The 288358-nt window shown below is 37.2% G+C and overlaps 1 protein-coding gene and 2 long non-coding RNA genes across 9 annotated transcripts; all 3 read left to right on the top strand.

Annotated features, from left to right (window-relative positions):
• The first annotated feature begins 71131 nt into the window (after positions 1 to 71131).
• Positions 71132 to 252985, top strand: Fbxw7 (F-box and WD repeat domain containing 7). 7 transcript variants are annotated; one of them, XM_074041287.1, is made up of 14 exons: positions 71132 to 71506; positions 172311 to 172360; positions 172941 to 173510; positions 216313 to 216459; positions 224697 to 224779; positions 227809 to 227950; positions 237289 to 237423; positions 241925 to 242048; positions 242976 to 243112; positions 244403 to 244516; positions 245807 to 245988; positions 248080 to 248305; positions 249844 to 250054; positions 251042 to 252985. In XM_074041287.1, the coding sequence occupies exons 3-14, from the start codon at positions 173010 to 173012 to the stop codon at positions 251308 to 251310; spliced, it is 2271 nt and encodes a 756-aa protein (XP_073897388.1). In that variant the 5' UTR covers positions 71132 to 71506; positions 172311 to 172360; positions 172941 to 173009; the 3' UTR covers positions 251311 to 252985. The 7 variants fall into 7 exon arrangements, with proteins under 7 accessions (XP_073897388.1, XP_073897389.1, XP_073897391.1 ...); XM_074041288.1 differs by lacking the exon at positions 172311 to 172360; XM_074041289.1 differs by lacking the exons at positions 71132 to 71506; positions 172311 to 172360; positions 172941 to 173510 and adding an exon at positions 194384 to 194731.
• LOC141410838 (uncharacterized) lies at positions 119693 to 135762 on the top strand. Its single transcript, XR_012435611.1, has 2 exons — positions 119693 to 134676; positions 134708 to 135762. It is a non-coding gene; the product is annotated as an uncharacterized lncRNA (long non-coding RNA).
• LOC141410837 (uncharacterized) lies at positions 206206 to 210794 on the top strand. The gene is made up of 2 exons (XR_012435610.1): positions 206206 to 209089; positions 210448 to 210794. It is a non-coding gene; the product is annotated as an uncharacterized lncRNA (long non-coding RNA).
• Positions 252986 to 288358: the final 35373 nt, after the last annotated feature.

Here is a 288358-nt window from a genome sequence, read left to right as displayed (position 1 = left end):
TCAGGTAAATTTCATTCTAGGGCTAAAAGCACAGTTCAACATATACAAATCAATAAATATAATACAGCACATAAACAAAATAAAGGGCAAAAATCCCATCTCAATAAATGCAGAAAAAGTCTTTGACAAAAATTGACATCCCTTAATAATACAAATCTGAAGAAACAGAAGAAAGATCATGCTTCAACACAATAAAAGCTGTATACAAGAAACTCATAGCCAGCATCATACTTAATGGAGAAAAACTGAAATTATTCCTTTTTTTTTTTTTTTGTGGTACTAGGGTTTGAACTCAGGGCCTACACCTTGAGCCACTCCACTATCCCTTTTTTGTGATAGGTTTTTTCGAGACAGGGTCTCGCAAACTATTTGCCCAAGCTGGCTTTGAACTATGATCCTCCTGATCTCTGACTTCTGAGTAGCTAGGATTACAGATGTGAACTACCAGAATCCAGCTGAAAGCATTCCTCTTAATTCAGGAACAAAGCAAGGATGTCCATTCTCACCACTTATATTCAATTTAGCACCTGAAATTTTAGCCAGACAATAAAACAAGATAAAGAAATAAAAGAGATACAAATATAGAAAGAAGAAGTCAAATTATCTCTTTTTTGCAGACAATATGATCCTACACCTAGAAAACCCTGAAGACACTACCAACTTTTGGACTTGACAAATTCAGCAGAAAAAGCAGAATAAAAACCAACATACAAAAGTCAGTAACTTTTTATATGTGATGATGAATTCCTGAGAAAGAAATTAAAAAAAAAAACCCAAGCACAGAAGCCTCAAAAAGAATAAAATACCTACAAATAAACCTAATTGAGCAGGGAAGAGACCTTTATAATGGAAATTATAAAACACTTAAGAAAGAAATTGAAGACACTAGCAGAAGAAAAGACCTCCCATGAACTCCAATGCTCATGGATCAGCGGAATTCATATTGTAAAAATATCCATGTTACTGAAAGTATCTATAGATTCAATGCAATCCCCACCAAAATACCAGTGACATTCTTCAAAGAACTAGGAAAAAAATCCTGAAATTCATATGGAAGCATAAAAAGACCCTGAATAACCAAAGCAATCCTGAGCAAAAAGAACAATGCAGGAGGTGTTGCAATGCACAATTTCAAATGGTCCTATAGAGCCAGAGTAACAAAAAGAGAAGGATACTCTAAAGGAATAGGATAGAAGATCCAGAAATAAACCCAGGCATCTACAGTCACCTGATTCTTGACAAAAGTGCCAAAAAACATAGGAGAAAAGACAACCCCTTTAACAAATGATGCTGGGAAAACTGGATATCCACGTATAGAAGAATGAAACTACTAGGTCTCACACTGTACCAAAATCAACTAGAAATGGATCAAAGGCATTAATGTAACATGTGAAACTTTAGAACTACTAGAGAAATTCATAAGGGAAACACTTCAAGATACAGATATAGACAATGATTTTCTGAATAGGGCTCCAGAGATTAGAAATAATAGCAAGAATTGACAAGTGGGATTGCATCAAACTAAAAAACTTCTGCACAGTGAAAGAAATGATTAGCAAAGTGAAAAGACAGCCTGAGAAAATCTTTGCCAGCTATTCATCCAATAGGGGATTAATAGCCAGAATATATAAAGAACTCAAAAAATTAAACACCAAAAGCACAAATAATCCAATCAATAAATGAACCAATGAACCAAACAGACATTTTTTCAAAAGAAGTACAAATTGCCAATAGCCAGTAAATATATGGAAAAAATGCTCACCATCTTTAGCCATGAGGGAACTATAAATCAAACTATACTGTGAAAAAAAAAAAGAAAAAAAAAACTATACTGTGACTTTTGCACTGGTGGCTCTTGCCTGTAATCCTAGCCACTCAGGAGGCAGAGATCAAGAGGATCGCAGTTCAAAGCCAGCCTGGACAAATAGTTCAAATAGTTTGCAAGACCCTGTCTAGATAAACCCTATCACAAAAAATTGGGCTGGTGGAGTGGCTCAAGGTGAAGGCCCTGAGTTTAAGCCCCAGGACTACAAAAAAAAAAAAAAAAAAAAACCCAAGCCTTATATGCACATATGAATAATAAAATTTAAAAAAATAAATAAATAAACCTATACTGTGATTCCATCTCACCTAGTCAGAATGGCTATTATAAAGAAAACAGAAACAGTGTTGGCGAGGATGTGGGGGAAAAGGAACCCTCATATACTGTTGGTAGGAATGTAAAATAGTGTAGCAACTATGAAAATCAGTATGGAGACTCCTCAAAAAATTAAAGCAGAACTACCATATGACCCAGAAAATAATTATTGCATGTGTACCAAAAGGATTCCAAGTCAGCACACAATAGCCAAAGTCATGGAATCAGCACAGACACCCATCCATGGATGAATGGATAGTGAAAATACAACTTATATATACAATGGAGTTTTACTCAGCCATAAAGAAGAATGAAATCTTATGGTTTGCAGGAAAATGAATGGAACTGGAGATCAATGTGTTAAGTGAAATAAGCCAGACTCATGAAGAGAAGTTCATGAGTTTTCTCTTATATCTAGACTATGGGGAAAAAAACACATGAAAAGTAGAAGGGGACTGTCAGGGAAGAGAAAGGTGATTAGGGGAGGGGAAAGGGAACAAAAAGAGGTCAATGGGAGGGGCATATAGGGCTTCCCTGAAAAGACCAGAAGACTTACCTACTGTTATTAGAAGGTTAGCTGGATTGGTGGGTAAGGAAGCCAGTAAGAAATCCTGGGTGAAGAGCACTAGAGAGAAAGCCAGGTGCTGGTGGCTCACACCTGCAATCCTAGCTATTTGGGAGGCTGAGATCAGGAGGATTGCAGTTCAATGACAGCCCCAGCAAGTAATTTACCAGACCCTATATCCAAATAACTAGAGCAAAATGGAGGGAGATGTGGCTCAAGTGGTAGAGCATCTGCTCTACCCCATGAGTTCAAACCCCAGTCCCACCAAAAAAGAAAAAAAAAATACTACCCGGGCATCAGTGGCTCACATCTGTAATCTGAGATCAGAAGGATCACAGTTTGAAGCCAACCTGGGCAAATAGTTTGCAAGACCCTATTTCAAAAAAACCCTTTACAAAAAAGGACTGGTGGAGTAGCTCAAGGTTTAGGCCCTGAGTTCAAGTCCCAGCATGGAAAAAAAAAACTACTAGAGGGCTACCCTAACGATGCCTCTGGGATCCGTTCATTCACCAAACATTAATTGAGTGTCTACTATGCACAGGGGTTAGAGAAATATGGAAGTGCTGGAGCCAGGCTTCTTGGATGGAAATGCCGCGGTATGCTTCTGTGGCCTACTTCCCTTAGATTTTTGGAAAAACTACATGAGTCAGTATTGGTACATGTTCTGAACAGCAAGTGCCTAGCACAAGCTACAAGGTTATATAGTACTGGTTGTTACTATTCTGATCTTTGCTCTTAGAGTTCACAAACAAGGAAGTTGATGGGAGAAGATAAAGGACAGGCCAGGTTCATTCTGTTAACATGGAGAATTGTTGGGAGGCTCTCCATGAAACAGTTTGCAGGTGCCACTGTTGCCTGGAACTCCACCCCAGGTGCCATTTTGTAGGTCACTGGGTCACAGAAGGCATTCTCCATGGTACCAGTTATTCTAAGGTAGGAAATATGGGATGTTGAGAAAGACTTTCTTGGAGCATTTACTGTGGTAGGCACTTCTCTAAGTGCTGCATATGAATTAACTCACTCCATCTCCCAGATTTCATTATTATTCCCAATTTACAGATGGAGAAAGTAAGGCACAGAGGAATGAGATCATTTGTGCATAGTCACACAGGTAGACTGGCATTTGAACCCAGATAGTCTGTGTCCAAAATCAGCCCACACCTTATCAGGGTCCTCCTACAGGTGTACTGTTGACATTGACTGCAAAGGAGTTCTAGAAAGTGTGGTCAGAAACTACTTGCCTAGTTATTTGAGCATCATTCATTTGCCGCTTACACTAAGCCCCTTGCTCTGGATAGGGAAGAGCTGCGTGCAGAAAGGAAGCCAGGATGGCCCAGTCAAGATGCTGTTGGGAAGACAAGGCTTGTGCAAGTGCAGGGACAGGTTCCCCTCGAGGAGCACAGACACACAGGAGGGTGACTCAGCACCAAGGAGAGCAGTGAATTTGAGTCTCAAAGGACAAGAGGTCATTAAAGAAAATGGCATTCCAGCCCCAGGAAGGGCACAAGGAAGGAGCCGAGAAAGTGCAGTGCAGCCTTGCTTGGCTGGAGTACACAGAAGGAGAGGTGAAGGCTGCGAGGGCAGCCAGGACCTCACTAGGGAGGCCTTGAACTTTGGCTCAGGAACTTGAGAGGGAATTTGAGCTGCTGCCTGAGCAGCAGTGGGAGCTGCCCGGTTCCCTCTTGAACTGCTAGTCAAGTGCCCTGTGCCCTCAGGACACGGACTGATGTGTGCAAAACGTCATGTGCCAAAATTCTCTGTGACTTTGGCTTTCTCCCTCTTTTGATGCTGAACTTTCTGTTCATCACGTTTTGCTGTGATGTTACACAGGTAGAGGTATATGTTGTTTTAGTGTCATCTACAACAAAATGGATTTGGTAGCAGATTATCCAGAAAGCATTTTAAATGAAGAGGCATAAACCCTTACAGTCCAAAATTCTGTATATTGGATTACTCTTAAACAAAAAACCAGCTGCTGCTTTTATGTATGCAAATGACATACAAGTAGGTAGTGAACTTTAAGAAAAATAAAATAAAGAAACCTAGGCATGCTGATGTTGCTAAATGCTGTATAGAGCTGAAACCTGTTCAGTCAGTGCCATGGTAGCTACACGAAGCGATTGTAAAACTGTCTCTGATTTTTCTCTGGTTAATTAAAATGCCAACTATAATGTTTTTTTTGTGAATACTTCGAATGTTTCCTAACAGTTGTGATGTTACTGTTCCATTTTATGCTCTTATTCCAAGTTCATTTTGGGAGCCATTTTTGTAATGAGTAAATATTCACGCTGTACACTATCTGTAGCACACCATTCTGGATTAATAAAAGCAACTTGGTGTGTGCAGAGCAAAGACAAAAAAATCACTTTGTGTCTTTCTTCCTCCACTTTCTCAATGACGTTTCACTGCCTAAAACGCAGCTGTGAGTTCCGCACTCTCCCTCTTTGCTGTCGGGTCCCATTCATCCTTCAGGTTTCAGCTCAGGGGAGGCCTTTCCCAGCCCCCTCGCTTTCTCCCTATCTTTCATTTGGAGCACTTGATGCAGTTGCAATCATGTATCTGCGTGATTATTTAACTAGCGCCTGTCTTGATTGGAAGTTTCGTGGGATCTGTTCTGCTTACCCTCATGCCTCCAGCACCAGTCAGCTCCGGAGATAATTGGCTCTCTAAACGTTAGATCAACGAGCAGAGGACACAGAGAATTTGATAGCTGATCGAATGAAAGAATGAGAGGTAAATAACACCAGGCTTTTGATTACAAGTGACAGAAAAAGGGGTGTTGCCACTTAGAATGACAGGGAATACAGGACAAAAATTTCCAGGGATGATTATGTCTTTTTTAATTTTTTTATTTTTGGTGGTGGTAATGGGGTTTGAACTCAGGGATTTGCCTTTGCAAGGCAGACGCTGTACTGTGTGAGCCACGCCTCCAGCCTCCAGATGTGGGATGATTATGACTCCAGCGTCATGGGTATTGATTTGGAGGTGTATTGATATGTTCAGCAAGATCATAGCAAATTTACCAACACAATTCAAGAACTACATTACAACTATAGAAAGGAATAGTGGAATGGGCAAGTGAACTAAACAGAACTTTCTCAAAAGAAATTCAAATGGTCAAAAAACACATGAAAAAATGCTCACCATCTCTAGCAATAAAGGAAATGCAAATTAAAACCACACTAAGATTCCACCTCACCCCTGTTAGAATAGCCATCATCAGCAACACCACCAACAACAGGTGTTGGCGAGGATTCAGGGGAAAAAGGAACCCTCTTACACTGTTGGTGGGAATGTAAACTAGTACAACCACTCTGGAAAAAAACTTGGAGGCTACTTAAAATCTAAGCATTGATCTACCATTTGATCCAGCAATACCACTCTTGGGGATATACCCAAAAGACTGTGACACAGGTTACTCCAGAGGCACCTGCACACCATGTTTATTGCAGCACTATTCACGATAGCCAAGTTATAGAAACAGCCAAGATGCCCCACTACTGACAAATAGATTAAGAAAATGTGGTATTTATACACAATGGAATTTTATGCAGCCATGAAGAAGAATGAAATGTTACCATTCGCTGGTAAATGGATGGAATTGGAGAACATCATTCTGAGTGAGGTTAGCCTGGTCCAAAAGACCAAAAATTGTATGTTCTTCCTCATATGTGGACATTAGATCAAGGGCAAACACAACAAGGGAATTGAACTCTGATCACAATATGAAAGCGAGTGTACACAAGGGAGGGGTGAGGATAGGTAAGACACCTAAAAAATTAGCTAGCGTTTGTTGCCCTCAGCGCAGAGAAACTAAAGCAGATACCTTAAAAGCAACTGAGGCCAATAGGAGAAGGGGACCAGGTACTAGAGAAAAGGTTAGCTCAAGAAGAATTAACCTAGAAGGTAACACCCACGCACAGGAAATCAATGTCAATGCCCTGTATAGCTATCCTTATCTCAACCAGCAAAAACCCTTGGTCCTTCCTATTATTGCTTATACTCTCTCTTCAACAAAATTAGAGATAAGGGCAAAATAGTTTCTGCTGGGTAGCGAGGGGGTAGGAGGGGAGAGGGAGGGGGCGGGGGGGTAAGGAAAAGGGTGGGGGAGGAGAAATGACCCAAACATTGTATGCACATATGAATAAAATAAAAATTAAAAAAAAAGAAAGGAACAGTGGAGAATTTGAAGGTGTAGCAGTAAGAATTAGTTCATCTGCATATAGCAAAAAAAAAAAAAAATCCAAAAACCATAGGTTTAAATATGTAAGGGTTTGTTTTCTGTCACATAAAAGAAGGGCTGGTAGGGTGGCACCACGGTCATCTAAGAATCATGTTCTATCTCTCTGCACCGCAACACTTAGCATGTGCATTCTATCCTCAAAGTCTCCTTTGTCACCAAATGGCTGCTGGTACCCTAATTATCAAACCTGACCTCTAGGCAATAGGAGGGAAAAGGGGGAAGGTGAAATGAATTCCCCTTAAAGTCCCACCTACTTATATCTTATTGACGAAAACTTAGAAAAGGGGTGCATCTTGCTTTAAAGAAAGCTGGAATATGTAGTCTTTTTTTTTGGGAGGTGGACATTGCTACCTTGAATAAAGTCAGGGATTCTGCTATTAAAGAAAAAAAGGGTAACAGATGGACAGCGACCAATTCTAGTGTAGGAGTTGATAACTTAGAGGAAGTAGTCAAGTTCATCAGAGAAATGTGAAGTTGCATAAATGGTCCCCCAGCTGGGAGAAATTACAGTGTCCAGGAACACACCTGTGGAACTGCAGTGCAGAGAGCTACAGTAAGCACCTGGTCCCATCCTGCCTTGGGCTGACAGAGAGACTCAAAAATGAAGAGACTTGAGGCACGTCATACCACTCCAGCTGGGCTGCAGCAGGAGCCCCTTGGTGAGGTGCTAAGGCCTGCTTGCCTGCTTGCAGGTCAGGGACACCTGCACCTGAACAGGACTGACAGCCACTCAAAGACAGTATGGGATGGAGCAGGCTTGGGCTTGAATCCCAACTGTGGGTCCTCATGCAAGTTGCTTCTGTGGGCCTCAGCTCCTCCTCTGTGTAATGGGCACAGGGTGGGGACTCCTTAATTAGTGATCATGTGATCATCAATTTAAAACGCAGCACATATTTTAGGAATAACTAAATCAGTGAACAAGTGAGACCCGAATGAATGAAATTAGAACAGAAAACCAGCCGTCTTAGGTGGCCTTACTGCTTGCTTGCTCACAGATCTATAGCTGGATAGGTCCTTATGTGACCTAGTTTGACATTCTATGACTCCAGCTTTCCATGCTTGCTCTGCAAGCATCTGTTCTTCCTTGAACTCATTGTGGCCTTCCTGCCAAACTGTGCTCCTCTCCTCTGTGATACTGGATCCTCTTCCAAACACACTGATCCTGTGCAGGATTCACTAGATCCAACTTCCTCTTTGTTGTCATTTCCCCTTTCTCACCCTCATACATCCACTTACATCCCCTATCTCACTCTTCTGCCTCCTCTGCTCCCACTTCCAAACACAAGGCAGTGTATATTAAGTGTTTACCAGGCATGAGCTTAGTATTGAGTCAGTCGAAAGAAGAGAGTAGCCATGGGCTCTGGCCTTGAATACTTACTCTATGACAACAAATGCATGAGCCATTCTGGTACTTTCTAAGACATCATGACTGGGGGCAAGATATAGAAACCTGTATGGTAGCTCTACTTTCCCATCTTGCCTGCTACCTTGGACATTTTCCTGTCTCTCTGTTGTTACTGATGGTGTGCTTCTGTACCTGGTTTTATATTGTAATTAGTAAAGTTCTCGTGCAACTTAAAAAACTAGGAAATAGTTCTATTTATAGTCTTTTCCTTGTCTTAAAAAAAAAAAAAAAACACTCCATCAATTCAATATGAACACTCAAAGCAAAATAGCATTAAATTACCGGATGAAACATGCACAAATCCGTAAACACTATAAGTGAGATCCTTATTAAAATTAATTTATTTTCATTGGGCATAAACTGGATTCTAGTTTTATTTGGAAATGTAGAATTTATGTCTGTTGTAAAATATACCAATAAGCCCCACTGCTGTAGCCAGGACTATCTGCCAACTGGAGAGGAAATGGGACTCAGTATTTGCTTTTCTGTGAAGGTTTCACATTCAGAAAGCCTGAAGCCCTGTCTGCTACAAGCACTCTTCTGTAGTCCCTCGCCTGCAGGTTTCTGTTTCTGTCACTCGCTAGCTGGGTGACTTTGGGTAAAGCTGCTTCACTTCTCTAGGTCGCAGTTCCCCCACCTGTAAAACAAAGATGCTAGGTTAAATTATTTCCAAGTCAACAGTTCTCACACTGAGGTGGCATGAAAAGCATCAGAGTAACTTCTTCAAAATGTGCAGGGTCTGAGAACCACCCTTTCAGAAAGTCACTCTAAGTTCTTACCCAGCCTCCATACTCTGAAACATAAATTCTAGAAGAGAAGGAGGAGGAGAAGGAAGGGGTTGGGATAAGAATGCACTCTAATAATTTGTGAGACAGGGTCTGAAGGGTAGGTGTCATGACTAACAAGGCTGAATGCACTGACCTCTCACATTGAGCTCCTGAGCACGGTCTGTGTCCACCACACCCTGGTGGACAAGAAACCACCAGGCTTCCTGCTATTCTATTGCTTCCTACTAATGGAAGTCTTACCCCTTTAAAGTAGGAGCCTTCCAATGGTAGAATCTGCTTTGACCTTTTAAGTACTTTCAGGAGCCCCTGAACAGTGCTGAGTGAGCCCAGAAGGCTGGATGCCATACCAGAGCAAGTGAGGTGATGACTAACTGAGTCCTGGGAGAGGAGCTCTCTTCAGTTTTCCACCAGTGGGAAAACCTTCCTCGGGCATTTCTCCATTAGTATCCAGTAACATTTACCTTAAATGGGTAGCTCCCTTTAGTGCGGATCTGAAAGAGTGAGGGGATAAGGTCTTATTGGACCCTGGATAAAGTCTTATTGCTAGCAAAGTTTAGAATGACAGGTACAATAGGGCATTTTTTTGATGTCTAAGTTAGGAAGTATTTGGTGCAGTAAGCTGAAATAATGGTAGCTAAACCTTATTCTGTGCCAGATGTCTTAGACGGTAACTTCTCTCTGTGTTCTTGGAGAGTAGAAGGGGCAAGACAGATCTCTGGAGTCTCTTTTATAAGGGCACTGACTGGGTTAGTTGCCTTGACATCACTGTGACAAAATACTTGAAATAATCAATTTAAAAAAGGGGAAAGTTCTGCTTGGGCTTATGGTTTCAGTCCATGGTCACTTGGCCTTGTTGCTTTGGGCCTGTGGCAGCACAATACATTATAGTGGAAGCAAATGGTGGAGGAGACCTGTTTATCTCACAGTAGCTGGAAAGGAGGGAGAAAGGGGTCTCAATAGCCCCTGCAAAGGCCTGCCCCCAATGACCTAACTTCCTCTCGTAGTTTCTTCCCTTCCTCCTAAAGGTTCCACCACTTCCCAAGAGCACCACAGGCTGCACACCATGCTCCAACACATGGACCTTTAGGAGATCTTCAAGATCCAAACTATGGCATTCTGCCCCTAGCCCCCAAAAGCTCATGTCCATCTCACGATGCAAAATGCATTCAGTCTTTTCTCCAAAATTAACAATTTCAAAAGTCTAAGTCCAAAGTCTCCTCTGAGCCCTACAACCAACTCAGCTGTGAACCCCAGTAAAAATCCAAAGAACAAGTTACATACTTCAAGATACAACAGAACAGGCTGAGCAGGAAAATAACAAGTAATTGGACCAAAGCAAGACTGAAACCCAGCAGGCCAAAAGTTAAATTCTGTAGTTCTATGTGTGACATTCAGGGCACATGGTGGCATGACAGGAAGTCCAAAGCTTTGGCAGCCCCATCCGTACTGCCTTGGTAGTTGCAACCCACATGGCCTCTCTCTTGGGCTGGCTCTGCTGACTGCTTACAGCTGTCAGTAGGCGGCCAAAGTTCCTGGTACCCATATCTTACTGGGTCTCCATTGTAGCTATGGCTTTATTCTCACATCGCCCTGGGAGGCTGCCCGCCACTCCCAGCCCTTCCTTTGAAATCCCGGTGAAATCCTCTATGCTCCCATAACTCTTACACTGCTCATGTCTGCAAAAATAGCACCAGGTGGATGATGCTAAGGTCTGCTCCCATGTGAGCAAATTCCCATTCCTGAGGGAGGAACCCTCATAGCCTAATAGCTTCCCAGAGGCTCTACCTTCTATTACCAGTATCTTAGGTTTCACCATGTGAGTTTGGAGGTGGGGGGGAAGCAAACATTCAGACCATAGTAAAGGCAACGCTCTAAGCAATTTCCCTACACTAACCCATCTAAACCTTGTATTGTGTAGTCAGTGAAGACCCAGAATCCTAAGCAAGGCAGTTTGCCTCTGTAGCAAGTTCTCTCTCTCCATCTGTCTCTCTCTTTCTCTCTCTGTACTGGTATTTGAACTCAGGGCAGGCAGGCACTCTACCACTTGAGTCACTCCACCAGCCCTTTTTTGTGATGGGTTTTTTTGTGATAGGGTTTTCTGAACTATTTGCCTGGGGCTGGCTTTGAACTGCAATCCTCCTGATCTCTGCCTCCTGAATAGCTAGGATTACAGGCTAGAGCCAAAGTTCTTAACCACTTGGCTCTACTGCCTCTCATATGTTTTGGAGTCTTGGGGCTACCTCAGCTGAGGCCTGTGACTCCAAACGGCACTTTAAAAATCCCTTTCTCAATTATTCCCATTTTATCTTTGTTCCTTGGAGAGACTGTGCAGAGGGAGAGCCATGCAAGGAGGAGTAAGTGAGCTGGGGCACAGCTGAGGGCAGGCTCAATGCCCTATTGCTCAGTGAACATCCATAAATGTTGGGACACCAGATGGCCTGGGGTGGGAGGGCAGAGAAAACACAGGAGCTGCTTGGCAGTGACAACCAAATCTTTCAGGGTCCTGCTGCAAACAGGCAACATCAAGAGAAGCTAGAGCCATAGACAGACTGTCTCCACCCTGTCCCAGTAACTTTCAAGACAAAGGCCTACAGGGCTGGGGTGTAGCTCAGTGAGAGAGGTGCTTAGCATATGCCACACCCAGGGTTCTATCCCCAGCACAAAAACAGACAAAGGTCTGGTGCCTTTTCCTTTGAGGACTGGCCCTTTTGCTCAAGTGTGTGTGCTCTTATCCTCTGGTTGATTAGATGAAAAAGATAAAAAGCCTGTGCATATGAAGTTTCCTCCTGCAGGAGAGAAGCAGATAGCTTCTGTGCAATGACAAGTCACTGCCTGGATTTGAAACAACCCCCATGAAAACACACAGGGTGTAGCCTCAGTAAATATCCAACCACCTGGCTCCTCTGAAACAAGGCTCCTGCCTTGTTTTACTAATCTTTTCCTCCTCTGTTTTTAAGGCTTCGGAGCTGCTCACAGCCTTCTCACTCTCCCTGGTGAAATGAAGAACTCTCCTTCCTCTCCACCTTCAGATTCAGTGCAGAGATGAGAAATGAGGGCAGGGCTAAAGAGGAGCCCATAAAAAATAAATGAGCCATTCATAAAAATGAATGTTATCACCAAAAGGAGCCGCCTGCCAGCGTCTCCATGTGTGCATTAGCTCAGCTGTTCTCTGTAGCAACACGGAATTAAGCCAATGCTTCATCTTTTTAGCGGCTGCTCAGCTGATTTCCTATTAACTTTAAACAACCAATTGTGAAATGAGCATCTCACTTTGCCAGAATGATGATGAGATTTCACCCAGTACTATTTTTTATAATGTAAGCCTCAAAATTGGTAAAATAAATTCAGCTATGCTTAGTACAGTCTTACAGCCCTCAGAAGGAGCCAGACATTCAGGTGGGGGAAAAACTGCTTAATTTCACCAGTCTGTCTCTTGAAGTCACTTCCACAAATCCTAAAACCTGGCTTTCTGTTTTCCTTTAACTTAGCATATTTTTTCCGGAATAATTGGAAATGCAAAGATGTTGGACTTTTTCAGTGTCTCACGAGCAACCTTGGATTGCATCTTTTTCTTCCTGCTGAAAGAAAAACACACGTGTTTTCTGTTCCTGAGGCCAGCAGGCCTCTGGTGACAACATGAAAGAAGCCAGTATAGAGCCTTCATGCTGACCGCTTATTCTAGGGACCATGTGAGCACCTGCGTTTATTGTTTTGTTTTGGTTTTTGTTTTTTAATTGCTTGGTGTTTTCTGGGTTGCACGCATGTTTTTGTTTTTTGCTTCTCACGAGTCAGTGTTGGGCTCTGCCGCTCGTGAAAGTTGGGACGATAAAGAAAGGTGACTGATGTGCACACGTGGCTTGTGGAATGAGTGTCATTACTTCGCAGCCACCCCTTGTAAATCTCCACAGGCTACAAGCCTGTGTCTGTCCCCTGCAGTTCCGAGAACAATCCCCAGTGCACATTGACAGGAAGGGCCATTATGGTCACTGATGTTCTCGCCATCTGGAATGGTTACAGTTGTCAGGATCTGAGACGACGAACTGTGCTGAGGAATCATTTCTCTAATGACTGTACTAATCAGGAGGGATGAAACCGTTGCTAAGAGCTGCTGCGTGAAGAAAATATCCTGCCAGATGAAAAGGAAGGGCTGCCGACTTGTTTGTGCCCATTTGGAACTGAAGTGGCTTGGAATGTCATCCTTAGTTCCAAAAGACCATCCCTCACATCAGGAGCCTAAGCCTCGGGCCAGCCTTCAGGAGCACTGCACTGTTTTTATGAGCAGAGAACCTGGACTGGGTTCTTTGTCTTTCCTCTCTGGCTAGCTGCACCCTGTGGAGACAAGGCAATTCTCTTTTAGAAGCTTAGCAGCTTTTGTGGAAAGGGCAGCACAAGCAGGTGTGGATGGCATGCCCTTCCTCTAGGGTTTGCCCCATGCTGTTCTGTGCAAACGCTAACCTTACTACCTGGACCCCCTCCTGTCAAGAGTTGACCCTGTGGAAATTTCCATCATGAGCTGGACAAAAGGGCCAAGATCAACAAGTGCACGCTGAGCCTCCATTGTGTGCCAGGCCCCTAGTAAAACAGCAGAACACAGAGCAGTGTACCTGCCATCAAGTGCTCACCAAGCTGCGTGGCAGGTGCCCTCCCCTATGAAGGCAGACTTCTGGTTCTCCAAAAACTAGGGTCAATGCCTCAGAGGTCTTAGAAAGCCCACTGTGAAGCAGCTTCAGGGGAAGAATGGGTGTTTACTTAGAAAAGAATAACGACAGACTTTACCACCTGGTCAAGACACTCCCTTTTCTCAACATGGAATCTGCCATCATGCCAAGGGACTGTCCACCAGAACTTTCCATCAGTAGGGGCTTCTGGAAGTAAGAGGGGAGTCAGCTAGAAACAAACCTTGCTCACTAGTCAGTGACTTCTTCCATGGGTCAACTGCCAGGCCAGCCTGCTTGACCCCCAAGAGTTAGTAAGGTGGCTTCATCCCAATCAGACAGCCATGTGCCATAGTATAGGGCTCTTCAACTCAGGACTCTTTGAAGGTAGTTCAAGTAATGAATTCAAATAAATCAACACTCCCCATGGCTTAACAACTTCCTGTTTTACGACCCAGTGACCTTGAGCACAGAGTCTAAAGCACACACAGGGTGGAAGCTCACAAAGGAGCTGCTGAAACCCCTGAGTCAGGAGAGGAGTCTGTTTGAGTCTCATCTGGGCTCTTCTGGTGACTACAAGATCTGCTGGTTTCCTGCTGTATTCATTTCCTAGTGCTGCCCTAACAAATGACCACAAGCTGGCTGCCATAGAACAAAAGAAACTGACCCTCTCACAGTTCTGGAGGCTAGAAGTCCAAAATCAACGTGGCGACAGGGTTGATGCCTTCTGGAGGCACCAAGGGAAGTTCTATTCCGTGGCTGTCTACCAACTTTTAGTGGCTGTGACCATCTTTGGCATCCTTTCCCATAGCTCTGCCTACTTCCCGTAGCTTCTCGCTATTTCTTCTCTTCTTATAAGGACACTTGACTTTGGATTTAGGGTCTACCCACATAGTCAATGTGCAGTAATCTTATCTTCAGATCCTTAATTATAACTGCAAAGACCATTTTTCTGAATAAGGTTAAATTCACAGGTATCAATGCTGAGGGCTTGGATTACTTGGGGAGCCATAATTCAACTCACTACCCCACTATCTGGGTATGTCTTCCATGCCAGGCTTTGCTGTAATGCCCCATGAATGTGCTTGAGAAATTGCCTTCTACTAAATGTCCTTACCCTAGGATCAGATTCTCAGTTTCAGCAGGTATGGTCTCTAACCTTGGTGCTCTTGGCTTGACACTTTTTGTGTCAAAGGGAAGAATTACCTTTGCTTTGTTTAGTTAGGAAGGCTGTGGTCCAAGCGGAAAGCCCACTCCTACTGTTTTCACCCTTGGGCAAAAACAAGGATGTGAGGACATTTCCTCCTCTGGAGGTGGCAGCCCAGGGTGTCTTTTTTTGTTTTTGTTTTTGTTTTTTTGTGGTACTGGGGCTTGAACTCAGGGCCTACACCTTGAGCCACTCCACCAGCCCTTTTCTGTGTGATGTCTTTTTTCGAGATAGGGTCTCACAAACTGTTTGCCTGGGCTGGCTTCGAACTGCAATCCTCCTGATGTCTGCCTATTGAGTAGCTAGGATTACAGGTGTGCGCCATCAGTGCCTGGCTTCAGGGTATCCTTTTTAGCCATTTCACATTCATTACCATATGGTGGCTACATTGTCCTTCTCTTTGATCTTCTTCCCACCTGCTAGAGTTTGGATCAGGAATGTCTCCCAAAGACCCATGTGTTAAAGCCTTAGTCCCAGTTTGTGGTGCTATTGGGAGGTGGTGGAACCTACATTTAGGAGGTAGGGCCCAGTGGGAAGAAATCAGGTCATTGGCGGGGGTTGCTCTTGGAGGGGATTGTGGGGCCCAACCCCTCCTCTTCCTTTCTCTGATTCCTAGCTACCATGAGGTGAGCAGTTTCCTCCTCCGTGATATGCTGTGTTGTCACAGGGCCAAAGCAACAGGGCCAAATGACCATGGCCTGAAAGCTCAGAAACTGTGAACCAAAACAAACCTCTCCTCCTTGGAAGTTGTTTATCTCGGATATTTGTTACAGCAACAGAAAACTAACACACCATCCTTCTTCTTTGCTGTGCTGTACACACCTACTCACCCACTTTGCCAATGTTCCTGAGAACCTTGTTGCAAGGAAATCCACCAACATCTTTAATCCTAAAATAAAAGCTAACACTTACATGGAATTTACATGTTACCAAATAAACTCATTTAATCTGCACAACAGACCTGTTACTATTTCACAACCCAACTGGTGGAGCCCAGAGAGGCTGCTTACCTTGTCCAAGGTTAACAGCCAGTGGGAGAGACATAAACCCACAATGCCTGACTCAAGCATCCCATGCATCACTACTCTGCAAACTGCCTCCCAGGTGGGCCACAGAGGGACCAGCACCACTGGGACTGGCAGCAGAGGTCTGTCCTCTGGTTCCCAACATCCACCATCCCTTTGGGAATCTTCCACTTGAGATCGAAGCTCACTCTCGTAACCTATGACACCAGGTCATACATGTCAACTCTTCTTCCAGTTTCTCTCAGCACAGAGATGCCTGGGCTGCGGTGGTTAAAGTAAGCCTAAGCAGAACTCAGAGAGTAGCAGGCTGTGAGATCTTTCAGCCACCTTGCTCCTGGGCTACCTCCAAACATCACATTCCCTCCCCCAGGGAGATGGGGCCAAAAATTGTCTAAATCTTGGCCCAGGGCCTTGGGAGGCCGTGGGAAGAAGGGGTTGCCTGTGCTGTCTGCCTGCCTTGCCCTGCCCACTCCTGGCTTTCCACTCAGAACCAGCCTCTTCTGTGGGAATGAACACACACACACACACACACACACACACACACAGAGCTGGGAAAATTCTCCCCTCTACCCGCAGGGCGGTGGTCTTAGCCCAGTTCTCAAGGGAAGCCCCAAATAATACTAATACAACACAATAACCCTGGCATCACCCAAGATCTGCAGGTCTGGGGGCGAAAGAGGAAGGGGTGTTCCTTACATCCTTTCTACAATGGAGGGGCAGTTTCTGGTCATGAGAATAGTTTCATGCCCTTATAACTTGTCAGCACAGGCTCATTCTTATCTCTACTAGCCATTTCCTCACTGCTATAGTCAAAAAGGCATTCCAGTAAAGATGTGAAAAGAAAAAAAAAAGATTTGAATTTATGAAGAAGGCGTAGAAGGAATGTCAGATTCTTGTTTCGGGTATTCACAGTAATAGGAGAGAGAGCAAGCAAGGAAAGAAGAACCGATGCTGTGAATACTAGACGACCCCCTCACTGGGGACACTGAGGAGGACTGTAGTCACCATGGTTAATGCAGTGGGGCAGCCTGAGGTTCAATCCCTTTTATCCCAGCACCGTGGCTCATGCCTATAATCCTAGCTACTTTGGAGGCTGAGATGGGGAAGATAGAGCTTCCCTGGGCTCAGTGTTATCCAATTAGCCCCAAACACTTAGCAAGTAAACCTGACCCTGGCAGGAAGTGTTAATACCTGGCTCCCAGTCAGCTGGTCTGAGCCTACCTGCTTTGTTTTACCTGGTCCACACTGCCAGAAACAGTAGGGCCTTGTAACCCCTGCTTCCTGGTTTCTGCCTACACCAAGGATGTTGACTATTAACACAATGCAAGAGTGTGGTGGTGTGTCAGAAAATTTTTTCAAATTTAATGATGTATCATGCTGGCTGTCTACACTGCAGAAGTGACAGCATGGTGCTTGCTTTGGAGATAACTGCAATACTCATTTCTGAGTTTAAAGTGAACACAAGTTGAGCACTGTATGCTGACAATTAACCGATCTATTATTCTTATCCACTTCTGCTTTAAAAACAACTTAGAATAGAGTTTAGGTTATTCTAAGGTAAGATTATTAGGCTCAAGCTCTTCAAAAGACAAAGAAGATATTCCTAAATGTTATTATGCTGAAATAATAATAAAAGCTAACTATACCTACAGTTCATAGTCTGGGCAATTATGACAGCAATTTAGTCAACAACAGCCTCCTGCAGATCCTACAAAGATGCTTAGAAAATGAAGGCTACTGATTGTTTAGTTAAAGGGCAAGAGGGAAGATCAGTGATTCAACTTACGTTCTAGAGAAAGAGGACAAAAGAGATTTATGAATAAGTTTGAAAAAAAAATTACCATCCCCCAAAAGGGACACTGTTTTTTCTGTTTGGTTTGTTTTTTTGGTAGGACTGGGATTTAAACTCAGGGCTTTGTGCTTGCAAAGCAGGTGCTCTACTGCTTGAGCCACACCTTCGGTACATTTTGCTCTGGTTATTTTGGAGATGGAGTCTTGTGAACTATTTGCTCAGGCTGGCCTCGAAATGTGATCTTCCCCATCTCAGCCTCCAAAGTAGCTAGGATTATAGGCATGAGCCACGGTGCTGGGCTAAAAGAGATTGAACCTCAGGCTGCCCCACTGCATAAGCCATGGTGACCGCAGCCCTGCTCAGGGTCCTCAGTAAAGGGGTCGTCTAGTATTCACAGCATCATTTCTTCTTTGCTTGCTTGCTCTCTCTTGCTTTTGTTTTGTTCTATTGCTAATTAAATTCCTCTTAACCTCCTGTCTGTCTTCATTTTGGGCTGTCTACTAAGCTAAGAACCAGGCAGCCTGGATTTGAAGCTGTATTCTGCCATTATACAGTGCTGTGAACTTGGAGTTGTCATTGAAACCCCTCTGCACCTTATTTCCTCTTTTGCAATATAAAACTCATGAACCAAAGGATTCTAAATGTGATGAGATCCTAGATGTTTTTTAGTACAGCAAAATATTTTCTCTTTGCCTCTTTTTTGAAGGTGAGGAAATTAAAGATCAGACAAGTTTAAAGAACAGTCCAAAACCTCCCAGAGCAGACCATCTAGATGAGGTCATCAGCGAGGGATTGTGTAACGCTGAGTTTCGAACTGCCTTTGCAGAATGTTGAAGTAGATGAAGGCTGTTTTCTTACCTTGCCTTCCAGCTCCACACTCATCTCTGAGTGCTGTGACAATTTGCTGCCGTTGTCAGCCAGGAGGGACTGGTAGAGAAATCACAGCATGTGGAATGCAGCTTTTGACTCTACACTTAAGGGCAGCTTAAGTGTTCATCTCCCTCAGGAAATATGCCACAAGATGTATTGTTAACTAAGCAACTTTAGAAGTATGAGGGCTTCTCGACCTTAGCCTTTTACTGCTGCTATAGAATCTTTTTCTGTTTGTAGTACTGGGGATTAAACACACATGTGCCACCTCCAGCCTTTCTCTTCTCTTTTCCTTCTTTTTTTTTAAATTTTATTTTGCAGTACTGGGGTTTGAAGTCAGGGCCTCACACTTGCTAGGCAGGCGCTCTACCACCTGAACCATTCCACCAGCCTTTTTGTTGTGTATTTTGTTTTTGAGATAACTGTTCCCCAGTCTGGCCTCAAATTCACAATCCTCTTGCCTCTGCCTTCTAAGTAGCTGGGATTATACGTGAACACCACCATACCCTGTGCTACTATAGAAACCTAAAGATAAAAAGTGCATCATACAGTGATGCCTAGAGAAAAATGGATGTTGGCAGCTTAGAAGACAGTCTATGAGTATGGCATTCATTCTCTGTTCTTCCTAAAAGCTTGATGGTCATTTTGAGGGCAACCCAATATGAAATAAAGTTAGCTGGGCACCAGTGGCTTGCACCTGTAATCCTAGCTATTCAGGAAGCAGAGATCAGGAGATTGCTATTTGAAGCCAGAACCAGGAAAATAGTTTGAGAGACTCTATCTCAAAAAACAACCAGCACAAAAAAGGGCTGGTAGAGTGGTTCAAGCAGTAAGAGAGCCTGCCTAGCAAGTGTGAGGCCCTGTGTTCAAACCCCAATGCCACAAAAACAAAAGTTAATTTAAAAAGTGTATAAAATGAACTCCTATTAGTTTTCAGATACCTTGGCTTCAATTTTCAGTTGAAAATATGTTGGCATAAATTCTTAAAGCAGATCTAGAGTCACACCTTAGTTCAGGGCTCACACAAGATTGTCAATTCAGGGATAGACTTTGGAGAAACAGAGTTACTAGGAAACTTCCTCCCAATGAACTAAAGATCTTGAATCAACTGCAATGGGATGGGGCTCAGGCATCTGAATTGTTTTCAAGTTCCAAGTGTTTGTCAATATCTAGTGGTGGGAGGCATTGGCTATATGCCCAGGTACATCTTGAGATACTCAGTTGTTTCAGCCTAAAGTGGAGACAGTTTACAGAAAAATTTTTGTGAGTCACAATCTTGGCAGATGGCATACTCAGTCTGGGTAACTTGAAGAAATTAATAAAGGGAAGACCCACAAAGTGTGGGTAAGGTATAGGAACACCCTTAGGGGCTAGTACAGTGCCCCAAGCTAGCAACAGTACAGAGCCAGCCCCAGCCTAAGACCTAACAGGCCAAAGAAAAGGAGTGCTTGTTAGAACAGAGAATAGCTGTGTGCTCTATCAGACAGGATTTAGCCCTTGAAAAGGGCACAACCATTGTGTACTAATAGCTGATGTATACCAGTAGCATCAATCACAAAAGCCAAAGGTAGAACAATCCAAACCCCATCAGCAGATGAATGGATTAACAAAATGTAGTATATACACACAATAGAATATCATTTAGCCTTAAAAAGGAATGGAATTCTGATACGTGCCACAACCTTGAAAACGTTGTGCTATGTGAAATATGCCAGACACTAAAGGACAGATATTAAATGATTCCCCTTCTATAAGTACACATAATAGGCAAATACAGAAGTGACTAGGAGCTAGAGGAAGCGGGTAACTGGAAGTGATTTTACAGTGAGTGTGGATTTCTATTTAGGATGGTTAGAAAGTTTGGAGATAGATAGGAGTGATGGTTGAAGACGTGGTGAATGTATTTAATACCACTGAACCTGCACCTGAAAGTGGTGAGAATGCTATATATTATGTATATTTTCACACACACACACACACACACACACACACACACACACACACAATGTAATAAGGGGAAACAAGAATTCAGCCAACCCACAGAATATTCTTCAGGGAGGCGTCTGAGGGACAAAAACCCCAACTTCCTCATCCTTGTGACCCTAATCCTCAGCCAGCATCTCTCATTGGTTGGACCCAATTGGAATGCACAGAGCAAGGGAACCCTTTGATGATGTTCATGACAATCCATCATCCAGGGCCCAAAGCAGGTGGATGGATTAGTCAGGGGTCTCCAAGGAATGGAACCAATAGACAATATGCATAATTATAAGAGGGTCTTTCCTTGATTAGCTCACATGATCAGAGGCTCAGTAGTTCCACAATGGTCATCTACAGGCTAGAGAGCCAGGGAACCCAGTAGCTGCTGAGTTCAAGAAGCTAGAAGCCTGACCCAGCCCCAGTTCAAGGCCTGGAAGTTTCCTGGAGAGGCGCTGGTGAGTCTACATTCAAACTACATTCAAAGGCTGAATAATCTGGAGTCTGATGTCCCATTGGCCATGGCAGTCACAAAAAACTCACCTGCTCAAGAACTCGAACTGTGTCCACATGATACAAGCCTTTTTTTTTTTTTTTTGTGGTACTGGGGTTTGAACTCAGGGCCTACACCTTGAGCCACTCTACCAACTCTTTTCATCATAGGTTTTTTTCAAGATCCTCCTGATCTCTGCTTCCTGAGTAGCTAGGATTACAGATGTGAGCCATAGGCGCCCAGCTTCCATTCTGCTTTTTGTTTCATTCAGACCTCAACCTATTGGATGTCACCACCTATCTCTGCCAGTGTTCTCTGGAAACGCCCTCATAGACATACCCAGCAGTGTGCTTTACCAATATTCTAGGTGTCTCTCATTGGCTAAGGTGACAGCCAACATTAACCATCACCGTGAAGAAGAGAGCAAGGTGTGGAGGAATGCAAGCTGGATGACATAGGTCTTGTTGTTCCATCCTCTGCTCCTAGAGGAAGCTCGGAGCTACCTTAGCATCAAATAGACATTTTCCCCTTACTCAGAAACAGTGGTACACAACCAGCTCACAGAGCAGTGTGTTTCCAATTAACCCACAAAATCTTAAGTGCCATGATGCTCATTTACTTACATCTTTTGATCTAGAAGTATTACTTGTAAGAATCTGCCTGAAGGAAATAATAGATTATTACTAAAAGTTACATACAAGGATATTGATCTAATTATCACTTATAATCACAAAGAAGCAAATACTTGCACAGCACATGCAATATAGTATCAAGGAAGCAGACTTCACGCTGAATCCACAGTTCAACATCAATTGTGTCAAGGTGTACAAAGCATACTGAAATGTTACAGTGTTTACCTTTGAACAATAGAAATAAAAATGGTTTCTTCAAGGTATTTCATTTTCAGCATTTCTTTATGGAACATAATTTACTTTGATAATCAAGAAAAACCAACAACTGTTATTTTTTAAAACCTCAAGGCCATCTTGCATGATAAATAGTCCCAGTAGAGACCTACAGAATGTGCTCTGCCATTCTGTATAAAAAGCATCGATTTACCTGCTGGCTTTCTATTAATTTGATGGGAAGCAGCTGGGGGGGAAGGGCAGCCACCTTCCCTGAAATAGAGAGTGTGTGTGGCTGAGGGTGCAGCTTCCTTTGATGGGATATTGCTAAATGCTGAAATTCTATCTCCCACAAGAAATTATTTCTGCTGGCTGTGCAAACGTCAGGCTAGAGCCTGCCCTTGGAGAGGCGGCTGCATCACTAAGTATTTGTAAAATCAGCAGAGCCTATGCATGAACGGTCACACTGACTGATTTTACAAGCTGCTCACGACGGGCATCTGCACATAGAAAACTGTAGCTCAGAGCGTATTTAACCTATTGTGATTCCTTCCTATTTTGTGTTTTGCCATTTTGAAACGGTGTCACTTTACCCAGGGGAGAATGCTCTTTGTGTAAAAAGGTTTCCTAGAGATATGAAAATACTGTAAATTAACCTGAACTTGGTATGATCTTGCTCACCTTTTCTGCCTTTTATTGAACTCTTTCTCACCCTATACCTCTCACAGTGGCCTGTCTCAGCAATATCAGGTGTGTGTGGGAATATGTTTCCAGAAGGAATTGAGCTCTGGTAGGCGTAAGCTTACCGCATTGATACTCAGTTCAGTTCTTGCTCCCCAAGCTTCAGGGGTCCTCCCTAGGAAAGGGATCGCCTACACAGGCCACAGGCCCTGCTGGGTCTGCTCAGTATTAGCCTCCTCCATGTTTAGGATATTGCTAGTGACAGTGGCCAAGCCAGTATTTAGTGGTACAGAGGCACCAGTCTCCTGCTGATGTGATACAAGTGATTTCATAAAGTAAGCAGACAGGAACGGTTATCAGCCCACACAGACTGTATGTCCTTCAAACTGAATGGTAATGTTCCCGAACTTTTCGTCTGGTCTCTTTTCCCCCCTATGATCACTTACTGTCTGTTTTACCTTTCAAATCATTCTTTGGAGTCACCATTTTTTTTTTTAACAGGGCAATTAATTTTGCCATCAGTGAAGTCAATAAAACATGACAAAATGTTACAAAAGTGCTTTAGATTTCTTTTAAATTGGATTCCAAAAGAATGAACCATTGAAAGCAGCTGTTCTTAGCCACTTATGGTAGGTACAGCAGAAAACCTATGAAGACTTTTCGACACAATGTTTGGGTCACATCCCCAAAGATTCTGACCTAGTCTGGTCTTGGGTGGAGACTGTACAACTGTGTTGAAATGCTCCATTGCAGAGTGATCGCATTAGAAAAGTTACTGGAAGGAACGAGGTAATCCTAATCACATTTATTGTTACTAGAATACCTTCTTGGATGGTATGTATTTTTTTCTTTATGCTTGGTTGCTGCTACAGCTTGGGGTGTGTGTGTGTGTGTGTGTGTGTGTGTGTGTGTGTGTGTGTGTGTGTGTTGCTGGGGATAGAATCCATTGTCTTGTGCATGGTAGTCAAGAACTCTACCATTAAGCTACATCCCAGCCTTATTGTTTGACTTGAATATCTCCAAAGATCCATGTATCCATGTATTAAAGGTTTGGTCCGCAGTCTGTGGTGCTACTGGGAGATGATGGAATCTTTAAGAGTTGGGGCCTACTGGAAGGAAGTTAGGTCATTGGGGCCATGCCCTTGAAGGGGATATTGGGATTTCTTACACCTTCTTCTCTCTTTCTGCTTCCCAAACACCACGAGGGGAAGAAGCCTCCTCTACTATATATCTGCCCATGATGTACTGTGCTGCCATTGGACCAAGTGATAGAGTCAAATGACTGTCCACTGAAAATTTTGAAACATGAACCAAAATAAACCTTTCCTGCTCTAAGTTGATTATCTGATACATTTCATCACAGTGACAGAAAACTAGATAAGAAGACTACTATACCAGACCACTGGCATATTAACATTTGAGTGAGGGCTAAGGGTGTAGCCCAGTGGTAGAACTTTGGCTAGCATGCATGAGACCCTGGGTTGGATCTCTAGCACTGAAAAAAAAAAAAAAAAGATTTGGGTGAGATCCAAGAGGATAGCCACCTTAACATAAATCAGAAGGGTTTTCCTAGGTTAGTAAAATATTTCATATATTGGAAGCTTGCTTTTGACACGATTTCCAAGTTGTGGCTGAGTGCTTTCTGATCTCCAGCCAGAGTGAGAAAGAATTCACATTTCTTAATGACTAGCCTGGCATTGTTTCTAGAGAGAAATTAAAGTGTGAGTGCGAATAACTTGGCTAAGTGTACAAAAGACAAAGGCAGACGTACCTGAAGATGGCCAGAGATACAGAACTGTGGTTGCACTTGAGTCTAAATATAATGCATCTATTCAGAAGAAGGTGGATTTTTTAAAAAGCCGTATTGAGCAAAAACTTCTTTCTTTCTTTCTGTTTTTTTCTACATAGAAGTATCATACTACCAAAGTTATCAAAACCCCATCAGACAAGGCCAGAGAAGGAGGCAAGTCTGCCTAGGATTTTTACGCATATGGGACCAGAGTTATGAAAAAGTTGTTAAACTCCATGTCAGGTGGTATACGTTCTGTTAACACAAAGGAAAGTGTTGCAATCGAAAGACCATTTCTTCATTAAGTTAAACACACAGAGCCGTAATTGTATATTACTGTAACTTCATGGCCTCTTATTCCCTCCGTCCACTTGGAGCCCTCAGAAAAGGTCTTGATAGTGCCTGCTGCGAAGGACAGGACACAGATTCATTTTCAAGCAGCAACGCTTTCAAAAACAATGACGCTTTGTGTGCTCTCTGCAGATACAAAGTGATCCATACAGAAGAAGTCAGGGATTTATACTCCCAGAAGAAAAGATATTACTAACTTGAGTGAACCTTTCAAAATTTTTAGGGACAGGTTTAGAAGAATGGGCTTCCAAAACAATCGCCAGCAATGAAATAATTAATAGTAATAATAATAATAATAATAATAGCTGAACAAGAAATTCCCTTGAAGATAAGATTGAGATTAATATGTACACAGAGCTGCCGCACAGCTCCAATCCTGGGGCACCCTGAGAGCCCACCAGTGTCACCTAAGTGTGTGTACAAAGTTCTGCAGCCTCAGCCCCAGATCTTCCCCCCACAACAAGGGCTGTTGGGCAAAGGTATGCAACACATCACATCATTCACACTTGAACTTGGTACGATGAGCACATTTGTTTGTCCTCATTAAGTGCAGTGTTGCAGGCGCTGACTGACATGTGAAGGCAGAGAGCTGGGGCAGGTCCAGGGCCAGGGCCAGGTCAGGAGCTGGGGAGCATCAAGGAGAGCCTAGCTCTGTTAGGAGCTCTGCCTCTGACAAGCTCATGGCTTCGGGAACTCAGCTGCTTCTCTGAAGTCCTGGGGAACTTGCAATAACAAGAGGTTTCCCAGCAGTGATTTCTAACACATGCTCCCCTGCCAGCAATGTCCAGGGTCTCTTCAGGCATCAGGAAGAAGGCCAAATGGGGCAATGCAAACAGGGCTTCTCTGATTGAGTTCTAAATAAGACTGATTTTTTTTTTTTTGGCAGAATTGGGGTTTGAACTCAGGGCCTCAGACTTGTTAGGCAGGTGCTCTACCTCTTGAACTATTCCACTAGCTCTTTTTTTTGTTGAATATTTTTTAAAGATAGCATCTCACAACCTATTTGCCCTGGCTGGCTTTGAACTGTGATCCTCCTGATGGCTGCCTCCTAATTAGGCAGGAGCTTCACCTTCTTTCCTTAGGAAAAGGCAATGTAACCCTCCCCAATTGTTTTTCTTCATGGTTGAGCATAGTAGTGGCTGTAAGCAGGGACACTGGGGCTAGCTTGCCTGGGGTCACCTCTCTCTTGCCTAGGGTCACCTCTCTCTTGCCTAGAACTGTGTGACTTTGGACCAGTTCCTTAACTTCTCTCTGCCTCCCTTTTCTCATCTGTAACATGGGAGTAGTAACAACTCTGATCTCAAAGGACTGTCATGAGGATGAAGTGAGTTAATACATATGAAACCCTTAGAACAGTGTCTAGCACATAAACAAGGGTTTCTTATTATTATTGGCTCAAGCTAGCAGCACGCTTCTGAGCCAGCATCATTAATAAAGCCGCAAAGGAGAACACAGAAGAGCTCACTGGTTCCACGTGAAGGTGCTTGGGAGAATAATTGGATTTGCTGAAAGTGCCTTTTCAAACAGTACTGTGAGCTTCTGATTCACATTTGGGAAGAAATGCAGAACAGAAGGTGATAAATTCCTTTCTGGGAGAGCTTGGCAGGAAAGGCAGATGTAACTGTAAAGTTAATTGGTGACAGGGAGGTGGAGCTCCTGGGCAGAGGAGACCATGGCAGGAGCTTGTTCCCTCTCCCACACTGGTTTATGGTGATTACTTCATTAGGGATTCTGAAAGCCCTTCTTGGGCGGCCGCTGGTCCTGGCTTTGCCCAGACAGAATGATGTCAGCATATACTTTATGGAGTTCTGCAGTCCTCCAGAGGATTCCGGGAGCTTACAGAGCTGTCTCCAGGCTGCTTGCCAGCACTCCGAAAACTGAATCTCACTAGACTCTTCTGTATCCCAACTTGCTTGTCTCTGTCATTATTTTTGTTGTCGCTCTCTATACAAGTACTAGGACATGAGAAGTGGCCTCAGCAGATTCTAGACAGTGTTCTTTCTTTTTTAGCCCTCCTGGTTCGAGTCTCTGAGAATTCGACTTCATTTCTCCACCCTTTCTCGGACTCTCAAGGGATGTAAAATGAGATAACGCGCCAGGGATATGCTAGGTTTAAGATGCAGAATTTAAAATTGTAAAAGATTTCATTATTTTATGTATCAGGAAGAGAGAAAGAGATACCTGCTAATTAAACTTTACCACCAGCTTTTTTCTTGTAATCAGTTTGAAAATGATTCCATCAAACTTAGACGCAGACTTTTGAAATTGCATTTCACTCTTGTCCATACATAAAAAGGAAAAATCTGAGGCTAGTGTATTCCTAAAAGTTTTTAATATGCAGAGTCTGTGTTTTCTGAGTCACTTTTAACCCACAACCAATGGTAAATGTGTTTGTCACAGAATGCCATCCTCTGCACCATCAGGAGCAATGGATACATACAAGGTCAATGTCAGATCATAGGGTACACCTTCAGAAGCCACTGTGAATGGCCTGGGAACTCTCAGAGGTGGTGCCTCTCAATGCAAGAGCTATGACATGTTTGGGCTTATGCCAGCAAGGGCAACTTCTGTATGACTGCCAGTGGGCCAGCAGCAACTGTCAGATGCACCCCAATTGGAGGGATGTTTAAGTGTGAAAAAATGTGTATCTTAGAATCCATGAAATTGGTGATTAAGGTTTATGCTTGTTAAGAAAATGGGCTTAATCCTCAGCAAACTTTTCAAAAGTTACTGCAGAGCTCTCCCTCATTCTACAAATGAGAAGGTGCATGGTGAATTTTGACCCTTTCCAAGAACTTCACAAGGTAAGGAAGAACAGAAAGTCCAGAGGCAAGAGTCAGCCTGAGGAGGGGCCAGCTGTTCCGGTGATGTGCTTTGTATTTTACCCAAGTGTCTTTCCTTAAATAAGAGCCACTTATTTCTATGATGGTGTTGTTATTCCTTGTTAAAATACAAATACCCTTAAAAAGGTCACTCAGTGTTCCTCTTGCCTGATTGATCATTTCTCCCTTTTAGAATGGACTGGATTTTTTTAAAGGAGCCAACCTTTTAAGAAGAAAACTCAGAATGTTTCTTAGGTTATAAAAGATCATATGTCATATGATTCTATTTCTATGATATGTCCAGAATAAGCAAGCTTGTAGTGATGCAAAGTGGTTTCAGGGAGGAGGGGGGGGAGGTAGAAATGTAGAGCGATAATTAATGGAGATGGGGTTCTTTTGGAGACAAAACTATTCTACAGTTAGGCTGTGGTGATGGTTGCACAACCCTGAATTCTAGATTTTTAATGGTGAATTGTGAATTATATTTCTATAGAGTTGTTTAAAAAGAAACACATAGAATGTGTGTTAGGTATACTAAATAAGCTAACCAGAAATTCTTCCCCACTTATTCCAGTGATATTTATTTAATAAAAACCTAGCAAGAATTATTTTGTTTAGAGAAACTCAACAGACTCAACCAGTTAAATGCTAGGGGCTGTGGTCAAGATTTGACCCCTCTTTTGAGGAGTCCACCATCAAGGAAGAGAAGAGACACATCCATAAGGAACACTGTGGGTCAGAGAATCATTCTGAGAGACTGAGGATGTTTCTTGGTGAACTCAGGATTTGGCTTGGCCTTGAAGACTTTGAACTTGATAGATAGGTATGGGGAGTTGAAAGGAGACAGTAGAGCAGAAAAATATCTCAAATCTTTTGCAAGCTAACAGTGGCTTTCTGGGGAGGAGGTCCCAGCTCAAGAGAGTTTCAGGGAGAGCAGCTGCAGGCAGAGTTTAAGAATGGGTGAGCTGCAGAGAGTGGGAGCAGGTGGAGCCAGACCATAAAAGGCCCTGGGTCTGAGAGGAGAGTGTGGTCACCAGAACCAGACTGAGCAACGACACGAGAGGACCAGATGTGAGCAAGGTTGCTCAGCTAGTTGCTGGTACATCCCCAACCTCCTGACTCTCAGCTCAGTCACGGCTACATTTAAATGACGGTGACAGTGTACCCCATGCCATCCCAGCCACAGCTGCCAGGGGTCTCAGGATGTCTCAGCCCAGCTCTTCAGGACAACACATCCTTTGAAAGGGTGAAAGATGGAAGTCAAAGACATGGAAGGAACTTCTGTTAGTCCTTTTCCTTATTTCTTTAATCTTTCACCTCAGGATCTTGTTCCCACCTTGGCTCTTGTGTTCCCTTAACACCAGTCCTCATAAACCCAGCAGAGGCAGCAGTACACCCCTGTTCTTGGGGGGTAACACTGACCTGGCTGCCCACCTGCAATCTAGTTTGCATTTACTCAGTCGGGTCCATGAAGGACAGCTTTCTCTAACTAAACTTCTGGATTTATTTTAAACTCAAAGCTCCATAAATACCCCCCCAAATAAGTTGCAATTGATTCAATTGAATTGGCAACTAACAATATAGAATCCTTAACCTAATCAATAACAGTTCTGCATGAACCTTCGATCCATCCCCCTCACTGAGGATTTAAAGTGGTTCTTAACCAGACTTCTCTGAGATCCCTGCATCTGTGCTGGTCTCTCGGGATCTCTTTATCTCTCCCTGGATATTTCCATTAAGAATCCCCTCCCCTTCTAGGCCTCATGCTGTTCCGCATCTATGCATGCTGTCACCAAAATGGTTATTTCCTTGCATGAAGGCTTTTCATTAATTTTCTTTCTCTATCTGCAGTTGCCCAAAGTGCTGTCTTTAGGAACAGAACCTTTGTCAATTGTGTTTCTGTTCCAGGCCAGATATGTTTGCATGGGGAGCAGGAGGTGACTGCCTGCAGCAGTCACCTGTACTGTAACCCAGGACACTTTCTCTCTCGATTGATTCTTTGCTCTGTGTTGAGCTGTCCCTGTGAGTCTCAGAGAAGTAGACAGGATGCTTAAAATGTCTAGTTTTTGTACTATTGTACAAAAAACGAAAATAACAAACCAGCCAAAATCCTCCTTTGTCTGGATGCATGCATGGATGATATGTGAACCCTGATTTTTCTATTCAGTCCCTTTTTTTTGGAGGTGCTGGGAATGGAATTTAGACCCTCCTGCATGCTAGGCAAGTGCTCCACTTCTGAGCTGTACCCAGCACCTGTCTGTTGTTGTTGTTGCTGCAGTACTGGGGTTTGAACTAAGGACTTTGCACTTGTGAGGCAGGCACTCTACTGCTAGAGCCACACCTCCAGCCCTTTTGCTCTGGTTACCTCGGAACATTTTTGCCTGGACTAGCCTGGAACCTTGAACCTCTTGATCTCAGCCTCTTGCTCGTGGTTGTGATGACAGGCATGAGCCACTGGCACCTAGCTTGTTGAACCCTTCTATGTGTGGGTCTTCTCAGCTTGTAGTCTTACTATGGGCACGTTTGCTCCCCTGGATCACTAGCCTTGCAACTTCTTAATTTTTTTGATTTCGGGATGGTGGGGTGTCATTATGTTGCCAGTTGGTCTTGAACTTGTGGGTTTAAGTGTTCTTGCAGACTCTGGGACTGCAAGGATTGCAGGGACTGACTACAGACAGGCATGGGACACCATGTCTGGCTCAGCTAACCTTGCATCTTAACAAGCCCCAAAAGACCCACCCCCTTCTTACACACACACACACACACACACACACACACACACACACGAACATGCCCACCTCACTCCTGTTACAGAGATTATCCATTTAAATGAAAAAACTGAGAGGCTCTGGAGGACCCCACTTGATCTCTCAGTTCCTTCCTTGATCATCTGGCACATGGTAATAAAGTGATATAGTCAAAGACACATTCACAATCAATTCAAATAATGAATATTTCTGTCCATCTTCACTGTTAGGGTAGATTATCAAGAATTTGCACACTTAATTTTTTTTTAAGAAAATAAAGAAGTATTGAAAAACTAACTTGCTCCCTAGTTCTCTGATGTCACTTGTTATACTTTTTCTCTTTCAAAACATTAGAACTATTTGACAGCCAATTCACACTCTGATTTTTTAAGCTGCCTGCCAAATTAACAAAACGGGAGGAATTCAAACCAGATTTTGTTGCATGGTGCCAGGGATTAAACCCGGGCCCTTGCACCTCTAGGCAATTGCTCTACCACTGAACACAGCCCTCAAAGCAGATATTTTCGGAAAAAAAAAAAAAAAAACATTTTGGGTGGGAGACTGGGGTTTAAAATCAAGGCTTCAAACTTGAAATGCAGGTACTCTATCACTCAAGCCACACCTCCAGACCATTTTGGTTATGGAGATGGGGGGGGGTCTCAAGAATTATTTGCCCAGACTGGCCTTGAACCATGATCCTCCTGATCTCAGTCTCCCAAGTAGCTAGGATTACAGATGTGAGCCACTGAAGTTTGGCTTCAAAATACATTCTTCGTGAACCAGGAATGATCCTAAACTCTGAAGAGAATCCCAGACATTGGTCCATTTTGTCTGAAGCAGTTTCATGATGATAAAATCCCTTTGTCACTTATTTCATCACCTTGAATGACTTCTTTATTGCTACTGCTAACTGACCAAGAGCAGCCTTGGCTAACACCAACATGGTCTCTTCCCATAAACACCAGCAGAGGATCGTTCTGAATTCTCACAGGTGGTTTTGCTCTATTCTTCCTCTGTGATTCTTTCCACCAGTATCTTTACCCTTCAGTTGAACAGGAGAAATGGCAGGAAGACAGTCTGATAAGGAGGCAAATAGGTGGGATACATGAGCTTTGAGGAGAGGTTGGGGAAGTGTTTAAAGCTACGACAATAAATGAACTGATCCTGGGGGAGGATATTGTGAAAGAAGAAATGAGAGCACTGGATTCAGTTCTAGAAAACTGCAGCAATTTTAAAGGACTGTGTTGCACAGAAGCCAGGAAAGAACGCTGAGAAAGAATGGCTGAAGGAGCATGGGGGCACCAAGAGAACGTGGGGTTGGGAGGACAGCAGGAGAGAATCCCCAGAAGTGGAGATGGAGTGGTGGAAGAAGAAGGTATATGGAATCTTGGGAAATGCAATGCTCACCATGGTTTGAAATGCTCTATGTGGTCCAACCATACACTAAGTTCACTCTACAAGAAAAATCCTATGTTCAACCCCAATACCAAAGTTAAGCAAAATGTCTAATATCCTGCAGGGCCCTTCATTCCTGGAAGGAAAATAGTGAAAGAACTTATGCAGGATTTGTAACATAAAGGATTTGGCCACATATGTGGTAAGTTTCCGTAAACAGATCAAAGAACAGATTTTTGTTCAAGTAGGTGGATTTATTTACTGTTAAATATTTCTGCACCAAATGTATGTGTACTATGAGTTCAACTATATTTGAACCAGGCATGTGGGAGGTGACAAGCGAAATGAAGGTGTTTTGTTAGAGTTATATGTACATGCTTTTAAAAAAATTACAATGCTTATAGTGCTACTCTAATTTTTTTTTTTTCCTAAAAGGAATTGTTATGTTTTGGATCTTAATGTGTCCTCCAAAGACCCATGTGCTAATGGCTTGGTTTCCAGTCTGTGGCACTGATGGGAGGTGGTGGAAACTTTAGGAGGTGGGACCTAGCAGAAGGAAATTAGGTCATTGGAGGTGTGCCCTTGAATAAGGTCCCTAACCCTAACCTCTCTTTCTCTCTCTCCTTTTTTGTCCTTATAACCAATTTACCTTAAGAATATTGTCATAGCCATTGTAAACTGATTAACACATGAATCAAAGAAAAAAAATTTCACTTTACACAGAAAGAAAGGAACCCAGGTTGTCTGTAGTTTTTGTTCAACAGGTATACATTTTTTTGTGGATGAGAACTCTCCAGAACATTTAGGCCACAAATGACCTCAGGTCACACGGTGAGTCAGTGTGGGAAGACCAGTACCAGGTCTCCCCCACTATGTTGTATAATTCTTCTTAGTGTTACATTCCTTAGTGTTACAAAAATAGCCAATCCCTGTGTCTCTGAACTCTGTATCTCACCTTATTTTCTAACTGCTTCATGGAAAGATCAGAGCTGGTCATCAAAGGATCATGCATGATGTGTATAATTTCTCTCTTTGGTTTTTACATGTAAACATGATTCCGTGGGTTTGCTTCTCTTGGTGGCCAGACCACTGTGGCTTCCCTGACAGCTGTCCAAGCCCCAACTGTACTAGCTGGGGAAAAAAATAAAGTTGCCTTAATGTTATCAATTAAATCTTTGACTTAATTATTGTCTCCTATTTATAATGATTTAACTCAGAGGTTTTCAAGCTTGCAATGGTGTAAAAGTGATAAACCCATTCAGTAGAAACCATACTGGAATTTGGAATTTTGATACTCTGTTGTGGAAACTGCAACCATGTGATCACCAGGGAAATAACCAATCATCTACAGTCTACTGTGTTGCTAAGCTGTGGTGTTTGGTGGGTTCGGAGTCTCACATGCATTTTTGGCTTAAGATCTTTTCAATTTATGATGGGCTGATGGAAACACAACCTCATCCTAAACTGAGGAGTGCCTGCGTTGATACCTTCCCACAGGTGAGCCTACAGAGAGTGTCGATTTAGTCCCCAAGCATTGGACAAGAGAAGGGTAGGAAGGAAGGTAGAAGAGGCAAACTTCCATCAACACTGACCTCTGGGTGTCACCAAGGGTGGCCTGAGCTGTGGTCCTTTTTAACGTCAATTTTTACTTAATAAGGACTTAGGGAGCATTTGGGGTGTTTGTTGCTGGGTAGAGTCTTAAAGGAGCTTATTCTAATTACGAATTACGGGAGAAAGAACAATTTCAAGATATGTGTCCTTTTGAAATGCAAATAACTCTGAGAAAAAGCAATAAACAATGCCACAGCTCTTGTAAAATTCAGAAAACTCAGTTCATGCTGCTCTGAGCCTTATTTAACATTTTTGCACACTGTACCCACTCAGCTAGAGGAAACTGACAAGAGCAGCACAGGGCTCTGCGATCAAAATAAGTCTCAAGAACCCTTTCCATGCTCCAAGCTAGAAATTGTTCTTAGAATTCCAGATGAGCAACACCCCCCTCTTTTAACTTTGAAAAAGCTGTTTGGGATGCCTTTCCTTCTTTTCTGTACTCAGGTCAATATTTCTTATCATTGCTCTTTGTTTTCCTTTAGGGCCAGCTACTTTTCAGTTACCCTGACATCCATTTGTGTTTAAAGAACATAATCTGAGTTCATCAGTCAAGTAGTGATGGTATTTGAAAAGGTGGTCATTTGCTTGAAAGAAGAAAAGACACTTTTTTTTTTGGGTGGCACTGTAGTTTGAACTCATGGCCTTACACTTGCTAAGCAGCTGCTCTTACTGCTTGAACTACTCCACCAGCTTTTTTGGGAAGGGTTTTTTGAGATAGGGTCTCATGAACTATTTGCCAGGGTTAACCTGAACCACAGTCCTCCTGATCTCTGCCTCCTGAGTAGCTAGGATTACAGGCATGAGCCACTGGTGCCCAGCTAGAAAAGACATTTTAAACAGCATGTTCAAAACAGATGTGAGTATACTTAAGGAGCCAGTCCATTGTAACATTCCACATTGTCTTGTGGAAAAACTTGATTTTTAAAGCTCATTCCCCACTTCCATACCATGTGTGTGTGTGTGTGTGTGTGTGTGTGGTACTGAGGATTGCAATTGTGAACTATGACACTTGGCTTTGTTTCTGAGATAGGGACTTGCTAACTTTTGCCTGGGTTGATCTCTAACCACAATCCTCCTATCTTTGCTTCTCACATAGTTGGGATTACAGAGATGCACTGCCACACTTAACCTATGTCAGTTCTCTCTTCTGTCTCTCTTCTTTCTTTCTTTCTCTTTCTCTCTCTTTTGCTTTCTTTCTTTGTAGTACTGGGCTTTGAACTCAGGGCTTCACACTTGCAAGGCAGGTGCTATACCACTTGAGCCACTCCTCCAGCCCCTATTTCTTAATGCTGTCTTTGCACAAAAAAAAAATCTTCAGAAGAATGGAGAGAAGAGAAGTACTTATTTTTAACTTAGATAACAAAGGCAGTTTAAGAACTGAGGGCATGGCTCAGTGGTAGGGCACTTGCCTAGCATACTGAGTTCACCCCCAGCACCAGAGAGAGAGAGAGAGAAGCAGTTTAAAGTAAAAATGGCGTAGTCCAGAGATACCTCGATTAAGTCCTTCCAATTCTCAATTTCCTCTTTCATAACATGGTGAATAAGAGTCCTGTCTCCTGAGTTATTGTGGGTACCAGAGGTGGCAGCTATTATTATTACAGAATGACACCTACAGCATGGATGCTGCTGTGTTTTGGGGAGGAGTCATACCCCAATCGGAGAGACAACTCACACCTATGGGATCCTACAGTGTGCAATTCCCTTTCAGTGCTCTAGTTTGTACAAAGTTCAAGTCCTTGTAGGAAAAACTTTCTTATAGAGAGCCTTCATTTATTCATTCAGCAAATATTTATTGAAATCTACTCTGTACTGAGCCTCGTGCTCGGTGCTGAGGAGTGAGTCTACTTGAACTTGGATTAGTGGAAAAAGACTGAGACTAATCAAATAGACACAAATAAATAATACATGCTAAATAAGAGCTGTGAAAGAATCTGGCTTTTAAAAAAAATCTTGGGGAATAGAACGGACATAAAAATATGACATTTGGGAAGTGTAATTTTGCCATTTCTCAATCTCAATCTCTTTTTTAATTGATAGTTATGACAGTAGTTGGGCTCACTTGTGTGGTGTTATTTAAGATACACTGTACTGAATACATCTTGAATTTCAAAATTGGATTAAAACTTGGAATCACGAAAATGGCAAACTGGTGAGTGTTTGAAGTTATAATTTTGCACCATAACAGCGCACACGTTTTACAGGGACCAGAAACTTTGGATGAGTCTGGGTTGGAGCTGGGGAGTAGAGGTCTGAAAGCAGCAAGCACAAAGCTGAAGACAGCAATGGAGCCCACAGTCAGGGAAGTCCGGGTCAGTTATGACAAAAGGAGGGAAGTGGGATCAGGGACCAGATCACAGCATCCAGGAAGGTGAGTGGGGGCGGGGGGGAGTGGGGACCCTTTTATAGGCTTTCATTTGAATTTAAAGATCCTATGCAGAGGCTTCCTCCTGCATCCTTCCCACAAAGCAATAATTTCAAACTATATATCATGGTCCATCCATGGGTCATAAAGTAAATTTAGTGACTACCTTCCAGCACTTTATTAACGAGAGAGGGACGGTTGAAATGGAAAGTGTGTGAATTGCTGTAGAAGGGCGAGGTGGTCCTTGGCTTGGTGTCGCGTGTATGCACTAAGGGGCCCTCTGAGGCTCAGAGCTTGTTCAGTGGTGGGGTTTCTCTGAGCAGTATCCTAGCCCCGACTTTTCTCTCAACGTGGTCCTTCTAAAGGGAAATCTCCCGAGCGGGTTGTATAAGGACTCAGGCCAAAATTCAGAGCACCTGCCCTGGCTGAAGTCAGGGGACAAAGATGAGTTAAAGATAGTGTTTTGGTTGGGTCCAACGTGAGCTCCAAAGGCCCATGTGTCAATGAAGTCTTGGTCCCAGCCTTAGGTGCTATTAGGACATGGCAGAACCTTTATGAGGTCGGGCCTAGTTGGGGAAGTTAGGTCACTGGGGATGAGCCCTTGAAGGGAAAATTGGGGGTCTGGTCCCTTCTTCTTTCTTTCCCTTTGCTTCCTGGCTAGAATGAGGTAAGCAGTTTCCTTTGTCACGCCCTCCTGTCCAGACGTTCTGCTTTGCCACAGGTCCAGATCAACAGAGAGCCAACCAACCATGGACTGAAACTTCTGGAACCATGAGCCAAAATAAACCTTCCCTCCTTATAAGTTGCTTATCTCAGTTATCTTGTCATAGTAATGGAAAGCTGACTAATACAGGTAGTATCTGGATTGGAGGTTGGCACTGCAAAGGAACAATCCAGATGAAATAATTCTAAATGAAGTCAATGGGATGGAGACCAAGCACAAGATGAAGGTACACACCTTACCTCCCATGATGAAGAGGAATCAGAAGGGGGGATTGCTGATATTTGGCCATTTTTGACCTACGAAAGTTGCAATCTCCTGCATTTGTTTGCTGGGTTGTTCAACAAACTCCTGAGGTATAGCCTCTTTCAGGATTTCATCTGTGAGTGAGAAAGAAGCTGATAACAGAGACAATGGGTATGGGATTGAGCCAAGGGTTACATCCATATTTTCTTTGCTGGGCTCTTTGCCCTTGGGCAACTACTCAGCACCTGTTAGATGTCTATAACTGAAGCCATTGTGCTTTAAATAAGGTATGCTTACTCGTACCTGCCTTCTGCCCTAGCATCTATATGATTGATTTTCGGATACCATAAATGTTTTCAGTTTTATTTCCTCAAAAGAGGAAAGAAAGAGACGGAGACAGAGACAGAGAGAGAGAGAGAGAGAGAGAGAGAAAGGAGAGAGAGACAGATCCCAGCACTTGGGAGGCTAAGGACAGCAAGTTCCAGGTCAGCCTGAATTCAACAAAAGAAAACAACAACAAATAAGACAAAATCCCAGCAGCTTAATTTATCTAAAACTTTTCTGGTTTTGGAAGGATCAAAGGGCTCATCATTGTGTTTGCAAGTGTAATTTCTAACTTCCCACCTTGATTTTGGATGACAGGATTTTCAAAGAAAGAAGAATGGAAAGCTGGTTTTTGCTTTGATGAGAGAATTCCAACAAAGATTCATTGATGATAAAAGAGGAAAGCTTTCGTTTGTCCCCACCAAAGTCCCAAGTTAAAGGCTTGGTCACCAGTCTGCAGTATTGTTGGGAGGTGGTGGGACCTTTAAGTGGCAGGCCCTAGTTGGACATGACCTTTAAGGGAGAATTAGGACTCTGGTGGGCAGGCTATGGACAGGTGAACAGGTCTCCTCCACCATGTGCCCCCACTCTGACATACTATGCCACCACAGGCCCAAAGCAACAAGGCCAAGCAACCATGGTCTGAAGACTCTTTGAAAGTTATCTTAGGTCTTTTGCCACCTTGACAGAAAGTTGACTAACACAGGAGAAAGGTCAAGGGGGTGGCCTTGTACCTTCACAAAAAGCATTGTCACTTTCTATGGAAAGCTAACAGTTGGTGGAGAGAGCAGTGAGAGAAGAGTTTCCTGGCTGGGGACATGGACAGATAAGCTGGCAGGGGTCGGTGGTGGAAGCCACTGCAGTCATGAATAATGCCAGCTCTCCCTTGGGCAAGAATGGTTATCTGCAGAGTCTCAATCCAGGGACCCCAGAATATCAACTGGCAGAACTGGAGAACCACCAGTTGTTTCTTTAAAATGACACACCCTGTATTTGTTACTCCAGCTTCAATCTCTCACCTTCTCTGTAAGAATTTTGACTTTTAAAACAGGTTTCCTAGTGAATTTCAAAGACCTCTCCATTTCCTATGAAGGGAGAGAGAGGGATGTTCCTTTAAAGTCTCTTACATAAAACTTCAGTATTGTATAAAAAGTGAGCGCTTAGAAACTAGACAGACAGACCTGAGAAGATTTTTTTCAGGGCTCATCATAGACTAACTGTAAGCCCTTGGATAAGACAGTTACCAAGTTAGGAAACTCATAGAACTGTAGTTTCTTAACCTGAAAACAGGGGAAATAATAGGTCTTTTGTTGGATTGTTGTGAGGATTACATAAGCTACAGTTTACAAAGTGCAAGGCCACTGCTGGGCACCCGTTGCTGAAATTAACATGCATATTGCTATCATTACTGTAAGTGCCACCAGCCCCACAAGCAGCTACAGGACAAACCGAATAGAATCTACAACTTTTTTAGAACAGCAGTGCTAGTCATAATTTAAACATTTGGAACATTATTTATAGAGTTCATAATTCAAAAGCTCTTACAAAAGTGGTACATGAAGTTAGTTGCTTAGACAACTGTGTGAATAATCTATGTCAAAATTAAAGGAAACACTGCATATCCAGTTTTACTTTTTTTCCAGTACTGGGGCTTGAACTCAGGGCCTACACCTTGAGCCACTCCACCAGCCCTTTTTTTCTTTGTGGTGGGTATTTTTGAGATAAAGTCTCTTGAACTATTTCCCTGGGCTGGCTTCAAACTGCAATCTTCCTGATCTCTGCCTCCTGAGTAGCAAGGATTACAGGCGTGAGCCACTGGTGCCCAATTTACTTCTAAGCAGTAATATTCAAAAACATCATAGGATAATAGCCTAGTAAAATAAATACATAACTTAAGGCCACTACTCATGTGCCACCTGAAGTCACCTCATGAGCTACCAGTAGCATAAGTGACATACTTGGGTAAACACTGACCACATATCACCTCATGAGCTGCCAGTAGCATAAGTGACATACTTGGGTAAACACTGACCACATATAACCCTCATTTTACATATGGGGGGACACTGAAACCCAGACAAGTGAAGCTATTCACCCTGGAGTTTCAAACACCAGTAAAGTCTGATGTATTGAAGAACTGGGTAATTAAAATCCTTGTATATATGCTGGGGGTGTCGCTCTGTGGTACAACATATACTTACCATGTGCAAGGTCCTGGTTCAATCCCTCATGCCAAACCGACAACAATGAAATCCAGGTATTTTTAGATTTGTTTTACCAGCTCTTCATTTTCCAGTTTCCCCTGTATTCCCAGAGATCCAAGAGAATAGGCCAAGTAAAGACTGACATTAGTGAAAAATAAAACATTACTCACTATATATAATCCCTCCCAAAAAAAGCGTTGAAATGGGCCAACGGATAAAGGGCTAGTTTTGATCATTTGTTTCCCTCTTAAAATAATCTCAATAGTCACATGAACACATCCAGAAGTTGAAACACATTCTCCTTCTGACATCTACTCTTTTTTTTTTTTTCAGGGTCGGAAAGATTTTATTTGTAGAGAAGAGAAGAGAAAGACTGCATAGTGTAGAATGCAGGGGGACCCGGAAACCGGTGGTCTCCCAGACATCTACTTTTTCTTGAGCTGTTCATCCTGACTCGATTAAGGTCAGCAGCACTGGCCTCCTCCTGACCCCAAATTGCCTTATGCACTGAAACCAGAGTGTTAGTTCCTGTTTGCACCATTGTACCTTGTTAGAGAAGGTATTTCTATTCTCCAGAGAATGAACAATAAGCTACTGTATGTTTGCTCTCTAGAGTTCATTTCTTCATGTTTTCATTAGTTTTATTCATAAGATTCTATTAGAGTCAATTGTTAAATAGCTGGAAACCTCTCCAGCAGAGGACAAAAAGGTTCTTCTATAAAACAAGAACAGTCCATCCCCTGCCCAGACTTGAAGGACCATAAATTAGTGTAATAAATTGCAGAATATAAGTAAGTAGATTTTCTTCTTATTCTTGTAAGGACCTGGGGCTTATGAGTCCATGTCTGAAACTAGGTCACTACCATAGCAAAAAGAAAATCTTACTAAGTTGGAGTTCCTGCTTTGAAAAATTCGAGTCCTGGCCAATTAAATTATAATTCAATCTGTTAACTCAGGTTATCTGGAATAATTGAAATTTTTGTTACAGTTGTTAACAGTATCTCATTTGAGATATTCCTCTTTTATAAAAAAATTCTCCTTCCACTTCTGGAGTTTATGGTAAGAACATTCTTCAGTTGGTCCTGGAAATTTCATTTGAAACAATATCATTATGGAATCACATTTCCTTAGGGCTTTGAAAATCCTAGAATCCCTTTCTCTCTACTTTGAAAGCATTTGACTATAAATCTATTTTGATTATTACAAAAAGCACATTAGCCAAAAAGTTCCTGGCCGTGTAATTTGGAGCTAAGAACATAAAAACAAATATATCAGTTAATATTTATTAAGGATGAAGTACTCAGTTGGGGGCTAGTCAGTAACAAAGAGAGAAGTACATGTAATTCCCTGTTGAATGAGAAATTCAGCCATATACATTGGAGAAAGTCCTAATGTTTTTTGAATTGTACAATTTTAAATAAAGCAACATGGAGGTAATCATAAAAGGGAGGTAATCATAAAAGGCTTGTTTGTTGAGATGAGGGGGTCTCACTAACTTATTTTGCCTGGGTTGGCTTTGAACCTCAATCCCCCCGATCTCTGTCTCCTGCAAAGAGACTAAAGTTCAACCATCTTTTTAAGGCACTGGAAGAGTGTTCTGTAAACAGTCATAAGCCCCTCTGTATTACAAATTAATGCTTCCTTCATTTCATAAATGTGAGACAATTTCCCAACTATTTATTTGTTGTTAGCACTTTTCCCTGCAAACTCAGAAAACAACTTTTTCTTGGTTTTTGCCTTAAAATTAGGTTGGAGTATGTAAAACAATGGATGATATAAAGAAATGACTTTCTTCCCTTCATTATACCTATGGAGAAACTCCATAGGTAAACTATCTGCATTCTTGAGATTTTTGTGGGACTGGGGTTTGAACTCAGGACTTTAGTCTTGAGAAGCAGGTGCTCTACTACTTGAGCCATACCTGCAGTCCATTTTGCTCTAGTTATTTTGGAGATGGAGTTCTCAAGAACGATTTGCCCCAGCTAGCCTAGAACCAAGATCCTCCTGATCTCAGCTTCCTAAGTAGCTAAGATTACAGGTGTGAAGGACTGACATCTGGCTGTGGAGGAACACTTCGGAACTGTGGGACCCTCCAGGGAGTGTTTGCACTGTCTGGGCTGAAGTCTCAGCCAATGACAGAGTTTCAATTTGCTGTGGATGAGGACACACTGACCAGGCAATGCCAGCCATTGTCACTAGTATCTGAAAATAAGGATGAGAATTCTGACTTAGAACCAAGAGTCATGCATGCTCCAACAAGGCCTTTGTGATTTACACTATTTTAAATGAGGCAACATGGAGGACATTATAATATAGTGAGGAAAAAGAACAATTTTCTGGCAATATAATATTAGTATTGAAAATACATGCTAAATCTTTTCCTCCAGGCATGGGATCATACCCCTCTGCTTATCCTTCTGGTCCCTTGGGCTGAACTGTGTTTTGGATTTACTCTTTGGGTCCATCTAGACATTTGGATCCATTGCTTCCTTGCCTTGTCAGGACCCTGAGTTCAGTAAGTAGTTTGCCGGCTCAAGGACCACACTTTGTCATTTCTAAATCAGTTCCAACTTTTCCATGGGTTAATATCTCACTTTTCCCTCTTCCTATGAGTGGCCTCTTTCATGGGCTCTTTGTGTCATCCTGAACAGTGTCAACCTAGGATATCTTTCGTCCTGATTCTTTCTGCCCCTTCTCTCCAATTTTTGTGATCTTGTACTAACTCCTGTCCAATTTTCAGGGTCATGAATTAAGGAATTGAAAGGTAGATTAAAATTCTGGATGTGATTGAAAAAGAACAATGTGATTTTATGAAAAATGTAAAGTACTTAGGTAATCAGTATCATCAAAAATCACAATTTACCAGAGGAATGAATAGTTCATGCTGATGGCTATTTCTTTATATTATATTCAGAAGGGAAAGTCTTTAGGTCCTCAGTCCAAGGGAAGAAATTAGGGAGAATGTGACAGAGTCCACAAAACATTTAGAAGAGTTAGAAAATGGGCCGAATAAGACAATGAAAAGATGTAGGGTATTAATTTGTGAGAAGAAATTAATTTTCAAGTTCATAACTCCCTTTAATAATGTAATATTACTACATGGGCATATTCCTTCTCCTGTTTACTGGGGGGAGAAGAGGCAATGACTTCCAAAGGCTATCATGGAAATAAGGAAGCATTTCTTGAGAGTTGCCAGACCAGTATTTCCCTCTCATGGAGTCAGCATGACCCAGTTCACATTGTCTGAGGAATAAGTCATGAATCTGTTCCAAGTCTGAGACCTAGTAATTCCCCTTTGAAGAACAGGACAAGGAAAGAACTATCTTCTACACACTCATTTATAGCACCATTACTCAAAAATGTAGTGCCATCTTTTAGAGGTCAGCCCAGCCAATGAGCCTCCCCCTCTCCTCTAGAACTCCTCCCCTTCCACATCCACAGCTCTGGTTCCCTGGTGGCCATGTTTGATTCTTAGCACCAAAAAAAAAAAAAAAAGTTTCGAAAAATCTCATACACTTGGTAATGGTTGAGCTTGTATACTCTTCAGTCCTTGACCATATGTACAACTTAACCACTGCTTAATGGTCCACATTTTTTCCATGGAAATAATTTGAAACAGTGTTTTAAAAATATTCAACAATGCTAACATACAATAGTTTATTTTTTCTTTTATATTTATTTGTCTCTTTTATTATTGGGGGATATTTGAGTTGGTTCCAATTTTTAATGATTATATCTTAGTTAAGACTCAGTAATAAGCAACATGAAGTGACTCAAGTTGTATTAAGTTGAAAAAGGTGATTTGTTATAAAGATAGAGGACTATGCCATAGAGTCAAAGGGTAGAAAAGCAGTTGGGATTCTGGAAAAGTTGTCAGCCCATTTTGTATTTCCTTTCTGTTTCTTTTGGTGAATCTGCTTCATTCTTCTTTCCCTTATTCTAATTGCTTCTCCTTGTAGGGGAATAGGATTACACCCAGAGCACAGGATTGTACTGCCTTGACTACATTCAAAGAGAGATCTGCAATTCTCTGTTCCCTTTCCATATCCCAGCTTGAGTTACATCCACTTCTGGCTGAGTCGTAGGTCAGGAGGTGGGATTACATAATACAAATATGGCACATGTTAAGCACATGCTCTACCACTGAGCTACACCCTCAACTTCCTCAGCAAAATCTTTAAATCTAGGCCAGTGAAATTTTAAAATGGAGATTTAATATACCACTTTAAATCTTTCCCAGAATAGTCATTATTCTGATAATGCTATTCCCCATCAGTCTTCCTTCAAAACATAGCAGTAGTCCTTTGGTCCTTCTTTTCATTTCCCACATGTAATCTAATAAGAAGCTCAAAAAACTATGATATAAAAGTCTATTTCTAATCAGTCACTTCACTCCAAATCATTGGTCAATAACTCAGTCCAGGCACCATTGTTTCTCACGGCATGCCTCCTAGCCAGTTTCTCCAGTTGCATTCAACTCTCTTATATTCCTGTCTCCACATAAAATCAAGGATGATTTTAAAATAATACTCAGAATTCTGAGGTCTAAATACTGTTTTCCAATAAAAGGAAAATTTATTCTCTTTAGAGAATAAAGTGGTTATAGTTCTGGGTCAGGAATTGGAAAAGCCTGGGGGTAGGGGAAGAATTGTAAAAGATTAGGCTGGAACATCTTGTTATATCAGATAACAGTGAAGCAATTTAAGACTACTGAGGCCAAGTCAAATGGACCCAGGAGGCAACTTAAAAAGATTCCTATTAACCAAAAAAAGAATATTTAACTATTGATAAAAATAATTGTAAACAGGTTGAAACAGATGTGTTTAAATCCATACATTAATAATGATGTATTACAAAAACTTTGAAGGCTATTAAAAGACTGTGCAAAAAATCCCAAAGAATCATAAGAAGAATTTCATCATTGATTGTAGCAAGGCTGCAGGATACGAGGTTAATATATAAAGGTTGATTGCTTTCTTATGTACTAGCAATAAATTTGAAATTTAAACACAATGTCATTTATAGATTTATATTATCACCAAAATCAAAACAAAACAAAAAACCAAAAACAAATCCCTTTCAAAACAAAAACAAAAATCCTTGGGTACAAATCTAATAATATACCTTCAAGATCTATTTGAGAAAACCTATAAAACTCTGATGAAAAAAATCAAAGATAAAAGTTAGGCATGTCTATTGTCCCAGCTACTCAAGAGACTGAGGTGACAGGATCCCTTAAGCCCCCAAGTTTGGGACCAGCCAGGGCAGCATAGCAAGAACCCATCTCAATAAAGAAAAAGAAGTTTAGTATTGTTGGTGCTTTATTATTCTCTTTTCCTGTTGAATGATAGGGGGTGGGTGGGAGGGAAGGAATAAGGGAGAGTAATGGAAGTGGCTGACTGACCATAGTAAAGTATACTTGCAGTGGGGATACTTTGAGAAACCTCTTTGAACATCAATTTAGGACTAATGAAAGACAGAACTGGAAGATAGGGACAGTGTGTGTGGGGGGAGGGTTCTTGTGGAAGGGAGAGGGTGAATGGAGGAGATGCAGGTGAGGGAATATGGTTGATGGGTTTCATATACTTATATGAAATAGAACAATGAAATCTCTTGTAATTGCTTTAAGTGGGGTGGGAGGGGATTGAGGGGGAGATGTTGGGGCAATCTAGCCAATGTATAATGTAAACTTATTCAGAACTGTCACAGTGAATTCCCCCTGTGCAAGGATTATACCCTAATAAAAAAATTTCTTAAAGAAGAGAAAATAAAGAAAAGAAATCAAAGATAAAGGAAATGGGGAGCTATTCCATGTTCATGGATAGGAAGACTCATTGTTGAGGTGTCAGATTTTCCCATGTGATTTGTACATTCAAAGCAATTCAAATCAAAATTGCACTCAATTATTTGTGAATATCAACAAACTGATTATAGAGTTTATATGAAAGGATGCTAAGGTGTTTTTCATTTTGTTTTGTTTTTTTTGTGGTTGTTGGTTTTGGTGGTACTGAGGTTTAAACTCAGAACTTCATACTTTCTAGGCAGTCACTCTATCACTTGAGCCAAGCCTTCTGAAAGGATCTTAAGAAAGATCCTTTCATTTTCATTTTGAAAACTGGTAAGTAAAGGGAAAGAGTAAAGAACAATAAATCAGATATATCACTTTTCAGATGAAAACTTCTCAGTCATTTCCACTTGTACTTAAAGAAAAACCAACCACCTTACAAGGACCTCTAAGACTGTGCATGATCTAGTATCTTCAACCATATTCATCTTACTTCACGTCACTGAGCCCTTTGTGTAAGCCATCAAATAAATTCTCTTTTCCCTGTTCTAGTCTGATCCTCTTCATCCTTCAGGTCTCACCTTACCTTTTCAGCCAGATCTTCCCTGACCATCCTAGCAGGAAATCTTATTTGTTTCCTTCTAATAACTTACCAAAATTGTACTTATTTTGTTTACCTGCTTTCATTTGTATCTCCCAGTAAACTATAAATTCCAAGAGGAGAAGAATGCCTTATATATGTTCAGGATCTACTACACACAGTCATTCAGTAACTATTTATGGGGAATTGAATGAAGTCATCCATCAAGTAGAGACTGGAAGGTTGAAAAAACAGAGGAAACTCAAATAAGCCAGGTGACTGTGGGATCTTGGAGAGGGCAGATATACCAAGATCTTTGTGTATGACAGGGCCAGGAGAGGATCTGAAAGGAAGAGAGATGTGATTTCCAAGAAGAACAAGGGTACTGTGGAGTTGAAGAAATAACTCCGCAGGCTTTGAGAGACTTACTCCATTCCTGCTGTCATAACAAAACACTACAAACTGGGCAATTTATAAATAACAGAAGTTTAATTTTTCATAGCTCTGGAAGCTGAGAAGTCTAAGCTCACGGTGTCAGCAGATTTGGTGTCTGGTGATGGCTTCTCTCTGCTTTCAAGATAGCACCTTGTGCTGTGTCATCCAGTGGGAAGAGACACTTTGTCCCCACATACCAGAAGGGCAAAAGTGGATGAGTTCACTTCCTCAACCCTAATTCCGTCCATAAGAATAGAACCTTCATGGCCAGATTACCTCCTGAACATCCACCTCTTACTCTTAATATTGTGGCTTGCTTTCTTTTCTTTTCTTTTTTTTTCCTTTTTTTTCAGTACTAGCATTTGAATCAGGGCCTCAGGCTTGCTCTGTCACTGGAGCCACATTCCCAGCTCTTTTCTGCTTTAGTTATTTTTCAGGTAGGCCCTTGCCTTTGTTGCCCAAGCCAGCCTGGACTGCAATCCTTCTATTTACACCTCCAGAGTAGCTGGGATGACGGGTGTGCACACCTGGCTTTTTGACTGGATTGGGTCTTGCTAAGCTTTTATCCATGCTGACCTTGAACCGTGATCCTCCCAATCTCTGCCTTCTGAGTAGCAGGGATCATAGACCTGAGCCACCGTACCTAGCACTGACATGAATTTTGAAGGACACAAATAGTGGAAATATTTCGTGGTTATATGATCTTTCCTTCCTAATTGATTTGTGGTATGTTTTTTGCTTTTTGTGCTGGGAATTGGACCAAAGGCCTTGTACATGTTAAGACATGGTCTACCTGTGATACAACTTTTAACATGCATTTTATACCTACTAGAATCTATTCACTGGCTAGTTTGTTCCAGTGAGAGGTCTGTTAACTCAATTGCCATACTAGTGCCACGAAGTTTCAATGAGTATTGCTTTATTATAGGTCTTAGTTTCTCCAAAGTTAACTCCCTACCTTATTTCTCTTTGGAATATCTGTTATTTTCATTTGTTCATTCTTCCAGAGGAAGACTGGGATAACCTCTAAATTAAAAAAATTTTTGAACTGTGAAAACTACATACACTTTTGGGGAGGAAATGTCTGACAAATGTAGGATCAGAGTTTCCCGCCATTAAGTAGATCAGCCTCAGGTACCATGCTGTCTTTCTAATTCACTGTCTTTCTTTTTGAAAGTGAAATTCAAGGAAGAATCTTCCTGCTCCCTTAGAGCTAATATTTGGATTTGGGTTTTAGGAGACATTTCTGTTGTGGCTGAAGTCAGAGTTAAAAGGAGAACTTAATATATTTTTAGCACCTTTTTCATAGATTGTATGCATTTCAAAATAAGTGAGGTTCTTGGCTAAAATTCCTACACTACTGGTGTTTATTTTTAGTCTTAGTATTTGTGTGCATTTTTATGATTAAAAAAAACCTTAGTAAAAGCTTCAGTGTGGGAATCCCTTTTGTTTATGAAATTTACTATACTTGTGAAATTTATTTGAAAATATGAGAGCCGTGGGGCACATGTTTGGATAGCTAACTCTCTGATTTGCTAGCCATTTATAAGCATGTTCAGAAAATGGGATGAGAATTCTTCATATAATGATCCTTAGTTTTCAGCTGCAGGCCCGAGTTCCATGAATGCACCCTCCCAGAGTGGTGCAGTGCACAACCAGTATGTCTGTACATGGCAGCCCAATGATAACTGTCTGCTGAAATCGAAAGCTTATCTACATATTTCTGGACTTCCAAGGTCACATCCAGGGCTGAATTATATTCTGAAGATATTTAGGCATTTTCCTGGATAATTCTTGGGCAGCCTATATCTTTCCTGGGAGGGAAGGAATAATGACGATGAAACATTATAAGTTACTTTTTTTATTTTTCTCATTTTATCTTACAATACCCGTCTGCTGTAAATGACAGGTGTTATTACAACCCTTATATGTGTTAGAGATGAAGAAAAGGACAACTGTGAGACTTTCCTGGCTGTTAAGTAGTAGAGTCAAGCCTTTGGACAATAAACATCACCTCCACGTTATTACAAAGTTGGCCAAATGTGTGTGTGTGTGTGAGTCTTGAGTAGGTTTTTTTAGCTACCAAACCCTGGATTCAAATTTGGGCTCTCCTTCTGTGGGAAAATCATACTGGTTTTGTTTTTTTGTCATCTTTCTTTACTACTGGATGCATTGCAACTGATGTACAGATAAAATCAGCTTAAAATATACACCAGCTCAGATTTGAAGAAGAAAGGAAGTCATGAAAGGTCAGCCAGAGGAGTAGGTGTGGAAGCAGGAAAGGGCAGAACCACCTCTCTGCCTTTTGGGTGATGAGAAAGATGTCTTCATTGTGTGAGCTTGTGTTTGGCTTTGTTGTGTGTTAAGCACCAGATAAGATACCTCCTTCTTCCCTACCAGTTTCCTGCCATGACTGTTTCAACTGGCTGTAATTTGGAGAACCTCAGAAAGAGTACAGTGTGTACGTGTGCATGCATGTGTTGGAGGGGGGCCCAGGATGAACAAGGAAGTTGATTGACTTCATTTTAACCTTTGTTCAACTCCAGGTGATGATAGGGTGTCTCAGATGACTTACAAAATCCTAAGCTTCCTGACAGCTTGAAGAGATCATATTCCTTACATCCACTTGTATACAACATGGACTATTTCACCTTCATTTTTCAATGGATGCTTTCTCAGTCTTCATACTTTTAGCTAATTTTAGACTTTTGCTTTTGTCCCAGTCAATGTTCTTAGTTGTCACATTCCGTGAAGTGTTTTTTTTTTTCTTCTTCTTCTTCTTTGGCAGGTAATATATTCTCTTCTGAAGAATCTTGTACTGAAGAGAATAAAACAGCTCTTGTTTGAAGTTCTTAAAATAAGGAGCAGTTTCTTTTCTTTATCATTCATTGCTGAGCAGTCTTCTGGTTGGCACTCAGCAGCCTTGTTTGTGTGTTGCTGTTTGGTTTTTGTTTTGTTGTTCTTTGGTTTTTGGTGGTGATTAAAACTTAAGGTCTTGCATGTACTAAGCACACCTTCTACCACTGAACTATACCCCCAGATAAATAAAATATATTCTGAAGAATATTCCTTTGGGTATCATGTTCATTTATTCACCTGATTTCTTATAGCTTATTTTATATTATCCTGGAGTTGAAGTTAGAGGTACAATAAAGCTTCATATTTTTTTAAAAATAGATTTTACTTATTACAGTAATTTTAGGTTTATAGAAAAATGAGCAGAAAGTATACAGTTTCCATATATTTCCTGCACCACCTGTTTTTCTTGTAACATCTTGCAGTAGTGTAGTACATATGCTATATTGATGAACCAAAATTGATGTAGTATTATTAACTGAAGACCATAGTCACATTAGGGTTCCATCTCAGTGTGGCAACATATTATGGCTTTTGACAAATATAGAATGTCATATATCCAGTGTTACAATATCACACAGAACAGTTTCACTGTGTTGAGAAACCACAGTGTTCCCCCACTTATCCCAATCTCCATCCTTTCTCTTGAATGCACAACAAACATTGATCTTTGACTGCCTCTGTAGTTTTCCAGAATGTCACATGATTATTTTTATTTTTTGTTGGGACTGGATTTTGAACTCAGGGCTCCATACACACAAAGCAGGCACTCTTGAGCCACACCTCCAGTCCATTTTGTTCTGGTTAGTTTGGAGATGGGGTCTTGTGAACTATTTGTCCAGGGTTGGCTTCCAACCAAGAGCCTCCTGATTTCAGCCTCCAAAGTAGCTAGGGTTACAGGCATGAGCTACTGGTGCCTAGCTAGAATGTATGTAGTTTTTACAAATTGGCTTCTTTTACTTAGTTATCCTATTAAATTTCTTCCATGTATTTTTATGATGTGTAGACTTTTTAAAATTTATCAACATATGTATTAAAGACAATACAAGTAAGATTGCTATTCTTGCTCTAGCTTCAAAACTGTCCAATATTCCGTATTCAGCAGCAATGGACTTCCAAAGGCAATAAATATTGTCCCTGTTTTATTGAAGTTCTCTTCATTCCCTGAGGAAATCTCTTGCTTACATAATCAACTATGAGGAGACCATGGTATCCACAATTGATTGATCACTTTCCAGACTAACCAGTTCTATCTTTTTAAGGTAACAAAAGTGAGGACTCCTGCTTTACAATACACATCCTGTTCTAATTCTTAACTAGAAAACTGGGCAAGAGAACAGCAACTGGGCTGTGGGTGTGTCTCAGTGGTAGAACTAGTGTTTACTATAGAGGAGAACCCTGGGTTTAATTCCCAGCACTGCTCCACCCCCCTCCCCCCCGAAAAAAAAGAGGGCAAGAACACGGGTCATGGCTCAAGTGGTAGAATAGGCCCCAAGTTCAAATTCTAGTTCCACCAAAATAAATAAATAAATAAATAATATATAATGCAATGGTTGTCAATTGACAAACTCATAAAAAAGAGGGAAGAAGGAGGGGAGAGAAGTAACTGACCCAAAAGGTGATTTCTACCTAATTTTTTAAAAGCTTGCATTATATCTGGATCTTCCTTCTTAGCAAATAAGTAACTCATATCAATTCATTTCTACTGATCATCAAACTTTCAAAAAGCAATAATGTTGATGCAGACATACAAGGCACCCTTATGGATGGTTTCTACCCAAAAGACAGGCAAGATGCAGCTCATATGTGGGAGAGTTCATAAAATTAACAAAACAAGAAATCTAGTCCTAGGCTTTCATCACTTTTATTTCATCTTAAAAACATTTCATAAACAAATTAATTCCAAGTCAGTCTCACAGCAGAAATAAAAATAAGAAATTCATGTTTTATGCTCTTTTGTTCATTATTGTCCACTCTTAAGATGGACATAAGAGAGGGTGTCTGTTATGCTTAATGAAAGCTTTAAGTTTGCAGTGAATGTAAGGCCTAATTTATGTTAATTTAAAGAATAAAATGTGTTCATTTATACAGAGAATACTGAAGTCGTTCAAATTCTGCTTGTATTTATCTTCTAATAAGACTAGATAATGTTAAAAATGGAAAATATTACCAAACAAAGCAGTCAAAATTGGACATATACAACGAGAAGCAATAGTGCTAAAAACACAGACGTATACAACAGATCTCTGTGTTGCTCCAGGTTTTGTGTTTTTCCCCCTTTAAGCACTGAGGTTTGTATACTACGGATGTATTTACAGAGTCATGAGAACCAAACTGGTTTTAACCAGATTAGAAAATAGACTACATAGGATGATATCATAATGCCCAAAGAAATGAACTGAATAATTAAATCTCTGATTAATCCATGAATACAAAGGAAATACTGAGCTATCCTACTCATCATGGAATACGTTCATAGATTTTATTTTAAAGTCTTAGGCCTACAAAGGAGGACTGTCAAAATGATTATTAAATCACAAAGAATGCAAACACCCACAAATAGACAATTCTTTTCATCTGAGCTGCAAGAACTAAATCTTTAACTGAAAGATAAGAAAATCTGGAAAGGGGCTCCCTATATTAAATTTTATATCAAGAATGTGCATCTGTTCATGACAGAAAATTCTACACCAAGGATAAGAAGAGTGACTGATTATTTAAGTTATTTAGGATGGTAATTATTAGTATAAAAAAGAACATTTTAAAATGGGGAATATTTAATATATTAGTTTTTCTTCCCTGTGGTCTGCGTCACGTGTAGGATGAAGCTGAAATCCTTTGTCTTGAAGACAATCTTTATTCTCCTTAAATACAAACCTGTTGTATGTTTTTTTTTTTTTTTGCCTTCATTAGTCTTCCTTCCTAAGATGTCTTAATCCAGCTGCAGTGTCCTTTGCATCTTTTAATGAGAGAAGCAATACCAGGAACAAGCAGAAAACAGAGGGCAGATGAATGGGAGCCCAAGATTTGCCTGGAATAAGTGCTGGGGGCAGGCAGGATAAGAATGTGCTCACATCCGGGCAGTTAGTGAAGGAGCCAGCATGTGGAGCTAGAATGGAGCCTAAAGCTCAGGAAAAAGACTCCTTGCAAATGAGTAAACATCTTGTCTTTATTTAAGCTTTTGGTATTTTGTTCAACATCATTTTTTGCATTAATTTTTATTTTAAAAAACATTTATTCATAATACTATATTATGTAAAATTACAAAATAGAGTTACTCAATGTGCACTGCATATGGTACATTCTGCAACCTATATTTGAAAAAGATGAGAGAATGTTCTAGATGAAAGCCGTTAAAGAGCCATAACCATACTGAATAGTGAAACTCAATTAGATACTGATTTGAAAATATTTGACTGGTGAGATTTTTTTTTTTTGTATCCCCATTAAATATTTTATTTTATTTACTTACTTATTTAGGGCTAGGGTCTCACTGTGTTGTCCAAGCTGGCCCCAAATTTCCTGAGTTCAAGCAATTGTCCTGCTTCAGGCCCCTGGGTAGCTGGGACTATAGATGAAGGCCACCTGACCTGGCTATCTCTTACAATTTGCATCTCAGGAGAGTGCTTTATCTGGCTTCCCCTGGACAGTCCTGGAAGGAACATAAGGGAGGTCTACAAGGAAGAGGGACAAGGTTGAAGGTAAGGGACATACACAAAGCTTGCGGAAGCTTTATGGGATGCGTAGGAGTCCTGCCTGGGGAACAGTTAAGGGAAAAGGGAAGTAGTGTGCAAAGGCAGCATCTCAACATATTCAGTGGAAAGAACAACCCTGGCAAGGGCATCGGCAGTGCTGGCTGTAGATCTGCAAACAGTGGGAAAGCCCAGAAGGCTGGGAATGGGGTATATGTAGGGCAGTCATGGAAGAAAAAGATGAAAAGAGAGATTTAGACCATTTTGTAAACTGCCTCTTTATTTAATTCATGAGGTAAAGGAGGGCCACTGGAAATCTTTTATTTTTTTCCTTTGAGTTTTTAAATTAAAGTGCATTAAAAAATTTTATTTTGATCATCCTGGGGTTTGAACTAAGGGCCTCACCTTTGCCACGCAGGTGTCTACCACTTGAGCTACTCCACCAGCCCTTTTTTGTGTTGGGTATTTTCAAGATAGGTCTTGAGAACTATTTGCCCCAGGCTAGCTTTGAACTGTGATCCTCCTGATTTCTGCCTCCTGAGTAACTAGGATTATAGGTGTGAGCCACCAGCATCCAGCAAAAATGTTTTATTAAATTCTCTTCAAGTACTTTCAAATTTAAGTTTAAAACTTAAGATGTATTGTTGGTAGTGTTTAAGATACATGCCTCTTCTAAATTCAGTGCACCAGGCATGGTGGCACAGGCCTATGGTTCCAGCAGTTGGGAGGTGGAAGCAGGAGGATGAGATAGGGGCCTGCCTGGGCTATCTAGCAGAACCCTGTCTCAAAAACCCAAGAAAAAAATCCAAACAAACAGCCAGAAAACTCTCCAATGTAAAGAGATGTAAGTGGAGAATATCTTAGCATCATATTTTGATCACTTACTTAGGGGTAAAGTGTCATGGTTTCTGTAATTTATGTTTAAGCCATTTGGGATTGTAATTAAATCAGGCAATATGGAAACACTTTAATAACTGTTATAATACATAGGTATAAGGGTGTTTATAAAACTTATTTTCAACTTCTCTGTATGTTTGAACTTTTGAAAAATAAAGCTAAGAGGAAAATGGGATAGAGAATGTAAAGTTAGGACATTCTGGAAAATCTGGTCTATAATCAATAATCAATCCCCAAGCCTTCTTCCTACTTCCTTCTACCTTCTCATTGGTATCTTCTCAGCATTCAGTGTTATCACTTTGCACCTGATTTTATAACAAGCATACATCTAAAGCAAAAGCAACAATGAATCTTGATCTTCACCTCATATCATACATAAAATTAATTTAAATTTGTCCATAAGCATAAATGTAAGAGCTAAAAGTATAAAATTTCTATAGATACAAAGAGGAAAAAACAACAAAAAAGTATAAAATTTCTAGAGGAACGGGAGAATATCTTATTGACTAGTTTGGCAAAGATTTCTCAAATATAACACAAACAACATGAACTATAAAAAAAAGCAAAGAAATCAATAAATTTGATTACTATAATTAAAGAGCAAAATAAAATCCTTAACGAGATACCCCTGCACATCTGATAGAATGGTTATTATTAAAAGGTTCACCATACCAGGCTGGTGAGGATTCGGAGCACAGGAACATTCCTGCATGGCTAGTGGGAACGCAAAGTGATACAATTACATGACACTTTTCAAAACAGATGAATCAGTTTCTTGAAAACTATTTCTTGATCAGTTTCATCATATAAAGATATGTGTACCAGACGAACCAACCATTCGGCCTTTAGGTATTTACCCAAGAGAAATGAAAGCAAATGCTCAAACAAAAACTTGTCCACAAATGTTGCTTGTCATAGTCCCAAACTGGGACCAAGTCATCATCAGTGGGTGAATTTATACACAATTTGTGGTATATCCACACAGTGGAACTCAACAATGATAAATTGTTGCTTTAAGCGGGGAAAACTCTCAAAATAATTGTGCTAAGTGAAAGACTTTTGTGATATTTTTCTTTTGGTAATGATGTTTAAGTTATACCTTGGTGTTTGGAAGTTGCCTCTAAGGGCTTGATTTAATGTTGACAAGAATACTTCACAGGTTATGCTGTGTCTTTCATATTGTATCACCTAAGGAAGTAAGTGGAATTCCCTATGTGGTGCTACATTCAATCATTTGCTAAGGAAGCGACTGCCAGACCTCTCCTCTATGAAGATATAGGTTCTTTTTTGCTATTAGCGAGTAATCTATGGGCCATACATCAGCAACAGTGAATATCTTGTTTGCCATCAACCTTTTCCTAGTTGTTCTAGGGCCTGTTGATAATCATTGACCCTATTTCATTAGGTTTTTAGAAAGCATTCATTTTTAAAATCTGTTACACTTTTTAGTGAATTTTAGCTGTTTTCTTCTTAGCTGAGACCAAAAAGGTTTTGAATGAAGCAACTCCTCACTTTTGATTCCCTTGACACACATTCATCCTTCATGGCTCTGCTCAATGAACCCTCTCCTCAAACTCTAGCTTCCTTCTCCCTCCTGACTTCCTAACTAAAGGTTTTCAAGTCACATTTCAAATATCACGTTTTTTCATTCATGCATTCATTCAAAAATATGAATTGTGTCCATACCATGCTTTAGGCATGGGGATAACGTAAATACCAGATGAAGTCTCTGGCCTATATTCTAGTGGGGGGTGGAGAGACTTTAAGAAAATAAATAATAAATGGAATAGAATTTCAGACAGAGATACTGCTGTGAAGTAAAAGAAAGCAGCTGAAGAGGAAAGGGTGATGATGAAGCATGCACTATTTTAGACAGGAAGTCATGGAGTGTGGATAGCTCACAGTCTTCAGTGCCCTGTACATATCTTCTAGGCTCTCTGGAAGAATTTCATACAAACCAGACTCACCTGGAAGGACTCTTCTTGTCTTGGCCTGGTCTTTTCTCTGTTTGCTTATGGAACAGGCCCATATGGGGGTTACAGTCTTCAGCTAGGGGCAAATGGAAGTTGAACAAGTCCTGTCTCCAAGGGACAAGTTGGATGTGTGTACTGTGTGACTCCCAGAGATTCCCTGTGGGATTGATCATCAGTTGTTTTTGGTGGTGACCAGATTCCTACAGTGGTCTGTACTGGGTCCTTACTATTGCTGTCTTACCTCTCCATGCCTCCACCAGCTCATCCTCATATCATACTTGACAATGTGTAAATATACCACCTGCACTCAAATTCTTAGTTTTAGAGGAACTCAACCTTATTCAATAGGCTAGAGGAAGGGTTCAAGGAAGGAGAGACTCCAAATGAGATTCTAGAGTTGGATCACTGACTGGTCAACAAAGACAAGGCAACAATGACCCGGTTACTGCTGGTGAGAGGCATAGTGCATCTCTGGAATTCTGTAGCATCACCATTACTAAAAGTCTTACCTGGGGATGAACTGAGATAGAGCTCAGATGGAAGAAAGTGCACAAGCAGGTAGAGCAGCCCTTAAACTGAAACACATGGGTAACAATGGTTCATATGAGACTTAAGGAGCTGGCTAATTATTTTTAAATGCTAGAAAAGCCATGAAAGGAAGAAAATAACAGGCTGGGGTCAACCAGAAATCTTCCATGACATCGTTCAAAGGGGGTCTCATTCAGCTGAAAAATAAGTCTTAACTTTGAAGGTAAATATAACAGAACTAAAAAAGAGATTTGATTTACAGCCCAACAGGTTTCTGATGTGAAGGTCATAAGGAGAAGAGCCCTGAGATCTCTCTGATGGGGAGATTTGGGTGGATAGGCTTGAGGATTCGAAACCTCCAGACTCCTCCTGATGCGCTGAGTCATGATATTCTGGAGCCCTCCCCTTGCTGAGGGAAACCAGACTCCTATCTCCTGGAGACTCACCTAGGGCAGATACCTTGCAAAATGATGTTTGTCTGCATTTTCCTGCCTCTCTTCTCTGCTTCTAGCCCAGTAATTAGAAGTCTTATCATAGGCCAAGCAGGGAAACACTGTTATGTGGAGAAAGGGATTATTCACTAAAAGCACTGCAGAACCTGGCAAGTATGGACCAACAGGAACTGGGAGATGGTGCCTGCAGATGGATTTTAAAGGCGCCAGATCAGGAAGGGCAGAACATAAGTCTTCCCATGGGAGAGTATCTCAAAATAGGTGTATTATCCAGTATCTTAGGACATAATATCCTGGTAAGAATTCCTAGAACTGTACCTAATACATGTCAGGTCCTTGAAACCTAAAAATAACTGAGATGGAGGTGCTGGAACTTCATAGAAAGAGAGATGAGGAAGAGGTCAAAAAGTTCAAAGAGGCAGGACGTAAGAAGGTGTTTAGTACATACCAGAGAACCCACTAGCTAACGAGGTACCCTGGTAGGGCCCAGAGGACACTCCCTTTATTAAAATGATAAAGAATGTGCTAGTACATTCTGGGAGATCCAGAATTGTTCATTCTTGGGTCAAGATTGATGGTGAGAGATGCCCCAGAGTCAATGGGAGCAATAGGACTCTAGAGGCCAGGTTGGTGGCACTGGACCACCACAGGCAATGGGAATATGATTATAGCCCATGTTTCAGCCTGAACAGATTCTAGGGAACTAATGCTGAGGGGAGAAATGTGAGTTCCAGAATGTATGTGTGTGTGTGTGTGTGTGTGTGTGTGTGTGTGGTGGGTAAGCACAAAGCTTAGAAGAAGATTACTTCTGGCAGGGAGAAGGAAGAAGATGCAGATAAGGAGGATGTATAAAGGGGCTTTTAGGTATTGGTAATATTCCTTCTTTCAAGCCAGCTGGTGAATGATTTCAAGAAATAGAGACTAACATAATTCTCACTGGTTGTAACTTGCAGTAGAGGGTAGTAAAGGGAGCATGGCTTTGGGCTTTGGCGTCAGATAGACCCAAATCTGTCCAACTTCAGGATGGTACTGAGTCACTGTGAGTTCTCACTAGTACCCTGGTTTTGGTAATATTTTCCCAGCAGGGTGGGGGTAAGGAGTAAATGAGATGATTTATATAAATCTAGTCAGTACCTGGCACATATCAGTGCTTATGAAATAATATTTGCTATTCTATAACTTTGCTTGTGCTTCTGATTTTTTTCACTTTTAGAAAATTTCCATCTTCTTCATTTGACTGCATTCAATTTAATTATGTCCTACAAGCAAAGCATTATGTGTGTGGGCTATGCCCAAATTTTTAAAATATATTTTTAAGCCAGTTTTTAAAAAGTTATTATTTCATCTGACCTTAATTTCAGTTCTTAACCTTTAGCACAATTTGGAATACAGAAGACCAATCAATTTAGCCAATAAATGAATGTAATAGGTCTTAAGGGTTGAATTGTGCTCCCTCCAAACCCCTATGTTGAAGTCCTAATCCCTAGTGGCTGAAAATCTAACTGTGTTTGGAGATAAGGTTTTGAAAGAGGTGGTAGTGTTGAAATGAGGCTGTTAGGGTGGAGCCCTAATCCAATATGACTGAGTGATGCCAGGGACACACACAGAAAAACACAGGGAGAAGGCAGCCATTTGCAAGCCAAGGAGAGAGGCCTCAGGAGAAATCTAACCTGCCAATATCTGGATCTTGAGGTCTAGTCTCCAGAACCATGGGAAAATAAAGTTCTGTTGTTCAAGCCATCAAGCCTGTGGTGTTTATTATGATAGCCCTAGCAAATAAATGCAGTAGGGTCAGTGTAATGATCCCCAGTTTATCAATGTAGAAACCAAGTCCCAGGGTTGTCATACAGGGTTACACAAGCAGTAAAGGGGCAGAATTGAACTTGAATCCAGATACTAAGTTCCACTACTGTCTGTTTCAAATTGTGGTACACTAAGTAAAAACTTAAATTCTTATCTTTATCAAAGTAATATAGGGGTTTGTAAAGAAAAGCCTTTCCCCCTCATTTAATATGGCTTCATTTGAGACAACCACTTTCAAATCTTTTAAGACTAATTTTTCCCCTCAGTATTTGCATTTAAGTAACATGCGTGTACAGCTGGGTCACAAATTTTCATATCAGGACATCATCTATTAATTTCCTACTATTAAAGGAAATGGGGAGACCCATTTCCCCCCAATCTCATACTCCTTTTGTTTTAATATAGTTTTATCATAAATACTGATACTTTTGTTCTTAGTTTTGTCAGGCTCATTTTCTTTTTTTAACTTTTTTATTAGGTCCTGTGATCCTTGGCTGTCCACTCACATTTAAGAGGAAGACTGTTTTCTGCCTTCCTTGTAGTGGTGGCTGCAGTCCTGACATTTTCTGGGTTCCGCATAAGGGATTGTCCTGTTATTGCTGGATACTGCTGCAGAAGCTCAAGTCACAGCTTCCTCTTCTCCAGGTCGGCTATTCCTTGTCCACCTACTTTTATCTCCTAGAATTTCCTGCTGTCTCACCTCTCTTCTTCTTCTTCTACTTCTTTTTCTTCTTCTTTTAATGTTTGTACCTTTTTAATTCTTTCATTGTTGTGTTGGGAGGAAGTAGAAACAAACACAGGTTTCTAACCGGAAGTCTGCTTTTCTAATTTTGACCTCACTTGAATTTTTGTTATTATCCAGTAAATAATGTTTACTATCAGTTCAATGCAAATGAATAAAAATTTACCTGGGTGACTATTTTTTCAGTTGCTTCTGTCACAGCTCTTTTACACTGAAAAGCTCAACTTGCCTTATTAGTATTAAGAGTAATATATTTCACACTTAAGTATCACTTATTTTCCTTCCTCTTCTCCTCCTCCTCCTTCTCTTTCTTCTCAGTACTGGAGTTTGAACTTAGGGCTTTGCTCTTGCCAGGCAGGTGCGCCACATGAGCCATGCTGCCAGCCTTTTTTGATTTAGTCATTTTTGAATAGGCTCTTGCATTTTTGCCTGGGTCCAGCCTTGGACAGCAATCCTCCTATCCATGCCTCTGGCCTAACTGGGACAACAAGTGTGTACCATCATGTCCAGCTTGTTGATTGAGATGGGGTCTTGCTAATATTTTGCCCAGGGCTGACCTTAAACAGCAATGCTCCCAATCTCTGTTTCCTGAGTAGCTTGGATTATAGTTGTGAGCCACTATGTCAGGCCCAGTCTTTTGTTCTTAGAGCAAGGTGAGGAGGGTGCACTAGGCATCACAAGGTGATGTTTTTGTTAAACACACACATACTGAAATTGAAAGATCACTCTTATTTTTTTTGGTGGTACTGGGGGTTGAATCAGGGCCATGTTCTTGCTGGGTAGGCACTCTACCACTTGAGCCACTCTGCCAGTCACATTGAAATTGAGAAATGTTCCACCAGGGAAAGACATGTGTGGAGTGTCAAGTCCTGAGCAGGATGAGGAAGGCTTCTGCATGTAGGTCAGCTTGCTCTAGACCCTGAACAGGGAGAGGAGAGAATTTGTGTGGTGGTGGTGCTGACACAGGGTGCCAGACTCTAAACAAGAAGAGGCATCCATACTGTGGTGACATGGGGTGAGCTCTAGAGCCCACATTGGGTGAAGGGGGTGTCCTCATGTGGGGCTGGCTTAACACAGGGGTCAGAGCATAGGTAGACTGAAGAGGGCAGTGGCAGTAATGGAAGTTTGGTCACATACCAAGGGACTGATCAAGTAAATAAATATGAACTGGGTTTCTCACTCTGGGAGAATGGAGTCATAAATGTGGAAAGGGAAAACTAGAACAAACCCTGCAGCGTTGGGCTGGAATTAGAAGATGTCAGTGTGAGCACATGGGTTGCAGTGTATCCATGCAACATCATGTCAGCACTGATATGTACAGACATAATAGTAGGTGTGTGCACATCCCTAGTTCTTGTAAGGAGAGCTGTGAATCCAAACTGCAGTCAGCAGACCTGCCCACATCCTGCCTGCCTTCTAAATGTCATTCCCACTAGAGAGGAACCAGGGCTCCTTGGTTGGGTGTCAGATTTAGCAAAAAAAAAAAAAGCAGACAAAAAGAAAGAAACCCAGCAAATCTTCAGCAAAAGAATACCCATACCACATCTTTTTCATTATTCATCTGAAATTCAAATTTAACGGATTTTCCTGTGTTTCATTTGGCAACTCTACTCCTTGGAGAAATGAGTGATTCCAACACTGGGGTAGGGAAAGTACAATATGAGCTTGGAACATTTTGTTGTGCAAGGAAGAAACTAAGTATTCAAAGAATAATTGGAGAAAATGTTACAGAGGTCAATGGAAAGGGATCCCACTAATCAAATATGGGCCAATTTAAGCATCAAACCAAGTAATAAAAATACTAACAGATGATAACCTATTAAACAAAATGGGAAATAAGGAGTCCTTACTGATAAAAAATAATAAAAGAATAAACCAAAAGTTTGATGAGGAATAGGATCCATAACCTATTCAGAACAACATAGTTCTAAATTCCAAATAGACAAAAAACACAAGCTCATCATGGAGAACCTGGCAGACACCATTTATTCAAGTGATTAAAGCGAATGTCACAAGTAATAGGATGAATTAAAATTGATTGTCACCTAATGTGACACGGTAAAAATATAGTGTCACTTTGGTGATGCTCCTGCTAAACACAGCACACTAAAGTTGAGGGACATTCTACAGAATAACTAGCTGTCATCTTCAGAAGTATCAAGGTCATGAAAGTTCCAGACTAAGGAAATGTTTCAGACAGAGGATGCTACAGACATGTGACAATTAAATGAAACACATTCAGAAGTGGACCTTTTATTTCTCTCTGAGGGGTGTGACTAGAAGAATTAATGGCATTTGATAAGGTCTCAGGGTTAGAAAGTATTTTCAATGTTTATTTCCTGATTTGATAGTTGTATTATGATTATTTAAGAGAATGTCCTGGATACATTCCACCTCTTAAGTATTTGGGGATGATGGGGCATAAGGTTGACAACTTACTATCAAATGTTGTTTGTATTGGACTTGGAACTTCACTGTAAGTTTCAGATTATTCTAAAATAAGTAATGCCTACTTTTGTTTTTAAAAAGAAAGGAATATTTAATTATTTTTTATACATGGTTCTAAAAAAAGAGCTTAAAATGTCACTTATGAAGTGTGTTTTTTTTCCCAATGATGATGTAAAAGACTAAAAGCCAACCATCTGGTGATCACAAATTATTAAAAATGGTCTTTATATTACTAGGCTTTTAAAACTATAAGAAGCAAAAGAGAAGATCTGTATATTACTGACATTTACGGCAAAACACTGGATGAAAACTGGTATTTTAGAACAAAAAAACAATGGTAGCTCTTTCTGGATTTTAGACAATGGCATGTCGTGGTCCTTTTGTTTAAGGAAAATATCATTTGTCAGAAACTTAATTTTTTTTGGCAGTACTGGGGTTTGAACTCAGGGCCTTGTGCTTGCTAAGGAGATACTCTACCACTTAAGCCATACCCCACCCTTTTTTTCTTTAGTTATTTTTTAGGCAGAGTCTTGTGTTTTTGTCTAGGCAGGTCTTTGAACAAGATCCTCCTCCCTATGCCTCTTACATATCTAGATGACAGATTTGTGCCACCACCCATAGCTTATTGATTGAGGGGTGTTGCTAAGTTTTTGCCAGTGTTTGTTTCAAAATGTGATCTTCCCTATCTCTGCCTCCTGAGTAGCTGAGATTATAGGTATAAACCACTATGCCCAGCCAGTAACTGCTAATCTTCTACTCCACATCTGTTCTTCCTACTTTTCTCATTAATAGAATCCTAAACTCAGTAGGCAACAGTGCCCAGCTAAAATATTCATTACCCATATTTGGAGTTGGGCACAGCCTCAAGACACCATTCTATCAATGAGGCCTAAATAGAAATGTTCTTTAAGTGTTGGAAAAGAATCACTGTGGATGTAAGTCCTGAGAGTCTGCAGCCTGATTGTGACTGGTGAGGCAACTGGCGTGATGATAAAAGCCAACACCACAGAAAGGGCAGTAAGGATGGCAAAGGAAGAGAACGAGCCTGGGGACCTGATGGCTTCCCTGAGCTGCTGCACTCGCCTCGGGCTCCCTACAATTGACTCTATATAAAGACCAACAGTGAACTTTCAACATGTTTAAGTCAGTTGCATTTTCTATGTTTGCACCTCTGTACATTATTAACACGTCTGATGAGCTTTTTCTGAGAAAGGTGGAAACCCAGGAGAGTTCAACTGCTTGCTTAATAAAGTCAAAGGAATCTGTATTTAAGAAGAGTACTCTGGACAGGGTGTGAGGAAAATGTGGGAGATAGAATACCAAATACAGTGTGATCAGAAGAAGAGGAAATGAGAGAAAATACAGTGAGAAATTCTCTGAGGTGCAGCTGGCCAAAAATTTTAGGAAAACTATGACCTTGATATTGAAGTTGTTCCCTGTGCCATAAGTTGGTTCTTACAGTACAGTAGCTGTTACCTCAAAACCTAAAAATCTGCTCTGCAGAGCAATCTTATTTTAATGAAATGAAAGAATAGTAGTGTCTAGCTCTGGTTAAGGTCCTGAAATGACTTGAGGATTCCAACTACAGTACAGAGGGCTGGCTCTGAACATCGTCATAAAAGATGGCATATCGTGACTTTTTGTTTGGTTAGTAAAAGAGATGTTGTCTTGAGCAATAGGCTGGAGGAGCTGAGAATCTCTTCATTCTTGAAATGGAAGTCTATTTGTTGGAAAGAAGCCTTAAACAAATACCTAACCAGAGAGGTAATGATGTGACAACATGTGACACTGTAACAGAAGAGTCAACATCTCAGGTTTTTTCTTTTTTTTCTACAAGTTCTTTTATAGTTTGGATTAGAACTCAGAACTTATGTTTCTATAAAAATAGTATAACAAAACATGCCAGGTTACAAGAACCTACATGACAAAACTTAGACAGACTAAAATATTTACATAAGTATTTGATATTCTTCACAATGCTTCCAAATGCAAACTTGGTATTAGTCTCAGCAACTTAACACAATACAACTTTGTAATTTTCTCATATCAGTCTCTGATTGAAGTCAGGTAGCAGTAGCTCTCCTCCAAGCAATGAGGGAACCCAGATCGATTACCTTAACATCTTTTGCTTCTCAAATTATCAACATTTTAGAAGAATCACAACTTATTTCATTGGAAGACAATAGGGATTAAGCCTGTTAGTGACATTCCAGAGGAGCTATGTTGGCCAAGGGTGGAAGGAAGCAGTGTCTAAGAAATGCACAGGTTCCCTTCAGAAAACAGGGGAATGCACAGTTCCTTAGCAGCTCCCCCAACATTTAAACTTGCCTTAAGTGATGTCAAAGAGGAATAATAATAAAAAACCAACTGAAGATAGTCTTTCACTAAAAATACATAATGCTCTTAATAGATATGAAATACAAATTTTTAGAAAGAGAATGATATAAGGCAACTACTAAATATTACTGGAGAGTCCAGTTTAACTTCCTCTAAAAATACATAATTTAAATACAATTGAAGACTGCTATGTATGAAAATTGATTGGCTCCAGCTTTTGGGTAGGGGGCATCATCAAAAATATTGTTGGGAGACTGGCAGAGTTGCTCAAGTGGTAGAGCACCTGCTTAGCAAGCATGAGTCCCTGAGTTCAAAACCCCAGCGCCACAAAAAAAAAAAAAAAAAAGTGCTAGGTGTTGCTGTGATCACATGCCTGTGATCCTAGTTACTCAGGAGGCAGTGATAAGGAGGATCACGGTACAAAGCCAGCCCAGGCAAATAGTTCACAAGACCCTATCTTGAAAAAACCCAACACAAAAAAGGGCTTATGGAGTGGTTCAAGTGTTAAGAGTGCCTACTCTATCAAGTGCTAGAGTGTTTGAGCCCTGAGTTCAAACCCCAGTATTACCAAAAACAAAGCAAAAAAATTTTCCTGTTGGGACAGGAAAACTTAAATATGAACTAGATTTAACTATAGATTTTTGTTATTTTTCTTAGTTGTGACTAAAGGTTGGAGTGAAGTTACTAAGAGGCATGTAACTTAGTTTCAAATGGTCCAGGAAAGATACAGAAAGGAAAGATAGGAAAGTGTTAACAATGATTGAATCTAGGTGGAAGGTGTATGAATGTGCATTGTACTGTTCTTTTGCTATTTCTGTATTTTTAAAAATAGTCCTAATAAAAAAATTGAAAATAAACAGAATTAAAGGTCATTTTCTTATCATGCCAAAAGTAACCCTTTTATCAAGAGAACACGTCATCAGATAACAAAGTAAAATAGGTTTAAGGGACAGTGGCTGGGTCAGTCGTTGAGCCTGGTACAAGTAGGCTTTAGACTGTAAGCTCCATGAATTGCAGAATGAGATGTTTTTTATTCTCAGTAGTAAATACCCAGAAAGTAGCCAACTGTTAGGAAGTAGCAAAATTACATCCAAATGGTGAGGTAAGTGTGAAAATTCTATGCTCATGGTATCTTCTTTCATGTTTCCTATGTAACACTACACTGTGGAAAGCACATATAAGCTAATAATATTTATTTAACTGGCATTTTTGGCAACTTCCTATTATTAATTCAACAACTTAGCTTTGAATTTCAAGGCATTTTAAAGCCTGCACTCAAAAAGAAAAAAACCCTACAAAAACAACAAAAAATAGTCTGTATTCCACAAAGTTTTATCTAAGCTTACCTTAATTTCTTATTTTCTTTAAGCCTGCTTTGTTCGATATTTTATTTAAAAAAATAGCTAGATTACATAAAATATTTCATAACGATGACAAAGACCAACTGGCTTGTGTCCTGGAGATTCCTTTGAAGGGTTAAGGTTGAAGATCAAAGATTACAAGTGATTATTTGTCTTCTGTTAAAACCAGTAGTCAAGGAAAAAAAAAAAAAGCAGCCATTTATCATTCATTTTCAGAATCACTGTTTTTTTTTGCAAACCCAGATGATGAGAAAGGTAACACAGAGGTAGTCCTGCCAGTCTGTAAGTTTTCTAGGTTGACTTATTCTTGTATTTTAAAATATCATTGAATTCCGATATCTTCCATTCGTTGTTTTTTGGTTAATAGTGGGGTTTGAACTCAGGGCCTGTGCTTGTTAGGTAAGTGCTCTACCACTTGAGTTCCAACCCTAGCCCTTTCTGCTTTATTTTTCAGACAAGGTTTCACTTTTGCCCGAGGCTGGTTTACCTCTGCCTCCTATGCAGAAGGTATTACAGATGTGCACCACCCACGCCCACAGTGTTTTTTAAGATAGGATCTAGCTAACTTTTTTGGCCTTGCTGGTCTTGAACTGTGATCCCTTGTCTCTGCCTCCTGAATAGATGGGATTACAGACATGAGTCATCATGCCTTGCTTTCAACACTTTTAACACCATTATGCAATTATTAGGGACCTGGTCACAAAATCCAACAGCATTTCCTGCAATGTTTGACAGTGCAAACCATTACTTTCTTCTGTGAAACTCTCCACAGATACTAAGAACTATGGTATCTGGGTGCTGGTGGCTCACTCCTATAATCCTAGCTACTCAGGAGGCAGAGATCAGGAGGATCGCAGAGATCAGGAGGATCGCAGTTCAAAGTCAGCCTGGGCAAATAGTTCTTGAGACCCTATTTCAAAAAACCCTTTACAAAATAAATTAAATGAATAAATAAATAAAATAAAAATTAAAAAAATAGGGCCGGTGGAGTGGCTGAAGGTGAAGGCCCTGAGTTCAAGCCCCAGTACCGCAAACAAACAAAAAGAAGTTATAGTGATTCTTTAAGAGGCAATGGGACCTAGTGGCAGATTGTCTATAAAGGATGAAAAGAAGGGTGGAGAAAAAAATATTTTTTTAAGCAATTTTTTCCCCATTCAATCCCCTTTAACACTATTTATACTAATCTAAAAATTACTGTATTAATTTCTGCTTAGTCAATATTAATTTGATTCTAAAGTGGTTAGGCTTAAAATAAAGTAGCCTTATTCAATTGGAGAATAAGGTTTGCCATGTGGAAGTGAATAATATTCTATAGAATTTACCTTATTCTCCAGAAGACTAAGTCAGTGTGAAATAATGGCAAGTATACTGTATTGGAAGACTTGGGGTGGAGACCAGGCTTCCTATTTGTTTTCCTGACTGACTCTTGGTAAGTCACTCAATTTCTCTGGGTCTCAGCTTCCTCTTGTTTTAAAATATCACAGACTTTAAACAAAGAACTGAGAGATAAGAAATTAAAAAAAAAATGTATGTTGGGAAAATGCCAGGCAGTGATATGAAAGATTTATGATATTAATACATGAAATAAAATTCCATATATTTTAGCAGGAAACTTTAAGTGGAAAGAAAAAGCCATTGTGACTTTTATAAAATCAATGAGCTTGGGAAGTGAAAAGAATCTGTGATAGGAAAACAATTTCTTATGTAGTTCCTCTGAGAAAAATACAGAGCAACAAAGACAAGGGAGACTTTAGTTATACAGCTTCACAAGAATAAAAAACCATATTTATTACGAGTAAAACTAAACTACAATTAAACTACCAAAAACTACCATAAGGGAGGCCAGTAACAGTTTAATAATTGGAAGAGCATTAGTTTGGAAAGTCTAGAATTAAAAAGATAGTCCTGTATCCCTACTTTTAAGAAGTTATAAAAGTTCAAAAAAGATAACTATATAAACTATACGTTATTCTTCTTTTGGAAAGAACTTGTCCCAAATACACCTCATCTGGAGATATCACATTACCTGAATTTCATTGTTCAAATGTGGACCACAAAGGGATGTGCTTTCCCTCAAAGATGAGGCTTTCAAAAATAATAACACGCTTCACAAAGAGGAATCTAAATGGCTAGTTGATATGTGAAAAAGTCCTCAACAGTGTAACTGAGGAAATTAAAGTTAAAACTGAAATGAGATACTAGTCTACACCCACCATCCTGGCAAAACTGAAAAGGGTCAACAATACCGAGTGTTGTGAGGTGTGGAGCAATAGGACTCATACCCAGCTAGTGCAAGTGTACCACTTTAGAAGACAGTGTGGCATTATTTATTCAAGTTTATGACATATGCTCCCAAGTATAGATCATACAGAAACTGATGTAGATGTGATGGATACGTATCTGAGGAATGTTCACAACAGAATTTATAACAGCCCCAAATTGGACAACCCAGACATCCATCAACAATAGGATTACTGAGCAAACTGTCATATATTGCTACACAGAAAAATTACAGCTATGTGAACAATCTGAACAACACATGGATTAAAACAATGTTTTAATGTTGAGCAAATGTAGCAAGCATAACATTACATAGTATATTGTTCCATTTACATAAAGTTGAAAAGAAAGGGCAAAACTAAACAATATATTGCTTAGGGATGAATGTCTGTGATAAAACAATAAAGAAAAGCAAGGAAATGATTATCACAAAAGTTAGCATAATGGCTACCTCTAGGAGGAAGGGAAAGCTGTGTTCAGGAAGGTCATTAGGGGATTTGGGGGAGCAAGCAATATTCTACTTCTGACCTTGATTGCTTACAAGACTGGTTCTTTTACAATTCTTCATTATACTATGTTTCACTTTATGCATTTAAATTGTAAATTTCACAGTAAAAATGTTAAAATATTGTCCATGGCATTTCTAGAAAGAAAAGGAAATGTTGCCAAATTATTTAGTTAATGCACATTTCAACAGTTGAAACCACTGGTTAGTTTCTCATAAGAACTCATTTAAAGTGTAGGAATCGTGAACCCTATACAAATATCCTTTTGTTACATTTTAACATAGTATGCAAATCTTTATCATACACTGATGAACCAGGGAAAGAACTTTGTTAGCTGAAACTTCAGAGTTTTTTGAATTTTGAATTCTGATTTCTCCTCTGGATTAATAAACTAAAAGGACACAGAAGAAATTAGAAATAATGAACTTCCTCCTTTCCAGCAGCAGCTCCAGCTGTTTTCCTCTGATATCAGGCTAAGTGGAGAGGTGGGTGAATCTTGCTCACAAGCTTAGAGCAGCTGCTACTTTCGCTACTCTGTCCCTCAGTGTTAAGGTTCTAAGGTAGAACACTGAATGGAAACAGATCAGACCTTTGAAAAACTGTTGTGCACACTTTTCTGGAAGTATTATCTGCTGGGTTACAGAGCTCTGATGCTTGCACTCTTCATTCAAAGCCCACAAAGTTAAACTATAAGGTACTTAGCTTCATAAAATCCCTAAATCTGTTTTATTCCTTTAGTTTCCGTTGTAAGATAGGTAAAGGGACAAAACCAAAATCAATTTATTCTGTAGCCATGCGGGTTGTTGCTTGTTGAGCTGATTCCCGTGAATCTTATTTAGAAAGATACAGCGGGTGATTGGGTCGTATAAAGATAGTCAAGTCCAAAGTAATTAAGGCAAGATATTTAATCTGACTCTTGGAACTTTAGGTCAAGGACAGTAGCTGCTTTTGTAGCAACTTCCTTCTCTTCTCACCTTTTCTGCAGCATTTTAATGAAAACGAGCCCTTGACTTTACCAATCAGTTTCCTTTGACTCCTGTTTGCACATGGCGGCTGCAGGAGTGGCAGAAAACCTGAGTTCCCCAAATTTGCCTTTAACACCCTTGCTCCTATTTTTCCCTTCCCCCCAGTGGAAAGACTTGTAGTACTTGAAATACCCATCACTGCTGCTTCCAGAGAAAGGGGGTGCCAGGGTCCAGAGTCAGAACTGTCGAATCTGTCCTCCCTTTATCACTGCTACTGCTTTCATCTCATTCGCTCACGACTCAGCAGGACAGCTCCAAGACAGACTTCTGAGAATTCTGGCCTTTTACCTTAAAATTTCTTTTCCTAGACAACTACACTTTAAACTGAGTTTTTTACTTGAATTAACTTACCAGGATAACATCTTGCGATAAGCTTCAAAATAGTAATATTTATTTCACAAATATTAAGACAGACACAAGACAAAGGCGAACATTTCTAGATGACGGCAAGGGACACTGGTGAATAACCAGGCTCTTCTCTCCAAAGTTTCAAACCACAAGCAAGAGTGATTCCTAAAAATGAGGCGCTACTAAATTCTCCCACTGAAAACCAGTCAAAAATCCCTCTCCAATCTCCCAGAGGAAGGCTCCCTTTCACTCCCTCCTCCCCCCCCGCAAATCCGCTCCCTTTCCACTGAAGACCAAGGTTGTGACTCCGCACTCAAGCAGCACCCGTTTCCTTTCACGGCTGGGGGGGGGGAGGGGAGGGGTGTTCTTTACAACCGGTTGCGGTTTACAAAGCGCTTGCTCTTCCATCATCGTCTCTGAGCTCCGCGAGTGCCATGCGAAAGAGGCATTCATTCATTCATTCATTCACCAAACATTTGCTCGGCCGACCACAAGTTATCCGCCGCCAGGTCTCACCCCACGCCCTGGGAAGGGTGGGGCGCTCGCTCCCTGGAGCAGGTGCAACGATTAGGCTGTAGGTCAACTTCTCCACAAGTCCGGCTCTTCAAGGGCCAGTTTGGGGCCAAATGCCTCACCTTCGGGTGGTGCGCGCCAAAGCCCGGCCGCGCAGCTTGGGCCTCCTCACAGCTCCCGCAGTAGCAGTCCCCACCTGCCCTGGAGGAAACCGCTAGAGAGCAAGCAAGTCACCGCCCTCGGGTCAGGGGTAAGATCAGGAGGCAGCTTAGGCTCGACTGGGCTCCTCCCCTTCCTCTCTTCAGTTCTGACGCGGCCGTAGAGGCGGCGGCGGCAGTGGCGGCTGCGGCGGCAGCAGCGAGTCCCGCGGCCCGAGGCGCACCCACCCGCTCTCGGATCCTCAACTTCCTCTTCCCTTGGAGCGTCATCAGAGCGCGCCAGAGTCGCCCAGGGCGGGGTGGTTGGAGAGGGGGGGAAAAAAAAGGCCAGCGGAGGAAGCCTCAGAGCGGAAAGAGAAGGGCGGGGGAGGAGCGCGGTTGCTAGGTGACTTATGTCATCAGTAGGCGCCGCTCTCCTCCCGCCCCTCTCTCTGGAGTGAGGCGAGAGCCCCGCACAGAGCGAGGGAGACAGCGAGCAGAGCTCCGGGCGCTACCGCCACCGCCGCCGAGCTAGTGAGAGCGAAGGAGCATCCCAGAGACCCAGCCCCCGTGCACTGGCCGCCACCGAGACCTCCGCCCTCACCTGGGCCAGCGGGAGCCGCGGCCGCCTTTCTCTCCCCCCCTCACCTTCCCGGCCGGCAGCGGCGGCTGCACACGCCGGAGCCGGAGCCCGAGCCGGAGCAGGAGCCGGCGGCAGGGGGGCAGGGAGGCGGCTACCACGGGCCGGGACTGGTAGCTTCTCCGTGGTGAGAGGACGCTGAGGAGGGGCTGGAATTTTGCCTCGTCCCGGGGCGTGGGGCGAAGGACTCCCAAGGTGTAGGGAGGGGGGTCCCAGCCGCAGCGACACATGCGGGAGCCGGGAGCGGGGGCGGCGCCGAGCGGAGCCGGCCGGGTCCCCAGCCTCGCGGCCGCCTCGGCCACCCGGCTGGGTCCGTAGCATCTTGCCCCGGAGTGTATGAGCCGGGGCCCCAAGCCCAGCAGCCACCCCCCGCCCGGGGGGGCGGGGACCCCAATGTGAAGCAGCGGCTGGGGCGGCGGGGAGAGCAGGACCGGCGCCGCCGTCCTTTCCCTACCTTCCCCTCCCCTCCCCTCCGCCCCCTCCGGGGGTCTTCTCTCCCGATCAGTCTCCGGCCCCCCGGCTCCTCGGCAGGACTCCGGGAGTTCTTAGAGTCCCCTCCCCCGCCCCAGCCCCCCCCAGGGCGGCGGGGCCGGGGGGGATCCGGGGGGCCGGCCGAACCTCCGCCCAGAGGAAACTTTATAAAAACAAACCCGGAGCTTCCCAAACGTGACTGTCCCGGGACCAGCGGCCCTGGACCGGCCGGAGCCCCAGCCTGAAGAGACCCAGGAAGAGGAAAAGAAGAGGTGAGGGGCCGCCGGCCGCGCGGAAGAGCCCCGGGTGGCTGGCTGGCCGGCTTGGCGACACCGGCCCCGCTTCTTGCTCAGTTCCACGCCCAGCCTTCCGCAGCCGCCGCCGGCCCGAAGGAGGAAGGGAACCAGCCCACTTTCCCGGCGCCGCGGCCCGTCCCGAAAGCGTGAGTGGCCGCGGGAGAGGGAGGGAATGGCGGGGTGGAAGGTGGGAGCTACCGCTGCTGGCTTTTGGACCTGGCTGGCGTTTTTGCGGGCGGGTAGGGAGCGTAGTGGTGACAAGGGGTCCGTGGACCGATCTTCCTTACAGGCGAGAGAGCCGTGGGGAGATAGCTGTGTGCTTTGTAACCTTGTAGGTGGCGGGGGGAAGGCAAGTCTGTAGGGTGTTCTTAGAGTTCTGTTTGTCCGTGTCCAGAGTGGGAACTTGCACCTTTCTGGCCAGTAATTGGCAAAGGGAATTGAGGAAGCCAGAGCTGATGTCGCACAAAGGACATCTCTGTGCTGTACCTTTTCTTGATACACCGGCTGTGATAGGACGCTGCAGTTTTTGTTTCTGGGGAACTCATAGGGATTCCCACGTGGGAACCACGCACTGTCTGAACCCTCGAAAGTAAAATTTCTCCCCCCGACCCCCCGCCTTTTTTTCCTCCAGTTTTCCTTAGGAGCAAGACTGATTTTCGATTTTCATTTTCGTAGCTATTGGTACTAGAGGTTTTTTTCCTCTTCTCATTTCCTGAGTCCACAATTCGTATGTATAAAGAGGACACTAACAAGGTTTCAGTTGCTTAGGAAATTATGAGTTCTTACCAATCACTACTTATTGGGAAATTACTAGGGGGAGAGCACTTATTGCATTAGCTATAGCTTTTCCTTTACCCATATGCTTTTCTTTTTTAGTAACATGTTTTACATGACAGCACTTTTTTTTACTTGGGAGAGCGGCATGAGACTGCTTATTTGGTTTGTCTTTACTTTTCTGTTAGTTTAGGAGAAAATACTCATATTCTTTCAAGAATGGCTTTTTTCTATTATTTTAAGTTGAAGTCTATAAAATCTTTGATTATATTTCAGGTATCATCTCAGAGTACCGAATTAGAGATACAAAAAATAATTAACATTTCACATATTTAAGGATTAAATTGTATACCTTAAGGTTAAACAGAGAATGGAATTTTATGTAATAAGGCATGGGTAGTGGTACTCGAGTCCATCTAAACTAAATGTGGGCTCGCTTTCTTTGAAGCATAGGGTTAGAGATGCTTTGTAGCAATGAGTGGAAACCTGGGGTTATCTATCTATCCAAATTTGTCCATTCAGGATCTTGATTAAATTTAAGCTTTCTCAAATTTAACAGTATTTTGATACTATAGTTTATCTCTTTTTAAAGTAATAGTTCTGTAAATTAGCCTGTGTATTATGTAACAATTTATTTACTTATTTCAAGCCTGCCTCCTTCAGAGTTTGTGTTTTGAGAAATATAAAATTAAGTCTGAGTTTTCCTGGTTTTACAGATTTTGATGATTTCTATTTACTGCCATCTTTTCCAACTCTTTCTCAGAATAATTTCTTTCATTTCTTTGGCCACTTTGCTCTCCTTTGGAACTTTGCTGTTTTGTTTTTCTTTAGCCACGTTGGTTTTCTTATGCTTTTATAAGGAACCTTAAATTTTATCTATTTTAAATGGGAAGTGGCATGAAAATATTAAGTTGTGGGATACAAGGTTAGATTTAAACTCAGAAAAAAGGTTTTTAGATATGTTTATTTTGTGACCTTGAGAAAGTCATGCATTCCATTTTTCACAAAGATGATGGAGAAATCTAGTCTTGTATAGCTGGTTTATTGGGATGGAGGGGAGGATAAACCATGAAAATACACTTTTGAGTACAGATTGCACTTGGTCAAAGTTGCTTACTAACTTTAAGACCACTTTTATTGCTTTGACTATAAATTGGTTAAAATCATGGTGATGTTTCATTGTATATTTGGATAGAAATGACAAGGTATTTGGGGGTCTCTGTCTTAGGTGCTTTTACTTATAGGTGGCAGAAACAATCAAATGCAAATTGCACAACTGTAGAAGAGCGGAAATGGACCAGTATTAATTTAACACCACTATATGCTAGGTACTGTGTTTGGTATCTTAAGAGTTGTGAGTGCATGTCTACATTTTCATTGGGAAAATGTTGGTTTTTGAACTACACAGAAATAATTGGAGTGCCTGAGCCAAATCTGGAAAGGTCTCTTTCAGGAAGAAAAGAGCATATGGAGACGAGATACTTAAGGCTTTTGGAATTGAAAGGTGTAAGGGACAGATCTAATTAGGAAGTTGACTTGATGTGAATACTACAGAGGGAGGTTGTTGAGTAGGGTTAAGGTCAGTTTATGTTTATGTAGATGCATGGTTATAGCCCAGGCAAGCAATTGAGAACTGTCTCTGAGAGGGTAGTTCCATATGATTGGGGAGAAATTACATTTTAGACCAAAGGCATTATCAGCCCTGGATTAGTATTTTATTTTTCTAGGGAGCCAACATTTCTACACCGTGGTTATCCAAGGGCTGTACAGAAGGAGGAGTGAAAAAGGAGAGGCTTCTAGTATTTTAGTATGATGCTAGTGGTTTTCTCATAAAAAATAATTCTTTTTCATTTATTTAGGTTTTTTTTTTTTTTTTTTGTATTGTTGGGGTTTGAACTCAGGGCCTCACACTTAATAGGCAAGTGCTGTACCACTTGAGCCACTCCACCAGCCCTGTTTTGTGTTGAGTAATTTGAGATGTGCCCAGCTGTGTGCCAACAGCGCCCACCTGTGTAAAAAAGAATTTTTAAGCCAAACTTTGTTAGGGACTTTGTTTAGACTTAGTTTTGGACATTTAATTTTGGATTAAGAGTTGGATACTGATACAGTTTCAAGATAGTAAAATAGTTTAATGAGGGATATGCTGATAATGAAGAGTTGAGGTCATTTTCAAAGCATTTAGGTTTCTGAGACTGCTAATGGAGAGTGAAGAGCTAAAAAATGGGTATTTTTATTTTGGAGGATGAAATTTGTATTAGAGTAAGCAAAGATAAAGCACAGTGACTGGATGAGACTCTTCCTAAAAAGAGAGTGATGCTATGTAAGTGGGTGACAGTTACAGTTGAAAAGGAAGTAGCAGGCTTAAAACATGACTACCAGTTTAGTTCTACAGTACATGATTCTGTACTTTTTTTTTCAGTTCTGGGGTCTGAACTCAGGGTCTCATGCTTGTTAGGTAGGCTTTCTATCACTTGAACCTCTCCTCCAGCCTGATTCTGTATTTTTTCGAAACAGCTACAGGTTTTTAATAGAGTATTTGGTTCTTTGAGATAAAGTTCAGAAAAACATAGGATTTCATTGTTGGAGAACTTATAAATAAAAGACAGATTTGTTTCTCCAAAATCATGTTTTTGAAGTTTGCCTTGCATTATTATTATCTTAAATTCGATCTTACTACCACCAAGTGGAGCTAAAAATAGCTGACAGGGAATGCTATTTCCCTTGCTTGCAGTTGATGTGCGTCTTTGTGTCTCATACAATGGAGGGGATATCCCTGTGTTGGCACAGCAGTGCTGAAAATTGCTTAAATTTTTTTTTTTGTTTTGTTTTTAGAAAACCTTTTTATTAAAAAACTGCTTGGCACTTAAAAATATTCAGCCATCTTTGTGGCTAGCATTTGGTGTTGACTTTAACAAAGATTAAGGATTGTGAGTAGAAATATATACTCACACTTTTTGTGTTCCTTAGTTTGAAGTCAACACCTTGGTAGACCTTTTTTGGCTTCTTGAGAGAGTATTCAATTGGCAGAACCCTCTTGGGGAAGTTAGACAGGGAGATCAGTCTAAAATGATTCTAGTGTGAGGGAATAGGGATTGTAATACATGCTATAGTGGGGGGCCTTCTCTCTCCTTCACTTTCCACAATATTTCTTATGCAGGTGAAGTCCTGTTTAGATGGATTTAAAAGGCAGCCTTTTTACTAGTAACATGATTTACTAGTAAATACAGCGGGAAAGGCGGTACTCTGATAGTGGGGAAGTGGTAACTTCCATGTATATTGCTTTGGAAATTCTGGGATTAATAGAAATGATGAGAGAGCCTTTGGTGTGTATGTGTGTAAGGGTCTTAGCACTAGATGACCTCAGAGTCTCTCCTGTAGGTTAGCGGTAGCCCATTTTATTGTACTTTGGAGATGGTTCTTGGAGACGTTTTGCAGTACTTTTGACATCTCATTGTGTAGAGTAAGGGTTGGAAAACTTTTTAATGTAAAGCTTAGTTAATATTTTAGATTTTGTGTAGGTCACATGTGCTTTGTCAGAGCTTTCTTGCTTTGTGAAGGGAATGTGTAACTGTGACCCAGTGGACTCTCATACATAAAGAGGTAGATTGGATTTGGCCTATAGGTCGTAGTTTACAGGCCCCTGGTAGAGAGGACTGCCAGATCTAAAAATATAAAGTATGAGCTTGATTACACTACAAAGCCAGGGCTAGCTATTTTAGGTGGTCTCTTTTCTCGATGAGATCCCGCCCCTCTGTGCTGTCTTATAGGTCTGTGTAAAGCATAGAGTCTACTGTTGAAAATACTTTTGCCTTCATAGTGATGTAAAATATGAATTGAGGAGCAAGGGTAATACCATCTGTCAAGGAGTGCAGCTAAAAAGTAGGGACCTTCTGTGTTTTTATCTAAAGACACCATAGTTGGTGTATAGTGATCTTCATAGATGGCATATTGTGAAGTATGCTTTTAAAAGTATTCTGAAGATAAATTGTAAAACATTTACTTTGAATGCAAAAGTATTGTAAATTAAAATGAGAAAGTATTATAAATTAAAGTATTTATGGTTTGAATTGGACAACAGTCAAATTATTAGAGCATGAAGGTTTAATATTTCTATCTTTTTTTTTTCTGGTGGTACTGGAGTTGAACTCAAGGCCTCATGGTTGCTAGGCATGGGCACTTACCACTTGAGCTACTCTGCTAGCCCTTTTTTGTGATAAGTTTTTTTGAGCTGGATTCTCAGAAACTATTTGCCTGGGGCTGGCTTTGAACCTCCGGTTTTCTGATCTCTGCCTCCTGAGTGGCTAGGATTATAGGCATGAGCCACTGGCACCTTGCTACTTCTACCTCTTAGAGTCTTAATCTCTTTTTTGGAAGTTTGGCAAGGATTTATTTAGCAAAAGTAGGGAGAAATAGAGAAGGGAAAGAAGAGCATCCCCTGAGATGTAGAGGGTGGGAGCTTAAAAGGCTCCAGTCTTAATCTCTTGCAGTAACTAATTCAGTATATAGAATTATTTGGTTCACATTTTGTTTTGTTAATTTCAAGTGTTATATCTTGAAAAATCACAACTCAAAAACGAGTATTTTAAACAGTTTTACTATACTGTTAAGAGTAATGTATTTCAAATGTGTTGTCTAGAAAGGGTATTTTACTTTGTGTAATATTACAGCTAATATAAAAATTTTTTTTCATATGTCAACAAATACCTGTTTTGGATGATGGTACATTTACCCTGGTTTCATAAATCTTATCCCTGTTCATTGCAAGAAAGGAAACTGTTCTTTTTATGTGATCACTTTTTAGTTCCAAACTTGGTTTTACTTTGTATAGTGTAGTCATCTCTTTTTATCATGGAGGATTGATTCTAGACTCCTGCAGATACCAAAGTCTGAGGATGCTCATATTCCTATGTCAAATGAAGTGGTGTTTGCATATAACTTATACATATCTTCTTAGATACTTTGAATCATCTGTAGAGTACTTATAATACCTATACAGTATAAATACCATGTAAATAGTTGTTACACTATATTGTGTATGACAAGAAAAAAATCTGTACAGATGTGGAAGTTGCAGGTACAGAGAGTCAGCTGCCTTTCTGTAAGTATAATTGGTACTTTAATTTTTGTTCTTCCTTTTAAAAAAGAGAATATATAGTATGATAGTTTCACTATACCTTTTAGAGGGTCACTCTAAAGTTGTTTTCCTATTCATGTGGTGAATTTGTTACCTCGTTCTTTTCTCGAGTGAATGACAACATAAAAGACACAAGGTTTTCAACCCATGTCTGCAAATACTCCAGACTGAAATATTCTATTTTGGCGATATTTTTAGTAGACCAGGGAAAAAGGATGGTGTATTAGGTTCTTTTTTTTTAAGTAGCTGAATTATTATAAATGATACATAAATTTGCCTTCAGATAATGAGGTCTTGTTATTAATTCTTTCTACTAAGAGACTGTTTTTATTAAGTAAACTAGTTTGTCTTATGCCTTAATATACTTTTAGATTTTTGCTACTTTCTCATGATACTTCGTTTATACTTTCTTATGATACTTTTCATAGCATATTTAAATGGGGTATATTTCCTTAATGCATGACATGTCCTAAACACTATTGGATATATATTTTCTAGTAATTATATTTTTACACACAAATGTATTTAAAATTCCTTCCTATGACACCTTCCAAATTGTGAATTATTTGAGGAAACATTTACAGTTTTCACTGAGCATTTAACTTGAATATTGGATGGAAAACTAGTGTATACAAAATTTTTCTAAAATGTTCCTCTGAAGGTTTTGTGTAATACTTGATTATTTCTCTAAAACAATAGGCAAATACAAGAAAACAAGAGAACCAGTATTTGTGTTGTATTATTCTGTCATGTAGGTAGTTGATGAGTAATCAGAGATGCACAGGAGATCTTACCGCTTGTCTTTTGTTCCTTCTCCCATCAGACCTAAGGAACAGCTAGTGGATCAGTCATATATTGTGCAGTTTCTGTTGCTATGCTGTGTCACCTCTACTCTTTCTTTCCAGCTGAAAGATAGCTACTGGAAACCTGGGTGGCCTTTTTTCCTCTGAATTTATGCATTTGTGTTCATACCTAGTGTGTTGTACTAGGTCCTGTATGATGGTTCTGGAACTTAGAAAATCTTTGAAGACAGCACGCAATATTTTTAATATCACTTTGATTTTCCTTACCATTGAATACCATACTATGTTTTTCTTCCTGCAGTCTTTTTATTTTTTGAGACAATCTTTCTGCCTCAGCCTCTGGAATACTAGTTAGTGCTAGGATTACTAGATACCCCACTACACTTGCCTTATTCCTTCATTTCCACCTGGTCTTTGGTGGTATTGGGGCTTAAATTAAGGGCCTTGTGCTTGCCAGGCAGGTGCTCTATCACTTGAGCCACTCCGTTAATATATAATGATACTCCGTAGGTGAAGTCACAAGGCAGATTACTGGTTTGTGTGAAGAGTGCGTAGTTTATTATTCTTTTAGAATGGCATAGTTTTTAGGGGAGTCTAAGGTGTAATTAAACTTTGTATGGCCAGGCGCAGGTGGCTCACGCCTGCAATCTTAACTACTCAGGAGGCAGAGATCAGGAGAATCTTGGTTCGAATCCAGTCCCAGACAAATAGTTTGAGAGCCCCTATCTTGAAAAAAATCCATCACACAAAAAACAGGGCTGTTGCAGTGGCTCAAGCGGTAAGAGTACCTGCCTTGAAAGTGTGAGGCCCTGCGTTTAAACACCAGTGCCGCCAAAAAAACAAAAACAAAACAAGCAAAACAAAACAAAAACTTCGCTTAGCATCTCCTAGGTCTGAGAAGGATTAGGTTCATCAGAAATAGTGTCTAATTTCCAACTACTCATTGGTTGAAATCATGCATACCTGTAGCCCACAAATACTGTTAGTTTTTGTCTTTATTTACCTAATAGTATACACTCATACTTTCAGGGTAGGGAGTACATTTCTTAGCTATATATATAGCCTTGCACAGGCTACTTATCATCCTTGTACTACTGGTTTCAGTACCTGTTGATGGTGAAAAACATGGCCTTTTTTTTTTTTTTTTTTTTTTTTTGTGGGACTGGGGTTTGAACTCAGGGCTTTGTGCTTGTAAAGCAGGTGCACTTACCTCTTGAGCCAGATCTCCAGTCCATTTTGCTCTACTATTTGCCCAGACTGGCCTCTTAACCATAATCCTCCCAATCTCAACCTCCTAAGTATTTAGAATTACCACTACCCAGCTGTTCGATATTCTTGATGTTAATACTTAAAACTTTTTAAAAAAGTCATTTGCATTCCTCCTCTTTTGCAAAATAACCCAGACCACAAATAATCCAAATACAGTTTGCAATGTAGGAACAGGGCCTTATGAGAAGTGTGGAACAGTCTATTGCCTGAGATCCCCAGAGGAGGAAAGCTGTGTTGTGGTCTAGCGGGTTGCTGGCCAGTGGAAGGAGGGTAACCACTTGGGGACTCTTCACCTGACACTTATCACTTGGTAGCTATGCTTGTGAAGTGCACAAGCCATATCTGTACTTTCTGATGAACCATAGGGCATAGAGCCAGTCCTAGTCCTTCCTGGCATCTGGATCTGATCAGTCACCCTGGCCAAGGCTCTGTGAGCAGGTGCAGTCACCTTTCTCCCCAAGACCCTGGGGTCTCCTTACAGATGTTTAGTTTCCAGCTGGCAAAGCCCCTGAGCAGGAGGGCCCGCCTGGCAGCCAGGGACCGCCTGCCTGGGAGAGGGAGGGGGGTGTGTGGGTGTGGAACCACCCACTTCTTCCTGTCTCTGCAAGTTGCCTTTTGGGAGTAGAGTTTGACAAATAATTTGAAGCAATTCTATAGTGTTTCCAAATGCATGTAAAGTGAGCAAGTGCTTGATTAACATTTTGTTAAATAGTCTTAAAAACTAGAGAAGTGACAAAGGTGTTGTCTTTATAGAGAAAAAAGGTTGATTTGAACATAACTGTACTTTGAATTCATTTCCAAACACCTCAATAGTACATGGAACTGGAAGAAGCTTTTCTTCTTCTTCTTCCATAACTAGTGATTATCTCTGATAATTAGTGATATCTTTGATATCTCCCCAATATCAAAATGTAATTCAGTTATCAGTTCTTTTAATTGTTCATCCCTTTAACTGTTAGAAGTAAAAAGCTTTATGGAAGATGTATCTACATCATTGACATCTCAAACTAAGATTGAAAAAATTTTATTTAAGTGAACATATTCTTTTTAATTATTTAATTTTAGTTTTATTTTTTCATAAAATGACTAGTATTTAAAAAATATCCCTTAAATACAAGATTAGTTTTCAGTCTGATAATAATTAGTGTTTTATTGGCCAGTACAAGGAATAAATGCTTGTTGATTATTTTTGCATTTGGAAGGTATTTCTCTTTGGAGAACAATTTGGCTTTGACTTTATAGTCTTTTATTTAATAGGATTGCATATTTAAGATGAGCATATTAAAAATCCATAGCTAAGATAAAAGATTGAGACATTCCTTAGTACTGATTATCTCCTAAGCTCTTACCTTTATGCTCTCATATCTCCTTTTAAGGTAAGTTTGCTTTAGATTGTGGTGAAAAGGAAAAAAATAGTTTGGCTTAATCTGCTAATGTATCTGGTTAATTTATTGAATATTATAGTTTAAGAAATCTCCATATTTTATGTACTTTCTTTGTTGGTAGCAATTGGAATTAGGGATATTTCCATTTTAGAGATTTTTCAAAAAGGATTTTATAATTAATGAACAGATTACTGAATAGTTGGAGAAGAGCACGTTTGATTTCTTCGTGCTTATTTATTATGTATGCAATACCAGAAGATTGTATGGATGAATATTTGGGTCATCAGTTTCTTTTGCATGATTGGCAGTTGCTTAATTGACTTCTGTGAATTTGTAATATAAACTTTAGAATACTGAGAAAGTAAGTGAGGGAGCTTTTTCTCTGAGCATTATACTGGTAAATTTCATTAGAGAATGTAAAATTTGAATTTACTAGATTCAGAAATTTATAGCAGGCAACACAAAATTTGTTTTGTTGTTTTTTTTTCTCTTCCATTTTCTTTTTTTTTCTCCTCCTCCTCCTCCTCCCCCTCCCCTTCCCCCTCATTTCTTCTTCTTCTTTTTTTTTTTTTTTAATAAAAGCCATCCAATAGGAGAGGACAGATGGAATGTGCAGGGGAGGGGAGAGACACTCAGGCCCATGGAAGAAGGGACTAAGAAGCAGATACCAGGGGAATGGCTCCGGAAGTTTTGAGGTCAGTCTTAGTCAGAGGTCACACCCTGTTATTTCTTTGGGCTGTGGACTGGGGTGTTACCACTTGTTACCTACTACCTTTGAAATGTTGATTAGATGATTGGTTCATGTTCATAGTTTTTCAACATCTGGATTCTTAATCCAGATTCTTCAATCTGTATGGGATAATCAGTGTATCTAGGGTGGGAAAATTACCACTGTATCTGATAGGAGAAGGGACTGGACAAAGGGCTTTGACTTACAGTGGAGTTTGTTTTGTTTTGCCGTCTTTATTCCTTGTTGGTCATATATCCCTAGCTTTGTCTAAGAAGGATGCTTATAATGCTGTGTGTGACATTGTGGCTGGGAAGCAAGCTTTGGAGTTGATAGACCCAGGTTCTACCTCTGTTACTTTGTGACCTTGTCAAGTTATTTGTTCTATGTGTTTCCTATAAAACTGGGATGATAATAATATACCTACCTCCCTCATAGGGTAATTAAAGAGGATTGAGTGAGATAATACATGTAAGCCTTTAGCACAGTGTTTGGCTCCCCGCTAAATAAATGCTAGCTGCTGCAATAATAATAAATACTGCAGAATTAAGTTATTGCTATTTCTGTGAGGTTGGTATTTGTTTGAAAGCGGAAGCCATGTGTGATCTTTGCTCTTGAATGTGTTGTTTTTGGCAGTGCTGGGGTTTTGAACTCAGGGCCTGGTGCTTGTTAGGCAAGTGCTCTACCACTTGACCCACATACGCAGTCCTACTATTTTGAATACTGCCTTCAGCAGCAGATATTTACTGAACACCTACTGTGCTAGGCATTGATCTAAGTGAACAAAAAGTAAAAATACCTGCTTGTTTGGACCGTTCTGCTTGGAAGAGACAGAATGCACAAAATAATGCAAAATAGATGATTCCTCACTTAGCTTATGAAATTGGGTTGTTGGACTTTGTATGTTGAGTCTGCCATTAGCCAGCCCTACCAATCTTCTCCTTATATCTTCTTTTCTGTGTTTCTGTTGCTGTGTTTGGTAGTGGGAGTACATGCTAAATTCACAGACACATAGGTGGACCTCATTGTCTCCAGCTGTAACTCCATCCTCATCTTAAGCAGCCTTATAGTCTTCATCGCTTTCTTGACTTACTGCTTAAATTGGGTGTCTCAATTTTCCTTTCAGTCCCCTAAACTTGTTTGTTTCCTGAAGTGTTAAACTTCCATGTTATTTTCTTGAGAGGGGATACTAGAAACTTCTTTCAAGGTGGATTTCTGAATAACTCTTTAACAGTATACTTTTCCTTTTCCTGTTTTGTATTTCCTAACTTTTGAGATACATAAGTTGGTTAATCTCTTTCTTTTTTTAAATGTGTATTTTCTTGTCTCTTCAGTTGAATTGTGGACCTTTTTAGGTTGGGGATCACTTTTTCATTCTGAGCTTCCTCACTTGAAATAAAAGATACCTGTCTTCAAGGGATGCTGTGCGATTTTCAAGAGATAATACAGGAAAAAGGTCCTGTAACCAGATCCTTCATAAGTGGTAATTACCTTTCTTTGTTTCTAGGTCCTGAAGTTTGAAAACTCCATGGTCAGTGCTTAAAGAATGCTTGTGTCACTTTATCCTGAGATGAGCTTGGGAAAAAAATTTTTTTTTTGTAGTGGTACTGGGACTTGAACTCAGGGCCTCATGCTTGATAGGCAGGCACTCTACCACTTGAACCACTGTGCCAGTCCTTTTTTTGTGTTGGGTATTTTCGAGATAGGATCTCATGAACTATTTGCCTAGGTTGGCCTCTAACTGCGATCTTCCTAATCTCTGTGCAGCTAGGATTACAGGTATGAGCTACCAGTGCCTGGTGAGTTTGGGAGATTTTTGACTTCACTTCCACTTGTGTGGATAATTTCAGTTTTTATTTTCAGATGTTATTCAAAATGCTATTTTTCAAGTATCTCATGGTAAATGCTGAGAGATTAGTAAGCGATGATATAACAATGATTATTGGAAGAAGAACCCAAGCCACCACTGAGTGGATTCATATATAGGCTACCACACTTACTGGTTACTGGTTGTGCAACCTTTGGCAAGTTGTTTAACCTCTTTGCTTTTTTTTTTTTTTCTTTTTTTTTTTTTCCTTCTCCCTCCTCCTCCTCTTCTCCAGTTCCAGGGATTGAACCTAGGGCTTCACACATGCTAGGCAGCACTCTACCACTTGGGACGTTTTATATTTTATTTTGAGATAAGGTCTATCTTAACTTTTGTCCTGGGGTGGCCTTGAACTCCTGCGTAGGATTATAGGTGCACCATTATGCCCTGTGTTCTGTTTCAGGTGTGTTTTTTTTTTCCCCCCAATATTTAAGATAGGGAAAGTAATATGTACCTACTTCATGAATATCGGCTTTAGGATTAAATGAAGTAATAAATGAGAAGCACAGACCAGTGCCTGACACATAGAAAATAATTCATAACAGTGTACCCAGGAAACATTGGCAATATTTGGAGATTTGTCTTCTAGCATTTGAGCCATGCATCTAGCCCTTTTGCTCTGATTATTTTGGAGGATAGGGCTCACTTTTTGCCCAGGTGGGCCTAGACCAAGATGCTCCTATTTTAAGCTTCCTGCTGTAGCTGGGATGACAGGTGTGGGCCATCATGTCCAGCCTTTTCCATTGAGAATGGGGTCTTACAGCCTTTTTTGCCCAGGGTGGCCTGGAACTGCTACCCTCTCAATCTCAGCTTCCCTCTGTGGCTGGGATGATAAGTGTGTGCCACCAGACCCAGCTTGGAGATTGTTTGATGGTCACATGTGGGTAGATAGAGGGTACTACTGGTATCTGAGTAGAGGTCAGGTATAAACAATGTATAATATAACATCCAAAGCAAATAGTTATCTTGTCTGAAATGTCATTAGTGCCAAGACTGGGAAACATGCCCTGTAAGTAACTAAGCTCTCTGTTTCTCATTTGGATACTTTCTTTGTGTAAGATATTTTGCCAATTAGATTCTTTATAAATGCTGATTATTGATAAAGACGAGTCATATACATGGGTAGGCTTTATTTAACATTCATTCCAAAAGACAGACATATAAGGAAGTCAATAGATTTCATGATTTTTTGAAAAGTTAAAGGGCTTTTACTCCAAAAGTAATATAAAAGTGTTTACACTTTTTCAGAAAGTAGGAAATGGTTCCAGATGGATTTTGCTAATCCAATCTTTTAATTGACAAACTATTCATGTAAAAGTAGGAAGACTTGTGAGACATGGGTGCCATGATGTGTCATTATAAAGTCATATGTACATTAAAGGCAAAAAGCAGTTATCGAGGTTAATGCAGTGTTTTATTGGGGGAAACCTTGGATCATGTGTGGTGTCTTTCTCTTTCCTTGTGTTTTATTAATCAGTAGAGAGCTCTTTAACTTAGGAACTTGGTTTTCTATCTTTTTTCACTGTTTAAAATTGTATCTTGCCATTCCCTGTATATCAGGAGCCTCTTAATAGATTTCCTTGCGTCTGTACTTTTTTTTGCATTTCTACCTCAGTTGACTCTTGCTAGTAGCCTTTCTATTCCAGATCCTGTCTACCATGAAAACTTCCTTCCACTATCACCTTATTTCTGAGAATTACTCCAATGCCCTAAAACAGGAATTGGAATGAACTGACTTTTCTTTTATGTATAGTGTTAGTTGTGTAGTATCTTGTGGAGAATTTGGAAAATGGTCACTTTTTTTGTCTTTTTTTGGTTCAAAAGACTTCCTTTGAACTCAGGGCCTTTCACTTGCTAGGCAGGTGCTCTACCACTTGAGCCATGTCCCATTGTATTATCAGACTTAAATCATGTAAGAGCTATCACTGAGTGGGAATCTTAAATAAGGCCTCAGTCCCCTTCTGTGCATTTGGGCCCAAGCAAAGTGAACATTTATTTATTCTCAAGTACTGGTAATGGCTGAGGCTTTTGAGGTGTGGGAAAGAAAGAGGGCAATTAGAGTAAGGAAGTTGTGTTTTTCTTTTGATGTTGATTTTCACCTCAGAGCTTCCCTTCGTTATTTATAAATAGCTGACTAGGAGAGTTGCATGAATCTAGAAGATAGGAATATAGATTGGATAAGTTAGTAATTTAATAATCATTGTCATGGTCATCATTACCATTTAGTGAATGCTTACTATGCGTCAGGCACTATGCTAAGGATTTGTACATGCACTTAGTTTATTCCTCATAGCAGTTCCTTCAGGGTACTAATAGATAGTAATAAATAACCCTGTTTTGTGGTTGAGGAAACAGATTCAGAGTGATTTTCAAGAACATATATCTAGGAAATTGAACATACAATGGTGTCCAGAGCTAGATCCATCTGACTCCATAGTCTTACGCTTTTAATAACTGTGCATGCTGCTGCTTACATTTCAGTAGAGGAGTTTTACATTGAAAATGAAAGTTGTCCTGACATAGGAGGGGAAAACAACTCATTGTGTTAGAAGGAAGATGAACAGATTAATGGAGAGGCAGTTTTCAAATGTATATGTCCTTATACAAAATAATCATGAAATTAGAGCCTGTAATGTGAATTGTTTTGCAGGAATCTGCATTTCTTATTCTTGTTCTTAATGTCACCATCAGGACTTGTGTCTCAGATACTGCTGTTTCATTAGCAGGAGAAGTTTAGGCAAAATATGTTTAAAAGATGGTGGAGCAGGGCTGGTGTACAGCACTTGTCTATCATATAGGAAGCCCTAGGTTCCATCCCCAGCACTGGGGGAAAAAAAAAGACTATAGCAAAGTGATTTTTATCAACACCTTTTCCATGCATAATAGAGTTACATCTTTTGAAGGAGATTGTTCTTGAGGAGGGGATGTGCCTCAAAAATCTATATAGGATTTGAAAACTATGGTTCGGTATGCTTTCCCTCCCTCTCTCCCTCCTTCCCTTTCTTCCTTCTTTTTTCTCTTATTAGCTCTCCTTTTCTTTCTTCTGTCATTGGTTTAGAAAGGCAGAAATAAGCACACTTAGTTGTTTGGGTGCCCAGTTGGTGGAGGAAATAAATTCTTATAAGGTATAAGGTCTTTTTTAAACTAATTTTGAGAGTAACAATACCTTATTTTGCTTACTTGGGAAATTGAATTAATCACTTTTGTGAAGTGTTAAAATTTGTTTTTAATGATAGAATACAGATGGCCATGTTTTCTCAAGCTTAGGAAATTACCTGTATTAGTTTTCCATTGCTACATAGAACTCAGTTTGAGTGTAGTCATATACATACATACATATATATGTATATATACACACATACATATACATATATATTGTTTTAGTGATACTTGGGTTTAAACTCAGGACTTTGTGCTTGCTAGCAAGTATTGGATTACTTGAGCTACACTCCTAGTCCTTCTTCGCTTTAGTTTATTTTTCAGGTAGAGTCTCATGCTTTTGCCTCAGACCACCATTCTCCCACTTCTGCCTCTTGCATAGCTGAGATTACTGGCATGTGCCACTGCTCCACCCACGCCTTTTTTTTCTTTTTTGAGACAGAATCTTTCTACATAGTCCAGACTGACCTTAAACTTGAGATCCTCCTGCCTCTGCCTCCTGAGAGCTGGGATTACAGGATGCACCACCATGGCTCATGGGAAGTGTAATCAAATTGCAAGTGGTCATTTTTGCTGGCTACTACAACAGTGCAGATATAGAAAAGAAGGTAATCTTTTCCTATTAAAAGCAATACCATGAGCTGTGGAATGGCTCAAGCAGTAAGAGCACCTGCCTAGCAAGTGCGAGGCCCTGAGCTCAAACCCCAGTACCACCTAAATAAAAAAAAAAAAATAAAAAAAAAAAGTAATGCCATGGGAACTCCACAAGAAGTTGGCTTTAACAAATGCTTGACTTGTATCTGTATGGTTGAGTACAAAGGTTTTAATTTTACAAAGGCAAATTACATTTTAATACATTTCATTATATAAGTAATGTCATTATTGAACAATACCACCATTGGTCTTTGATACATGGGAACTATTTAAGTCATTCATTTTCTACTAGTTTTGTTTTTTTCTGAAGCTTCAGGTTTTTTTTTCTGCTTTTCCAGGTGGAGTCAGTCTTTTTTTCCTTTTGACATGTCTTAGATGGAGTATTTTTATATATACTTACAAAATATTTTCAGAATGTCTTACACATATATTTAGAAACAAATACAAATATTTATACCACCTAATGATGTTGAAGTCAGTGATGGATCCCATGTACCATTGGTAAGGGGCTCCTGACCATATATAGTGATATTCTCTCATATTTTACAGAGGAGAGCATAGTATATATTTAGTTTTTGTTTTCACTGTATGTCTTAGAGATCTTTTAATATAGGCACGTTGATGACTTTCTCCTTTTTCCACAGTAGTATTATATATTCCATGTGATGTATATGTTAGTATATGTCATTGCTTTTGAAATTAGTCTCCTATTGATAGACCTGTAGGTTGTTTCTAGTCCTTCTTTTACAGATAGTACTGCAGTGAACAAGTTTGCATATACATCTTTTCATGAATGTGCCAATATTTCTGCAGGATAATTCTCTAGAAGTGAAATTGCCAGATCAAAAGGTACATGCAGTGGATGGGGTGACATGTGCCTGTAGTTTCAGCCACTTGGCAAGCTGAGGCATGAGGATCAATTGAGACCAGCTTGGGCACTGTAGTGAGACCCTATTTCAAAAAGAAAAAAAAAAAAAAGAAAAAGAAACTTGATTACCTGTACTTTTCAAGCATAGAAAAGGAGATAAAGGAATGTTAAGGGAAAAAAGTAACTATGAATTCTGTTTTTGAAATTGTTTATAAATGAAAAAGTGAAATCAGAAATTTTAAATAATTACCTATGGTCCTACAACCAACAGAATGTGGGATGGGAGAGTCAGGATGCTAACCTGGGTATTTTCTGGTTTCCAATTAGCTTCTGTCCTTTCTGATATGTCCATATTGCATCTGATAAGCCAAAGGAGGGAGTAGTCTTTTGAACTTGTTTTTGGAGAGAAATACAGAATGCCACATTTTATTTTCTTGATAAGTATTTAAAGGAGCTTTGCATTACGAAGCCTCTAAATGTACTTTTCAGTTTTCAAATGAACTTCTTCTGATATTAAAAAGTATCATGAAGGGATAGTATATAAAACAGTCTAGGATGCATTTCAGATTGGGGAAAAGATGGATACTTGGAATTGATGTCGTAACAACGACCATTTGGGAAAAAAGAACATGATTCCTTGCTTAAGTGTTTACATAAAAGGGAACCAAAAAATTAAAACTATGTTTAATACAGAGGGACTTTGTAACATTATCATTTTTATTACATACACTGAATTCAGTGAGGTACAGTCTTGAAAGATTCATTTTTTTCCCATAGTCACTGTCTTTTGAATTTTCCTTAATTGCTCCATAACATCTCAGTCTCATTGGTTTTCCAATGTTTTTAGTTCAGGAAGATCTAGTCTACCCTTGACAAGTATTATTCTTGACCTATGACTGGAGAGACCTATGCAGTAGTACTGTTTTACACCTTCCTCCTCCCATTTTTTTACTTGCTATGAAAACAAAGAGAGGCAAAATTGTTACTGTTTATAAACTTGAAAAGCTTGATTAACACCTAGGTTCTTTGAATGTGGGGAAAAAGTTGCTCTTAACTGTTGTTTAGAGCCTTTTTGGATGGTGCTTTGACAGTATATATCAATATGTATCCAAATAAAGTGCACATGCCTTTGAGTCAACAGCTAAACTCCTGGGAGTTTATTACAGATATACTCACCTAACTTGAGTGATCAATTCTTTAAGGATGAAAGTTCTGTTAGTCAGTTTTATCCTCTTATAACAGTGTTTATTGACAAGATTGCTGTTAAATTCAGTTATTCTGACTCTTCTGTTAAAATGGTGAGATGATGTAACTTAACTACTAGATATTTAGATTGTCCCAAATGTGTTTGTAAGTATAAAACACAGTTGCAGTGCCCAGCTTGGTGACACATGCCTGTCACCAAGCTACTTGGAAGGCAATCATAGGAGACTCCTTAGTTCAAAGTCAGCTAGCGCAACAGTTATCAAGACCCTACATGAAAAACAAATGAGGCGTGGTGCTCAGCTGAAGTTCTTTAAGTTGCTGTGGGATCCACTTGCTAGCTGTATTGCTGCCCTGCTACTAGGGCAACTTCCTCCCTACTGTCACTGCTGCCTCTTTTACTGCTGCTGCTGCTTCTTTACCTTTATGTTACCAGCTCAGCAAGGCTAGGCTAAACCATTAGAGAGAAAGCCTTTATGGGGCCTGATGATGAAACACCAGGGGGTGCAGCACAGGAGAGTGTCTCCCATCTGCCTACAAAGTGAATTGAGCAGCTGCTTATACAACCTGAAAAGGGGGGGAGGGGTGGAGAAAGATATTTGCATCAATCACAGCAGTCCCCTCATGTTTGCACCAATCATGGTATAGTTTGTTATGCAAATGAAGGACTGGCCCCTCCTTCCAGCCTAGGTGGACATGGCTTTTACACTAAAAGTCCAGTCACAAACTGTTTTCTGTAGCCTGCGCCTTCTCCAGCTGGAGGTGTTGGCATTAGACAGTCAGACTGCCTGATTGGCAGTCCTTTGTTCCAGGCAGTGGAGGCTTGGAGAAGGGTCTAGCAGCTGTCAACTAGGGAGTTAAGTCTCCCCAGCTACCAACATCTCAACACATTGAAAGGAAAAGTAAACTTTCAGAGGGTGCTTACAACAAAGTCTTAACAGTAAAAATACTTAACATTGCTCTAGCAATGCTTAACTTCTGTCCCAGTGCTACAGGGAGCAGTGGGTCCCTACTATCTATTGTAGTGGTGCATGCCTGTAATCCCAGCTCCTGGGGAGGTAGAGGTAGGAGGACTGCTATCTGAGATCAGTCTGGGCAAAAGCAGGAGACCCTGTCTGCAAAACAACTAAAAAACAAAAGGATTGGGGTATGGCTCATGTGGTAGAGCCTTTGTCTAGCAAGCTGGAGGCCCTGACTGAGTTCAACCTCCTAGTACCACTAAAAAGTAAAACAAAACAAAAAACCAAAAAGTCTCACTGAATATCTTTGTGTATATATTACCTATTCATAAATGTTGAGAATGTTTCTTAATGAGTGTGTTCAGGAGAGCCTGTTTTACCTTTATTCTCCCACCTCATACTTTAAGAAGTACAGGGGAACTTATTTTTTACATAATAGCCCAATTTCAAATGAGTATGGGATTTGTAAGCCCTTTAACCTTCCAGAGCAGGAGGTTCTGCAGAACTGGGCCTCTCTATTTTATTTATTATAGCAGTAATAAGTGGACTGTCCATTGTTGACCACTATCATATTCTCTGTCTTCCTGTCAGTAATGACAGCCCATTGAGTAATAATCATAGCGCCCCCCCTCTCCATATGATGACATTGTGTCACAATTGCGTATAATTACTGACTCAAAAAAAAAAAAAAACCCAACAAAAACCTTCGGCACTCTTTGAGGGAGTAGTATTGCTCCCAGTTGTTGTAAAAATTTTGATAGGTATTTTATGAGATTATTTTTTATTTTTATTGACTTTTCTTTATCTCTTAATTATTGTATCAGAAAACAATGATAGCTTAAGTCCATTAACCTCAATATTTACTCTAAAACATGTCACTTTGTTTATTGTCACCTTGAAAGCCTGGGTCAACAGGCATAGTTTCTTCACAGATTCACTAATTTTTTAAGAGGTACTGGGGTTTGAACTTAGGGCCTTGTGCCTGCTAAGCAGGAGCTCTATTACTTGAACCACACTTCCAGCCATTTTTGCTATGGTTATCTTGGAGACAGGGTCTTGCTTTTTGCCCAGGCCAGCTTGGGCCACAATCCTCCTTTTTAAGCTTCCTTGCCATTGCTGGAATGCCAAATGCACACCACTACGCCTAGCTTTTTTCCTTTTGAGATATGGAATCTGGCAGTTTTTTTTCTTTTTCTTTTTTTTTTTTTTTGGTGGCCTGGGCTCGCCTGGAACTGCACTCTCCTTATCTCAGCCTCTGTGCAGCTTGACAGGTATGTGTGCTACTGTGCCCAACTGTTGGTTGAGATGGGGATTTTCTCAAACTTTTTGTTCAGGCTGGTCTTGAACCGAAATCCTCATGATCTCAGCTTCTCAAGTAGCTGTGATAATAGGCTGACTTTCTAACTTGTTTTATTTCTCCAGTTTCACTTAATGTCCTTTTCTGGTTTCTGATCCAATATAGGATCACCCACACACTGCATTTTAGTTATTATGTCTCCTTTAACCTGGAACGATTCGACAGTCTTTTTTTTTTTAAGTAACTGTTAAACTTTTGAAGGAATATTACCCAGTTTGGGTTCGTATGATGTTTTCCCATGATTCAATTAATGACAACATTTTTGGCTAAGAATACTACAAAAATGATATTAGGCATCTTATTGGGAGATACATGATGCTGATTTGTCCAGCTCACGGTGGTGATTACTTTGTCCATGTGGTTGAACTGATGCTAGTTAGCTTTGCCCACTGTAGCTGCTCTCTAAGTTTGTAATTGCTAGGTATTCTATGAGAAGGGACTTTGTGACCAGGTATTATCTTATTTCTCATCATTTTATTTCTCCTTAATTTTAAATTTCATTTAACAGTTTTTACCAGAAATGAATATTTCAGTGTTTTCCATGTGACTTCTGTTTCCATCATTTCTTCTGCATATATTCATTGTAAGGATGAGCTTTCTCTTCTTATTTAGTTCATTTTTTATGTGTATCAAATGAATTTATGGACTGTTTTTCTACTTATATCAGATGGACTCAGATTCTTATTCTGTGGATTTCATCTATTTAATTTCTTTTGGTGCTCTAGTTATCCCAGATTTGGTTCTTTGGAGCCTCGCTAACGAAACATTTGGTTCCTTTACGATATCACCATCATTTTTGAGCACTGACCTTATAGCAGCACAAGATGGTCCAGGTTTATTTTGCACGTTCTCTGCACTAGTCCAGAAATCACCATTTTACCAAGGAATATTGGTTCATTTTGTTGATGATTAGAATTCTGACATTTTTTTTCTATAAACATCTTTCAAAATTTCTGCCTTGAGCTGGATGTGGTTACTCACATCTGTATCTCAGCACGTTGGGAGATTGAGGCAGGAGGATTGTGAGTTTGAGGCCAGCATGGGCTGCATAGCAAGACTTTTCAAAAGCAAAAACAAAATAAAGTATTTCTTAAAATCATTTTGATGACCTGTACATATAATTCTACTATATAGAAGTTAGTTTATATCTATTAATTCTCTTTGTGGTGTACTTTTTCCCAGCAGGTTCATTTTGTTTCAGTTAATCCTGAAAGATTTTATTTTTTCGTGGTTTAACATTGTGCCAAATACGTTACTTCATGAGAATACCCAGGTGATATTTTTGTTGGGTCTTGTTGAGTATTTGGTGATAACAACTTAAGAAGCTTTTCTAAGAGTTTTCTTCCAGTGCTATATGGTGTTTAGATTGTCCATTTATTTAGGGTAGTGACCTCAGTTTTTTCTTGAGAAAAAAATCTTGACTGTGTCTTAGGTTCTCTCTGTTCATTCCATGTGGGGGAGGGTGGATTGGCCATGTATCTATCCAGAATATATTTCTGATCAGGTTTTATAGTATCTACAAAAGGTTTCAGTGTTTTCATAGCATGTGTTTGCTCTTAATGTACATTTTACCTCAGGTACCTGTTATAAACTATAACTTCAGATTTTCTGTCTCTAGAAGTTTGAAAAGAAAACAATGGAGCATAATTTATTAAAACATTTTCTGGTAGACACGCGTTATTTTATATTTAGTGATTGCTTAGCACGAGAACTTTAAAAATTATGCAATTTTGAAATTTAACTTGGAAGATATTCTGTGAGGGACAGTATCCAATATAGCCTTTGTGTGTGTGTGTGTGTGTGTGTGTGGCTGTTTTGGGGTTTGAATTCAGGACCTCATGCTTGCTAGGCAGGCATACTACCACTTGAGCCATGTCCCCAGCAATTTTTGCTACAGTTACTTTTGAGACAAGGTCTTAACACTCTTTGCCCTGGACTTTGATCTTTCTACTCATACCTTCTGTGTAGCTGGGATTATAGGTTTGTACTACCATACCCAGCTTTTTTTGTAGATAGGGTCCTGCCAAACAAACAGACACACACCCAACCAAAAGCAAGAAAGAAAGGGCTTGGAGATATGACTTTTCTCTGGCTGGCTTTGAAATGCTAATAAGACTAACTGGGATTACAGGTGTAAAACACTGCTCCCAGCCTCAAATACATTTATGATATAGTTTTAAAAATTCCATTTAAATCACTTTAACTGTATAATTCATTAATTATGTTCAGTGTTGTACAGTCATTATCACTGTTTCCAATCTTTTCCATCATTTATCAAACTGAAACTGTATATACATTAAACCGTTATTTTTCATTGTTTTTTCCCCATAGTCTTTGGTGACCTCTACTTATATATCTATCAATTTTAGTATTCCTGCATAGCTTATGTAAGTGAAGTCATACAGAATTTGTCCTTTTTGCTTCTGACTTACTTGGCATAATGTTTTCAGTGTTGTAACACATAATCATAATTTCAATTCTTTTTAATGCTGGTCTATTGTATGTATAGACGCCATTCTGTTTATCCATTCATTTGTTGATCACTTGTGTTATTCAGGTAGATACTTGGTATAGCGATGTTTACTTCAGATTACTCACAACAGCATAAAAGTGAAAATAGCACTGTTTTACATAAAACATTTAACTATAAGCATTTGATATACTACAAGTAAAGTCTAAAGAAATAAATTTAGTTTTATGTAAATAGCACTCTCTTGGGCCTCTATGAAAAGTATGAGGTTGTACAAGACTTATTTCTGTTTCCTAACAACTTTCAATTCTATTTAGTAAGTTACAAAGTACTATTCTTTTGCAGTTCTAAGTTTTGATTAGTCAAACATTATCATGTCCTTAGGAAGTCAGTGTAGTGTATGAGGTATTCCTATTCCTATTGCAGCAAAGTTGGAGTGTTTAGTGACTGGAGAGTCACTGTTTTGCTTTTGTATAATTTTCATCTTTGTTCTTATTAAGTACCTAATCTTGCTTATTTGTTTATTTATTCATCTATACATACAAGGTTGGCTGTGTAGCTCAGGCTGGCCTCAGAAGCTCCTGCCTCCCTTTAGATTACAGGTATATGCAACCATGCTGGGCTCTTTATGCCTTTGTATTTGCTACTGTTAACACTCTAGCTAGTTTCTTAGGTAACAGTTCTCCTGCTTTAGTTTTTATAAAAGACAAATTAAGCTATTATAACACTGAAATTTGCCTCCTGAGTATCTTTAACCATCCATCTACATATGCTGCAAAATGTGTAGTGTATTATTGACTCTTCCTTGGGCAAATTGAGACACTTCTTTACACTCTGATCTGAGGTTTAGTCACTGTATTCTGCAGCATAGTGTGATGGGTTATTGTAATGAGAACTTCCATGGCGATTTTAAAGGAGTTGATAATGAGGTTTTAAAGAATTACTCTTGCAAGAATACAATTATGTTCATCTTTAGTTTATCTTACTAGAACAGCAAGAAAGTATGCAATTATAATTTGAGTCACAAATGTTATTTAAAAATGTTATCAGTATCAAAAAGGGATTTTTCAACTATTTCTTGCCACTTTTGTTGTCAACTTGCATAACACTGTCAATATACATATTTATACACACACATACATTCATGTCAGTAAAGATTATAAAAAAACTTTATTATTGGTTAGAGCTATGGAAACTTTAAATCTCAGCATAAATTCCTATGCTAGCCAGGTCATAAGTAAACTTTTTCTCTGTTTGATACTTTGAATTAAGATTGTTCATATGCAGATAAATATAAGTGAGAGAATAAGAATACTCCCATTTTTGTTTCTGATTACTTGGTAATGAAAAGCATTCCTTTTTTGAATTAGAGTTAGTTGAGAAATAAATATTTGTGAAACTCTTCCACTATTCAACCAAAGAGCAAAGAGTGCAAAATCTTTAGGTGTATTGACTTCTGCTTTTTTTTTTTTTTCAACATTCTTGTAAACTGGCTAGGATTCATATTACTGGCATGTACATATTGAACGATTTAATGCCTCTATGATGCCTTTTATAGTCTCCTTCAGAAAGCTGAACCCACATATTTTCAGTGTATATCATTAGTCGAGTAAAGCAGTCAAAGAAACATCAGTTTCTGCTTTTAAAATTCTTAGCATAGCTGGAGTTGTTGTGATAAAACTAAATTTTTTAATACCTACTTGATAGTCTTTGACAGATTAAAAAGATCTATGTCATTATTTTAATTTTTAGAAAACCTACATATTGACAACATTTTGTCTTATATTTGGAAGTTCTTTCAAACAAAATATACATAAAGTTTTATTTCTCAATGTCTTAGAATGATCTAAAATTAAATGGAGTATTAAGGTTTGAAATTTAAAATCCATTGGTGTTTGTTATTGTTGGAAAGGTCTTCCATATGATGGCTAGCTCTTGTTGGCTTAATTAAAATTCTTTCATGTTTTGCAAAGTATCTTTTATAGTATTTCTCATAATTTTCTAACAAAATTTGTATAACTGAAATTCTTTTTTATTATTTCTCTGTCTAAATGTGATCATCCTCCCTCCTCCTTTCTCCCTCCTTCCCTTCGCTATCTCTCTCTCCTTCCTCCCTCCCTTTTTTTATAGCTTACTGTTTATAAGCTCAGATCTGCTAAATATTGTTTAAAGACATTTGTTGGATATTTAAGTCTAAAAATATTTATTTTGCTTTTCTTATGATTATAGAATGGAAACATTATACAGTTCACTATATATTTGTTGAAAATGTTCCTTAATACTGTCTTTATTATTTGCAATTTTAAAATAGAAGAAACTGCTTTTATTTCTGCTCTGCCACAGCTAATTGTAATTGTCATTCATTGTCAGATTTGTGACATACCTCTTCCGGTCTCTTTCTCCTTTATGGTTCTGGTGATAGTAGTAAGCCCTTTATCTCTAACTAATTCTGCATGAACATAATGCCTTTTTAAGTTTAAAAAGGCGCTCATTTTTTCCATTCATTTAAAAAGTACAATTTTTAAAATTGTATATAAAAGATACTAAAATTAAAAAATGGAATGAAATTAAAAGATATGTGAATTGTGATTTACATAAGCACCATTGCAACTTGTATAGTAAATGCATTACATTGTTACATTGCTGAGTTAAAAAAAATTGTATTACAACTGGATCAGGTAATGGTTCCTGACAAGATCAGTTTTATTTTTATACATAGTTCTGTTATGGCTAATACCATGGTAGCAGTACCAAAAGGACTTCTGAATCAAGAACCTTAGAAAGAAAGAGCTGGGTGCAGGTGGCTCACACCTGTAATCCTAGCTACTTGGGAGGCAGAAATCAGGAAGATCACCGTTTGTAGCCAGCCTTGGCAAATAATTTGCAAGATCCTATGTTGAAAATAGTCAGTACAAAAATGGGTTGGTGGAGTGACTCTAGTGAAAGAGTGCCTGTCTAGCACTCTCTGAGGACTAGAGTTCAAGCCCCAGAACCTCAAAAAAACAAACAAAGAAACAAACAAAAGGAACCTAGAAAGAGTTACCTAGAACTACTTGCATTTTCTTTGTGGCATATCTCATAGTCATGAAAGATTAAAAGAAATAATTTCAAACATTGTTCATAGGTAAAAAGATACAGTTGTCAAAGAATCTGGATATGCACATTCTTTTTGAAATCATTTATTGCCTCAGTGTTACTAGAACTTTTGAAGAGTGGAAAATTTGTATATTCTAAAACTCAATTTTGTTACTTGGGCGAAAAACCAAACCAAAACAAAATAGTAATCAATAATGTCATGTGCATGATAAAAGCGAGAGCACACAAGGGAGGGGTGAGGATAGGTAAGACACCTAAAAAACTAGCTAGCATTTGTTGGCCTTAACGCAGAGAAACTAAAGCAGATACCTTAAAAGCAACTGAGGCCAATAAGAAAAGGGAACCAGGAACTAGAGAAAAGGTTAGATCAAAAAGAATTAACCTAGAAGGTAACACACATGCACAGGAAATCAATGTGAGTCAATGCCCTGTATAGCTATCCTTATCTCAACCAGCAAAAACCCTTGTTCCTTCCTATTATTGCTTATACTCTCTCTACAACAAAATTAGAAATAAGGGCAAAATAGTTTCTGCTGGGTATTGAGGGAGGGGGTGGAGTGGGTGGTAAGGGAGGGGGTGGGGGCAGGGGGGAGAAATGACCCAAGCCTTGTATGCACATATGAATAATAAAATTAAAAGAAAATGTCATGTGCATATACACAGAGAGGTCTAACCAAGTTTGCAACAAGCCTTCAGATTATCAATTTCAAAAAAAAAAAACTTCAATTTTAGTTGACATGGATTATGGGAAGATCGTTAATAGAACTCAAATACTTGAATAATTTTTTTTCTTTGGTGGTACAAGAGTTTGAACCCAGGGCTTCACACTTGTTAAGCAGGTGCTTTACCACTTGAACCACTTAACTAGCCTTTCCTGTGTTGGTTATTTTCCAAATTAGGTCTTGCAAACTAATTTGCCAGTGCTGGCTTCGAACTGCAGTCCTCCTGAGCTCTGCTTCCTGAGTTGCTAAGGATTACAGGGCGCTGGGCCCTCAAATATTGAATATTTTGAGTTTGGATAAATACACAGTTTTGTTTAAAGTCTTCCTCAACTCTTTGGAATTGTTTTTTAAGCTAGAAGTAGACATATTTCAAGTATTTACAGCACCAGCTTTTTTCTTTTATTACTTTGCTGCTATCCTTTGACCAAGCCAGGCAGTAAATTCTCTGTGTTTTTAATTTCCACAGAAATAAATGAATGTTATTGCTAGGGTTTATTTCATTCTTAGTCATGATGTGTACATACATGGAGATAAATAAGTGTCTGAAGATTTGTTTTAAAAATCAGGAGAGTAAGTCTTTGAATAAAGAAAGAAGAGAAACTTCTCTTGAGAATTTGTCCACTGGTTTGTTTCCAAAATGCATTCTGTGCCAGTAGTCACTGGAAGTGGTCACTTGAAGAAAGGCTTCTGTGATTAAGTTGAAGTAACGCTGTATACTGTCTTCTATTTATTAAAGATTCACAGTGCACATTAATATATTTAAGGTTATGAAACATGTTATAGGAGAGAAACGTACTAATGCTTATCCTGCATTTTTAAAACTTCTTGGACAGTGGAATTCTACTTAATTCAAAATTTGTCTATCCTGTGAGAAATGCTGCCCTCTAGAGGTGTAAATTCAATTGCTCTTAATTTTGATTACTATAATCTTAGTGTAGAAGTTGTAACAATTAATACTAAGTGTATAGCAACAAAATGATCAGATAAAAATATTGTTTAATTTTAAGAAAATTTGGGGAGATAGTATAGTGTATAGACTTTTAAAATTGGATGTTATATTTATAACTTCTAGCAGTATTTGAGTAAATTTCTTTCTGTGGTGAATATGAACACATAGTACTTCAATTCTCCACACTCCATGATTGTTTCTTGCTGGCAGAAATCATCCTTGCTTGCTTTTTTGAAGACCTATAATAACCCTGCTTAAAACAGTTACCAGTTTCCTCATACCTCTTCCCACAGTCCATACTGTGTCCAGACCTATAAAGTGTAACTATTTCTATACCTTTGTATGGTCAAACTGGGAAGAAAAAAATTGTCTAATCATTTATTGTTTTAAAAAGATTTTTGCTAGCATAGCAAAAACTTCAGGAATATTTGTAGAAATTAGTTCTAACAATGAGTGAGAGGAAGTGGAGAGGAGAGGAAGAAAGAACCATAGAAAGAGACAGACAGATATATGTGCTTTTTCTTTTCTTTTTTTTTTTTTATATGTGCTTTTTCATTTGGCTGAATGTACTGATGAAGTGCAATTACTAAAGAGTCTATATTTTGTGTTCTAGCTCACGTTGTTCTAATTATATTTGCTCCTTTGGTTGACTTAGTATTGGCTTTACCAAAAAAAAAAAAATGCCTAAAAACCCTTGATACAGTTTAGAGGAAGAAGTCAAGATTAAGGGAAATAAGGTTGATGGAAATGTATTTATCACTGTGGACATTCACTCACCTTCCTTATTTCCTCTTCAGTATTCTCTACCAAGAGGTCCAGAAGACACTTTGTTGCCTTTACTAGGGCAATAAATACTTTGAGGGCTATGCATACATGAAAAGCCAGTGTGTATGATTGCTGTTGTCTGTAGCTGAAAAAAAATACTTCCATTGAAATTGTCTTGTCTGCATGCCTCCTTCCTTCCCTCCCCCTTTTTCTTTTTTTAGTTTTAGGAAAGGATAGTGGGATTCTATCATGTCTCTAATTTCTAGATGCAAGATAGACATCATTTCCATAAAGTTAGCGTGATAGTTGTGATTATCACAGATGCAGTGACTTAATTCTTCTCTTTGACTGTGGCTAAAGATGGTGGAATCACTAGATCTAAGATAGATGGCAGCCTATTGTTAAGGTCCTACCAGATACATAAATAAAAAATTTTAGGTCTTGTAAGCGAAGGCTTGACTTGAACTACTATAAGGGTAAGTTGTAGTTCTTCACAAAGTTCCTAGACCTGTGTCAGATTCTGTAGAATTTATTAAGTTCTTCTTTGTGTTTATGCATTAAAAAAACCTCCCCCACACTGTTTTTCATTCCTACTCCACTTTGCAGTGTTGTCTGAGGGTTGTAGAAAAAAACCCCAAACAAACAGAAGGAAGCGTACATCACTTAGGGATTCTGATATTTGAGCTGTGTGTAATAACTGATGAGACTGTTTCTCATTTTCCTGTGAGGACCAAAGAGGATTTTGTTTGTGTAAGTTTTAGTTATAATCTGTCATGCTTGAGAATCTTGTTTGGAGCTTGAAGTTCAGAATAAATGTGTATGTTGTTTGATAGCCAAGATTGGTTTTGCATTTGTGATTGCTCATTTCAAATAACCCGTCAGGTTTTGGGAAGTTTTTATGTTAGGGGTTCTATAGAAGACAGAACACAGCTTCCTAGCATGCCTTGCAGCTAAGACACAGGCACTCAACCTTTTATCTGTCAGTTGGATATATCTGTGTAAGCCATGAATTCAGCAGAGAGAAGTGCAGCTCTTGCTAAGAATTGCTTCCTAATGTGGATTGGGGTGGTGAGACATTGAACTTTATAGAGGCATGAGTGCCAGCGGTTCCAGTGAGCCTTGTTGTTCTAGGGGCAGCTTTCATAGTAGTGGAGTTCCAACATGGGAACCATTTGGTGGACTTAGGTATTTTTCCTGGCTGCATACCCTCAAGTAGATTCTTTAGCTCTCTTAAGGGAGTTCTTCGAATCACCTAATATATATTGATAAGTTCTTTTTCTGCAATTTAGAATCCTGATTGATCTACTAATTTTATATTTTTAAAATTATTATTTTATTTTTCTAAGATCTAAAAATTGTTAAGTACTTAATACTCCCATTTTTTCCTTTCCAGAGGCCTACAGTTCTTTGCCACCAGTTTTTGTACCTTGTGAATTGTTTAAATTTCTCCTCATCTTTTAATAACCAGCTTAAGTTCCAGTGCTGTTGCGAAGCCTTTCTTGTACCATCCCAGCAAGCCGATGATAGATCCTTTCCTTCCTCTGAATTCCAGTAGCACTTGTTCATATGTTAGGTGCTAATTCTTCTTTCTTTCCCCTCCTTCCTTCTCTTTCCTGCCTCCCTTCTCTTCATCCCTTTCCTCCTCTTCTTTCTTTCTCCTTCCTCTTTTTCTTCCTCCTTTTCTTCTTCCCTCTCTCCTTCCCTCCCCTCCTCCTTCTCCTCGCCTCTTTCCTCCCTCCCTCCCTTTCTCTCCATTTCTCTTTCCCTTACCCCCCTCTCCTTAGCTGTCACACTAAATGATAAGTACCCTATAAACTGATAATACACTTCTTTCTGGCCCCATTGTCCAATAGAATGTCTTGCACCTATTAGGTTTAACTGAAAATCATACTGATAGCAGGTTGAATGAGCTGAGATAATAAACTAGACTTGCTTTACTTTGGTCCTACTGAGACAAGTATTCTGACCATAGGCCCAATTTCCTTCTTTCTTAAGGGGTCTGATACTTGCCTCTCAGTAGTTCTCATCAGTAGGTGGCCATATCTTCTTAATTACTATCTTCAAAATGTTTTTATAGTTTTTGTCGTGACAAAAGCCTTTTATTTCTCTTCTACTTCCTAGTTCCTTCCATTGTACCCCCTGTAATTGGTGTTCAGCACCAGCAAACTTACTATTTTAAGTATCTCTTAAAATTTTGTATAAATATGAAATAATTCAAACATTCCATAAAATATAGAAAGTAATATAACAGACTTTTTGTACCTAACTTCAAGGTGAAGCTGATAGTAACCTTTTGCCTCATTTATTTTCTCCTCCTCCCCTTTCTTTCTTTTTTCTTTCTTTCTTTCCCTTTCTCTCCTCCCTTTCTTTTTTTGACACAGGGTCTTGTTAATGTAACTCAGAGTGTCCTCAAACTTGTGATCCTCTTTCCTCAGCCTCCTGAGTGCTGGGCACTTTCTTTTAAAGTTCTCTCCTTCTTATACTTTCCTTCTGAGATATCCACTATCCTAAAGTCCTTGTAGTCATTCCTCTGTTGCTTTTGTGTGTATAAGACATTTATATAAAATACGTGAAACATCTTTATGCCACATTGTTTTCTAGATGTATTCATATTGACACATGTAGGTTTAGTTCATCCTTGTAATTGCTGTTTACTTTTCCATGTTGAGTAAAGATCAATTTCATACTGAGAGATAATGAAGTTCTATCTTTTGGCAAATAATATTTCAATGCTTATACATAAATACTTAGCCACTGTGTAATTTCATCTAGGATAGACACTTGAAAGTAGAATTTCAGGATCACAGGGTCTAGGTGTCACTTTATCAAGTATTGCTAGGTTTAGTTCAAAGTGGAGTACATGTTTCCCTGCATCTTCATCAACAGCCACTAATGTTTGCTTGTCTGTAAAATGAGAAATGGAGTTTCATAGTTTTTGTTTTATTACTTTGCTTTGAACATCTGTGCTTGGTTTTTGTCATTTTGGTTTCCTGTTCTGTGAATCTTTTCTTTGTGTACTTTAATTTACTATTTTATTTTTCTTTGTATTTGGTTTTTATATTAGTTTTATGTAGTTTTTATAATCTGGATATTAGTATATTTGAAATACACATTGCAAATACTTTTTCTTGTCAGTGTTTTTCTTTTTAACTTTGTTTAAAAGTTTTAGATTTATTGAATGACTGTGATGGTTAATCTTGATTATCAACTTGATTGAATGGAGAAATGCCGAGAAGATTAGTAAAGCATACTTCTTAGTGTGTCTGTGAGGGTGTTTCCAGAGAGGATTAAATAATGGAGGAAAGACATGGCCTGAAAACAGACTGTCCAACCAGTAGACTGAGGGCTCAATGGATTAAAAGGGAGCAGGAGAGCCACGTATGGTGGCCAGGGCTATAATCCCAGCACATTGGAGGCAGAGGTAGGAAGGTTGAGAGTTTGAGGCCAGCCTGGGACACATAGTGACTGTGTCTCAAAATCCAATGACTGGGAATGTAGTTCAGTGGTGGAATGCTTGCCTAACAAGCAAATGGCTCCAGGTTCAATTCCTAGCACTGCAAATATGGTGGGAAGCGCAGAGAAGCCAGTCAGTGCATTCATGCTTTTTCTCTCTGCCTCTTGGCTGCCATGATGTGAGCACTCTGTTCTGCCACTCTCTCCCTACAATGATGGATTGAAACCCCTGAATTATGCCTTCTTCCTTTAAAATGGTTTCCCTCAAGTATTTGTCATGATAACAAAAAGGTCTGACTAATACAGTAAATTTGTCTCTGTTCTGTACCACAGACTTACTTGATTTTCCTACTTTCATGACATTACCATACTATGTTAATCTCAACTCTTTTGATATATTTTGTTATCTAATAAACTGAATCCTCTCTCTACAAAACTTATGTATTTTGTATCTGGTGATTACAAAAGCAATTAGTATGAGAAACAAATTGCTATTTATATATATTGATTTTGTATCCAGCAACCTTGCTGAACTTTTAATTCTAATGATGGATTCTTTTGGGTGTCTTATGTTGGTAATCACACACACACACACACGCACGCACGCACGCAAACAATGGTTGCTTTTGTTGCGTCCCAGTCTGTTCTTTTTAGTTTTTCTTGTAATTGACCTGTCAAGGACCATTTTCCTAAAATTGCAGCTCCTACTGGATCTTAGCATTGCATGTATTAGTCTGTGGAGGAGAAGAGATACGAGCTTTAAGGGCCAAAACTTTCAGTCCCTGCATAAATCATAGACTAAATATATAGGTTAAAACGATTTACTAGTCTGCAAACTTACGGGTGTTACCGGCATGTGAAGATTTTCTTTTGTGGTAGCTAAAAGATTCATATAAAAGAATGATTTTGATATATCCTCTTTGAGTTTCTGTGGAAGAGTTTTTCAGGTCATCCAATGTGATACATTGTTGGGACTGTGAGTAACTATTTCTCTAATTGAAATTTCATTCTTTGGTGGCAGTTTGTATCCTGAACCCCTCTCACTCTGGTTTTGATGTTTTATGGTTTACTATAACATAGTGGTTTAAGAAAGCAGCTTTGAGTAAGTCTCTTTAAACTTTGTGTTTTTGTTTTTCATTCATCTGCAGTAGTATCATCATCACATCCTACTTTATAGAGTATTATAAGAATTAAATAAGTCAAACATAAAAACATTCAGAATGGTGTTAGTTGTTGGTTTCGACATCCTATTAGCTGTAACCTACTGCCTTTCTGGTAAATTGTACTTAATTCTAATCTCTTTATATATTTCAGGCCCTATAGATCCTTGCTGATCTATATGGATGACTTACCAACATTCTGAGTCTTATGTCCCTGTCAGCTCTAAATCCAGTGATTTGGTTTTTTTTGGTGTGGTTATTGATATTATTAATTCTCATGGGAATTATGATGTTAGTAACTTCCTAGTGAATCGTTAATACAAACACCTCATCTCCTTCAAGATGCTGGATTAGCTTTCATCAGTATAACCATTCTACACATTCATATGGACTTTCAGTCTTTTTCCTTTTTCAGAGTCATTAGTTTTCTGTTTTTCTTACCTCTTCTGGTAAGAAAACTCAATTATCTGATTTCTCTATTCTGTACCTCCTGAATGCTGTAGTAGAAAGTTACCCAAAAGGGTGTGTGTGCTTGTACGTGTATGTGTGTATATGTACATGTTATCTATAAGTGTGTATGTATATACTATAAATATATAATTATGAATACATATTATAAATGTATAAATATGATTGTAAAGTCATAGTCACCATCTACAATTGGATGCTAATATTACTTGGAAGTCTACTACTTTTGTCAACTAGTTTCTTCCCCATGACTGTTTCAATCATTCATTCTCTTTGGATCTCCAACAAAGTCCCTCCCTCCCTCCCTTCCTCCCTTCTTTCTTTCTTTCTTCTGACAGTATTGTTGTTCGAATTCAGGGCCTTGTGCTTGTTAGGAGGGCACTCTACCACTTAAGTAACACCTCTTTATTGCCTTGTTGTGTCCCCCACCCCCACCACCTTGTCTTTACTTTTTTTTTAATACTGGGGGTTGAACTCAGGGCCTTGTACTTGCTAGGCAGGTGTGCTACCACTTGAGACACTCTTATCATCTGCTTTGGTTATTTTTGAGTTAGGGTCTCACATTTATGCCCAGGCTGGACTGAGCTGTAATTCTCCTATTTGTGCTTCCCTGGATTCTGGGATGACAAGTTGTTGCTGGGGCTGGCTTCAAACTGCAGTTCTCCTGATTTCTACCTCCTTAGTAGTTGGAATTATACACATAAGCCACCATACCCAGCCTCCTGTCCCTTCTTTTCTACAGATCTTCCCTCTTACTTTCCAGTGAAAATAGGAGTACTCAGTGGTACTTAGTTGTCCACTTTCTGTCTTATTTTTTTCTTTTTCTTCTCAATGTTAAAATAGAGGTAGTATTGTTGTCTGTGGCTCTGAGTTACCTTACACTATTGTTTCTTCCTTTTTTATTTTTATTTTTGAATATTCAGCTTTCTTTGTAGTCATTAGTACTTAAACATACTCAGTTCTCACTATTTAAAAAAAAAACAAAAACAAAAAAAAGTGCTCAAAACAGTAAGCCTTCAGGAGTGCCATATTACTAACCTTTTTAGTTTTCCTTACTAGTCAGGTGCTTGAAATCATTATTTGTTTCCATTTCTCACTTTTGACTCGCCTCTTCAGTTAATTTATTCTACTGGAATATTGCTAATGATAACCAGTGACTTCTGTGTGAGTAACATTAAGTAGATATTTTAAGATTTGCTTTTATTTTACCTTTCAGGTAGTGTGCAGGACTGCCATAAAATACCAGAAACCGGTGACTTGAACAACAAAAATTTATTTCACAGTATTGGTAGGTTTGGTTTCTTCTGCGGTCTCTTTTTGACTTGTAGGGGCCTGTCTTCTCACTATGTCCTCCAAGGGTCTTTCCTTGGGACACAAACATTCATGGTGTGTGTCACTTTGTATGCCCTGATTTCCTCTTGAAGGAATACCAGTCATTTGGGATTAGGGGCTATGCAATAAATTTACCTCTTTAAAGACTCTGTCTCCATATATAGTCATGTTGTGAAGTACTGGGGATTAGAGTTTCAGCATGTGAATTTGGGGGAGCATACTTTGATGTGTAGCAGCTTTGCAGGTTTTAGCATTGTTAAAAACATTTCTGTTATACTTTGGTTTTCATTCTTCCTCTTTGATCTATTACTCTTGAACTTTTTTTTTTTTTATTGGCTTGTCTTCTTTGGCCTAGTCATTAAATTGAAAATTGAAGTTTCTTGAGTTTTGGTCTTAGGCTCTTCTTTGTTTTTTCTTCCCAGGCATTCTTACCATTTGATTTCCAGTTCCAAAGGAATTACACATCTGTTGTGCCAGCATTGGCTTTTCTAAGTTCTAGATCTATTTTATGACTCCATTTAGCTATCTTAGAATTAGCTCAAAGAATACAAATCCAAGCATGAATTCACAGCGATTTTAGTGCATGTGACTTGGCCCCTAGTCTACCTTCTCAACCTTATGTCATGCTGCTTTCTTTTATTTACTCTTTGCTAGCAATGCTGGCTCTTGGACTAAGTGTAAAATATTTTTCCCTCCAGAGCATTTGCTTGTTACTGCCTATGTTACTATGAGCCTCACTTTTTATTTTGAAAACTTCCTAATTTTTTTTTTTTTTTTTTGGTGGAGCTGGAGTTTGCAATGCAGGTACTTTGCTACTTGAGCCATACCTCCAGCCCCCAATTTTTAAAATATATAAAAGTTTCAAACATTAGGGCAATATAAATTGAAACTACAAAGTGATTATCAAAAACATGCAGAAGGTCTAAAATGAAAAAGATTGGCAATGACAAATTATTCAGGAAGAACTTCCTGGGTTTAAAACGGTAGAGACACTCTGGAAAACCTCTGGCAACTTCTCATAAATTTAAGCATGCACTACTTCTGGATCCAACAATTCTACTTCTAGGTGTTTTCCCAAGAGAAATGAAAGCATAAGTTCTCAAAAGGCTTTTTAAAAGAATATTTATAGCTATTCAATAATAGCAAACAACTGGAAGCAACCCACATGTCAATCAGTAGGTTAATGGATAAAAAGTTTTCATATAAAGGAATGCTACTCACTAATAAAAAGTAACTATGGATATACACAAAATGATATAGATGAATCTCACAGATACTACTCAGCAGAAGCTGGACATAATGCTGTATCCATTTATATTACATTCTAGAACAGGCAAAGCTAATCTGTGGTGAAAAAAATTGTCAACAGTGATGGCTTTTCCTTTGGTTGGAGAAGATGCTTTTCCAGTAGAAATGAAAACATATACCCACAATATTTGTTTCAAGAGTATTTAGGGCTGGCAGAGTGGCTCAAGTGGTAGAGTACCTACTTAGCAAGCGTGAGGCCCTGAGTTCAAACCCTAGTATCACCAAAAAGTTTTTTTGGGTGCTGTTTGCTCATGCTTGTAATTAGCTACTCAGGAGACAGAGATCAGGAGGATCGTGGTTTAAAGCCAGCCCGGGCTGTTCACTTAACATTACCCTTTAGTTAGCCTCAAAAGTCTCTTCCTTTCAAGCTCAAAGAAAGATGTAATAGTGGTTAAGAATATTATGTTGTATTACAGCAATTTTTGTATATGCCCATCGTACTTCCTAAAATGAATTGCTTGAGGGCAGGAGTTAGGTATTAATAATACTAATACTTGCAAGTATGCCTTGCTTGCTGAAGTTGATCTGTTAGTGCTGATTAATTAAATGAGCATTTATGCTTTTTATTTTGAATTTTAGAAGGGTTGTTTCTTTAGTTGCTTAGTAGAAGATGGCACATATTTTATACAAATTAGCTAAATGGGAAAACAACAGAATAATTCAATAAAACATAAGTACTTTTATCTAGGAACAATTTTCTGCAGTTAGAAGATGTTATTAAACTACTCAAAGTAGAAAGTTGAATTTCAACATAAAGGGCATGTAAGAAAACTTATATTCATATGGCAAAATCAGAGAAAAATAGCAAAGTTAGAGTCTGTGAGGTTTCTGATATTTTATAGTGGAACAAAAGGTTGCTTTATCAGCAGCAGTAGTGAACGAATTGCTCTATTGGCTAAGGCATACTGGTAGCTTTGTCAGTCCAAAGAGCTAAGGGTTCTTATTTCAATTCATGATTATGTTAGAGTAGTGAAGTGAAAGCAGTTGACCTTCTCTTAAGCAGAAAATAAAAAGTTTTACAATAGATTAAAGCATTTAAGGGACGTGATGAGTAACTGTATTACTACTAAGTCACTTAAAATTTATTAGTTTCAAATTTTCTTATGTACCAGTCTTACAATGGTAGGTTCCATTCCCCCAAACATATTAGTTGGTATTTAAAATAATAACTTTAATAGGATGGTTCCTTAGAGTTAGGTCAGTGTTATTAGGTTTATTCCCCAAATCTATTAATTGGTTCTTTAACTTTAATAAGATGATTTCATACAGTTAGGTCAACATGATTGACAAAGCTAAATTAGAGAGGATAAGCTTTCAATTCTCCAAATGCTGTTAGATGCTAAGAGCAATATGAGAAGCAAAATATGAGTGCCAATAGGTTGGCATACCTTCAAATGATTTTTTATTTAAGTATGTAAAATGCATTTTCCTTGTTAGAATCACCTTGGAAGTGCTTCTCAGTTTACATCAGAGATTAAAGTGGAGGGAATCATGTGGACCTGCCTCTTAAGTTCTTCAAAACAGTCATTTTAAACAACAGGAATTACAGAAATAAATATTGTATAGTTTTATAGAATTAAGAATTATATAGTAACTGCACTGATTTTTTTTTCTTTTTTTTGGTGGTACTGGAGTTTGAACACAGAGACTCACGCTTGCTAAGCAGGCACTCTACCACCTGAACCATACCACCAACCCATGCACTTAAAAATTTAAACGTAAGTGATGAGATACCTAAAAATACAAGGATGATTATAAGATGTTCATGTATCCATACAGTCAAAATGAGCAAACATTAGCATTTTTCTATTGTTTTAGAATACATTTAATAAATTAAAATTACAGTTAAAAGTTACTAATCCCATTATTTTGTTTTTTTTCTATGTAATTACTATTTTGACCAGGTCCCTTAAAATTTTAATACTTTCATATGTATGTTTTATTTATTTGTTTGCCTGTTTATTTATTTATGATACTGGGATTTGAACTCAAGGTTCATACTTACTCGGCAGGTGCTTTACCACTTGAGCCATGCCTCTCAGCCTTCATTCATGCATTTATATAGAAAGATAAATAGTATTGCTTTGGTTTTAAAATGTATTAAATAAGTAATATATTGTTTATTGTTTTTGTGTCTTTGTGATTTGCTTTTTTTGCTGTTCATTTTAAGATTTATCCATGTTGATAATTTTCAAATGCTTAAGATTAGTGTATTTTAATCTCTTACTGTTAGTTGGCTCCATTATTTATGATGATAAATTTGATTGCTTGGTTAAGATAGTGGTACATGACTTCTGTTATAAAAGTATCATTTTTCCTATGGTAATCATTAATCTGTGTGGTAATGCCTTGAGAGTGAGCAAATACTGTTCCTCAACAACCTTTTACCCAATGATTTTAACATCCATTGTTGAGTTTTGACTAAATCATTAATTATATTGGTGCCTGTAGAATTATGATTTTCTAGTTCTATTACACTTTCCACATTTATTGGCTAGTATCTTTAGTAAGGGAGAGTTTCTACTAAGTTGTCTTCATTATCACTGTGAGCACATGTTTATCCAGTGGGCTAATAAGATCCATTCTTATGTATATATGTATGTATGTATGTAGCGCTCAAATTGTTGACATTTAGCAATTGGAAAGAATTGTCACTCACATTGGTTCCTGTGTCTCTTAACGCATCTCATTATTTTCAGAGCATTTATTTGCTTTCTGGTACAACAAAGTCTTCCATCCTTACCTTATACTTTTCCTGCCCCTGACCTCATATCAACTGTTAAATTCATCGAGAATCCTAGCAGAGAAAAACATTTGCAAGCCAGCCTGTTGTCATGGATGAGTTCTTTTATTGAATTTATTGAGTATCATTGCTTCCAGTGGCCCTTTTTACTGGACAGAGCAAGGACATAAATTTTATTATTATTATTATTATTGTTATTTTTATTTTGGCAGTATTGGATATTGAACTCAGGGCCTCACGTTTGCTAGCAGTTGCTCTACCTCTTTGAGCCAAGGTCATAAACTTTAAAAAACCACTAACATTTGTAATGCCAATCTAGCACTCAGGAGTTCCCTTCTCCCTTTTCTAAGTTTATGTCTCTCATTATATTGAACATACTGGTTGCCAGTAATATCAATGTACTATGAGTATTCATTTGCTTTTTTCCTACAGCCAATAATAAACCCAATAAGTTAAAAAAAGAAATAAAAAGTTTCAGCTACATATATTAGATTATTTATAGATTGTCTATGTTAATAATTTTTTTCTGATTTATTTTTTATTTTTATTGTTGTCTCTGCTTTTCTTGCTCTTCATCTCCCTTATATTTTTGTTTGAATCTGTTGTCTTTTCTTTCATTTTTGCTCTCTGTGGAGTAGGGTCAGTTTTTGTTTCATATCTTGCTGTGTCCATTTCTGTTGTGGGCCTTTTAATTTTTGGTTAAAGATAAAATCTGTGAATGCCTACTACAGATAGTTACTTCAGTTTGGAGCCCTTCTTTACTGTGTGTTTAATTGGTGAAGATTTTTATTAGCTGTTAGTTTCATTAGTTTTGTCTTGAACTTTATGTGTTTTTACAGTAGCTTTAGTGTTTGCAATTTCTGTCATTTCCTGATTCAGCATTCCCAGTTATATGTAGACAAGGTTGAGGGTCTACTTGGTTTTTAATGCTTCTTGTTCAAGAACTCTCCCTTTTGTTGGGATAGTTAAGCACAAATTACTTAATTTTACAGGGCTGTGTTGGAGAGGGCAGGGTCTGGAAAAGGTGAGAGAGAGGTTGGTATCTCCTACAGTTATTGAGATTTTTTTTTGTTTTGCAGAACATGTAATTTCCACCTTTTGCTTTCTTCTTTCTCTTTACTTCCAAGCCTCAAAGGGATGGCCCATCTCAATAACCACTGTCTCTCAGAAGTATTACCTTTTCTGGTCTGCCATCTTTACCTCTGCATATTTTAAGTCCTCCAGACACCTTGGTAGTTTCCTATTTAATGCGAGACTTTCACATTTTTTACAGATTATTTTCTCTGTGTTCCACTTATTTTTAGGCTCCATTTTTTTCCCCCTGTGTAGTCTCTGATTCTTTAGAGCTTGCTTTATTGGAATTTTACCTGCTTTCCCAACTTAAATCTAATGTGGAATCTATATGTTGTGGTTTATGGGTGGCTTTATTGACCCTTTATGTTGAGGTTGTCTTTCGGGGAGATGGGAGAAAAGATGTGTAAAAGATTTGGATTTGCATGGGGTTGCTATCCAAGAACACAGAATATAGTTGCTTGACTTTTAACTTTGTTGTACCACTTTTAATAGAGAAGTCTGAAGTTTTGATGGCAAATATATTGGGTTTTGCCTTTCACTTATTGTTTAAAATAGCACTTTCAGTATTCAAGTATCATGAGATTATCCTATATTGCCTTTTAAATATTTTAGTTTTGATTTTCAGATTTAGGTAAAAATTATATCTAGAACATTTTATCTGTAATGGGTTGACCTGGAGATATAATTTTATCTTTTTTCTTGGGTGATTAAATGTTCTTGAATCATTGATTAAAGTCTTTGCTCCCTACTGATTGTGATTTTATGTCTTTGTCTTGTATGAAATTTCTCTATATTGATGGATCTGAATTTGGATTCTGTATTGTTTCACTGGCCTCTTTGCCCTATACTACAGTTTTCTCTAGCACAGATTTATTTGTATGTCTTCATATATTTTTGGTGACCTCCTTTTCTTTTTACTCTAAATTTTTATTGCTATTTATAAATTCTTTTGTAAAAGAATTTGAGCATCAACTTGCCTACTTTCTCAAAAAAATCTTACTCTCATAAGCTTTGAGAGAATTATTTGACCATTTATATATATTAGTTTGGAAGTAATTAACAAAAATTGTCACAATAGTATTTAATAAAATAAGGCATCAACCTAACATTTTAGTACCTATGTATGCATATATTAATCTTAAGCAGTTATAACATGTAGTTATTACTGTACCTGTGTTACATTGATGAAATTGGATCTTAGAAAAGTTACTTTTATTCAGTAAATATTGAGTACCTTTATTGTCAAGTGGCTTCCTATGTGCTAGGTGAATAAAACCTGGTATATTATAAAGATTTTTTAAAAATGTGATGATCCTTAGTAGTTAAAATGTAGGATTGCTTGGTAATTTTGTTTCTTAGTAAAAGAAGCATATTGATTAGAATTTGCAAAGTAGATGGACTGATAGAAGACACCTGCCATCTGTTGTCTCTCCTACAAAAAAGTTGTAATTCATGCCTACTTCTCTGATACTTTCTCAGGATCTAATTTTTATTACGTTTATTTAATGTTCTATTTATGTGTAATGATACTTGAAACTTCCTGTTTTATGTACAAAACAGTCATATTTAGTTGAATGTGCCATATTGTAAAACATCTTTTCCAGGGATCACATAGCTATGTTTTAATAAATAGATTTATTAAAAATGAACCTTCTTAGATGGGTCTTGGTAATAGTGTGTGATGAAAGGCACGTGAATTGAGAATTGTACTTATATGTAGCCTTGCTTATAGAGAAAGAATCTTTATGCTAACTTCTCTCTAGAATTGTATGTGATACCTAGTGTGGGCACGAAATTCCCGGTGATAGCATAATCTACTCTTACCTAGATCTTATTTCACACTAAGGGAGAGACGAAATGGAATAGAAATTGATACATTTGACGTGCATATGTGGATTTCTCATTTACAGTTGGAAATTTGAATTAAATAAAAATAATTTGGGTTGTTTGCTATGAGGTTAAACACACACACACACACACACACACACACACACACACACACACACTTTTAACAGTACTGGGGTTTGAACCCAGGGCTTCATGCTTATTAAGCAGAGCCATACCACCAACCCTGTTTTTGTTTTTTGAGGTAGGGTCTCTATAGCTCAGGCTGTTCTCCCAAGTGCTGGAATTACAGGTGTGCACCACCATGCCTGGATTGTTATGCTTATTTTTAATGCCTGTCTTAGGCAAAATCTGAATGTTAACTGAATATTTTCCACATGAAAGTAATTAAAGGTTGGAGGTGTGAGAATGGAGACTCATAAGTCAGAGGTTAGAGCTGTCCAGCCATATTTTGTTTTCTCAAATGGTTACGTTAGGAAACTTTCTAGTCACATACAGGCTTTTCCAGTTGGAAAGCTTGGAACCTGCTATATGTTTCTCTTAAAGACATTATAGAAAGTGTATTATATTGGATATTATTTCTTGTTTCAGGGTAATGTTTGTTAGAATCAGTTTTAGTTCTGAGAAAGTGCACACAACAACCTTTCCCTCATTTGTTAAGGTAAAATAGAAGGCAGAAATCTTGTCTATGGCCATACCACCCTGAATGTGCCTAATTTCCTGTCATTTTTGAAGCTAAAAGTACTTGGATGGGAGAAGGAAGGAATCTTGATAATCAAAAGTTATAAAAGTGGTCATTAAAACTAATTAAATAACTTAAAGATCAGTTTTTAGTTATGAACAAAAACGACATAATTGATCTGGGTGCTGCTGGTTCTCATCTGCAATCCTAGCTACTTGGGAGGCTTAGATACACGGGATTGTGGTTTGAGGCCAGCTGGGCATAGTATGAGAGACCCCATCTCCAGAATAACTGGAGCAAAATGGACTGGCAGTCTGGAGATATGGCTCATGTGTAGACTGCCTGCTTTGCAAGTGCAAAGCCCTGACTTCAAACCCTAGTGCCCCCCACCCCACACAAAAAGAACAAAAGGGACATAAGTAATTGGTAACTATTATAAATGTACACTGCTGTCTTCAGTGGAGCTGTGTAATGTGTGAATGTTAAATTTTTGTTTTTGAAATTTCTTTTGATTTTTTTAGTTTAATTTTTTGTTATGCTTGATCAAAATTTCATGAAATCTGTGAACAAGGCATACTTACCATATATGTGTGTATGTGTATATATGTATATACACACATATATACATACAAATATTTAATGCCATGATGAACTATTTCCATTTCTCTTTCAGTATTTTTCTAGTGAAAAAATAACCTTATCACATATCATTTGATTTTACTTTTAGTTATTATAGTTTCTTCAATTTTAAAGCAATTTTTGAGGTACTGCTTTTATTCATGACTTAAATAGGGAATTTAAAGTATTTGTCCATCAGATGCTATACTACTGTATTCTCTTTATCTTGCTCACTCTTGATTTTCCTTGGTCTTCATCATGTGGGCTATTCAGTCTGGACTTTCTATTGTCACAGGTTAGATAGTGGTGCTAGAGTATAGTGTGGTGGGCTGAAAGAGTTTTGTATTTATCACTTTTATGTTTGAGGGCATTTTGGTACAGGCAGTAAACTAGAGTGTTATGAGAAGTATTTTCCTAAGGTATTTAATCTGGGTTTTTCAGATTTCTTTCTAGATAGCTTCTCAGTAATAGGATATTTTCTTAGGAATTCAGTATGCCAGAGTTTGCTCATCAGGGGTAAGGCTCATTTATGAATTGGCATATAACAATACCTAAAGCTTTCCTCGTTTGAGGTGTATTATTAGCACAGTTCTTTTTTTTGGGGGGAAGGGAGTGCCATGAAATTTTTTTTATTATTGTTATTCTGGGGGTACATTGCAACATTTATAAAAGTTCTTACAATATATTATAGTTGAATTTACCCCTTCTATCATTCAACTTTATCCTCCCTCTCTTTACTAGCACAATTCATCTCCACTTTTTTTAGATCTTCAGAATTTTGATATTAGCTTTTGACTATAGTCCTTAGTCTTTTGATATTTGTGATATCATTACTATATTTAATTTTAACTAGAATTCATGATTTCTTTGTTCCTTTTATTCAGTTGGACCTTATACTTTGCATAAAAGACGTGTCCTGAGGAAAATTTGCATCCAAGCATTTAGTTATTAAAAAAAAAACTAGCCATTGTGAATAGATTAATTTTATATATGCCACAAGTAAATTATTCTACAATTAGTTTTTCCTTTTTGTAACAAACAGAAACTTTTAGGATGTTACTGGTATGGTTTGTCCTTCCCTCCTCTTATATGTATAGCCAAGTAATACCCAAAAAAGTGCTGTTTGCCATATCTATGCTGAATTTCTTTCTTTCCCCTTAAATTAGGTATTCTGTATTTGGACTGCTAAACAAAAAGGAGTGCACTTATCTCTCTTTTAAAGGCAGTGGTTGATGGCTCTTACTTTTCTCTTAATGAGAACCTTGATTTTTAATTTTGTGTATTTGGTACTTACTATGATGAAAAATATCCTACAGAGCTATAGTAATTAAAACATGTACTGAAGATGCAAAATGAAGAGCCCAGAAGAGTTTAAGTAAATAAGAAACAAAAAAGAAGTTATATACATATATGTGCTTGTACACACAAGCATAAGGAGTTTTTTACACATAAAGAACCATATAATAGAAACATATGACTCAGTTAAAATGGAACAAAGTTCTCTGAAAGAAGACATTATAACAAGATCAGACTAGTAGAAAAATTTGATACCTGTAGCAGAGTTAATGAATATAATACAGAGCTTTTACAAATCAACAAAATTAGAAAATGGTTTATGAATAAGGACAAATAATTCAAAGGATGTATAGGAATAATTTTACAAAAATATGAATCAAGGAGTATGTATAAATATGTTAATTGTGACATCATTTGGAGGAGAAAATGTCGCAAACAGTCCAGTAGTCCACCAGGAGGGAAATGGCTAAATAATTATATGAGCAACACTGATTAAAAAGAATAAGGTCTTTGTGTCCTCATATGGCAAAATCGCCAAGGCATTATTAATGAAAATAGAGAATGGTTCATAGAGTATGATCTTATTTACTTAGCATAGTTCTGTTGTTTATGGTAATCTTGAAACTTTTACATATCTTACAGGACTGGGAATTTTCGCTAACCTATTAATATTATTAGGAACCTAAAAATTCATTGTAAGAGGAAAAAAAGGCATAAATTCTGTCACATTAATTAGAAATACCAATATGAATTCATGAATATCTGTATCGGTCCATCTGTCCATCCACCCATCCATTTCCTCATCCTCTTTAGGTCTGTTTTGCCAGAAGGGCTTGAAAGCAAGGACAATCTCAAGTAGCAATGATTTACACTCTACATCCAGACCATAATCTCTACATAGTTCCCCACTGTAAGAATACAGTGCACCTTGGCAAAATTGATATTTCCAGGTCTTGAGAATATATAGCAGGCAAGAAAACAAGGAAGTGCTTAAAAATGAATTAAAATTTACTTATTTATTTATTTGGTGGTAATGGGATTTGAACTTTGCTTTGGCCTTGCTAGGGAGGCACTCTACCACTTGAGCCACACCTCCAGACTGGATTTGTTACATTATTAGAACCAACCAAAGGAGTTCCTAGTAGCCAAATTAAGCTGTAGCCAGGTTTATTTCAAATCTGAAATAACCTGATTATCAGTAAAATAATTGCAACTAGTAAACTTTGAATCGAAAAATAAACCATAATGAAGGGAAGAGAAAAAAAGGAAAAGAAGGAACACTCTTCCCTAGGGAACTGAGACGTCGTGCTAGAGCTAAAAAATTATCGCACTCTAAATACCAAAGAAACAGTCTAGGCCAACATCAATGGATGCCAGAACCTTTGGGTGAAAGACTGCTGGGTAATAGAATATGTATAAATGGTTATCATCCTACAAGTCATTACAATTCAGAGACCTGTAGGTTTCAGCTTGTACCAGGTTGTCATCTCTTACAGGTACACCGATACCACGTTCCCCTTGTGATGTAATGTGGAGTGAAGGAACATTTGCAGGATTCTTGCCTAATGTGTTTATCTTGAATCCAGTTGGGTTCCCAGATTGATCTCTTATTTCCAGAAAATACAGGGGGAAGTGTCATATCACACTCTAGGAAGCAACCAGAGAAATCTAGGATGTCTGGGATATTCTGGGAAAACTGATCAGGAGTCCTCAACATATCACTGTCTTTAAAAAAAAAAAAAAAAAAAAGATGTTTTTGTAGAATTGTTTTAGGAAATAGGCTTCCCTTCCTCCCCCCTGCGTGTCTTACACAGTGGATTATTATGTTTCTTAGACTGTTTTTGAAAATGTGTTTCAGTACTTAATATAGTCTCTGATGAAATTAGTGTATTTGTCAGTTGCATTTCTTAAATGGCTAGTCTCTGTTCATGGACACAAAGATTATGTTGTAACTCTTCTAAAGTAGTTTAAAAAGACTTCTACTACCATTCCTACATTCTGTTTTTATTTACTAGGTATGTAATCAGATTTACGACTTATTTGTTTGTTGTTTATTAATTACTGCTTTAAGTCTTATTTAATGAAAGCAAAATTGTTATCTCAGTGAGGATTTTAGTCCTTTAATTTTTCTCCACCAACTTAAAAAAATAAAAACAACCCAATTCAAAAGTGGGCAAAGAACATGAACAGACATGTCTCCACGGATATAAAATGGTTAATAAATGTACAAAAAGATGCTCAATATACCATTAGTCATTAGGGAAATACAAGTCAAAAGCACTATAAGACACCATTTGGACTATTATTGGTTAGTATGTGGAGAAAATGGGAATGTAAAATGATACAGCTGCTATGGAAAACAGTTCACAAGTTAATTAAACATAGAATGACCATATAATCTAGCAATTTCTCATGTAGATGGGTCCCCTGAATAATTGAAAGCAGGAACTCAAAGAGATAACTTGTATGCTTATGTCCTTAGCTGTATTATTTACAGTATTCAGAAGTTGGCAACAATCCAAGTATCTGTAATACTTGTCTTATAAATGTGCTGTATACACATTATTCAACCATAAAAAGGAATGAGATTTTGGTATATGCTACAAGATGAACCTTGAAAACATTATGCTGTGTGAAATAAGCTAGATTGAAAAGAATAAATATTTTATGACTCTGCTTACATGAAGTACCTAGAGTACAGAAGTTCATAAGGCCAGAGAATATAATAGAGATAACTGGGGGTGGTGCTGGTGGTGGTGTGTGTTACTGTTTCATGGGTATAGTTTCCTTTTATGATGATGAAAAGAATTATACACTTAAAAATGGTTAAAATGGGGCTGGCAAGTGGTAGAGTGTTGACTAGCAAGCGTGAGGCCTTGAGTTCAAACTCCAGTACTGCCCCCCCTCCCATGGTTAAAATGATAATGCTATGTTATATTTTATTATAGCAAAATATTTTTTAAAAAGTACTGTTTGATGTTATTTGTGAACAATCTTTCTATTGGACTGGTAACATTTTCATTTATTTCTTTGCTCTCATTTTGAATACATATAAAAATCTTCTGCATTTGGAAATATTATAGCTATATAAGTGAAAAATAGTATAAGGAGAGAATTTTAACATAGCACTTTGGGGTAATAGAGGGAATCTTATATAATTGTCCTTTCTGTTTCATTTTAGGTTACACAGAATCGGCTGTTAAAATTTATAGATTAAAAAAAAAAACAAAAACATTGCTGGTTGTGGTGGCACATACTAGTAATCAGTGAGGTGAAAAGGATGAGGCAGAAGGATCATGAGTTCAAGACCAGCCTGGGTTATACTTAAAAAACAACAACAGAAAAACACCCTTTGCCAGCACTACCAAAAAAAAAAAAAAAAAAGTCCCAGAGAAAGGAAAAACTTTGGCTTTATAGAAATTAAACAAATCTTAAAAGTTTGCTTGTTTTCTGAGCTGTGGGCACAGAAAAAGAGGAGATCAACAAGACAAGTAACATAACACAGAAGGTGCTTATATGACCTGATCAAATTTAATAATACTCTGAAGAAGTACAAAACTAGATAATATTGAGATGACATTTGAAAACTTGAAATTATGTATGTATAGTGGTTGGTTGTGGTGCTTTTTTTTTAGTTTTAGTTTTTTCCAGATTTAATACCTCCTCTTTCAAATACTAATCTTGTATCCTTTATAGGTCATAGTGCAGTGGCATTGAGGCATTTTCATTGTTCAACTTTATAAGATTTCCAAATGCATTTTAAATGTTTTTAAAGAGGGTGGAAAGTAACAGATCTCACAGATAATTCTAATGATTGCTGATATTCTTACAAATAGCCTCTCTTGCATTTCTACCTTTTATTTGGAATTAGAATTCCATTGTTAAGAACTGTGGAGTGTTTGAGATTTGTGAAGCTAGCAAATACTCAGCCATATCAACATAGCTGCTGTAGAAGACATGACTCCTGAGTTACTTGAAGGACAATTTTTGCTCACACACAGCAAGCAATTGCACTATGTCTTCCTTCTCTCAGCACCCCCTTCCCTTCCCCCCTGCAGAATGTACTAGTTGCAGGTATCAAGATTGATAGCAGTTTATGTTTCTAGGTTAGAATTCATGCAGTAGTTATTGTATGTCATTTCAATACAATACAATACAAAGATTGATAGCAGTTTATGTTTCTAGGTTAGAATTCATGCAGTAGTTATTGTATGTCATTTCAATACAATAATCAGCTGGAGGGTGTATTGATTTAAGGAATATGAAGATGATAGTGAAAGATAATCCATAGGCTTCATAAGAAGTATTTACCAAAATTGGCAATTGATAAGAAATGTGAGGAATTTAGAATTTTTAAAAAAGGTTTGGAAATGTCAAAACAAAACAGTGAGATTACTTGTACAAAGCACTGTGATACTGATATTTTGATGGTTGATCTGACAGTGGAGATGTCTATTAAGTGATTACGAGGCAGTGGGTATATACAGTATGGATACATTGGACAAAGGGATAACTCACATCCAGATGGAGTGGAGAGTATGAGATTTCATCACAGTACTCAGAATGGCTTGCAATTTAAAACTTAAGTTGTTTGTTTCTGGAGTTTTCCATTTAATAATTTAAGGCCATGGTTAACCTCAGGGAACTGGAACCATGGGAAGTGAATTGAACCATAAGGAGGGAGGGGAAGCTACTGTATTTAGAACTCTTGAATAACTTTTATATTCTTTATCAGTTTAGCTTCAACTTTTATCCTTCCAAAATTAGACTTGAAATCACAGGTGATAAAGTCTCTTAAGAAAATAAGTTATAAGCACCATTTAAAGAGGCTAGATTTTAAAAAATCTTTTTTCTCAGAAGAGAAAGAACGAAAAATTTTATTTTAATTTAAAGTAAGTTTTACTTAACAAAAGAAAACTACATATTTATGGGGTACCACCTGATGTTTTGATTCATGTGTATATTATATAATTAGTTCACATCAAGATAAGCATATCTACCCTCAAACAATAATCATTTCTTTGTGGTGAAAAACATTCTAAATTCTTCTAGCTTTTTTGAAAAAATACAGTATGCTATCATTATCTATAGTTACTCTACTGTGCAAGAGAACATCAGCACTTACTCCCCTAACCATAACTTAGTAACTTGTAAAGATGCTAGATTTTTAAATATCAGTATTTGCACAGTTATTATCATGAACAGTCCTCATTAGACTTACTGCTGAATGAACAGGGTATAGTTGCTGATGAATTCATTGTGCTTTTATTCTAGAAGACTGTTCTACTTACATTCTTATAGTCTTTTCTGAGATCTGTAGTAATACCAGAAATTGTTCAAGTAGGTACTTTCCCTTAATAAATTCCACATGATTCTGTGGGCTTTGTAGATTGGTAACAGGATCTGTTACCACCGTTGGCTTCAAAATGGTCCTAGTCCTTTTATTATTTGTCATTTTTTGCTGAGAATGCAACTTCTGTGGAGGTTTCCTTTACATTTGATAAGTTGACCTTTTTTAGGAAGATAAGACAAACTTCTAAAGAATGGAGTTTCCCCATGTTTGTTCTAGGGTGCCTCTTCAGTTAACTTTTACTCATATCAAAGTTTGCCCATATTGGTCACTTTAAGTCTTAATTTATTCTTAGTGAAAATAAATCTTGTAGAAAGAAAAGAACCTTAAAGAAGCATGTTTCATGTTTGTAAGTCTCTCCTTTAAAAAAAAAAATCAGTTATTTGAAAGTTTTTCTGCGTTCCTGTGTCTCGGGACCCTGATTGGTTGTCTGGTCATCTTCAAGCAGAAACTGCACATTTCCTGACTGATAGTAGGTTAGGAAAGGAGATCTCTGTCAGGCCTGCTTCTTATAGCCAGTGTCATCCAAGACTAAGGAAAGTTCCTGTACGGTTTTAACAAGTCTCCCAAATGAGGGTTGTCTCTTTAAAGGATGCTGGCCTGAGGAGAAACCTCAATTCCTCAGCTCTGGGAATTATTGAGGGAACTTTCCTTTCAGGGCCTTATGACATCTTCCTCCTGGATTTTGTTAGAGACTCAAAACCAAACAATACAAAAACACCTAACAGTCTAAGACAAATAGGTTTTCGTGAGTAATAAGGGAGGTGTCCTTATTCAGATCTGATACAAAGTTTTCAAATCTAATGATGATGTATACTTCGTTATCCCAGCTACAGAGAAGGCAGAGATAGGAGGATCTTGGTTTGAGGCCATCTTGGGCGAAAAGTTGATGAACCCTATCTCAAAACAAAACAAAACAAAACAAAACAAAACAAAACTTGAAAGCTTGGGAATGTGGCCCAAAGTGCTATAAGTGCTTGTGAGCACCAGGCCCTGAATTTAATCCCTAGTATTGCAAAGAAAAGAAAAACAGGACTGTGCTTATATTTTCAATAAAAAGGTACTACTGTGAACATTAACAAAATTTTTGGGTATATAAGAATTTTTACTTGCATGGCCTTTCTTACACAAGTGCAAAATATTTCTCTTTAAACATTTGCTTAAAAAATGATAAGTTTTTTGAGCAATTGGGTAGAGTTACTTGCTTTAAAGTTTTTATGAATGTCTAACTTGGCCATCTGGTTGCTTTTGCAATCAGTGTCTACATTAGCTACTAATGCTTTTAATGTTTGAAAATTACATATTTGTAAACTTAACTTGAGCTTGTTTAGGAAAAGTGTTAGCAAACATTGATGCAAAGCTTTCTCTACGATATAGGTTGAGCATCCTCAATCTGAAAGTCTGAAATCTGGAAATTTGAATATTGGGATGCTGGGGTTAGGGATGTTCTTAAAAGTTTGCAAATATTCCACACTCTGAATAACTTTGAAATCTTTTTCAGGGCCTAAGCATTTCAGATAAGGGATACTCAACTAGTGATAGCAAATCATAAGTCCTTTGCTGATAAAATTTATATTTACATTTAAACTGTTCTTAAATTTAACTGGCATAAAATGACCAGCCATATTGAAATCCCCTTCATGTAGTCAGCAGAAATAAGTTAGAATACTTTGTGTTAGTGTCATAGCTTATTCTATTGGTGAGTAATTTTTCATCTTTGATTTCCCTAACAATGGAGTTTGACTTAGGGGCTTGTGCTTTTACCATTTGAGGTAAAGCACCAACCCTTTTTTTTTTTTTTTCTCCTCTTTTACTATAACTAAAAGTTATTTTTCAGGTAGAGTCTCATGTTTTTGCCTAGGGCTGGGTTTGGATCGTGATCTTCCTACCTGTGCCCTCTTGTGTAGATGAGAGTATAGGCGGGAACCACCACATCTGGCTTACTGATTGAGATGGGGGTCTCATTAACTTTTAGGCTGGCCTCAAAGTGTGATACTCCCAATCTTCACCTCAAGTAGCTGGGATTACGGTTGTGAGCCACCTTTCCTGGTTTATCACATTTTTAAAAAATACAATCTTAAAAATGCAGTATAATTTACATACAGAAAAGTGTAGGTGTACTTTTCTGTGTTGATACACTTCACAAAGTGAACACACCCTTTTAACCTCAACCAGATCAAGACATCAAGTCTCCTGATGCTTCCCCATGTGCTGTCTAGGTCAGTTAACTACTTCCCGAGAATGGGAACTACTCTGTTGGCCTCATATTCAAAGACAAGATTGGATTGTTGTTGAATATTTATACAAATAGATCCTACAGTATGTGCTTTCTGCTCTGGTTTCTCTGCAACAACATTGATTTCTTTTTTGTTTGATGCATCATATTTTGATTTATTTTTCACTGTATTCTCACAGTTCATTGTGTGAATATACTGCAGTTTATTTTTTTTGATGTTTGAATTATAATCAATTTTTGACTCTTAGAGAAAATGTTGCTGTAATAATTCTTGTGCATATCTTTCTGTGCATGTATGCACACATTTCTGTTGAGGGTATATCTAGAAGAATTGTTTAGTGGGAATTTGCATTTTTCCCCTTTCGTAGATCCTCCCATACTCATAACATTTTACGCTTCTAACCCCCAGTGTGTGAGAATGCCCATTGCTGTATTCTTGCTTACATTTGATAGTGTCTGGGTTTTAGATAAAAATTAGTCATTTTGGTAGGTAATAATACCCCCTGCGATGGTAATCTGCATTTTCTTAAATGCCTAGTGATGTTAGTGTATTTTCTAATGATCTGTTTGAAGTTTTGTTTGATTGTTAGGTTGTCTTAAAAATTGAGGTGTCCTCTTTTATTGGAATATATTATATAAATATATTTTGGTATGAGCCTTTTGTTGCACATGTGCATTGTACATATTTTCTCCTACTCTGTAACATGCATTTGCAGTTTTAAAAATAAAATTTCCTAATTGTAATAAAATTCAGTTTGTTTTGTTTTTCTTAAACAGGTTTAAGAAATCTTTGCCGAGATCAAAACTGTGACAGTTTTTCTGTCATCTTCTAGGTACTTCAAATTTTATGTTTAGGTCTCTATTATGCCTTCTTTTTTTCCCCCTGTGGCCTGTAGATGGGTGTTACTTACTTGGTTTTGATTTTAGCAGAAGTACTCATAGAAAATCTATGGGTATGGCTTACTCATAAGAAAGCATTTTATTTTTACATAAATAAATAAAACTACTGTAGTAGTGCAGTTTCTAGAGTGGTAAGATTTTATGTTATCATTGTTATTGTGATTCTTTAAGAGGAGTTTTTTTTGGGGGTGTGGTTTTGGTGGTGGTACTGGAGTTTGAACTCAGGTCTGTGAATTTGGGTGGCAGGTGCTGTACGCTTGGGTCTACTTTAAGTCTGTAGACCCGGTAGTTAGATTGTTTAGGTGCTACTTAAATGGCAGCAATTAGATAAGTGGATGTGAAAATAATGACATTGTGTACTGATTATCAGGAAGCATTAAACCTATGAATGCTGCTCTAAGAGTTCATTACTATTTTGTAGTTGTTTTTGGTGGGACTGGAGTTTAAACTCATGGGTTTGCACTGGCAAAGCAAGCTCTTTACTACTTAGGCGACACCTCCATCCATTTTGCTGTGGTTAATTTGGGAATGGGGGTCTCAGGAGCAATTTGTCTGTGCTGGCCTCGAACTGAGATTCTCCTGATCTCAACCTCCCAATTAGCTAGTTTTACAGGAGTGAGCCATCAGCACTTGGTCTGTATTTTTGTTGTTTTCATCTATATTTTTTTAAGTTTGATTGGTGATGGACTTCTTCTGTGGTCTAATTTAAACACTGCCAATGTTTTGATAATGTGTTAATTTATCCATATTGCATAGACAGATTATTTTTATGATTATGAAAAGTATTTTAAATTTATTGTATGCTAAAGTTTTAATTATGCTTTTGATTAAACATGAACAGATAACCCTCATATTAAATGGAATTCTTGGGTAGATTTTACAGAGTAGTTGTAAGTAACTTAAGTTTAAAAATTATTTCTTTCTATTTGTTTTAAATTATTTATTGAGTCTGAACCATTGAGATTTTTAAAAGGCTATCTAAATACTTGGTAAGTACTTATTCTCTATGTGCTTTTTATATGTTACTTAATTTCCACATATACTACATGATTGACATTTACAATAGTAAGTGTAAATTACAGTTATAAATTATATTTATTTTTTCTTAGGTGGTAGAATTTCTTTATGTCTATTCCGATGCCCTTCTGATCTCTCGTACCCATTGTGTCCAGAAAATATTTTTAGTGTGGAGTCTAAATAGTAAGAGGTCGTAGAAAGAAGTTGTGTTAGTAGGTGCAAATGGTAATTAATTTGTGAATTAACCAGGATTTTCTCTACCTGAGATTTTGTAGTAGTTTTCTGTTAGTTGCCAAAGCTTGTAGGAGCTGCTTCTTTTGCCATCTGTTGCGTGACTCCTTATATTGGTCTTGCTTGATGTAACATGTCAGCATAGACAACATTACTGTGCTCAGGCTCTGTGCTGTTTCCTATCTGGATTATCCTAGTGTCTCTGTTCAAAAATTAACATATGAAAAATTTTGTGGGCACCTCCAATTAAGAATTTCATAAACTTTGGACTAGAGATGTGGCTCAAATGGTAGAATGCCTGCCTTGCAAGCACGTGCCCTCACTTTGAAACCCCCAGCACTGCTTACCCCCCGAAAAAAAGAATTTCATAAACTTAAGTTTTTGCTAGGTATGCTGTTGCTTTAAATGTTTGAGTACAGGTGGGTGAATTAATCTCAGAATGTGTTTTATTCAACTACTTTAGTATTTTAGATTTGTGTATTATAGTGATTATATAGATCTAACAAAGTTTCTGTTAATCAATTATGACAAATTTAAAGTGGTAAAAGGGGAGTAAAGTTTTGAGACACCTGATAAGCACGTGTCATACTGTACTTTGTGGTTGTGTTAAATATTTAGTAAAAGATTTTTAAAAGTTGTTAGGTTTATTTAATTTGCTGAAGGAGATTTTCTTTGTTCTTTTTCTTTATTTTTTTTTGGCAGCACTAGGGTTTGAACTCAGGGCCTCACACTTGCTAGGCAGGCGCTCTGCTACTTGGGCTACTCACCAGCCCTAAGGGAGATTTTCTAGGTACACAAAAATACTCTTATTATACTGTTTAATGTGTTTGAAACAATAAATATTCAACTAAAAGATATACTATCCTATTTAGTATATATTAATAATAAGGGTAACATTTTTAGTAGCAAATGACATAGCAAAAGATCTTACTTTAAAATGTAACCGGCTTTTGGAGATGTATTAAATAGAAAAGAGTAACTTGCTGTCATTTGCCCCCATTGATATATATATTTATCCCTTAGTGTATAATTCAACGATATTTTATATGTACTAGACCCTTGGTGTCCGTGGATGAGTGGTTAAAGCAGACTGCCATTGAGGAAAAGCACCGAATGCTCAGGATGCATAGCGTTCACTACTTCAAAAAGTTACTCAGATTATCTGTACTGTACTTACAGGAGGTCTGAGTGTCCATAACTTGAATGCATGGAGCAGGCTGCATTACTGTTGCAAAATTACTGTTGTGCACATTAATACTGCTCACCAAAGCTAATCTTTTTTTTTTCCTTTTATTCATATGTGCATACAATGATTGGGTCCTTACTCCCCCACCCCCCACCAAAGCTAATCTTACTTCATGCTCTTTATCTCAATACTGCCGATACATGGTTCATTTTCCCATGATGCCACCCAGCTTCTGCTAAAGACATGCCGCCTTCCAGTAAATCTGAAATTTTCATGTTATCATTTAAATTAAGTACAGTGTGCCCTTTTTGACTTGGGAGGATTACCCTTTTACCTTGCTTTTGGGCACCATTTGCTTTTTTTGGAGGCAGATTTTCACAAAGTTAAGGGCAGGAGCCAGCAGATCACACACAATGATTTAAGCACAACTGATCCTAACATGAGACTGACTGAGAGCTCTGCATTAGCTGGGCTGTGTAATGTTTGTGTGTGAATTTAAAATTTTTGTTTTTGAAATTTCTTTAATTTTTTTGGCCACACTTGGCTCAAAGTGCATGTAATAGATTTGTATCTAATGGGGCTTACTGTCTTCACAGTTGTGCATTGTTACTTAGGGTGCTTCATCACTTTCTTCTGCCCCCCACCCCACTACACACCCTCCTTCCAAGTCCTAAGCAACCACTAATAGACTTTCATTTGTATGGACTTGCTTATTCCAGCATTTTATAAAAATGGTGCCACATATAATTGTTCTTTTGTGTCTGATTTCTTTCATTTAGCATCATACTGTCAGGGAGTAACATGTATCACTAGCTCATTCATTTTTATGACTACCTAATATTCTACCCTACACCATGTTTATTCATTCTTCATATAGATTGTATCTACCTTTTGGGTGTTTTTCTTTTTTTGCTATTAGGAATGTTTCTGCTGCTGTTCATGTTTTTAGATGAACATGTTTCATTTCTTTTGAATATATGTGAATGGGGTAGAATTGCTGAATAATGTAATTCTTTGTGTACTTCTTTGAGGAACTGTCAAAATGGTAGTACCATTTAACAATCTCACCAGCAAAGCGTGAGGGATCCAATTTCTTCACATCTTCAAGGACAATTAATTTATGTTAGTCATCCTAGTTGGTGTGAGGTGGTACCTCATTATAGTTTTGCTTTTTAATTTTGCTAGTGACTGATGAGAGGCATCATTTCATGTGCTTATTAACCATTTATTTGTCTTTTTTTGGAGAAATATTTGTTCAAACTCTGCCTAGTTTTAAAATTGTGTTGTCTTTTTAATATTGAGCTGTAAGCATTCTTTATTGTAGGTACCATACTCTTATCAAAATATGAGTTAGAAATATTTTCTCCTGTGGATTATTGCTTTACTTCTTTTTGTTGGTGGTATTGGGGTTTAAAGTGAAGACCTTAGGCTTGATAGGTAGGTACTCTACCACTGAGCTGTACCCCCAGTCCTTTTCTCCTTTGGTTGTTTTTTTGGATAGGGTCTGTGGTTTTTTTCCTTGGGGGCCAGCCTTGGACCAGTATCCTCCTACCTATGGCCTTCTGCTTCACTGATGTCTGCCACCACATCTAGCTTATTTGTTGAGATGGTAGACTGAAACCATGATCCTCTCATTCTCCACCTCCCAAGTAGCTGGGATTATAGCTGTGAACTACCACACTTGACCCTTTGCTTTACTTTCTTGATGGTGTCATTTGAAGCATAGAAGTTTTTAATTTTGATGAATTTCAGTTTATCTGTATTTTCCTTTTGTTTCACTTTTTGTATGAATTACAAATTTATTTTAAAATAAATATTCATTGACAGTCTAGGTCTGTGACAAGATTGTAATTATCTCAGGACCGTTAAAAAGCATTGACTTTTTGTGTATTTGACAGCCTAAGCCCAAAGGGAGCAATTATTCTTGTATTTGTGCTTCAGTTCCTCTGCTAATTGTTTTCAGTAAAGCCTTAAGTTTGATCCCATGTGTTACAATAAAAATGTTATTTGTATGTGATTAGTTTATCGATACTAGTCTTGTGAATTCATGGTGAGTTTTTTTGGGTTGGAGAAGGAGGGGGCTCTTTAACAGTTTAGCTTATTGCATATTTGGCTTTATACCTTTAAGAAATCATTGTCTTTTAGATTAAGAGTAATACCAGGTAGCCGGGTGCCGGTGGCTCACACCTGTAATCCCAGCTATTTGGGAGGCAGACACCAGGAGAATCAGGGTTTAAAGCTAATTTGAGCAAATAGTTTGCATGATTCTATCTTGAAAATAACCAACACAAAAAAACTTCTGACAGAGTGGCTCAAAATGTAGAGCACCTGCTAGCAAGTGTGAAGCCCTGAGTTCAAACTCAGTACTGGTATCCCCCCCAAAAAAAAAAAATTTAAAAAAATAGAGTAAGGCCAGGTCATACAAGAATTCATTTCAGCTTTCCTGAAAAGAGAGAATATATTTTGAGAATCTTACAGATTTTAATTTTGTGCAGATTACATGTAGGTCAAAATATGTTTTTATAATTCTACATATGGAGTTAGTAAATTTTCCCATTGCTTTATTAAGTACATGTCTTTTTAATTTTTTTCTTTTTCTTTTTTGGCAGTACTGGGGTTTGAAGGTTTGAACTCAGGGCCTTGCTCTTGCTAGATAGGTTCTCTACCACTTGAGCCATGCCTTCAGCCCTTTTGACTGCAGTAACTTTTTGAATAGGGTCTTGCAATTGTAACTGGGCCAGCCTGGACTGTGATCCTCTTGTTTATGCTTCTTACTTAGAGGAATGACAAGTGCATGCTCCATGCTCAGCTTTTTGTTGTTTAAAATGGAGCCCCAGGCGCGCCCCTAACTGCTGTCCTAATTTCCTCCAGAGTAGTTAAGATTACAGGTATAAACCACTGCATCCAGCATCTCGGCCTGCTTGAGTATAAATTCCTTTTGATTGTGTTTCCTTTGTTACTAGGGAGGGCGAATGTCTTTTTGTAGGTTTTTGGCTTTTTGTAAGTGTTTGTTCTGTGAATTGACCTACTTATATATTTCCATTGTTTTATGCTAAAACTTAAAAAAATTTATCTGGTTATTATTTTAATCCCAGTGTGTATCCAGTTAAAATTATTTATGGTCTTTGTTATATTATTTCTGTATTGCTTCAGTGGAAGCCAAATATACAAATTTTATAAATTAAAGGTTTTTAGATTTAAAAAATGTTAATGTCTATTGCCATTATTTCTCCTTTTATTTAAGTTTCAAACCTACAGTTGTGAGAATTATAATGAACATTTCTTAGATTTCACCTAGACTCACTAATTGTTAACATTTTGTCACATTTTCTTTTACTCTATTTCTGTTCATATCAATATGTATATCTAATTTACACATACAAACTCTTGGCTAAATAATTAGACTATAAATTAAGACATCCTGACACTTCATGGATCAATACTGAGTATGCATGACATAAGAATTTTTCCACATATAATCACAATACCATTTTATACTTATGAAAATTAGCCTTAATTTGACAAAAATGTGATAACGCAGTCCATTTTCATAATTTCCAAATGGCTGTCAAAAGCCTTTCAGAATCCTTATCCTCAACCCCTGCCTGCCCAGTCCAGGACCCAGGCAGTATTACTCATTGTGTTTGGCTACCATACTTCTATAGTCTCAGTTAATCTGAAACTCCCCTCACTTTTGTTGTGTATTTTATGGCACCAACTTTTTGAAGAGTCTGGGCCATTTGCTTTATAGAAGATCCCACATGAACAATTTTTCTATTTCTTTCTGATTGGATTCAGATTAAACATTTCTTGGCAAGATTACAACATTGGTGATAATGATAATTATGTATTTTCAGTGTATCACATTTGGAATTATAGAGTGTCAGTCTTGGTTTTTTTGTTGATACTTTTCTTCTTTTTTTGTGGTATTGAGGATTGAATTGGTAGGTAAGTGCTCTACAACTGAGCCACATACCCAGCTCTTGGCTTATTATTTTTGATACAAAGTTTGATCATTTGCTGAAGGTGGTGACAAATTTCTGCACTGTAAAGATACTTCTTTGTAATTTATCAGGGTAACAGCATGACTGACTGATTTGAGGCTGCCTGTCCTTACATATTGTCAACAGAGAGTAGCAGTGTATCACTAACTTGAGAAAAATTCAAAGTATGGTTTCTCTTGAATGAATATTGCTTTTACACCATTGTAAAATTAGAATATCATGTCAAACCATCTTAAGTGGGGGACTATCCGTGCTTCAATTTAAACCATGTGAATATAGTTTCCTACCTAGCTTTTACCCAAGGTGTTTATTATTCATTGATGATTATTGCTTAAATCAATTGTTACACTGAGGTTTAATGCTTACTCTATTTAAAAGTATTAATTAAAAAACACTCATGGGTTTTGAAGTTTTAAAGTGTTAGATACTACCAGTAATACCACTTAACTTGTATTGTTAAGGTAGGTTTTGTAGATCATTTTCCTGAAGCAAAGACTACCCACAAGACACTTGTAGTTGGACAGTTAGGGTTTATCACTGATTGCACCAAAGTAAAAAACATATTATGCAAAGCCATATAATGTCTCAGTAAGAGTTCACTAGAAAAGACCTAAAAGATTTAAACTTTGGTCAGTGATTTTGGTGATAGTCCAAGGCAGCAGGGTTTGGGTACTGTCAGAAAGCAGGAACAATTGCATAATTTGATAGCTTGGTAAATCTTGTCTGTAGGGAAACAGAATAGAATAAGACTAAAGTCAATTGTTCCAGAAGCAGCAGTCATTCATATTACTTATCTCTGTATGGGGTCATGTTTGATACTTTGCAACTTAAGTAGTATGCTTTCTCTGTATTCAGACATGATTACAAGTGGTCTTGTTTTTGTCTTGAACTATCCTTGTCATAACATGGCTTTGTCTGATACTGATGTTCTGTGAAATTGTTTATGTTCAGTACAGCAATACCAAGGCCTGGGTGAGTGTGGCTGTCAGGAGCTGCTTTTCTCTTTCAGTGTTTTCAGTTCAGGTTTGTAACTCACTATTTTTGTTGTTGTTTGTTTGCTTGTTTTACAAAAAATTTCCCACTGGGTACACAGACAGTCCCTGATTTATGATGGTTTAATGTAATGATTTTTATACTTTACAATGGTTTGATTGATGTTCATTCAAGAAAAACCATCTTTCAAATTTTGATCTTTTCCCAGGTTAGTGACATACTGCTACACTCTCCATTGACAGTAGACAGGGACAGTGAGCCTCAGTTCCCAGTTAGCCATGCTTTAGCAAGGACAAACAACCTATACTCTACAGACTACCATGTTGCTAAGCTATGCTATTTGGTAGGCTATCTGTGTTGAATGCATTTTTCACTTATGAGAGTTACAGTTTATGATGGTTTATGGGGATGTAACCCCAACATAGGTCGAGGAACACCTCTATTCTCTCATGTGAAGTTGTAAGAGTGACTACTTTATAGGTTATGGAAGAAGTGGATGTGAGCTCAGTTAAGTGTATACAAGGGTCAGATGTACTTACAGGTTCTATGTTCCTTTTCTTTGTCAGTAATTTAATTTGTGTAACTAATGAATCAATATAGATGTCTCCTTGAGCATATTGTTGTTTAGATAATTTTAATACTTAAAAGTTTTTAAGTATTTCTAGTTTTAAACATTTACAAAAAAAGGAATGCTAACAGTTGTTAGAACTTAGTGATTTAGTTTTGGGTCAAAAATTTCAGAATATCCCCTAGGGCTTTATAATTCAACTACTTGTCTTTATAAATCAAATCAGTATTGTCTTGATATGGTTCAGCCAGCACAATTTAGGAATAAATTGTTGAATCTCTCAAAAACTCATGAATACATGTTTCTATATTTATAGACAGCTATGTTGTTTTTGTTAATTCCATTTATGTGCATAAAATTAATTTGAACTCATGAAATAATTTTACTACTGTAGAGTAAATATTGGTATTCCATTTATGTCTTCATTTGAAAAGAATTCTTTTGGGAGAAAAGATTACCTATCTTATACTGTTGTTAGGCATAAAGTAAGCATTTTGTATTATTATTTAGTATTTTTACTTGAGTGCAGTTGTAGTTAATAGACGACTTAGTACTTTAATTCAGAGTGCATACAGGACATCTTTATTTTTCCTCCAGGTTCTTGGTTTTGAGGATTTTTTGACTTCTCTGAATCCACTTGTTACAGCAGTTAACAGTTCTAGCTCTGATATAATGAAAAATCTTATAATGAAACATAAATTCCATAGAATAGGTTCAGAATAGTAAAACAGTGTATGTTTTAAACTATAACTATTTCAGTAATCTAGCACATACTTTGCTTTTAAATGTAGCATGACTAGGGTGGTTTTTTTTTTTTTTTTTTTTTTTTGATTCCATAAGGTTTTCAGTATGAATTTCAGTTATTACACGATGACATGCCATTGGTGAGTTTACATTTTAATGACCTTTGACTTTTAGAAACACATACATCAGTGTTGTATGTTGTTTTCTTCCTAGATTCTTTTCTTCCCCCTCCCCCAATACCTATTAAAACCATTACTATTCTTCATTTTATAGCTGCAGAAGAAGTTACCTCCCTTCCCTTATGATACCTATTATAGTCCATGAGTAGTCAGTAAAGATTGTTAGAGATAAATAGAGCATTACTTTTTGTAGATTATAGTACAAAGAAAATTGATGTATTTATTGTAGTATTGGCTATGCTGTTTGATCCTGAAGCCCCTCCCCTCCCATACCAGTTTTGAAATCACTGCTATGTGAATGTTAAGATAGTCAGCTTGTAATAGGATTTCCCATTGACCACCAGGGTGGATGAATGAATACTGTCAATAAAAAGTCTTAGAAATGTCGATGGGGTTTGTTCTTTATGTGTTTTGGCTGTTGTAGCTGATTTGACTATGGTACTGTAGTATAGTAGTCCCTTTTATGGCTGATACTATATATGCTATGCTTTTTTTTTTTTCTTTTTCCCCTTACATACATGTGTTAGTTAGCTTTTTGTTGCTGGGACAAAAGTCTGAGATAATCAAGTTACTAGAAGGAAAGATTTATTTTGGCTCACGGTTTCAGTCCATGGTCAGTTTGCCCCATTGCTTTTGTGCCTGAGGCAAGGCAGAACATTATGGTAAGGTGTATGTGGTGTTGCAAAGCTGATTATCTTATCATGGCCAAGAAGCAGAAAATAGAGCAGGGTCCCAATATTCCCCTCAAGGGCACGCTCCCAATAACTTAATTTCCTTCCACTATTCCCATCTTCTAAAGGTTTTGCTACCTCCCAGGGCCAAAGGCTGGGAACTAAACCTTCAGCAGATGGACCTTTGGGGGACACTCCAAAGCAAACTTTAGCAACATACGTACCAATGATAAAATTTGTTTTATAAATTCGACACAGTAGAGGATTAATAAAAATAACTTCTCATAGATCTTAGCTTATTAAGAACTTTCACCTTTTCACTGAAAGGAAGCACTTTACAGCTTCTCTTTGTCATATCCAAATTGCCAGTACCACCACTCTTGAACTTTGCTCCCTTTATTAAGTTAAGTAAGGGTTACTTGGACATTAGCAGTGGAATATCAATATATTGGCAGTGGATCTGATATCCAAGATGGTTAGAAGTGAATAGCAGATTGGTGGTTCATACACCCTGGCAATGCTGGAAAAAGGAATGATTTACCTCTCCTGGTGGGATAGTGTAACACAGATTTCATGGTGCTACTCAGAACAATGTGTAGTTATGGATTGTTTCTGGAATTTTCCACTTACTGTCTTCAGAATGTGTTTGACCATGTGCAGCTGAAGCTTTGAAAAGTGAACTGTACTTTTTTGCCTTAATGAGGTGGTGTATTTACACAATCTTGTGTACTAGGCAGAAGCTAGTATACAAATTGGCTCTATTTACTGAATCACTTTGATTGGAAAAAGCACAAGTATGATGATTTTGAAAATATAATATTGATGTCATCCTCTGGTTTAAGTATTTCTGTTGCAGCACTAGAGATAGATTGAGGGCTGGTACAGGTAGTAAAGTTGTATTACTTGAGTTTGCTATACTCTTTGGCTAGTAACTTAGATATAACAGAGAACGTGACTTTCCTAGTCAGGGACCTTCACTTCTCATTTGGGGATATTTCATTATTTTGGAGTGAATATGCTAAGAGCAAGTAACTAGATCCTCATTTCTATAAGCTGCATCTCATCAGTTTGGCCACATTATAATTGTGGCTAGCAAGGTGTGTGAGGGCTGATACTGTGGCTAGCAAGGTGTGTTAACTTTCATCTGTGTTAAAAAGTGAAAAGGGTTGATTGGCTTATCTGTCTCTGATCATGTGTTAAAACTTTGCTGTGGCCCAACAAAGTGGTGTAGCAAATGGAACATAGTTGGGTTGGTTTACTAGCATAAGTTCATTTTTTTTTCCTAGCATCTTGTCATTTCCATAATGCATGCTGTTCTTCCAACTTAGAAATATGTTTACTTTTAAAAGAGCTAATACACAAGGGAATTTCATATTTGTGTCATATTGTTTGATTCTCTAAAAGTAGAAATGGGACTATAGGCGCTATCCAGCCTGATAGGATTATTCTCTCCTTTTTTTCAGTTTGAGCAAATGGTTGTGTATATCATGGTGGATTACCTAATATAATATTGCTTAGTGAAAAGTGTCTGACCTAGAGTCTAGATATTTTCACTTCTTAGTCATGTCTCTGATGTGCTGAATCATGCACATCTTGGTCATTCTTTTTAGTTGATTAAGTTCATATATATCTTCTACATCTTAAGAGTTAAGAATATCAAAAAGCAAGGGAAGATATTCCCTAAGAGATATACCTCCTCACTAGTAAGTCTAGTTTGTCAGCCTGCTTAGAAAGCATATTTTAAACATCAAATTAGGAGTTTCCTGTATTTTTTATCACAAGCCCTTTAGACAACTGATAGCAAAATTTTGTTTGTGGCTTGCCTTTTCATTTGTTACTGCTGTCTTTTGAAGTTGAAAAATCTTGCATTATTTTGATGAAGTTTATATATATAAACATTTATATATATAAATTTTCTTTTTACATTTCATGCTTTTGTATTTTGGCAGGCTAAATAGTGGCCTATGTAAGATGCCCACATGGTAATTTCTAAAAAGCTATGTATATTTTACCTTATATGGTTGAAGGAACTCTGAATATGTGATTAAGATAAGGATATTGAGATGGGTAGATTATCCTGGATTATTCAGGCGAGCCCAGGTATATTCACAAAGTCCTTATGTGAAGGAGATAAAAACTATTAGGAGAGAGAAAGAAATGAGAGACTGATGGAGATTGGAATGATGTGCTTTGAAGGAGGACAGGGCCATGAACCAAGGAATTTAGTAAGCTTTCTAAAAACTAGAACAGGTAAGGAAACATTAACTTCTTGAGCTTCTGGAAAGAATACTGGCCTGCCTACACCTTGGATTTAGCTCAGCAAAAATGGTTTGGATTTCTGATCTCAAAAATTGAAATGTAAAATTTTGTTATTCTATGCCAACAAGCTTGTGGTATAGCCAGCCATAGAAAGCTAATACTGTTATGAATTTATAAGTCGAGTGCTGCTATACCAAATACCTACAAATGCAGTATGGTTTTGAAACTGTAGAATGGTTAGAAGCAGGTAGAATTTTGAAGAATATGAGACAAACAGTATAAATTGCCTTGAATGTGGTAGAAATTGAGATGTCAAAGGCTTTGCTGGTGAGACCTCAGAAGAAAAGTGAGGAACACAGCAGGGAAAACCCATACTGTATTAGAGAATGTCTAAATCATCAAAAATGGATGTTGGCAGAAATATGGATGTTAAAGATGCTGGTGATGCAGTCTCAGGAGGAAATAAGGAGCATAGTAAAGAAAGCCTGTATTTTCTTAGAGGATTATTTGAATCCTCATAGACAGAATGTTCATGGAAATGACAGTATTAGAGGTGTTGCTGCTGGTGAAAGCTCCAAGGAAATGAAGAACATGTTACTAGAAATTGAAATAAAAGAGATCCTTGTTAACTAGTAACAGAAAGCTTACCTAAGTTCTATCCTAGAGTTTCATTATTTTGTCTTGCCTTGGTGTAATTGCAGTCATTTGTGTATAAATTTACTATTATGCTCTACATTTGCATGCAGCAGTTTGAATTTACTGAAAGATTTATATTTTTATATAATTAAATTTATATTTTAATAAAATCAGTATTACTTAGACCAAGCATCTTGGTAGACTACATTCCCTCCCTCCGTCCCTCCCCCTGTCTCTTCTCTCTCTCTTTGGTATTCGGGATCAAATCCAGGGTTTCACACATCCTAGACAGTCTACCAATGAGCTAACCCCGCCAGCCCCATAAACTTATTCTTGAGATACCATCATTACTAAATACTTTTTGCAACTTCCTTTTGAATAAGTGCATGTGTAAAAAAAGTAATTTGTTTTAAAATTCTGAATTTCTCTTTTTCAAAAGTTTTAAAAGGTGAGTTTTTAACAAAAATAGTTATTTAGCAAAACACATTAGCTTTATTGGTGGGTATGCTTATTGAAGAAAATCATTTGAAAACTGGAATTGCATTGTTTGTTAGAATAATTTTAAATGGTAACTTTTGGTAATACTTATTGTAGATGCAGCTTACAAACATCCTGCATTTAGTCTTTACCCCATTCTTCAAATCATTTTCTTCTGTAGTCCAGGCTTCTTGTTTGCTTGCTGTTTTTTTTTTTTTTTGAGGGAGGCATAGAAAAGAATAGTCATTACTATGTTTTTAACTATCAGCAAATTAAAATTCAGTACTTAAAGTAAAATTTATTGCAATTTAGAATGGAATTTTTAGTTTCCTCTTCTGTCTTTTTCAGAGTAATTGCACCATGTTACAATTTTCAGATTCCTTTCAGCAGTTGTTTAAAAATTACCAGAGACTTAAATTGCTATTTGGCTCTCTGGAGTTAGAATTCCTATATCTGCTAATTATATTGTTTGTATTCTGTTTAAGTTGTAGGAAATATGGGCGATTGGGGTATAAGGTAAGTAACACAGTGAAGAAGCACACAAACAGTTGCAGTATATGACACTGAATGTGTTTCTATAGGTCAGTGACGTGGGAATTTGTGAAGAACAGGAGAGTTAGGAAGATAATAGGCATATACTAAGAGTGGTTCTCCTTTGGATTCTATTTAGATGAAGTTTAACTAGCAGAAATTTTTTTTGTTAGATTTAAAAAATTTATTCAGAATACCGCTTAGAAAATTTAGGCTGAAATATTTAAATGTCTGATGCAGACAACTTTACAAATAGGCATAAGAACCTTTGAATATGTCACTATGTAGCATGGTATATAAATATGTGTTCATAGTAACGCTTACATATTGGCCATCATAGCAATTATGCCATTAACAGCAACAAAAACCATGAAGAAATTTCACCTTCTCATGTCAGAATTCCAAGGCAAGGCGAGGAGGCACACCCAGGGCTAAGGGTTGAGTCCTGACACACAAGATTATAGCTTGTCACAGTAGGAATCTTCAGTGGCACTTTCCAGACCATGGCACTGGTGGCAAGCCCAAGAATGTGTATCTTTAGCAAGTTCCTAAGATGATGCTACTGCTTGGGGGACCACACTTTCAAAGCCACTATTGTGCTTGGGCTGCCTCCATGAAGACATCACTTCTGATCCTAAGGCCTCGTCCTGCCTATCAAAGAGGAAAACATTCCTAATCTGCTCTACCCTAGTTTACCTGAACTTTAGCACTGGGCCTGGGAGATTACATCAGTAGCCCCGGTTTGCCTACTGTTTGAATGGGCAGTGTAGAAAACAATGATAGAATACTCATTCTGGGTTGGAAACAACATGCTTAAAGGAAAGTAAGAGAATGGCAGTGCCAAGCCTGGTGCCATTCATAATCTCCATTTTCAACATTTTAATACTGTCTCAAAAACCCTGGAGGATCAAACGCACTGGGAATTCACTTTTCAGTAAATGACTGCCCATTCCCTAATTCCTAATGGCCACAGCAACAACAATGAACACAAAACCAGAACCCTTGGGCCACAGGCAGCAAGTCCCATTGCTTCTCTGCTAAGGCAGGCAGTGGCAAGAACGACCTTGCATAGCCCAGCATCCTCATTCCAAGGAAGTGCAGTCCTTAGCAGAGATATTTTTGAGGCAATATGGAAAAATTAAATGTTCACTTATAGTTAAAACCATAGAAATGTAGTTACTTGGATGAGTGCATGTAGTGATTCTGTTAATATGAAAGGCACTGGCTAAATTATTAATGGTGCCTAATGATGCATGTGGGCAGAAAGGTACTGATAGATGTGTGGGACTTGTTTAAAATAGGGATAAAAAGAATAAAAGATAGACAAAGCAATATTACAATATCTTGAGGAATTGTAGAAAATAGATGATATATATATATATATATATGATATATATATATATGATATATATGGGTTTATTATATTCCTTTCTACACACACACAAATGAAAATTTTTATTTAAAAAATTTTCTCTTTGGAAGTAAAAGTTTGTTGTGTGTCTTCCCCCCTGAAATGAAGAAGGCAGGTGAGATTTTTGTCTGTTTTGTGTATTGCTACATTACCCATACTTGCATAGCATAGGGTAGATAATAAATATTTTAATGAGTGAATGAATAGGAATTAGAGCTCTAGAATACCAAGGACTTGGAGCGTGGCTAAGCATAGAATGAATGAGGGAGAACTTTGAATATTAACTCTGTAGGAAAAATGTGGGCTAATACATAAGAATTTAGGAGTCACTTCTCTCCTGTTTTTGTCTATGAAGACTTTATTAAACTCATACTTAGCAACAGAAATTACTGTAAAGTAATTAAGTTATTATACTGCACTTCCCTAAATGTCTTTCATATATTCTTTGTTTTTCTAAATGACATCTCACTCTGTTATCCAGGCTGAATTCCAACTTGTGAGTCAATTGATTCTGCTGCCTCAGTCTCAAAGCTGAGACCATAGGCACATGCCACCATTCCCTACTGTTAACATATTCTTAAATGTGTGTGTGTGTGTGTATCCGTGTCCCCTCTGTAATATGTTTATTACTGAAAGAAAATCCTATTTGGAGATGTATTGTACTTAAGGTTTATGGTATTCTTCTTGGGAAAAATTACTTCAAGCTGATAATTCATATAGGCAAGTATATAAGGGAAAACGTGTAGAAACTGTGCCTACAGTTTCTTTGTATATTAAAAAATACATAGTCTTACACTTTTCCTCTTTCATGGGCTTCCTTTTTCAATGAATATGCATTTTTTTAGGTCTAAAAATTTTTACTCTGTGGACATCACAATTATCATTGTCTATAGACAATAGAGGTTAGTGTTTAGTACTACTGTGAAACATAGCTGACAATAATTTTGATCATGTATTGAAAATGACATCAGTTAAAACTCAGAAACAATTTATATTTTAGAGTCTAAAATGAGCAATTTTGAAATCACTGCTTTTAAAATTATAGAAGTGTTTTTTGTAACCTATACTCTAAGCCTTGATTTAATGATATAAGCAAAAATTTCTAGTGAATATCAATTTGTTTTGATTTCAGGACCCCTTAAAACTCTTTAAAATTACTGAAGACCCCACAGAGCTTTGCTTTATATGGTTTATATCTCTTAGTATTTCTACTATTAAAAATGAGAAATTTAAAACGTATCTGTTAAATTCATGTAAAAGTCACTGCTAATTTTGTGTTCACAAGTACCATTTAAAAAAATAGTCATATTTTCTGAAACAAGCAAACAGAAAAATGGATGAAAGAGATGGCCTTGTTTTTCATTTCTGCCAAAATTTTTTAATTCTGAGTTAATGGAAGATACTTGGATTCTCATATTAACTTGTGTGTTCGGGCAAGTAGGATATTGTATGCCATGTAGTCTGAGGAAAACTTAATAGAAGAACTTGAGTTAAAAACTAGGTAACATGAACTGTTGAAGAAATTAGCTTATGTTTACTTACACAAATTTTGCCATTGAAGAGGAATTCCTTTTGTAGAATTCTGTTTGTAGGTTTCATACCATTTGTTTGTTTATTTGTCTATTTATTTATTTATTGTGATGCTGAGAATCAAATCCTTGGCTGGCCTTGTGCCTGATCGATAAGCATGATTTCACATTGTTTGAACTGTCATTCAACAGAATGATTTACTTGTTTCTTAAAGAAGTGGAAATTAATTCAATATGAATAGATTGTAAAACTTTTTAAAGGAAGTTTTTGACCTTTTAGTTAGTTTTAGCTAAGGTGTCAAGCAATGTTAAAATGTAGTTTAGTTTATTGAAGAAGTAATTATGATGTTTGTCATTAGTGATCAAATGTTTTCTCTATTTTTAAAACATCTATAGCAGATACAATTAAATATTAACTGCTTTTTAAATAGACAATATTAAACTTATTTGTGTGATAATTTTAAAAGTTTATCTTTGTTGGTTTGCCTTCCAAGTTCCACCTATATACAGCCTGAGAATTAGTAGTGCGTTAAATTAGCTGACATGAAAGGAAAATAATAAATAGTGAAAATAGCCATCATTGCTTGCATTCAGTTTTTGTTAGAATTAATTTAAGAGCTAAGGGATATTGTTGGAGGGGAGGGAGTCTGAGGAGGATGAAGCATTGCAAGTCGAGATATTTCAGAAACATTCTGTTCTTTTGGATCTTTTGTTTCATGTTTTTATTTAGAAACAATGGTGATGCTGAGTTGCTAGTAAAATAACTTTATTTTATTTTTTTTATTTCTTGGGAATACAAATCGTATCAGGTTTTAATACTTGGTACCTATTCTTTCATTAGCATATTTCATTAGCATGATGTATTAATTTTTTCATTACCTCTCTTAGCTTCCCTCTCACATATTTGTTAGGATGAGTACATAAGCAGCAATAAGACCTTTTTCCCTGACGTGTCTGACATGATCTGAGAATGTGACAGAGAAGAACTGCAGCTAGATTTTAGAAGTTCCTTTGTTGAATCATATAAGAAACTTAAATTGATAGTACTTGATGTTTTCCACATAATGTGCTCTTCGATGAATAGCGTATGTAGCAGCAGCATAGAAAAGGCAGACTTCTTGGCAATACCAGCTCAATTGCATCTACAGATGAGGATTTAAAATTCTCTGCAGCAGACAGTACCTCCAGCAGGCGAGTAAAAGGTTACTGCATTATTTTGCTTGTTTGTTTCCATAGCGTTTATCTACAAAAGGTTTTTTTTAATGTGAAGTGTATGCCTGTTTTTAGATACTCTGGAAAAATTGACTTAAGTATAACATGAATATCAAAAGGGCAGTGCAAAGTAAAGGCAGAAGCAAACTGGCTCCTTTTTTACCTTTAAACCAGGGAAGAAATGAAGCATGAGATATACACAAATAAATAACCTTTCAATGCCACAAAAAAATCGGAAGTTTTAAAAATATACACTTTAATTACAGGTATTTGTTACATTTAGTTTCTAGATTATCTTCCCCAGAAATGGTGCTATTAACAAGAATTGTCAATAATTGGTCTGTGAATGTTCATTAAGTTATTTCAGTTATGATTATTTGTATTAATGAGTCCTGCTTATCCTGGGAATCGTAAAATATATTGTAAGTACACGGTGTAAATAATGATCTGTACATATTATTAGGAAAAGTAGAATGCTTAAGTATGAAAAATAGACAATGGCTAATATACTGAATACTGTTGCTTATGTTTTCAAAGTGGTTTAAAATTTTCTTTCCTAAGGAAATACAAAAAACAGTGGGAGAAACTTCAGTAGTAAAACAGTTTCTTGATGGCTTTTCACTTACTGTCAATACCTGTCTATCTTACCACATCCTTTTCTTCTCTACAACTCTTCTCTTAACAGTTTTGATAGCAGGGGCTTCCTTGGATTATCTTGCTGTTTATTCCTTTACTATCTGCACAAATATTTTTTGCTATAGAGTTGTACTGCTTATTACTTCTCAAGTCTTAAGTACTAAGTACTCAGAGGGATTGTTATTACTTTGCCTATCTTATTCAACACCCCCATCCTTTCTCACCATTTTGTTTGTTTAAAAAATACTTAGGCCTGTGCTTCTGTTTCTCATTTCCATTTTAGGCTGAATAATAATACTGAAAACAATTCGATAAATTAATCTATAGTATAGAAGTAAAATCAGTTGATTAGTCTTACTGTGAGTGTTTGGCAGGCGTCTTGGATTGTAGAATCGTAAAAGGTCAGCAGTTCTGATTGGTAAGTTAAATAATCCGTTCAGTAATTTGTTCCCTGTTGTTTCTCAGAGCAATGCTGCGGCAGTTCTTTTCCAGATATTGAGCGGTTCTTGAACAGTGTGTGTGGGGACAGTGAGGGGTGGGGCTCATTCCTGTTGGTTGTTGAGATAGTGTGCATTTACAGAGGGAACAGGTTGGATAGGCTGAGCTGAAGGAGTAGGCAAACATCTAAACTGAAGAGAGGCAGAGTGGTTAGTATAATTTTGAGATGTCTTTGAGTTTGCTCCTTTGTTAAATACTTGGGCTTTAAAATAAAACAGTTTGAAATATTAAAGCAACTTACCTTGTTTCTAAAGAGTAGCCAGGAGACTTCTGTTTTTATTATGCAGATTTTCTTGTTGATGAGTTTGTTGCTGAAATCTTCTGTAAGGAAACGGTTTTATTCTGTTTCAGCAGTGTTTCTTTCTTTCAGCCAGAAAATTGCAGAATGAGGCAGTTAGCCAATTTTGAGTATATATGGGACATTACCAGTTCTGTTTTTTTAAGTCAAATTCTCATCTAATGAGCAAGTCAATGTGTGGTTGTGGCTGTAGCATTATTTCTTCTTTAATGAAGAGGTTGAGCCGTTCGACTTGCTGCTCCGATCTGTTCTCTTGTAACCATACATCAGACCAGTTGCAGAGATTATCCATCGAATGTCCCAGGCAACCAAAGGTAACAAAATAGATTTATTTCAAATAAAAATGTACAATTAAAATGGCTGCATAATAAGAAGGACCAAATGATTAAAACTGAAAGACCTATTAAAGATATTCTTAGCAGCTTTCTTGACCTTGCAGTAGCTATCCAATATCATTTTATCATCATCAGATTGTGTAGCAATGGAAATGCACTGCAGTAATTGATTTTGTAATAGGATCAGGTGATTTACTTGCTGCACTGACAACCACTTGCTTGCTTGCTTTGAGCTGTGGAGCACTCTAATGGATGTTGTGATTGCATGCTGGAGTTGATGTGGCACTGCTGGCCACTTAAAGCAGCAGCCTATATTTTTTTAAATTAGAATAATTTTTTCTTTCTTGTTTTCTTTGCTGTAAGTTTTGGGTAGCCTCAGCAATTTTATAGTTAACTTGGGGATCTCTGAAATTTTAGAGACTATCTATTATTTCAGCCACCAATTCATAAAAAAGTTTATTGGTATGACCATCCCTGAATATGGTAAAATATACTTTCTCCACTCATTCCTTGTAGCTCAGCACCAGTATACTCTTGACAGTGACTGTGAGAGCACATGTCTAGAATACAAGTTTATGTTAACTGTTACCTGAATGAAGTAAAGTACTTTTAGTATTTGTAAGTTAATCGATTTCAAACTCTAGCTGAAATTGTATTTAATTATGGGAAATTCTTGATTATGGAAGAAAATTTTTTGTATCTGTTTTTGATCTTTTGATTTCTTAGTGGTTTTATGGATACATTTAGGAAATCCGAGTTACATCATTTCTAAGGAATATTGATGAAAACAATAGCCATTTTAGAGTCATGTTTAAAGATATAACAGATTAATAACTTAATATGTGGGTAATGTAACGCCTCACATTAGAAATTTGGCAAAGTGATTATGTTTTAATAATTTTTGTTTTCAACTTGCTCTTATGCCCTTTAAGCAAATAATTGATTACAAATATAAAAGTACAGAACTACTATTGCAGAAACAAGTGCAACTCAAGTGCTTTCCAAGATCTTGCATACCACAAACTTTTGCTTAAGGCTTTGCATTGGCAAAGAAAACAATCTCTTCTCCCTCCTTCCTTTGCCAATCCCACCACCTCACTTTCTAGTATTAAAGTATTCCCTATAGAACCTGACGCAAACAAATGCTGAGTTCTCTGTCATTTCCTATTCTCATTCTTCTTGCGTGATAGACACTACTTCTCCCAACCACATTTAAAAAACCATTTGCAATAATTAAATAATATTAATAATTTGGTATAGCAGAATAAAGCATAACATTGCCATTATAGTTCAAAGCACCTTATGAAGAGAGCTTCTTCCCTTTCTGATGTACCCAAAATGCTCACTCTTAACTGTTTGAGGCCTTTGTGTTTCTGAAAATATTACCATCACTCCACACTTTTGCCTAAATTCAAACACCTAAAAAATTAATTATGGAATAGCATAATATTCCAACAAATATATATAACAACAAAACCTCCTTTGTGAACATTGATAACAATTTTTAACAATTTTTTTTGGAGGGGTGGTGGAGTACTGGGGCTTGAACTCATGACTTTGCCCTTTAGTGCAGGCAATTTAGAAGAGAAGTAAGTACCAGAGTGTGTTTACTACTTGTTTTTATAAGAATACTGTGATGGTCCTGTAATTAGACATTATGTAATGTAAAATAAATGGGTGGCATTCTTTGTGATAGTCTAAAGCCTCAGTATAGCTACCTTTTCTGAAGAGCCCTGGGTCAAGCATTTAAAGACCTGGATTTAATCTGATTCTGCCACTAATCTATATGATGATCTTGATCAAATTATTTGTGATTATTTTAAGGTCCTTTAAACATACATACTTCCAAAATGTTCATTAAGAAGGGATCAGTTCCCCCTTATTAATATGAGGTAATTATCTCCTCATCTATAATACATACTGAAGCTGTAGAAGTTGGCATAAGGTAGAAACCTGAGATTTCTTAAAGAATTAGGGTATATGTGAAGTTGATGTCTCCTTTCCCAAGTCATGTCTTTTTTTGTTTGACAAAGATACATGATTTTGCTAAGAGTACTGTTATATCTTTTTGAAGCTAATATTCTCTAAATAGGATAGTTATCCTAGTACTTATCCTACTGGTTAAAAGTGTAGACCTGGGATTGCATTTTGGCAATGGTGGTTTTTCCTAGGCTCTCTAGCTAAGATAATGTTGCTAAAGAATTTGTTGAGTACCTAGCATAATTTTTAGTAATCATTGTTTTAAAAGGCAGCCATTGTTACTAGTACTCTGTCATATATGCCTGCAGGATAGGCTATATACAATCCTCTTTATCTTCTAGGCAAAGAGGTTTGTAGGTTTATTGAATTAAGCACTTTAGTAGAGATGGCTACAATAATAATTATGAAGTTTTATTGAACCCTTACTTTGGATCAGGTGCTATCGTAAGCATTTCGGTATCAATTATGCCATTTATGAGAAAGGTGGTCTAATTATTTTTAAAGATGAGGAAACTGAGAATCAGAGAACTTGTATACCTTGCCTAAAATCATAGAGCTGGGAAATAACCAGTTGTAAAGCTGTACTTTAAAATAAGTATCTGCACTTTCAGTTCAGAAATGATTGCAGAAATGAAGCAGAATTTTGGTCTGAAGACATTATATTTATACCTAATATTTATACTTTGAATAAGAAGTGATATGTTTACTTCTTACTCACCAGTAATTTATGTGCGATGATTACTCATGTAAAGCATGTGCATTGTACTTTTATTTGGAGTAGTGTGGCTCAAGGATCACTTGCCTCCCCATCACTCAGAATCATTCTGAGTCAAAAGTAAAAATTTACCTCAGGACCCAGCGACAGAATCTGGAATGGGATCCATGGCTTTTCACTTTTTAAATAAGCCTCTCATGTGGTTCTTTAGTATTGAAGTCTTTTTTGCATGTTGCCTGTCAGTTTTCCTTTCCTTAAGAATTTGTTTATAAGCAGATGATTTGTAAAATCATCTTTTAAACTGTTAGAAATAGTTATGGGATGGAATGAGGAATCTCATATACTAAAGTAAAATGTAAATTGTTCTTTTATGGTAATCATTTTAGGAACAAGTTTTAAGTAGGATTAAAAGTATGACAAAACTTGACTCAGTAAATATACCTCTAGGGATTTATCCTAAGGAGATAGAGATTTCACAGAAAGATTTAGGCACAAAGATGCCCATACCAGTATCACTTACAATGGTGAAAACTGGAAACAATTAAATTTCAAACATCTGAGAAATGACCAAATTAGTAACTATAGCTATTTGTTTGGAATAACTGCTAGCCTTAAAATGTTATAGTGAGATTATCAAAAACATAGGAAAATGCTCATGATTTAATATAAAGTCTCAAAAGAAGAATATAAAAGTATAGTAATACATACATATACATTCATTGCATATGGTATTAGTTTAAACCAAATGAAATTGCCATTTTTGTGGGTCAAGAGTCTGAAATCAGCATTTTCATGTAGTTTAATATGATACCAGGTTTTTTTTTTTCTTTTTCAGTTCTGGGGTTTGAACTCAGGGCCTCACGCTTGCTAGGCAGGCCCTCTACCACTCGAGCCACTCCACCAGCCTCCATGGCCCACATTCTTATCTTTGATATTATCTTGGCTAATCCTTCTGAAATTTAAGGTTCCTAACATGGGAAACAAAACTATAATATAAGCCTTCTAGTTCAGATTATCAAAGAGTAGAACAAAGTAGATAATGAATAATTATTTCTAATTTTTATTCAACCACTTTGTCTAGTCTGAACAGTACATGTGGCATTTCCTGGCAGTTAGCCTGCTAATAGTTTCTAGTGTAAACCACTGGAAATATTAAAACAGAAGCTAAAAATTGCCTTGGGAAAGTTTATAGTCCTATTGGGAAACACAGATAACAAAATTTCAGGGTATTTTAGAATATAGGTATGGAATAGATGCTGCTGGAGCATAAAGTTGTGAAATTGATATTGTTTGAGGTTGGTAGTGGTGAGAGGTACTTGGGAAGCCATCGTAGAGAGGTGAATTCAGAAGGAGCCATAGATTTCACTCTTCCAAAGGTCCTGGGGATGTGCACTTTAACAGCACTCTGGCCTCCCACATGATCTTTAGTCCCACTGAGTTTTGAGAACCTCCACCATACATGGTAGCTGATGCTATGAAAGTGGAATGTCATAGTCTGAGGAGGATGTGTGGAATGACAAAAGAGAGGTCAGAACCCAAAACCAACACCATTGCTGTGATGAGTAGGAAAAGGCCTAAGAGATGGAGGTGAGTTTCTTAGTGACCAAACTGCATACATGAATTGAGCAATGAGAAACAGTAGAAAAGAAAAAATATGACTAGAAAAGGGATTCATCTAAGGGGAAATGGGTTGTAGTAGTTGCCTGGGTCAAAAAGGCCATAGGTTTTATTTTTGACTTAACAGAAATTATTATGTCCTTTGCAAAGTATTAATCACTACTCTGGGCTTCATAATAAATTTTCTTCTAGTCCCTCTAAGTCAGGACTATATGTATACTATGTATGAATTGGCAAAAGTAATTGTGGTATTGGCTCCTCATGGGTGCATTGAAAGCAGTCAGCTGTGATGCAACTCTGTCATTGGATCAGGATGTCTTTTAGATTAGAATAATGCGGTAGTTATTATTTGTATGTAAGTGGCATCTTTTAGTGTCTAAGAATGAGATGACTTTTGCTTCTTCTTTTATTTTCATGCCATTGCTAGACATTTATTAAGAGTAACTTGAAAAGAAAATTGAATTTAATTAGTTTATTAGTTTTTAATCGAATAGTTGAATTGGTGCAAGTCCCTTCCCCTTTATGAGACTTCACTCATTTACATTGGTTTCATATTGGCCTTTAAGAATGAATGTCATATACTTGTGAATGTTCATAGAAAGAGAGTGAGATTAAGGAAATCGAACCTTTAAGCTGGAGAGGGGTGGAGTAATGCAACAAGTTTTGGGAGAAGATATAGGGAAAGACAAAAATCAAAAAGAACTGAATGTATTAGTCTTGGAAATGCGAGGGATTACTTTTTTCTCAGAGATGAGAGAAGTTAGGAGGAGTAAAGAAACAGTGTCTGAGATTGACATGTCATAAGTTTATAAGAAAAGAGTTGAAAGCATCAGTCATCTCAATAAACAGTAAAATACTTAGCAGTGTAAGTTATAGTTGTTTAAACATTTATGCTGTGTAGGACTTTTGTAGTTTCAGTTTTTTTCTGCTCTATCAAAGGGAAATTGATCTTATTTTTATTCTTTTTAGTTTAATAAAAAGATTTATTTGCCACTTAATTAAAAATTTAACATACAAGATGCATGTCTTATAGTGAAAGTTTTGGAAAGCAAATCATACAAATTTTGGCAATGAAGAAAGAAAACTGAAGTTTTAGAGCAGTTATTGACCATTTTTATAATCCCCAAGCCAGAATTTAATTCAGAATGTTATAGTAATGAGTTACTCTGTAAGTGTAAATACCGAAGAAGGAAAGCTGGGTCTATAGAAAGCAGGTGATCGCATTGGACTAATGCAAGTACTGTAATATGAGCAGTTCTGTTATAAAGCAATACATGTGTCTCTGAAAAGTAAAGCATTGCAAAATCAGGGCCTAAAAATAGGGGCAAGCCATTCAGAAGCTCAGGGATTTTTGAACTTTATATACTAACAAAAATGATTATTCTGTGTAACTGTTCTAATAAAAATATCTAAAAAATATCAATTAAGCATTTGCACACTGTGTCAGTTCTGAGTCCTGGTATTTATATTTTCTCCTTTGAGGTATAGGTCTTTAAGGATATTTGCTTCCACTTAATGATCAAATTGTCAAAATTAATAAATGGATGCAGGCTATAGTTTTTATCATCCCTTCACTCTTTAAAAAAATAAACACGGGAAAAATATTTTCATGGCTATTTTATCTGTACCCACAGCTTGACCAGATGTTTTTTTTTTCATTTTTATTAGGATATATTCATTGTGCAGGGGGATCCACTGTGATAATTTACATTGTACATTTGACCAAATTTGACCAAATAGTTTAACATTGTGGAATGCCTAGCTGTTGGTAGTCATTAAACTAGTCTTTGCTTACTCTCTTTTGTAGACTTTCTAGTTTTTCTTAATGGCATCATATATTGATAAGGCTGTCTCTTAGTGAGAAGGCTTGTCTATAAAGTCTTTAAGACATTTCTGTACTCGGGAAAATGGTTTGTAGACCAAAGGGAAAACTCACATTATACTGACCTCATGCTCCAGTGATGAATGACTGAACTAATTCACACTGCAGGAAGTTACAGATCTAGGCGTGTAGTTTCTAGTTGTCCTGTTGTTTTGTCATTGATGCTTCATGTACTGACCTAGATTTATGTACATTCTTGTTTATTTTCTTTCTGTGCTATTACTAAATGCCAAGCATCCCTTTTATGTAAGAGGGCAGTAGTGGTTGATGGAATCAGTTTACCAGTAGATTACGATTCATCTTAAAGTTTACTTGTATAGCTTTATGTTTTATAAGACATATGGATTAGCTGATCTTTCTTGTTGGAATGTATGTCAAATAGTGTTAAGTATTCCCTTTAGGCATTATTATCCTAGGTAGTAAAAGAAAGGGTTTTGTGGTTAGGCAAACTTGTAGTTCAATCAAATTTATATGGCTGAGTGTTGGTTATGTGACAATTACACTGATTATCGAGTAGGATTGTTTAGAGTATTGAGACAATTTGTATAAAACACTTGGTGTAGTGATTAGAATACAACCAATACTCAGCAAACATTTCTTTCTTTCCTATGATAAAATTGAATTGCCCGGAGTGTCTCTGTGGCAAAGGACAGATTCACTGGCCACTGTATTCTTATCTTTAGTTTTAGATGGAGAAAAATGAAGCCAAACCACCTAACTGTAGGTTCAGAAATGGAGCAGTAAATATACATAATATGAATACACACACAATACATATTCTCTTATTGATGTATTCCTTCCTTAGCTGATTAGTAAGTTTCATTTGTTCATATCTTCTAGTCAAATACTGATGGTGACAGTGATAAAAGATTGGTAGGGAAGCTGTTTTCTTGATGTAAATTCTTCCTCTTGTCAGACTACTGCCATTTCAGAGTGAAGAATGCTGTGCATAGGTTGTGTCAGCAGTTTTGTTCATTCCTGTTCACACTTTTCCAGTAGACTATAAAAATGTTTTCCTACCTAAATTGTGGTACTCAGGCATTGGCACATTCATTATTTACTTTTTGAAACATGGAATTTCACTCAGTCCAGATGAAATGTAATAAGTTGGTTGTTTTATACTACTGCGTTATGTTGATCACATAAATTTTATTTCATGGTAATTTGTAAATATGAAACTAATTTGGTTAATATGAAATTAACTAATTTCTACTTATTTTTCTGTAAATTTTCTACTCTTTTAATGATCATCGTTTATTGATAAAAATATAGTAGTGAGGAGCATTTCTTTTTTTCCCTTTCCTCTGCTTCTTATCTTTTAGTTAGAAATATTTCTAAAACTGAGATATTTGTTCACATTCCCTTCAGTTACTTATCTCACAATACTGTTTCCAGTTATGTTAGAAAATACGCATGCTGTAGATTTTATGGGAGTTGGGGGTTTATGGAGGTTCCAGTTATTTTCTTTTATGTTTTGAAAATCTGAGAATCAGAACTCATAGGATTTGATTTTACAAAATGCTTGGCTTCCATTAAGTTTTGAACTGTCCATATAAAACTTTACATTAAATATCCTAGTTTGCACAGACGAGCTTTGAAAAATTGTATATTTCTCTTCAGAAATGTATCTTATCAAATCCAAGAAACCTAAAATATATAATTGCTTTTGACCAATGAAGAGAAAAAAGATGCTGTTAAAATGTTGAAATGCCATCAGTTTTTGAGAGGGAATGTGAAAAAAACATGAAAATATGAAAAAGTATACTTGTGTACTTCTTAGAATTTATGAAATATGGCAGACATATTCAGAGTTTAGAGCTCTTTTTTGGCAAGGAATAAATTCCATGTTGCTAGTTATTGAGCCCTTGATTCAATTTTATACACATACGTATGTGCGTGCTCGCAGGTGTGGGCCAGTTCTTTTTGTTTATTAATTTGTTCTCCCATTAATATTTATTGGCTTGTTTTATGTGCAGAACTATGTACTCTTCTTGGTCACACATACCTCTTCCTTTTCAAACATCTATTATATAGGTAACCATAATGTAACTTCAGTAGTTGATAGTACAGAGTTCTTAATTGTGTCTCCAGATAAATATCAAGCAGTCTTAAAGACATTTTTTTTAACAAGTGTTATTTGCTTCATGAAATAGTTGCTTTTTACATGCCACATATGTTTTTCAATTGCCTAGTACACAGTAATTATATATATATATATATATATATATATATATATTTTTTTTTTTTGGTGTTACTGGGGTTTGAACTCAGGGCTTCACAATTGCTGGGTGGGTGCTCTACCACTTGAGTCACGCACTAGAAGTAATTGTAATTTCTTTATAATTTTGTTTCAAATTGCAGGAAAAGGAAGCACAGCATACATGTCAAAAGAGCACCTGTGTGGCTAGACAAAAAAAACCCCAAGTGCTACAGTTACAGTATTTGAGCTAAAAAAGAAAAAAAAAGACCCCAGAAAAGTTAATGGGTTGAACTTTGTAACTCTATAATGAAATATCAAATATTTCTTCAGATTGCAATTTGAAGAATTTGAATATTTCTTCAAATTGAAATTTGAGTGACTATTTAAGAGATGAGATGATTATGTCTAATTTTTATGTACATTAGATACTTATCTTAGTTTTTAATAAGATATAAACATCTTGTGTTTATATAGTAAAAGTGATTTTCTGACTTTTTATAGTTTGAATTTGTACATAATCTTTTGCCATCAGAAGAAAGTAAGACAAGCCCAGTGATTGAACGGCTACAGCTTCTTGCCTAGCTGCACATGTGAATTAATGGGTTGAACAATGGTTAGTGGAATAGTAGAATGAGGAGACATGTAAATTCACTGGCTTCAGTATATCTGTTGAATTGCCAAGTTTGTTGAGTTTGTCAAATTTTGGTAGCTATTGTATAACTGCAGAAGCAATAAGTTGAGTATTGTACTAAATGATTTTTAGTAGCATCATTAAGACAGATATCAGGCATACACCTTGTCAAATTCTGTATACTGTGATAACTTGGAATGAAAATGATTGTTGCAAGTAATCCAAATGACATTGGCCAGATTACTGATGAAGCTGTAGGGACATTCTTATTAGATTGGCAAATCTTATCTATAATCTATTACTTTTAAAACTTATTTCCTTTGTATAACAGTACATAAAGTATGTATACTTTAGGAAAAATTTACACCTTAATGTATTAAGGTCACACATTCTTGTAAGTGCAACACAGCTCAATGATAGACATTTGCCAGTTATCCCAGATGCCACTCCAAGTCTTCTGATTTAACCATAGCCCCTTCCCTCCTTCTGTGTAGTCATTACTTCTGTGCTTGCAATTTTATCAACCAGACAAACCCCACTGAATACTATTGCTTAACCTTGACCATTATAAAAAAGAGAGTTGTTGTTTTAGGTGTCCAGGCTTATTTTCCTCTTCTTTTTCTTTAATTATACATTTGACTTGGCTTTTCATAATTTTTAGATTGATGGAATTCTTTGAGAAGGACAAATAAAATGGTGAGGGAGTTTAAAGTCATGCCAAATGAGAAGTGACTTAATGAAACTGAGGTGGTTATGAGGCAGATAATAGCAGGATTAAGTTTTGTTTGTATAGCTGCCAAAGAGAGAACATACCAAGTGGAAATTTTAAGGAGGGAAATTTCAACTAAGGTAAAGGAAAAACTTCATAAATATAAAATTGATTTTTAAAAATGCAACGTATTCAGATAGTGGAGGTTCAATTCTCTTTTATCTGAACTACTGGCATATTGATCACCTGTTGTATGCCTAGTGCTAATAAAAGTATTGGGCCTGTAATAACTTAATTTTTATAATACTGTTAAGTACATTATTCATATGTCATAACTTACTTAAGAGAACTTGAGAGTCTTATAAGCTGCCTCTCTAGAACAGCAGTTTTCTGACTTTCATACTGAGAACTCTTTTAAAATTATTTAAAATTATTCTATATCTCTTAATTATTCATTTATATCTATTGTTATTTATTGTACTAGATATTAAAATTGAAAATTTAAAAACATAAGCACAATTGCCTTACTATCAGAGCAACGACTTCATCACAAATTATGTAGTCATTATGTACTTGGCAGAAAATTTGTATGAAAAGTTAGTAACTTGTTGGTATTATGAAAACAGGCTCAGGACTTTTAGAAGGTCTCTGCAACTCCCAGAAGTCCTCAGACCACTGACTCTATTCCTCATGTTTAACAGGTTAAATAAAGCATGTTTTTCTTGTCACTTAAAAAGAGTTGAAATTATACTTTGTTCTTTGTTTCCGGTTTGGAAGATAGTGATAGTTATTGTAAGCAATACCCAATTGAGGAGTATTGAATTAAGTAACTGCTAGTTTCATTTCTTCTGACATCATACTTCACTCTTGATGAAGCAACCTCCCATTTTGGGGTATTTGCATAGTCTTTACTGGTTCAGTATCCCTAAAACAAAAATCTAAAATCTGAAATGCTCCAAAATTCAAAATTGTTTGTCTGTTGTGTTGGTACACAAACAGTTTCTGTTTTTGTAGCATTTGGACTTTTGAAGGTTTTTTTTTTTTTTTGTTGTTGTTGTTAGGGATGCTCAACCTATACCATAGTAAGTATTCACTATGTGCCAGACACATCTTTAAACATTGTGCATGCATTATCTTTTGTTTAATCCTTAAATAGTTCAGTGAGATAGAGGTACCTTCATTTCAAACCCTCTTTTGTAGATGAGGCAACTGAGATTTAAAGATCTTGAGTAATATACTCAAGTTAAATAGCTAGGTACTGGTTTGTACCTGATCTTACTTAACTGATCCTGTTCTTAATCAATAATCTTTTACAGCCTTACTTTTATGCTGTTCTCTGCTTTACCATGGGTTTGGCTTTGACATCATCCTGAGATGGTGTATTTCTTAATGTTCTTTGTTAGTATTTCTTATTCTTACCTCCTGCAGAAAGCAGCAGTGCTGGAATCTGGAATGGCTAATCTTTAATCTCAAAAGAGGTAGAGTTCAGAAAGACAAGTCCTTTATAGCAGGATGACTAGTGCTTAAGAGGCAGAACAGAACAGGTTTGGACCTTTGTTTTTTTCACCTGTAGAATGTACATCAAAGGTTTGCTTTAACGAAATTGTAATTCATATGCCCAGAACAAAGTGAGAATGATTGTTAGTATTTTTGCAGTTGTGTTGGAAATTGCAAGGAAGCAATATGGCAAAGTTGGATAGAGTCTTTAGGTTAGTGTAGAATTTGATTCCATTATTTTGCCGTAAAATTTTATCAGTTCAGACTTCAAAATATTTATAATCAAATTTAAATACAGTGCTATAGTTAAATTTAGTTTTATTTAGTTAAATATAACTTTAAAAGTACTTTGTAACTCATAAATAAGAGCAATTAGAGTGTGTGCCTGAATTTTGGGGTGTGGGGAAGCAGGTGGGGAACTAGTAAAAATGACCGAGATTGGTTAGTCCTGTTATGAGTGGGCTTAGGACAGATCATATTTGATTTCTTTGACTTAGCTGAAGACAGCCTAAAACTTTTTTTTTTTTTTTCTTTTGGCCAGGCTTAAGATGCATAGCCCTGATTGAAAAAGGCAATGTTTAGAGGTCTGAGAAAGAGAGATGAATCACTATCTTTAAGAAGGGGATTTCCTATCAAAGGAGTCATAGTGGTATCCTTACTATCAGTTGTACCTTTTGTTTTGTCTTGATACCGCAAGATACTCTGGGCTGAAAGAAAATTTGGCTTATTGAAGTGGCTCAGAAATAACTGAATTCAAACATGGTACTGAATCTTACTACTTAAGAATCTTTGGGCAAGTGATCTTAATCTGAACCTGTTTCCTGTTTTGTAAACCAGGATAATGATGTCAGAGTTCTGGATTAAATGAATCTGCAGTAGGTAGCATAGTACTATAATGTTTGTCGCCTAAGTGAATACAGTAGAAGCATCTTCACTAATTTGAATATAAAACTGACTTCATATTTATAAGATTTCCTGCTATTATTTTGGTTTCTATATCTTGAGTGTTATAAGAAAAGGAAGGCATATTTTTGTTTCTTCTTATTTTGAGTTAGCACTTTGATTTTGTCTCGGCAAGTCAGAATAAAGGAAACCTATTAGAAACTTCAAAATCTACGAAATTGTCCTTTCAACAGATCTGCAAGCCAGTGGTTTGGGAGCAGTGACTAACCACCCTTATTATCTTCCTACTTATTTGAATGGCTGAGTTTAGTGGTAAAATCCTTCAGCAGCCCTCATTGTGATAAGGAATTTGAGTTGTGACCAACCCACAATGCTTCCTCTTAGTTTTAGGATGAGTGTACAACACAGCATTGTTGTGTTTGAGAGTGTTTTACAACTGCTGCCTTGTTAGGTTTGTCCAGAAATACTGTTTTATAACCTGAAAAATCTAAAAAATTTCTTGTGAAAAATTATAGATCAGTAAATAAAGGATCTACTTTACTGATTTTATCATTATGATAGTGTTGCTTTATTTCTGTACAAGACAAGATCTTTATAAGGAAACCATATTTCTTACTGTCTAAAAAAAATAGCCCTAAAAAAATAATAGCCCTTACTCTGTATGAGAAAAGAAGGAAAAAGAGTTTTAAGTGGATTATAATATTTCTTGGTGTTAGAACCAGTGCTTTTAGTTTTGGGATTTTTCGTGGTGGTGATGGTGGTTTTTTATTTTTTGGGGGCACCATAGTATTAACATTCATTGGGTGGAGATGGAACTGGCTGGAATGAAGTTTATCTAGCTTGGTTTCTACCATAATTATGTGACTTTTACAAAATTTCCATAGTTGTATGTTTTACAAAGGTCTAACTAGTGTAGATGCTTTTCTCATAATTAAAAAATTCACACCTGTAAGTATAATATTCTTTCTTTTCCCCCAGTTCAAATATGTGTTTTCTGAAACCACACTATGTGCAAGGTAATCTGGCAGTATCTTTTGCAGTATGTCAGTTCGGCCTTCTTGCAGGAATTTGAAGAAGAAGGTTGAATGATTGTTTCTGAGTCTGTGAATAGTGATTGTCTAGTATATTCATCTAGATGAGGTAATTGTTTTGATTCAGAGAGCAAGCAACAAAATTGAGGCAGGAGTTTTTGAAGTGGGAAGCAGATGAAGTAAAGGCAGCAGGGTTTACCTGAGTTCAAATTTCATACTTAACCAAATGAAACCTTCAGGAGTCAGGCAAGAGGGATCAAGCAGTAGTAAATAAAAATAACATTCCTAAATTTTAAAAACAAATGACAAGAAGGCATTTTTTTCCCCTTGTAGCCACAATAAATAGTTGCCATATTAAAATTATTATTAGTTAGGAACCCTGCTATAGAAATTGACTTGTCACTTCTTCTGCATATAGTAGGTTTTCCATATTATGATGGTAGATTTATTCAGAAGTTCAAAACCTTGGAAAATGATAGTGAGATAGAGTAGAGATTGTAGCTAAAAGGATTTGAATCCGTAATTGCTATTCCTCAGAGTCTCATTGTGATCATGCTGAGGCTCTCCTTAAAAATGCAGAATTATTTCCAGAGTTTAGCAGATTCTGGCTTTCTCTGATCCTTAGGCAGTGGCTTCAGATGTTTCTTCTAGTATAGTTGCTTATGGTCTATACTTTTGTCAAAATTCTCTTTACCTGCTAGGGAACATTTCACAATGAACTATGTGTTCACTGTTTTCTTACTAGGACCTGGATTTTAGTAAAATTGTCACCTTCTCTGTTGGAAGTGGAAAAATTAGTATTCTGTGCTTTTATCCTGGCTTTCTGATGTGATTATATCTGGTATTAGTGTAGGGAAGTTTGCACTAATGAGGCCATGCAAAGAAGACCAAACTTTTTGTCAATATGAGACAACAGGCTCCTAGCAGGACAGTTGAGGATGGCAGAGAAGTTTTTGTATTGTGGTCAATTAACAGATGCTTTTTTTTTTTTGGTTTTTGTTTTTCATTTGTTTTTTGGTGGTACTGGGTTTTGAACTGGGGCCTCACACTTGCTAGGCAAGTGCTATACCACTTGAGCTATGCCCTTGCCCTTTGTTTTCTTTTTCAAGGTAGGGTCTGCATTTTTGCCGGACAGGGAGCTTGGACTCCCTCAGGGGGGGGAGCTTGGACCACAGTGAGAGACCTCCTGTGTAGGTGGCACCACTGTCCCTGACTTATTGGTTGATATGGGGTCTCACTAATTTTTTGCCCTGGGTGGCTTCGAACTGTGCTCCTTCTGATATCCATCTCCCCTGTAGCTGGGATGACAGGCAGGAGCCACTGTGTCCAGAAACATACTCATTTATAAATTATGTACTTCTTATTTAATGTGGAAAGCATGGATGAGTTCTGAAGAACATGCATAGTTATGTATCCTGACACTGCCATCAAGATACAGAATATTTTTATCACTCCAGAAAGTTCCCTCATGCTCTATTGTAATCAATCCCTATGCTTACTATTCTGATTTCTGTCATTATAGATTAGGTGTATGGTGTTTCAAACAATATATATGCAAATGTGTAGTGTTACTTGATTGTCTTCTTTCATTTGATACACTGTTTTTTGAGACAGGGTCTTACTATGTAGCCCAGGCTGGCCTTGAATTTAATGTTCTCCTGCCTCAGCCTTCTGACTTCTTGGATTGTAGTTGCGTTTAACTGCAGGCTTTTCAACATAGTGCTTTTGACATCCATTTGAAACAATTCATTAAAAAAATTTTTTTTATTCATATGTGCATACAAGGCTTGGGTCATTTCTCCCTCCTGCCTCCGCCCCCTCCCTCTCCCCCCCAACCCCTCAATACCCAGCAGAAACTATTTTGCCCTTATCTCTAATTTTGTTGAAGAGAGAGTATAAGCAATAATAGGAAGGAACAAGGGTTTTTGCTGGTTGAGATAAGGATAGCTATACAGGGAGTTGACTCACATTAATTTCCTGTGTGTATGTTACCATTTGGTTAATTCTTTTTGATCTAACCTTTTCTCTAGTTCCTGGTCCCCTTCTCCTATTGGCCTCAGTTGCTTTTAAGGTATCTGCTTTAGTTTCTCTGCGTTGAAGGCAACAAATGCTAGCTAATTTTTTAGGTGTCTCACTTATCCTCATATCTCCCTGTGTGCTCTCGCTTTTATCTTGTGATCAAAGTTCAATCCCCTTGTTGTGTTTGCCCTTCATCTAATGTCCGCATATGAGGGAGAACATATGATTTTTGGTCTTTTGGGCCAGGTTAACCTCACTTAGAATGGTGTTCTCCAATTCCATCCATTTACCAGCGAATGATAACATTTCATTCTTCATGGCTGCATAAAATTCCATTGTGTATAGATACCACATTTTCTTGATCCATTCGTCAGTAGTGGGGCATCTTGGCTTGTTTCCATAACTTGGTATTGTGAATAGTGCTGCAATAAACATGGGTATGCAGGTGCCTCTGCAGTAACCTGTGTCACAGTCTTTTGGGTATATCCCCAAGAGTGGTATTGCTGGACCAAATGGTAGATCAATGTTTAGCTTTTTATGTAGCCTCCAGATTTTTTTCCAGAGTAGTTACACTAGTTTACATTCCCACCAGCAGTGTAAGAGGGTTCCTTTTTCCCCGAATCCTCGCCAGCACCTGTTGTTGGTGGTGTTGCTAATGATGGCTATTCTAACAGGGGTGAGGTGGAATCTTAGTGTGGTTTTAATTTGCATTTCCTTTTTTGCTAGAGATGGTGAGCATTTGTTCATGTGTTTTTTGGCCATTTGAATTTCTTCTTTTGAGAAAGTTCTGTTAAGTTCATTTGCCCATTTCTTTATTGGTTCATTAGTTTTGGGAGAATTTAGTTTGTTAAGTTCCCTATATATTCTGGTTATCAGTCCTTTGTCTGATGTGTAGCTGGCAAATATTTTCTCCCACTCTGTGGGTGTTCTCTTCAGTTTAGAGACCATTTCTTTTGATGAGCAGAAGCTTTTTAGTTTTATGAAATCCCATTTATTTATGCTATCTCTTAGTTTCTGTCCTCCTGGGGTTCCGTTGAGAAAGTTCTAACCTATACCTACTAACTCCAGAGTATTTCCTACTCTTTCCTGTATCAACTTTAGAGTTTGTGGTCTGATATTAAGATCCTTGATCTATTTTGAGTTAATATTGGTATAGGGTGATATACATGGATTTAGTTTCAGTTTTTTGTATACTACTAACCAGTTTTCCCACCAGTTTTTGTTGAAGAGACTGCTTTTTCTCCATCGTATATTTTTAGCGCCTTTGGCAAAGACAAGTTGGTTATAGTTGTGTGACTTCATATCTGGGTCCTCTATTCCGTTCCACTGGTCTTCATGTCTGTTTTTGTGCCAGTACCATGCTGTTTTTATTGTTTCTGCTTTGTAATATAGTTTGAAGTCGGGTATTGTGAGACCTCCAGCATTGTTCTTTTAACTAAGTATTGCCTTGGCTATTCGTGGCCTTTTGTGTTTCCCTATAAATTTCATGGTAGATTTTTCAATCTCTAATGAATGTCCTTGGAATTTTGATGGGAATTGCATTAAACATGTAGATTTCTTTTGGGAGTATAGACATTTTTACTATGTTGATTCTACCAATCCATGAGCATGGAAGATCTCTCCACTTTCTATAGTCTTCTTCAGTCTCTTCCTTCAGAAGTTTACAGTTTTCCTTGTAGAGGTTGTTCACATCTTTTGTTTGGTTTACACCTAGGTATTTGATTTTTTTTGAGGCTATTGTAAATCCAGTTGTTTTCATATATTCTTTCTCAGTTTGTTCATTATTAGTGTATAGAAATGCTAGTGATTTTTCAATGTTGATTTTATATCCTGCTACCTTGCTGTAGCTATTGATGATGTCTAGAAGCTTCTAAGTAGAGTTTTTTGGGTCTTTAAGGTATAGGATCACGTCGTCTGCAAATAGGGATATTTTGACAGTTTCTCTACCTGTTTGTATTTCTTTTATTCCTTCTTCTTGCCTAATTGCTGTGGCTAGGAATTCTAGTACTATGTTGAATAGGAGTGGAGATAGTGGGCATCCTTGTCTGGTTCCTGATTTTAGAGGGAATGGTTTCAGTTTTTCTCCGTTAAGTATAATGTTGGCTATAGGTTTGTCATATATAGCTTTTATAATGTTGAGGTACTTTCCTTCTATTCCTAGTTTTCTTAGAGCTTTTATCATGAAATGGTGTTGGATCTTATCAAAGGCTTTTTCTGCATCTCTTGAGATGATCAAGTGGTTTTTGTCTTTGCTTCTGTTAATGTGGTTTATTACATTTATTGATTTTCATATGTTGAACCACCCCTGCATCCCTGGGATGAAGCCTACTTGGTCGTGGTGAATAATCTTTTTGATGTGTTGTTGAATTCGATTTGCCATTATTTTGTTGAGGATTTTTGCATCAATGTTCATTAAGGAGACTGGCCTATAGTTCTCCTTTTTGGAGGTGTCTTTGCCTGGTTTTGGGATAAGTGTAATACTGGCTTCATAAAATGTGTTTGGCAGTTTTCCTTCCCTTTCTATTTCATGGAACAGTTTAAGGAGGGTTGGTATCAGTTCTTCTTTAAAGGTCTGAAAGAATTCAGCAGAGAATCCATCAGGTCCTGGACTTTTCTTTTTGGGGAGACTCTTGATTGCTGCTTCAATTTCATTTTGTGTTATAGGTCTATTCAGGTAATTAATTTCCTCCTGGTTCGGTTTTGGATGATAATATGTATCTAGAAATCTGTTCATTTCTTTAAGATTTTCAAATTCATTTGAATATAGGTTCTCGAAGTAGTCTCTGATGATTTCCTGGACTTCCATGGTATTTGTTGTTATCTCCCCTTTTGCATCCCTGATTTTACTAATTTGGATTTTTTCTCTCCTCATTTTAGTCAGGTTTGCCAGGGGTCTATCGATCTTGTTTATTTTTTCAAAGAACCAACTTTTTGTTTCATTAATTCTTTGTATTTTTTTTTTGGTTTCTATCTCGTTGAGTTCAGCTCTTATTTTTATTATTTCTCTCCTTCTATTTGTTTTGGGATTTGCTTGTTCTTGTTTTTCTAGGAGTTTGAGATGTATCATTAGGTCATTGATTTGGGATCTTTGACTTTTTAACATATGCATTCATGGCTGTAAACTCAGGACTGCCTTAGCTGTGTCCCATAGGTTCCAGTAGGTTGTGTTTTCATTTTCATTGACTTCCAGGAACTTTAAAATTTCCTCTTTTATTTCATCAATGACCCATTGTTCATTAAGTAATTAGTTATTCAGTTTCCAGCTGTTTGAATGTTTTTTGTCTTTACTTTTGTTGTTGAGTTCTAGTTTCATTGCATTGTGATCAGATAGTATGCACGGTATAATTTCTATTTTCTTATATTTGCTGAGGCTTGGTTTGTGCCCTAGGATATGATCTGTTTTCGAGAAGGTTCCATGAGCTGCTGAGAAGAATGTATATTGTTTAGAAGTTGGATGAAATGTTCTGTCTACATCAAGTAGGTCCATTTGATCTATTTTATATTTTAGATCTTGAATTTATTTATTGATTTTTTTTGTTTGGATGACCTATCTATTGATGATAATGGGGTGTTAAAATCTCCCACAACCACTGTGTTGGAGTTAATGTATGTTGTTAGGTCTTTCAGGGTATGTTTGATGAAATTGGGTGCATTGATATTAGGTGCATATAGGTTGATAATTATTATTTCCTTTTGGTCTATTTCTGCTTTTATTAGTATGGAGTGTCTTTCTTTATCTCGTTTGATCAATGTAGGTTTGAAGTCTACTTTGTCAGAGATAAGTATTGCTACTTACTCCTGCCTGTTTTCGGGGGCCATTGGCTTGGTAAATCTTCTTCCAGCCTTTCATCCTAAGCCTATGCTTATTTCTTTCGGTGAGATGGGTCTCCTGTAAGCAACAAATTGTTGGATCTTCCCTTTTAATCCATTCCATCAAATGGTGCCTTTTGATGGGTGAATTAAGTCCGTTAACATTAAGTGTTAGTACTGATAGGTATGTGGTGATTCCTGTCATTTAGTTGTCTTAGTTGTTCGAAGGTTTGATTGTGTGTACCTCAGTTGAGGTTACTGTCTACTTTCTTGCTTTTTCTTTTCCTGTAGTTTGGTGCTGCCTGTCCTTTCATGGTTATGTTGGGTTTCACTTTCTGTGTGCAGAATCCCTTGAAGAATCTTTTTTAGTGGTGGCTTTGTGGTCACATATTGTTTTAGTTTCTGCTTATCATGGAAGAATTTAATTGCTCCGTCTATTTTGAATAATAGTTTTGCTGGGTAGAGTATCCTGGGGTTGGAGTTATTTTCATTCAGTGCCCGGAAGATCTAACCCCATGCTCTTCTTGCTTTTAATGTTTCTGTTGAGAAGTCTGCTGTGATTTTCATGAGTTTACCTTTGTATGTTATTTGTTTTTTCTCTCTTACAGCCTTCAATATTCTTTCCTTAGTTTCTGAACTTGTTGTTTTAATGATGACATGTCGTGGGGTAGTTCTATTTGGATCTGGTCTGTTTGGTGTCCTGGAGGCCTCTTGCATTTGTATGGGAATATCTTTCTCTAGATTTGGGAAGTTTTCTGTTATTATTTTGTTGAATATATTACGCATTCCCTTCACTTGCACCTCTTCTCCTTCGATGCCCATGATTCTCAAGTTTGGTCTTTTGATGGAGTCAGTGAGTTCTTGCATTTTCTTTTCACAGGTCTTGAGTTGTTTAATTAATAGTTCTTCTGTTTTTCCTTTAATTACCATTTCATCTTCAAGTTCTGAAATGATATTTAGAATGGAAGGGTGAGAGGGGATGGAAAGCAAAGAAGATAAAGGAAAAGAAAAACAAATAAGCAAGTAGAAAAAAAACAAAACAAAGAAACAAACAGAAAAGTTTCAAAGATACAGGGAGAGACAGTGTACTAATCAATCCTAAGCTGAAAAGGCATTAGAGAGACAGAAAGAAGATTGAAAATAAAAAATAAAAAGAATAAAGATAAGAATAATAATAAAAAATAAGTAAATGAAAGAAAAAAATACATAAAAAATATCTCCAAGTTCAAATGCAATGAAGTTTCAGTCTTAATAATTTTGATGTTCCTCCCTCAGCCTCCAATCCTGGAGATGGTACATCAGATGCTGTTCGGTAGTTGTCTCATCAAAGGGAAAAAATAAAATAATACAAAACAAAAAAAAAACCCCACAAAGTGTCCCAAGTTCAAATGCAATACAGTTTCAGTAAGTTTTTCAACGTGCAGGTGTAGTTTGGTTGTTTTCTTATCAAAGGTAGGGAGAGAGAAATAAAAGAGTCTGGAGACAGGTCTGTGAATGGCTATCTGGGGCTGTGGTTTGCATGCCTGCTGTTGCTGGCAGCATTATTTATGCAGATCTCTGGGGTGAGCTTGGCACTCACCTGGCCCGGCAGGCTTTGTTTACTCAGAGTTCTCCTGTGTGGGAGCGGCTGCTACGAGCTTTCCCCTTTCCAAGCACTGGGGGAGGTGACACTGTACCCGCTTTCTCAGGCCAGCATGTTTGTTTATTTACAGTTCATGTGGGAAGTAGGTCTTCCCCCATCTCCTGTGGAGTTTTCCTTCCTCCACCACTCTCACAAGATTTCCTGCTCCTGGTTGCTGGGCATGCGCCGCCTCTCCCGCCCTCTCCAGCTGGCCGGCATGTTTATTTACAGTTCCCGGAGGGATTCCCCTCCGCCCCTCTTCAGTGCTCAGGGCACTCCACCCTGTTACCCATGTGTCTTTATTGTTCTTATTGCTTATTACTCAGTTTCTCTTTTTTTCCCTGGGTGGGGGTCGGTCTGTCCAGGGGGCTATGCTGATCTGTCCCAGGTTGTTTGTGGGTGTACCACATACCACTTAGCTCACCGTGTGGTCTGCATCTTCCCAAGCTGTCTGGGCGCGGTTGTCTGGTGGCCCGGGGGCCCTCCTGGTTTCTCCATTCACGGTGAAGTGGAGATGCTCTGCACAGGCAGGAGGTATGGAGGGGTCAAAGTTTTGCCTCTTCTCGGTGGCTTTGCCTGCAAGGTGTGTCTCTGGCATCTCTCCAAGATTTCACTTTAGGAGGCACACTTTCTGCTTCCTCCCTCTAGCCGCCATCTTGGAATCCTCCCATTTTTAAATTTCTATTAGAAGTATACACCTCAATTTATTTGTCCATTCTTCCCTTAGTGAACATTTGAGTTGCTTTTCTGAGATCATAAGCATTCTAGTATCAGTCTAGGGATTATGTGCTAGTTTATAGGGTCAGCGACATTTTTTTTTTTAAGAAACTGCCAAATGGTTTCCTACAATGTTGCCATTGTTATTTTACATTTCCACTAATAGTATGAGAAAGTTCTAGTTGCTTCCTCTACTCATTAACACTTGGTGTTTGGTTTTAATTTTAGTAGTTCTTGGGAATGGAAATAATATTGCATTGTGGTTTTAATTTATATTTCCCTGATGGCTAATGTTGTTGAGTCAAATATCATAAAAAATGTATCTATTAAATAAAATATTTATTAACACTTCCCTTTTCTGGTCAATTATTTTTTACCCACTTTTTTATGTAATTAAATTTTGAGTGATTGAATATGTGAATGACTACTGTGATTGTTTGCTCTTCTCAGACATATTTCAGCTTTCATATGCAAGCAACAAAATCCTGATGACAGCTGTACTTTACTTTAGAGACCATGTAGGGACCTGTTAGCTCAGCAACAGGTTTTCTTCTTCCCCCTGTAAATTTCAGGTCTTGAACTACCACAGAGAACAAGAAATAGCCGTATCAATTTAGGATGGACATTTACACTTTTATATTATAAAGATCTATTCATTATTCTTTTTAGTTTACAGTCTGCAAAAATGTTATTAAATATTATTAAAATGTTATTAAATATTTTCTAGAAAATGGGAAAATTGCTCCATATGTATATATATATCTATATCTATACAGATATATATAAATGTTTTTAGAAATTATAAGAAGTGCTGTTATATATAGACAGTAATAGTGTGATATGGACTTTTAAATATCGCTTCCTGAATGTGGAAAAGAGCCTGGTATTTATTTTCTATGTATGTGTTTGGTTGTATCTTTGGGTTGTAAAGCTCATCATTGGAGTATGTCTACTTATGTACATGTGTCTGGGTCTGTATGTTTAAATAGTTCAGGCAAGAGACAGATGGAATCTGCTCAATTAAAAAGAACTAGTGAAGTGTAATCAATTGTAGAGATACTTGGGGTAGACTTAGAAGAAATTAGTGATATGAGTAGTGACAAAGCTGTGGTGACATGGCAAAATAGCTTGTAACAAATGATGGAAACCAGCAAGATTTTCAGATGTCCTCTCTCTCTCTTTTCTTTTTTTTTTCCCTGTCCCTGGGCTTGAACTCAGGGACTACACTGTGAGCCACTCCACCAGCCCTTTTATGTGATGAATTTTGTTTGAGATAGGGTCTTATGAACTATTTGCTGGCTTCTAACCGCCATCCTCCTATCTCTGCCTCCAAAGTAGCTAGGATTACAGGTGTGAACCACCAGTGCCTGGCTTCCTCCTTTTTTTTTTTTTAACTTTCAGAAAAGTTCTGTCTATGGTACTAAGGATTTATTTTGCTCCAGAGAACTCAACAATAAATTACCAACAGGTTGCACTATCTTCTCCAAACACTGAGTTTGCATTTTAGTATAAACAAGAACATTTCATGCCTAATCACAGTATAGCCATTAAAACTGAGGCTGTTGGTATTGATGTCTTAGATTATTTCTCAGACTCTATTCCAGTTTCACCAGTTGTCTAAATGTCTCATATAGCAAAAGGGTTCCATTCAGAATTATGTGTTGCATTTAGTTACTGTATATCTGGAATAGTTCCTTGATCTTACTTTATGTTTAATCCTTTAACACAAATCTCTTTTTTGGTGGTGCTAGAGTTTAGAGTTTGAACTCAGGACTTAACTAGGCAGGTGCTCTCTTGAGCCACACCCACCTCCAGCTATTTATGCTGATTATTTTGGTGATAAGAGTCTCCACTTTTTGCCCAGGTTGTCGTTGATTGTGAACTTCATATTTTATGCTTCCCATCCTAGCTGTGATAATAGGCTACATGTATAACACCATGCACAGTGTCTTTTTTTCTGTTGAGATGGGGGTCTTTTTTTGCTTGGCTGCCCTGGAATTTCAGTCCTCCCAATGTCAGCCTCCCAATGAGCTAGAGTTAGGTGTATGAGCCACTGGTGCCTGGCTGTACAGAGACTCTTAATTTGGTCTTGCCTAATGTTTCCACACTAGTGGATTCAGACTATACATCATTAGTAGGAACATCACAGAAGCAATGCTACCTTTCTCTCACTGTTTTAGGTAGACAAACTTCCAATTGGTTCCATTACTGATAATTTGTTTTTAGCCTTTGTCTTTTTATACCGGAGGAATACTTAATGTTCGTATCTCAAGAAGCCCTTCATAAAAATGATCGTACATACAGCTGTGGTACATTAGCTTGGGCAGATTGTTGTAGATAATGATAACTCATTTTTGATAGTTGTCAGTTCCTTTCTGAGCAGAGAGTGTTCTTTTTATATTGGTGCACTTTTTGTATGGTTTCCTCTCACCAGAAAAGATTAACAGTTCATTACAGCAGATAAAGGAGATTCCATTTTTTTCTTTGTGAAACTTTATCTTATGCTCCTAGGACTTACCACAAATTCCTGCTATAGGGGATCCAAATGTGATAGGGTATTGGAAGAGTAATTTTTACCCTATATTTAAGACTAAAAATAACATTTAAGTCAACTTTTTCTGGATAAAAATACAACCCCCCTGTAATTAAGCTTAGTTTATTATCTTTGAAATCAATCCTTTATCTTTTCATAAAATGTTCACACCCATAAGAAATCTAGTAAATTAAGTTTAAGTAAATAGCTTAAGCCAAAATGGGATTTAATTTTTCAAAATTTAGGTAATGGTCATAAATTGATTTAATTAATATTATTTACAACATGACATTTTATGAGCAGTATTGAATAGTAAAGCTACTAAAACCAACTATAAATAAAAATATAGCCTAGAGAAAATTTTATGTAAGACTTTGGAGAAAACATTTCCTTACTCAGTGATATGTAAGCTCAAATATAAGACCAGCAGTTAGAAAGTTGTTTCCTTTATAGATTCATGTATTATTTTTGTATCTTAAAAACAAATTGTATTTATCTCTCATCCTTACTTCTTTCAGCACAGAATAATTCTGGGTCAAACGTGATAAGCAAGTCATGTGGATGTCATTTTCAACTGAAATGAGATTTTCTGAGCTTAGTTTTCAAATGTGTTGAATTAGAAGAAGATTGTTTATATGTGTGAGAAGTTGAAAGCTATAGCTGTAATGTTCGTGTTTCCTTATGAATAGCAGAATATTCTTTTCTTCACTGAAGTCTAGAACTTGTCTGGGGAAGATCAGTAAAGCTCATTGAGTGCATGATGTGACTGCAGCTCTTCTTCCTTTTTTTCTCAAGTCAAGTGTTCACAGTCAGAATATTCAGAAAGAAGATCCTTTGTCCAGTTATATACGGGGCATTTATTTATTATTAGTTAATCTTAGGATTTATCCCCTGACTGGTTTCAAAAGTAATGCAAGTAACTTGGTCTATGTAGAGTGTAACCTTTATTACTTGCTTAAAATGTTTTGTGTGTGACCCAGCTTGCAGTTCTTTGGTGAAGGAAGCATGCTCAGTGCATGACTGGCTTAAAAAAATTCAATAATTATTTACTCAGTAAACAAATGTTTTGAGCATCTACCTAGCCAGACATTTTTGTGGGTGCTGTAGCTGACAGTGGTTAAAAAGGATAGAACTTAAATTGTACCAGAGGAACACATAAGTAAGTGGTGGATAGATAGGCAATTATTATCTACTATTTTAGTGCTTTTCTGTATTTAGTGCTATGGAGAAGAGTAAGAGAAGAAAAGGAGATATCAGGGGTGTTGCTACTTTTAATGGGATGTTTAGGGAGCATGTTATTGATTAAAGGACATCTGAGCGAGATCTTGAAGGACATAATGAAAAGAACCTTGCAGACGTGTTCAGGCAGAGGAACAGCCAGTGTTGTAGCACATTTTACTCTTTAAGAAAAGAACAAAGATTTCTTAGAAAGCAGGGAATGAAGTGAGAAAGTGACAGTAGCTCAGAGTGGTGGAACATATGTAGACTATATAGGATCTTCCAGGAAACTATAAAAGACATCTCCAAGATGCTTTCCTTGGGGTGAGATGGGAAACACTGGGTGAATTTTTAGCAGTGGAGTGACATGACTGACCTTTTTACTTGTTCCAGGTACTTACTGCTAATAAGCTTGATCACATTAATTAATAAATTGTTAATTTGGGATTCCAACGTTCATAAAGAGAACTGGGAAAGTTAGTAGTTGGTATGACAAGACGAGGCATTCATAGCAATTAGGGAGTCTTTTTGTAGGATTTAGTGAAAATCCTAAATTGCTTGAGTTATATAACCCCAAGCTTCAAGTTATTCTTCCTCATGACCAGGACAGTTTGGCTTATTTTCTTGTCATCCATCTCCTAAAGTTTCTTAAATGCCTTTCTAGCTCAAATCTAATGCATTATACCTGGCATATACCTTCTCAAAATAATGTTGCACAAAATGTCCCCTGTTTTCTTAGTGCTTCAGTGTCTACTATGATTTCAAACATAGAATTTGCCTTTTGAAGTCTTCTTCAATTGGAGGTAGGCTCTCAAAGTCCCATTTATTTTACATGTATACTATGCCCACATGTATTCCTTTGAGCAACCTAAAATAAAAAGTTCTCATGGTGTTGAGGAAGAAGGTCTTTTGAAAAGCAAGGTTCATGAGAAACTAGTTAAAAAGTTCATGAAAAACTAATTTTAATCACACACACAAGTTGGGTATGGTGGTACATGCCTGTAACTCCAGTACTCTGGAGGCAAGGGCAGGACCGTGATAAATTCAATGCCATCCTGGCATACATAGTGAGACCCTGTCTCAAAAGAAAAAAAATAAAGTAAAAGAAGACAGAGAAAGAAAGAGAGAGAGAAAGAGAAATAAATTAGTTCTGAAATACCACTAAAGCAAAAAGGAACAGCAGTAAAAGTTACCCTATGTTTTCTAGGACTTTTGGAAAGTTGTGAACTAGCTCGTTTTCCTAAATAGTCTTATTTTAATTTTGTTGAAGAACAAAGTCACTGTAATACCTGGGCTGGAGCTAACTGTTGTCATTTTTTTAGATAGGTATTATTAGATCAGGACTTCTCTGGTCTTCCCACTGCTGTGAAAGACACTGCCAAAAGAAGTGCTGTTCTGCCCACTAGCTTAAGAAAAAATAGTGTCCTCTCTTTTTTTTCCTTCTCCAATGATTATTTTATGCAAAGTCCAGGTTTATTATATCTGGACTATCTGAAATTTTGATTTATTTAAAAATTTGAGTGATCTGTATTTGAATGTTTAATTCTGGATAATTTATTCCTTTGTTAGATTAGCACAACCATAAATAGGTAGTCCTGTGGCTTCTTCATCAGTAGCTCAGAATACTGTGTGAATTTTGCAGTGCAAGAAGTACTCAGTCTAGAGGATTTAAGTAAAGTAAGTACAATCCATCCCTAATTATTCACAGATTCTGCATTTGCAAACTCACCTACTCAGTAAAATTTATTTATAATCTGCAAATTAATACTCATGGCCCTTTCACAGTCATTTGTGGACATGTTCATGGCAAAAATTTTGAGCCACTTGACATGTGTATTTCTACTTGAGGTCAATAAGATGACACTTTGTCTTCTTGTTACTATACTTCTTGATACTGTAAACACATGTCCTTTTCATGATCTCTAGTGAAACATTTTCCTGCCTTTTGCTGGTGATTGTGCTGTTTAAAATGACCACCAAGCATAGTACTGAACTGCCCTCTAATGTTTCTGAATGTAAAAAGGCTGTGATGTATACTTTAGGGAGAAAGTAATCTGTTCTAGATAAGCTTCATTCAAGCATGAATTATAGGAGGACTGGTCAGGGAGTTTAGTGTTAATGAGTCAGTAATATACATTAAATAAGGTATCTTTAATCAGAAACAGACATAAAAAAGATTTTGCATTGAACTGATGACCAAAAATGTTGTGACCAGAGGCTTATAGGAGCCCTGTTTTCCTTAGGAACAGTGGTTCAGTATTTACTAATTCAATTTTGCAGCAACTTCATAGAACACAATACCATGAATAAAGAGAATTAACTATTTAATTAACGGTGGTGACTTGTAAAGACTTTAGGTATTAGAAATGTTTGTGGTTACCTCTCTTTCTGAAACTTGTTTCAGGTATACTTAAATATGTGCTGGCAGTGTTGTAATGTGAATCTAATTTTACTTTGGGTCATGGTCATAAAAGGTTGTGATATTAGTTAGCATGTAAAGAACAAGTCTTATGTATTTTTGTTTAAAAAATTTTGGTTGTACTGGAGTTGATTAAAGAAACATTTCTAAATATTTTCCTTCAGAAGCATATTGAGCACTCAATAAATATTTGTTTTAGAATAATAACCTTGGAATACTATATTGATTCTGGTTTTGGAAAGAAGGTAGTATCAATGTTAGAGAGTAATTCTCCTAGGATTTTATGGTATGTGGTTTCTGTAGACTGAAGCACATGAAAGAAGACTCAGTTGAGTTTCAAGTTCTTGTCTGTGCTTTGCTTGAAGCTAACTTAAAGCTAGCAGTTCTGAGAAATTTACCTAATTTCTTTGAGCCTCGATTGCCTTGTCTGTGAAGTAAGGAACATTTTCAATTTAAAGATTCTATGGTTTCTTTTTGTTAGTATTATTCCTGCCCTTGTTGAGTCATTTCTATTCTCATCATGTCAGATTGCCAAGGAAATAGTGCAGTATTTCAGAACTGTGCGATGTCAAAATATATTAGCTCTCAGATTTCAGTTTACTGAACTCAAGTTCAGTTGCATTAGTTATTGATAAAAACATAAATTGTGCATTTGATATATCTTGACATTATGTACTTCTGTTGGTAAGAATAAATAAAGGAACATTCTTGATATTTTCATGACTTTTTTGGGATATAGGATATTATGTTGGTGTTTGTTTTATTTAACACAATGTTCTAAATCACAGAAAGTTCTCTTTAAAACTCAGAATACTTTTTTTGATAAAACTATTAACTTTTTCTCTGAGGCTTAAGTTTTAGATCATAAGTACTTAATTTTTTAAAAAAATATGTGTAATGTGTTGGCATTATTTTAGGTAACCTTGAACATATATAGGTACTGTAACAGATGAAATTTAATAGTGAACATGCTGAAAAGATGCTATATTAAATTTCAGGCCAAATGTTAAAAAAAAAAGTAAACATGCTTGATGTTTAAAATTTTAGAAATGTTGTAAAGAGAAGTAAATTTGAAGCACCTATAATACCAGTACTTAAAACACAGTTTTCTGAAGTCATCTGGTCTTTATGTAGTTTAAAATTTGTACTATAGTCATATAATTTCTTATTTTTCTCTTAGCATAATATAATAAAAACATCTGTGATTTCACAATTTTTTTAATAAACATCTTGTTTAGGGATATATAGATATATCTTTAGACATATCTATCCCATCTTATGGATTCTTTTATCTTGAACTTGGGTTTTGATTTTTATATACATACAGTTTTATCTCTTGTTTTGAGCTTTTGTGGATAAAGCTGCAGTGAGCATTGTCTGTATAATTTTTTTTTTTTTCTGTTTTAGGAATACTTCCTTAGGATAGATTGCCAGAAGTGGAGTTACTGGGTCAGAGGGTATGAACCTAAGAACTTTTTCCTTTTTTTTTGAATAAAATTTTTAATTTGCTGTCCAGTTGATTTATATTCATTGTGAAAAATGAAAGTCATAATTACTCCTATTTCATGACACTTATCTGAAGACAAGATTCTGTGATCAGGAAATTCCCAAGATACAAAACTTCGTGAATCTGATTTACCTTAGCATTTCCCAAACCTGACTGGACACTGGATTTTTTTTTGCGATATTCTTTGCATTTTGTAGAAGCTTTATGTAGGGCACAGTTTCCGAACTACTGATCTAAACTTTGAGCTGTTTTATTGGACAAAGAAACTAAATTGAACTATAAAGTTTCATGCTAAAATTATTTAAAAAGAATATTAAAATAAAGCTGTTTACTTTATGCATTTGAAAATGTCTTACAACTTTACAAGTTAAACTTTCTATATTGATTACCAAAACAAATCTTAATGCCTTGATAACATCAGATACTTTCTTGCAATCTTTAATGATACTTAGAATATAGACTTAAAGCATGAAAGTAGAAGATGATGTAGATTACACCAACTTTGTTCTCTCTCCTATTTTCCTTCACAGAATGTGAAAACCTTTGCATCTTCTGATAGTCTAGCCAAGGTGCAAGAAATAGCAAGCTGGCTTTTGGAAATGAATCAGGAACTGCTCTCTGTGGGCAGCAAAAGACGACGAACTGGAGGCTCTCTGAGAGGTAACCCTTCCTCAAGCCAGGTAGATGAGGAACAGATGAATCGTGTGGTGGAGGAGGAACAGCAGCAACAACTACGACACCAAGAGGAGGAGCACACTGCAAGGAATGGTGAAGTGGTTGGAGCAGAACCTAGGCCTGGAGACCAGAATGATTCCCAGCAAGGACAAGTTGAAGAAAACAATAATCAATTTATTTCAGTAGATGAGGATTCCTCAGGAAACCAAGAAGAGCAAGAAGAAGATGAAGAACATGGTGGTGAGCAAGATGAGGAAGATGAAGAAGAAGAGGAAATGGACCAGGAGAGTGATGATTTTGATCAGTCTGATGACAGTAGCAGAGAAGATGAACATACACATAGTAACAATGTCACAAACTCTAGCAGTATTGTGGACCTGCCCATTCACCAACTCTCCTCCCCATTCTATACAAAGACAACAAAAGTGAGTATATTCAGTTTACTGTTAACTTGACACACGTTCACATCTTTTAATTGTGATGAACTTTTCCTTACAGTCTTATTAGTACTGCCTGTTAATATTCACATATGTAATAATATAATGAGCTAATTTTTATTTTATAAAATGTAGTAGAAAGTATTACAAGTAGAAATATTGTTAAGTGGACAACCTAATTGCAAAAGGAGGGAAGGAAATCGATTTTGTTTACTATGAAAAATCATTAACATCAAATTTTCCTGCTGAAGTTTGCTCCCATTGGAGGGATTAGTAGTTTGTGTGGGTTATAGAAACTTTGGGTAAAATGTGATTTGTATAAAGTAATGAAGAAACTTCTTTTATTAACAAAGTATAGCCAGTGTTACAGGCTGCACATTCATAAGTGTTACTGTTTTTATTTTATTTTAGTGGCACTGGCATTTGAACTCAGGGCCTCACACTTGCTAGGTAGGCTCTTATACCCATTTAAACCACTCTACCAACCCTTTTTTTGTGATGGATTTTTTCTAGATCTCCCTGTTTTCCCAGGCTAGTTTTGAACCTCAGTCCTCCTGAAGTTTGTCTCCTGAGTAGCCTAGATTACAGGCGTGAGCCACTGGCGCCCAGCTTATAAGTATTTCTCTTAAGGCATAAGTTGCTGGAAATTGCCTCAAATTAGTTCTGGTTCTTTATCATTTGAAAGTTAGCTAGAAATCATTAATCCATGTAGAATCGACTTATGAGTTAAACTGTATAGGATATTTTAACTTGAATAAAAATTAAAATAATGTGTGTAAGTGGTCGACCCTCGTACTCTGATTTGCTAATTTTTAACTTTTACAGTGAATCATTAATTTAGTCCATAAATAATACACAAACAGGTTTAGCATCATCTCTTTTAATCTGATTTGACCTGGAATGAGGTGCCTGACTCATTTATTTTAAATTGCTAAATCATTTTTGCTTTAACGTGTAAAACTTAAGCTATCTAAAATATGTTTATATCCCTAATTTCCATAGCTTATGCACCATAGATTTTATTTAGCTGGTATGATTTAAGAAGGAAATGGCATCAATGTAGTGGTTTTCTTCCACTTTACCATCCCTGTCTCAGTATGGTGAAGTTTTGAATCTCAGCCAGATAGATCTACCACTAACAACCACAGTCCTGCTTTGTTACCAAGGCTCGGGCCTCCATATTGTCATTCCCCCAGCTTCTATCCCCTCATCTTGCTCTCACTCCCTCAAGGTTATTTTATCAAAAAAGGAAGTTATTCTTTCCTTTTTCTGAAGGTTCATAGAGGGGGTTTAGTACTTAAGATTCAGCTGCATTATCTTATTTAAGAGAGAAGTTTAACCAGAACCAAACCTTGTTGAACAATGCAAAGCTGCTGCAGATTTTTAAATTATAAAAAAAAAAAAAAAAGAAAGACTGGATGTGATGGCATATTCTTGCAATTCCAGCACTTGATGCTGAGACAGGAGAATCTCGAATTCAAGACCAGTCTGGGCTACATAGCAAGACTCTGTCTCAAAATACCAAAAGTCAAACACAGTAAACTAGTAGGAAACCTAGCTAGACAAAAGCATCTTTTTTTTTTCCCCAAAAGGAGAAGTCATTGTCATTACAATATTCTATAGGAAAACTTATAATACACAGATTTGACAGGTGCTTTGTTTTTCCTTTATTTTCAATATGAAGCTGTGAAAAGAACATGAAGGTATTTCTTGTACAGTCGTACAGTTACCGCTTTAAAAACAAAGTATACTGAAGTTAGCATTTTCCCTAGTGATTCTGAGTCTTGAATAGTAATTATTGGTGTGGCCTAGGGAATAGATATAATTATGTGTTTGTGCACATATGTGTATATACATGGATGTATATATACTTTGATATGTTTTTTATCACAAAGGCATTTGCCTTCATAAATGCCACGTGAAGAATATAAAGCTGTTTGGTTGCCAAGGCAGTAATGTCCTTGTACAAAGTATGATTTCAGTCTGAAATTGGTCTAAATGGTTTCTTTTTGTCCATTCCTGAAACTCTTCTCCAGGGTCATTCCAGAGAATTTCAATTTTTCAACAACTGTGTGTGTGTGTGTGTCTGTGTATGTCTGTGTAATGTAGTGTATGTGTGTTATTAGGGATTTAACCCAGGGCTGCCTCATACTTGCTAGGCACTCTGCTACTTGAGCTATGTCCCCAGCATTTTAAAAAGTTACTTATCTAGCACTCTGGAGGCTGAGGCAGAAGGATCCTGAGTTTGAGGCCAGCCTAGGCTACATAGAAAGGTCCTATTTGAAAACTTTTTTTAAGTCAACCTATTGCAGCATTGTTTTAAGAAGAAAATGTCACCCTGGATCTGTATCTTGGTGTCATGGTAAATAGGGAGGCACTCTCTAGTTGAAGTACTTTATTTTGAAGGTCTTTAAATTCTTGATCATTATAAAGGAAAGAACTCCATGGACATTATCCTAGGCCATAGTTTCATTCAAATCTTTCTAAACTTTGACCTTTGAAAAGAGGAGAGGTATTAGGATCATTTTTTAAAAGTCTTATTTAAAAATGGTAATATAGGATTAGTCTTCAACAGTTTACTCAGCATACCTTTCACATTTTTTTTTATAATCTCCTAAATAGACCCTGAGGGTTGCTAGACTTTCATAGGCAGGTTGCATTTGCATATGATATTAATGAGAAAAAATTTAGGTTCTTCTTGTGTTGGTTTATTCTTTGAAAGTATATTGGAAACTGCCAAAACTCTAAGGACACCCTCCTACCCACCCACATACCAGTCACTAAAGATGAGTTGTTATGGGAGCCTCTGGCAAAAAGTATATGTTAGAAATTCCCCTGTTCTAATGTTAAAAGCCAAGGATAGTGACAGTCAAAAATTGCTGCTTATTAAGCCCATTCTGTTTGCAAGAGCCTGTGATGAAGTGAGGTTACAAAGAGAATAAATGATTTACCCCAAATCACACTGTAAGTGACAAAGAATTTTAGTCCTGATCTGCCCAATTTTAATACCACCCCTCCCCACCCCCCCTTTTGCCATGTGTTATGCCTATGGTAGAATCTTAAAATTAATACTAAATAGGATTTTCAACAGAACTGAGTCTAACATTCTAGACTTTGGGGTATGATGGTTTTCTAATCCAATATGAATTTCTAATCTAATATGAATCAGGTATTTCAATATCACATTGAAATAATTTGAGCCACCTATTAGAAACCACAAAGAGCTTAGTTAACTGTTTTTCTTGGAGGTATTTAATAAGACATTGATGAAGACAGGAACACTGATGCTAAAGTTGTAACAGGAAGAAATGACAGTGACAAATTTAAGACTGGATGAAACAGGTCATTTTGAAAATAGTATAGTGAGAGCTACTAAAACTGTTTAAAAAGTGGGAGAGAGTAAAAGGGGGTAAGTTCAAGCTTAGTATGTGTAGGTATGTAAATATCACAATGAAACTCCATCGTAATTTATAGCAAATTAAATTTAAATTCTTTAAAGAGCACATTAAACATGCTTCTTCAGTTAGGGGTTGTATGCTGGCTATTTCTCTAGTCTTCCTGCAAATTCAAGAGTGAGCTTGCTTCTCAATATAAAAATGTCTGTCTCTTCATTTTTAACTCTTGCAAACAATCTTACTATATTTCTTAAAAATCTTATTTTCTCAAGAAGTGGTCAACTCGTATTGAAGAATCTTTGACTTTTTTGTTGGAGAGTGTATTAGCTCATTTTTAAAAATCATTTTGTTTTTGCTAACTCATTTTCTACTATCATGAAAAGCAAATGAAATTATCATTAAGCCAAGTCTTGTATGCTGATATTTTCCTGCAAGGAAGTGTTCATGGAAACTAATTTCTGATGCTTCCATCTGTTTTATTGAGTTATCTCATTTTTGTCTTTTTCCTCTATTATGACTTTTAGAAATCTCCGGGTAACTAAACAGTTTTTATCTTTTTTGTCTCAAAAAATAAATCAGTATTTATTAAGAAATAAATATGAATCAGGTAGAAGGGCCACTAGCCAATCCTGGAATCAAATAATAGTTTTGTTTAGTCTGCTATTCTCCAACAACTTCCTAGAGCCAGAGCTACTGGCAAAATGTAGGATTATGTGGCCTCTAAAGACCTTGGTTTAGTCTGTTTGCACAGCAGAGAATTTAAGTTCAAATTCTGTTAGGTGTAGACATATCCAGAAAGCTATTTAAGGCAGTGATCTAATATAGGATCCACTAGTAAACATGGTCCATGAAACTGGAAACATTGACTCAGTCTAGTTTAACCCAATGTTGAACATGAGGAGGATGGAGGAGGGGGAGGGATGTAAGGGGTTTCCTCTAACATAATAGAGTGATAGCTCTTCATCTCTGAGTTTGAATTCTGATTATATCACTTGTCATATGGCCATAAGTATGTAATCTTATCAAGCCTCTTTCCTTATCTGTAAAATAAGACTATAGCACCTACTTCTCAGAGTTTTTATAAGGATTAAGTAAAATAAAATATGTAGAACAAGTTTCCTACTGTCTGGTTAACTCAGGTAGTATATAAATATATAGGCCTGTGACTTCATTTTGTCTCTCTCTACCCCACAAAAATATACTTCATTCTCCACACCATGTATCAGTCTGTATTTTTATGCCCATTAAAGTTCAGTCATCATATAACTCTAGTGGAAAAGATATAAATAGAGAAGAAATACTTTAAAAAGGTTATATAGGTAGCTTGGAAACAAACTATTATTAAGCTGGGCCTCGTTAAAAATAAAAATATGATGTAAATTTCTAGGGGGAGTGTTACTCACAAATCTTCCCAATTGGTAGGTATTTGCCATTTCTTTGCATGAGAATTTAAGTAGTGTTGCTACATTTTTTTTTTCATAAAACTTCTGTGTATTTAAATGCTATGCTAAAATGAATCTTCGGTTCCTATTAGTCCAGTTTAAAAAATACTTAACATCTTAAAACATAATAGCTTTAAGTGTTGTTTAGACCTTGATCACTATAGCTTTTTAATGAATCTTGTAGTTGGGTAGCATCAGTTTTCAAACTTTGTTCATCTCCTTTATTACAGTATTGACTGTTTCAGATCTTGTGCTTTTCCATATAAATTTTAGAAACAGTTTGTTGATATACAGAAAATAACTTCTAGGATTTTGATTGGGTTTGTGTTTAACCTATAGACCAAGTTGGGAAGAACTGACATCTTGCCAAAATTGATATTGTCAAGTTTATCATTATACTTAAATTATACTATGTAAGAACATGAACTATATCCATTTATTTAATTTTCCTTTGATAGATTTTATTGGTAAATCTCCCTCACATAGAATTTGTACTTTGTTCATGCTTAAGTATTTCATTTTTATGGATACTAATGTAAATGGTATTGTATGTTTCACTTCACATTCCACTTTGTTTTCATTTATGGTGTATAGGAAAGCAATTCACTTTTGTATAGTAACCTTATATCCTGCCACCTTGCTATAATTGCCTATTTTTGACTATTCTTTCAGGTTTTCTAAGTGTGTGTGTCTTTTTGTGGTTGTTACTGTTTTTTAGTCCTCATGCTGGCTCTTGTACATGGCCAGACAAATGCTCTGCCGCTGAGCTACACTCCAAACCTCTTTCAGGTTTTCTACACGTAGAATTATGTCATCTATGAACAAAATCAGTTTCATTTCCTCCTTTTCAATCTGTCTTAACTGTTCTTGTTTTACTGCATTAGCTAGGACTTGTACCATGATGTTGAAAAGCAATGGTGAGTGAGAACATCTTTGCCTTTTTCCTAATTGTAATGGGGCAGCTAAGTATGATTTTTAATTGTGGGTTTTTTGCGTATAATAGTCTTTATCAAGTTGAATAAGTTCCTCTTTATTTCTAGTTTGCTGACAGCCCTTCTTACTCTTTTAAACACAATTAAATATAATTGATATTTCATACAAAAATTTAAAGATTTCTGATAATCCTTTAGCTTATTACTACCTGTATCTCAGCAAGACAAGTCTATTTGACTTTACTGAGCCTTAGATGAATTTAGGCTATTACAATACATTTATTTAAGTATTTTCTATCTTTTAAAAGTGTTCCTTACCATATAGTCTCTGGCTTTTTTTTTCTTTTTAAATAGTGGGACTGGCATTTAATTCAAGGTTTATTGTTTACAAAGCAGGTGTTCTGTTGTCTGCACCACACCTCCAGTTATTTTGGAGATGGCCAGCCCATGAAATATTTGCCTGCTTGTGATTTTCCCTATCTCAGCCTTTCAAGTAGTTCGGATTACAGGCATGAGACAGCAGCACCTGGCTTATTTTCTGTCCTTTTAAGATCCATTTCAGATGTCATCTGCACAGAGCTCTGAACAAAATTCTGTACCTCCATTAGCTCTTTGTAACATATTGTAGTAGCTACTTACAGTGTCTTGTTTTATTTATGTATGCGGTTATGCATTGTTTAACAACAGGGGTACATTCTGGGAAATTTAGGAGCTTTTCCGTGTCCTTCGGTGGTTTCTATAACGTTTTAATTTGGAATTACTAATTGCTTATGGTCTCAGCAAATGAATGACAAAACCAGCAATAAAATTTGTATCTTGCTTATGTGTCAGAGCTTTCTCTCCATATCCCCAAATATAGACAGTAAGTATAAGTACATATAAACATTTTAAAAACAAATTTAGGACCCTTTTGAAATTAAATGATAATATCAATTTTGTAGTAACTTTGTCAGTGATTGCAATTTTAGGAATTTTATAAAGACTCTTGTCTTCTCACAGTCTACTTTTTTACCTTAACTTTTGCCTGGACATTTCAATCTTATCTTTGACCTCTTTTCTGCAGTACACATTTTCATGTAATGTAATCTTTGCTTTTGATATAATTAATCTCTATTATCTGTAAATTAATAAAATTCATCCATGTTGGATGAATTATAATAGTACAGTACAGAGAAGAAAGGTGTGATTTAGGAAATTTAGATTAGCAGTATTGATTTGTATTCAGGGCATTGTTCTTTTACTTCTTTGATATTTGTCTTAAATTTAGTATTGTTTAGTCTTTAATAAAGAAATGCTATTTTTGACTGACATGGTTGTTCTTACCTCTAATCTCAGCTACTTGGAAGGATTGTGGTCCTAGGCAAAAAAACAGTAGACCCTACCTGAAAGATTAATTAAAGCAAAAAGGACCAGGGGCATGGCTCAGAGGTCCAAAACAACAGTAATGTCATGCCCTACCCTCCCCACCCCAAAAAAAACCCAAAAAACGCTCCCCCCCATTTTGTATTGTCATTTTTTTTTTTTTTTTACAGGAAAAATCTTTAAACATATTAGAATTATTTTATTGGCTACTTCAAATATTGATGGTATTCTAAAAGAAAGCATAATGCTGTCAAAGCAGAAGACATAAATATTTAGCTTTTTGTAGAAGTCTTACGTTGTTGTATTCAGCACACTTAGCCAATGAAAGAAACTATTTTTTTTCTGTGAAACATAAGCATTAATTACTTAAGAATGTATCTGTTTCTTCATTGAACACTAGAGGGCCATACAGTACCTTAGTGCTACGGATAGAGCTGCTTTTCATATGCGTAAATATATTTACTATGTGGTGTCTCTCTTCTTGTTTGGAATACATATTTGGAGCAGTTATCTGCATTGTCATATAATATGTGGGATACCTGCCTAGAGTTTTTTTTTTTTTTGCTTTTGTTTTTCTTTAGCAAGTCAGTAGCACATTTTCATTTTGCTATTTAATAACAAAAAGTAATAATTACTCTTGAGATAAATGGACATTTGTGTTCACACTTTCTATGCTTTGGTTATATAAGTGTACTTTTTGCAAAGTCTCCAGGTTCTGAGCATAAACGTATAAAATCAAAAGGCTTTCTGTTATTCCTGGCTCTGGTCTTCTAGAGCCCAGAGAAAAGACTGGTCCCTTCAAAGAGTCTCATTCTTATCCACATTTCCACTTGTGTTAGCAAAGAAGATAAGATTGTGGGCATAACCACTAAGTCATCCCAAACTGAAGACTATTTGAACACTTGATTCAGTCCTCACAATTTCTCTTCATTTCTTGGAATCAAGAGATGAGAAATGTAACCTACATTCTCTAGTGTAGGCAGTGTGGATCTATGAAAAGTCATGAACAGCTTTTGTTCAGGGTATTAGGAACTACATAAGGTATGCCTTCCCTAAAAGATGTTAAATGTTCCGTTAAATAAATGAAAAGAAAAACACGCAGGCTTCGCAAAACTGGCAGAGCTCCATTCCACCTATGCATTGTTACTTGATAGCGTCTAGAGAAGTTCAAAATCTCAGTAGTACTTTAGTTAAATTTTCATTTCTTCTTTATATATACTTGCCAGAGCAGTTCTTATTAATTTCTGTATTATGTTTCAGCGAGGAAATAAGGACTTTTCTCATTAGTTACTGTTTACATTCCCTTTTGTGAAGGAATATTGGGATTATGAATGCAAGGGAAACATTGCTCTACATACAGAGGAGAATATGAGAGAGGTTTATGTGTGAGAGAGAAAGGATGAAGACTTAACCTCATCTTTTGAGTTTCTCCTCCTTTGATTTGTCAATTTTAATATATAAATTATTTCTTTAAGTCACTACAATAAAGTGACAAAACTTGATCTTGAGTCCTAAATTTTACTGGGAAGTTAGTCCTCTTGAATATTGATGAGCTTTTCAATTTAAAGTTATTTCTGTGATAAACAGTATTTTCTCACTGATAAAAGTTGTATTTCATATGCCTTAGTTGTATGCTTGCCAGTTTTTATAATTACCATTTTCTGATAACCACATTTAGTCATCTGGTGCTGTGTTTTGGCAGATTAATGTGATTAAATGTTGTACTTGAGTTTGCTCAGGTGATTAAATGAGTTAGCATAATCTAGTTAGTGAATGTTACACTCTTAAATGGGTAAGAATGTAAAGCAAGTAAAAAGAGGGATTAGTATCTGGATATAGTGAGAAATACTTAGGCTGCTCTTTTAAGAGGAAGAGCTATTAAATGCTCTACTGATGGATCAAAGATTCCAGCACATTGTCTTTTTTAACATGAATTTGGAGAAACTGCTAGCTTAGTGGTTAAAATTTCATTCACTTTAGCAATATTATTTACCACTCAAAGACCTACTGCTATTTTTCTGAGATATGCCACAATAAGAGATTTTAGGGACAGGGGAAGGACAGTGTTGATGGAATGTTACTAGGCATATTGCATGCACATGCACTTTGTGTGTGTGTGTATTCATTGTTAGGACCATTGCATTTTAAAAAGGTTAACAGGGAGGGGACAAGTGCAAAATCAAGTGTATGTGGTATCTTACACTTGATTTTCTCAAGTCATAGGGCCTGAGAGTGTTAGAGGTAGAACACCATTCACCTGTATTGTTACTAATTTCCATCAGTGATTCTTGATTACTCTGGAATGATTTCGAAGCAGAAAACTCCCTTACTGATACCGCTCCATATCACAGTTTATAGGAAACACAGAACTTAATAAAGTATAAAGTCATAAACTCCTAGCCAGAAAGATAATTTAAATGAATAAAATGGACTAGATAAAAGACCCAAGGAGACAAAGCTTCTATATAAGGGAATGAATTGAAAATTGTGACTATTAAGTCGCTGCTGCTTCTTGTTGGTTTTTCTCTTGAGAAAGGATCTTGATATTTAGCTTAGGCTGGCTTCCAACTCACAGACCTCCTACTTCAGCCTCCTGAGTGCTGGGATTATTCATGTTCACCACTGTGCTCCCCAAAATTCTGAACTTGATGTTGCTGTGTTTTTGAATTTTTTAAAAATTTCTAGGATTCCAGATCTTTAAATGGTATTTCCCATTTTTTTTATATGCTGTCAGTTTGTTTGACCAGTAAACCGACCACTCATTTTTACTATATATCATACATGGAAAAGAGTGGTCTATATATCATTCATTGCAAAATCAAAATAATTTGCATCCAAATACAGATCTATTAATAAGAATTTTGCAGAAAGATAACATGTATATAGCATATTAAATGTGCTAGCCACAAGGTAAGGTCTTTTTTCTTTATGAATTTGATATATTGGTTTTAGATATTAACCCGACAGCCGATCTCATTTAAAAGAAATATGGGTCCCAACCTCCACAAGGAACTTGAGATAGTCTCTGTGTAGGAGTAACACATGATAAAATGTTCATGAAAATCAGTATCAGGGAAAACATTGTGGTGGAATGTGAGGATGAGGCCACAAGAAGAAATAAGGAATTAATTATGATGAGTTAGAGTAAGCTGGTAGTAGGATATAGTTTGGCCTACCTTGGTATTCTTTAAAGTATGACCCTGGTCTACCTGCATAAAAACATCTGGAATGGGATGTTCTCTCACATGATTCTTGTGTAGATTAAAGTTTACAGAACATTGGCCCACGATGTAGTGTTTCTCCTGTCTTGTGATAAAATTAAGAGGACAATGTGCTGAGTCCTCTCACAGAAGATAAATATGTCACACACCTACACATGAAACACACACCCCTTTCCTAATATCACATAAAATAAGTTTTCATGAGATAATATATGCAAGATACTTACATGAATGACTGACAGATAGTGAGTTATAAATAAGTATTAGCTTATTACATTTCATAAGATTAATTACTGTAATGTTATAGGTCTGTGTTAAAACTAGCCTGTTAAGTTCAGGGTAAATAGCATACTATGAAAAATATGTTTAGTTTCTAAGGTACTCTCAGGTGAGTTGAAACTGTTCCATGGACTTTAGCCTAAGCTATTGTGGGTTTTAATATAAGAGTTTCAGCTGTTTGATATTATACATTTGCTATTATAAGCTTGATAATAAATGTTTTGTTAGTGCTAACTATGAAGTACTGTTACTGTTTGGTAAAGAACCTAAATGAAAATTTTGGTAATCTTGGGGTTTCTGAGTCATGAAAACATTCATAAAGAATTAAAATGCAACTTCTTTTTCTTATGATGCTGGATGTTCTTGATCTGAGTAGCTGGAACTGGAGTAAATGGAAGGGAATATTCTGTTTGGCGCATCTGAAAAACATTAGAATCACTGCTTGGTACTGCAGAATATACCTAAAATTTTCACAGTGAAGAGATGATTATAAACAAGTATCTTGCATGTAAATAGTGGAATGATGATTGTTTTCAAAGATCACCAGTGTTAAAAATGATGTTTAAGATTTTTAAAGTAATATTTTTTTCTTAGCTGGGTGCGGTGGCTCCATGAATGTATTCCTAGCTACTTGGGAGGCGGAGATTGAGAGTATCACTGTCTGAGGCCACCCCAGGCAAAATAAAAGTTTGCAAAACCCTGTCTCAGCTGTGGCACATGCCTGTCATCCTAGCTATGTAGAGAAACACAAATAGGAGGATCATGGTCCAGGCTATCCTGGGCATAAAGGAAACTCTACCCCAGAAATAACTAGTGCATAAAAGGGCTGGCAAAGTGGCTCAAGTGGTACAGTGCCCACCTAGCAAGTACCACCACCACCACCACCAATAATAATAACAATAAATAAATATTAATATTTTCCCCAGAAAAGAGCCTATTTTATTAAAAGTGTGCCTTGCCTTTTGTCAGGTGGTCTTTTGATACAGTTACTAAAGGTGGCTTCTCTCTCTTTTTTTTTTCTAGAAATAGCAGTTGCTTTTAGGAGATGTTCTTTCTACTTTTCAAAGTGAAAAGACTTTAATTTCTGGGTTTCTGATTAGTCTTAAATGGCAGTTTCTGACTAATCAGATGCAAATGAATACTAGATGTATGAAGAAGGTGCTGGTGGTATTGGGGAGTGCTAAGAGTTACTTATTTGCTCTAGAGTTGGTTCTTATGTCTACATTATACATTTAATTTTCTACAATGAATTATTTAGACTTTACCAGTGTGCTGCCCAGTCTGTCTTAGGGTTTAGTGACTGAAAGTTTAAAATATTGCTGAGGTATTGTTTATCGTGTAAAGGTTTTGTTTTGGGGTTTATACTCTTACCTTGTATAGGAAAGCAAATTTAAAACTTGAAGAGTTGTTATTCTTTGTTGAGTAGTTATCAGTAACTTTTAGTTTCATTTTTATGCTTCTTTACTCTGAAAGAGAACAGAACAGAGATTGAAAACTGGTGATTCACACAATTAATTCATTTACGGGACTGAGGTTTAAACTCAGAGCTTTGCACTTGCAAAACAGGCATTCTAACATTTAAGCCACATCTCCAGTCCATTTTACTCTGTTTATTTTGGAGATGGGGTCCTATGAACTATTTGCTCTACCTGACCTTGAACCATAATCCTCCCAATCTCAGCCTCTCAGCTGTTGGCTTCATACAATATTTTTAAACACATTTAAAGTATGTTTTCAGATGTTTCAGTTCTGGACTTCCCAAAAAATCAGGCATATTAAGACAGATTATATATATGTATATACACATGCATATATACACATACACACATACATACTATACATGTCTTCTATAATACTTTATTTCTATAATTTAGAACTCAATTGTCTGGTAAACTTATCTGTCTGAAACAGCAACATTAAGTCTCCAAACACTTATAACTAGGTTTAGGACATAACATTCTATAGAATACAATAGATGTTCTGTTTCAAAGCTTGAGCTAAGGAGTTAGATATACCAGGGTCAAAGTCTCAGCACCATTGCTTGACATCCCTTGGACACATTTTTAAACCTTTCTGAGTCTGAGTTTCCTTGTCTATAAAAGCAGGCTAATGATACTTTACAGTCTTGTCATGGGGGTTAATTAAATCTAGCACCAGAACTCTTGACAGCGTTTAATCCTCATCCCAATCTGAAATAAGACATAAGTATTTTCTAAGCCCTATAGCTGCAAACTTCCTTTCTATCTCTTCTTAGTCTCTTACAATTTCCTAGCATCCCTAGATAGCTTCTCTCTCTCTCTCTCTCTCCCCCCCCCCCCCTCTCTCTTTTCTTTTGGTCCTGGCTGTATGGGGATTGAACCAAGGGCCTTGTGTGATCTAGCACATGCTAGGCAAGTGCTCTGCTACTTGAGCTGTATCCCCAACTCTTACCCCCCTCTCTCTTTTCTTTTGGTCCTGGCTGTATGGGGATTGAACCAAGGGCCTTGTGTGATCTAGCACATGCTAGGCAAGTGCTCTGCTACTTGAGCTGTATCCCCAACTCTTACCCCAATATTTCTGTTCAGGCACAATCAGAAATTAAAAGGATAGAATTTTGTTTGTTTTAAATCTTTCTCAATAGCCATTTAGCATTTTACTTAATGGAAAGAATGAAAACTTAGACTTCAGCTATAAAATTACTGTTGATGTTTATCAGACAATGTCTTTTCATTGAATATATAATTTCATTGATGTCAAAGGCCAGTGGTATCAACTGTTAGCCAGAGATAACACCCTAAGTATGTGTTTCTATAGCTTAATTCTATACTTAAAATATTTTCTATATTTGAAGTAAGTAATTCTATACTTAAATTCTGTGCTAAAGTACTTTTGGTGAATATTAATAACTCATACTTTTGTAAGAATTAGTGAAAAATTACATAAATAAAGTATTGTTTGTTTTGCTCAAAATAATTTTTACTTATGATTGAATTAAAGACTCAACAGTGTGAGAAATAATTATCTCCTCCCTTTTTACTGTGTTACTTTCTTAAATTGTCAGTAGTGCAACAAATACTTTACAGTTGTATAAGTTCAGCTTTTTACTTTTCGTGGAGAAATCCACTTAGGTTGAACTGTCAATTTGGGAAATTTTCCTGCACTCTATGTCAGTTTAGTTTTAGTTTAAAAGCTGTCTAATAAAACCACTGTATTACTTATTTATAACTCTTAAAGTTATTAATATGTCCTTCCTTATGACTTTCTGGCATGTAACAGTTTCAGAATTTTTACAGGAGATATAATAACTGATAACTAGTACTTATTTTAGTTTAAAAGGTCGATGAACTAATTATGTTTAAATTTGCTCTTAAAAGTAATTTAAATGATGGACCTTAAAAACTGAAATTAAAGAAGCTTTGTCTTCTTTCTTATATTTACATTTTATTTTGAAATTGAAGAAAATTAAGTTGCTCTTGCTCCATCATCACAGGAGGTTTTTGCATGACTGAAATACCTGCAGTTGCTATGTTATTTTTGTCATAGTTGACTGAAAGGTATAATAATCAGCAACTGAATTCTTGGTGAGCAGCTGTGTAAGGCCAATTCAACAGCTGGGGTAACCCAGCATTGGTTGCAAGAGTTAGTCTTAATCATGAGGTAAATTATGTTGTAATCACTGAGGACTTCATACTAGGCATTGCTGGAATACTTAACGGAATTTAATCTGATAGTTGAATTTTTGTTTTATCGCACATATTTCTTTAAATGTCTAATGAAAGAATGAGGAAATGTTTCATTTTAATGTTAGCAAACTGAATTTCTTAGACACAGACATAGGAATAAATCCAAAGCTTACTTAGTTTAAAAAAATCAAATGGATGCCATTGTTCGGGCTGTTGTGGTAGGTAGGAGAGGAAAACAGAAACACACAATTTTTATAGTATAGTGTAGATTCAGAAAAATCCTAATGCCATTTTTCTTGAAGTTCATCTTTTAACCATTTAAGAAATTCATTGTACCTGTAACTTTTTATCCCAATAAAAGCATTTGTTTATTTTACAACTCAAATATATATCTACAGCACAGGCATAGATGCCTGTTTTTAGAAGGTATACAAAAATGAATTGGAACATTGAATTTTACTTGGATATATTTTGTATAACTCTAATTTTACTATCTACTAAACTGTAATAAAGCTCACCAAATTGATAATCTAGCATATTACATGATACTATCAGAGCTATAATGTGTACTTAAAAAGGACTTAATTCTCAGTCATCTGATCGAGGCTCTTCATTGTAGAAATCTGAAGTGTGAGAGGAGAGACTTGCTTAAAATTATCAGTTAGTAGAGGAGCTGAAAAGACGAATTTAAAATTCACAATTTTCTTTGTATGCTGGTGATTTTGCCTGGAGTAGTAGTAACTCCATGTAATTCAGTTAACATAATGTTGGCTGAGACATTCTTTAATCAAACAATAATTTAAATGTAAAGTAAGTAAGTTAATGGTTAGTTTAAAAAAAATCTTGGTGTTTCTAGTGTACTATGGATTGATTTTTGTTGCCTTTAACTTGACTGTTTGGGGTTGGTTTTCTATATTTTACTTTTTAATAAAGTTATTTTCAGCCATTTTTTAAAAAATGACTGCAAGTTTGCAGTGGAATTTGAAACAACTTAAATATCCAGCAATCAGACCTTGATTATATAAATCAAAAGCAGTTACTATACTTTCTGTAACTTTTATTTTTGAAATGCTACATATATATGTATGTATGTGCAATGCTTTTGTTTCACAAATGTGTAATTACCAGGTCACATTTTTATAATACATGTGTATACCATATGTGCTATTTCAGAACCCAAGCTAATTTCTTTTAAGTAGTTAGGAGTTGTTCTTGTTGCTTAGCTAACAAAAATTAGCAGGGAAGTATAATAATATATTGTGATCCATTAAATGTTTATAGGAATAGGCTATTACGATAACATTGTACTTAGAAGATGTAATCTTTCTTGGGGAGCATTTTAAACATGTAAATATTTAAAAGTTCTTTCAGAACTTTTTTAGCAATCATTTTATCTTTTTTTGTTTTTTTGGTGGCACTGGGATTTGAACTTGGGGCCTCATACTCGCTAGGCAGGCGCTCTTCCAACTTGAACCACTCCACTAGCCCTTTAGCAATCCTTTTTAATGTGATTTTAATAAAACGTTTTTGTTCATTTGACTTACACTTTTTATGAAAACTAAAACTTTAAAAGGTATGTCACATATTTAAATTTTTCTTTCAAACTAAATTTAATTGTATTTATTTTCCTGCAGTTAAATGATAATGTATTTTTTGGCTTTCCTTTACAGTTATTGCTAATACAGCCTTGGTAGTTAATTTTTTATTAAGCAGGGAACTTAATTTCATAATTAATGACTGTTTTCCTTTTTGTTTCAGTTGCTCCATCTTTGTGTATGAATTGCTTAGTAGGGGAATACTTTAATACTCTAGTATATAAGGCACTAGGAAAGACTAAGAATTGATTCACTACAGAAAATAATCTGTCTCACTGTATATCCCTGAAAAATTGAGTATGCTTGGTAATGACATCTTCTCTATCAGAAGAATATTTATTCTTTACCTTAATAGTACTATAGTTTTTAGCATACGTCTTTTGCTTAAATTCATAGAAGCAATGATAATACTGAGGTTCAGTGTCCTGTGTTAATATTCTCTCCATTAAAAGTTTTGAAGTAAGACTTTGAAAACTCTTGATGTAAAACCAGGTGTGGTGGTTCATGCCTGTAATGCTGTGACAGGAGAATCCCTTGAGTCCAGAAGTTTAAGGCCAGCTTTGGAAACTTAGACCCACTAATAAAGACATTTGTACTTGGTGGTAAATTTGTATCTTCCAAGTCATTTGCTTTAGCCAATTCAGGAATGTTTTATGAAAAATGGAGAACCTTTTTGCTGCTCATATGCTATGACTTTGGTCAAGAATAGTTAATCCTAGCCTAAGATGCTAAAATACTGTAGTTTCATTTTTAGGTGAAAAATCTGACACACTTAGTGAAAGTTTTTCTGATACTTGTAGATACTATGTTTTAAAATGTTCTACTCCAAAGTTATTATACCTATATTTTAGAATCACTGCTTGCTTTCCTAGTGGTTTTAAAATAGAAGTGTAATCAACAGAGCTCTGTGTGATCTTTGATTCTAATAATAGTAGCAGTAGCAACCCTAATGACAGTAATTGGCAGTATTGAGTACATAGTAGATAAGGGCATTATTCTGTATGCTTACAGCAGTAACTACATAACAATTTTCTGTTATGTTTACATATTATATGAGTATGTAATCCTCCTAATAGTCATGAGAGGTAGTTATGATACCTACTGTGGAATTGAAACACCAAGAGATTAATTTGTGGTCAAAGCCAGTATTGCCAAGGTTTTGATTTGGCAGTTTGGCATCGGACTGGTATCACCTTAAAAGCACAGTTTAAAAATTCTCAGTTGGAAGTGGGGGAGGGATTTGTGGTGGTAGTTCTACGAGTATTTTAAAGTAGAATTGGGATTAAGACTGACTTTTCTTAAACATCTGGAGCTAGCTACATTTTAATGTATTAGCAGTTGAGGCCCTCATATACATTGTCTGTGATTTCCCTCATTGGTTAGGGTTTTCTTCTATATTTGAAGGGTTGGTATTTTGCACATTTCCATTCTTGATGGAAACATCGCTTCAGAAGTACTATTACTTGAATCCTCTGAAAAAGATAAAAGTTGTAGTACATACATTTGGAAGTTAGTACTCTGCTCAATCATTGAAAATGGCTCCTTTTAAAAAGTATACTGTTAACAGATACATTAGTATTTGGTTTGCTGGAGTTGCAATGCTCTGTACTGTCCAGTTGAGGGCAGCTATTCACCGATTCAAAGAAGAGTTGAATTACAATATTACCACTTTGTGCTTACCAAAACTTCTTCCTAGTGTCAAACACAGTCTTTATTTTCATTCCTGTTTTTAATTCCATTGTTGTAAATAATTTCTTGAAAATGGAAAGTCTTGCTGTCCTTTATATTAAGTTTTGAGTTCTTAAGCAGGTGAAGGAAAATTTGATGTTAGTTTTAATTTTCTCATCCAAAGTTCTTTTGAATTCCAATTTTTTTTCCCTTCTTAGGATAAGATTCCAAAGATACTGGAGATCTTCCTTATCTTTAAACTATCTTAAAAGAATTTGTGTGTGTGTGTGTGTGTGTGTGTGTGTGTGTGTGTGTGTCTCAAGTAGTAGAGCACCTGCCTAAGGTATCTGAATGTAATTACATGTGACGTACAAGTTCTTTGAGGACTTTTAAATGTAAAAGTTAAAATTTACAATTTTCAATATTTTATCTTCATTAGCCAGTTGGTTAAGTAAATGTTAAATTGGAGCTGATCTGTTTGATTTTTTTCTATCCAGAATGAATATTAAACTTATAGACTATATGTAGTACCCTTTTCTAATTTTTCTGCGTTGAAGTATTACTTAGCTTAAATTATATGTTATATGTGGCTCAGAAATGGAAATTTATTTCAAAAGTTATCACTGAGACAATATTTTAAAGACTAAGGAATCGCAGTGTGTAAAGCTACACTATAATATTATAGAGTAGATTCTGGTAATAACTAGGAGGGAATAATATTCTATGGGAGCGTCTTTAGCAAAAGGAATTTTTTTAAGACACAAGATATGAGTGAAGATTATATAATACAAACAAAAAATTAGTCCTGTGTTAAAAAAATAAAGTGAACACCAGAGGAAACACTGAGATTAGAATGAAACAGGTAATACTTATTTTGAGGGTAGTAATAGACTGGTAGGCTATAGACATTTAGTAACCATTACCACTTATTATCTCCAGAACTTTTTCATTTTTCTCTAATTGAAACTCTGTTCTAGTATAGTTAAACACAGACTCTCACTTTCTACTTCCCCCTACTTCCAGCAACCACCCTTTTTTTTTTTTTTTTTAATTTGGATGGAACTGGGGTTTGAACTCAGTTCTTTGTACTTATAAAGTAGGCACTATACCTCATGAACCACATCTCCATCCTACCCTTCTATTTCCTATTTCTATGAATTTAACTATATGAAGTACTTAACATAATTGGAATCATATAGTATTTGTCCTTTGGTAATTAGCTTATTTCACTTAACATAATGTATTCAAATTTCATCCATTTTGTATCGTGGTCAGAATTTGCTTCTTTTTGAAGACTGGATAATATTTAGTTCTGTGTATGTACCACACTTAGTTTATCTGTTCATCAGTTTACTTAGGTTGCTTCTATCTTTTGGTTATTGTAAAATAGTGTTGCTACGATCATGTGTGTACAGATACTTATTCAAGTCCCTGCTTTTAATGCTTTTGGGAATGTATTCAGAAGTGGGAGTGCTGGATCATACAGTAATTTTATGTTTAGGTTCTTGAGGAACTGTCGTGCTGTTTTTCACAGTTGCTACAGCCATTTTACATTCTCACCAGTGGTGCACAGATGTTCTAACTTCCCACATTCTGGCCAGTATTTGTTATATTTTTTTTCTTGCTCCTCCTCCTCCAAAAATATTAGCTATTCCAATGTATATAAGGTATTAGCTCATTGTGGTTTTGACATTCACTTCACTAATAATTTGCGATGTTCAGCATTTTTCATGTGGTTATTGGCCATGTTTATACTTTGGAGAAATTTACTTTTTTGAAACTAAAAATACCACCTCTGCCAATTGCATTTCTGGCTACATTTTAAATTGTGGTATAAGAGAAAAGTCTACTTTCTTAAAGGATAGCATCAGGGTTTGATTGGGAATATTTTTTGTGAATGAAATTGTCTCCCCAGCAGCCCTGCCCCTTAGTTTGCAAGATAAGTGTCTCTAAAGTAAAAAGGAAACAACTCATTTCTGACATTCTCCTTTCTAATTCTCCCCCTATCTCATTGTAACTTACCATAGTAAAGATCCTTAAGAGCTCTTATGGAGCAGATGCCTGGCTATTGGGAGAAAACAGAAAAGAAGAAGAAATAAACTAGTTCAGTGAACATTGTGAATGGGTAGATCACATTTATTATCTACTGTCTATATATAAGGATTATCTCTTGTCACATTGAGCTTTTTCTCCATTATCTTTATAACAGTCTGGTTCATGGGCTTGAATAGGGAGGATAGTATACAGATTAATCCTTTATAAGTTGTTAATTTAAATATTTGAAATAACATTGCAAAGATTGGTTTGGAGCCACTTTTGAGTAACATCTTCACCTACAAACATCTTAGTTGTTGGACAGCCATTGAAAGTTCTTGAGGAGTAAATTGTACACCACATCCTTTCTCTGTGTTTTAGGAAGATTATTTGACTATGATATGTTGCCGACATTTGGCACTAGGGATCTGTAATCAAATCAGCTGGTTAGTTCATTATCCATTTTGCTACAGAGTCATGTACTGTATGACATATTGGTCATTAAAGAAATACTACACATATGAAAGTGGTTCCCTAAGGTCCTATCACCTAGCAGCCTTTTACCTGTTTGTATAAGTATATTCTATGACGTTCACACCAATGAAATCATCTATCAGTGCATTTCTCAGAGCATATCCCTGTAATTTAGTGACATATGACTGTGATTACTGCCCATCAGAGGTTATTTTATGAATAAGAAATACCTTTTTTTATATCTTTAATCAGTCATGTAGCTATTATCCTTTCAAGTAAAATCAATGAATTTTTCAGAGAAACTGAGGTTGGCAATCTGGGAAAATTAATCTAGAGGGTTATTAATAGCTAGACACAGCTAGAGTGCATTTACTGTCTTAGTGAACATGACATAAAGAACGTTATGTATGGAAAAGGAAAAGAGCACACTTCAGAGAGGAACACTTGAACGCTGTCATGCAGCTGAAGCTGAGCAAATGTGTATCTTTAATGTGCCTAACCATGCTCGTTAAATTTGAAACACAATTGAAAGCATTAAGTCTTAACCCTGATATTTGGGAAGGCTTGCTAATATAGCCAAAAGAAGGCACAGTATTGGTGGGTATTTTTTATTTTTATAAGGAAAACTTTACTTTTTCTAGGGAACACCTAGGTTACTTAGAAAAGTATTAAAAGGGTCCCTACAGCCGTGCTTTGGTCGTATCTGTGCTACTGACTTTGTATGGGAGTTCACCAGCTGTTTGACTGGCAGGAGCAGGAGCTCTCACTTCAAGAGTTTATAATTCCTGGCTATTCTAGGATAGTTTGCACTTCACCAAGCCTCAGACAGGTCAGGACATTCGGTAGGAGAAGGTTGAAAGACAAAAGCAGCAGGCCTTGGGTTCTCAGCCTTTTAAAACTATTATAAAAAATATTTTAAAAAATTTGATGATCAGACTTTTTAGTAATGTGCCTGTATTACATGTAGAGAGTATTCATCAACCAAGAGGAATTTTAAAATGTCAAAACTGGGAAAAGCTACTGTAAACCATGGCTTGGTTCCTGTTGATCTTAAAAGTTCGAAAGAACCTCTACCACATCAAACTGTGATGAAGATATTTAGCATTAGCATCATTGCCCAAGGCCTCCCTTTTTGTCGAAGACGGGTAAGTCCTTAACATGTGTGAAAAATATGAATGCTTCTTTAAATAAGTGAAGAAATGCTTCAAATTTCAAGTATATTTATAACTAAAGATAACAGTGCATTGTGTAGCCAGTGTAAACTTATATAAGTGATAGTTTTACCATGTGATATAGAGCCCAGAGGACTGGGTTACCCAATCTGCCCTTTTGGCTCATTCATTTTTCATGTGATTAGAAGCCTGCAAACTTATTTAAAACTTACTTAAAACCCGTGAAAAGATATATTTTCAAACAAGTCAATGAATATTAAAACCTGAAATTTGTTGCTTTTATTTTGCATGAGAAACCAAAAGCTGGAGTGGTCCTCTGTACGTGGAAATACAGCATCTAACTCAAAGAGCATTCCAGGTCTTTAGGTTTCTTTGGCCCTTTAAAATGGATTATTTTTTAACTGCTGTTTTCTTAAATTAAAACTTAACACGATAGAGACTTTTTTATTTTGCTGTTATATAAAAGAAAAATAGCATGCTACTGTGTGGCAGTTATGATGCAGTTTATATATAGTTGTAAACTAACAAACATTGTGTACAACCTGTGCTAATGTACAATCAGGTTATGATCTCTCCGATGTTTTTCAGTATGATGTTCTTCTCTTTCCTATCACGTTGTGAAGGTGTTAGCACTAGCAGTTTGATGTATTTTTTTACTTAGTTGGTGTTGCTGTTTTGAATTACTTACTAGACTGATATATTTTTAGATCTAAAATACGTTTATGGTCTTGAGCACAGTAAGTCCAACACACATGTACATACACACAAACACATAGACACACCCTGGGTCTTTGTAATCAGTGCTGCTGCGCTGTTCCTTTATACAATTTTTCCTTTAACTAAAAGGGAAAAACATCCTCTTAAACAAGGAGAATATCCCATCACACCAGAAGATTAGTTGTCCTCTTTGTAAAGAGAATCTTCTATGTAGGGAGACTCAAGTAAGTTTTGTAAAAATGCTTTTTCTGATTAGCTTACTATGGCAGCCATGTTGGAGAACATTTTAGGGTTGAAATGTGATAAAATTTATACATTGAAAATACAATACAAGTATCTCTGTCATCTCTTGTTATTTTCTTGTTTACTGTATCTTCCCAAAGTGTTTCTTTTATTTTGTCAGTTTTATAGCTTCTGCTGAATTGAGGTCACTTTTCTGGTTTAAGTGTGTTACACAAAGGCCTGTAATAGCTTTAAAGTCATTAATAAAGTAATTTTTAATTTTATTCTTCTGTAATGGAAGACACCAATGCAAATAAGTTTGAAAATTGAGGAAAAGTGTGTGAGGCCTTTTTTTAAATTAAAGCATTAAAATATCAACAACCAAGTTAATGTTTTTCTCTTATTGAATATTTTTAATAAACCTAAGTGTAGTTTTAGTATGTAGGAGAACAATTTGTTATGTTACAGTGTGGTTTTTTGCCTTTATGTTTTAACATGGACCTTAAATTAAGAAGACATGAGAAGATTCTGTAAGAACAATTAATAGATAACCTCAAGGCTTTTCCTGTGGCCTGCCCTAAGGTCACTATTGAATTTGACTTTTCTGGGTTACTGTGTTATGTTAAATTATAGCCTTGCAGTTATAATAACACAGTAGGACTAAATAGGAAAATTAAGTTCATACTAGAAATGTTTTTAAAAATTAAAAGGTATTTAATAAGTTAATACGTTTGGTTTTTGCCTACCTGCCAGAAGTTTACTATTGCATGACTGATTGACTTTGACTACTAGAAATATTAGAGGGATTATGGAACTACATCCTCCCTCTTTTTTAACAAATGGTTAATTTAGGTAGCTGTAGATGGACTTACATTCTCGTTATTACTTAATTTACTATCTTTTCCTTGGCAAAGCTTATAATAAGCATTTAAAAAATTTTAAAGACTTTGGATGTGATATAATCATATTGTGTCCCTAACATCTTGCCTAGCTCCTGTATTAGATATATTTAGGTTCTTTCAAGTAGATTGCTACATACTTTGACAACAAAGTAGGTAACTTTCTGTATTTTGCAGGATTTTTTTTCCCTACAAGTAGTGTACTGAATGTAACTAATGTATAGTTACATTACTTGTAATATAATTGCTTACAGTTGCATTACTTGTAAAACCATGAAGTTTTTTTTTTTTTTTCTTTTTTTTTTTGTGATATGGGGTTTGAACTCAGGGCCTCATACTTGCTAGGCAGGTACTGTAGCACTTGAGTCACTCTGCCAGCTAGCTCCCCCTTTATGCAGTCTTGATATATTAAAATTTTTAAAAATGTGATATTGTCACTCTTTTCATCATGGGTGCTCAGTTACTGTCCACATGGTTTTTTGAGCAAAATTTAAAGGTACCAGTTTGAAAATTGTGAAAAATCATTTGAAATCATAGCCATAAATATAACTTAAGTTACATCTCCAAATTTTTCAGGAAACTTGTTTACCTTTACTATTAAGTAAAATATTAATACTAATATTCTAGTTTATTATACAAGTTCTTCTAGGCTCTTGTCTGAAATATATGCACATTGGACATACTATAATTGTAAATAAATAATAAACTATTAATCAGTTACTTTTTTTTTCATTTTTCTTTTATTATTCATATGTGCATACAAGGCTTGGTTCATTTCTCCCCCCTGCCCCCACCCCTAATCAGTTACTTTTACATGAAAATATTTTTAATGTTGAGGACCTCATAATTTATTTATATTTGCTCAGACTTTCCTGATCATCAGTACCAGTTGGAGTACTTGTTAAAATTAAGTTCTTAAGGTAGTATTAGGGAAATGTGGGAGTATAACTTGTAATTCAGAAAACCCTGATTGTCTTTTAAGAGAAGCAAGATTTTCCAGAAATTATTTTACTTTACCTTTGAAAATGGAAGGCCTTTAATTATGGTAATATTTATTTCTTAAATCCTAAGTTGCACTGTTTTCCCACAATTTAAACTTATCTAAAATAAGTGCAACATTTTCCTTTTTAAAATGAGAAATGATGGCACATCTTGCATATAATAATAGTATGTTGAAAGAAAATTATTCTCAATGCATAAATCTAATTTCTTCATTTATTTTGTTTTAGTTTGGAATACTTTTAAGCACTTAGGATATTCTCTTCAATGATACTATTTTGGCAGAAACTTCCAAATGACAAGCAGATGTTGGTTTTGTTGTTACTTTGAGAGTCTTGCTATGTAGCCAAGCTGGTCTGGAACTCACAATCCTCTTTCTGCCTCTTCCTCCCATGTGCTGAGATTACAGATGTTCACTACAACTCCTGTCTGCAGTTGTCGGTGTCTGTAGGACTTTTAAAAAACATTTAGTTGACTTTGCTAGTTTACAGACAATATTCTTTTTAGAGTGACTCATATGTCCTTGGATTTATGTCAACATAAATCAGCAACATGGAGACTAAGATTGTGGTGTAGAGATTTGGTGGGAAGGATAAGGAATTGTGTGTCTGAAGCCCAGAAACTCAGGCAGTGTAAAAGATGTAATTGGGATTTCTGAAGATAGTTTTGTAGTGAGTATTTTCCATGTAGAATTCTATCCTAAGTGCCATAGTTAAAATTATTGTTCTTTTTAAAATTAAATAAAATTAGAGTATTTATGTGACACTTTAGAAAATGTTAGTATCATTCCTTTGTATTGTCATCATTGGCGGATGGCTTATATCAGAGGTCTGTGGCTTTTTTTTTTTTTTTTTTTTTGCAAAAGGCCAGTAAGATTTTTGGCTTTGTGGACCATGTAGGCTCTGCTGCAGCTACTGAGCTCTGTATTATGAAAACAGTCATGACTTGAATGAATGAATTGGCATGACTCTGTGTGTGTGCATGCATGCACATATGTGTATGTCTGTGTTTTGTGGTACTGGGAGTTCATCAGGGCCTGGTTCATACTAGACAAAGCCCTCTATCACCTGAGCCACATCTCCAGCCCTTTTACTCACATTTTGCTTTTTGAGATAGGGTCTCACTAACTTTGTCTGGAGTAGACAACTCTTGGTCCTTACCTCCTAGTAGCTGAGATTACAGGCATGTACCACATTCCAGTTTATGACTGTATTTCAATAAAATCTAATTTAAAAAGAATAGTGAATCTAGGTTTTTACTATTACAACAGTACCACAGTAAACATTGTGCATATAGCTGATTGCTAATATATACATTTTAGCTTATGTAAACTTTTAGAACAAAATTGCTGGAGCTTTTAAGCCACTTACTCTATTAAAATTATCATTTGCCTCAAATTCTTTTGTAGTTATATGAAGAATTTTATCTTTGTGTGTCTAATCATTGAAATCTTAACATAATTGCTTTTTATTTTTTCTTTTAAATAATACTAGTATAATCTATTAAGATTGCTATCATTTTAATGAACCTATTTATTCTATGCACTGTTCTGACTTTTTTTCTTTTTAACTCATCCTTAAATGACAAAAATATTCACTTAGTACTGTAAGTCAAGTAATATCTCCATTCAATAGATGAGAAAACTGAAACTGTCTAATAAGTTAATTCTTCTAATTTTCTTGGTGAATATGGTAAAGCTGGCATTTAATCTGTGGGCTTTCTAATCTTGCTCATAGTAGCTATTCTTTGTACTATCTTTTGTTGCCTGTATAAACTTTTTTCTTATGAACTTAACATTTTTCTACTGCTAGTATATTCATTTTCTGGAGGGTAAGTCTGGGAAATATTACTGTCAACATTTCTTTTTCTGAAGAAATATAGTCAGAGTTTCAAAAAATTGACCTACTTACAAGTTTTTGTAGCATAATTTTATTTATGAACTTAGAATTTCCTGGGTAATCTCTTTTAAGATATTTTACTTGAAAGTTGCTATACAGATTATATAACAATTTTATTCATAAAAATTTAAAATATTCAGACTATTTCCTTGGTTTTTTTGTTTGTTTGTTTGTTTGAACTCAGGATTTCACGCTTGTAAAGCAGGCACTCTACCACTTGAGCCAAGTCTCCATTCCATTTTGGAGATGGGGTCTGGCAAACTATTTGCCCGGGCTAGCCTTGAACCTCAATCCTCCTGATCTCAGCCTCCCAAGTAGCTGGGATTACAGGTGTGAGTCACTGGCACTTGCTCCTTGTTTGTTCTTCATCTTTCTGTAAGCTAAGGGGTCACATCTCAGGGGTTTTTTTTGTGACTGAGAGGAGTATCCATAGTGCACCTACTTGTTCAGTTGGTACTTTTGACAATGATGACAAAAAGCAATATGGCAGCTTTCTTCACAATATTATGTTGGGTTCAGACTTTTCCTTCATTATTAAGTTATTGATCATTACAGACAAACCTCTATTCAAAATTTTAATCTGCTTATTCAGACATAGCTTAGTTTGTTGGGGTTTGTGTGTGTGTGTGTGTGTGAGATCTTCAGTTAGCTCAGGCTGTGTATAATTTTAATCCATCATGCCCCATTAGTGGACTTTTGACATGTTAAAACTTTTCAGCAGAGGTCTTCCAGAATTACTAAACAGTTGTATTATTTTTTTTTTTAGAAAGCAACATCTTCAACTATTTCTTCTACAATAAAATTTTCACTTGTTTGGAGACTTTGTATGTACTCCAAATTCAGACCATATTAAACTTAGTTGGCAAAGCAAATTTAGGAGTTATTACCCTCCTGAGTTTAGTACTTTAATACTCCCCAAACTCTCTAAGTTGAATGACTAATTTTAACATTTTACATCTACGTAAGAATAGGACATGCTCATTTTATAAAACATACATACATTTTTTTCTTCACAATTTCATAAACTGTTACTAATTCCACTGCTTGGAAATAATCATAATAATAGTTTAAAATACTGAATTATTGTTAAACAAAATTGGTACTTAAAATTTTAATGCACTACTAGTGTTTCTCCATGGCTACAAGAATTCAAAAGTTTGTAATCTCCCACATGAATGTACCATAATTTTTCTAGAGTTGTTGATTTGCATAGTGACCTTCTTTGAACATTTTCATACCTAAATCTTTAACCACATCATTATGCACACATTTCTACAAGGAAGATTGTTAGGTTGAGAAGTATGAATGTCACTAGGTTCTTAGTACATATTTCTAAATTATTTTCTAGAAAAAATGTACCAGTTAAAAAACAGTATGAGGAGCTTCTAATGTTAAACAACAAAGAAATTATTTTAAAGCAAATTTGTTCCAACCATGGTAAAGTTTATGGACGTCATTGTATCATTGTACTTACACGTTTATTCTAGCTTTTCTATCAAATGAGTTTCTTTTCATTTTGAACAAAAAGCAATAAATGCTTATACGTAAGACTTCATTAGGTAAAAGCATAAATAGATCAAAAAGTTATTTTTTCATGGTTATCTTATTTTTTCTTCTTGCAGACAATATTTGCAATAGATTTGTCATCTGTATTATTTCCAACTGTAATTTTCTTCTCCTCTCCTAGTTTGAAACTGTGCTCTATGTTTTTATCTAAACAGATAACCCAGATGTGTGAATTTTTTTTCAAAAAAATTGTTAATTCAACATTATTTTAAACTGCTAGTCTTATGGCTGTCTAAATTTTTATTTGCCACATTATACTTTAACATTTCTGAATTTTAGTGAGATATTTTTACAGTATAAATGACAGCCTCTTCCAAAGTGTATTGCTATTAATAATCTCTACTATGAGAGTACTTCTCATGCTAGCAGGAGCAGCTGCCAGAAATACTTGCCTATTTCTTGTAGCACTATTACTTAGTCTAACATTTCTGTCATACTTTTGCCAATCAGCCCCAATCTAATTTACCTCTTTCTTTCTTTCTTATTTATTTATTTATTGTTTTATTATTCATATGTGCATACAAGGCTTGGGTCATTTCTCCCCCCTGCCCCCACCCCCTCCCTTACTACCCACTCTGCCCCCTCCCTCTCCCCCCACCCCCTCAAACCTCTTTCTTTTTTAAAATTCTAGCTTAGCCATGATTAATTCTCATTTAAAGTAATTGTAGCAAGTCTGTTCTTCTAAAATGTCTTGATGCCCAAAAGGGATTGCATGAAATTCAACATCTGTTTCAAGGAACTCTGAGCTGAGTAGAAAGAAATACATGGATATCACCTCAACATGTAGAAATATAAAGTTTGTTGAAAGGTAGCATCATACTCACCTCCCATATTAGTCTATTTGGCATCCATCAGTTGTTCCAGATCCTTTCCACAGCCTCATGGTCCACCTTTTCCCTCTGGTGAAACCCTCCTCCAGGCACTGCTTTCATTTAATGTTGCCCTCATCCATGGTAGTGAAATTTAACTGTATATCTTTGCATTACCCTTGGGCCTTAGGCATATTCAGACTGTTCAGTAGTGTTATGTGACAACTTTGTATAGATATTTTGTCTCCTCACTTAGATTATAAACTCATAGAATTCACTTGTTTTTAATATCTTCATAATCTATGCAAAATGCAGGAGAAAGATAGTATGCATTTTGTATGGCTGATTTGCTGAGGTGTCTGTTAAACCTAGAAAATTCTTTAAGGAGTTTTTGTAGTGTTCGAATATGGCATGTTTTGTTTACTAAATGCTTTTAAATGATTGTGCAGCTGTGATTTTGAATATTTCATTTTCTAAATTTAACTAAACTCAGATACAGTTTGACACTTAGTTTTAAAAGTAACTACTACTTACCAGTTTTTAAAATGAAGGAGAAATAAATATATAGTATTGTCGTTTAGGAGGTACTTTTGAGAGTCATTTGGGAGGTACAAGGGCTTGGAAAATGTCAGAAAATACTGAAATAAAGAAAACATTATATTTTTTGGAGAGAAGGAATAATAGCATAGTGGTATGAGCAAATCTAGAGAGGGGTTTTGATAGGGTACCTAATTCTTAAGTGAAGAAATGAAGACATTTCTTCCTTAGCTTCTCTTTGCACACATATGTTCCATTGGAGCTTGGAGAATGTTGACATTTTCAGATCCTTTGATGTCCCTATGATCACCAGTTGCCTTTATCAGTAAAGGAATTAATTATTGTCAGTTACCACAATCAGACCATTCTGTCAGTCTTTTTCTTCCTCGGGATATTGTATGCATCATACATAAACATGAGTAAACAATATAAATCACATGTTTTCTTAAGAGCATACTGTCTGTAATGTGCAAGGCACTGGCTATAAATAAAAAGCTGATCACCAGTGTGCATGGCTGTGCAAGAATGAAAACAACAATCCTTCAATGGTAAAACCACAAACCATTATAATACAAAAAGATAATTGCTTAAATGGACCTATGCATAAAGTATTACGGAAGGACAGGGGCATCAAGGTTTCATTGTAAATGGTTAAGGAAAGCTGCATAGTAACTTGGAGTTTAGCATGGTGTTTGCTAAGCAGATGATTAGAGGATTTATACATAGGGAACTTGTGTCATTGCTTGAGCACATTGTTTCACATTAATTATACTGCTGCAAATTTCCCATTTGTATCTTGCCATCAATTTTTTAACATTAATGTCATTAAAAATAATATTGAGCTCCTAGAATGGAGTTGGGAACTTTTGTAGAACCACGAATATAATAGAATTAGAGAGACAAAAGCCATGTTCTCATGTACCATAAATTCTAGTTTGAAATACAGAAAACAAATATTTAATGTTTTGATGAAAATAAAACAGGTTAATAGAAGAGTCTATTAGGTATGCAGGGGAGGCACATCTCTAAGTAGTTCCATATGAAAACCCATAAAATACTTAAAATACTTAAAATACTCCCACGAAGGGGGTTGAGTCATTCCTGTTTTATAGGTGAGGAGTCTGAGGCATACAAAGGTTTCATAGTTTGCACCCCAGAACTAGTAAGTCATGTGGCCTGGATTCTTACTTGGGTTCCAGAGTTAAAATCACTGCTGTAACTGATATGGAATAAAGGCTTACTGAGTAAACATGCTGTTTGTTGGCTTCAAAATGTTTTTAGTGGTTAACTTTTCCATATAATCCTGGAATTCTAAATACAATTCTCACCTTCACACAGTTTATGATGATCTCAATATCTGATTACAGATTACATTGCTTTCTACATGTTTCTGCCATCAAGTGATTTAGTATTGGGTTGTGCCTCAGTTGTCAAATATGTACAAAAGCAAATTAGCACATGATTTGTAAATCTACAACTACATCATTTGTACAACTTTTACATTATCCTTTTTGTTAATCGGTAACAATGTGTATGAATGGTTTAATAATTTTAACAACAAAGACCAGAGCTATTTAAATTTTTAGCTTATGTTTACAGAAACAAACTGACTATTAAAGCTTGTAGTATGGAAATCAGATGAAAAATATGCTAAAAATAAACTTGGAAATAAGTTCCTGGCAAGGTAAATAGCATGAAATAAATCCTCAATCTTTGCTGTAGACCAAAATCTAATATGTCTGAAACTAAAAGTTTTAAATAAAACTAGCTTAATGAGACTACAAGATGGCCACCTTTATTATTTACCTGAATATTCACATATTTTGCTGTAGAAATATTACTGTGTAGTATACCGAAAGTGTTTTTTGGTACACAGTACATGTACCATATTACCTTTCTAAAATCCAAACAATTCTGAATTTAGGAACACAGCTGTCTCCAAAATTATGGCACTAATTCTCCAGACCTTTGAACTTTACAACTGTCACTGACAAATAAAAAAAAAAAAAAGGAATACACTTGGAAATGTCAGAGTAGTGTAACTTTACCTTAAGTCTCTGTGTATATACATATTTAAATGCCTTAAAGCATACATTACATAGTTGAGTGCCTAAATTTTATTAACCTATTTGCAGTCAACTCCATATAACATGATGATTGTTTGGAGCTCATATATTTTCCTTCAATGATTAAGATGCAGCAGATTTATACTTCAAATAGGGAAGAGAAACAGTTTTAAATTCCCATTACACATGAGTATTGCTAAATTAATTTTTATTTGCTAATATAGATTATGCATTTTCCCTGTGTGTGTGTTGATGATATTACAAAGATAAATAAGGTAGAGTACCTTTTCTTAAGGAGACCACAGTTGCCTTTCTGTCTCTGAGAGATGCATCTCATTGTCCTCATTGCACGATGGTACATGTCTGTAATCCCAGCTTGGGAGACTGAGGCATGAGGATCTTGAGTTCCAGACCAGCCTGAGCTGTTTACTAATACCCTGTTTCAAAAAAAAAAAAAATCACTGGACACAGTGGCTCACTCCTAATAATCCCAGCTACTTGGGAGGCAGAGATCGTGAGTATTGCAGTTTGAGGCCAGTCTTGGCCACAAATTAGGGAGACCCCATCTTAGCAAGAAAGCTGGATATGATAGTGTGTGCCTGTCATCCCAGCTACATGGAAGGTGTAAATAGGAGAAGCATTGTCCAGGTCAGCTCTGGTAAAAAAATGTGAGACCCTGCCTGTAAAATAACTAAAGCAAAGAGAGCTGGAGTTCAAACCCCAGTACCACCAAAAAACAGCAACAACAAACAGGAACATTGGTTCATTCATTCAATAAATAACATTAAATAAGCTAGGCATAGTTATAGGCACTTAGGATGCCTTAATTTACAAAACAAACCTTAACTTTTGTGTTAACGTTTTAGTAACCCTGAGAATTCTGCTTAGGCCTGATGTAGGGAGTTCAGTTTATGCCAATATATGATGTGTCATTAGACTCCTTTATTAAGTTATGCACTTTTATTTCTAAATCAGTTAGTGATAGTATTTTACAAAATAACTGTGCATGTCTGTTCATGTACATAGATGCACACTGCTTGATTTGATATTATCTTGATGAACTTTTTGAAATGTATAATCTTTTTCAAATAATGCTAGCTAATGCTTAAAGATTATACACAATCCCATCTTACTCTGTTTTTCGTTTTTTGGTTCTTAGAGTCTTTAATATTAGGACAATCCAGTGATTTGTTCTTGGTCAGAAGTGGAGTTAGTGGCTCTGCCCTTGTCTTGCTGTGAAAAGTTGCATAAGTTGTGTCTCACATATAAACCTGTTAAATAGTAGTAGATGCAATCTAAGATTTCTTTTAAATGTGATTTAAATTTTATTACTGAGGTAATAGAAAAGACCGCCATTTTTAGGTAGGCCAATGGGTATTCTACATGTTAGTAGTTATAATTCAGTTATTTATTTCACAGGTACATATTGGTGCAACATATCTCTTTATTTGTATATATACTGTGTTTTATTTCTAGGATGTGAAAGGAAAAGTCTTCAAAACAAGTTTTTTTTAAAATTAATAAAGTGTTCCTGGGCTAGGAATGTAGCTCAGTGACAGAGTGCATGCATGATACCCTGGATTTAGTCCCTAGGCCTGTACAAAAAAGTAAAATAAAGTTGGCTTTTGAGACTTTGGTAATAATGTGTGTATATGTAAGCACATATGTATATATATATATATATATATATATATATATATATATATATATATATATATGTATTAAAATTTATTTGGGTATAGAGAAAAAAATCCTTAGTCAACAGTATTTCTCAAACATTAATACAATTTTTATAATTCCCTTTTCCTACACTGAACATTTTCAGTGCTATTGAACTACAAATAGCAGACTTCTCATCAGGAGAGCAGCCATTTCTCAAGCACATACTACCTATTATATTAGCATTACTTATACATTTGTTTTTCTTTGAGAGATAGAATATTTATAGCCATTTGGTGGCAGGAATATTTACTTATTTATTTATTTATTTAGGGTGGCGGCACTGGGGTTTGTTCTCAGGGCCTCACACTTGCTAGGCAGGCACTCTCCCACTTGAGCCCTCTGCTAGTCCTGGTCATAGAAATTCTTAAGTGTAGGTTGTGGCTAACAGCATCACATTGATCCACTGTATCTGTCAGATACTGATGTAAATAGTTAACTTGAAACATAATTTTATGGTGGAATTCCATGTATGTGTTCTTTGGAATTTACTTAAAACTCAACCAAGATTTTTAAGTTGAACCTTCTTCCTGAAATACAGAAATGAAAAAACCAAGACAGAAAAGGTTAAATATTGATTCCAAAAGCATGTGGCTAGTTAGCTGTTTGTTTTTGTTTATCTCATATGGTGGTAGAGAGATCTGTTTTGAGAGGAAAAAATAATATGGTAATGTTGACTAAAATTCTGTTATCTTAAATTTCTTTTCCTTTAATAATCTTGAATGTGAAAGTTGAAATGTATTAGTTATTCCTGTGTCTAATTGCATTTTTATGTGTGGGTGATTCAGAATGGTTACTTGGGAACAATTTAAGCTTGAGTAGCTTTTCAGTAATCCACTGAAGGCTCTGCATTATCACTTTAGATTTTAGAATGTCATTGTTACTACTATTATGAACATGCAGGGGCAGTATAGTACTGTTTTTGCAAATCTTGTTTCAATTTGTGGGTTTTTAACTCCTAATGTTACTGTTAAAAGTTTGCTCTTTGGGAAAATACAATTGTGTATCTTACTTTTTAAAGAATAGTTAATGCTGCTTCATTCAGTTTGATTCAAGTTCTTAGGTGTATTATAAGAAAAAGCTCTTACATTACAAGAGCTTATGGCCTTGGTTCATATTTCAACTTGAGGAACATATTAAGTTAGTTAAAAGAAAAACTGTGTTTTGTAGTTAGAAAATAAAAATGAAAATAAAATTTGTGAAGATATGAAAAGTACTAAGATCAGTGCAATTTTGCTCTGGCTTATTCTGTACTAAATAAATTCTAAATGAATGGGATTTTTTTCAACTTGACAAGCAAACAAAATTTAGTTACTAAACAGTCTTATTTTAGTTGGTAAATACTATTTTTCAGTATCAAAACAAGGTTACTGCAAAGTTTATTACAAAGTTTAGTAGCTTTTATCTTACACTTAGTACAACTGAGCAGTTATTTCTTCATATATTTATTTGTTGTGTTCAATACCTCCTAAGATCCAAGGCCTGCTGTAAGCATGTGAAGTACAACACTGAGCAAAGCAGACATAAATCCTCACCTTCGTAGAGTTCATATCAGAATAACAGAGTGTTAAAGAGCATGGATAATGGAGCCAGGTAGACCTGGTATAAGTTCTCAGTTCTGCCACTTACTAAGCATCATCTGTAAAAAATGACAGTATTAGTAATACCTACCTCATAGGATTATTAAAAGGCAAAATGTAATGACCTGTAGGAAGTAGGCCTATGTAATAGGAACTCACTATCAAGAAGTGCAGTAGGCCTATGTAATAGGAACTCACTATCAAGAAGCGCACATAAGACATTTTAGTTGAATGGGTAAAAATTATTAATGTTTCCGATATGATAGTATTTCTTACTTTTACCTAGAGTTAGTGTTTTGATTTTTTTTCACTTTTATTTTTTTCAAATTGTGAAAGAAAAAGGATAGCACCAATTTTGAATAGTCAATTTTTTAAACAGTTTCTGTTGTGACAGTTAATTTTCCCTAAACAGAAAGATACTGTACATGAAAAGTTAATGTGATTTAGTTCTACTCCTTTTATGTAGATTCATTCAGTGTAACTGCCAAACATAAAAATTAACCCCATTATGTCTGTGCCAATGAAGAAAAATTACATATGACACATAGGTATTTTGTTTGGACAGTCTCAGATGTTCAGAATAAATGTGTTAGCCTCAAATGCCATTAAACTAGAATTTTTAAAAGTGCTAGAATTAAAATAGTTATGTATTTGTGTATTATGTTAGCTGCTAAAATGTCTAGTAAATAGTTTCCATTATGATTCAAGTTCTGACATTTTTTCTTTCCCTACAGTCCCTCCAAATTTGATAATAAAGAAATGGAACATACTTGTTGGTATCTGTGAAAATTATCAAAATTGGACTCATTATTATAGAAGAGCAAAGACTTTAAACATTTAAGGAATTGACTCAGATTTTGACAAAAGTATTTAGAAATTTAGACCTTTCTCTGGTTCCCTGTGTTCTCTCGGTTCTTTTTATTTTCAATCATGTGGAAACCCTATACTTAACATATTTATATGTATAGGCAACCCCCCCCACACACAGATGGTCCACACAGATACTCACAAATAAAATTCTAATCCCCACCCCTGTTTAATAGCTTATCAGCTATGTTCATGCTGCAACTGCTTCCTCGAGGGGAAGTGTTATTCTGCCATTTCCATATTAGCTTTGTTACCATGCAGTATATTTCAGCTGCTCATACTCATTACCATACAGCTGGTATGTAGAGAAGAGAAGGAAGCAGGCAGAAGTTGCACTGGATACAAGAATAAGGAGCTCTTTTTGCAGATGGGGTGCTGGCAGATGGGGCATGTGTTTAAACAGGTTGTACTAATAACAAAATGCATTAAAAGTCGTTCTGAGAAAGTCTAAGGTCAGTGTCATGAATTCAGAATTTGAGAGGTTGGTCAGCTTTATGTAGACCTTTTTAGAATATTAATTAATAGAAAAAAGTTATACATAGAAACCGCAACATCCTCTAAAAACATTGGATGAGTCTTTTTAAAAGTATATTCTGTTTTACTTTAATGTTATTTTAAAAATGCTAATGTAGTTAGGGTTGTCAATTTGTGCTGTCATAGTCCTAAACGTATGCACTTAAAATTCCAAGAATGTATTTATATATAAAAGTATATATGCTTTGAAAAAATACAAGAACTTTATGCAGCTTCAATATATAATATTAAAATACTTACTAAAAGAGAAAAACCAAAGAAGATTTGGGAATCTGTATATATAGTGTTGACTACATTGAAGATTAAGTGAGGTATATAGCATTTGTGCCCAAAGTTAGAAGTGAATGGTATGTCCAGGAATGTATCTTTTCTTAAAATTATTCCTTGCTTATTTTGCATACCCACAAAGCCAAAGTGAATGAGATATAGTTGCAATAACTGTTAATACTTTTTTAAAAAAAAGTATTTCAGTGGGATTGTAGTCCTTTTGTCCCTTTTAATAACTGTAGTGTTTCTTTATACATTCTGTCATTCTGTCTCAATGGGAGAAGGTGGTAAAAAGCAACTAACTAAAATAAAGCAGGGCAATTATATGTAAAATATGCAGTATTTAATTTTAATGCAAGTAGAACTCCTGTTCTGTTCATAGAGATTAAGATACATGGATGTACATTATATGTAATAAATACAGATAGCTAGGGGTTTTTTGTTGTTGTTTTTTGAGCTTATAACGCTTGGTAACCCAGAAACTTTCATGCTTCAGATTCTTATTAGTGAGGTAAAGTTAAAAAATGCTGTCTGTCAAATGAATACCTGTGAGTAAATAAAATAATTTAAATGAGATCTGTGGGATTAATAAGCATTGTTAAAATCTATATTCCTTTTGATAGTGAAAGCTTATATTCTGTTGGGCATTTTTAAAGGTACAGAAAGTCCCAAATTGCGCTGTTTCACTTTCATTACATGTCAAACTGTATTTCCTTCCAGTTTAATTTATTAAATTGGATAAACACCTAGATATTTTATTGCTTTTTCCTGAGGGGAAATATATAGATGTGTAAAATTACAAATAACATAATGTAATAACAAAATAATAGATACATAGAATGTATTATTCACCCATATTATCTCTTCTTACTCTATTTTGAGTTTTTCAAATTTTGTTGAAAATTAACATTTTAAAATAATTTCTGTAGTTCTGTCATTGTTTGGTAAAGTATGTCTTACATTGCTAATAATCTCTAAATATTATTTGTTGATATCCTACCATGTATAGTAAGCATGTGAGGAGCTGAGATACAACAAGAATCAAAGTTGAAATGGTCCCTGGTCTCATGGAACTGACAACCTAATGGGGAAAGCAGACAAATAATTGTTGCTCTCGGACTATGGTGAGCTTTGACTTCACTGTGATTGACATCTTTAGAATGGATAGGAGTAAAAGGAAATTGGAGAAGGCCCACGTACAAATGTTTCACATATTTTCACCTCCAACCCAGACCTTCCTTTTGAGCTTCAGAGCCAGTTGGATCGTGGTATCCTCATCTGGATGTCTCAAAGATACCTCAAGACCCTCCTCACCCCTGTATCCTAGAAGACAAGAATAAATAAATGAAAAACCAACCCTTATGCGTGACATTAGTTACCTTCTATCCAGTTACACAAATAAGAAATCTGATTCATCTTTGGGTACTTCCTCTCTTACTTCCCATGACCAATCTGTCACCAATATGTCCTGTCAGTTTTATGCCCTGTATGTCTCTTAACTATTAACTCCTGTGCATCTCTGTTGCTACCCAGTTATTCCAAGCTGCCATTATTTCTTCCCTGGTCTAGTGAAATAACTTGCTCTCACATGGCCTCTCCATAATCATTTTCATTTACTTACATTCTGAATGATTCAGAATGATTTTTCAGGAGATAATATCTGATTTTTTTTTTTTATTGACATCCTCCATTAGCTTTTCATTGCTCTTAAGTAAAGATCAAAATCCTTTAGGAGATCTTGCAGAATCTAGTCCTTGCATACACTTCTGTGTCCTCATTTTGCACCCATCCAGGTTGGTTTCTGTTCAAAGAGAAAAAGGCTTCTCCGAATCCAATGGCTAGATAAAAAATAACAAGACACCATTCTAACATTCTGTAGCATTTACCACAGTTGAAGTTTTGCTTTAGAATAAAGGTATAGATAGGACAACAAAGTACAGGACAGAATTACAGAGACATATGCATGTATTAACATTGATATTTACCGTGAGGCAGTAATAACCACACATAGGTCAAATTGGCATTTATTAAAGATGGACTGGTTCTTAGAAAAAGGTTTTATGTGATAAAATAAAAAAATAGGGTCAAAGCCAGGTGCGATAGTGCATGCTTGTAATCCCCATTGCTCATGAAGTTGAGATAGGAGGATTGTGAGTTTGAGGCCAGCCTGTACTATGTAGAAAGACCTGCCTCAAAACAAAAAAAGAAAGAAGGAAGGAATGGAGAGGTAGGGGGAAGGGAAGATAAGGAAAGGGAAAAAGAAAGAAAAACAGAGGCAAAGTTAGGGGATGGTGGTCCATGCCTATACCAGCCAGCACTGAGGTGACTAAGGCAGGAGGATTGGAACTTCCTGCCGTAGTGAGACCCTTTCTCAAAAAAACAAAAACAAAAAGCAAAATGATAACCACATTTATACTCTGTATGTACATAAATGTTATATATGTGTCCATATGAAAAATTCTGTGAACAATATGTTTGTGCTACTTAGTTAATCAAGTATTTTTAGGCTGTGTATGAAACCAAAAATACTCAAAATCAAGTGGAAGATATTGTCCCCTTTAAGGGTATTTGGGTTGGTATAGTCAACAAAGCATTTAAAGCAGTTTCTCAGCCAAGTGACTTGGTCAGTTTTCTGTAGGGTTCAGATCATTTTGGTGGAAATGAAAAACTTCATAGCTTCTTTGAAAAGACATTTCACTTGAGGTCCATTGGTATATTCTGATCTCAGCTTTCTTTCATTATTTTATGTTTTAAGGAAATAAAGCATAGGACCATGATGGATGAGGGCAGGAGTGAAAGTTCTTAGAGGAGCCTGGAAAAGGATGCACACCCCTGTGTTGTGAGGACCTATCTTCAGGCACTTTCCCACTGTGCCTACTGATGATTACCTAGCACGCATATTTGAAATGTCAAGGGCACTAGGAGCAGTTCCTAACCCAGGCAGCGTTGGTGATAGGGTATCAACTCTTGTCTAGTTGGTTCTGGTAAATTCCCAGAATTAAAGCACATTCAGTGCCTCATTTATCCCTGTCTTGGTATCTGCAGTGGCCCTCGTATAGATTTCTTCCATACAGGACACATTTTTGCATACCAATGCAGCCCAGAAAACATCCTGTAATTTTTTTTTCCTGAAATCAGTAACATCTTAGAATTTTTGAACTACCAATCTCTCTTGTCTCGTATATATTTCGTTTTATATAAACTAGACTCCAAGATGCTCCTATATCCACTATTTTACTTTAACCAGTTGTATGACTTTGGGAAAATTACTTAAACTCTGTGCCTCTCTTCTCATGTAAAAAAGTAGAGATATGGTACTTTCTTCACAATGCTGTTAAACAGCTTCAGTGAGTTAGTCTAAGTAAAACACTTAAAAGAGTGACTGGCTTATGGTAAGTGTTCTTCTCTGTACATTTCATTTTCCTAAGAGAACATCTTTTTAAAAAGGAGTTGCTTAAACTGAGGCCAATAGGAAAAGGGGAACAGGTACTAGAGAAAAGGTTAGATCAAAAAGAATTAACCTAGAAGGTAACACCCACGCACAGGAAATCAATGTGAGTCAATGCCCTGTATAGCTATCCTTATCTCAACCAGCAAAAACCCTTGTTCCTTCCTGTTATTGCTTATACTCTCTCTACAACAAAATTAGAAATAAGGGCAAAATAGTTTCTGCTGGGTATTGAGGGGGTGGGGGGGAGAGGGAGGGGGCGGAGTGGGTGGTAAGGGAGGGGATGGGGGCAGGGGGGAGAAATGAACCAAGCCTTGTATGCACATATGAATAATAAAAGAAAAAGAAAAAAAAAAAAGAAAAACCTAGAACAAAAAAAAAAAGGAGTTGCTTAGTCAAACTTGAATAAAGTTACAGCATCTTTGATAGTGGGCAATGAAGGAGTACTCAAGTCAATTTAAAATTTAGTTTTTATTTTCCTTTTATTCTTTTGGTTTAAAATATTACAATATGAGTTTCCTAAAAATATTTATCTCTTCTTTATAGCACTGATTGTCATGTGGATTGATTAATTCATTTAGTAATTATATTTATTTGTCATTTTTTGACTTTTATACCCTTCCTCTCTGAATTGAGAGTCCTTCCAGGATAGAAACTGCTACATCTTGCTCAGTTTTGCTTTTTTTTTTTTACTTAGTACCTGGATTTCACTAACCTTGGCTAAATGCTTCTCAAATGTGGTGGATCTTGATCCAAAATAATAATAATAATGTTTGAATCTCTGCTTATTTTTCCCTTTTTTGCATTGTTTAGAAAATAGAGAATCATTATATGGCTCAAAGGGTTCATTTGGATGAAACTGATGTTATAATGGAATGTGGGGTTAGAGGCTCACTATAAATTATTCTCACATAATTACCTTTTCCTATGCTACCTGTATGTAAACAAATATAATGAATTTCACAAAGCTAAAGTCTCTGAAATAAATGGATTAGTGGGGATAAATTACATCTTAGTGTAGCAAAATCTGTTTGTTTGAACTGTTCAATAAAAGCCATATGGGTAAACATATCTTAGAAAATACCATTCAGTCTTCATGTTGTGAGCAATGTATCTTCCTTGATTCCTGAAAAATATTCTAAGTATTTTCTTAATATGCTATTTTGGCTCATGATAGAATATTTTAAAAGAAGAGCTTAAAGTGAAGGAGTATTTGTACGTGTATGTATACTTTAATCTTAAGAGTTAACAAAATACCATGATTTTTAAGATTATACTAACTTTCTACATCTTTATGGTAATTTTGAATTTATATCCTAGTGTAGATTTTAGCCTTACAGAATTTTTTTTATGTCAAATTGTGGACATACATTGACTCATGAACTTAAATTTAGAAAAATTGAGTTTTAGTTTATCAAAGTGCTGTCAAATCACCAGTTCTCAATAGACAGTTGTATACACTTGTTCAACCCAGAGCAGCTCTTAGTTTGTGATGTGCATTTGTTCAGCAGCCAACATTCTGTCATTACATGTGATGTAATGACATCTTGACCACTGGAAAACTCATATTGCCCCACATAAAGAACCTTTTAAAGCCATGTATCAAGTATGAAAAACTTTCCCATTTTTAGACATTTGGGGCCTTGAGTATAAATAATAAACATTTTTACAATTTGTGGTAATTTTTTAAATTTATAATAAAATTAATTTGTAAATAAAATATTTCTATTATAAACTGTAACAAAGTGCTCCTAACTATACATTTTCGAATTAATAGTTTGGTTTGGTTTTGTTTTTTGAGACAAGCTCTCACTGTGTATCCCAGGCTGGCCCAGAATGCACAAACCTCCCAAGTGCTGGGATTACAGGTATGACTCACTATACCCAGCTTAAATTAATAGTTATTTTAAAAATATTTCCATCACAAGCAAAATTATGTCAAATTCTACATATGGCCCACCTATTTTCAGCAGTAACTCTTGGTATTCAGATTCTGTTTACCGAATTTTTAGCACCTTTGGAATCTCCTGAAAAGGTAGGGGGGATCATGTAAGCATAATGCTAGTCATATTATTCTGGATTTTTTTTCATAGCAAAGAATGCAATTTGTTATATTATACATATAGTAATTGCTTTAAAATGTAAATTGATGTTTCTGAAATGAATATTTAGAATCTTCTCCTTTAAACATAGTAGGGGCATGATTACTGGGTTCTTTTCTTGCTTGACAGTACATCAAACTTTTGAATACTTAAAAGAGCAAGTAATCTACACTAGAAGAAGTGAAGAATTTGATTAAAGATCACTATGATTGCATTTTTCTAAAGCAAGAATCTTTTAGTTTACAGTACCTGTTTCACTAGTTCTGTGAATGATGAGCAGTTTCTACAGGTTCAAAATGCTCTGTAGTAGAGTCTGTTTCTTAGAAATTGAGGTTAGACCTATTGGGGAAAGGGCTGGTTGTGGAGCAAGACAAAAACGTTGCAAGTAAGGTATACATTTTTCAATAGCAGAGGTCTTTTTGGCAACATGCTGGTAAGAATCAACCACTTGTGTCCCCACCTACTTCCCTGAGATATACTTTTCACTGGTATGAATGCCTGTTAAAACAGAAAGACCTCTTACTAGTCAAGTGTTTATAACTAAAATAAAATGTCAGCAGTCTTCATACCCACACAGTAAAGTTCTTATACAGAAAGACACAAGAGCTCTCAAATGGAAAGATGAGTCATGACAAGAAGCCCTTTTGAAGAAACCTTTACTAATAAGTTAAAGGACATTTTAACTCTTGTATTAAGTATTTGAATTAGGAGATACAGTACCACATGGGTTATCCCTAATGAATTTTTAAGGCCAGTGAATATCAGAAGTCTTACAGATGTTATTAATCCTACAAGTTAATAAGGATAATATTTCCACTTTATGCCAGGTCCACAGATGGGAATTTCACTCTTCCTTCTCAACACCTGCCAAACTTCGATCTTGTAAACTCAGAATGTCTTTCATGAAATCTTCACAGACGATTTAAACATGTTTCTTCATTTGCTGAATTTGACAATTCACGTTTAGTCAGATCCAGTTCTCTATTAGGTTCCTGCCTTGCCAGCTAGATTTTACGTATCTTAGGGGAGGAATGTTATTGTAATGTTTTTGTTGTTCTCAGAAGCATTTTGTAGACATTGGAATATAGGAGTTTATTTCTGAACTGATTGATTTTTAACCTTTGATTTTTCTGTTTCAGTCACTTTTTCCCTTATCAGTATTTGCCTCAGATTTCCTACCTACAGTAGAAGCATGGTTATATAAACCAAAGTAATCATTCCATAAACTGAATAATTAAGATTTCCCTGTAGTTTGCATGCATAATTATTATCTGCATAACATAACACTTTTCCCTTTCTTTAGCAATGTCTGATTTTTTTTTAGCTCACCTTGAGCCACCACATATCTAATGGAAATCAGAAAGAACTGTTGAACTTGAGGACCGGAGACCAAGGTCCTAAATATAACTGGCTGTTTAACCATGAGCAACACCTGCCTTTCCTTTCTCACCTAACAGCTACCATTTATAAGGTATTCACTATATCTCGCAATGACTTTGTAGGGCAGGTGGGTAAGGTTGGTGGCATTACTACTACCAGTTTATCAATCAGAGAAAACTGAAGCTCATAAAGGTTACTCAAGTAACTGAGGTTACACTCTGATAATGCAAAGCTGGTATTAAACCAGGGTATCTCTGGTTCTGATGGTCACGTTGCTCTCACTCACAAAGGAGAATTAGATGAAAAGACTTCCAGAATCACTCCGTAGCTTATGGATGGCTTAGGACCATGGCTTCATGGTACAAATGTTTTGTTGGTTAGTAGATAACTACTGCTTCTACTTTTTACCCTTTAAATATTTTTCCATCAAAACTTTGTCATAACTAATAGCTAATTTAAGAAATTAATTTCAGGTTTTTTTTACTTATATGGGCTTTATTATGAAATATATGATGTATATATTTATATATATATATATATATATATAAAACTGCAATCCTGTTCATTTCCCCCAAGAATTTTAAACAGTCCTTATAATGAATGTATAATATTGGTATGCTACATCTATGAAAAACTTTTCTCAACTCAGGTAAATGTATTTGATCATCACAAATAGTTCCAGTAAGTGCGGAATCGGGCAAAGAAAATAGAGGAGTGAATTAGGTTTCTAGGTCTTTACATTGAAGGAAAAGTGATTTCATTCTTCCTCCATGTTAAATTCTTTGTTGGGTAACATTTTCTGTTTTATTTTTCTTTAAATCAACTTTAGTTTTTGTATTTTCCATGATCTTTTCCTTACTTTACTGAAAGTATTACTGTAAGAATATATTTACAATAAAATTTTCTGTGGAAACATTTAGATACGAGTACAAGATACATAGTGGTAATTTATTTTGGATTTAAAGTATGAGGTGTTTAAATGAAATGCTTTCTAGATAAATCAGGGTAAACTCCAGGGTGACTTGCTTACTCGTCAAGTTAGTGTCCTGGTGTTGACTGTAAAGAATCAACAGTAAAGAATATTGATGTAGTATTAAGTCTCTGACAGCTCTACAGAAATACATATTTTAGAAGAGCAAATAAACAAAGCTTTGATTCTCATTTTCTTTGGCTGTGATAAATAGAATTGTTAGTTTTCATTATTGTGTGTAAATTCTAGATATATTGATTTTTATCTATCTGTAGATATATGTGCTTATGCATATGTTTTAATCTTTGAATTAATGTTGTAATTGAGTTGTGTCAAATCACCAGAGGTTGCATCTTTGTAAGGGGAGTTTTAAATGGCTTAAACTTGAAGAAAATGAAAAATACTGTTTTTTTGTTTGTTTGTTTTTTTTTTAAGTCTGAGCTGTATTTTCACTTGCAGTTTGATTTTCTGGAATTAGGATTCTGTATATTATTATCAGCATCCTTCTACATAAGTTTATTTTAAGCAAAGTTAAATTACATATTGTATGTAATGTTTGAGAGATTTTTCCTGATACATTAATATTATGATATTTGTTTACTTGAGAGTAATTTCAAACTAGATCTGGCTCATTTTCTTCTATTTTCTGTAGTCTCAAATCTTTCCTTTTTTTGGCAGTACTGGGGTTTGAACACAGGGCCTTATGCTTGGTAAGCAGGTACTCAACCACTTGAGCCACCAGCCCTCTCAGTTACTTCTTAGGACTAATTTTTATTGTGGGTTCTAAGTCAGAAGTATATATGCCTTATTCTGTCTTAGTTGACTATAAATTTAGTAGAAGAAAACAGTCTTAAATTATATACTGCCCGATATCTAACACAAAGTTGGAGCTAACTAAATTCTTAATAAATAAATGAATGAATGTAGGAAATATCTGTTGATCAATGCAGTCACCTATTTCTTGATGGTAGGCATGCATACTATTTTAATTGATAACACCTGTAATGGAACAGGTTCATTAACTTGCTAATTTTGGTTATGAGCTTTCTAGTAAGCATTCACATCCCAGAAAGTTAATGACAGTGAGTTAGTGAAGTTTCAAAAAGTTGTTTCAGCCTCAACATGCTTGACATTCCTTTCTTTGATGGCTGAAATTTTGAACTGTCTCTAAATTCTGTGCTCAAGGCAAGATAGTTAACCATGGTGGGTGGCTTCCTGTTCTTTTCCAGATTAGAGTGTTGTCATGATAATAATAAAATCACAGACATAGAAAAATAAAAACACATTCTCTTGGTATTATACAAAGCACATGTACTTTTTATTATTAGCAAGATAATGAAAAAATAGTATTCATAGTGTCCTTAACTAATTATAGTATGAATTTTTAAGTACTAAGTATAATATATTAAGAAATAAATCTACTCTATAATAATATATATATATTATTATATATTGTATCTAGCAAATAATGCTGTGGTTGTTGGTATTTGCTTGTATGGCCAATTATTAAAGCCTATTATTTGTTATGTCCCACTTTTCTGGATGAGCCCTACAAAGTAAGTTGAGTAAAATGTGAACCTGTAAGGAATAGACAGTAGGCATGAAAGATGTACAAAAATAATGACAGTGAGCTATGATAATAGAATAAGTAATAAAACTAGTAATAATAGAACAATAAGAGCTATATATGTGTAAGATGGAAAATAATGAACTTTGAGGGTTAAGGTAAGTAAAAGGACTCCATTACTTCTTCATGTTGATACAATCTATAATACTTTTCTGAAGTTACATGATTCACTGAAGATTTTATACTCTTCTCACTATTTATATTTTAATTTTTTGTTTCTGCCTGTGACCACAACTTGCTCTTCTGACAAGTTTTGTGATTTCAACCATTCGCCCCAAAGAGCCATTTCCCTTTACCAGCTCATGGGTTAATCAGTATACTTCCATTAACCCCCAGAGGCTTATCCACTGGGGCAGCACATCATTGTATCTTTGTTCTATTTTTTCTCAAGGTACTGCTGTCATCCATTTTTGTACACCTGGCCCAAAGGAATTGTGTAAAATGAGCACTGGGTCTGAGTTATCAAATGAACTATATTCCAGAACCTCATTATTGGTCATTTCCTTTGCTAATGGATTTTCAGTAATGCTTTTAGGTTGTCGTCAATATAAGAAATAATTTTTTACAGAATGGGAAAAAGTATTACCTGGCTAACATTACAAGAAAATTTTTTAATTATAATGAAAATATATTTATTTTCATTAATAAATAAATTATTTATTTGAAAATTATTATTTTTATTAAATTTTTTATTATTTTTATTATTTTATTATTTTTTATTATTAAATTATTATTATGAAAATACATTGAGATTTTCTAAAATTTTGGATGACTTGGATATAGTAGTTCACTAGCTAATCTTTTCAGTGAACTTGCTACTTAAAGTTGTAGTATAAGGCATAAATACTTTTTCAAAAAATAAGCTTATTAACGTAGATTATAGACTGATCTAAGATATAGAATGTTTTTGTCTATTACAGGTGTAAGCCATAAAGATACAGATACACAGGCCTTTTTAATATATCACTTAAAACTGTGATTAATGTTTCATGTATTTGTATTTTAGGCAAGACTGCCAGAAATAGAAATGTGAGAATTTTACTTGTATTGTTCATGAATAAATTCTGGTGATAGTAATAAAATAGTTCACAATTTCATTGATGAGTACTAAAGAGAATATTGAAAATAACTTTTTTTCTCTATTACTTTGAAATCCAGTTAGGAACTTGGTTAACTAGCTTTGCTTGGCAAATTCTTCATAGTTAAATTTAGCATTATAAAAGAGGTATTAGAAGTTTTTAAATACCTCCTAAATAGTCATTATAATCATATTTTATTTTATAGTCACATTTTCCTATAACTTTATAGCACTTAGTAGAAGCCATATAACTATGAGAGCTTTCCTTTGATTATCCAAAATCAAGATATCTTCTTCTTTAAATATCCTAGGTTTTGAGACAGTGTCCTCTGAGTAACCAGTGACAAATTCCACAGGAAGTTTCAGCTATTCATTTCACAGTTGTTTTCTTCAGATCGCCCAGAACTGGGAGGAAAATAATTATTTTGTTCTTTCCTAAATTATGAGTTTTCTGAAACCTTTAGTATTACTGGTTTATGGGTCTATTCCTAACACTTAGATTGTTTTGGGGTTTTATTTTTTGCTAAGAGATTCAACTTAAATTCTCTTTGAAGTGAGCTAATTGATTATTTTGAAAACTAATTTTTGCTGTGTATATATGTACATATTAACTCTGAGGAAAAAAAATTATAAACCAGAAAGATTTTTTTTCTAAAAGATAATAGTAGAATATAATTTCCAGCAGAGGATCTAAGATGTATATCATCACAGAATTTTCCATGAACTTATTTCATTTGCATTTTACATTAAAACACACTACAGTCATTTAGTATCTTATAGTGGGAAATACTTAGTCTTAAAACTTGGTATTATTTTATGTAGTATTTGAAATCATTTTACTGAAGACAGTTATTTACCATTACTGCAGAGGGTATTAATATATATTGAGTCTAAATAGTATTTTTTTTTCCTGAGGAAACTTTCTAAGTCCTTTAAATAACCTAATAGGCACTTAGTTTACTTGTAATAAAGAATGTTAGTGGGAAGGGTAGGAATTAATTAACTAGTCCCTTAATAATGGGTCTTTCTAGTCCAAGGAATCTTATAATTGCCTTGGAAACTAGTTGTGTAGCAAGTCACAAGATGAAATATCTAGATTTGTGTAGCAGTCATTGAAAGAGAAATGTTGCCTTCAAGCAAAATTGGTGCCTTTATTATCACGCAAAATGCCTTTTTAATGATAAGCAATGCACACTGTCAGAATAATTTTGGGGTTTAAGTCCATTGCCTCCTATTCCCTCAAGATTGACAAATAAGGCTAAGGACCTCCATTGAGCACAGCTTTTGCTACTTTTGGAGAAAACAGCCTTTCAGACTAACTTAATCCACATAGGTAGAACTAGTTTGTTTATCTTAAAAAGATAATTCTCATTACTAAGAATTGATGAAGTGTGTGCTAATTTTTTTGAAAACTATATTTTAAAAGAATGAAGTAGAAAAGCATAGGGAATATTTTCATGAAGTCTTAATATAGAGAAATGCAAGTTGAAATATATTACATAATTTCTGCAAATTCTGTATGTTCCAAACTGGTTTACTTTATTTTCAGTTCCCCCAAAGTGTATTTAATTGCTCCCTTTGGGATTACCCCCCATCCAAGCTACTTGAAAAATCTGATCAAACTATGCCAAGACTACAGTAGAATTAATGAAATAATCCTACGGTTAATGAAAATAGCCTGCTTTGCCTCTGCCTGCAGGGGGTGTGTGTATAAAAATATATTTCATTTTCAAAATGTTTCTGGAAGGACTTATTTGTGGGCATATTGCTAGCTATTTAAGACTTTTCAAAAATGTAGGTTTCACAAAATATGAAAATAATCTCCTGAAAGTTTGAAAGGGTAGAGGGGCTGTGGTGGGGGCGGTCTCTGCTGCCCACATCCTTCCTCTGTTCAGTGCGTTGTGTGCTTACGGGTTCCCTGGAGCGGATCACCATATAATTGATGTGCAGTCTGCATTGCTGAATCCTGGACTGCACCATTCTGTGTTCAAGGGAAGATGTAATCTGATCCCTCTGCTGCTGAGGGAGGAATCTGTTCAGTCAAGGCTTTGACAGGGCATAGTCTCCTCCAATAATCTTCTTGGTTCTCTCTCATTATTCCCTCGAGTTCTCAGTCAAGCTGCATGTATGTATGTATGTCCCGAGAAGCAACCGGGTTTGATACTGAGCTGCATTTGCCTTTACTGTGGAGTTTTGTTGCCGGTTCTGCTCCCTAATCTTCCTTTTCTGACGTGCCTGAGCATGTCCACATTAGAATCTGTGACATACCTACCTGAAAAAGGTTTATATTGTCAGAGACTGCCAAGCAGCCGGACACACGGGGGCACAGAGTCACTGAAGGGGAAAAATACAGAAAATATGGGTTTCTACGGCACATTAAAAATGATTTTTTACAAAGTAAGTAATCTGTTTTCTTCCTGTGCTGTGTGGTTGTGTGTGTGTGTGCGCGTGTGCCTGCCTGGGAAGGAAAATCTGTATCATCAGAGATGGCTGCAGTATCCTCTAATTTTGGTGGGTGGCTGGATGTCTGGTATTCTGTTTTATTTCATGAATGTAAGCAAATAATGGAAAGACAATGTGAGCTGAGAGGAGCTTTAAATTTAAAATGCAATGTATATTTTAATTGGAGAATTTTTCACTGAAAATACACTCAGACTTGAGAAATGTGGCTCCGTTAAATGCTGACCTGGAAATAGTCCATCCTTAGTTGGTTTTGAGTGAACCCCTTGCCTTCAGTTTTTCTGTACCATATGTATTCTTTTTTCTTTTTGCATCAGTTGACTTACAATGTAAAATTACTGGACTATTTGGGGTGTATATTTAAAGAGATCATGTTTACTTTCTGTGCCCCTCAAAAATTCCACAATTAATTTTTGGTTATAAAGTCAGTATTTTCAGCAAACGTAATATTTAAAAGACTTACGTAGTCATTCAGTAGGTACTTTATTTTATAAAATAATTTTAAAATAAAATCCTTTCTCAGTAATCTCCTTGATACATATTTTGAACATTTTTATTCATTAAATGGTTTCTAAGATGGAAATAAAGTTTGCTTTTAGTGGCAAATGGCATTAACACCAATGTATTTACAAGATATCCTGGGAAGTTCTGAAAGCCAGCACTACAAACTTAATTAGAATGAATATCAAAGTTCTCATAATAATTATGAAAACCTGTGAAAGTTATCAAAAATCTGTATTTACCTTCCTGATGGATTCGCTTGTATGTGTACATATATTATCAGTCTGTAAGTTATACACATGGAAGCACGTGGCTGCTTACATATTACAGCTTTTATATTATTTATGTTTGATTTTTAATAAAATTAGAGAAAGAAAACATTGGTTTTTGAGAGGAGTCACTTTAAAACCATGTAATGAGTACAGAAACTTCCGAAGGGAAGAAACCAGACCATTTCCATTTTTTTTCAGCAGGTATTCATGAACTAAGGTATTAGTTGTAGATAAGCTTGTTGTACCTCACATCTAGCCCCTAACATGATAATATCATCCTATATTGATGAGAAGACTTTTTTTTTGTGATAAAAAGCCTTTATTGTCTAATCTCAAAAAATTTTTGAGTCTTTGGTTCTCTTTAGTGTTTATACTGTATCATACTATTACAGCGCTCCCATGTGAAGGCAATAAGTTGGAAAATAAGGGTGCTACAAAATAAGGATTTTTACCTTACTATAAAAATGAAGATAGTTGTCTATTCTCCTATAATTTTCAATAATACAGTATTTAATTAGTGGGTGTAAATCTGACAGAGGCTGTTGAAAAAGTTGAATCTTTGCAGATCTTATTTTCTAGTTTTAAACTAAATGTATATTCAGATGACCTCAGTTAACTGTTAGTGAAATGTAAAATAAATATCTCAATATTCCCATTGACAAAATACAATCCTGAGTATATTGGTAATATAACATGGCATAATGAAACACATTAAATGCAAATGTTGGTCATATAAAGAGGCACAATTCATTCTCTTAAGATAATTTTTGTTGTTTCAAGTTAGTTTGTTTTAGATGAGCTATACTCTGTATAGCAATTGGTGACTTTTCTTTATTGAAGTATCTCTAGACTTCTCTGTTATGGATTTACTTTGTTCATCTATTCTTATTGCACATATTAATTGCTTTATGCTTCATTACAATCAGTATTCAAGATTGTTTTATATTGTTCTTTACCCTTTTATAATGATATGGGTGCTTAAAATTCAGCTACTTGTTCTTATTTCTGGTTTTAAAATTTTCAGTTTTTTTGTTATCCTTTTCTTAGGCATGTTAAATATGTTTTTTTAAGTATGGGTTAACATGAGAATTATTTTCTTACGTTGATTTTAAACTGGAAAACATGAGAGGTATATTACTTTCAAGAAATATATACAATGAATATCAGTTTTTAAATCACCATACACTGTTCTTGAACAAATACTAGGGGAAGAATTTACCTTTACAGTCTGTTAAGAGCAAAATAAAGTGGAACAAATAGAAAAAACTGTGAAACATTTGTTTTCTATATTAACTACCTGATTAACATGGTAGACATAAAAATAGAAGAATTTTTTGATGTGAATAGTGATAATTCGAGCTTTGATAGTTGGGCAGGTGATTTGTTCTTTAAAACTTATCTTACTTGTTTTACCTTATAGATGAAAAGAAAGTTGGACCATGGTTCTGAGGTCCGTTCCTTTTCTTTGGGAAAGAAACCATGCAAAGTCTCAGAATACACAAGGTAATACTAAATATAATAATTTATCTCTCATGGTTCTCATGTTTTTAGTTGATTATTTTGAAAGCATTTCTTTCCATTTATTCTCATAGAATACTATTCCCAGTGTTGACTGTTTAATATATTTTGAGGTTACTGAAATTAGGAAGTATATCATTTTAAATAAAGAGAAGAAGGACTAACAATTACAGTATTTTGTAATACTACATTGAAGTAAGGCACAAGCGTAGGTTTTTTTGAAAACAACATTTTAAAATCATGATTTTTAAGGAATTCTAAAAAGTGAGCCAGAAAATATGAATATGAGCAAATGTATCTTGTTACTATAGCAACAGCTGTTCTAGGGTAGATATTTATATGTGCAAAATTGAAGGTAAATTTGTTAGTGATGAAATAAACATTGTACGTACGAAATCTTATTTCATGAAGTTAATGTGTTAGAAGTTCCTTTTTATTGGCTTGGTAGATTTTATGTTTTAAAACATACATTTCTACACCAGAAGAACAGTGTCCATAGCAACTAAATACAATTGTAGTCTTGTTTCCTGCTTCAGCCCATCATTTTTGGATTTTGCATCAGTGTAAAACTTTCCCCACTCTCATGCTAATTATGCTAACTTAAGCACAATATCTGTTACCCAGCCAATTAAAAATGGCTTTAAACGTCAGTTGGAATACTGTATTTTAAAAATTTAAATGACAAAAGTATTTTAAGAACCTTTTGGGGTTTTTTTGTGTGAGTTTGTGTGTAATTGTCATCTCTTTAAATAACTGATCAGGAGTTAGCAGTAGAGACCATAAGAACTCCATGATTATGACATCTTTCTCCTCAAAACATTTTGACTCAGAGTTATTTTTATTCTATAAGATGAAATTAACATTGTCCAGGTATAAGAGTTTTTATAAAGATTTTTACCAATTGTATCTCTCTGAGGTGTTATTTCCCCAGAGGAACAATTTATTTTTATTTCATTCAGTTCTTTCAAATGCTATTTTATGAACTTTAGAAATCATAATGATTGGAGTAATTGTACAAAAATAAAACTGGAGAGATGACACAAAAAGAAAAAATGAAGTCATGTCTTAGTCACTGAGGAACTGCCTTATGTGATTGTTTTTCATGTTGACTGTCCCCTTCCCTCGTACTCACTGCCTTTTGACAACTTCACTGTGTTTTGGCACTTTCAGCAGAGGGATGGTAGGGATAGAGAGACAAGTTAAACGCTTCATTTTGCTTTTCCTTCTAGCCTTGATAAAACATTTCTTGGATGAGAAAGTTGAATTTAATGTTAAACTAACGTAAATGCTACTTTTCAGTGTATAGATTTCAGGCAACCATATTATTTTGGTCTTCTATTAATATGACTGATACTAGAGCAGAGGCATTTGAATTGTTCACTTGTTTTTAAAGCACCTTAGAGTAAATTAGTCTTGAAGTTTTATTTAAAAATGTATTTTTTAAAAATTTGTTTTTAGTTGCTTACTTTTTATGAGAAAGCAACTGCCTTTTAACATAATCTTACTAATACAAAATTAGATCCAATGGTATTTCTTTCCATGTCTTTTTGGAAATTGTGTCAGTTACTAATATATATATTTGGTGTTCTGTGATATCTTTGACACATTTTTGACAGGTAATGAGATGATACGGATTTTTGCATTTTTTTTCCTGGAAAACTTAAGTTATTAGAACATCCTCTTTTACTGGAGATAAAATTGAATTCGCCTTTGAGTTTGAAAGAAGGAAGGATAGATTTACTTGTTGAATGTTAGTTATTACCATAAATGTATAAATGTTAAAAGATTTAAAGTGGGCAAGTATGAAGTTTTTTTTCTATAATATGTGGCGAACGAGATAACATTTCTTCAACAGAAATTGAGATAGAAAAATTGGGAATTGTTTCATTAAAAATTTATCAGCGCTTGACACTCAATTACTACAATACAATTTGTATGTTTTCCTTGTATTTAAAATACTTTCATTATAGCTCAATGAAATCAGGATTATTTTACAAGTATAATTTTGTTAAACAAAACCTTCTCCTTTTTTTGTAATGTCTTTGAAGCAGAGATGCTCAGTATTTATCTTGAGTTTAAATACTTTAATTGGATACAAAAATTAGAAAACAAAGTTTTATGTATTAACAGAATAGCTGTCACTATATTCTTTCTACTGTGAGTCATTTTTAAGAGAGTTTTCCAATTTTAGAGCTAGATTATCTAGTCTTTCTTATATTACTAACTGCAAAATTTAATTTCAGGTTTGTTTGGCTTTTAAATTATTGGACAGGAATATTTAGATAATCTCATTTAATTTTTGTCTATAAGTTCTCTAAACCTATTTTGAATAACTACATTTCTAAGCAAGGCTGATTCCTGCCAAATATCTAGACCAAGCTTTATAAATAACAAACATTAGAAGGCAATAGGTAAATATTTTGAATAATTTAGAAGGCTTCTGGGACAAACATTATGAATTATATGACAAGTGAAATCCAAAACATTTGAAATTACTATTTCTACTTCTGAGTTTTTTTAAGTATTAATAGTCTCACATTTTTAATGAAGAAAATTAAAACTTTTATTTAGTTATGTCACTGTAAACCCATCATAGAAGTGGGGCCTGTATGTTATGAGGGAATATTTTGGTTTTTTTATGGTAAATAGGGATTGACCCCAGGGCCTTGTATGCTAATCATATACTGTACCACCAAGCTATAGCCCCAGCCCTAAAGAAATATTTTAACTTTATGTGTATGTATGACTTGCAGTTTTGATAAAGAGATAATAATAGGTAGTTATATAGGAGGGAGGAATCTAAGACTAATAGATTCAGTCTTGTGTACCCCTATTCTCTGAGAATAAGCAAAAAGAAGGACTAATTATATTGATATTTGAAATATGCCAAGGTCATCATTCTTACTAGGGTTTGAGATTCTTAATTAGTATCTATCTTTGCTTCCATTCTTGTACCTTTCCTTCCTCCCTCCTTCCCTCCCTCCTTCCCTCCCTCTTTTTTTTTTTTTTTTTAGTACCACTGGGCTTGTACCATATTCAGCAACACCAACAACTTTTGGGGACCTGAGAGCAGCCAATGGCCAAGGGCAACAACGACGCCGGATTACATCTGTCCAACCACCAACAGGCCTCCAGGAATGGCTGAAAATGTTTCAGGTGATATATATAATATATATATATATATATATAAACATACTACATGAAATGTTTCACTTAATTACTGCAAAAATAAGGGATTATTCAGCCGTAAAAAAGAATGAAGTATTCTTACATATTATACCACAAATGAACCTTAAAAATATTATGCTTAGTGCAGGCATAAAAGCCCACATATTGATTCTGTTTCTATGAAGTGGTCAGAATTGGCAGATCTATTGAAACACAAAGTAGGTTATTGGTTGCCAGATGGTGAGGGTTGAAGAGGATAGGACTAACTGTTAGGAGGGCCATGGTTTCTTTTGGGGAGAAGGAAGTGTTCTGCAACTGGATAGTGGTTATTTTGCTGGGAACTCCTGAAGTACACACTTTTAAATGATTATCTTAAGTTCCACCCCCCATGCTATTCAAGAATAAAGGAACTCATTTTAATTTTTAAATATGATTTTAAAAAGTCTTATGCTTATTTTGTGCTTTTTTTAAAAAAAATAAGTTTATATTTTTAGCTTTTTAAATAATAAGCCCTTTTTTCTCATTTATGTTTGGGTTCTGGGTTGCTGTTGGGGACTTAGGTTCTTGTTTTCTAAACCAAGAGTTTAGAAACTCTGAAACTGAAGATTGATTTCAGAACTCCACTAATTATTTACTGGAGGTAACCTTCCTGTCACTGTTACCTAGTAGAGTTAATCCGGCTTCTCATTAGTGCCTATGGCTTCGAGTGCTCAAATTCCCATTACTGTCTTTTATTGGCATTTAAATTCTTGGAACATTATTAGAAAGATTGGTTGAAACCAAACCTTGAATGTTCTGAGCTTTATAACTTAAGATAGTGATATTTAATCGACTTATCTTTTCTACCTATGAGATAATGCATACAAATCAAGTGTTTACCAAATAGTTGGCATGGATTAAGCATTCAGTTATTCTTTGCAAATAAAAAGTAATTAACTATGAAGTGAAGATAATTAATATTAACACCATACTAATGTAAAATGAGTATATTTGTACCATCTTTGGCTGCTTGAATGGTTGAGTATATAATGAATGGAAATAATGGTTACAAAAGATACTCTTATATTTCAGATTTTTAAGATGTCTTCTTAAAATCCTAGTGTTTTAAATACATAGGGAAAACTAAAATAAATGTCTCAGTTTTTTTCTTCTATACCTGGAAAACTTCTTAAAGCAATGTTGCTTTTAAATCACTTTTTAAAAATTGTTTTCACCCTTCAGGTGATTTTAGAAACACAGGAAACCGTTTTGCCGGGGCTGGGGTTGGGGTTGGGGTTGGGTTGGGTTGAGGAGTAACTAAAAGGTTAGGGCCTTGGTTTTCAGCAGGGTTTGGCTTTTCCCATATTTGAAACAAAAATGTCTCAAGCCATTGTTGGTTGTTACATGTGAGTGGGCAGAGGTGGGATACTGCTGGCGTCTAGTAAGTGTAGGCAGTGTGAAGAACAGCCTCTTGCAAGAAACAAGAAAGAACTACCCGCCCAGAATGTCAGCAGGACTAAGGTTAAGAATCTCTAGGTTAGAGGAATAAGATATATTTTATTATTATTAAAATGTACAAACCACTTGAATTACAAAGATTTCAAAGTTTTTTTGTTAGTTTTTATTTAGTCATTTGTTCAGTAAAGGCTACCTTTGGACCAAGGATTAGTCCTACCTCACCCCTCCCTGCATTTTTACCTCAGGTTTATGTTTTCTTGGTGGTGGCACCACAGTTTGAACTCAGGGCCTTGCACACTTGGCAAGCTGGCCTTTTGCTTTGTCAGATAGGGTCTCACATTTATTCCCACACTGACCTGAACCTCAATTCCTCCTATTTGCATTTCCTGCATGGCTTGGATGATGGTGCATGTCACCATGCCCAGCTGGGGAGAGGGGTTGAGGGGCCTCATGAACTTTTTGCCCAAGCTGGCCACAAACCACAATCTTCCTGATCTCTACCTCCTGGGTAGCTAGGATTATAGGCATGAACCATTGTGCCTGGCTTGTGATATTGTTAAATTTTAATTTTTTCCTATATATACCTTTAGAGTTCTCAACTTTTTCTTTGGTTATCCTTTCAAAATAAATATAGCCATTAAAAAGAAGAAATTAAAATAAAGCTCAGATACCTTATTTGTATAGTCTTAAAGGGATATTCAGAGATTTTTATTATCTCTGATTAAGCCAGGGAGAAGGGAAATGGGTATGTTCTCATGCTTGTACATGTGTGTAAGTGTGAGCCACTTAGAACCCTGAGTATGATAGAGATGATTCTTATCATTTTTGTATGAAAATGCTAACATGATTGAAAAATAAAGCAATAATTTTATGATCATTCTAGACAGCCTATTATATTTGAAAAGGCTTATTTCTTAAGAGGTACTTCAGGGTAAGATTTTTTTTTATGTTGTAGGGCCCATTTTTTTTCAGTGTTTAACATACCAAAATCTTCTTTTCATGCCATTAATGATCAACAATTTTAAGGGAACTCTTTCTAGTGTTGATCTTTAGTGGGAGGCATTTGTCCTTTATTTTGCAGTGAAGATATTTTAGAGAGTCCTTTCTATAATGTTTGATTGTTTAGCCAGCTTATGCTTTCCTTAATAAAATGACCAAGTATTACCATTTACTGTATTTCATCAAATATGAGACTAGATTTTTGGAAATATTTTAAATTCAGAAATGTGAATTGTAATTATAAAACTCAAAACAAAAAACTTTGTGAATCGTTGTGGTGTGGCACGCCTGTAACTCTAGTGAGGTTGAGAGTTCAAGGTAGTCTGGGCTACATAGTGAGAGCCTGTCTCAAACAAAGAAAGAAAATCCAAATAAACAAACACTTGTTTCTTAGAATCAATGAGACTTAATAATATTGGGCCACATTTCCGTCCTATAAAAGCATTTGGTTGCTTTTCCATATGAGAAATAGGTGCAGTGAAAACTTGTTATAGTTTAAGGTAACTGTGGAGTTATCCCTACAGATATGGAACTATAATTTTTTTCAGGTAAATAGTCTATGGCAAACAAATCTATAAGCAACAAAAGATCAACTCAACAAGAATATCGGGACCTTAATCTTTTGACTGCTGTGTCTGTTTCTGACATATCCCAGATCTCATTGTCGTACACTGCCCACTCCCCCCCCGCTTTTTTTTTCCAGTGTTGGTGCCAGAGTAACTAGGAGTGAATCACTTGCCTGAAGGCTTATAGTGCTTTAATGCCTAACTTACAGGTAGATATAATTTCATAGCAAAGTGGGGATGGTGTGAATTGACCTATGAGGTATAGCTGAGAGATGCATTAAACTGGCATTATTTCTACAGATGTGCTATGGAGGCAATTAATGTCTTTTTTGTTATATAACAAACAAAATGGGAGATCTTGTCCCCTTACTGTCCTCCTGTTGGTCCTAAGGCAGTGATGAAGCATTGTTTTGGTCCAGCTCCATCTATTCTGACAAAGTACTTTGTACTCAGTTTGTGAATTAAATGAGAACAACTGATAACACCATTTTGAATGAAAGGAAATGGAGACAGACTGCTACTGCAAAATAGAAGTACAAATTAAAGAGCAAAAAACAGAAATTTTGTACCATTTGAGTTTTCAATAGCCATTGATTCCACTTTTTTGCTCCCAAATTGATGTTTCAGATTAATTTTGAAGGAGAAAGTTGGTCATTTTTTAATGTGATTTGTGCATTGATGTTATAGTTTCTCACTTGAAATGTTTAAACTAGGTAAAGACACTAATGGCTTGATCCTTCTTTTTTGGTGAAATTTATATTCAAAGGCATCCTGAGAGAATAAGCACATATGACCTAGATGAAATAGCTCTTAGTTCAAACTTTTGCTTTGCCTCTTAATAAGTGAGTGATTTTATTGATGTTATGTAATCATTCTTCCCTCTATTTTCATACTCCATGAAACAAACATAACACTAAGAAGTTATCAAAAGGGGGAAAACATACAATACTTAAAACTTGGGAATAAAATAGAAAGTCCATAAATGTTAGTTTCCTTCACTGGTCAAAGAAAATCTTTGTGGGACGCTTTGTTCTAGGTCATAGAAGGGCTGTTTATTAACAATGGCTTCACATATTACTGTGGCTATCAAAAAACTTTAGCACTGTGCAATGTCTTTAATTTTACACTGTTTTAATCAAAGCATATTTGCAATAAAGCTATGGCTGTCCTTTGCAAAGATCTGTTACACTCAGTATTAAAAATGATAAAATAATATAACACTTCTATTTTTGCTAAAAATGGGATAATACCTCTTACATTGAAGAATTTAGTCAAGTTTCATGGTAACCCTTGAAAATTGTAAATTTTTATTTAATTGTATTTGCTCATCAGCATAAGTTTAAAACCTATAGGACAGTGTCAAAAGAGGATGAGTTTATTATTATTCAGAAATTGTGTTTGTTGTAGTATGATTAAGAAACCTTGTTAAACCTTGTGTGGACAAATTGAATCAAGTCATATATTTAGCCAGAGAAGACTAAAAGAAAAATGCTGTCCCTGTCTTATATTTCAATGACTTGTATTAAAATAGGAACAGACTGATTCTAGGTCTCTTCCAAAAGTAAAATCTGAATCATATTTTGAATGGTCAGATGTTGAACTTAATAATTACAACTAGTCCACAGTAAAATGAGAACTGTTCAAGTAGATTGGATAACCATGTTGGAGGTGCTGAAGAATTAAGTTCTTTTCCATACAAAGTTCAGGGCACCCAAGGTCTTAAAACCCTTTATCTGACACTATATGAGTTGCTTTTTTAAAAAATAACTACTGAATGAGACCCTCAGATGGTAGATTGTGGGACTTTGAATTCTTGTCCTTCTTGGCCAGCATTTGGGAACTAGTGGTCAAGACCAAGCCCCTTCTTATGGAGTGGGATCTCAGGGCTTCTTGCAATTCCACAGCAAATTAGTTGCGAAGCCCAGGCTCCTGCTTGCAGTTCTGTGCCCCTTCTGTACTTCTGTACTGCCTGTGTGCTCTAATTTGCCTAAAATAAAATACCACTTCCATGGGAAATTTTTGAATTTATATTTGCAATTTAAATTTAGCCCACAAATTGAAATTTGGTTTTCTTGATCATTTGAACCTGGAATATTTTTTTCATCCCCCTCAATACATTCCCACATAACTTTAACCAAGAAAACAAAAAAAGAAGCACTTTTTTCTTTTCTTTTCCAGGACAGCCTTTTTTCAACATAAGTGAAAAGCCATAGTTGTTAGTTATCCAACACTTTAAAACCCAGGCCTGAAAAGTTTACATTATAACCTAATTAGTGATAATGTCTCCTCTAAATGTTGTTTCCTGATCTCCAGTTTAATGCTGTTTCCACTATTCATTGTTAAAGGTTGTTTTACGTTGTTTTTCTTATTTTAATAGTCATTAGCCATAAGGTTTTCAAGTTAATACATGAAAATATATGATTGTGGCTCAGTCATGTATGTACACAAAATTTGATACCATTCTTGGAATCAGACCAAGCAAGCAAGTCCCAAGGATGCCATCAAATGTACAGAATAGAAATACTCTATAGAGAGTTTTGAGATAACATTGGTGTAGTAGTCCTGACTCTTGGGATTCATTCATTTATTCCATGGTGTTTATTGAGTACTTTTGTGCTAGGCCCTATTTGGATCTAGTATATAGTAGTGAATAAAACAGACAAAAAAATGCTTTTTCATGAAACTTACATTCTAGTTAGGAGAGGGTGAGTTGGAGGGTTAGAACTGGTTTGCAATTTTAAAAGTAGTGCTCAGGGAAGGAAAGTTCCTTGGGGAAGGAAGTGAGCTTGTGGGTGTCTAGGATAGAACGGACCAGGCAGGGCACAGCAAGCGAAGTCCCTGAAGAAGAGCATGCCTGGAGTGCTTGAGGAACAGAAAAAATGTGCATGGCAGAGCAGAGTAAACAAAAGGGAAAGTAATGGGAAATTAGACCCTTGTGGGCCACCTAAGGACTTTGGTTTTTATTTGACAGAAGAGAGTATAGCCACTATAAGGTTTTAAGTAGAAGAGTGACTTTTAACAGTGTCCCTGTGTACAGCATGGAGAACAGAAGGAGGAGGGCCAAGGTAGGAGGCTGAGAGACCGACCAGGGATTATAGAAATAATCTAGGCGAGACATGTTGATGACAGACCAGTGGAGTGATGGTCAGATTCTGGATATGTTTTAAAGTTTTGAGGTCTTACAAGAATTCATTTGGATCAGAGTCATCTGATGGTGAGAGAAAGGGAAGAATCAGGGAGGACTCTAGAGTTTTAGGCCTGAGCAACTAGTAAAACAGAGTTGTATTTTACAGAGATGAGGAAGACTGTGGAAGTTCTGATTTGGAGAGAAAGGTCATGAACACGTTAAGTTTCTATTACATTGATGTTAAGGAAGTAATTTTATGTACAGATCTTGAGTTTGGGGAAGAAATCCAGACTGGAGAGAGGAAAGTTGTCCAAATGGCCCAGACTTTTTGGAGTCACCTGAGATATGATTTTAAATAATTGGACTGTTGAATGTGTATGATCCATGGAGACAGTCTCATTTACTATGTAATCTTTGTTGGTGGTATACTTTGCAATAAAATATGGCAAACTAACATCTCCTTAATGTGTAATTTATATTGAGACATAATTTTAATTTTACTTGACTCTTGTTAAATCGATTATTCTTTAAAACAATTAAAATACTGTTTAGAATTATGAAACATTTTGTGGTATAGGCATAAATTTTTTTCATGGGCTTTGTTTTAAATGTATAAAATTTTCTGACATTTTCAAACATTTACTCAAGATCTGAATTATTTATCTTCTGGTTTAGTTTTCTATTCTATAGCATATTCTTTAAAAGATTTGATAAAAGATATTTCTCATTTATTAGCATTTATTTTCTGTATATTGATAGTTTTTATTTTTTAATAGTAATTCATTAAAAAATTAAGCATGTACAACTTAAATTATATTTTATAGGTATAGTAGCTGTTAATGTAAGTAATTAATACAAGTAAAGTATGTAGAGGAGTAATTGATTTTTTCAGTCTTTTTACTATAAAATTGACATATTTGATTTTATTCCCAAATTTACCATGAAGACTTCCCGAAAATAATTTTAAAGCAGGAATTCATATATACAAAGGAGAAGTTTATTCTAAATTTATTTTGCTGTCAGTTGCCTTAATTAAAACTGCATTTTAATTTTGAGTCAGGATAGTGTCCATCACCCCAAATGGGCATGTCCTTACAGTAGTATTGTCTACAAATCCCCTATGATGTAGGAGGAGAGCCATGACTTACTATGAAAACACACATTAAATCCTATGAGGGTTGTAAATCAATAACTCAGTGAGTTTATAATATTGATACTCTATGGTCAGGGATGAGTGAAGACTGATCTGATTGTCAAATAGTTAAGTTTTGAGCCAGTGCTAGAAGTTAGTTACATGAGGGAAACCAAAACAAATTAAGCAAATGCTCTTATGGTCATGTATATGGGTATTTTAAATTTCTTTGTGTAAATCCTTACTGACCAAAAAAGATGCAAGGTGAGTACTCAAAATCAATATCTGAATATGTATATGTATACAAGTAAAAGGAAGGACACAACATAACGAAGCCTGTGGTTCCTTATATTTGGTGGTATAATGGAATATGTAATTGAAATAGTTAAATACTATTGAAGTATTTATATTCAATTCATAGAATTACTATAATCTATAGTTTATGATAGGAAAGAAGAGATGAAGTTCATTGTAGACTCTAAAAAGGTAAATACTTTTAAAAAATGCTTTAAAAGCATTTTGAATAAGGCTCCTGATGATCTTAATATATCTCAGTTTTCAATTATGTATTTCATGTCTTACAAAGCAAGAAATAGAAGTTCAAAATCTAGATTCTTGTAGCTCCAAACCTCACCTATTATTCTCAGTTCACTCACTTCTAAAATGGATGTAATGACTTGCAAAAGTACTTAAATCAGCCTAGATTTATAGAAACAGATGTGATGTCTGTTCAAAGATTTCTTTCACTTAATTATTATGAGGTTATTTCAGTGTTTTACATTATTATGAAATTCCAACATGTTCAGTTTTTCACATGGCTTCAGAATTTGAACTCGGGGCTTTGTACTTGCTAGGCAGGTTCTCTTAACCCTTGAACCATGCCCCCAGTCCTTTTTGCCCTTGTTATTTTGGAAATAGGGTCTTGCTTTTTGCCCAGGCCAGCCTGGACCACAGTCCTATTTTATGCTTCCCATCATTGCTGGAATGACAGGTGTGCACCACCATACTTTTTTCTGTTGAGATGGGGTCTCAAAAAAGTTTTTTTTTCTGCTGGGGCTGGTGTGGAACCTTAATCCTCCCAATCTCAGCCTTCCAAGTAACTAGGATTACAGGTGTGAGCCACTGGCACCTGGATCCACGTAGCTTTTAAGTTTTTACTTTAAAAGAATTGTTGCTTTTCTGTGTACCTCATTAGGAATCAAACATTTTAAGAAAATCACCTAATGTTGTTTAATAGGATTCATATTTTTGAAGTATAATTATGTAGGTTTTTTTCTGTAGTATAGCACTTTCTTACTCTTTGTTTTTTAATATTCTAATTTTATTACTAAGTCAGCCTTGATAGATAGATAGATAGATAGACAGACAGACAGACAGATAGATAGATAGATAGATAGATGGATTTTTTTTGTGTGTGTGGCAATAGTGGAGTTTGAACTTGACTTTGCACGTGCTGGGCAGGTACTGTTCCACTTAAGCCATACTTTTCTACTGGTTGTTGCTTTTTTCTGAAATTATTTTCATAAAATAAATCATAGCCCTTTTAGCTTGTGGAAGGCACTTGTTATATGTACAGACTATCCAGTTTATTAATTTTTCACTAAATGATGTTGTGAATCATTTTCATCTTAGAGTGAAAATGAAAGCCTTATTAAAATCATAAAATTTTATGCTACTCACTAGAAAGAAAATAGAGAAAGAACAATCATCAGTCAAAATTTCTTATTTGCACAGTAACCCCAGTTGATGTTTCTGGAATAAAATCTTGGCATCACAGCCAGTATCTTTGTGGAGGAATGAACATGTAACTATTATAATAATATAATGAAAAAGATTTCTCTGTCAAAACCAGGACTTTTTAAAAGCTTTTACAAAAAAGGTAGGTAGTGAACTTGATGAGACGGAATCACTGTCACTAATATGGCTTCTGGAGGAAGCCATACACTTTTTTTGTAGTTCTACCTTGTTCAGTCATGACTGTTGTGTGGATGTGGATTTTCCTTTATGAGTTTATAATTTGGGACGTCTGTTAAAATAATAAAAATTTCTCATTCCTCTGTGGCAGAGCTGGAGTGGACCAGAGAAGTTGCTTGCTTTAGATGAGCTCATTGATAGTTGTGAACCCACACAAGTGAAACATATGATGCAAGTGATAGAACCCCAGTTTCAAAGAGACTTCATTTCCTTGCTTCCTAAAGAGGTAAGGATGATCAGTTCCATTCTTTATTGGGTGCCATTTGAACATATAACTCAACAAGTACCACATTTCAACATTATAATGCTAATTATAGTATTCACCATTTTCAGTTTAACATTTTTAATTAGTGATAAAGAGGGCTGTACATTGATAAACTGTTATGACTTAATAATATAATTGTCATATAAAAGTATGCTTATGAAATGTTAACTCCTTCTTCTACCTGAATAAGTCATATGCATGGGAGTATATGGATTTTATTCATTTGATTATTTCTTCACCTAGATTTTTTTTTCTGATTATCTAAAGTCCAGCCTTTAGTTGTTTTAGTATGTTTATTATTTATAGTGAATGTTTTAAATTCTGATTTTACTAAAACAGCAGTACAGTACTTTTTTTCCCTTTATTTTATCATGCATGTATCTTAAGTTCCTTCAAAACCAATGGTTTTATGATTATATTGAATTGTACTTTTTTCTGTTTTACTTTATGTAATTATTTTAAAAATACATAGAATTTCGTATATATCTTTTTCTATTAATCATCTTTGTCTTTCTCATATATACATATACACACACAGACACTCTTCCCATGCCAATTTATTCTTACAGGATTATTTATGACCCTTTTGGAATTACTTACACCCATTTGGTTTTTATGACACTGTTCTTATCGTGATCATGTGGGCATTCTTGATCATATAAATAAGGCATAGTTTAGATGTAATACTTTTATTGATATTATAGACTAGACTTCATAGCTTAATATTTGTTAGCAAACAGAAATGATACAACATTAACCAATCAATATCCCCATGACTTACATTTTCACAAATTATTATGTATATGCCACTAATTATATATGTCCTCTAAGAAGCCAACATAAAATACTAAGGTACCATTGCAAATGACCCTGAAACTTCAAATTTGAACTGAAAAGGAGTCGATTTTTTTCAGATAATCTAAATATTCTAATGGCATTAAAGATATTCCCAATTATAATTTCCCATGGGATGTGAATAAAAGTTTTGTCATATTTAGTATGTGAAGCTAAGCATAACTCCAGGGAAAGGCAAAATTGACAGAGTACTTCGTCCCGGGGATTTTCCTTTGGAGTTCATTTAAAACCTGACATTGTCCCAGGAAAAAAAAATTACTATTGCTAGCTCTTTGTAAAACTGAACCCTTTGAATAGATTTTGGCTTATGAAAGTGACATAAGCTCTCTTTGCTTCCAGAAGGGCATTAATAATAAGAAGCAATTTCATAAGTGATATATTAGTTAAACTTTCCCTTGGTATCATCCTTGTTTTAAAGGGTAGCATTTTTGTTGATCTTACTTTTCCAGACTTTCTAGTTTGTTCCTTTATCTCTGAGAATGGTGAGATGGTTTTTCTGTTTGTTTTGCTTTACTCTAATTTTATAATTACTTCTTAACACACAAAAATGTGACCTAAAGTCAGTGGAATTTAAAAATATTTTAATGAGTTTAAGAACTAAAAAAAATAGTCAATACCAAGGGAGAGTCTAGTAAAGATTCTCTTGGCCTAAGTGTTCTTGTAAAGGTTGCCTGAGAAAAATCATGACATGAGATAGGAAATAAGCAGGAGTCCTAGCATATCGCCTATATTAAATGCCCTGATTTGAAAAATGCTTTATTTTATATGTAGAGAGATAATAGTGTGAATCTAAGTTTTTAAGGGAATTTACGTTATTTTATCAGAGTCTAAGCATTATCATTATTTAAGACATTGCCTTTCTGTCAGGAGATGGACTTACATTTTCTTACACTTCATTTCAACAAATCTCAGTGCTCTTTACCAGTATTTACTTACAAATCTCAAAAACTTTGACAAAAGTTTCTCTGATCTTACATAAGAAGCTTGTGATAAATAGCATTGTCCTTATTTTGTTAGTAAACACCAATAAAATAATAGTGATATATAGTACATGATCTAGAACAAAACCTGCAATTTTTAATAATATATTAGTATTTTCTTTGGTCTAGAAAAAATTTTCCTCGATAGTTCAGACTCCTGAAATATATCAGTCCTGAGATGGTATTAGCTACCTTTTAAGTACAATAAGGAAATCATCTTAGTCAGTTCCAGCTGCTATATAGCAAATTATCATAGACTGTGTGATTTATAAACATTAGAAATTCACTTCTCATGGTCCTAGAGGTTAGGAAGTTTGATGTTACGGTGTCAGCATGGTTGAGTTCTGGTGAGGGAGCTCTTCCAGTTTACAGACTTCTATCTTCTCATATCCTAGCATGAAATGGCAGAAAGAGGGCACAAGAGTTCTCTGGAAGCCCTTTTTAGGGTCTTAATTCCATTCCTAAGGGCTGCATCCTCAGGACCTAATTACCTCCCAAAGGTCCTGCTTCCTAATAAACATTACATTGAGAGATAGTATTTCCACAGTGACTTTGAGGGGAAAGAAACACTCAATTCCCATTTCAGAGCCCTTCATAGCAAAGCCTTCTTTCTTTGAGGAATTGTATACTTCTCCATAAGAAAGACTCATGTGACTAATTACCGTTCCCTTTTTACTCCACAGTTTGTTTATTACTGTTCTTCTGAGGTACATTGGGATACTTACCAAAGTACTCCACAGTTTAATTCAAAGCCATGTTAGACACTATTGGCAGCATACATTAGTTATATGTTTTGATGGAACTAGCTAGATGTCAATAGGTAAGTTTAATAAGTCGAAGTTCCTGATGGAGTTAGATCCTTTACTGTTTTAAAGGAAAGTGTGCTAGTTACTTATGGAGTTAGCACTTCAACTTTCTTTAGCACCTAGTGTTACTTTGCATTTCACTTTAAGTCATGTTGACACTGGATTTGATCTCTTAATCATTTTCTAACACTTTTATTATTATATGATCGTATACAAGGGATTTTATTGTGACGTTTCCTTATATACATTTATTGTACCCCGGTTTGGTTCATCCCTTCTTAATCACTATTAAAAAAGGAAATTTTCCCTAAACTGTATTGGATTTGTTTTTTCCTACCCTTTAAGATGAACTGACTATTTTTGTAAATTACCTTATTTCTACTTCAGTCAGATAACCAAAGCAAAGAATAGGCTTTTCCATATGACTGTTATAAATATCTTGGGCATTAATTAGCATCTCCTTTGCACAAATATCTTTGTACCTGATAATTTCTGTTAGATTACATTTTTATATAGATTAAAAATATGAAGACAGCAAATTACAATTACTTTGAAACTAAGCAGACTTGTCTAGGCTTTGATTGATTGCAAATTTCAAAATTAAGTGATTGATGAAGTACCCATTAAAAAACATATAATGGTAAGAGATACTTATATATGCATGTATATATACATAGATTGTTGAATATAGTTAGACCTTTTCATTATAAATAACTATCTATACATATACTGAATGGTCTTCTCTGATAGACAAAAACAGTTATTTCATGAAAAGTTTTTCATTGTCAATCAATAGTATTGAACTGTATGATGGATAGTGGAGTACTTTGGATATAGAATGTACTCAATAAATATATGATTAATGGTGAATCTTTATATATGCACAGTCATTGGGATCCACATGATTTATATCATGTAATTCCTATTTAGCTTCAAGTTGTACCTTTACTCTGTGTCTGACCCATAGCCCTTTAAAAATAGTTTTATTTAATTCTTGTCATTTAGCTTATGTAAAAACTAAGCTTGATTGCTCTGTTCGGATTTTTACCTTAATATCATAATTTAAATTTATATGATATGTGCAGCTACTTGAATGAGCATGATCAGAGACTGTCATTTCACTTCTTTCCTTTTTATTTACTTGAGTGGGCTTCCAACATTAAAAAATGGTTTACAAATATTATAAACAAAGTTTTTAGACGATTCGTATACCAAAGAGGTAATTCAAATAAACAACTCTGTGACTCATCAAGAAAATCTCCATAAGCAAGATAAAGTAATTAGAACCCAATTACTTTATTTGTCTGTGGAATGGTTTAATAATCCTCTCATTTTGTCATTTACAGTCAAAGTTTATCATTGTGATACACACTTTGATGTGATGAAGAGCTACTCATTACAATAACTATCAAAAATGGTCTGAAATTACACCACACAGAACCTATAGAAATCTCATTTCTTACCAGTTCAGACTGTCAGGCAAGCACTTGGATCCTGTCTTTGGTGGATTTACATTGTTTATAAATGTAAACAAAAGTAAAATATAAAATAGACTATGTTTAGGCTTACAAAGCAAAGGTAAGAGCAGATACAGAGTTAGTGAAGTTTGTTTTTAAAACAAAAGCCTATAGGGTATTTGTTTTTCATCGAGCTTATATTTGTTAAGATTGAAGGTACTTCCTTTATAATTTTAGGAATTACAATGTAGAATTACATTACATTACATTACATTAAAATATAAGTATTTATCCTGTGGAGGATGATTAACCTCTCTCTATTTTTTTTAAATGTGAGTGTACTATGCCCTTTTCTTTTTCATAGCTGGCACTCTATGTGCTTTCTTTCCTGGAACCCAAAGACCTGTTACAAGCGGCTCAGACATGTCGCTACTGGAGAATTTTGGCTGAAGACAACCTTCTCTGGAGAGAGAAATGCAAAGAAGAGGGTAAGGTTCACAATTGCATAGAGAATATGTTTGAACTTCGAAAAAGAAAAGTAGTTCTGAAAACAGATAGAATAAGATAGTGGAAAAATGAGAAAACTTTGGCAGCCTGTCAAATAATGCTTTTCATTTACATTCATCTACTTGACTTCAATGATAAAAGAACGATGAGGACAATTTAAAGAAAACCTAAAGATTATATTACTAGTTAAATACCCAAGTAATTGAATATTCATTCATCACATAAGTGTCCATAAGTGACTGGACACTGCCAGTGAACTAGGCATTCTTAAATGCTGGGGATAGAGTAGGGCCCTGTCATTTTCCGACCGTTGTGGAGCTTATACTTTTGAAATACGGTTTGTTTTTTAAATCCTCTTTCTTATTAGAGGAGCAGATACCAGCATATTAACTAAAGGAAGGATTTTTTCCCCAGCAGCACTCTGTGGATGATTCACCTTTGGGGTGGTAGTGTAGTCAGGGAGAGTATTGATGGTTAGTCCATGTTTGTAAAGCTTTGAGGTGAAAAGCTAGGGTACCTGCTTTCTAATCCTGATTCTCAGTCTTGGATTAGTTAGTGAAATCTTCCTCCTCTGGCATCTTTATATGTAAAGTGGGATTAATCAATCCTGCCCCACCTTCTCTCACAGACTCATTTTTTGTTTTTTTTAAATATTGTAATATGTACATAATAAAATTGATTATTTTAATGTGTACAGCTCAGAAGAAGTGCAGTAATGAATAAAGCTAGGCCATACAGAATCCAAACTTTATGTCACTGTTACATACCTTACTAACAGGAGTAGAAACTGGACAAAGTCTTGCATTTCACTGGTTTTTAAACTCAGAAGAAAATGAGATACATTATAAAATAGATAGTTTTTATTTTTGGTGGAAGGAATTATTCTTTTGAACTCTTTGGCACTGCAGGGATTGATGAACCATTACACATCAAGAGAAGAAAAGTAATAAAGCCAGGTTTCATACACAGTCCATGGAAAAGTGCATACATCAGACAGCACAGAATTGATACAAATTGGAGGAGAGGAGAGCTCAAATCTCCTAAGGTATGTGGAAATCTCGCACAGTGTATCAGAAACCATTAATCAGTGGTAGTACGTAACATAGTGTTCTACTTCTTAGCAAGTAGTATAACTTGACATCTGTTTTCTGTGGGAAGAAAGCTAACTATGGCTGGGTGCAGTGGCTCATGCCTGTAATACCAGCTGCTTGGGAGGCAGAGATTGGGATTGGTGGTTGGTAGTGGTCGTGGCATGGATCACAGTTTAAGACCAACTAGGCCAAAAAGTTAGCAAGTTCCACCATCTCAATAAGTAAGCCAAGCATGGTGGTACTTGCAATCTTAGTTACATGGGAGGCACAGGTTGTAGGATCCCAGTTCCAAGCCAGTGTACGCAAAAAGGGAGTCTCTTTGTGAAAATTACCCTAAAACAAAAAGGGCTGGAGATGTGGTTTAAATGGTAGAGTGCCTGTTTAGCAAGTGAGAGGCCCTAAGTTCAAACTCCATTACTGCCACAAAAAAAAAAAAAAGAACCTAAAATAACTGACAGTATTCCTTTATTGCTAAATTCTGTAATGTGATCACAACTTTTACTTGAATCGATGGTGAGTTGAGATAAATGTCTTTCTACTGTTTATAAAAGAACATCTCAGAATGTTCTTTTGAATTTTGTGCTGTATGTATTCTCCCTAAGAATTCTCAGTCCCTCTCACCACATAGTCCAAACAGGATTTATTTACAAGTACCTGTGTTTTGGTATTTGGTGGCTTTTCTGTGTTTTATTTTGTATATAGTCAAGCATAATTCTAACTTTCTGTTTTACATTTCAAGCACCATAAAGGATGGTAAAAATGTTCTAAATTCTCAGATGTACTTTTATAAGAAAAAAAGCAATTTGGGGAGATGCTATATGCATACATTATGGCAGCATTTTTTAAGTTGAAAAAACTGATAGTTGTTACTCTTGTCTTTCTGGTTAGTAGGTGCTTTCTTTTGCTGGGAATCAAAATTATAAAAAGATTGATTCTTTTTAGTTTAAACAGATAAAATAGGTGATTATAAAGTACATATATGTTGGAACCATTTTTATGAGGCGTTGACTCACTAAAATTTCAGTAGTGGGTGCTTCAGGTGTAAATAATAGAATATGGAAATAATAAAAATGTTTAATGCTTGAGTCATCAGCCAGAAAGGATGATGCTTCATACTTGATGTAAGTTTTAACTCTAGAAGTAGACTACAAATCACTGTCCCTATTTGTGACTTACTTTTCTTTTTTCCATATTTTAAAGAACATATGTAATAGCATATTTCTAATGTGCTCATCTGTCTGAAGGTGCTGAAAGGACACGATGATCATGTGATCACATGCCTGCAGTTTTGTGGTAACCGAATAGTTAGTGGTTCTGATGACAACACTTTAAAAGTTTGGTCAGCAGTCACAGGCAAAGTAAGTTTACTTCTTTCTCCGCCTTACCAAATCACCATTTCGTAATATCCTTGCAAGGATTGACCAGTAAGAAAAACAAGGGTTCCATTTTGAACCTCACTTACATTGGAGGCAAATATCAGGGTTTCTAACTTAGCCTTTTTCCCATGTTTATGAAAGTCATCACTTTGGCATGAAGGTAGTGCTCCCCATGATAGGATGTCATTAGTTTTTCTTCAAATACTTTGTCTACCTTTGTGCCCTAGATATTACAAGATTTTTCCGATGTGCTTTGTCTTTTCCTTGGCTTACTTCTTTCTACCTTTCCCTTCTATTTCTTGCTGCATTACTTCTTGATGTCCTTCAAAAGTATGATTGAGGGATATTTGTTTTTCCTTAGAAACTGCTTTGTTGATAAGTGATACATAATTTAGAAGTTAAGTGATAAGTAAATCTTATCACTAGGGAGAACCCTAGTGATAAGAAAGTTGTTAAGCAGAGTAGGTATTTAAATTGGGCTTGAAGAAAAAAAGCAGTCAAACAATAGCATGATGACTTCACTTCATGTATTACACCTTAATGATTCTATAGTGAATATTTTTGTCTGTCCAACTTTTTCATGACTTAAGTTAATCGGCCATCTAAAAAGTAATAGAAGAAAGATTTTTTTAAAAAAATCCATGTTTTAAAAATGTCTTTTACCATTTATGCTTCTTGGACAAGAGTCTTACAAATACTCCAAATTGGACGGTAAAAATTTTTAAAGCAGCTTCGTATTTCCGTGGTATAATGTTAGTTTTGGATTTATTTCAGGGTTTATTAGTCTGTCTTTACTTGTCTAGAAGTAGTTTGGCTGGCTTCTAACCACTGCCTTCAAGCAGATTTATATGAAATGTGGTATGTTGCCACACCCAACTGTGTTGGCATTCTTTCACTGAACCTATTCCCATGGAAGAAACCAAGTTGCAATTTTAGTATTATTTCATCAAGGAGGCCAGACTGGAGCTATCACACTTTGCTTTCATCCCAGAGTGTTTCCTTTCTGTCATATGTTTATCATGTGAGTCTTAATCATGTTTCATATCATGTTTGCTTTCTATGTATTTTTCCTCAGTTGTATATGCATGTATTAGTGTATAATGCTGCTGAATAAATGAAGCAGTAAATATCAATGGGGTCATGTTATATTGATGTGCAAAAATTTTTTTCTGATGATCCAGTCCAATTGAATAACTTTTCCTGAGCTATTAATACATTATTTGAATTGCTTTCTTTTCTACCCAAAATTAATCATCTTAAGTATTTTTTTAGTGTCTGAGAACATTAGTGGGACATACAGGTGGAGTGTGGTCATCACAGATGAGAGACAATATCATAATTAGTGGATCTACAGACCGGACTCTCAAAGTGTGGAATGCTGAGACTGGAGAATGTATACACACTTTGTATGGGCATACTTCCACTGTACGTTGTATGCATCTCCATGAAAAAAGGTAAGGAGTGATCCTATCATGTTTGGGATTTCTTCCTGTCGCTTGTGAATTTAGGACATTTCTTTGTAGCATTACTGAGGTAGTGATAATGAGCTCTTAAATTAGACCTTAATTATTATACTGCAGACATTTCTAAACTAGGAAAGTCATATTGTATTGGCTTAAAATTGGGAGATTTTCATATTTCCTTCCTTCTTTCATAGTTGTGGGCTTCCTCCTTGAAACTCTATTCCCTAGTCCTTTGTATTGTTCTTTGATGACTCATCATCATTAAACAAAAATCATTTTCTCTCTCCATACTCATATTTCTGCAAATGGAACCAATTCAGTCACTCAGGCTTCAAGCTTCTGAGTCTTCAATTATCCACTAACCTTATACCAATTCTATCATATCCTCTACATCTGCGTAAAAGCTGAGGCCTGTAGCTTTACTTTATTCTCTCATTACCTGTCATCTGAACTGTTGCCACAGCTTTTAGACATGGTCTTCTGATCTTTTATGCAGCCAACAGAGAGCCCTCCCATAATTACAATGAGTAGCGTCTGCCCAATCCTTAAGTTTTTAGGAGCCTTCTGTTGGCTGCCCAATTAAGAAACCTTCAGTCAAGTTTTCAAAGTGTTTTCAACCACACCAGACTGTTTGCCTTTTCTGTCTCAGTGCCTGGGCCTTTACTGTTGCACCCATCTTCTTCTGCAGTGCCCTCCTACTAAAATCCTGTCTTTCTGTTGACACATCTTCATTGTACCCCTGTTAAACAAATACATTTTTTTATTTCATTTGTCAGAAAGGATCTTTGCCCTGGCATGGTGGTGCTGGCACTCAGGAAGCTGAGGCAGGAGGGTCTGGAGTTTGAGGCTAGCCTAGCAAGCCTCAAGAACCTGTCTCAAAAAGAAAAAAAAAGATCTCTTTGAAGGGTTCTTACAGTGAATCCACAATAATCTTTACCTGTAATTCTGTCTATAGCACCTTTACTAAGAACAATTGTGATAAGTAGACTTCATCCTAGTGTTGTAATATGCACAGAACAATACCTTTTTACTTGTAATTACAATCTACTTTGAACTATGTGCTTAATATATGGATAAAATTTGAGGGATGATTATCAAAAGACCTTGCATTTCAGTTATCTTCAGACTCTTGCTTCTTTGAAGTATGGAAACTGGCATTTATCTCTTAGGAATGACTGTGGTACCTGGTTTTCAACTTTGTTTTATAATCCAGAGATGGTTGCATGGTTTGAATTGCTCTTGTTTTCAGAAGAATATACCTTAATGCTAGGCCAAATTTTTGAGGCATTTCTATTGCTTCTACAATCTGTATATCTTAATATCCCCAGAGCTATTGAATATTTAAAAATCATAAGTATTAGCAGCTTTTGCTTGAACACACATCTACAAGTAGTTAATTTTATCAGCATATAAAGTAGAAGGTAACGTCTATAGCTTTTTAAATCACAAATTCTGATTACAACTCTATTATGTTGAGAAACCTTTATTGTATTTTTTATCTAATCACAAATGTTATGGATTTTTTTTTTTTTTAGGCACTGCTGGGGCTTGAACTCAGGGCCTTACACTTGCTAGGCAGGTGCTCTACCTCTTGAGCCACTGCAGCAGCCCTCTAATCACACATGTAATGGGCATTTCGTAATCAAAATTTAGGGAAATGACAACATAAAAAACAATTTTTAAGTTCAAAATAATACCACCTAGAAATCCATTAAAATTAATATATATGTGCATATACCGGTTTATTTCTAAAATTGAACCCATATTATATATATTGAGAATGGCCTTCTTTTTAAATATATTACAGTTCTTTTCAGACTCTGTTCCATGGTACCTTGAGGTGCTGGAACCAAGGTCCATAAATCAGGGAACCAACCAGGTGAAATTCTTGGCTTTCTCACTTTTCATTCCAATCAGAATAACTCAATATTGTATTTGTATGTGAAGGTCTTAAATAGGAGTGCTTATCAAAACAGGTGTTCCTACTTAAGAAAAGAAGAAAAACCTTACTGACTCTTCATCTATCATGTTTTCTCAAATTTTTAGAAGCTCTAATGCACCCTTTTCTATTTCCCCCTGCAGAGTTGTTAGCGGTTCTCGAGATGCCACTCTTAGGGTTTGGGATATTGAGACAGGCCAGTGTTTACATGTCTTGATGGGTCATGTAGCAGCAGTCCGCTGTGTTCAGTATGATGGCAGGAGGGTTGTTAGTGGCGCATACGATTTTATGGTGAAGGTATGGGATCCAGAGACCGAGACCTGTCTACACACGTTGCAGGGGCATACTAACAGAGTCTATTCATTACAGGTAAGAGATCTTATCCCTCCCATCCCTTACATGCTCTGCTGATGAATCATAAGATTGTTTTCCTCAGGTAGTCACTGTCCAATTGCTGATCCAATACAGTCCAAAAAAGATGAATCCAGTTAATCTACTGTTTACATATACCTTAAAATTGGCATGAAGAATGCGTAAATTTCAGAACTATTTAAATGGTTTAATAGTTTCAATTTCTGTGATCCATTTCCCTTCTAAAACATAAATATTTGTCTTAGAACCTGAGACTTTGGGGCTCTAAGTTTTGCTATATTAAGTAATAATTAGTTTCATAGGAGAATAACTTGGATTTTAATAAACTCCTAAGCAGAGGATTAATTTGGCCAAAAGCTGCCCCCTTGCCTTGACAGCCAAAAGTTGATGGACCATGTAATTGTGATTCCATCCCCATTCAGAGTGGCCGTGGAGCTTTTCTTCATAGAGCTACTCTGCTATCCTAGGGCCACTGATTTATAGTCATAAGTAAATTTGACTAACCTGATTTTTTTTTAATTGAACTTGATATCTATGAATAGAGTGTCATATTTTAAGATCATTACTAATAGCAAATTTAGAAATAGGTCTGTTTTATTTCCTCAAAGGCAGCATTTCTACTTGAAAGTATTTCTTATTATTTACGTAGTTTATTTCCCACTTACTGCCTTTTAATCAGCAAATTAGTACATAATTCCAGTGCTGACATTGCTGTTCTTAGGGCGTATCTTAATTGATAAGATGCTGTTCATGTCATGAAAGTGATAGAAGATAGAGATGTTTGTGAATTAGAAAAGATGTTACATTTGATGGAGAGGGAATTGGCAGCAACTGTTTCTGTGTCTTGTGGTATGCTCAGAACTTTAATGAATAGAACACTCTCAAAATAAACCAGTCAAATGAGAAAAGAGATAGTCACTAGCTTTTAGTGTAACTAGGAAGCTTGAGAAAAGATGCTGGATATTTGTTATCAAAATGCTACCTCTTACAGTTCTAGATATATTTATCTTTTGATACATTTCCTAAGTAGCATTAAGTTCTTGTAAATTACTTTTATTTTCCATACAGTTTTTTATCTAAGTACTTACGAACATCACTGAAAATTATCTGCATGGCCCTTTTAATATGCCTCAGGTGCTGATAGACACACCTTTTATCTCAAGCTTAAGCATTAATTTCAGCTTCCTGAGGGGAAGTAAAACTTAGAAGGCAATTCTCACTGAATCTTCCATGGCTGTAGCTACCAAGTGGGACCAGATGACCCAAAAATAATGTTCTTTATTGTTTTGTTTTGTTTTTAAGTTGTTTCTGCCTCTAGTTTGAAACTACTGGGCATATAAAAATGTCATTTCTGAAAGAAGTGTCTGAGAATATGCTCGTTAGAGTTGCTTGACAGCACGCACATTACCCTAGTTGCCACTTTACACTTTGTTCCGGACTTACCTGTTGGCCACGTTCTCCTCACTCCCTATTAGATAAATAACTGATATAAAACATACTCATGCTTCTGTTCTAATAAATTGTGTCTGTTGTAGTTTGATGGCATCCATGTGGTGAGTGGATCTCTTGATACATCAATCCGAGTTTGGGATGTGGAGACAGGGAATTGCATTCACACGTTAACAGGGCATCAGTCGTTAACAAGTGGAATGGAACTCAAAGATAATATTCTTGTCTCTGGGAATGCAGATTCTACAGTTAAAATCTGGGATATCAAAACAGGACAGTGTTTACAAACTTTGCAAGGTAAGTATTGGCACACCTTTAGTTATGTCCATTACAATTCACTTGTTACTTAAGAGAAGCCTGTATAGAGCTATAGCATCATAGAGTTAACCTCATGCAAAATGCTTACTCTTGGTAAGTTTAGGAGTGTTTCACTTTGACTTACTGTACTAAACTACCTTCTGAAATTGTTTTAAGTTGTGTTTTTAACATAAAATTGTTTGTCAGTTCCTACATGTGCACTTGACTCTAGTTAACATTAAAGAACAGTAAGAAGAAAGATCTTAGCTATCTCACAGAAGCAGCATATCCATTTTATTTTTTGAGTGATCATTTTATTTTGAATTTAAGCGTCTGTTAGAAAATTGCTATGGCCTCTGCTATCCACCTGCTTCAACTGGGGTGGCAAAAAGAAAATTGTGCCCTCTGAAATAAAAATTTATGTAAGAATCATTAATATTAGATGAGGCCCAGCAGCATGGCTCTTCATTATTAACTTTTTTGCTTTTTTTATTATAGCCCTTAGAAAGTGTTCTTTCAGTGTGGCCATCTGGTGGGCATCATGGCAGCTTTCTGCTTGTCGGTTTTACCGCTTTCTCTGAATTTTGGAATGCTGTCTATTCAGCTTTCACCTTTGGTCAATTCAGAGCAACCGGGTAATAGTCTGTCATGATTATTTGTTCATCAGCAGAATACATGAAGCTGCTCTGTCTCCATCATTACCAGGCAAAGCTTTTGCTTACACAGCCAGAAAATAAAATGTGCCTAGTAGCTAACCAAGCTTCCTGGAAGATAGAACTCTTGAAAGTTAATGTTTCAGTTACAAATAGCTACCAGATTTTCTTACATCCATGCTGATCCTAAAATACTTAGAACAAGGTTTCTAAATATGTATCATCTTAAATGTTGCATTTATTGTATGTTCTAATGAAGAAGTCTACAAATTACATTGTTAACAAACCTACAGCCGTGATTTCTAACCAGTAATGTTCCTTTGGTTTTGCCTAGGTCCCAACAAGCATCAGAGTGCTGTGACCTGTTTACAGTTCAACAAGAACTTTGTAATTACCAGCTCAGATGATGGAACTGTAAAACTATGGGACTTGAAAACGGGTGAATTTATTCGAAACCTAGTCACATTGGAGAGTGGGGGTAGTGGGGGAGTTGTCTGGCGGATCAGAGCCTCAAACACAAAACTGGTGTGTGCTGTTGGGAGTCGGAATGGGACTGAAGAAACCAAGCTGCTGGTGCTGGACTTTGATGTGGATATGAAATGAAGAGCAGAAAAGATGAATTTTGTCCAAATGTGTAGACAATATACTCCCTGCCCTTCTCCCTGCGCAAAAAAAAAAAAAAAAAAAAAAGGAAAAAAAAAAAAAGAGAAAGAAAATAAAAAGAAAAAAAACAGAAAAAAAAAAGAATAAAAAGAAAAGAAAATGAAAAAAAAAATCCCTTGTACTCAGTGGTGCAGGATGTTGGCTTGGGGCAACAGATTGAAAAGACCTACAGATGAAGAAGGACAAGAAGAAGAGGACAAACCGAAGCTGACGCGAGAGGCGTCTGCTGTCTCATCACGTAAAAGGCTTCACTTTTGACTGAGGGCAGCTTTGCAAAATGAGACTTTCTAAATCAAACCAGGTGCAATCATTTCTTTATTTTCTTCTCCAGTGGTCATTGGGCAGTGTTAATGCTGAAACATTGTTACTGTCACCTAGAAAGGAGCTGCAATAATATCAAAACAAGTACTGGTTGACTTTCTAATTAGAGAGCATCTGCAACAAAAAGTCATTTTTCTGAAGTGGAAAAGCTAAAAAAAAAAATTACTGTGAATTGTTTTTATACAGTTATCATGAAATGAAAAGCTTTTTTTTTTTTTCTTTTTTTGCCAACCATTGCCAATGTCAATCAATCACAGTATTAGCCTCTGTTAATCTATTTACTGTTGCTTCCATATACACTCTTCAATGCATATGTTGCTCAAAGGTGGCAAGTTGTCCTGGGTTCTGTGAGTACTGAGATGGATTTAATTCTTGATGCTGGTGCTAGAAGTAGGTCTTCAAATATGGGATTGTTGTCCCACCCCTGTACTGTACTCCCAGTGGCCAAACTTATTTATGCTGCTAAATGAAAGAAAGAAAAAAGCAAATTATTTTTTTTTATTTTTTTTCTGCTGTGACGTTTTAGTCCCAGACTGAATTCCAAATTTGCTCTAGTTTGGTTACAGAAAAAAAAAGACTTTTTGCCACTGAAACTTGAACCATCTGTGCCTCTAAGAGGCTGAGAATGGAAGAGTTTCAGATAATAAAGAGTGAAGTTTGCCTGCAAGTAAAGACTCGAGAGTGTGTGCAAAGCTTATTTTCTTTTATCTGGGCAAAAATTAAAACACATTCCTTGGAACAGAGCTGTTTCTGCCTGTTCTGTGGAGAAACTTTTCTTTTTGAGGGCTGTGGTGAATGGATGGACATACATAATAAAACTGACAAAATATTTTAAAAATATATAAAACACAAAATTAAAATAAAGTTGCTGGTCAGTCTTAGCGTTTTACAGTATTTGGGAAAACAACTGTTACAGTTTTATTGCTCTGAGTAACTGACAAAAAAGGAACGATTCAGTCTCTGTAAGTGAAGGTGTCACACGCAAACCAGCGCCATGAGTGAAAAGTGAGATGGTTTGCCTCATTCTCCAGGAGCCACAACTCAGCGGAACTGTGAAAGTGGTTTAACACTGTATCCTAGGCGGTCTTGTTTCCTCCTCCTGTTTATTTTTTTGTTTGTTTTATTTATAGTCTGATTTAAAACAATCAGATTCAAGTTGGTTAATTTTAGTTATGTAACAACCTGACATGATGGAGGAAAACAACCTTTAAAGGGATTGTGTCTATGGTTTGATTCACTTAGAAATTTTATTTTCTTATAACTTAAGTGCAATAAAATGTGTTTTTTCATGTTAGTATGCCTGTTTCTTCCACCAATGTAATATTATTTCATTATAAACATTTAGGGTTTGTCTCTAATATTTAAAATAACAAAGTGTTGGTTTCTTTCCATTTCCTATATTGTATCAGAAATCAGTAATTCCAAGCTACTTTCATGCAGCTAAAGTAAGGTTGATGTGCTTCAAACACAGTTTTGTTGTTTTTTATCTCCTTAAACTATAAGAGAGAACACTCCATTGTGCTCTGTATATTGCATTGAGTATACAAGTATGAAATTTGAAATCTGGTTCCCTCAAAGAGTCACAAGACTTTTACGATAATTACAACTAGAAGTCCTATGAGTAATAATAAGTTCATTATTTTAAATTCCCCAGTATTCAGCACTTACTAGTCAATTGTTATACATTATCTCTTAAGTTTCCACCAGTCCTGAGAAGTAAATGCTATTACCTGCATATTAAAGATGAGCCCAAAACTGTGGCTAAGAATGGCAAGTTAATTTTTCAGAGTAACCAGCAGACTGCCAGGATTCAAACCCATGTTCCCAAGGACTGGAGACATGCTACTCTTTATGAAATTCTGACAAACTAAAGTGAGGTTTGAGAGGAAATGCCATTTTTGCTGAAATTAGATTCTTTTATTGCTATTTGCTATTTTGTCAATCTGATAAGGGAGAGAAAATAAAGTTCAGGTATTAAAACTGCATGACCACTAAATATATTTAGTAGGCCTAGAGATACATCTCCAGTAACCTCAACTATCCAGACCATAGATGAAAATTTCAGAGTTCTCCTTAGAACTTGTTCTCTCACACAGTCATAAAATCTGTGTTCTTTACTCAGGGGTCTCAGTCCCTCAAAGGTAGTACATAAGAACATCTGTAGTGGGACCCAAGAAGCTACATTTAGGCGAGCTTACCAGAAGAGCTGTGGACACTGATCTTTGAGAATCATCACCCTAGATACTATTCTGGTACCTTTGGTTATTTGGTTTATTAGGCCTCAGCAAACCACAAACACTAGAACAGAAAAAAGTGCCAGAAAGGAAAAGATCGGTAAACAATGTGATCCAATGCAAGGCAGGGGCCAGGTATGGTGGTACATATCTATAATCCCAGCTACCTACATGGCAAAGGTAAGAAGGTCACCCAGGCTAACACATGAGCTCCTATCTCAAAAAACACCAAAGTCGCTCAAGTGGTAGAACGCTTGCTCTTAGCAAGTTGGGAGGCCCTGAGTTCAAACCTCAGTACTACCCAAAAGAACTGGAAAGTCCTATTTGATTGTGAGTGTGGGGGGAATAGCTCTTGCTCACTTTAGAGAAAACTAGGACACATGACTATTACTGTTCACATTGATGATTCAATTGTCAAAAAAATTGTGATTCTTCTTAATAGTTCTTAAATCTTTCATAATACTGTGTAAATGAGGCTTTACTATAATACAAGTAAAGAAAACAGCCACCTTTGGAACATTGTAGGAAATAGAATGGTTTGCAGCTTTGCAGAGTTAGCCTGAATTCAGATACCAGTGCTGACCTCAGTTCTAACTGGGACTTCATCAGGTTTCTTGAGCTCACCTTGTGTAGAGGATACCCACCTCTTAAGTTTAATTAATGTAAGGTTTGAATGAAATGTTATAAAGTATACTGATGGACTTAGAACTCACTAAATGGAAGCTACTGCTGAATTTGAAGAAAATAGGTAGTTGTGACTTTGTATATTCAGTGTGACTCATTCAGGTATATAATGAAGTGGCATTTGTATCGATGTATAGATACACGAAGCATTCATATATGCATATGTAGTATACACTAATACACACTATAGATTACAGCAATGCACATTCTTTTAAGTGGAGTCACAAATTCTCATTGAATCTTCTAGAAACTTTGTGAGGTAACCTGTATTAAGCACCTAACAGTGATACTGTGTATTTGCAGGTTCATTGAATATTTTAGGAATTCTTAAGCTTTATTGCAGCAGATTGTACCTGAAAAAGGAAATGTCAACCTCATTCTACAGGGATTAAGATATTATAGTTGTAGTTAAAAAAATAATCATTAGGGGCTAGAGATGTAGCTCAGTGTACAGCACTTGTCTAGCATGTGTGAGGCCCTGGGTTAGACCCTAGACACCCCCAAAAAGAAAATCACCAAGGGAGCCCCACTTTGTGACCGCCTTCATGAAGAAACCTAACCAGTTAATATAACAGCATTTAAAAATCTTCCTAACAAAATATAGAAAGCTTCCATATCAAGATGTTACAAGTTCCCAGAAATCAAACATTGCCTGAAACTAAGGCTAAAATTAGGACACAGAAGTAACCCATGAGAGCCTGTAGCAAGTGCTCAGTAAATACTGTTGAATACAGCAACGGGGTTGACTGTCTCATTATTTTTTGTTGGAATTGTTTATAATTTTGACACTATAGTCCCTTACTTCACTCATTTGCAACAGCTAGTGTCTACCAAATGGTTAAGTAAATGTTCCAACCTACTTATTTAATTTTTAAAGGTAATTAGCATTTAATTACTTGTATTAACTGTTTTAGATCACTTTATACGTTTCAAGTTAGTCTGTTATAAAGTCTTTCTTTTTTTCTGAACTAAAAACAACAGAAAATATGTCTGCCTCTCTCCTCCCTGAAGTGGATGGGGGAGACACAAGCAGTTTCCCAGGCCCAGCTATGCCCTGCTTCTAGGTTTCCTTTTCCCTGAGGCACTCACCACCTGTTAATGAAACAAAGATGCAGAGGGGGAGGACAGCAGACACCTCTGGGAGCCTGCCCACCCAGTCCCCGCCCCTGTAATTCCTGCTCCATATGGAAACCAGAAACAGCTCAATCACTTTGCATAGCAGGGATAGACTCACGTTGCGTTTCTTTCTAATTCATTGCCCCTGGAAAGTGGAAAGTTTTTGAAATCTTCCTTCTCAATCACAGCCCCTCTCAGACACAGCTTTCTCCATTTTCCTTCTGTTCATCATACCTCACCACCAATTTAAAAAAACAGGGTTGTAACCTACACTCCTTCAGCTTCATCAACCAATAAGGATCCAAAGGGTCCCCCGTCAGTTGGAGAATCTCCTGTTCTGCAGAGACACTATTTAACTCTAGTAAGGTGCCTCCATGTTGCTGAGAATTGTGTGTAAACCTAGTATTTCCAGTATACAAAAATACATCGGAACTAGGAATACATCTCTTAGTCATAATCATAGCCTTCCTTTATGCCTTTCTTCACCCACCAAGGGGGCGCATTTAAAGGAAAGTGGTTAGTGACCAAGAGGACACTTCCAAGTGGCTTGTTCGCGGTAGATGAGTGGCCCCGTGTCTAAAGAAGATGTGTGCCCACACAGTGTTCTTGGACTCCACATTGAGCAGCCGTATGGTAATTTGAAAAGTTGGTGTACACATTTTGATTTTGGCATTTTCAACTGCCCAGGAGGTGAATGCTAAGATCCAAAGTGGCTGTCCCCTTTCTTGGGTGTGCCTGGTCATTGTTTTGAATGTCAAACAACATGGTCTGCTATTGTTGACTAGCCAACATGGCTCATTAGCCACTCAAATTTAGTAGTGATTCCCAAATGAGTGAGGTTCTTGAGTTTCTGCTTTCTTTTCTGGGTGGGTAAAGCCAGACATCAATAGGTAATTTCAAACATTTTTCAGGGAGAGGAAAGGCACCAAGAGCTGAAAGGACACCGGACACACCTTTCTCCAAGTATGATGTATAAACACATTCTAGATCCAGTTCCTAGGAAGATTCGTTGCTGAGAGAAAAATCCTGGCGACTTCCCAATTTGCAATTGAGTATAAAAATAGCAGAGTTTCTATTTTAGATGATCTGCTTCTCCCTAGGATTCTTGAGGACAAGGAACCACCGAGCAGACATTTTGATTTTCATTCTTTCCTTTGCAATATCTGATGGCGAAACCTATGCAGGCTGTTTGTCTTTGGGTTTTATTTTGCTTCAGCAGTCAAGCTCTGCAAAGAAAAATTATTTTGAAATCACTCTTGCAAATCAAAAGTTCAAATAATAGACCACAAAAATGTATTGCCAATTTACCCTTTTCTCATGAGTTATAGATTATGAAAGAGACATCAAAAATCTCCTTACCATAAGAAGGTTACTTAAAAGACTTTGGTAGTGGAGATTGAACTCAGGGCCTTGCATTTACCACTTGAGCCACACTGCCAGTCCTTATGCTTTTAGTTTATTTTTCAGATAAGGTCTTGTACTTTTGCCCAGGCACACCTAAAACCACAATCCTCCAACCTGCATCTCTCAAATAGCTGGGACCACAGGATTGCACCACTACACTCTCTCTCTCTCTCTCTCTCTCTCTCTCTCTCTCTCTCTCTCTCACACACACACACACACACACACACACACCTACCTTTAAAGGGGGTGGGTCTCACTGTGCAGGCTAGGTTGGCCCCAAATTCAAGATTCTCCTGCATCAGCCTCCCAAGTGCTAGGATTGCAGGCTTGTACAATCATGCCCATTCTGGTTTTGTTGTTGTTACTATTGTACTGGGGGTACACTGACATTTACCAAAGTTCTTACAATATATCATAGTTGAATTCACCCCTCCATCATTCTCCTTTATCCCTCCTCCCCCATTCCTGGAATAGTTTCAACAGGTCTCATTTTTCCATTTGCATACATGAATATATATTTCCACCAAATTCATCTTCCTAAACCTTATATCCTCCCCCCTCCCACTGATACCAGTCCCCAGACAGGACCTGTTTTACCCTCTCCATTCTTGAAACAAAGATACTTTTTGATTAAGAGAGGTATGCAGAAAGTTTCCTGGTGACATTTACATGTATCTATGCATTATAACCCAAATTGGTTCATCCTCTCTATTTTTTTTCCTTTTCTGCCTTAATCCCCTTCTTATGCTGATTTCAAGAGGTTTAAAAATTCTATATTCATTCTTGTATAGAGAGTACATCAACCATATTCACCTTCTGCCTTCTTTTACCCTCCCCCTCTCATATGTGACCTCCTCTTAGCATGACCTGTTTTTCATAATATTGCTAGTATATGTATTAGGTCTATATTCCCATACGATAGAAAACATGAGGCCTTTGGCTTTCTGAACCTGGCTAACTTAAGATGATGTTCTCCAGTTCCATCCATTTACCTTCAAATGACAAAATTCATCTTTCTTTGTGGGTGAATAAAATTCCATTGTATATCAATACCACATTTTCTTCTTTATTTAGAAGCCCCAGAAATAAGCCCACATAGTGGCAACTGATTTTTTTTAATTGCTACTAAGTAATTTTATTTTTTATTAGGGTATGTTCAATGTACAGGGGGCATTCATTGTGACAATTCCGAATAGCTTATATTGTATATCTGTTAGATTACCCCCATCATCTCTTCCCCTTGGCCTCCCCCCCACCCACTTGAAGCAATTGCAAGACATATCTTTGTTCTATTTCATATAAGTATATAAGGCTCATCAACCTATACCCTCATGTTAATCTTTATTCATGCTCCCCCCTCCCATAAGTCTCTCTCTCTCTCTCTCTCACACACACACACACACACACACACACACACACACAGGCACGCACACGCGCACACACACACACTGTACCTATTTTACGTTGCTGTCTTTCATTACTAAAATTTCAGTCAATGTTCTAAGGGGTGTCTCAATGTGTCCCCACTGTGAGTCTACTTTGGTCTGTCCAACCCTTTCCATTGCTCTCCCTTACCCTTTTACCTCCCACCCCAAATTTTTCAGTAGCTTTCAATATATATCCTTATGTCTTCTACCTACACAGATGTTATATTTTACGATATTGTTGATGCTCTACCATTCTCTTTTCCATATTCCATAGAGTAGTTCAACTATTGCAGACATGTTCTACATACGAGTTTATATATGGTCATGTTTGTTTTTGTGTATATGTTTTTCTTTTGTGTATATGCTATATCTTCCACTTATGAGAGAAAACATGGCCTTTGTGTTTCTGAGCCTGACTTATTTCAGTTTATGATGTCTTCCAATTGCATTCATTTACTTTCAACCACATGTCATTATTCCTTATGGCTGAGTAAAAGTCCATTGTGTATAAATACCACATTTTCTTGAACCATTCATCAGTTGTAGGGCATCTGGGTTTTGGCACTATTGTGAGTAGTGCTGCAGTGAACATCGGTGCACAGGTAGGTGTCTTTATTGTATCCTGACTTACATTCATTTGGGTAGATGTCCAGGCGTGGTATCACTGGATCATATGGCAGTTCTATCTTTAGCTTTTTGAGGAATCTCCCATACTGTTTTCCATCATGGTTGTATTAATTTGCATTCCCACCAACACTGTTTCACTGCACCCTCTCCAGCATTTGTTGTCCTTGATAATAGTCATTCTAACTAGGGTGAGATAAAAACTTAGTGTAGTTTTGATTTGCATGTCTTTTATAGCCAGGGAAGTTGAGCACATCTTCATGTATTTACTGGACATTTGTACTGTTTGCTTTGAGAATTCCCTGTTTGATTCATGTGCCCATTTCTTCATTGGGGTGTTGATTCTTTGGGGATTGAGTTCCCTGTAGATTCTGGATATTAGTCCTGTGTTGGATGAATGGCTGACAAGGATTTTCTCCCAGTCTGTGGGCTGTCTCTGGAGTCTGATGTCTGTTTCTTTTGCTATGCAGAAGCTTTTTAGTTTGATGCGTCCCATTTGTTCATTCTTTCTCTTCGATGTTGAGCCTTTTGTTTCCTGCTTAGGAAGTCAATACCACATTTTCTTAATCCACTCATCAGTTGTAGATACCTGGTCTACTTGCAAAACTTTCAAACTTATATTGCTGCAGCCTATTAAGACTTCACCAGACACTTGTGCCTTACTGAACAGTAATCAGAAAACTGACCCTTTAAATTTGAGGATGCTTGCCACTCCTGTGAAGGAAGTTGGAGTGGCTTAAATCCATCCAACAAGGATAAGGAGTAAAACTGCATGCACCTCTGGTGAGGACTGTATCTGAGCTGTGGGACCTGGAACTTACAAACCTAAGACCCTACAACATTGATCCAAAGTGAACATGGAATGAGCGCAACACGTTACTGAAACCAGAGAATGCAGACCTCTTTCTTCTGAGATGTCTTTAGATGATTATTAGAAATGCTTCTGCCCATCTGGAATACAATTCCCAGCAACCCCTCACTCACAGGGGGCCTGCTGATTGAGGGACCCTAAAGCTTAGCTTATCATTTGTCTATGTATCTCAACTTTGGTCCCTTCATCTATAGGTGAGGTACAGTGTTAGCACTTCCTGAAACAATGTGTGTCAAGGTCTTAGCATGGTGCCTGCTACATGCTATGTATTTATAATTGTTACCGTAATAAAGTTCAGTAAGCCCACCTCATCCACGGATTTATTACACGCAGTTTTGACAGCGTGCTCAACAATAAAAGAAATCTCAAAACAAAACTTTTTAATTCCCATGTGACTGTAAGTAGCTCAATGGATGCAGAGAAGCTCTCAGTCAGTCCTGTGTGATCGTTAGCTGTGTTTAAACCATTGTGTGATCTGCCGAGTGTTTCCCTACCCTTCATTTTGTGAAAATACGCCTCCCAAAAAGCAAATGGTGCCTCAAAAGCAAGATAAAAAGCTTAATTGAAGTGCTAAAGTGAAAATTTGAAATTTGTTGAAAGATGGCATGTCTTCAGCAGAAGTTGGGTAGCTGTTATAGGAAACATGAATCAAGCATCTGCAGTACAGCACTGAACTCTACCATCCTGAGCGTGCTTGATTTTTCATGACGGCATCTCCTTGGAACCATGTACCCACAGACGTCAAGGGTCTACTGTATAGTAGCTAGCTGCTATTGTGTGCTTAAAACTTAACATGGTTCTAGTGTTTTTAAATAATTCAGTATTCATTTAATCTCAACTATGTAATGAAATACTATTATTACAGATAATCCCATTTTAAAGATAAGGAAACAAGGCCACAGAAATGTGGAGAACACTGAAGAAGGAGGAACAGGTGGGGCAGGAAGAAAAAGAACAAGAAGAAACAGCAACTTGGGGAAATTGGGTATTGAGGTTCCTGGGCCCACCTCTTAACCACTATATTATTATTATTTTTTTTAGCAGTACTGTGGTTTGAACTCAGGGCTTCACACCAGCTAGGCGGACACTCTACCACTAGAGCCATGCCCCCAGCCCTTTTTTGTGTTGGGTATTTTTGAGACAGGGTCTCGCGAACTATTTGCCTGGGCTGGTCTCAAATCGTGATCCTCCTGATCTCTGCCTACCAAGTAGCTAGGAATACAGGCATGAGCCACCAGCACCCGGCTTAACCACTATATTGTATATTGGTTCATTGCTGTCCTACAAATATGGAGACATGTGTCATAAGTCATAACAGAAAATGTTTTAGTCCTCAGTCTCAGCCTGTCAACTTGGAAGCCAGAGAAGCAAGCGAGGGCCTAGATTTCAGCTGAGAGGCCTGAAGGCAAGTGTGTTTGAGATTCCTGATATGGTTTGGTTGTGTGAGTCTCTTCTCTCTTTTTCCAATTGCAGAAACAAGTCAGTTACTTAAGAAGAAAAAATTTAAGAGATCCCCATAAGAATGAAAATAGAGGAAAAGTAGGTGAAATCACCTATTGTTAAAAGAAAGGGAAGATAATGGTTGTGTCTCCTACATGAGATAAAGTAGAGCACCTGGTACCATGTGTGGCGTATGTGTCAAAGCACAGTGGTCATATCCTACCATGATTAATACCACTAACAATCAGCGTATTGACAACTATGATTCCAGTCACAATTTCAAACTTAATCTGCAAGAGGAGAGCTATAAGACCTGTAGTAAACAGTGCCCAAACTGCCTTCCAAAATGTACCAAGAATCTGAGAATATGCTCTGCCCTGTAATAGCTCATCCAGTGTAGAGTGACACATTGTCTCTTCCTCTCCAAAGAACTGACTTAAGTAAAGTAGAGGATTTAAAAAGGCAAAACCTCAAAAGAAGAACAAGAGGAGAATTAAGTAGACCAAAGAGTTCATCAACTTTGGGTGCAGGGAAGCAGATGGAGGAGTTGTTTGCTCTGGGTGAGTAGATTGCAGAAGCAACAATGTAAAGTGTCCAGGAAGAGGAGCGTACAAATGAGAAGTGAGCCCATTCCTTTTTTGTGGAAGACAAGGGTAAGGCCTGGCCAGAGAACCAGAGGACTAATTGAAAGAAAGAGCACAGGCAGTGGCTCCCTGTCCCACCTTGCAGCCAGGGGACCACCCCATCCCTTCCCCTTTCTCCCCTTCCCCTGGCCAAACAGTACACAGCTGCAGCTCCCAAGTGAAAGTGGAGTCTGAGTTACACCCTGAAGTCCTCTCCAACGCTCTCCCAGAATACCAGCCGGCTTGTATATGCAGAAATATTTTCCCTGGAGAAGTGAGCAAGAGAAACCATCTCCACATAGTGGCATCGGGCAGGAAGCCATTGGCCATGGACTCGAGGTCCACTCAGCTGAGGTGTGAGCAGGGAAGGCCATGGGAGAAAGTTCCCAAGAATGCACAAGGAAACTATCTTGCTATCATGATGGGACATTTAGAGAAACTTCTCTGTATTCAGATGATGCATTTAGAAAATAGAAAAAGGATTCGATATATAAAAAGCTATGCAAAAGATAGAACGAGGCAATTATTCAATAAAGTATGTGGAAAACCTAATCATAATCACTATGATTTAGTCCTATAGCATACAATGCAGCCATAAAAATGTAAATACTGACTAATGATTTTCTTTTCCTTTTGATAGGTCTCACCATGTAGCCCAGGTTGGCCTTGAACTCACAATCCTCCTGTCTCAGCCTCCCAAGTACTGCCACCACACTTGGCTTCTAACTGATACAGTTTTATAAAATATATGGGACAGGGAGGGTAGTGGAAGAAAAGAGTTAATTCCTCTTTTACCACTAATAGAAGTTATTAATGTCTAATGTCTTATTTCCTAGTCTAATGAAAAACTAGGAGATAAGGTGTCCATATTATATAAATATAGACAACATATATATCAGAATTAACTAAAAGAGTTTTTAAAAAATGAACCAGGCTCTCCCTAGGATGAGTGCATAATTTCTCCAAAGCCAAAAGGCCTTTTCCTCCCTGGGGAGGAGGCAGTGTGGATTGGTGTGGGTGGACATTGGTGTATGGGGTTTCCTCACTTTCCAAACCAACTAAAACAAGAATAGGTACTGCCCTCTCATGAATCCTTCCTCTGCCCTGGCTTGTTCTCCTGGAAGGTTCTAGGACCAGGTGGTGCCAGTGAGGCCCACAGGCTTGGGTGCTCAAGGGAAGGTCACTGTAGTCAGCTCAACTCTCCAGGCTGAATCCTGAGGTTTAAGTGATAGATAGCTGCCACCTGATCCTTTTTGAATACACCCTGGCCTGCCAAAACCCCAAACCACAGACACTCCTCAGCTCTGCCCTTAGAGGGTTGTGGTGTATGGGTCACCTAGCTACAGGGTGTCCACGTGTATTTGTGTCACTGTGGTTTTCTGGTCAGTGACTTCAAGTCTTACCCAGCAAGATTACTTCAGATTTCAAAGCAACTAGAGAGACTATGAGCATTTGGTTTTTTTTGTTTGTTTGTTTTATTGTGACAGGATCTTGCTATGCAGCCCAGAATGGCCTTGAACTCATGATCCTTTCTGCTTCCACTTCCCCAGTGTTGGGACTACAAGCTCCTGTGCCCAGCCATAATTTTTTTTCTTTTTTAAAGAATGGTGTAACCATCACTTGTCAACTGGGATTGGCTGTTTGCCAAAGTGGTGGCTTAATTTTTTAAAATCAGCGATGATTCATACATGTACCCTCCAATGTTAAGTGTATGTGTGAGGAGATCAGGTCTCATATGGCTACCTTCAATATTTTGTTTTTAATTGAAGCAGTCTTTAGAGATCAAGGGGCTAATTTAACTAAATAACTAGGTTCCATAAGCAGAGTTCCAACAAAAGCATCTCAAGTGTGGATTTGCTACTTCTGAACCATGCCCTGTGTTCCCTCACAGTTGTGCCTTCTGGAAAAGAAATCCTCTTGTCTTAGAATTTGTGTCCTTTCTTTTTTTCTTTATTTTAAGACAGGGCCTCTCTATGTTGCCTAGGCTGTCCTGGAATTCACAATCCCCTACCTCAGGCCTCCCAAATGCTGAAGATTACAGGCATGGCCACCACACCCAAACTCAGTACAATTTTTTAAACTCAGGGGGATTCTGGTACTGTACCCTCCCCACCTCACCTCCCAAACACACACATACGCTCCACCTTCAGGGCCTCAGTTCCCTCTTCCCAGTGGTTCTGTTTCTCCTCAGTGAAGGAGTGCTGAGCGGGGCAAATAAATTAGAACTAAATGATACTGAAATTCAGAGTCCTGGAAGCATGGCTGCAATGAGCATTACTGGTTGTTTTATGTCTCCACTGCCTGGGGGTGGAAATGGGGAGGTGGTCTCCCATTTCAGGACTCTGCACCAGGGCTAATCAGTGCACAGAAGAGCAATCAGGAGCAAGGTGCGAATCCGCCCAAGCTGTCCACTGTCTACCCCCAAGCCATGTCCACATCCAGGACAAAACAAATCATTGTCCTACAGAATATTCTCAGACTGTTAAAAATATCTTACTTTTTCCCCATTGCTTATGCTGAAGAAATCCAAATTAGAAAACTTTCTATTTAAGGCAATCAACAGAGGAGAACAACAGATCAACTTGGGCTAATATCTGTTGCGGGAAGACCAATTAACAGATTCATGAATTGTGCTGTTTACACTTTTATTCCTAAGGTTAATTATGCGATCAAATAATAGCTTTTGCCTTGATTAGAGGGCCCTCAGGAAATAAAAGTGTGTTTCCACTTTGCAAGCATGTTTGCCTTTCTGTCCTGTAGTGGTAGCTCAGGAGCTGGGCTCAGCACACGTGGCCCATACACACAGCTCTCATCCAAGGTCTTCATTTAAACATCCCAAACACACAACCCACACACAGAAGCATAGGCCACAGACACGCTCACACCCATCTTTATATTTTTCTCTCACTCGGCTTTGGACTATTTCTAATGTCGGTTCTTTCCAGATGTTGTAGACTTTTCCCGGTGTTTCCAACTGGGAAGAATCAGTAAAAATTAGCCCTTCAGCCCTAAATATATGAACAGCAAAAAGAAACACCACTGGTGTTTCAGCTAGGTTGTCTGTTCCAGTCTCTGGGAGTACTGGACAGTCACATTTTTAAAAGTACTCCTATGGCAACACTTCATGTGAGCTGGGTGCCAATGACTCGTGCCTGTAATCCTAGTTACTCAGGCAGTGACCAGGAGAATCTTGGTTCAAAGCCAGCTCTGAGCAAAGAGTTCACAAGACCCTACCTCAAAGAACCTATCACAAAAACAAGGCTGGCAAAGTGGCTCAAGTGATAGAGTGCCTGCCTAGTAAGACCCTGAGTTCAAACCCCAGTGCTGCCAAAAAAGAAAGAAAAGATACCTCGTGTGAATTCATTCTACCTAGGAGGTAGAGGTTTATTATTACCCTCTCTTGCTGTCAAGTGAGGAAACCAAGGCACTATGAGTTTGGGTAAATTGCACAAGCCCATGACAGCCAGCTAAGCCAGGGTTTGAACCCATGTAGTGTGACTTCAGCCCTGCACAGCCCTCCTGAGCTGTTGCCTGTCTCTTCAGGGTCCAGGCTTTGGTAAGCTTCTTAGAGAAGAGTGGATTGTTTCAACCCAATAGAAAAGGGACACCTACAAGGAACATCACCAAGGGAAACTTCTGCCTGTAGTCATTTCTGAGTCATCAGACCCAAAGCAATCAGAAAGAAAGCTGGGAGCTGCTGAAAGCATTAAGATGTGTCAGGCCCCTGTGTCAAGCCAGTCCCTCCTTGTTTGCTGGGAGCTCTGGGCAGGCACTCAGTGTCTGCTTGCTGAGCCTTGGTTCTCATGGCCACATATGGCACCTGGCTGGACACAAAACTTGACCGACAATGTGGCTAAATTCAGAGATGGCTTTTTGGCTTCTAGAAATTCACCACAGAGTGTTCTGCAGGTGGAGCAATGCACCAAATTCATTTCATGTCCTCCTGGCACAGGAGCACCTGCTGGGGATGGGAGGAGGTACGTGCAGTGATTGTGTGTGAGGTGTCACAGTCAGACACAATGAGGTCAAACTCAGTCTGCTGCTGACAGCCAGGTGACTCCCAGGTAGATTACTTAAGTACTTGCCTTGCAGCTCACTGACTATCTGTGTAAAGAGTGTCTCCCTCCCCAGGTTGGAAAGAGGTGAGATCAGATAGTGTAGACAAAGGCCTCGTTCCTGATAAGAGAATGCTCTGTGGACCACTCCAGCAGCAACCCACCTGGGAGCCCATCGGAAAGCAGGGTCAGGTCCCATCCCAGACCTGCTAAAAGAGAATCTGTGTGTTGGTCTCTGGGCCATTCCTCTGAACAGTCCCTCATCTCCAGCATGGTGTTTGAGAAGGCATGGTAAATGGGGCACATTGTGACCACCGGTTAGAGTTACATAAATTGAGATTAGCCATCCTTCCTGTGCTTACTGAACATCCCAGGAGTAGGGTAAAGAAAAGAGGCGGTGGAAATGAGCTCCAAGGCCCTCTCCATTCTCCACTGACCTCGGTTTCTAAACTCTCAGAGATGAAGGGAAAACACCTGAAGAAGGTAACCAAGCCTTTTGTTGGGAAAACCAGTCAGGAAACCAACAACCATGAGATGTTCAGCTTCTGCACCGTGGTGGAAGCCAGAAGTTCACGCCTGCTACCTAAACTAGGAAAGCCTTTTTGCTTTTCTTGTAGCACAGTCCAAGCCTCCAGCCAGATCATGGCTTTTAATTTGAGTATACAGTTACTGCTCGAAAGTGGCTCGCAGGCTAGGAAGAGCCACTCTCCTGCAGAAGTCTGTTTAGAAGACAGCAGGAAGATCAGAGAGGCATTTGACTGCCTAAGTGTTCCTTCTTCCAGGTACTTAGATATTTCACAGTGAGAACCCATGTTCATTAAACTGTAAGCAAATTAAAGTTCAAGTCAAAGACAGAAAGGAAGACATAATTAGTGTCCGGGAGCCATCTCCACCACTTGACTTTTCATAGGTGAGGAGTCTTATACCTCAGAATTATTTTGTTGCACAAAAGAAAATCACACAGCTGCTTCACGCAGGCTGCCACTTTGGCTTTTGATTTACAAAGAAATGAAGCAGAAGCCAGCCAAGCTGCATTAAAGCTTTAATTTTCCTTTTGGGTTTTACCTCTATTTTATCTTCAGAAGAACCCAGAATGGTCTGATAAATACAGCCTTTTGCAGTCAATAAATTAAAAAAGCTATTTTTACCAAGTGGACATTCAATTGCCGCTGCCTATGGCAGAAGCTTCCTGAGTGTTGAGGAGGTGGAAAAGAGCACCATCCTTCACCCAAATCGATCTGGAGAAAAAAAAATATTGCTCCCTGTCCCCCAAATGCAGCTGCTCTGAAGTCGTGCAGTTCTCGTTGACTTTTGACATACTCCGGTGGCTGCATTATTGCTGGACCCGGGTTCCAGGCAATTTTTTGTTTTTTCTTTTTGAGATAGGATCTTGCTATCTTAGCCCAGGTTGACCTTAAACTTGTGAGCTGCCTCCCGAGTATCAGGGCTACAGGGGTGCACCACCACCGAGCCTCCCTTTAGGCAAAACTTCTGAGCTTCAGACAAAGGACTGAAGTCCCAGAGGAAGGTAAATCTCATCAGAGCTGACGCAGGCTGACCCTGTCGCCTCAGGAGAGCTTCGTGAAGCATGAAATTCCCAGTCCTCCCCCACTGCTGTAAAACTTCATTTGCAGGCAGCTGAACCAGAAACCCCAAGAGATGTCATATTTGAGTTTTTTGAACTGGCACCTATTTGTTCTCCCACCCCCTTGTCTCCCAAGGTTTCATGAGTTCAAAGTTGGGATGATCTTGGGGAAGGCAGCACCCCAATTCCCTTGCTCAGTGGTGGGGTTGAGGGCCCCCCAAATCTGGACAGAAAAACGAGTCTGCAGAAACAGCAACCAGCTAAACAGATCCCTGAAAGTGGAGCAGGGACATGGAACTTTCTGGAGGTGGGGGGAGGAAGGGGCAACTGACTGGGGCATTGGGGCTCAGCAGACTCATCCTGGCCTGGCTGGCCTCCACCTGCAGCCTCTGGGCTGCCTCTATAGGGAAAGTGCTGCTGTGGCTGCTGTTTTGGAAACTGCTAATGCCACTATCAGTAGTAATGGCCACCTCTTGGCCATGTTTTGATACTGTAGCAAGCCTGAGAAATGGGTGAGTTTTAGTTCTATTTTACCAAAGCAAAGAGCAAGCCAGAAGTTTGGGTGATGGCTGTTCTTTGCCTAAAGTCACCCAAACAGACTGATGGAGACTGGAGATTGGTCTCCACCCAGGAAACTAAAGCTGACCCTCCTTTCTGCTCTGTTCCAGAATGTTCTGGAAGTGTGGGACATGATTTCTAAGGGAAAGAGTAGAACTTCCAGAAACATGGAGGAAGTAGGGATTCAGGAAACAAAGGAGGAGCTAAAAGACACAGGCTCCCAAGAGGTAGAGAAGAGGGATGGTAGAGGTAGAAGGGAGCTGTCGTCACCCAGGTTCTGAGCAGCAAGGAGTGAGGTTCTCCACGTCTATGTCCCATCTATTTGAGTCAAGAACCTACCAAACCTTCCTCATGTATGGGAATCGCAGTCAGGAAGGAATGTGGAGGGACACAGCCCAAGTCACTCCAGAGCCATGTGCAAACTAGGAATCCTTCTATCAAACAGCATAGAGCTGAGAGGTGGCCGCTGGCTGGTGATTCCCAGCTGGAACCTGAGACTTTTTCCCCAGACTTCCTTGCCCTGGGGATAGCTAGGACCGCCACCTGGGAACACTCTCCCAAAGCAGTAGGAGCTGGCCCCAGGCTCTGTCTGTGACTCTGTGTCAAAAGGGGGTATTGCTGGTGACCCCTGGTCTTTGGAATAGAGGTTGATGGGTAGGAATGTGTCGTGTCATGTTAGGGTCCAGTCACACAACTTCTGCCCAGAGCCGCTCTGCCTAAATGCAGCAGAAAGGGTATTTTGTTTGTAAAAGATTCAAATTTGAATTCAAATTTAACTTTCCCACTGGCTCTTCAATACCTGGCACCAAGACTTTGAGATTACTTGTTGAAAAAGGCAGGGTGGAGAGTGAAATAGAGAAACAGGAAAGTCATGTTTTGCAGCTACAAAAAGAATCATCTGGAAGACTCTCCCCAGCAGCAGTCCACCTGTGACTTGAAGCAAGTGCCTGGCATGCCTGTGCCCTTTCTGGGCCTGTTCTGTCATACGTGGCCCCCTCATTATACTGAAAGGCCCTTTCCATGTGGCTGAAGAGGGTATTGGATTTGCTGTCCTGAGGATAGGAATGCAGCTGATATTTAATACTTTGTAAAAAGAAAGCGCTCTACTTACTGTGGAGGATTGGGAACTGTGGGAACAAATGAAGCAGAAACAGGAGAATCCACACGGCCTACAGACAGAGGCCAGACCACGCCAGGCAGGAGCATGGTCAGGACTAGGACCTTCCATGGGGATGAGCTGGAGTGGCTGAGGATGAGCCTCAACCCAGAGCCACTGAAAGCTATGGCGGTGGTGACAGGCTAGGAGGGGCCTTGGGCATAAACACACCAAGCCACCTGAAACTTCAAGGACTGTCTGTATCTAACAGCACATCTACAATGCTAAAAAATGGCATGCTAAAAAATGATAAGGTTTATGGAGAAAGTAGAGTTGGGGCAGTCCCTAAAAATCCATGGAACTTGACAACCAAAGCACTAGCAAAAACAAGCCCAATCTCAACCCTATCAAAATAGGAGCCAGTTACATCTCTCCTGGCATTTCCAGGGCCATCACCTGTGGTGAATTCTTGGATAGGGCTGTCACTTCCTCCTCCTAAACAGGGGTCCCAGAGGGTGTTTGCTTCCTGGAGACAGAAGTTCCATCAGAATAGAAGTCTGATTCAGAGTTTAGGCTTCCCTGTTAGTTAATACCATTATCAATTCATACAATCAAATTTCTAGAAAAGAATTCTAATTTGGGAGAAATGGTGAACATGGATGAATATCTTAAATGGCACCATGAGGTATGATTAGTCAAATCCAGGGCAAACCTGATTTGAACAACTCAACTGTAAAAATGCCTTTTTTTTTTTTCCAATAGTCAGGGGAAATTAAGTGCTGGCTTATAATAGGTGCTATTTAGGAATTAGTGTTCATATTGTGTGGTGTAATAGTGATAGTGTAATAGTGATATCTTTTAATATTTTTATCTGTTACAGATGAGGTAGATATGCCAAAAAATGTTAGTTGTTTGACCTAAAGGATAGATATGTGAGATTTCTTTATACTATTCTCTACTTTTCTGTATGACTGAAATTTTTGTAACAAAAATTATCTTCTACTCCTAGAAAGTAAGGAAAGGCTAACAACAACAACAAAAACAATAAGCCAATAAATGGGGAAAAAACCCTATAATTTTCAACTGAAAGAACTCCCAAAAGCCAAAGCTGGTATAACAAAAACTGGATTAGATTATAACTGAAACCATAAGATAAATATCCATAAATTCATGTGATATTAACAAATGGTAGAATAAATAAATGAGGGGGAGAAGAGACAAATCTCCCATGTTGGAGAAATTCAGTAATTTCTATAGATGCTCTTCCATCAAGGAGGTTATGTTAGCCAGTTGCCAATGGCTCACACCTGTAATCCTAGCTACTTGGGAGGCTGAGATCTGGAGGATTGTGGTTTGAGGCCAGCCTGGGAAAATAGTTTGAGAAGCCCTAACTTCAAAATAACCAGAGCAAAATAGACTATTGGTTTAAGAGGTAGAGTGCATGTTTTATAAGCTTAAAGGCCTGAGTTCAAGTCCCACTCACACCAAAATAAGGAAGTTATATTAGTAAGCTTTCCATCACTATAATAAACTACCTGAGATAATTAAGAGAAAAGGTTAACTTGAGTTTACAGTTTTGGAGATTCCTGTCTATCACCCTTGGCCCTGTTGCTTTGGGGTGAGGTGGCACATCATGGAAGCAACCAATGGTAGAGCAAAACCACTCACTGCATGAGCCAGGGAGGAAAGAGAGAAAGGAAAGAGGCTAGGGTCCCAGGAACCCATGACCTAAGGACCTCCCTCTAGGCCTCCTAAAATCTCCACCTGTTCTCAATAGCGCCACTTGATGGTCAAGACTTTTACACGTAGGCCTTTGAAGGACATTCCAGATCTAAACTGTGGCAGAGCTGGACCACCTCTCCCACTCCTTAACTAAGGGCTGCATTCAGTGACTTCTTCCCAAAGGGTCAAGAACAGAAAAGGAGAGAAAACACCAGAAACTTTACAAGTGAAGAAACCTGGCAAACACTATCTCAGGTCAACATCAATGGTGATAAGTCATGTTGAAAATATGTGCAAAAATGGCACTTTACCTCTGTGATCTTCCTCCCCAAATCCTACAACCCAGTTAATTATGAGGAAAACAACAGACATATCTCAGCATTCCTCCAAATTTCCACATTCATCCAAAACAAGGAAAGTCTGAGAAACTGTCACAGTCAAGAGGAGCCTAAGGGAAATAAAGTGGTATCCTGGATGGGACCCTGGAATAGGAAAGAATATTTTAGATTTTTTTAAAAACTAAGGAGATCTGAAGAAAACATGGGCTTTAGTTAATCCTAATGCATCATTTTTGGGACATTAATTATGACAAGTGTACTATACTAATCTAAGCTATTACTACGAGCAGAAGCTGACTGTAGGGTATATGGGAAATCTGTTATTTTCACAATTTTTTCTATAAATCTAAATTTGCAGAAAAATTTTCTACAAATCTAAGACTATTCTAAAAAGATTTAAAAAAATAAGAACAGGTAGAGTAGGAAGAAATTAAATAATCCCCTTAATAACTTCTGATTTAAAAAAAAATGTCTCAGAATATTTTGACAGTTAAAGGAATTCAGTCTGGTGGACCAGAAGAGTAAGCTGTGGCCAGATGAGGTCGGATGGGGCTGAACTCATGGCCTCCTCCCACCCCCACTCATTGTTCTTCATTCCCAGCCCTTCTCACCTTTCCAGCCTCAGTACCACTGAAAATGCCCTGTTGGTTCCCACATTTTTTGCCACTGACTTCCTTCTTTGATGCTTCATTTTTTAATAATAGCTTTATTGAGATATAGTTCACATACTAAAGCCCACCCTTTGAAGTCCACAATTCAGCATTTTTTGTATATCCAGAGTTGCATAGCTATCACACTGTTGAACTTTAGAGCATTTCATCACCCAAAAAAAGAATAACATACCTGTTAGCAGTCACTCCATCTAACCTGTATCCCTGGGCAACAGCTAATCTGTTTTTTCTCTTTAGATTTGGCTATTGCTACAGTTTGAATGTCCCCCACCAAAATTCATGTTGAAATTTAATCCTCATTGTCAGGTGTTAAGAGGTGGAACCAGGTGGGACCTTTTTTTTTTTTTTTTTTTTTTTTTGCCAGAAGAAGAAATTGACTTTATTTATTTATTTTTTTTTACATTCAGTAAAGCATTTTATTTTATTTTTTTATTTTTTTTTCATTTTTCTTTTATTATTCATATGTGCATACAAGGCTTGGTTTATTTCTCCCCCCTGACCCCACCCCCTCCCTTACCACCCACTCCACCCCCTCCCGCTCCCCCCCTCAATACCCAGCAGAAACTATTTTGCCCTTATTTCTAATTTTGTTGTAGAGAGAGTATAAGCAGTAATAGGAAGGAACAAGGGTTTTTGCTGGTTGAGATAAGGATAGCTATACAGGGCATTGACTCACATTGATTTCCTGTGCGTGGGTGTTACCTTCTAGGTTAATTCTTTTTGATCTAACCTTTTCTCTAGTTCCTGGTCTCCTTTTCCTATTGGCCTCAGTTGCTTTAAGGTATCTGCTTTAGTTTCTCTGCATTAAGGGCAACAAATGCTAGCTAGTTTTTTAGGTGTCTTACCTATCCTCACCCCTCCCTTGTGTGCTCTGGCTTTTATCATGTGCTCATAATCCAATCCCATTGTTGTGTTTGCCCTTGATCTAATGTCCACATATGAGGGAGAACATACGATTTTTGGTCTTTTGAGCCAGGCTAACCTCACTCAGAATGATGTTCTCCAATTCCATCCATTTACCAGCGCAGGTGGGACCTTTAAGAAGCCATTGGGTCATGAGGGCTCTTCTCTCGTGAATGGATTAATTCCTTCACAGATTAATGGATTACTGGATTAAAGGTTATATTAGGAGTGGCTTATAAAACCATCTCTCTCTGGCTTGCATACCCTTTCTCACCACCTGATGGCCTTTGCCATGTCATGACCCAGAAGGAATGCCCTCACTAGATGCCCAGCGGTGTCAGTGTCATGTTGGACATCCAGAACCATGAGTTAAATAAACTTCTTTTCTTTATAAATTACCCAGTGTGTGGTAGCTAGTTACAGGAATAGAAAGATGACAAAGACAACTATATTGGATATGTCATATACATGGTCTCATAAATTATGGGATCTTCCATGACTGAAATCTTTAAGCATGTATCAGTACTCTGTTCCTTTTATTTTGGCTGAATAATATCCCATTGTATGGATGGATATACCACATTTTATTTACCTTTTCATCAGTAGATGGACATTTAGGTTGTTTCCGTTAAGAACAATGCTACTGTTACACCAACAGCAACAGGTGTTGGCGAGGATGCGGGGAAAAAGGAACCCTCTTACACTGCTGGTGGGAATGTAGACTAGTACAACCACTCTGGAAAAAAATTTGGAGGCTACTTAAAAATCTAAACATTGATCTACCATTTGATCCAGCAATACCACTCTTGGGGATATACCCAAAAGACTGTGACACAGGTTACTCCAGAGGCACCTGCACACCCATGTTTATTGTGGCACTGTTCACAATAGCCAAGTTATGGAAACAGCCAAGATGCCCCACCACTGATGAATGGATTAAGAAAATGTGGTATCTATACACAATGGAATTTTATGCAGCCATGAAGAAGAATGAAATGTTATCATTCGCTGGTAAATGGATGGAATTGGAGAACATCATTCTGAGTGAGGTTAGCCTGGCCCAAAAGACCAAAAATCGTTATGTTCTCCCTCATATGTGGACATTAGATCAAGGGCAAACGCAACAAGGGGATTGGACTTTGAGCACATGATAAAAGCGAGAGGTGAGGATAGGTAAGACACCTAAAAAATTAGCTAGCATTTTTGCCCTTAACGCAGAGAAACTAAAGCAGATACCTTAAAAGCAACTGAGGCCAATAGGAAAAGGGGACCAGGAACTAGAGAAAAGGTGAGATCAAAAAGAATTAACCCAGAAGGTAACACACACGCACAGGAAATCAATGTGAGTCAACTCCCTGTATAGCTATCCTTATCTCAACCAGCAAAACCCCTTGTTCCTTCCTATTATTGGTTATACTCTCTCTACAACAAAATTAGAGATAAGGACAAAATAGTTTCTGCTGGGTATTGAGGGGGTGGGGGGGAGAGGGAGGGGGTGGAGTGGGTGGTAAGGGAGGGGTGGGGGCAGGGGGGAGAAATGACCCAAGCCTTGTTTGCACATATGAATAATAAAAAAATAAATAAAATAAAATATAATAAGAACAATGCTACTGTGACCACTCAATACAGAATAGAGCGGACAGGAGTTTTCATTTCTCTTGGGTATGCACCTATCAGTGGAATTGTAGGTCATATATAACTTGTAGGTTAACACTTAACTTTTTGAGGACAGCACCATTTTATAACACCACCAGGAATGTAGGAGGGTTCCAATTTTTCCATATCCTCAGCAACACTTATTAGTCTTTTTTTATTTTAGCTATCCCAGAGGGTGTAAAGTCACGTGACTCATTGTGATTTGATTTGTATTTTCTAAATGGCTACTGATGTTGAGCACTTCCTTGTGTGCTTATTGGATATTTGTGTATCATTATAGAAATTCTTGTTTAAATTCTTTGCCCAATTTGAAATTGAATTATGTTTTTATTGTTGAGCTACAAGAATTCTTTGTATGTTCTAGATACAAGTTCCCTTATCAGGTTTGCAAATTGCAAAGATTTTCTCCTGTTCCATGGGTAGTTTTTTTTACTTTTTTAATGGTGCTCTTTGAAACACAAAAGTTCTAAAGTTATTAATTTAGGTAAGAACCAATGTATCTTCATCTTTTCCTTCCTTTCTTCCCTCTTTCTTTCCTTCCTTTCTTCTTCCTTCCTTCCTTCCCTCCTTCCTTCCTTTCTTCCTTCCTCTTTCTTTCTTTCCTTTTTTCATCTCTTGTTATCACATTTAAGAAACCATTGCTTAATTCAAGATCATGAAGATTTACACTTACATTTTCTTCTAAGAGTTCTATACATTTAGATCTTATTTAGGTCAATGATCCATTTTGAGTTAATTTTTCTATATGGTGTGAGGTAGGGATCCAATTCCATTCTTTTGCTTGTCGATAATTGTCCTAGCATCATTTGTTGACAGAATTGCTCTTTTCCCTGTTGTATTACTTTGTTACTCTTGCTGACAATCAATTAACAAATCAATTTTATTTCCCTGTTTTTTAATAACTATATTTTCTTATTACACAAGGAATCTTTTCATTCATTGCAGAAGTTTTGGAAAACATATGACAAGGAACAAAGGAGAATATGATAAAACATGCTTAATTTTATGATTTAGAGCAAACCAGGTTTAGGAAACTATCACTTTGAAATATTTTTCATTGTAAATAAAAAACATGGGGAATGGGAAGAAGGTGTTCTGACAGTCTTGTCTTCGTACTTTGAAAGCTCCAATGGTGACTCTCACATTTGTCAGAGGTTGAGAACCATATTGAGAGAGGCTGTCCTGGGCTGTGCAGATGTGCTCAGGTGTGCTCTGGGAATAAGGCTATGCAAGTGTCTCAAGAAGTAAGTGAGCAGGTCAGCAGCCAGTGGCTGAATTAACAGCAGGAGAGTCAGGGCACATGGAGTGATGGATGACCCTCTTCTCTCCTGTTATTCTAGGGGAAGATACCCAGGTTACTCCTGTCCTAATTGAGCCTTCCTCTGACTATGTGACTAGTGCTCCTGCTCTTCTGTTTCAGTTTTTCCCTAATGTTCCTTTTTTCCTAAGTCTCAAGTTTACAACCCTCCAGGAGAAGATCCGGTTGGGTCAGTGATTTACTATCCAATGTGGAGCTCTTGATTCGGGCCACTACAGTGTCCAGTAATTTATCACTTAAATTGAGACTCTATTAAGAGTAAATGTGAGGGCCAATAATAGACTGGAGCCACAGAGGTAAACTGAGGCTGTCCCAGGAAGATTGAGATGAATGGTCACCCCACTTAAAGGTCACCCATCTTCCTTAGGTGTGTGCCAGCATTTCCCGAAGTGTGCCCTGTGTGCAATACAACCAATTAAATTCTTCCTCTTCCCACCCCTTTGCTGGTAGGTTACCATGCCACCAGGTTTTGACAAAGAAATCTGGGCAACTTTAACATTTTTCGTATTTATTTGATGGTTGTGCCTTTCCTTTATGTAATATGTGTTTGGTGGATTCCTTTGTCAGGTGATTCCTTCTCAGAAACCGCAGCTCTAGCCAGTTAGGGCATCCCCTCCCCTCAGATGAAGTGCCAGGTTCAGGAACAGTCACATAAGAGAATTTGAGCAAATGAGAGCTTCAGTCTCAGAACTTGCACAAAAGCTTCCTACCCTTTCCTCTTCCCTCCACCTGGAGATGTGAGGGACAGATGGAATTACTGCAGCCATAAAGTGAAAATGAGCCTGGATAGGTCATTCCCTCCCCCGAGTGCAGATAAGAAACCTCTGCACCCTGCTCCACTCACAGGGGATAATGAAGCGTGAGGGGCTTTAGCCAACGGCAATTGTTCTAATCTATCACCAACTCACAGACCATTCATAAGAAACACCAGAGGAGAGATAAATACAAATTCCAGCTAGAAACCAGGTCCTGAGTGACACATTTGAAATACTGGTGGTTTCTCAACTGCACCCAGCCCTGCCTTTGGGTCAGTAGCTAACTGAATACCTTTGGTTCCTAAACCTGTCTTATTTTGGCTCTCTCACAACTTAAAAAAGAATCTACTTCAGGAAAAGCTGAGTTTGTCTTAGTTTTCCAGAGCACCAAGGGCAGAATAGACGTCACATGTCACAAGTGTAAATAGCTGTCAATGAACACTCAAGCAAGGCTGTGGTCACAGCAGGCTGGATAAGTGTGTCAGCATTTTATTTCATATTACAGCCCACACAATTTCCTAGGTCACCAGCTATGTGTCTGTAACAGGACTTGTAATTACTGTATAGTATTCTCTTGCATGTTTTTATTGTTCACTTACCTCACCAACCTTCTATATTTGTTTCTTTCAAAAGTAAATAATGCTTTGAGGAGCGTCTTCCATGTAAGTAATTATTTGCGGAAATCTCTGGCTATTGCCTTGTGATATGTTAGTAGAAGTGGAATTGCTAAATCAAGTGGTAAGATGGGTCTGAAAGTGCTTTGTACCCATTGCCAAATTGTCCTCAGGGCATGTGGTATCAATTCAAACTCCTAGACCCGCTCAGGGGAGGAGGCCTGCCTGGGGCTGCGCAGGAATCATTTCAAAGTCTTGACCAATGAATGGCAAAAGAGAACTCACTGTTTTAAGATGCCATCATTTCATTATGAGTTTGGCCACCATGGACTTTCACAGGTTACTTCTGGTCAGTCTAAGAATCTACGGAAGGTCTGCAAAAAGGCCGATGACAAATGGATGGGAAAAGCCTGAGCTCTAGAGCTAGAGCCTGCTGGACCTGGGGAAGCACTGTGCCTGCTGCCCAGGTGAGTCCTGCACCTGGGAGAGGGGAGTCAGAGAGGAGCAGGACAGGGCATGAAGGAAGGTGGGGCTTCAGGACCCATCAGCATTGGGTATAATAATTCCACAGAGACACGGGGAGGAAAAGAGAGAGAGAAAAGGTGACTCAGGCCCTTTTCAGAGGAAAGGATGCCATTCAGGGTTTTATTCAGCAAAGTCATTGAGACCCAGCCCTCAGGTCTTCCTCCTCTCAGAGATGTTCATGGGCAGAACCTGTTAGAGGAAGGTAAAGGCCTGTGGACCAGACTAGGCCCTGGCGCAGAAGACCCTGGGAGCTCATGAAAGGGCACCCTCCATCCTTCTTGGCACCCTTGTTCCCCCTAAACTTAAACCAGTGCCTTTCTCTTATTCTTCTCTTGGGTTAAAGACCAGTCTCATTTCTGAAAATAAGTTATCAGCCTTTCCATTTTTATTCTGAGCCACAGATCCCACCCCCAGGAACCCGCCAACACCCATTTTCCCTGGACTCCTCCTCCCTAGCCCCCAGAGCCTCTTCTGCTGCCACCTCTCCTATCCCTGCTCCTTGTGCACACCACACACCTTAAAGGCGATGGAAGTGAAGACTGATTTTAAAGATACATGTATTTTCCTTCCTCACTATGAAATAAGAGCAAAGAATAAATAAAAATTGCATAAAATTCTTCCCTCCTGCGATAACTATTATTAACACAATACCCTACGTATCTAGTAGTTTTCCTTGGCATAGATAAACATGCAATCTTTTCAAAATGTGATTTCTAAAGGAACCTTCTTCCCAAGTCCTCCCCCCACCATCCTGGACTCATTTGCTCCACATAAAATGTGTGCCACAGACTAATGAGCTTATTGGAGAAAAGGCGAGCAACAGGATTGCTTTAGAAATTCTCAGCCATAAACAAGAAGTAAATTACTACCTTGGCTTGCATCTCAAAGGTTTGCTTTCATACAAATATGACTTGTCAAAAGGCCCCCACTTCCTAAGCTTCCAGAAGGTGATTGTGAAAGAGATTCTTTTCTTTTTCTTTTTTTAACAATCATAAATGGAAAATAAGATTTGGGCTGGGTAGTCCCAGGGGCTGCATGATTGATGGATAATGAGCTCCAAACAGCAGCTGGGTAGAGGGGGAGAGGTGCAAGCAGGGTGGTGTGCAAGCAGGGAGCTTTCCAGACAGGTGGCTTCCTCCCTACCACTTGCCCCTGGCACTGAGGGAAGGGGTTCCTTCAGGACAAAGAGAGTATCCCAGGAATAGCGGGTGCTGAAGAAGTGCTATAGAGTTGGGCAGCCCAGCTCTCACCCCATTTGGCTCAAAAGTGGTCCTGATGAGCTGTGCTCTCCCAGACTGTCATCTGAAACCCCAGAGTCTTTGGGGTGGCTCTGGAACCACAGCATGGCTCATGGAATTTGATGTGATTTCTTATAAAGAACCATACGGCTGTTTTTCTGACCAAAACAAAGATGGCTTACCTCACCCTGCGACTCTCTTTAGGGATCGTTTAGACTGGCAGTTCCCAAAGTGTGGTTGCCATTGAGCAGCGTCCTTGTGCAGAGAGGCACAGTATGATTTCTCTTCGGGCCTGCTGAATCAGAAGACTGGAAAAGGCTGGGTAAGCCCACAGCCTGCCCTTCAGACTCTGAGAACAATAGTTCTTGGGAGAGGGCGCGCGCGCGCGCGCACACACACACACACACACACACACACACACACCCCACACTGGAAGATGTGCCTGGGAGTGACCGAGAAGGCATTTGGGCAGACCTGGAAAAAGACTTTGCTCTGTCCTCCAAGGACCCACGTGCACCATCTGAGTACAATGGCAAGAGCAAGCGGCAGGCTTTTTCATTTTGTGTTTGGATTTTTGAGACAGAGTCTCTCTTTGCAAGCCACGTTGGCCTTGAACTCATACTTTTGCTTTAGCCTCTGGAGTGCTGGGATTACAGGCATGGTCACTATATCTGGCTGCAAATAGCCATTTTTAATAGACTGTCTTTGTAAAGTTAAACCCTCTTCCCTGACCCCTCTCTCCCATCCCTCTTTTCCCAGTTCTCTATCCCACACTCTCCCTTTTTATGCTCCTGGATATTCTCTTAACTATTAAAAAAGGCTATTTTCGGGGACCTGCTCTTCCCTGATAATGTGACCCACTCTTCACCATGGGAAATGAACTCCACGACACTTTGTCCAAACTGTGCTCAAAGCCACTGGGGCTCCAGAGTACAAGACCCAGGTTGGGGGTTTCATTGACCTTGGCCCAGTCTGCCCACCTGCAGCAGGCCAATCATGGAAAGGATACGTTTTGTAAAAGAGAGTTTATTCTTGAGCTGTTCACGCATGCAGATTCCAGGAAGGGCAAGTCTCCATTTGCCTCCGTGAGGACAGAGTTTGGTTCTCATTCTGGGCTGAGGTGTGGGGGAAGTGATCAGAGGTTAGAATGTGTCATCAGTGTTCCTCAACCCTCACCACTGTAACCCACACCCTGCGGGTGTTATCTACACCTCAAACACGGGCTGGCGATTTGGGGGCTGGGATGAAGCTCAGTGGTTGAGCGCTTGCCTAGCATGCACAAGTCCCAGGGTTTGACTCTTTAGCACTGCAAAACAAACAAAAAATAATGATCCTTTTAAAGTCAATTGAAAGCAAGAGCAGGCGAAGCAGGTTAAGTCTAGAGGTTAATTCAGGGGCAGCACATAAAGACTACCAGCCAAAGGGCTGGGAGAGGACTGGGGGGTGTGGGGGAGAAGAAAAAAACCACAGAAATAAATCAGCTTCCAAATCGTGACACCATCGACCAAGACCAGTTTAAAGATGGATTATCACATTACTGTTACATTTTATTTAAAGGGCCTATTTCTTCACATTGGGCACTCCATAAAAAAATGCTCACATGGGCAGAGTGTTAGGAGAAACGAACAAAGGCTCGTGAGGATGGGGTGGTGCCAAAGGTAAAGTCAGCTGTCTCCATGAAGACCCTCTCTCCACATCTCATTCCCCCAGTCACAAGGCTCACACTCCATTTTCCCTGTATGCTCCCAGTACCTGTTGCTCCTTTGTGCAACAATGAGCCCCTTGGTTTTCTATCTCTTGACCATGCTCCATTCAGCAAGGTTCATCCTTTTCTTCCTAGCTTCCTCTGACAACCTCACCATTCAGGGACTGGAACTGTTGAGAGGTGACCTCTGAGTTCTGAGAACCCAGAACAACTGTTTTAGCTTCTGCCTTACAATACTGTTTTGGATCCATCCACTGAACTGAGTTCAATGCCAGAGTACCCCCAGCCTCTTACACAGACCGTTGGTGGGAGGTGAGACCTCAGGGAGCCATTACTCCACATTCTACACCAGAACTGTTCCATTTTTCCCCTCCCGGCCCACCTGTAGTCCACACCTTGAACAGCACGTCTAAGTTTACTTATTGTTTCTCCTAAAATAAGCAGGGATCAAAATCTGCTGTGCTTCCAGGCATCCACGCACCTAGATGAGAACAGGGCCTGGGCATCTGTGAGAACAACTCTGGATGGTCTCCTGCCTTCCTTTGGTAGCTGTGTGGCATTGACTTGTCAATTCACGTCTCTATGGCTTATCAACTCTCACCTGTAAACTCTTTCCTTCAAAGGCTTGTGAGGATCCAATGAGAAAATCAAGAGTAATTGGCATAGTGTCTAGTGTACAATAAGAGACTCATCAGCTAGTAACTGTAATGATAATAGTACACTTCCATCATAGCGACCAGCCAGCCAAATTGACATTCTGCCTGGATCCCTGCTACCTGTTGTCACTGTTGGTTGCCAGTCTCCCGTCTGACCTGCTCCTGGTGAGCAGAACTGAAGCCAATACATGAACACAGCTACCCAGCTGGGACCATCCCATCATTCTCCTCCCTGGGAGGAGACTGACCCTTTTGAGTCCAGTGACACCACCCTGATGACCTGACTCCCTAGCTCATAGCACCTTGAGAACAGGGACTATGTCTTGTAGTCCTGTATCCCACTCTCAATAAGTCTTTGCTGGTTGGATGGATAGGTGGATGGATGAGTGCAAAAGCTACCCTGGTCCCAGCTCAGGTTGGATCTCCATGCCTGTCTAACTCCTTGCTGGGTCACCACGTGGACCCTGTAGCTGCTCCTTGAGTTGGGGAGGAAGATTGTAGAGAGGGGAGGAGCTCCCTTTCACCCTCTATCTCTCCCCTCCTTTCCTAGGAACAGGGCAAGCCTCAGCTGAGGTCCTGTAATGTAAAGGCAGTGGGTTGACAGACTTCCTTCTCTAAGGAAGGCCTGTAATGAGGATACTGTTACACCATTTGGACAGCACCCCAGAGCCTTTCTTTCTAAAATCCAACTTCACACAGAAGTAAAAACTCATTTGACCATCCTTTGATTTCAAACATTATCAATCAATATGCATTTAGGAGCACTAGATATGTAGTGAGCATTTTATAGCTTTGCTGAGGGTGAAACAGAAGGACTATATTGTGCTGACCATCAAACAGGTTTTCATAAAATTTATAAACTATAACACCCATTCCTGCTCTGGGTGTTCCTCGTGACCCCAGCTCCCCGGCCTGCAAACTTCACCTCTAGGAAGGAAGGTGGGTGGGGGAGATGTCAAAGGACCTTGGAGTGGGCGGGTGTAACAACAGTGTAAAGATTTTGCTCCTTGTTGGTAACATTTCGTAGCAAGTCAAGTCAAGGAACATGCTATATCATTTTAGTGAGCAGTAAATATAAAGGTACAGATTAAATTGAAATTTAAACTGCTATCAACTAAACTTTAACTCAGGTTTCCTTTTAAGAAAAACGGTTTCTGTCTTCCATGTTGGTTGGGCTAAGTTCCAGATCTTTCAACTTCCTTTCTTGTTAGTTGATGCAAGAAGCAGAGATGCTTGAAACTACCTCCCAGGGTGGTCGGGGGAGGTTGCAGATGGGAATTCAAACATAGGATCTCCCAGGGGCCACACCATGGATCTTGCAGAGCCCGGAACAGAATCCAGGAAAAGGAGAATTTAGTATAGATTTGGGACTAAGCTCTCAGGAGTTTGTGGTCTCCTGGCATTACCCACACTCAGCCCTTACAAATTATGTGTCTTCTGTTTACACATAGCTTGGGTTTTCTCACGGCCTCTCTGAGCTCCTATATCTGATGTGCAGATGAGTTTTTTCTGCTTCTAGTTCCATTAACCAACTCACGAATTCATTCATCTTCCCCTTGTGTTCAATCCTAAGAAAAAAGAGAATTCCATTTCAGCAGTGATCACCATTGTCTCTGTTTAGGATAAATTTTATTCCTTGCCAACTCAGAGATCACTGGCTGCATATAGGTGAGCTGTCCTCAGGCCAATGCCCATTGGGCAGCAAGGGTGAGGGCAGAAACTGACAACATGGCCACCACTGGCATCCCCCTATGTTGGTCAGCTTTACATTACTATAACAAATACATGAAGTAATCAGCTTTTAGGGAGAAAAGGTTTATTTTGACTCACAGTGTAGATGTTTCAGTCCATGGTCCATTGTCCTGTTGCTTTTGGGCCTGTGGCAAAGCAGCAGATCATAGTGAGAGCAGGTGTTAGAAGCAGAAGCTCAACTCATGGAAACCAGGAGATAAGAGAAAAAGAGGATGTGCCCTTCAAGGCCATTCTCCTAGTGACCTACTTTCCTTCTAGTTGGCCCCACTTCTTAAAACTTCCACCACTTCCCAATGACACCACAGACTGGTGAGGCCTGAAACAAATAGGCCTTTGGGGAACACTTTTCCAAGTCATAGCACTCTTGAAGCATGGTACCACGATTCCCATATCAATCATACTTGACCTTCTAACAAAATTCTTGTGACATTTCTCTTGCTGTCCTTGACTATGAGTTTCATCAGGGCAAGACATGAATCTTTTTGTTCACAGCTGTATCCTTGGGACTTAGTACAAAGCCTATGGTTCTCAAAACTGTTTTGAATATTTTTTTGAACGTGGATGTCAATGGAATGCTTTCTTCCTGTGCTTTTTTGCTAAATCCTACATGGTCAAGGCCCAACAGATGAGATGCATTAGCACAATGGCTCCACTGCACTGGGATACTTAAACATTTTCTGTCATCCCAACACATTCTATGAATACATCAGCCATGTCACTCCCATGACACTGTTGTCAGTTATTTCATCACTCTAGTGGACAGGGGATATTCTGCTTTCAAATGACTTCTCCACATTCTGATAGCTACGCAGGCTTTGGGTCTCAAATTCCCACCACACAATGCCTACATCTTCCAAACTCTTGTGCTGGCTTTCTGATAGTGATTTACAGTCTACCAGTCTAATACACTCATGCAGAGCTTGCATTTGGATCTCGGTTTCATGGGAAAAGAAGCAGGACATGGGCCATTCATTCTGCTGGCTTGGGTGATGGCAGATGTGACATAGCTACTGAGCTAGCAGCTCTGATGGCTTCCTGATGCAGAGGTTCCTGTTGGTGGCAAAGACAGCTTGCCTTGGGCAGAATACTGGAAGTGTTTCTTCCCAGTGATTTTGTGAGATGGTTATAAACCTTAATTAATTCCTTTCAATTTTACCTAGCTAGATTGCATTGGCTGTGAGCAAGAACTTTGACCAATACTCATTTCTTTCCTGTCAGACTGAACTTCAGGAAGGCAAGAATCAGGCTCTGTCTTCATATCTCTAGCACTTAGAATGAGGTGTGGCAACTAGCATGTCTCAGTAAATGTTTATGGGACATATTGATCAGCACATTAGTCATTTATGTTTGCTTACATATATAGGACTCTTTCTAACTAGTTACTATTTTTATTGAACATAAATGGTTCTTTATCTGCTTATGGAGATTATTATGCATTGCAGCCTCTGTGCTGGGCTCTGTGCACACAAAGGTTAATAAGACACGGGGTCATTCCTCCCTCAGACTAACAGAAGTGTTTCTTCATTTACTACTGACATGTGATTTGTAGCCCATGCTTGGAGTGATATAGAAAGCAAGCAATGTGGTATTCAGTTATCCTACGATGAAGTTGACTGAATCCTAAAAACACTGTTTGTGGTATTTCCAAATTATTCCCCATTTAAGCAAGGTCAGCTTTTGATTATTGGTACTGATGGTGAAGAAAACGGCTTCGGTCAGCTTAAAGAAGTCGATCAGCCAGGTGTGGCAGTGCATGCCTGGAATTCCAGCACTCGGGAAGTGGAGGCAGGAAAAATTGATTTCCAGCACAGCCTGGGTTACATAGTGAGACCTTGTCTCCAAGAAAAAAATTATTGAACAAAGCGAACCAGGCAAATAATATTTATATGGAGTTTTGGATCTTCCTGAATGTGGCACAATTTATGTGCTGGGAATTTATTTCAAGCAACATGATGAAGCAGAACTGGAACAACCTGATTCAGCTGGATCTGGGAATCCATCCAGTGTCCCTAGCTTGCCCCTGGGTGAAAACCTTTCTTATAACAGTGAAGATGCTGGGAACACGTTCACGCCACTGCATCCACTGGATCAGCACAAAGTGTCATCAGAGCAGAGCTGCCCTTACCCAAGTCTTCTTCAAATGGAAAATAGCACTAAGCGTTTCCCTTCCACGGGGCTACGATGTTAGGACATGGGGGTTCCATAAAACAAGAGTGATATGCAGTTGAGGTGCTAATGAGGGAAAGAGAAAATCGTCTGTAAACGTGAAAGTACAAAAGACGGAGTGTTATCCAGAGACAGACCGTGGGCAGGTTTTATGTGTCTATTTCCTCTGTAGTCCTGTGAAAGACTACTTTGCTTTAGCTCCCTTGGAACCCTAAGTTTCTTCAAGTAATTGCCATTCTTGGGCTTCACTTCTCGCCAGGCCGAGGGTAGGGAGCTTTCCTGGCATTGTCTCATTCACTCTCACGCCAGCCCTTGCTGAGGGTCGTCTCAGTCCTGTGTCACAGTGGAGGTCACTGCAGAGGGAGGAAGGAGGAAGGCGAGTGTGAGGCTACCTCAGAGGCTGACTCTGAGTGTGTTCTCACCTCTGCTTGACAGTTTCGCAAACCAAGGAACTGAAAGCAACTTCCAGAAACTTCCTCTGGCCCTTTTCAGTAACTTGAGGGGCTGATTCTTTGGCTGTTCATCCTATTTTCAAAATTAAGTCCCTTTCTGGCCATTTTCAGTGGTTAAACCCCAAAAATATAAAGGTCTACTTATTATATTTTTACCTTAATCTGCCTTTCCTAGACCCATTCCAAAAAGGAGGACCATATTCTCTCTACTGATGGCTGGTCGTATGAGGTGTGTGTGAGACTAGCACCCAGTGGCTTCCGACACACCCCAGGGGTCCACGGTGAGGGTGTCTAAGGTGCAGTTTTATTTGCAAGGGGTCACGAATCTATTATCTATTTTAGTCTTTACCATCAAGTTATGCAGTAGGCGTTAATATTATATTTTGCACAGAAAAAAAGTCAAGGCTCACTGAGGGCAAGCCGTGGGGACGAGGCTGTCGGTGACAGTGGGTGGCTGAGATCACATGCTGTCTAAGACCTGCTGGTCCTGTAAGGAGTGAGGCTCCGGTGAGGGGACAGAGCATCGGACAAAGAGCTGGGTAAGTCCACCTGTGACTTCCCACAAAAGAGGACATCTTCCAAACAGGCCACGTTAGGTTTCTCTGGGCCGAGTTTTAGAAGCCCAATAGCAGCCAATGGTGGCTGTTAGGACCAAGTTCAAGTTCACAATTTCCAACCCACTTTTAGATTGTAGCTTCCTGGGAGGGACTTGGGTGTGTGGAGGGGTGGCCTCTCCCAGCTCTGGGGAGAGTTGGGTAGGTAATTCTTACCTCCTCAGCTAATTGCTACATAACTTCCCACTCTCCGTAAATGGCAGGTGACAAAACTCCCAAAGAAACTTTTCATGGCTGTATTTGTCCCTACCAAGGGAAATTAAAATACACACAATTTACATGCTCAGAAATTTGAGTCTTCATTTGCATACTTTATTGATTCCCTCACCACCACCACCACACACATGGTTTTCTGTTGGAGGAGGAAAACGCTCCAATCTGTCAGCACTTACCTGCATCACCACACGAACACTTAGACTGCTTTGGAAGCTGCCCGGGAGGAGAAATAACACTGCAAAACTCTGAGACTATCGTTCACTTCATAGCTAACTCCACAGCCTCCATAGTTCCTTACGTTCAAAATTTGCCCAGTAAAATCAGTCTTACAACCATAAGCATCCAGCTTTGAAGAGTCCCTGCACGATGTTTTTATTTTTCAGATCTGAGAGCTCTTTGGAAAGGATGGTAAAAACTCAACCAAACGAGAAGGTAAGAAAGAGAGTTTATTCCATTTTGGGGTGAGGGAGGGGCTTGTCCAACTTTTTAGGAGGTAGACAGTTTCCAAATAGGACTTAAGTAGATGATGAGAAAATATATATGATACACACACATGTACAAGGACATAGGTGTTGTGTGACTTTCTGCTGGGAAGAGAATTAGCACCTTCCTCTGATCATCCTAGATTGGGAATCTCTACTTTGTAGTTCAGAACTTGACCCTTGGAAAAAGTAACAGGAAACACAATTTTAAAGTGTTTGAACAAGAATAAAAAGAAAAAGTTGGAATTATTTAGCTCATGTAGTTGAAAAGTGTAAAAGTAGTGAAGCATCAGGCATGGCTGGATCCAGGGGACCATATGATGTCATCAAGGCTTGGATTCCTCTCTTCATCTTTTCGTATTGCTTGCATTCTCAGCCAGACTTGATGTATCTGGTTGTTTCCAGAAGATCTAGGGGTATAACTTATCAGCTTGGCAGCACCAGTGAAAAGACAACATCTTCATCCATAGTTTTAGCAGAAAATCCTGGGTTGGTTCTTAATGAGATTGGCTTGGTTCATATGTTCATCTTTGAGCCAACGACTGTGGCCAGGAGGATAGAACACATGGCAGGTCCAGGCCTGAGCCAGTGCCCACTGTTAAACTCAGAATGAGGTGGACCCCACCTGCACTCATGACCTCAGAGTAGGGAAGGGTGCTCCCAAAAACAAAACACAAACTCTGCCACCAGAAAGAGGAATAGATGGTGCTAAGCTGAACCTACAAATGGCCTCTGCTTTTACAGATTCCTCTGATAGACTTCACAGCTATTTGTATTTTCTCTGGTCTACTGCCACTATTCTCCATCAATGAATGGTTCAAAGACACAATCCCATTAAGAGGGAGACCTGCCGCAATGTTGCCTTACGGCCCTCCCCCACCCAGGTAAACTGTCCTACCTGGTGTAGTTACTACATTACTACTGAAAAATATTTTGCTGTGTGATAAAACTGCATAGACCTAAACCACACACCACACACACTCACGAGTGAGTGTGAAACCAGTTATATCTGAATTAGGCTCACTGTCCATTTTCTGCTGTGGTCTTTTTCTCTGACTATGGAAGTTGTTACCACTGGGTGTAAGCTAGGGGAAGGGTAGACAGAATCTCCTTGTATTATTTCTTACAAGCACGCAAATCCATAATTGTCTCAAATATTCAAGTTTA

The sequence above is a fragment of the Castor canadensis genome, chromosome 9, assembly GCF_047511655.1.
Source record: "Castor canadensis chromosome 9, mCasCan1.hap1v2, whole genome shotgun sequence".
NCBI lineage: Eukaryota > Metazoa > Chordata > Mammalia > Rodentia > Castoridae > Castor > Castor canadensis.
The sequence above is the reverse complement of the archived record's forward strand: the minus strand, read 5'-3'. Positions and strand labels throughout refer to the sequence as shown.

What these genes read in the sequence shown, in the direction of transcription:
- Fbxw7 (XM_074041288.1), top strand. Translation starts at nt 173,010, where the DNA reads ATGAATCAGGAACTGCTCTCTGTGGGCAGCAAAAGACGACGAACTGGA. An exon ending in AATGGCTGAAAATGTTTCAG is followed by an intron (nt 227,951 to 237,288) that starts GTGATATATATA and finishes CCTCTGTGGCAG; the next exon opens with AGCTGGAGTGGACCAGAGAA. An exon ending in ACAGAGTCTATTCATTACAG is followed by an intron (nt 248,306 to 249,843) that starts GTAAGAGATCTT and finishes TGTCTGTTGTAG; the next exon opens with TTTGATGGCATCCATGTGGT.